General features: G+C 45.6%; 1 protein-coding gene across 2 annotated transcripts; it reads left to right on the forward strand.

Moving 5' to 3' along the window:
• The first annotated feature begins 22,506 nt into the window (after nt 1-22,506).
• On the forward strand, nt 22,507-213,563 carry asap1a (ArfGAP with SH3 domain, ankyrin repeat and PH domain 1a). Of its 2 annotated transcripts, XM_082960688.1 has the most exons (29): nt 22,507-22,898; nt 23,031-23,157; nt 93,889-93,961; nt 98,624-98,769; nt 111,673-111,747; nt 120,382-120,431; nt 120,572-120,701; nt 130,038-130,123; nt 130,701-130,776; nt 132,471-132,557; nt 147,781-147,881; nt 149,774-149,843; nt 150,085-150,172; nt 157,565-157,613; nt 158,384-158,550; nt 175,379-175,512; nt 177,069-177,160; nt 182,635-182,815; nt 188,128-188,213; nt 188,394-188,509; nt 189,038-189,105; nt 192,889-192,996; nt 200,159-200,390; nt 205,369-205,545; nt 206,406-206,472; nt 208,513-208,577; nt 208,871-209,373; nt 209,658-209,780; nt 210,778-213,563. In XM_082960688.1, the coding sequence occupies exons 2-29, from the start codon at nt 23,032-23,034 to the stop codon at nt 210,850-210,852; spliced, it is 3,351 nt and encodes a 1,116-aa protein (XP_082816814.1). In that variant the 5' UTR covers nt 22,507-22,898; nt 23,031; the 3' UTR covers nt 210,853-213,563. The 2 variants fall into 2 exon arrangements, with proteins under 2 accessions (XP_082816814.1, XP_082816813.1); XM_082960687.1 differs by having other exon boundaries at nt 22,507-23,157.
• Nucleotides 213,564-288,358: the final 74,795 nt, after the last annotated feature.

Consider the following 288,358-nt stretch of genomic DNA (forward strand, 5'->3'; position numbering starts at 1 on the left):
GAGCTTGTTCCACCATTGGGGTGCCAGAGCAGCGAACAGTTTTGACTGGGCTGAGCGGGAACTGTGCTTCCTCAGAGGTAGGGGGGCCAGCAGGCCAGTGGTGGATGAACGCAGTGGCCTTGTTTGGGTGTAGGGCCTGATCAGAGCCTGAAGGTATGGAGGTGCCGTTCCCTTCACAGCTCCGTAGGCAATCACCATGGTCTTGTAGCGGATGCGAGCTTCAACTGGAAGCCAGTGGAGAGAGCGGAGGAGCGGGGTGACGTGAGAGAACTTGGGAAGGTTGAACACCAGACGGGCTGCGGCGTTCTGGATGAGTTGTAGGGGTTTCATGGCACAGGCAGGGAGCCCAGCCAACAGCGAGTTGCAGTAATCCAGATGGGAGATGACAAGTGCCTGGATTAGGACCTGCGCCGCTTCCTGTGTGAGGCAGGGTCGTACTCTGCGAATGTTGTAGAGCATGAACCTACAGGATCGGGTCACCGCCTTGATGTTAGTGGAGAACGACAGGGTGTTGTCCAGGATCACGCCAAGGTTCTTAGCACTCTGGGAGGAGGACACAAGGGAGTTGTCAACCGTGATGGCGAGATCATGGAACGGGCAGTCCTTCCCCGGGAGGAAGAGCAGCTCCGTCTTGCCGAGGTTCAGCTTGAGCTGGTGATCCGTCATCCACACTGATATGTCTGACAGACATGCAGAGATGCGATTTGCCGCCTGGTTATCAGAAGGGGGAAAGGAGAAGATTAATTGTGTGTCGTCTGCATAGCAATGATAGGAGAGACCATGTGAGGATATGACAGAGCCAAGTGACTTGGTGTATAGCGAGAATAGGAGAGGGCCTAGCCCTGGGGGACACCAGTGGTGAGAGCGCATGGTGCGGAGACAGATTCTCGCCACGCCACCTTGTAGAAGCGACCTGTCAGGTAGGACGCAATCCAAGCGTGGGCCGCGCCGGAGATGCCCAACTCGGAGAGGGTGGAGAGGAGGATCTGATGGTTCACAGTATCAAAGGCAGCAGATAGGTCTAGAAGGATGAGAGCAGAGGAGAGAGAGTTAGCTTTAGCAGTGCGGAGAGCCTCCGTGACACAGAGAAGAGTAGTCTCAGTTGAATGCCCAGTCTTGAAACCTGACTGATTAGGATCAAGAAGGTCATTCTGAGAGAGATAGCAGGAGAGCTGGCCAAGGACGGCACGTTCAAGAGTTTTGGAGAGAAAAGAAAGAAGGGATACTGGTCTGTAGTTGTTGACATCGGAGGGATCGAGTGTAGGTTTTTTCAGAAGGGGTGCAACTCTCGCTCTCTTGAAGACGGAAGGGACGTAGCCAGCGGTCAAGGATGAGTTGATGAGCGAGGTGAGGAAGGGGAGAAGGTCTCCGGAAATGGTCTGGAGAAGAGAGGAGGGGATAGGGTCAAGTGGGCAGGTTGTTGGGCGGCCGGCCGTCACAAGACGCGAGATTTCATCTGGAGAGAGAGGGGAGAAAGAGGTCAAAGCACAGGGTAGGGCAGTGTGAGCAGGACCAGCGGTGTCGTTTGACTTAGCAAACGAGGATCGGATATCGTCAACCTTCTTTTCAAAATGGTTGACGAAGTCATCCGCAGAGAGGGAGGAGGGGGGGGGGGGAGGGGGAGGAGGATTCAGGAGGGAGGAGAAGGTAGCAAAGAGCTTCCTAGGGTTAGAGGCAGATGCTTGGAATTTAGAGTGGTAGAAAGTGGCTTTAGCAGCAGAGACAGAAGAGGAGAATGTAGAGAGGAGTGAGTGAAAGGATGCAAGTTTTCCTCCATTTCCGCTCGGCTGCCCGGAGCCTTGTTCTGTGAGCTCGTAGTGAGTCGTCGAGCCACGGAGCAGGAGGGGAGGACCGAGCCGGCCTGGAGGATAGGGGACAGAGAAAATCAAAGGATGCAGAAAGGGAGGAGAGGAGGGTTGAGGAGGCAGAATCAGGAGATAGGTTGGATGTAGCCATGAAGTGCTTTGAAAGGCTGGTCATGGTTCACAACACCATTATCCCAGAAACCCTAGACCCACTCCAGTTTGCAAACTGCACCAACAGATCCACAGATGATGCAATCTCTATTGCACTCCACACTGCCCTTTCCCACCTGGACAAAAGGAACACCTATGTGAGAATGTTCATTGACTACAGCTCAGCGTTCAACACCATAGTGCCCACAAAGCTCATCACTAAGCTAAGAACCCTGGGATTAAACACCTCCCTCTAACTGGATCATGGACTTCCTGATGGGCTGCCCCCAGGTGGTAAGGGTAGGTAACAACATATTTGCCTCCATGATCCTCAACACGGGGGGCCCTCGAGTGCGTGCTCAGTCCCCTCCTGTACTTCCTGTTCACCCACGACTGCATGGCCAAGCACGACTCCAACACCATTAAGTTTGCTGACGACACAACAGTGGTAGGCCTGATCACCGACAACGATGAGACAGCCTTTAGGGAGGAGGTCAGAGAACTGGAAGTGTGGTGCCAGGACAACAACCTCTCCCTCAACGTGAGCAAGACAAAGGAGCTGATCATGGACTACAGGAAAAGGAGGCCTGAACACGCACCATTTCAGATCGGATGGGGCTGTCATGGAGCGGGTTGAGAGTTTCAAGTTCCTTGGTGTCCACATCACCAACGTACTATCATGGTCGAAACACACAAAGACAGTCGTGAAGAGGGCACGACAACACATTTTCCCCCTCAGGAGACTGAAAAGATTTGGCATGGGTCCCCAGATCCTCAAAAAGTTCTACAGCTGCACCATCGAGAGCATCCTGACCGGTTGCATTACCACCTGGTATGGCAACTGCTCGGCCTCTCGTCCCTAAGGCGCTACAGAGGGTAGTGCGTACGGCCCAGTACATCACTGGGGCAAGTTTCCTGCCATCCAGGACCTATATACTAGGCGGTGTCGGAGGAAAGTACATAAAATTGTCAAAGACTCCAGTCACCCAAGTCATAGACTGTTCTCTCTGCTACCGCACGACAAGTGGTACCGGAGCGCCAAGTCTAGGTCCAAAAGACTCCTTAACAGCTTCTACCCCCAAGCCAAAGGACTGCTGAACAATTAATCAAATGGCCACCCAGACTATTTACATATTACCCCCCCCCCCCCCCTTTGTTTTTACACTGCTGCTACTGGCTGTTTATTATCTATCCATAGTCACTTTACCCCTACCTACATGTACAAATGACCTCGATTAACCTTTACCCCTGCACATTGACTCGGTACCGGTACCCCCTGTATATAGCCTCGTTATTTTGTGTTCGTTTTTATTTGAATTACCCTTTGTGAAAGAAGCAGTACACACCGCTATCTTACCAAAATAATGCAAACTAAATGCTTGAAAGTAGTAGCCTAGTTATTCATGCATGCAAACAAAAATACTGAATAGCAGTTTGACTTAGAATATCAACATAACTGGGAATGTGAACGAATGAATGCAAACAGAACAAAACGGCAGTACCAAGTAGGCCTAGTAAACTAAGTAAAGTTATGACACAATGTATATTTAGGCTAGTTACAGTACATTAACAGTAAACACGCTACATAAAAGGCGAATGGAGATCCAAATAACCAAAGCACAGTCTACTACAGCGAGATTGTCACGTCCTGACCATAGTAAGATGTTATTTTCTATGGTAGAGTAGGTCAGGGCGTGACAGGGGGTGTTGTGTTTTTCTATGTTTTCTATTTCTATGTTCTTAGATTCTAGTTTTTGTATTTCTATGTTGGCTTGTTTGAGATGATCTCCAAATTGGAGGCATCTGGTCCTCGCCTCTAATTGGAGATCATATTTAAGTAGGGGTTTTTCTTCCTGCGTTTTGTGGGTGATTATATTTTGTGTAGTGTTTGTTTTGTCAAGTCAGTTATTTATGTATAGCAAAGTTTCACAGATTTAATAAAATGTGGAACTACAACCACGCTGCACTTTGGTCCGCTCCTTTCGACAGCCGTGGCAGAGATGCAGACATGCACAGCTGTCTTGCCAAATAAATAGGCCTATAGGCCCACTTCAGACATGGAAAATCGTGCTGCTCATTAGTACAGCAACACTTTATAGTATGGAACAATACACTTCTGTGGATTAAATTCCACCCACCCACGTAATCAATTAAGCACTGCTGGCCTACCATAAACATGTTTCCAGAGTATTAAGATTGTTCAAATATGTACTGTATATTCTACTGATTATTTTCGGAAAATGTGCAAACTATATGCACATTTTGTGTCACCTTTTTGGGCCTTCACCAGTTTGTATCCCTGCTTCCTCACTGCCTCCCTCTGCTTAAGGCCGCAGCATGCTTCAGTTCCCGACAGCTGAAGTTGGCTAGACGAACCAAACGAGTTTGTTCGAGTACTCCCTTAAGACATTCGCTTGAAAATACTAGAAAAAAAGTATATTACTGTTTGTCCATTTTGAGATGCCGTAGCCAGTATACACTTCCTCAAAATAGTCAGAATTAATCTAAGATAACTCAAGAAATCTGTCATTTATCTTTACTTTTTTTTTTCTAACTAAGATGTTTGGTTCAGTATTTCTAAATGAAAAAATGTGCATGAAAACGAGTCGTCTCTCATTGAATGACAACAAAGACTTTACTGAAGAATCCCTACTGTTTACCAATTACCGACGAAGGGGCGTAGACTTTGGCTACGGACTTAGGCTTGTGTCAAGAACAATTGCCGAACAACCAAAAAAACCTTAATCGAAGTCCAAAACTAAGAAAAACATCACAAAAAATGTCGTCATAATATATGCACATACTCTTCCGAACTGTTTTGACTGGGAAGCATGCGGACGCCTCAGAGGCCTCCAGCTCCCCTTGAAAGAAGGCAGTGGCAGTGAGGCCTTCTGCTTTGTAAGTCTGACTATTTTAGAGCAGGTAAAGTACTTCACCTCTCTGGTCTGATAAAATAAATGAATGGAGGAGCCATCACTGAGGTTGCGGGACTTTGGCTGGCCACATGCTAGACAGGTAATCATTACATTTTTTCACCATCCTCTCGACTGCAGCCTGGGTCATGGGCATCCTGGGGAGGACCCCCTGCGGGTTGATTTACTGGAGCAGGTGGCGTGGCAGGGGATGTGACTGGGACACTGACCGTTTCACACTGCAGTAACATAATGCCACAGCTGTCAAGAAACCAGAAGCTTCTCTGGGCTGGTGTTAAGAGCAGATCCACGCGCTCCTGGATGTCTTTCCCTGTGGTGCTTGGCCAGTACCCCATCATTGGCAGCTCTCATGGGCTCTGTCCATCGACTGTGGTGCAATACGACCGTTGCTTGATGGGTCCAGAGCAGGCAGCACAGGGAGAAGCTGTCAGGAAAAATGTTGTGGCTGGCAGCGGCAAAGGTGTGCTTGGCAGATCTAAAAGAAAGGCACAATATTCTTTGAACGACAAAGCCATGACTATACACTAACCTAAATAGTGTGTGTGTGAGACAGAATGAGTTACAATGACTTCAGAGAGTATTCGCACACCTTGACTTTTTCCAAGTATCGTTGTTTTACAACCTTACTCAGTTGCCGGAGAGAAAGGAAACAGCTCAGGGAATTCAGTTTAATGGCAGTGATAGGAGAAAACTGAAGATGGATCAACAACATTGTAGTTACTCCACAATACTAACAGAGTGAAATGAAGGAAGCTTGTACAGAATACAAATATTCCAAAACATGTTTGCAATAAGGCACTAAAGTAATACTGCCTGCATCATGTTATGAGTATGCTTGTCATCGTCAAGGACTAGGGAGGTTCTTTTATGATAAAAAGAAACGGAATAGCGCTAAATACAGGCAAAATCCTAGAGGAAAACCTGGTTCAGTCTGCTTTCCAACAGACACTGGGAGAATATTGCACCTTTCACCAGGACAATAACCAAAAACACAAAGCCAAATATACATTGGAGTTGCTTACCTAGATGACATTGAATGTTCCTGAGTAGCCTAAATACAGTTTTGACTTAAATCGGCTTAAATCTATGGCAAGACATGAAAAGAGCGTGAAGAATTGTTTTAATAATAATAATGTGCAAATATTGTGCAATCTAGGTGTGTAAAGCTCTTAGAGAACCAGAAAGACTCAGCTGTAATCGCTGCAAAAGGTGATTCTAACATGGGGGATTGATTACTTTTTAACTAATCAAGATATATTCTTGTTTTATTTGTAGTATTATGTCAGGATTATTCTTCAACTTTGACAGTGTATTTTGTGTAGATCGTTGACAAAAAACGACAATTAAATACATTTTATTCCCACTTTGTAACAACAAATGTGGACAAAGTAAAGGGGTGTGAATACCTTCTGAAGGCACTGTAGATATGTGTGTGATATCATTTGAATTACCTGTATCCAGCAGGAACTCTTCAGCGCACTCTTCTTTTGTTGCGGCAAGCGCTGGTGCCAAAGGTAAGCAGAACAGGACGGCCTGTAGGGAGGACTCCCAGCTAACAATTCTAAGGAGAGAGATTGTTTTTGTGATGTTACCCGTAATGTTTCCCTAATGTTTGTATCCAGTTTTCCGTTAGTTAGGGGAACATTCTATGTTAACTTTCTGATAACATTTTAGTATGTTGTGGTGTTAAAGTTAGGAGAACGTTCCCTTAATGTCAAGATTAATTTATCCAAAATGTGGTTACATTTTCAAAATATATAACAATGTTGTAGATGCTTTTTATGGGACGTAGCAAGAACAATGATGTGTCCAGTTTCCTGAGGTTTACGAGAATATTCCATCAAACTACTTCTCTGCAGCTGCCACCACAACATCTATTTTCTCAGATTTTACATTCCATTTCTGCAGTACAGTTGATAACCATTGCTATGAATGCTAACCTTACTGAAGCATACAGTGCATTGGAAAAGTATTCAGACACCTTGACTTTTTCCAAATTTTGTTACGTTACAGCCTTATTCTAAAATTGATTAAATACATTTTTTCGTTATCAATCTGCATACCCCATAATGACAAAGCAAAAACAGGTATATAAAATGCAAATGTATATAAAAAAAAACATACCTTATTTACATAAGTATTCAGACCCTTTACTATGAGACTCGAAATTGAGCTCAGGTGCATGCTGTTTCCATTGATGATCCTTGATGTTTCTACAACTGGAGTCCACCAGTGGTAAATTCAATTGATTGGACATTATTTGGAAAGGCACACACCTGTCTATATAATGTGCCACAGTTGACAGTGCATGTCAGAGCAAAAACCAAGCCATGACGTCAAATTAATTGTCCGTAGAGCTCCGAGACAGGATTGTGTCGAGGGTACAAAAAAATATGTATCCAGCATTGAAGGTCCCCAAGAACACAGTGGCCTCCATCGTTCTTATATGGAAGAAGTTTGGAACCACCAAGACTCTTCCTAGAGCTGGCTGCCCGGCCAAACGGAGCAATCGGGGGAGAAGGGCCTTGGTCAGGGAGGTGACCAAGAACCTGATGGTCTCTCTGACAGAGCTCCAGAGTTCGTCTGTGCAGATGGGAGAACCTTCCAGAAGGACAACCATCTCTGCAGCACTCCACCAATCAGGCCTTTATGGTACAGTGGCCAGACGGAAGCCACTCCTCATTAAAAGGCACATGACAGCCCACTGAAAGGCACTGAAAGAAGTCTTAGACCATGAGAAACAAGATTATCTGGTCTGATGAAACCAAGATTGAACTCTTTGGCCTGAATGCCAAGCCTAATTTCTGGAGGAAAACCGGCACCATCCCTACTGTGAAGATTGGTGGCGGCAGAATCATGCTGTGGGGATGTTTTTCAGCAGCAGGGACTGGGGGACTGGGAGACAGGATTGAGAAAAAGATGAACAGAGCAAAGTACAGAGAGATCCTTGATGAAAACCTGATCAGGACTTCAGACGGATGAAGGTTCACCTTCCAACAGGACAATGACCCGAAGTACACAGCCAAGACAACGCAGAAGTGGCTTCGGGACAAGTCTCTGAATGTCCTTGAGTGGCCCAGCCAGGGCCCAGACTTGAACCCGATCGAACATCTCTGGAGAGACCTGAAAATAGCTGCAGCGACGCTCCCCATCCAACCTGACAGAGCTGGAGAGGATCTGCAGAGAAGAATGGGAGAAACTCCCCAAATACAGGTGTGCCAAGCTTGTAATTTCTAAAAACCTGTCTTTGCTTTGTCATTATGGGGTATTGTGTGTAGATTGATTTTAGAATAAGGCCGTAATGTAACAAAATGTGGAAAAAGTCAAGGGGTCAGAATACTATCCGAATGCACTGTATATCAGTCGTTGGACTATCACTCTGTGCTGGCACATATCTACTACTAACAGGGATCCTCTCAGGATCCCTCACCCTTGACCCATCCTCCTCTGCTTTCTTCACTGCCTCAGCATACAAAACCTTCTGCACTACTCTGACTCTAGCCACCTCAACCTGCCTAAGGTACCTGACACTTCCGGCCCCCAGCAACATGGCCACCCCTACAGTTGACACAACAACTTTATCCATCGAAGCAACACAAACTGTGTTAACTAACCTCCAGACGAGCTTCAATGCCATACAACTCTCCTTCCGTTGCCTCCAACTATTCTTAAATGCAAGTAAAACTAAATGCATGCTCTTCAACTGATCGCGTCCCGCATCACTACTCTGGACAGTTCTGACTTAGACTATGTGGACAACTACAAATACCTAGGTGTCTGGCTAGACTGTAAACTCTCCTTCCAGACTCACATTAAGCATCTCCAATCCAAAATTAAATCTAGAATCGGCTTCCTATTTCACAACAAAGCATCCTTCGCTCATGCTGCCAAACATACCCTCGTAAAACTGACCATCCTACCAATCCTCGTCTTTGGCGATGTCATTTACAAAATGGCCTCCAACACTCTACTCAACAAATTGGATGCAGTCTATCACAGTGCCATCCGTTTTGTCACCAAAGCCCCATATACTACCCGCCATTGAGACCTGTACGCTCTCGTTGGCTGGCCCTCGCTTCATACTCGTCGCCAAACCAACTGGCTCCAGGTCATCTACAAGTCTCTGCTAGGTAAAGCCCCACCTTATCTCAGCTCACTGGTCACCATAGCAGCACCTACCCGTAGCACGCGCTCCAGCAGGTATATCTCACTAGTCACCCCCAAAGCCAATTCCTCCTTTGGCCGCCTTTCCTTCCAGTTCTCTGCTGCCAATGACTGGAACGAACTGCAAAAAAAAATAAAAAAAAAATCACTGAAGCTGGAGACTCATATCTCCTTCACTAGCTTTAAGCACCAGCTGTCAGAGCAGATCACAGATCACTGCACCTGTGCATAGCCCATCTGTAATATAGCCCATCCAACTACCTCATCCCCATACTGTATTTATTTATCTTGCTCCTTTGCACCCCAGTATCTCTACTTGCACATTCATTTTCTGCACATCAATCCCTCCAGTGTTTAATTGGTATTTTGTAATTACTTCGCCAACATGGCCTATTTATTGCCTTACCTCCCTTACCTTATCTGCACACACTGTATATAGATTTTTTCTACTGTATTATTGACTGTTTGTTTATTACATGTGTAACTCTGTTGTATGTGTCGAACTGCTTTGCTTTATTCTTGGCCAGGTCGCAGTTGTAAATGAGAACGTGTTCTCAACTAGCCTACCTGGTTAAATAAAGGTGAAATCATTTAAGAAAAATAAAAATCCTCTATCCCATGCCCTCCTGCACATTTCCCACATTTTGGAATCTCACTTCTACACTGCTGCTACATGACCATAAACATGGCACCTGAAACACTGCATTGGATTGGGCACAAAAGCTCTAACAGTATACCTGATATATCCTAACATGACTTTGTCAGGTAAAGACTCTGACTCAAAAGGACTCTGTGACTGTTTCACCACACTCCCAACTGGGTGACAAACACCAGGAATCTTCAACTTCAATTGCTCCACCTCCACACTTAATGCTACCCCAGAAATCATTCCTTTCAATGTTGCCCTGTTCCTAAGAAGAAAGCAAGAAACAGATCTGGACCCAAGTTGTGATCCCTCTGGTCAGAAGAAACACGAACAAATGTCAGTCCACTCCAGCTTACCTTCACTGATTCAACTGCACTCTACTCCTTTCCTATCCACCCTGAAACCACAAATGGATCATCCAAAAGGCAAGGATCCACTTTCTCCAAAAGTGTCACTCCTACTGGACCAGATTCTTCTTTATCATGTCCATTGATGCTAGGCTTGGGTTCCGAGCTCTTTATCACATCTTCCACCTCACTTAACTTGCCCTCATTCACTTCCATTTCATTTCCAGAACTCAGTCTGGTGCACAGCTCTGTTTGCACTTGACACCCTTCTTCTTCAACACCCCATCTCCATTTCTATCGCCAACTTCCTCAAATACAAATCCAACCTCTGCTTTCCTCATGCTCTCCTCAGAATTCCAACTTTCTGTATCCCTGTCCCAATATTCCACTTCTTTGCTTGCGGCCCGGTGGCATCCTGACGTAACGCCCTCTCATAATCGTCCTTCTCACCTCGGAAACGTGTCTTCTCTGGGCGCCAACATTTTGAGAGCATGAGCAGGGGCCACACACAGAAAAATTACCTCAGCCAGTTCTCTCATTCATCTCTCTCTGACATGCACTGTCAACTGTGGGACAGGTATCCAAACAAATTAATTGGCCACAGGTGGACCCCAATCAAGTTGTAGAAATATCTTGAGGATGATCAAAGGTAATTGGATGCACCTGAGCTCAATTTGGAGTGTCTGGCAAAGGGGTTTAAATACTTATGTTAATTAGATATTTCTGTGTTTCATTTTCAATAAAAACATTTAAAAACATGGTTTTGCTTTGTCATTATGGGGTATTGTGTGTATATGGGTGAGATTTTTTTTTAAATCCATTTTAAATTCAGGCTGTAACAACAAAATGTGGAATAAATCAAGGGGTATGATAAAAGCTCCAGACGTGTTTCGTTGGACGTTGCAAGAACATTCATGTGTCCAGGTTAGGAGAATTTTCCATCAATTTCCCACCAAACATTCACAGAACATGGTTGCCATGTTCTCAGAAATAGGATATTAATGTCCCCAAAAATGGCATTACACATCATATCTTGTTACTGTGCCAATCAAGGCCCTGATTGGTGAACCACTGATCCATTCATAGCTCTTTGTCTGTTGGCAAGGTTAGGGATACTATCACACAGTGCTTTAATGTATAGTGTTTTCAACGTAGATATTTACACTTCAGCATAGATGATTACATTGTGCATGTTCATTTATACAGTAATTATTATTCTACACGTCTTTACCTGGGATTTGAAATCACAACCTCTTGTTCACAGTACTGTGATCTTCCTGCTATGCCACCATGTCCGTGTAAGGTATCAGTTAATCTGACTATTATTCTTATCATAGATTTTATTTGTGCATTTCAGCAATTTAAGGCTTTCTTTAGAGTTGTCTAATGTTGGTGGAGACTGTTTCAATGATACTCCTGAATCTCGAATGATTGTGTGTTTCTCACATGACTGGCCTATCTGGGTGATGTTTTTTCTCACCTGAATGATTTGAATCTAGGATTACAGGAACTCTCCACAACTAAATTCAATGTGCAGGACAAAATTTAAGCTATGATTACGAAGTTGTAGCTCTTCTCTGTCTGCATTAACAAGGACAACACACAGGTCTTTCCATCATTGTATGATTTTTTGTGTGCAAATGAACTCAAGCTTACGGACAATGTCAAATGTGATATAGTGAAGAACCTGAGTGCGCAATTACGCAGGTACTTTCCCAAAACGGATGACACAAACAACTGGATTCATTACTATTTTCATGCCCTGCCTCCAGTCCACTTACTGATATCTGAACAAGAGAGCCTCATTGAAATTGCAAGAAGCGGTGCTGTGAAAATTTAATTTCAGATTTCTGGATTGGGCTGCGCTCAGAGTATCCTGCCTTGGCAAATCGCGCTGTTAAGACACTGATGCCCTTTGCAACCACGTACCTATGTGAGAGTGGATTCTCTGCCCTCACTAGCGTGACAACTAAATACATGCACAGACTGTGTGTGAAAAATTATTTAAGACTGAGACTCTCTCCAATACAACCCAACATTGCAGAGTTATGTGCATCCTTTCAAGCACACCCTTCTCATTAACCTGTGGTGAGTCACACTTTTCGATGAACATATACGGTTTTATATGTAAGATGGCTAAATAAAGAGCAAAATTATTATTATTCTATTATTATTTGTGCCCTGGTAAAGGAGAAGAGCTCATTATCACTTCCCACGAGCTGGGTTGTGACAAAAACTCACACATTTTTATGTTTAATAGATGTATCGTATAGTGTGTGTGGCAGGCTTACAATGATGGCAAAAAACAACATTTGAGAGTGCGTTGACCCTGGTAATACAGGGGGTACGCAGCTGGAGGTTTAATGTTTGAAGGGGTACGGGACTATAAAAAGTTTGGGAACCACTGTTGTAGACAAACAGGTAGACTGCCATGAAGAGACCGGTCAGGAAGCAGTGAATGTCGTAGACAAACAGGTCGACTTATGAAGAGACTGGTCAGGAAGGAATGAATGTCGTGGAGAAGAAGGAATGTTCATGGATCTGCTGAGTGATCCATGAATGATGTTTTTTTTTTTAAATGTCAAAGCTCTGTATATTTTCCATGGGTAACATTCAAATTGGATTTAACAGGCAAGGGCAGTTCAAGTTTTAATACTTAATGTGACTTTACAATTGGGTAAGGTACAGTATTGCAGGAAACAGAAATAATGATTTTGCAATGCGGTGCTCATTGAATTCAACTGGGAATACAATCAACCAACAAATGTACTTGTCGATAGGCTTGCCAAGAATTGTAGGCAAGGGAACTAAGCAAATGTACTCTCTATCAGGGCCACAACATCATGATCATGTAGTCATGCAGACCAGCGAGGAGGAGAAAAGCCTGCTTTGGGTGAGCTAGCTAGAACATCAGCTAGCTAACTATAATTTCAGGTAGACATTTTCAGGAGAAGCATGGATAGATCTAGCTATGTGTAGTAATATGAATTTAAAACTTGCACATTATCTGTATCTGTGTTACATTCCATATTATAATCCATTTGTACTCCATTGCCATCTGTCTCATGTCCGTAGAGCTCTGAGACAGGATTGTGTCTCATGACAGACTGACCGCTTCTTCTCTAAACCGTCTTAACTGAAATATTTTCAATTTCCAAAATATTGTATTTTAAGCTGCTTGAAAAACCTAAAGTAAAAGACGCAAAAACAAAACTTAATGGGAAGCATAGAAATCGAGCATATAGAACAGATCGACCGCTTCTTAGACTTGCTTTCAATGAGAATGACAGATCTATAACTAACTTTTCTATCAATTGGTCGGGTCGCCCAAAATGTTACATATTGCAGCTTTAACGAACATTGCGCTAGAACAACAACTACCTAGCTATAACAGGAAGACATTTGAAGGAAAAGCAGCTAACCCAGTAATCCAATAAAAAGTATATTATTGCATTGGTTTGACATTGCCATCTAGCTAGCTAGCTAGCTAATCAAGTCTGAGCAACTGCACATATAATAATCTTCCCCATCCCCTCTTGCCCTGATTCTACAGGGAGCTAGCCTCTCTCCTCAAAACATTATTAGCAAGCTAGATAATGTTAGCCAACTTGAGCAGAGATCTCAGCTAACTTAAAAAGCCAACCAACTACACACCAAAATACACAAATGTTAGTCTCAACCAAATGACAAGTATGCTGAACAAGTATGCCTTCCCTGTAGCTCAGTTGGTAGAGCATGGTGTTTGCAACACCAGGGTTGTGGGTTCGATTCCCACGGGGGGCCAGCACAGAAAAAAAATGTATGAAATTGTATGAAATGTATGCATTCACTACTGTAAGTCGCTCTGGATAAGAGCGTCTGCTAAATGACTAAAATGTAAAAATGTAAATGTAAAAAATATAAACGCATGTCAAGTCCCATGTTTCATGAGCTGAAATAAAATATCCCAGAAACGCTCCATACACACAAAAAGCTCCAAGACCTCCACATCAGGCTTATTCACCTGTGTGTGTGTGGTGGGGGGGGGGGGAAATGGTGTCACCCCTTTGTATGTCCTCAGAGTGTGCAAAGCTGTCATCAAGGTGAAGGGTGGCTACTTTGAAGAATCTGATACATCTTTTGATTTGTTTAACACTTTTTTGGTTACTACATGATTCCATATGTGTTATTTCATAGTTTTGATGTGTTCACTATTATTGTGCAATGTAGACAATAGTAAAAATAAAGAAAAACACTTGAATGAGTAGGTGTGTCCAAACTTTTGACTGGTACTGCATATATATCAATTGATTCTTGAAGAATATAACTCATGAGCTTAGTTCAACTGTCACATTCCATGAGAACCCAAATTATAAGCTTGATTTTCTCCAATGTTTGTAAATGTAAACAAACACTGTATAGCCTCATAACATGGTTAAAACAATAATTTTGATATCATGGATTGTCAGTCCTTGCATCCATAGCTGTCTATTAATCTGAGAGTGGTTACATTTCTCCAGGCCCATCCCTCATCTTTTTACCAAAACAGAGGTGGGGCGTTTTGTTTGTTTCATCTGTGGATTTGCCCTTTGAACAGCAAGATAAAGTGTCACCAACAAAAATGTAAACAATAGGCCTATAGCAAATTTTGCATAAGGCATTCATTTTTCACATGTAAATTGCACCTTTCAGTAGTGCTTAAAGCATGCCATTCCATGAACACAGCATTTATTTTTCAACTAGAATCATTAGGCCCAAACAGTCATCAATGACAACAAAATCATAAACAGTAGGGCTGGCTAATAAGTATTTCATTTTGGGGTTATGCTCAGGTAAAACAATTTGGCTAATCTATACTTCCATATTTCCAAGGCCTATTCTTGAAGATCAAGGGGTATAATTGTATCATTATATGTAGTAGAAAGCGATGGGTTAGAAGAAGCCTACATAACCAACCCATAAAGTTAAAATCCATATATGGCCAGCTATGTAAACTTTAACATTGATTTATCCTGCAATAGATGTCGTTCAATTGGTAACGCCTTGTAATGCCTCTTAATGGGAAAGTATCTTAAAAGTAACTGAATGTAATCAGATTACATTACTGAGTTTGGGTAATCCAAAAGTTACATTACTGATTACAATTTTGGACATGTAGTTACTGTAACAGATTACATTTAGAAAGTAACCTATCCAAACCTGCATTTACAGTATAGGCCCAGGTCAGCTTGTCAACAAACACCCCTGTCCCTGGAAGGAGTTTAACATGTAAACAGAGTAAAAAAAAAAAAAAAAAAAGGTATAATTTCCATCAAATACAATATGCAAATATAATACACATTAATGTTTGAAAATAGATGAATGTCCCTTTAAAGCCCATTCCCTGATCTGAATCAGTCACAGGAACAAGAGAGAAGGGGGGGGGGGGGGGGGCAGACGCAGGACCGGAGAGGGCAGAGCTGGGTTGTGCAGGGGAAGACGCAGGACCGGAGAGGGCAGAGCTGGGTTGTGCAGGGGAAGACGCAGGACCGGAGAGGGCAGAGCTGGGTTGTGCAGGGGAAGACGCAGGACCGGAGAGGGCAGAGCTGGGTTGTGCAGGGGAAGACGCAGGACCGGAGAGGGCAGAGCTGGGTTGTGCAGGGGAAGACGCAGGACCGGAGAGGGCAGAGCTGGGTTGTGCAGGGGAAGACGCAGGACCGGAGAGGGCAGAGCTGGGTTGTGCAGGGGAAGACGCAGGACCGGAGAGGGCAGAGCTGGGTTGTGCAGGGGAAGACGCAGGACCGGAGAGGGCAGAGCTGGGTTGTGCAGGGGAAGACGCAGGACCGGAGAGGGCAGAGCTGGGTTGTGCAGGGGAAGACGCAGGACCGGAGAGGGCAGAGCTGGGTTGTGCAGGGGAAGACGCAGGACCGGAGAGGGCAGAGCTGGGTTGTGCAGGGGAAGACTAGGACCGGAGAGGGCAGAGCTAGGTTGTGCAGAGCCACACGCAGGGCTGTGGCTCTGCACAAAAATATACACACAACATGCAATTTCAAAGAGTTTAGAGTTACTGTTTGTTGTTGTTGAATGCCGAAACCTGAACTAAGACCTTGGTTTTAAAGCTGACTGTTTTTACATACTTTTATTTTGGATCCTGCGGCTGTTGGGCTAAATTGCTGTGAGCGCTGCTGTGTGTCCTGGGATCCTGCTAGATTCCGCATAGGGGGAGGGACACGAAAGCCCAGATGGTCATTTGAATGCACAAATATACCATGATGAGATCCTGTTGCCCATTGTGGGGCCTATTTTTTTTAAGATATGCATCTGTTGCTCACAGATATCTGTATTCACAGTCATGTGAAATCCATAGAATAATGCCTAATGAATTTATTTCAATTGACTGATTCTCATATGAACTGTAACTCAGTAAAATATTTGACTGTTGCATTTATTTATTTTGGTTCAGTATAGATACATTTCAATGTTGTTTCAATCCAATTTGCATATTCACACTGAGTTTGCAGCAAACAGAATGTTCGCCACAAGTTTCCCAGAATTGTTTGCCAGAAGTTCAAAAGTTACCACAAATTTACTGCAACAGTTTGCCACAAAACTAATTTGCATGTGAAAATATCAGTTTGTGGCAAATTGGCCAAAGGTTTGCCACAACTGTATGCCAGAAGCCTGTTTTTTCGGTAAAGGAAGTACCAAAACCCCTTGATATAGTGGAGGCACATCCAAGCAGATGAGGAAATTGGCTAGGATGGAAGAAATGATGTAGTAAAACCTGCCAAAGAGCAAATGTAAACCTGGGAAAAAAACTCGCTGCCCTCCCCTGTGCCCAATAAATAAACATATAACCCTCCCCAAATAAAATTAAAGTTTGACAAACCTCCCCTATTTTGGACCACCCCTCCCCAGTAAACTGCATTCTGTTCCTAACTAGTTGATCAATAAATCATGCGATTTATGTCAGTTGCTAGGTCTTTTCTAATGATAATGCTGGCTAGCTAGCTATGGCTCCATACAGAGTCAAGCTAATGTTAGCTAAATAGCTAGCTTAAAAATAGATTGGAAAATAACTTTACATAATCGATTTTGGTAGCTAGTATCAGACTACAAAGTCAGTTACAAACTCTTAAAGCTGCAATTGGTAACTTTTTGGGCAATCCAAATTCAAAAAGAAATGTGCATTATAGATCTGTCATTCTAATTGAAAGCAAGTCTAACATGCGGTAGATATGTTCTATGTGTGCTATTTCTATGCTTCCCATTCTTAAGTTGTTGTTGGGTCTTTTACTTTCGGTTTTGTACACCAGCTTCAAACAGCTGAAATATTGTCACGTCCTGACCAGTATAGAGTATATTTGGTTATTGTAGTTTGGTCAGGATGTGGCAGAGGGTAGTTGATGTATGTATTATGGGGTTTGTCACTGGTCTATGTCTGTGTTTCTATGTCTAGTTAATTGGGGTTGGACTCTCAATTGAAGGCAGGTGTGTTAAGTTGCCTTTGATTGGGAGTCCTATATAGTAGGGTGTGTTTGTTTTTCGTGGGTAGTTGTTTGAGAGCACTGCTTTTTGTTGAGCCTGCCTTCACTGTTTCATGTCGCTAGTTTGTTTGTTTTCTTCCGTGGTGTTCGCATTATTTTATAAATAAATATGTTGAGCACGAAACCTGCTGCGCATTGGTCCCTTTCTACGACGACAAACACAATATTTTTGGTTATTGAAAAGATATTTCATAGCGGTATTTCATAGGTACAAGGATCGTCACATTGTACCATCTAAACTATTTGAATTTTATCAACCAGGAAATGGAAGGATTTCTGCATATTGCAACTTTAATAACAATGACTTGGATAATAGCTTCTAAAAACATATTACAAAGAAAAACAGCTTGCTACCTAGCCATAAAATAAAGATTTAAACTTACCCGCCATGACTGCTTATAGCTGGGATTCATTGGTAGACATTGCATGATCAGTCTCAGTGGTAAACTCATAATGCATGTCATGATTGACCAAACTGGTCTCAGAGCATTTTGTATTATTCTGTACATAAATCTGAGAGCCTTCATTTACTATGTCATGTTACATTTTGCATTAGTATTACATTTAATTTCTTTAAAAAAAAATGTATTTTAACCTATATTTAACTAGGCAAGTCAGTTAAGAACAAATTCTTATTTGCAATTTCATATGATATAATAGGAATTGTAATTCATAACATATGTTAGACATCTTACGAATGTAATGTAAGACATCTTACGAATTCTAGCTAGGTGGCTAAAGTTATCTAGCGGGCTAACGTTATCTAGGCTAGGGGCTAGGGTTAAGTTTAGGAGTTAGGTTAAAGGGTTAAGATTAGGGTTAGGTTGAGCTAAGATGGTTAAGGGTAGGGTTAGGTGAAGGGTTAGGTAACGTGCTAAGTAGTTGTAAAGAAACTAAAAAGTAGAAAGTGGTTTAAAAGTTGCTAATTAGCTAAAATGCTAAAGTTGTCCGTGATGAGATTCGAACTTGCAACCTTTGGGTTGCTAGACGTTATCGTTATACGGCCACCCATCCACCCCTTTAATAAGTAACCCTCTGTCTTATGTAACCATAACAAACGTAACATATCATACTAATTAAAGTATCCTGGATTTACATTTCTATGCTTTGTCTACTCTGAGACCAGGCTGGATTGACCGGTGGTTGAACCAGACAACACCACCCATGTGAGTTGTCACCAACCAACCAGTGTAGAGTATGCTGATCTATGAAAAATTATCGAATTGGTTAGAAGAAACAGGTGGTGGAAGGCTGGAGCAGGGAATGGCATCCCTTGAGAAAGCAAGAATGAGATGAATGTCAGGAGAAGTGCAGTAAGGAGGAGACCTGTACTTGAAGTCGGAAGTTTACATAAACTAGTTTTAATGACTCCAACCTAAGTGTTTCAACCACTCCACAAATTTCTTGTTAACAAACTATAGTTTTGGCAAGTCGATTAGGACATCTACTTTGTGCATGACACAAGTAATTTTTCCAACAATTGTTTACAGACAGATTATTTCACTTATAATTCACAGTATCACAATTCCAGTGGGTCAGAAGTTTACATACACTAAGTTGACTGTGCCTTTAAACAGCTTGGAAAATTCCAGAAAATTATGTCACGGCTTTAGAAGCTTCTGTTAGGCTAATTGACATAATTTGAGTCAATTGGAGGTGTACCTGTACCAAGGCCTACCTTCAAACTCAGTGCCTCTTTGCTTGACATCATGGGAAAATCAAAAGAAATCAGCCAAGACCTCAGAAAATAAATTGTAGACCTCCACAAGTCTGGTTCATTCTTGGGAACAATTTCCAAACGCCTGAAGGTACCACGTTCATCTGTACAAACAATAGTATGCAAGTATAAACACCATGGGTGTAACGGACGTCGTCGCAAGAAAACCAAGATGCAGCGGAGGTTGTGTGTTCATCTTGACATTTAATAAAAATGAACCACTACAAACAAAACACTTGATAGCAACGACATCAAACAGTCCTGTCTGGTCCCAACTGAAGAAAACAAAGAACGACAGTTTCACAGTCTACAATAATAACAGCAGTGCGAAATACAACTACCCACCATTAACAACCCCAAACACATACCTATATATAGGACTCTCAATCAGAGGAAAATAGAAACACCTGCCTCCAATTGAGAGTCCACACCCAAACCTAAACATAGAAATACTAAACTAGACAGAACGTAGAAAATACAACCTAGAACATACCCAACACCCAGAACTAACAAATCACAGACCCTAAACACAACCAACCACCCCGAACCAACCAAAACAAATACCCTCTGCCACGTCCTGACCAAAATACAATACAAATAGCTAAACTGGTCAGGACGTGACAATGGGACCACGCAGCCGTCATAACAATCAGGAAGGAGACGCGTTCTGTCTCCTAGAGATTAACGTACTTTGGTGTGAAAAGTGCAAATCAATCCCAGAACAACAGCAAAGGACCTTGTGAAGATGCTGGAGGAAACAGGTACAAAAGTATCTATATTCACAGTAAAACGAGTCCTATATGGAAATAACCTGAAAGGCCGCTCAGCAAGGAAGAAGCCACTGCTCCAAAACCGCCATAAAAAAGCCAGACTACGGTTTGCAACTGCACATGGGGACAAAGATCATACTTTTTGGAGAAATGTCCACTGGTCTGATGAAACTGTTTGGCCATAATGACCATCATCATGTTTGAAGGAAAAAGGGGCAGGCTTGCAAGCCGAAGAACACCATCCCAACCGTGAAGCACGGGGGTGGCAGCATCATGTTGTGGGGGTGCTTTGCTGCAGGAGGGACTGGTGCACTTCACAAAATAGATGGCATAATGAGGTAGGAAAATTATGTGGATATAATGAAGCAACATCTCAAGACACCAGTCAGGAAATTAAAACTTGGTCGCGAATGGGTCTTCCAAATGGACAATGACCCCAAGCATACTTCCAAATTTGTGGTAAAATGGCTTAAGGACAACAATGTCAAGGTATTGGAGTGGCCATCACAAAGCCCTGACCTCAATCCTATAGAAAATGTGTGGGCAGAACTGAAAAAGCGTGTTCGAGCAAGGAGGCCTACAAACCTGACTCAGTTACACCAGCTCTGTCAGGAGGAATGGGCCAAAATTCACCCAACTTATTGTGGGAAGCTTGTGGAAGGCTACCCGAAAAGGCAATGCTACCAAATACTAATTGAGTGTATGTAAACTTCTGTCCCACTGGGAATGTGATTAAAGAAATAAAAGCTGAAGTAAATAATTTTCTTTACTATTATTCTGACATTTCACATTCTTAAAATAAAGTGGTGATCCTAACTGACCTAAAAGAGGGACTTTTTACTAGGATTAAATGTCAGGAATTGTGAAAAACTTAGTTTAAATGCATTTGGCTAAAGTGTACAGTGGGGGATCCCCTGTTGATTTTGTACGTTTGCCCACTGATAAAGAAAGGATCAGTCTATAATTTTAATGGTAGGTTTATTTGAACAGTGAGAGACAGAATAACAACAAAAATATCCAGAAATACGCATGTGAACACGGTGAAGCCCCAAAATTGCCCTCGCTGGAAGCCTGTGTTTCAGACATAAAGAAGTGGATGGCTGCAAATGTTCTACTTTTAAACTTGGACAAAACAGAGATGCTTGTCCCAAGAAACAAAGAGATCTTCTGTTGAATCTGACAATTAATATTGATGGTCGTACAGTCGTCTCAAATAAAACTGTGAAGGACCTTGACGTTACTCTGGACCCTGATCTCTCTTTTGACGAACATATCAAGACTGTTTCAAGGACAGCTTTTTTCCATCTATGTAACATTGCAAAAATCAGAAATGTTCTGTCCAAAAATTATGCTGAAAAATGTATCCATGCTTTTGTCACTTCTAGGTTAGACTACTGCAATGCTCTACTTTCCGGCTACCCGGATAAAGCACTAAATAAACTTCAGTTAGTGCCAAATATGGCTGCTAGAATCTTGACTAGAACCAAAAAATTTGGTCATATTACTCCAGTGCTAGCCTCTCTACACTGGCTTCCTGTTAAGGCTAGGGCTGATTTCAAGGTTTAACTTCTAACCTACAAAGCATTACATGGGCTTGCTCCTACCTATCTTTCCGATTTGGTCCTGCCGTACATACCAACACGTACGCTACGGTCACAAGACCCAGGCCTCCTAATTGTCCCTAGAATTTCTAAGCAAACAGCTGGAGGCAGGGCTTTCTCCTATAGAGCTCCATTTTTATGGAATGGTCTGCCTACCCATGTGAGAGACGCAGACTCGGTCTCAACCTTTAAGTCTTTATTGAAGACTCATCTCTTCAGTAGGTCCTATGATTGAGTGTAGTCTGGCCCAGGAGTGTGAAGGTGAACGGAATGGCACTGGAGCAATGAACCACCCTTGCTGTCTCTGCCTGGCCGGTTCCCCTCTCTCCACTGGGATTCTCTGCCTCTAACCCTATTACAGGGGCTGAGTCACTGGCTTAGTAGGTAGGTGGGTTTTAAATGAGTCTATGGGTTATTGTAGAGTATTTGTGGATTCGTTTTAAGCAAAGTATAAGGGAGTTATACTCCAGTCTAGTTGGTGGCGGTAATGCAACATTTATTTGATGCCAGTCACTAAACCTCATAGAAGAAGAAACAGGTCCCACCTCCCAGAGCTCATGCTCTCTCTCGCCTTACTTGCAAATGGCTGTTTGCACATCTACCAATATTTTTGTCATTGTAGGGCGCAAAAGTACAGCTAAAAGTCTGAGCGCGTGAAATTGACATGTGAGGCAATTGTTGCGCAAATTCGTTTTTTTCATGTTCACAACTCATCAGTTACACGTTTGAGTATATGTGTTTACAACTACAGAGTATTATTTCATGTTCACAATTCATCAATGACACACTTACAAATGTATTATACACGCTGAAATCATTATGTGAATGATTTCCCTCACACTTCTGTTTCTCTTCACAGGGCGGAGGCATGCGCAAAGCTCTCCTTGTTTATTTTCGTTGCTAACGCGGGGAGGGACATGGCGTGCGTCCGCTAATGACAGATAGCAGATACGGTCGGTTAGGGCGAGAGAAAAAACCAAGGGGAAAAGATAAGCGGCTGCCAGAGCCTCTACAATAATTGCATTAACTGAATTGTCTCTCGGTGCCCAAAAGCTTGTTCTTGAAAAATCCTATCACCACATTTGGCAATGAGGACATCTGTCGCCCGTGCATACCATTTGTTTTGGAGGATTCGGGGACACAACTGAATCGGGGTTTTACAGCTGAAAGGGTGTAATTAAAGCTTGGATAGAGGGAAAGGTTGGAAATAGTGTGGAGAGGACTATAGGGCAGGACATTTCACCATATCCAACGGAGAAGGTTTTTTAATTTGTTATCTCTCATCGTGTGTTATTAAACAAAGGTTGATTCCGTAGCCTACAATTCCTATTTCAATCTCTAATTCGTGGTGTTGGTTTTTTGATCTTCCACTCATCTTTTTCCGTGGTAAAGGATGCCAGACCAGATATCGGTATCCGAGTTCCTCTCGGAGACCACCGAGGACTACAATTCCCCCACGACTTCCAGTTTCACCACCCGGTTGCAGAGCTGTAAGAACACCGTCAATGTTCTGGAGGAGGTAAGGCCGTCCAGAAAAACCATAATTGGCAATGAGTTACGTTAATGTCATGCAATTGCCCATTTATCCATGGTCGGCTCTTGAAAGTGAATAAATCGTCCCCAACTCTCTCTCGAACTGCTTCAACACAGCATTCATTCTGCTCTACCTGTAGGGCAGGCTATACTAGGCTACAATGCGTTCACGTTGTGCAATAGGGGCCATGCATTTCCCGCAGGGATGAGTGTTGGCATGCGGAAGAATGAATGGTCAGATAAGTCCATTGTTCTGGTAGGTCTATTTTAATATAGGATGGTAGTAGTTATTCCATACGAAACCAGGACAGAAAAAAAACATGATTGGAGGGATTTTCACGAAATTAAATAAAACAACGTGGAGGAAGACTGTTGACATCTGTATCTTAAAGCATAATTAAGAAATAATTGATCGAAGTTGCCATTTTTATTACATTTTGGCCATACCCGGCCTCCTTTTACAGGCGGCAGGTAGTTAAGAGGGTTGGCCAGAAACCGAAAGGTTGCTGGTTTGAATCCCCAACCCGACTAGGTAGAAAATCTGCCGATGTGCCCCTGAGCAAGGCACTTATCTCTAATTGCTCCTATAAGTCACTCTGGATAAGAGTGTCTGCTAAATGACTTAAAATCTAAAATAGTTAACCCAAATTACAAAATGACATTTTGGTTTCCTTACCCTGTAAGCAGTCCATGTTCAAGGTGTGACAGCAATCCATGCTTTGGTTGGTCCCATGACTTGAATAGTATTTCTGCCACATGCTAAAATGTTAGCATCTGGAAACAGTGTCAGGGAAACTAAACCATCGTATGGGTTGCTGTCATGCCTTGTCCATAGACTGCTTACGGGGTAAGGAAACCAAAATGTCATTTTGTAATTTGGGTGAACTATCCCTTTAAGACTCCATAATGTTTAATCTGTAGGTGCTACAAAGCAACACTTGGTGTCATATGAAGCTTTAATATGAGTAGTATATTGATATAAAAAAAAATATATATATATATATATATATATATATATATATATATATATATATATATATATATGAGACATTAATTTATTAATATAAAGATGTTGAAAACACAATTTGTGGCAAATTTTTATTTTATATTGTTGAACATAATATACTGTATGGGCATATCAAAGTTCTAGAGTGGGATCTCTGCTACTTTTAGACATATTATCCAATTTGCATTACCAACAGAATTAATGAGAATTTATAAAAAATGTTTGCCCTCTGCTAGTGATTTGCAGTATGTGCAATGATACAAGTAAAAGGTGGGCTGTGATTGGTAATATTGCCTACTATTCCAATTTCTCTGAATAAAATGGGCCATATCTTTAAAACTAGCAGAGATCCCACTCTGGGTTCCCACGCTGGCGGCCCTATTCATTTTATCCCCCACCCCCATAAGTTTATTTATTTTTTATTTTTAGAACAGTTAGGCTGTTTATGGCCATGGCAGTTCACATGTGCAGCAAAGCATAGGCTTTGCAATGATTGTAAAATTATTTGACTCAAATATGCCACTGTACAGCGCAGCAAAGCTGTGTGATATTGCAATGTCATATACTGATAGGGTACACTTAACCCAGCCTAGTCGCCAGTGCTGTTTCCTAGGCTACATTGTATCAATCGATAATGTAGGCCTACAATTCCACCTTGTCTGTTTTGTAAGAATTTAGGAATGTCATTCCCACACTGCTCGCAACATTACTTGTAACCATATAGCTTTGGATGGACAGAGCAAACTGCCCACACCTCCTCTAAGTAAAAATTAGGAAGTTCGATTAGGCTAAACTGGGGTGCACTGGGTTATGGCCCGTGACGTGACTGGGCAAACCTGTGATGGAGCCCTTCTCTAATCGAACAGTAATCTGCACCGGTCATATTGTCACTAAGGCAGCATGTTGCATCGTTAAGGAACATATATTTTCCATAAAATAAATGTTTGAATTTTCAAACTAGTTTTCATTGTGAAGGCAGATAAAGCACATATGGGGATTTTATTAAGCGCAAACCCTTATTCATGCAACAACTCTGAAACTCTCATTACTCTACTTTTGGGGCGGCAGGTAGCCTAGTTGTTAGAGCGTTGGGCCAGTAACCGAAAGGTTGCTAGATCGAATCCCCGAGCTGTCGTTCCTTGGCCGTCATTGTAAATAAGAATTTGTTTGTAACTGACTTGCCTAGTTAAATAAATAATACTCCAAGTGCTTGACATCAGCTTTGAACGGGGTGTAACTAATGTGAAATGGCTAGCTAGTTAGCAGTGTTAAGTATAAATGACGTCACTCGCTTTGTAGTTGTGGCGGCATTTGCAGAGCGGTATGTAACGGTGCTTCTTGTAGGAAGTTGTTGATGTGGTCAGAGGGTCCTTGGTTCAAGCCCAGGTTGGGGCAAGGAGAGGGACGGAAGCATTACTGTTACAGGGGCACTCATGCCTGGGAGGTAGCCCAGTTACAAAACGGATGCAATCACTTTTCACCCAGTGAAAACTCCTCCTACTCGGTGAACTGGGCCATGTTGCTGAGGCTGTGCATGTGCTAGTTTATTAACCTCTCTGTCTCATTTCTAAATGGCTTAAATAAAAACTCTGAAAATGAACATTTTAATATATATATATTTTTTATTGGAGGCTAATTTAGGATGTAGGGTACAACCTAAGGACATTGCAGTAACACAAACATAATCATGACGCAGTCTACACATTGCATTGGGGCAAAACAACTGTTATTTTGCTTCTTAATGATCATGCAACACCCCGCGATTTGATAGACTGCACATGATTGAAATTTGTCAGAGTAGCCTGTTCTGCGTTTTTAACCACAAATAACATACAAATGTTATTTTGCTTCTCAATAATCATGCAGCACAGCACAATTTGATTGCTACGCCAGAGTAGCCTGTTCTAAGTCTGGTGAACCGAACGATCTGCGCGTGTAGACCAGAGTTTGACAATGGGCTTGTTTGTTAAGTAGAGAATCCCACACATGGACAGAGGTTTCAGTTGATCGGGAAGAGGTGTCCAGACAATTTGGCCACGCAGCCATTCCGAAAATAATTTGTCCTCAGAAAAGGGATAGACAGAATGGGAGAAGCCAATAGGGAAGTTAGGAAGGACATAGAGTAGCCTACATGTTTTTACTGGGGAATTTGTGTATAAGCATTCTGTTTAGTAAAGTGAACCAGTGATGTGAAACAGCACAATGCAAATTCTTTAAATTATGATATATTAGAGGCTACAATGATGCTACAGTAATTTTAACACATGCATGGTAGGCCGAACTGTGACCAATGTTCACCATGGAAAGAAGTAGAGCGTGCTCAACCAACGTGAGTAGAGGTGCAACCTAAAAATATGTAAACATCATTGGACAGGAAAAGGCGCAACGCTCACTCACCATTAAAAATGTGTAGTTTTATTAAGCAAGTTTAAAAGATTGTTTCGGCCTTCATGGTCTTCTTCAGAATCTCTTGCTTAATAAAACGAAGAATATTTAATGGTGAGCCAGTGTCCACCAATGCTCACCATGCTCTGTAACCTATGCCTTTGTCCAATGAAATCCCCCAAAAAAGGGATTGCAATGAGATCTACATGAGCTAATTGGTAACCTGTGGCAAATGCATTGGAATGTGAAGGAAGCTCACAGGTTGCTATGATGCAGTTGTCTGCCTATTATAGGCTATTTCTTTTCACTTTGAATCATTTTAATGCCTCTGTTTAGGCTTCCAGTTGACAACTCTCTGGTTTCCTAGTGTGTTCATATTCTCTTGGGGAAATGCAAGGCAAAACAGATGAATCACCTGGGGCAGAGAAGAGGTGCATGATGGTCTTTTGATGTTGGCACACTGGGTTCATTGCACTGCAGTGACTGCACAGCTCTTCTCTTGTCACACTTCACATCTCTTAAACTTAAATGTATTTTGTCTGTATAATCCAATTGTATTTGTCACATGCGCTGAATACGACAGGCACCTTACAGTGAAATGCTTACTTACAAGCCCTTAACCAACAATAAAGTTTTAAGAAAATACCTAACAAAAAAAAGTAAGAGATAAGAATAACAAATGATTAAAGAACAGCAGTAAATAACAATAGCGGGGTGATTTACTGGTACAGAGTCAATGTGCGGGCCACCGGTGTCGAGGTAATTGAGGTAATATGTACATGTAGGTAGACTCATTAAAGTGACTGTTTAGATAATAACAGAGAGTAGTAGCAGAGGGTGGGGGGGATGGGGGCAATGCAAATAGTCCGGGTTGTCATTAGATTAGCTGTTCAGGAGACTTATGGCTTGGGGGTAGAAGGTGTTTAGAAGCCTCTTGGACCTAGACTTGGCGCCCCGGTACCGCTTGCCGTGCGGTAGCAGAGAGAATAGTCTATGACTAGGGTGGCTGGAGTCTTTGACACATTTTAGGGCCTTCCTCTGACACCGCCTGTTATAGAGGTCCTGGATGGAAGGAAACTTGGCCCCGGTAATGTACTGGGCCGTACGCACTACCCTCTGTAGTGCCTTGCTGTCTGGGCCGAGCAGTTGCCATACCAGGCAGTGAAGCAACCAGTCAGGATGCTCTCGATGGTGCAGCTATAAAACCTTTTGAGGATCTGAGGACCCATGCCAAATCTTTTCTGTCTCCTGAGGGGGAATAGGTTTTGTCGTACACTCTTCATGACTGTCTTGGTGTGCTTGTACCATGTTAGTTTGTTGGTCATGTGGACGCCAAGGAAGTTCTCAACCTCCTCCACTACTGCCCCGTCGATGAGAATGGGGGCGTGTTCTTTTCTCCGTTTCCTGTAGTCCACGATCATCTCCTTTGTCTTGTCTTGATCACATCGAGGGAGAGGTTCTTGTCCTTGCACCACACGGTCAGGTCTCTGACCTCCTCCATACAGGCTGTCTCATCGCTGTCGGTGATCAGGCCTAGCACTGTTGTCATCTGCAAACCTTATGATGGTGTTGGAGTCGTGCCTGGCCGTGCAGTCATGAGTGAACGAGGAGTACTGGAGGGGACTGAGCACGCACCCCTGAGGGGCCCCGTGTTGAGGATCAATGTGGCGATGTGTTGTTACCTACACTTATCACCTGGGGGTGGCCCGTCAGGAAGTCCAGAATCCAAATGCAGATGGAGGTGTTTAGTCCCAGGGTCCTTAGCTTATTGATGAGCTTTGTGGGCACTATGGTGTTGAACGCTGAGCTGTAGTCAATTAATAGCATTCTCACATAGGTGTTCCTTTTGTCCAGGTGTGAAAGGGCAGTGTGGAGTGCAATAGAGATTGCATCGTCTGTGGATCTGTTGGTGCGGTATGCAAATTGGAGTGGGTCTAGGGTTTTTGGGATAATGGTGTTGATGTGAGCCATGACCAGCCTACGGGTCGGTAGTCATTTAGGCAGGTTATCTTAGTGTTCTTGGGCACAGGGACTATGGTGGTCTGCTTCAAACATGTTGGGATTACAGACTCGGACAGGGAGAGGTTGGAAATGTCAGTAAAGACAGTTAACCTGTTTGTGTTAGGGGGCAGTATTTTCACGGCCGGATAAAAAACATACCCGATTTAATCTGGTTATTACTCCTGCCCAGAAACTACAATATGCATATAATTAGTAGATTGGGATAGAAAACACTTCAAACTTTCTAAAACTGTTTGAATGGTGTCTGTGCAGATAACAGAACTCATATGGCAGGCCAAAACCTGAGAAGATTCCATACAGAAAGTGCCCTGTCTGACAATTTGTTGTCCTTCTGTAGCATCTCTATCGAAAATACAGCATCTGTGCTGTAACGTGACGTTTTCTAAGGCTTCCATTGGCTCTCAGAAGGCGCCAGAAAGTGTAATGGGGTGTCTGCAGTCTCTGGGCGAAGAACAGCAGGAGAATTTGTGAGTGGTCAGGCTGGGAACAGTGACACTGGAGATGCGCGTCCACGAGACTACTCCATTTTTTTCTTTCAGCCTTTGAATGAATACAACGTCGCCCGGTTGGAATATTATCGCTATTTTACTAGAAAAATTGCATAAAAATTGATTTTAAACAGCGTTTGACATGCTTCTAAGTACGGTAATGGAATATTTTGAAATTGTTTGTCACGAAATGCGCGTCACCATTTGGATAGTTACCTGAACGCATGAACAAAACGGCGGTATTTGGATATAACTATGGATTATTTGTAACCAAAACAACATTTGTTGTTGAAGTAGAAGTCCTGGGAGGGCATTCTGACGAAGAACAGCAAAGGTAATCCCATTTTTCTAATAGTAATTCTGAGTTTAGGTTGTCTCAAACTTGGTGAGTGTCAAATTAGCTAGCCGTGATGGCCGAGCTATGTACTCAGAATATTGCAAAATGTGCTTTGGCCGAAAAACTATTTTAAAATCGGACATAGCGATTGCATAAAGGAGTTCTGTATCTATAATTCTTAAAATAATTTATGTTTTTTGTGAACGTTTATCGTGAGTAATTTAGTAAATTCACCGGAAGTGTTCGGTGGGAATGCTAGTTCTGAACATCACATGCTAATGTAAAAAGCTGGTTTTTGATATAAATATGAACTTGATTGAACAAAACATGCATGTATTGTATAACATAATGTCCTAGGAGTGTCATCTGATGAAGATCATCAAAGGTTAGTGCTGCAATTAGCTGTGTTTTGGGTATTTGTGATGCATGCTAGTTGCTTGGAAATGGCTGTGTGGTTATTGTGTCAATGTACTCTCCTAACATAATCTAATGTTTTGCTTTCGCTGTAAAGCCTTTTGGAAATCGGACAACGTGGTTCGATTCAGGAGAAGTGTATCTATAAAATGGTGTAAAATAGTCCTATGTTTGAGAACTTTGAATTATGACATTTTGTGGTTTTAAACTTGGCGCTCTGATTTGTCACTGGCTGTTGAATAGTGTGGGACGATTTCATCCCACCTCCCCTAGAGGTTAAGGTGGCAGGTCGCTGGTTCGACTCCCCGAGCCGGCAAGGAGGAAAAATCTGCCCTTGAGCAAGGCGGTTAACCCCCAACAGCAATTGCTTCTTGGGCGCCAATGACATGGACGTTGATTAAGGCATCCCCCCGCACTGCTCTGATTGGAGGGGTTGGGTTAAATGGGGAAGACACATTTCTGCTGATTGCATTCAGTTGTGCAACTGACTAGGTATTTTTTATGTTGTAATTCAAGAGATGGAAGAATCAAGTTAGACCTCATTCCCTCTGTCATCTCATAATGTCTACTGCCTGGGTGATAACTAGGTTTACCAGCTTCCCTTTCAGTCACGTTCTGTTAATACAGCATAATGAGCACAGGATGTGGATGTTACTGATAGTAACACCTACCCACCTGTTCTTAAACTAACATTAAACGTTACCGCACCTAATTTAAGAATATAACTGCAACCTTAGGTGATGTTATCACTTATTATAAATGACATGTTTTTGTCTATAACATGTAAAGCATTTTAAACCCTGATGTAATTGGGTGTGATACCTGTAGAGGAATTAATGGATAGGTATTTGTTTTTAGTAGGCCATACCGATCTTACTGGTGGTTAGCCTAACTACCATTTGTTGAGAGATTGTTGTTCATCACTCATTATATATTTCACCTAAGTGCAGTCCTGTTACTTTTGTCAATACATATATTTTGTTTTCAATAATCAGAATCCAATTCATGCAGGGTTGTGACCTGACTTGATATTGTCACCGTTTACTGGAACCTTGTGCAAATATCACATTGCCATCAATGGTTTGTGCAAAAGGTTGATGTTACATGCCATCTCGATTAGTATTGGGACCAAGGTAATTATACAATTCTCACTAAAAACCCTAGAGTAGGGATGTAATGATTCACGGATAGGCATCGGTCCCAGATTCAGATGTTTAAGATACAAGTGCATGGGTCTGTGGACCCCAAACTGATCCAAATGTAGCATGCATCAGTCAGAAAATCCATAATGGGCTGTCATAGCTAATTTGTTAGGCCTAAATATTAGCTCCAACACTTAATCTGCAAAAACGTGAAGTTCATTTAGTGGGTGATGGTGATTTCAGAACTAAAGTAGGGGGTGACCCCCCCCCCCCCCCCAAAAAAGGGGTGGTAGATGCTTAGTCCCCCTAATGGCTCAGCTTAGGTACCTACACCATAGACATGCATCACACACACACCCTCATCAGCTCCATCAGCAGCATGAATGTGTTTATGCGTTGTTTCACATCGATTCGTTCTCTAATCGAACCGAATCTCACCGAATCATTTCAAACTAAAACGTGTTGTTCCTGTTGTATTGGAGCCCATGTATCTAGATGGGTATCGATTCGTCTTGAAAGGTAAAAATGCTAATCTCTACCCGGAGTCTGTCGAGTTCCATTTCATTTTCATTGCAACAAAGAAATGCTAAGGTTGAAAGGGAAATTTCACCTTGGAACTGCCACTGCATATCGTCATTACTATATTAGCAACATTATGTTGTTGTCATAAACATCAACGTTATCCAAACCACAAGCTAGAATGAGTGCATTTTCATTTCACTTGGTAGAATCGTGAAGTTTCAACTTTCGGTGTATTCGTCTGCTCATGGTGAACCACAAGTCCAGCATTCATAACGACTGCAGATACACCATATATACAAAAGTACGTGGACACCCCTTCAAATTGGTGGATTTGGCTATTTCAGCGACACCCGTTGCTGACGGGTGTATAAAATCAAGCACACAGCCATGCAATCTCCATAGTCCAACATTGGCAGTAGAATGGCCTTACTGAAGGGCTCAGTGACTTTCAACGTGGCACCGTCATTGGATGCCACCTTTCCAACAAGTCAGTTTGTCTAATTTCTGCCCTGCTATAGCTGCCCCGGGGAACTGTAAGTGCTGTTATTGTGAAGTGGAAACGTCTAGAATCAACCACGACGTGGTAGGCCACACAAACTCACAGAACAGGACCGCCGAGTGCTGTAGCGTGTAAAAATCATCTGTCCTCTGTTGCAACGCTCACTACAGCTGGCAGCAACTTCAGTTCATGAACTGTTCGTTGGGAGCTTCATAAAATGGGTTTTCATGGCCGAGCAGCCGCATGCAAGCCTAAGATCACCATGCACAATACTAAGCATCGGTTGTAGTGGTGTAAAGCTCGCCGCCATTGGACTCTGGAGCAGTGGAAATGTGTTCTCTGCAGTGATGAATCATGTAAATAATATCTTGCGCCATGCCTTTAATTTTGTGAGATTGAAATGTATCCCCTACTAAAATCATAACCAATGTCAACCCTTGTCAATTATGTTACATAGCTAGCTAGTAAAATTATTTACAGTTGCTGACGTTACACTTCTGCTAACAAGTTACACATGCAAGGCGCATATGCTTGGTGCATATGGATCACAATTGTGACGACCCTCCCACTCTGTCTGCTGTATTCTCTCTCTTTGTTCTTGTTTCTTTATTAGGATGCCGGTGGGCGGAGTTGGGAGGGTCGTCAGCTAAATGGGAAACACCTGGGCTCGGGTGTGTCCCAGGATAAAGGCACCTCTTCCACAGTCATTGAGGAGACTCTCTCCCTTTTGTTGCGAACTCTGAGCCGGTTCGTAACACAATTAGCTGCTGCCAAGGAAGCAGCTACTCTTCCTGGGGTCTGGCAAAATTAAGGTGGTTATACAATTTAAAAAAACATTACAACACATTACATTACAATACAGGCCCCTACTCCACACTCGCATATCTACAACACAAAATCCATGTGTGCGTGTGTGTATGCATGTCTGTGCCTATCTTTCTGTTGCTTCACAGTCCTTGCTGTTCCATAGGGTGTATTTTTACTTGCTTTTTAAATCTGATTCTACTGCTTGTATCAGTTACCTGATGTGGAATAGAGTTCCATGTAGTCATAGCTCTATGTAGTACTGTGCGCCTCCCATAGTCTGTTTTGGACTTGCGGACTGTGAAGAGACCTCTTGTGGGTTATGCATAGGTGTCTGAGCTGTGTGCTAGTATTTTAAACAGACAGCTCGGTACCTTCAGCTTGTCAACACCTCTTACAGAAACAAGTAATGAGGAAGTCAATCTCTCTTCCACTTTCAGCCGGGAGAGATTGACATGCATGCTATTAATGTTAGCTCTCCGTGTACTTTTAAGGGCCAGCCATGCTGCCCTGTTCTGAGCCAACTGCAATTTTCCCAAGTCCCTCTTTGTGGCACCTGACCACATGACTAAACAGTAGTCCAAGTGCGACAAACCAGGGCCTGTAGGACCTGCCTTGTTGATAGTGTTGTTAAGAAGGCAGAGCAGCGCTATATTATGGACAGATTCGCGACATCGTAGCTACTGTTGTATCAATTAGAGGTTGACCGATTTGATGATTTTTCAACGCCGATAGCGACTATTGGAGGACCAAAAAAGCCGCTACCGATTAATCGGCCGATTTTTAGATATTTGTAATAATGACAATTACAACAAAACTGAATGAACAATGTTCAATTTGGTTTAAATAATGCAAAAACAAAGTGTTGGAGAAGAAAGTAAAAGTGTAATATGTGCCATGTAAAAAAGCTGATGTGTAAGTTCCTTGCTCAGAACATGAGAACGTATGGAAGCTGGTGGCTCCTTTTAACATGAGTCTTCAATATTCCCAGGTAAGATGTTTTAGGTTGTAGTTATTATAGTAATTATAGGACTATTTCTCTCTATACCATTTGTATTTCATAACCGTTGACTTTTGGATGTTCTAATAGGCACTATAGTATTGCCAGCCTAATCTCGGGAGTTGATAGGCTTGAAGTCATAAACAGCACAATGCTTAAAGCATTGCGAAGAGCTGCTGGTAAATGCAGTAAAGTGCCGTTTGAATAAATGCTTACGAGCCTGCTGCTGCCTACCACCGCTCAGTCAGACTGCTCTATCAAATCATAGACTTAATTATAGTGTAATAAACACACAGAAATACGAGCCTTAGGTCATTAATGTGGTCAAATCCGTAAACTATAATTTAAAAAACAAAACGTTTATTCTTTCAGTGAAATACGGAACCGTTCCATATTTTATCGAACGGGTGGCATCCATAAGTCTAAATATTGCTGTTACATTGCACAGCCTTCAATGTTATGTCATAATTATGGAAAATTCTGGAAAATTAGTTGGCAACGAGCCATGCGGCCCAAACTGCTGCATACACCCTGACTCTGCATGCAATGAACGCAAGAGAAGTGATACAATTTCCCTAGTTTAATATTGCTTGCTAACCTGAATTTCTTTTAACTAAATATGCAGGTTTAAAAAAATGATGTTTATGGTTAGGTACATTCGTGCAACGATTGTGCTTTTTTCGCAAATGCGCTTTTGTTAAATCATCCCCGTTTGGCGAAGTCGGCTGTCTTTGTTAGGAAGAAATAGTCTTCACAGTTCGCAACGAGCCAGGCGGCCCAAACTGCTGCATATACCCTGACTCTGTTGCACAGAACGCAAGAGAAGTGACACAATTTCCCTAGTTGAGATTCATGTTAGCAGGCAATATTAACTAAATATGCAGGTTTAAAAATATATACTTGTGTATTGATTTTAAGAAAGGCGTTGATGTTTATGGTTAGGTACACATTGGTGCAACGACAGTGCTTTTTTCGCGATTGCGCTCGTTAAATCACCAGTTTGGCGAAGTAGGCTATGATTCAATGATAGATTAACAGGCACAGCATCGATTATATGCAACGCAGGACAAGCTAGATAAACTAGTAATATCATATCATTATGTGTAGTTAACTAGTGATTATGTTAAGATTGATTGTTTTTTATAAGATACGTTTAATGCTAGCTAGCACCTTACCTTGGCTCCTTGCTGCACTCGCATAACAGGTAATCAGCCTGCCACGCAGTCTCCTCGTGGAGTGCAATGTAATTGGCCATTATCAGTGTCCAAAAATGCCGATTTACCAATTGTTATGAAAACTTGAAATCGGCCCTAATTAATCGGCCATTCTGATTAATTGGTCGACCTCTAGTATCAATATGTTTTGACCATGACAGTTGACAATCCAGGGTAACTCCAAGCAGTTTAGGCATCTCAACTTGCTCAATTTCCATATTATTCAATACGAGATGTAGTTGATGTTTAGGGTTTAGTGAATAAATTGTTCCAAATACAATGCTTTTAATTTTGGAAATATTTAAGACTAACTTATTCTTTGCTACCCATTCCGAAACTAACTGCAACTCTTTAAGTGTTGCAGTCATTTCAGTTGATGTAGTAGCTAACGTGTATAGTATTGCGTCATCCACATGCATAGACACACTGGTCTAACTCAAAGCCAATGGCATGTTAGTAAAGATTGAAAAAAGCAAGGGGCCTAAACAGCTACCCTGGGGAATTCCTGCTTCTACCTGAGAGGATTCCATCAAAGAACGCCTCTGTGTTAGACAAGTAACTCTATCCACATTATAGCAGGAGGTGTAAAGCCATAACACATACGTTTTTTCCAGCAGCAGACTATGATCAATAATGTCAAAAGCTGCACTGAAGTCTAACAAGACAGCCCCCACAATCATTTTATCAATTTCGCTCAGCCAATCATCAGTCATTTGTTCCGTGCTTGTTGAGTGTCCTTCCCTGTGTGCTGAAAGCCTGTTGTCAATTTGTTTACTCTGAAAAAGCGTTGTATCTGGTCAAACACCATTTTTTCCAGAAGTTTCCTAAGGGTTGATAAGACTGATTTGGTCGGCTATTTGAGCCTGTAAAGGGGCTTTACTATTGGGTAGCGGAATGACTTTAGTTTCCCTCCAGGCCTGAGGGCACACGCTCTCTAGTAGGCTTAAATTGAAAATGTGTCAAATAGGAGTGTCAATATCGTCTACTATTATCCTCAGTCATTTTCCATCCAGGTTGTCAGACCCCGGTGGCTTGTCTTTAGACAATGATAATTTTTTTCACCTCTTCCACACTGACTTTATGGAATTCATAAGTACAATGCTTGTCTTTCATAATTTGGTCCGATATACTTGGATGTGTAGTGTCAGCGTTTGTTGCTGGCATGTCATCCCTAAGTTTGTTTATCTTGCCAATGGAAAAAGTCCTAAACTAGTTGGCAATATCAGTGGGTTTTGTGATGAATGAGGCATCTGATTCAATGAAGGATTGAGCCGAGTTGGTTTTTTTCCACAAAATTTCATTTAAGGTGCTTCAAAGCTTCTTTATGTCATTTATCTTTGTTTCATAGTATAGTTTATTTGTATTTCTTAGTCACATGATTTCTTAATTTGCAGTACATATGGCAATCAGTTGGGTTGCCAGACTTATTTGCTGTACCTTTTACCTCATCCCTCTCAACCATACAATTTTTCAATTCCTCATCATTCCAAGGGGATATAACAGTTTTTACAGTCATTTTCTTAATGGGTGCGTCCTTATTAGTAACTGCAATAAGTAATTTCATTAATGAGTCAAGTGCAGCATCTGGTTGCTCCTCATTACACACCGCAGATGAAACACCACAGATGTTTGCTGGTAAACCTAGCTTTAGGCGGCTGGTTGTACCGCTAGTAGCTTGCTGTTTGGTACATTTAGTACATAGTAGCCATATCTACGACTTAAAAGAGAAGAGGTTTTACAATCAAGATGCAATAGATTTCCTTTTGTAAAACCCTCTTCTCTCTTTGTCAGATATGGCTACCGGTAGCTGTTTAGCTAGACTAGCTAGCTACGTAGCTTCCTACCCAAGTTAGCAAACAGAAAATAATTTGATTTCCCCATACTGTACACAATGGATTTTAGCCAGCAATACACTATGGGTTTCAGTAGATATACCAAAGTTAGCTAGCTAGGTGGCTTTCATGAAAAATGACTTACTTCGCCCTCTTCATCTGCCCTCTTGGTGCTGGCATCGGCTAGATCAGATTTTCTAGCTAAATCCAGCTTTTTGTTGAGAATCCTCTTCCCTATATTCCGGTTGAAACATGTATGGTTGAATGTCACCATGTAGCTAATAGAATATCACAAAATGCTCCATGGTCGAATTCGTATTGATGAGAGGAATCACTTGAAGCCATTGTGTCTGGTCAGTTCTTTAGTTTTGCCAACAGGGTTTTGTGTTGTGTCCGCCTCTGTCTTGGGGGAGAGCAGGAAGCACTGCCCAACATGAGTTGTAGTCTTTCAGAGAAAAAATGTGTCACCTTGTATATTTAGCAATAAATCTGCCGATAGGAACATCGCTGAAAGATGACCGATGGCACTATCAAACAAGGACAGCTATATCTACACACAAAAATGGATAGTTCAATCGGTATAACATAGAGGAGGATACAAAGCAGCACTACATTTATTTTCAGATCTCTCACCCCCATCATAGTGTATATTCGGCGCAAAGCCAAGTCCCGCCCTCTTCGTGGACAATTATGTGTGAAACACATCTCGCTGACCTCGAAATCCCTTGAACATCGATCGAAACAACTACGGTCCCCCAGGGTGAAATTCCCCTTTTTAATAGGGACAGCAGGTAGGGGGGCAAGAAATGGGAAGGTTGCCAGTTCGAATCCGAGTGCCGACTGGGACAAATCTGGTAGGGAATGGGCCCTACCAGACGGTTGCTGGCAAAGTTCTCCTAGATACCATCTCCTTCTGTTGTGCCCTTGAGCAAGGAACTTAACCCCTATACTGCTCCAAGGGTGTTAAACTGTCCTCCAACATCTCCATGTGTGAGTCCCAGGTGGGTTGCTATAAAGGAAAATGACCAATTTCAATGTCCCTGTAACAATTGACAAAGTGTATAATTAATGTGTCAGAATAGGCAGCCTTTCTGCTCACCAAGTTACCTTTTGTGAACGTATAATTGTGTATTGACAGTTATCTAATTTATTTTCTAAGAAATATACATACCCAATCCCTGTTTGCCTTCCTTGTAAATTTTTTGGGAATCACATTAAACTGTCCCAAAGTGAAGTCTAGAAAGCTCATCTTACATCCTCTGAAAAGTGGAGATTTGTTGTGTGCTGAATATAGACAGAAGCCGTAGTGCACTTGTGTTACAGGAGAGTGTTTTTCAGAGCTACAGTGCTGGAGGGATACAGAGAGGGTATTAATCTACTTCTACGGGCTGGCGCACAACACTCACCTGGCCTGCTACTGCTAGCCAGCCAGGGAGTCAGGAAGCATTGCATTACTAGAGCAATGGGAGAGGTTGACACTACCACATGGGCATTTCTTTTAGATGTAACATGATTGCAACTTTAATGTAGGTTAAGCGTTGGATGAGGGATGGTGTGAAATACGCATTGTTGAAACGTCGAACAGTCTAAATTCTAATGTTGTGGCATAGTTCTCATGACTGATTACAACCAGACAACCAAAAAACAACACTAATTGGTCTTGTCTATGGGGTAGAATATAATAGTCTTGTCCATTGGGTAGCATATATAATAGTCTTGTCCACGGGGTAGAGAATATATAATAGTCTTGTCCACGGGGTAGAGAATATATAATAGTCTTGTCCACGGGGTAGAATATAATAGACTATTGGGCATATTATATGATTTAGAATTGGGCATATTATACTGTACAATGTTACATCTTTTCCTCAAGAAAGAGCACTGAACAGATGTATGAAACACCTCCACATACACTAACTCCTAATGGATTGGATTGCATTGACATTTTCAATTTTTTTCAAATCCCTTAACATTGTTTGGGGGTAGGACATAGGCTTTTACCGGTATAACAATGCATTATAACTACATCGTAATGCCTTTTAGGTGTTGTCCACAGAACTTAACTCTTAATGTTGAATAAGCACCATGTCAGACTCAGGGATTGTTGCTAGTAGGGGAGTAGACCATGGGTGGGGAGTGAACACAACCCTCATTTTGAAAGCAGGCTGGGATTTTACTTAATGATGTCCCTGTTCCCCATGGCTGGCTGGGGCTCTGCCCTGATGACTCATCCACAGTGTCTGTCAATTTTTTCCAGTGTCTATCAATTTCTCCTCCACTTATCCCCTTTTCTTTTTCCGGACATTGTGTTGTTAGATCTGATGAGCTTGCTCGAGTCGTTTCCTCTTCGGATTGTAAAAAGGTCCATTAAGTCGTCCTCAATCACATTGCAAGCATTTTGTTGTAAATAGATTTTTGAGCAATTCAAACCAACATCCACTTCAGGATCGTTGGATATGATGTTACAAAATCTATTGATTGGCTACCCATCTACATCGATCCGGCCAAATTCCATGGCCACTAACTTTTCTTCTCCACCATGAGTCTGGATTTGACTTCTCAAATATGAGCACATTCAAACCATTATGATTAGTCCCAGAAACCGGCCTACACAAATCATAAATCGCGTAATTTTGACGACTTCTAGGATGTCAGGTTTAGATGGATGTATGGAGTGATCGATGGAGCAATTCAATTAAATTCAGGATCAATCAATCAAATGTATTCATAAATCCCTTTTTAAGTCAGCCGATGTCACAAAGTGCTATACAGAAACCCAGCCTAAAACCCCAAACGGCAAGTAATGCATATGTAGAAGCACGGTGGCTAGGAAAAACTCTAGAAAGGCAGGAATCTAGGAAGAAACCTAGAGGAACTAGGCCCTGAAGGGTGGCCAGTCCTCTTATGGCTGTGCCAGGTGGAGATTATAACAGTACATGGCCAAGATGTTCAAACATTGATAGATGACCAGCAGGGTCTAATAATAATAATAATAATCATCATCATCATCATCATCAACACCACCACAGTGGTTGTAGAGGGTGCAACAGGTCAGCACCTCAGGAGTAAATGTCAGTTGGCTTTTCTTAGCCGATCACAGGGTATCTCTACAACTCCTGCTGTCTCTAGAGAGTTGAAAACAGCAGGTCTGGGACAAGGTAGCACGTCCGGTGAACAGGTCAGGGTTCTATAGCCGCGGGCAGAACAGTTGAAACTGGAGCAGCAGCACGACCATGTGGACTGGGGACAGCAAGGAGTCATCATGCCAGGTAGTCCTGAGGCATGGTCCAAGGGCTCAGGTCCTCTGAGAGAAGAGAAAGAGAGAGGGAGAAAGAGAGAATTAGAGAGAGCATACTTAAATTCACACAGGACACCGGATAAGACAAGAGAAATACTCCAGATATAACAGACTGACCCTAGCTCCCCGACACGTAAACTATTGCAGCATAATTACTGGAGGCTGAGATAGCAGGGGTGGGGGACAGCAGGGGTGGCCCCATCCGATGATACCTCCGGACAGGGCCAAACAGGCAGGATATAACCCCACCCACTTTGCCAAAGCACAGTCCCCACACCACTACCCTGTGACAAGGCCGAGTATAGCCCACGAAGATCTCCCCCACAGCATAAACCCGAGGGGGGCGCCAACCCAGACAGGACCCAGACAGGGTCAACCCACTCAAGTGACGCACCCCTCCTAGGGACAGCATGGAAGAGCGCCAGTAAGCCAGTGACTCAGCCCCCGTAATAGGGTTAGAGGCAGAGAATCCCAGTAGAGAGATCGGAACCGGCCAGGCAGAGACAGCAAGGGTGGTTCGTTGCTCCAGTGCCTTTCCGTTCACCTTCATACCCCTGGGCCAGCTTACACTCAATCATAGGACCTACTGAAGAGATGAGTCTTCAATAAAGACTTAAAGGTTGAGACCGAGTCTGCGTCTTTAACATGGATAGGCAGACCATTCCATAAAAATAGAGCTCTATAGGAGAAAGCTCTGCCTCTAGCTGTTTGCTGAGAAATTCTAGGGACAATTAGGAGGCCTGGATCTTGTGACCGCAGCGTACGTGTAGGTATGTACGGCAGGACCAAATCGGAAAGATGGATAGGAGCAACCCCATGTAATGCTTTGTAGGTTAGCAGTAAAAGCTTGAAATCAGCCCTTGCCTTAACAGGAAGCCAGTGGAGAGGCTAGCACAGGAGTAATATGATTGCATTTTTAGGTTGTAGACAAGATTCTAGCTGATGTGTTTAGCAGTAACTGAAGTTTGTTTAGTGCTTTATCCGGGTAGCTGGAAAGTAGAGCATTGCAGTAGTCTTATCTAGAAGTTACAAAAGCATTTTTATGCATAATTTTTGGACAGAAATTTACCGATTTTTGCAATGTTACGTAGATGGAAAAGGCTGTCCTTGAAACAGTCTTGATATGTTCGTCAAAAGAGAGATCACGGTCCAGAGTAACGTCGAGGTCCTTTACAGTTTTATTTGAAATGACTGTACAACCATCAAGATTAATTGTCAGATCCAACAGAAGATCGCTTTGTTTCTTGGGACCTAGAACTAGCATCTCTGTTTTGTCCGAGTTTAACTTCTCTAGGGCCGGCGGGACGAAATCGTCCCACCTACGTAACAGCCAGTGGAATCCTGTGGCGCGTTATTCAAATACCTTAGAAATGCTATTACTTCAATTTCTCAAACATATGACTATTTTACACCATTTTAAAGACAAGACTCTCGTTAATCTAACCACACTGTCCGATTTCAAAAAGGCTTTACAAAGAAAGCAAAACATTAGATTATGTCAGCAGAGTACCCAGCCAGAAATAATCAGACACCCATTTTTCAAGCTAGCATATAATGTCACAAAAACCCAGAAGACAGCTAAATGCAGCACTAACCTTTGATGATCTTCATCAGATGACACACCTAGGACATTATGTTATACAATACCTGCATGTTTTGTTCAATCAAGTTCATATTTATATCAAAAAACAGCTTTTTACATTAGCATGTGACGTTCAGAACTAGCATACTTCCGGTGAATTTACTAAATTACTCACGATAAACGTTCACAAAAAGCATAACAATTATTTTAAGAATTATAGATACAGAACTCCTCTATGCACTCGATATGTCCGATTTTAAAATTGCTTTTCGGTGAAAGCACATTTTGCAATATTCTCAGTAGATAGCCCGGCATCACAGGGCTAGCTATTTAGACACCCAGCAAGTTTAGCACTCACCAAAGTCAGATTTACTATAAGAAAAATGTTATTACCTTTGGTGTTCTTCGTCAGAATGCACTCCCAGGACTTCTACTTCAATGACAAATGTTGGTTTGGTCCCAAATAATCCATAGTTATATCCAAATAGCGGCGTTTTGTTCGTGCGTTCAAGACACTATCCGAAACGGTAAATAAGGGTTACGAGCATGGCGCATTTCGTGACAAAAAAATTCTAAATATTCCATTACCGTACTTCGAAGCATGTCAACCGCTGTTTAAAATCCATTTTTATGCCATTTTTCTCGTAAAAAAGCGATAATATTCCGACCGGGAATCTGCATTTAGGTAAACAGACGAAAGAAAATAAAGCATGGGGTCGACTCGGGCACGCACATAAGCCCATAGTACTCTGATCGGCCACTTGCCAAAAGCGATAATGTGTTTCAGCCAGAGGCTGCCTCGATATCGTTCAGCTTTTTCCCGGGCTCTGAGAGCCTATGGGAGCCGTAGGAAGTGTCACGTTAGAGCAAAGATCCTCAGTCTTCAATAAAAAGAGCCCAGATGAACAACAACTTGTCAGACAGGCCACTTCCCATATAGAATCCTCTCAGGTTTTTGCCTGCCATATGAGTTCTGTTATACTCACAGACACCATTCAAACAGTTTTAGAAACTTTAGGGTGTTTTCTATCCAAAGCCAATAATTATATGCATATTCTAGTTACTGGGCAGGAGTAGTAACCAGATTTAATCGGGTACGTTTTTTTATCCAGCCGTGTCAATACTGCCCCCTACCCCCAACAGGTTAAAAGTAAATAATTTGCCGCATCCACTTTCTTATGTAAGTAACACAGGTTTCCGGAGAGGGCAATTTTGGGTCTTCGCCATGTTTCATCGAAATGTACAGCTGTGTATCGTCCACATAGCAGTGAAAGTTATGTTTCTGAATGACATCACCAAGAGGTAAAATATATAGTGAAAACAATAGTGGTCCTAAAACGGAACCTTGAGGAACACCGAAATTTACAGTTGATTTGTCAGAGGACAAACCATTCACAGAGACAAACTGATATCTTTCCGACAGATAAGATCTAAACCAGGGCAGAACTTGTCCGTGTAGACCAATTTGGGTTTCCAATCTCTCCAAAAGAATGTGGTGATCGATGGTATCAAACGTAGTACTAAGGTCTATGAGCACCAGGACAGATGCAGAGCCTCGGTCTGACGCCATTAAACGGTCATTTACCACCTTCACGAGTGCAGTCTCAGTGCTATGATGGGGTCTAAAACCAGACTGAAGCTTTTCATATACGTTGTTCGTCTTCAGGAAGGCCTACACACACTGCCACACGCTGCCACAGGATGAGTTCCCAGGCAACTAAATCTATGGGTCACTAAATCAATAGTTCACAAGTCATTGAACACAAATCTGAATTCATACTGTATGGATGAACATATACAAAAAGAGGATGTCCATGTCATCTACATTGTTGTAATTGACTTGCCTTCATTGTTAAAACAAAGCCTTCAATCACCCCACTACCCTGCCAACACACACTGCCATAGTACTGAGGTGTGTTTGTGTGTTCATTTGTTGACGATGATTCAAGCCAAGATTCATACACACACAGGCATAGTTCAATCTTTTGCAAGGAATGGGCCTATATTTGGCTTATACTGTAAACTGTAATGTAGATCTGTATATTGTGTTTTGTGTCAATTTGAGTTGCATGAGCAAAAAAGCGGCAAATAGTGAGATCTGTCTGAGTGTGTATTCTTGCCGACGTCTACTTGTGTTTCACTCATCATTCATCCTGTAGAGAGCCATGGTTACAAGTCTGATTTAGTTTCTTTTGGAATATAAGCACAGATGGCAATTCCAATGTACAGACAATCAGTCTGCAGGGATGCCAGTGTACGCCATGCCAGAAAATAAAATATCCTTTAGTTATCAAAAAACAAGTGAAGGCATTGTGTAATAAACATTTGACACAACTGTCCGTTTGCAATGGCGGTTAAATGACATTGTGCATGAAAAAAAAAATAGCTTCACATGATCAGGGCTGAGATTCTAACAAGTGCAGATAAACAACATCAGCAGGTGATTTGCCTCAATAGAAACTAGAACCGTCGGCCTCCCGAGTGGCACAGTGCTAGAGGCATCACTACAAACCCGGGTTCAATCCCGGACTGTATCACAACCGGCTATGATTGGAGGTCCCATAGCGCGGTGCACAATTGGCCCAGCGTCGTCCAGGTTAGGGGAGGGTTTGGCCGGGGGGGCTTTACTCATCACGCTATAGCAACTCGTTGTGGCAGGCCGGGCGCCTGCAGGCTGACCTCGGTCGTCAGGTGGACTGTGTTTCCTCCAACACATTGCTGCGGCTGGCTTCCGGGTTAAGCGGCTGGGTGTTAAGTGCGGTTTGGTGGGTCATGTTTCGGAGGACGCATGATTCGACCTTCGCCTCCCGATGCCGTTGGGGTGTTGCAGCGATGAGACAAGATCGAAATTGGGGAGAAAAAGGGGGTAGAAAAAAAGAAACTAGAACCATTAGTTTGGTATTGTCAAAAGGGGATCCAGAGTTGGACTATGGCATGATCTGTCAGAGAGCGAGAGAGAGAACATAGAGGGAGAGAATGAACAGAGAGTAATGCATTTTCCAGTACTGATAATTTAATCCAGAGAGGGAGAGAGAGAGCACGATAGAGCCTCTGGGCTTTCCAAACATAGAGAAAAACCCCAGACACAGACACTGCAGTCAGAGGATTTCAGGGCTACGGATGCAGACATAAAACCCACCAGTAGAAACTTACTGCAGTAATAATGCGGTAACGACAGGCTTCATCTCCGTGTGGACTGCTTCAAATTGTGCATGTCAATTATGAGGTGGCTCTATTTATTTAACTGTTTCAATCCGGGCCTTGTTTCAGCTTATGTAGTTTGAAGATAATCGCACTGTGGGTCTGCGAGGCGACTATCTGTATTTATGTTTCTAACATTTGTGTGTGTTAGCACTAGTGTTGGGCGGTATACCTTATACTGTATATCAGGGTATTTTGAACTACCCATGTTATGATTTTCAAGTCACTACTGTTAAATATTTATTTGTGTATTTTTTAATACATTTCAATATTTGTGCTTCTTTTAATAAATACCTCCAGTCAACTTGTGCACAAGGTAATAGATAAAGCACATCACGTTCTTCATTTCACGTGTCAGATTATTTTTCCTTATAAAAAATTCCCCAAATGGCTGATTAGGCCATGTCATTTGTGTTTACAAAGAAACACAATGTGCAAACGGGAGCTTTGTGATGTCAGTCACTCCAGGTCAGCGCGTTATTTACATCCGTATGAAATTCACAACTATTGTTTAAAGTAGTTTTTAATCAAGTTAATTGCAGGATTTGCTGTGATTAATACCAACATATTATACAAAAAGCATTACAAGAATATTGACCTCTTGATTTTGTAACGGTTTGGAAAATCTGGTAAATTGATAAAGCCCACTATCTTTAATCCTTAATGTAAACTTGTTTTGACATAGCATTGTTGTTTTTAGCTGTATATATTTTGGATGTTTTGGTGTGTTTAGAATAATTTCAGTGCGATGAATCACGATTAATGAAAATTAGTGCATTAAAATAAAAAAAAGTTAATTTGACTAAACCGATTTAATTCTGGCAGGCCTAGTTTAAAGTGAATTATCTAAGATGTGCAACATTTAATATATCCAGCAGTGTATTTGGTTTGCTAACTTCTTAGCTAGTGGCTTGCAAGATCAAGCATCTTGGTAACAGCAGCTGCTAGAGACAATCCCCTTCTGGATCCCCTCCTGCTGTGTAATATTTGTTTTGTGCGTGCAGTAAACTATGAGTAGCCTTTTGAGATACTTGTATAACTTTATGAGTTGAGCTGTCTGTCCGTGAGGTTAGTTAGTTTGCTCACGCTAGTTAGCATTTACCATGTATCCAATACAGGAATTCCCATGTATAGGATTTGTTAGCATTCTAGTAACACATGCTTGTTGGGCTTTTACCTATCATGGTCCAAACACACCAACACAGTCGTGAAGAGGGAACAACAATGCCTCTTCTCGCTCAGGATTCAGCCGTTATTTAACTAGGCAAGTCAGTTAAGAACAAATTCTTATTTACAATGACGGCCTACCGGGAAACAGTGGGTTAACTACCTTGTTCAGTGGCAGAACGGCAGATTTTTACCTTGTCAGCTCAGGGATTTGATCCAGCAGCCTTTTCGTTACTGGCCTAGTGCTCTAACCACTAGGCTACCTGCCGCCCCAGGAGGCTGAAAGGATTTGGCCTGGCCCCTCCGATCCTTAAGTTCTACACCTGCACCATTGAGAGCTTCTTGACTGGCTGCATCATCACTTGGTATGGCAACTGCTTGGCATCCAACTGCAAGCCGCTACAGAGGGTAGTGAGTACGGCCCAGTACATCACTGCCATTCAGGACATGTTGAAATCATGAACATGTATTGATCATATCTTTAGTAATGCTGCAGAAATATGCTTGAAAGCCATGTCCAGATCCATCGGATGTAGTGATCACAATATAGTAGCCATATCTAGGAAAACCAAAGTTCCAAAGTCTGGGCCTAATATAGTGTATAAGAGGTCATACAATAAGTTTTGTAATGATTCCTATGTTGTTGATGTAAATAATAGTTGTTGGTACGTGGTGTGTAATGAGGAGAAAACAGACATTGCACTTGACACATTTATGAAATTGCTTATCCCAGTTACTAATAAGCACGCACCCAATAAGAAAAGGAAAACTGTTAAATCCCCTTGGATTGAAGAGGAATTAAAAAACGGTATGGTTTAGAGGGATGAGGCAAAAGGAATGGCAAATAATTCTGTCTGCACAACCGATTGGCAAACGTACTGCAAATTAAGAAATCATGTGACTAAACTGAATATAAAGAAGAAGAAACTACACTATGAAACAAAGATAAATGACATAAAGAATGACAGTAAAAAAGCTTTGGAGCACCTTCAATGAACATTTTGGAAAAAAGGCAAACTCAGCTCCATCATCCACTGAATCAGATGGCTCATTCATCACAAAACCAACTGATATTGCAAACTACTTTAACCTGATATGGATAGGGAGCAGTATTTTCACGGCCAGATGAAAAAACGTACCCGATTTTAAACTGGTTACTACTCTGGCCCAGAAACAAGAATATGCATATTATTAGTAGATTTGGATAGAAAACTCTGTTTTTAAAAACCTGAGAAAAAGTCAACCAGGAAGTGTAGGATCTGAGAAATGTAGTTCTTCTTTCTAGTCCCTTTCGAAACTACAGTATGTGTGCTGTTACGTTGCACTTTCTAAGGCTTCCATTGGCTGTCTAAAGCCTTCAGAAAGCGGATTGAGCCTTCTCCTGTCTCTGGGCAGAGTATAGGAGCTCAGTTACTGAGTGGTCTGCCTGAGGACAAAGAGATTGGATATGCGTGTTCCCCCGAGCACGCTGTTTTTTCTTTTTCTCCTTGAATGAATACGCTATTGTCTGGTTGGAATATTATCGCAATTTTATGTAAAAAATACCATAAAAATTTATTTTAAACAGCATTTGACATGCTTCTAAGTACGGTAATGGAACATTTTGACATTTTGTGTCTCGAATTGCGCTCGCGCGTTACCCTTTGGATAGTGACCTGAACGCACAAACAAAACGGAGGTATTTGGACATAAATATGGATTATTTCGAACAAAAACAACATTTCTTGTGGAAGTAGCAGTCCTGGGAGTGCATTCTGATGAAGATCAGCAAAGGTAATACAATATTTCTAATAGTAATTCTGAGTTTAGGTTGCCCCGAACTTGGCGGGTGTCTGAATAGCTCACCGTGATGGCTGAGCTATGTACTCAGAATATTAAAAAATCTGCTTTCGCCGAAAAGCTATTTTAAAATCTGACACAGCGATTGCATAAAGGAGTTCTGTATCTATAATTCTTAAAATAATTTATGTATTTTGACAACGTTTATGATGAGTATTTTTGTAAATTCACCGGAAGTTTTCGGTGGGAATACATTTTCTGAACATCACGCGCCAATGTAAAAAGCTGTTTTTGGATATAAATATGAACTTGAATGAACAAAACATACATGTATTGTATAACATAATGTCCTAGGAGTGTCATCTGATGAAGATCATCAAAGGTTAGTGCTTCATTTTGCTGTGTTTTGGGTTTTATTGACATTATGGAACCAACACGACCCTGAACAGCTTATACCCCCAAGCCATAAAACTGATAAATTAGTTAAATAGTTTATCAAAAAGCTACCAGGACTCTCTGCATTGACCCTTTCTGACTCATCACATACGCTGCTGTTACTGTTTATTATCTGTCATTTTATTCCTAGTTAAATGTACATATCTACCTCAATTACCTCGTACCCCTGCACATCAACTCGGTACTGGTATCCTGTGTATATAGCCAACCTATCGTTTCTCATTGTGTATTTATTATTACGTGTAATTACTTTTCTGTTATTCCTCTATAAGCATTTCACTTGCAGTCCATACCTGTTTTTGAGAAAGCATTTGACCAATAACATTTGATTTGATTTTGACGACATGAGACACATTTGATGGAAGAACCGAGAGTTAGAAAAATGCAGGTACCGAACCGTTTTTCATGTTGTAGTATCAAAAAACTACCAAAGTTACAGTATACCGTACAATACTAATAGGAACATCTCTGATAGTTTTTCTCAAAGTTGCCGAGATACCACGTGCGTTCACGTATATCACTACATTCGTAACAATCGAAACATTGCGAAACTTGTAATTGATCAAATAAGCCTCACTTCGCAAATTAGCTATTCAATTTTATGTTTAAAAAATTAAACTCTCTCATTGACCTCCATACAAAATATTTGCAATTGTTCTGCTTACCGCTGTATTCTCGCATGGACAGATTTTAGGGCGGAGTCATCCCTCTGGCATCGCCTCTTTCACTCTGACAGTATTCATAGCTCATAGTGTCCAGACAAACTGGTGCTAAGACCGGCTGGTTTTAATGGATAACAATCATTCTTCCAACATGAGCAGTCAAACATTAATTATAAGCTTTTGAGCCTCACATTGTAAATGCTGGGTTGAAATCTCAAACATGAACCTTCAAATAATCACACTGGTGTCACTGGGGACAACTCTGTCCTCTCTATAGCATAAACCAGTCTCTGTAAAGATGATTAACATGTATAAAGATGGGCAGTCTAAGGATAATTTTCTATGGATGGTCAATGTAATCTGCCTGAGATAAATGATCTGCCGTTGATAAAAATAAATGGTGCGCCCCATGACTAACAGCAGTTAAGAAGAATTCAACTGTTGGTCCAAATATCAAAGTCAATGAAATTTTACGACTGACTTTTACATTATATTACATGCTGTACATCTCTGATCTTCATCAGTACAATAGTACCAGAACCACTCGCTCTGATTTAGGAATTTATTTTGGTCAGTGGGAACGGTAATGAATACATGGTCGTCTCGACTGGTTTATAGGGTAGCTTTTGGGACTGAGCTGTGTCTTTGTGGAAGGAAAATTGCCTGGCTCAGCTGGCCCATCTATGTCATTGTGGTGGAGTTGACTGACGCTGTTGTGACTTTGTCTGGGGACAGTGGAGTGGCAGTGCCAGGCGATGCACTATGGCAGCGTTACACAAGCCCTGTCTCCTGTCCTCGGGAGTGAGGTCACCAAACCATTCATGGTTACTGCTGTTGTGTCTCGACTGAGATTTGAGTCTCGTGGATTCTCTTTGTCACTGTAATAGGAAAACAGTGTGCCCTAAATGTAACAAAAGAAGGGGTTGAGCTGCTCAATTTAATTTGTGTTTCAGGTGTAATGGTAGAAACACTAGGATGGTGCAGTGTCATGATAGATGGGGCCGTAAGACTGTCATAATGCTTAATTAAAAGTATGGCAGTTAGAGAACAGCGCATCTGATGGATACACACACGACTCACCTATACAATAGTCAGTGTAACTCCCTCCAGTAACCACGAGCACAACCGTTCCTTGATTTTAACTGGCGGCTTTATTCTGTAGTTTAGTCAGAATTATCACCTTCCGTGAGAACTATAAAGTAAATGAAAATACAGTTTAAGCACACTCTTACACCTTCTTATCTTATGAGTGACTTATTAGCTTGGTATAACTCTGAAGTGCTTACATACATACACAGTTTAGCCGGAGCTATAACAGTATCAGATTGAACACACGAATAAAGGAAAAATACCTCATTGGCTGCTTATTACAGAAGGGAGGAAATCAAACGTCACACTTATTATTCCTGGCATGAATTCACGCTTCATCCTAACATACACATATCAACCTTTACGAACTACACCCGGTAACATGAAAACTTAGCTAACACCGCGCGGGAATGCCTTCACCCCCAAAGATGTGTTGCTACGATAATGATCCCCGTTACAACAGTTATTAGCCACGTAGTTCCACCTGTCTTATCATTTCCCCCGCATAGCGAACACGTAAACAATTCAAACAAAAAAACGACATAGACTTACAGATTAATTGTCAGTTACAGTCAGTTAATGTTGATTTCCACATCTCTGTTGTTTTGGTCAGTGGAAACCACCCAAACACGATTTTGCATATTTGATGTGCTCTTCAGTGTCATTAAAGAAGTTCCCTCTTTGTAAAACTTTGCCCCTACTACTTCTTTCCTCTGTCAAGGCAACAATAAGAACTCCCCTAACCTGTATCTAGGAGTGAGGGGTCTTCTTTCTGAGGTTTGTGGTTAAGAATTTGATGTATCATGTCAGAAATGTTGTTACTAACTCTACTGTAACACGGAACCCAAACCGGCTGCGCGCGTGCACTATCGTGCATAAATGTATTTTGTCCCCCCACACCAAACGCAATCACGACACGCAGGTTAAAATATCAAAACAAACTCTGAACCAATGACATTAATTTGGGGACAGGTCGAAAAGCATTAACATGTATGGCAATTTAGCTAGTTAGCTTGCACTTGCTAGCTAATTTCTCCTATTTATTTAGCTAGCTTGCTGTTGCTAGCTAATTTGTCCTGGGATATAAACATTGATTTGTTATTTTACCTGAAATGCACAAGGTCCTCTACTACGACAATTAATCCACACATAAAACGGCCAACTGAATCGTTTCTAGTCATCTCTCCTCCTTCCAGGCTTTTTCATCTTTGAACTTATATGGTGATTGGCATCTACACTTTTATAGTATTACCACGACAACTGGCAAAACATTTAGTCTTTCAATCACCCACGTGGGTATAACCAATGGGGAGATGGCACGTGGGTACCTGCTTCTATAAACCGATGAGGAGATGGGAGAGGCAGGACTTGCAGCGCGATCTGCGTCAAAAATAGGAATGACTTCTGTTTTAGCCCTTGGCAACACAGACGCTCGTTGGCGCACGTGAGCAGTGTGGGTGCAATAATTGAATAACATGGATTTCTTAATTTATTTTGTGACGCTCGCACACGCGATGTGTCCGGTCTGATCAGCATGTAAGAGAGCTGTGATGATCATGGGTAGGTGAAACATTTCACCCTTTATCCTGTTCATAGTGCCCAATTAAGATTGTACACAAGGTCCAGCGGACATTTGACTTCCTCTTTATTCTAACCCCTCCAAAAGACACACATGCAGGTTGGAGCAAAAGACACAGGGGGATAACAAACCGCAGCCACCCGCTGCTTTTAGCCATTTGTCGTTCTGGTGTGAAAATTGTATTTTTTTTTCAGCATGTATCTCGTGAGTCTCTTTTTGCTTTTTTTATTTAAAAGAATCTTTGAAATTTTACAACCATAATAGATTAATTCATGTAAATACAAATATGTTTTCACATCAATATGTGGGTTCATTATTAGCCTACTTAACAGGATTTATATATTTAATAGTGTCCATGAAAGTTTTTGTAGGTGAACCTGTTTTTTGGAGTCCAGCTTTCTTCTTTTTAATTCCGTTTTGATTTGCTTAAAAATAGTGTTCAAGGGACAATGCAGAAGCATCTTGTCTTCCAAATCTTATTGTCCACCATAAGTATTTAGTACTGTCATTCCATCCATCAAGACACCTACTCATTCCAGGGTTTTTCTTTATTTCTACTATTTAATACATTGTAGAATAATAGCGAATACATCAAACTATGAAATAACACATATGGAATCATGTAGTAACCAAAAAAGTGTTAAACGACTAAGATAGCCTAATTTGGTAAAATACCAAGTCCAGATTATAGCAAGAACAGGTCAAATAAGCAAAGACAAACAGCAGTCCATCATTGCTTTAAGACATGAAGGTCAGTCAATCTGGAAAATGTGTGTGCCGTTGCAAAAACCATCAAGCGCTATGATGAAACAGGTTCTCATGAGGACCGCCACAAGAAAGGAAGACCCATAATTACCTCTGCTGCAGAGGATAAATTCATTAGAATAACTGCACCTCAGATTGCAGCCCAAATAAATGCTTCACAGAGTTCAAGTAACAGACACATCTCAACCTCAACTGATCAGAGGAGACTGCGTGAATCAGGCCTTCATGGTTCAATTGCTGCAAAGAAACCACTACTAAAGGACACCAATAAGAAGAAGAGACTTGCTTGGGCAAAGAGACACGAGCAATGGACATTAGACCGGTGGAAATCTGTCCTTTGGTCTGATGAGTCTATATTTAAAATTTTTGGTTCCAACCGCCGTGTCTTTGTGAGACGCAGAGTAGGTGAACGGATGATCTCCGCATGTGGTTCCCACCGTGAAGCATGGAGGAGGAGGTGTGATGTTGTGGGGTTGCTTTGCTGGTGACACAAGGTGATTTATTTAGAATTCAAGGCACACTTAACCAGCATGGCTACCTCAGCATTCTGCAGCGATATGCCATCCCATCTGGTTTGCGCTTAGTGGGACAGTCATTTGTTTTTCAACAAGACAGTGACTCAACACACCTCCAGGCTGTGTAAGGGCTATTTTACCAAGAAGGAGAGTGATGGAGTGCTGTATCAGACGACCTGGCCTCCACAATCCCCCAACCTCAACCCAATTGAGATGGTTTGGGATGAGTCAGACTGCAGAATGAAGGAAAAGCAGCCAACAAGTGCTCAGCATATGTGGGAAATCCTTCAAGACTGTTGGAAAAGCTGGTTGAGAGAATGCAAAGAGTGTGCAAAGCTGTCATCAAGGCAAAGGGTGGCTGCTTTGAAGAATCTAAAATTTACACTCCCATTCAAGAGTTTGGGGTCACTTAGAAATGTCCTTGTTTTCCATGAAAACATACATGAAATGTGTTGCAAAATGAATAGGAAATATAGTCAAGATGTTGACAGGGTTATAAATATAGATTTTAAATTGAAATAATTAATTGCAAAGAATGTGCATGTGGTTATACTAGGGAAATTGGGTTTCCATAGCTAGCTTTGATTGTGAGAAACAACCTCTGGATAATCAAAACAGCGCTTTGTGAGGTGTTAACATTCCCAGTTAGCCATTGTTATGTAAATGAAAGCTGAAAAGTACCAGTGGCCTGGCTTTGGTCTGCCGGAGCCATGGCCCAGTGTGACACGGGTGCCGGCCCACATGGATGGAAACGGAAAAGTCTGAGCCTTTTGGGTAAAACCCTGGGTTAAATCTTTTATGTAAATGCAGCAATAGTCCTTTGTAATCTAAATTAGTTTGACAGAGTTATGTCAGACTCGAGGGGGTTAGCGAGAAATGCTATGAAATGGAACAGTGTGATTGGTTGGTGAGTCAGTTCCAGTTGAATAACCCAAATTATTTAGCAAATTCTCAATAGTCATAAAGATGTCAGAATATAGATATGACGTCATTGTTTTAGAACTATCCACTGAGTGGTTCAATATGCCCATAAATCAGTACAATCTATTTTTTCGTTTTTTTGTAATTGCCGGTGTCATGGATATAGAATTGGGGTCATGTATACTGTGATAATACAGATACAAAAAAAGAGTAACGGAGAGCAATTTATAACACGGCAAACTTAGCATACGAGGCATATATGGTAACTTCATGGATGCAGCCATCTTTATGCACGTCTGCTATTTCGCCTTCAACGTAATGTTGGATAAAGTCCTGTCACTGCTGCAGCCTTCTGTCATAAAAGTTCATGAAACGTCCACCTCAGCACTTGTCTATCTGTTATACACTTCCATCTATCCCTGACCACTTGCAAAGTGGGCCATTTTTAGCTATGCTGAGAGGGAAGGTTGTAATCTTGCAAAGGTTTAGTGTTTCTCCTTGACGATAACTGGTGCAGCTTGACATGAGTGTTGTCTAATTTGCCTTTGGCAGTCGCTCTCAGGGATGTTTTGGTTTGGAAAGGGAGTTGAATAGTGGTAGTCTGAGAGGGATAGCAGGACAGGTAGTGATAGAGGGTTAGGAAAAGGACAGAGGAGAAGGCAGAATGGACAAGAAAAAGAGGGAGCGGAAGAGCAACAGAAAGGGAGGGAGGAGAAAGAATGATAGAGTTGAGGGCTAAATGTTGGGTTGGGTTTAGTGAAGTGGCTCCATTGAGATCAAGAGACGTGTGTGTGTGTGCGCATGCATGCACCTTCTGACCAAATAGCTTGGCAGTGTGATGTGTGTTCAGCTGCATTGTCTGGCTGTATGCACATCAGTGTGGGTGAGCGATTGTGTTTGAGAGTGTGTATTTGTTATGCTACCCTTCAGGCAGGGTCTTGAAAATCCAGTCCCTCTCATGACATCATTTGATATTGTCCCATAGATGTGTTACTTTTCCTACAAACTTGAAATGGACACAATGGCTGAATGTGTGTGTTTGTTTAATGTATAGTATTTGTGTTTGGTAGGTTTTTGCTGAGTAACAGCACTTTGCACGCCTGTCCTTGGCAAATGGAAATACTGGTGATTGACACCTTCCTTTTATGGTGTTTGCTGACCCAGTTCATTGTTTTGGACTTGGACAAGATATTGCTCAATGAGGTTGTCAGTTGTGTTTGGCTCACACTGCAGAAATTGTCTTCCATCTGGAAGTTGTGTGTGTGTGTGTGTGTGCCTTTTTATCAGGTGTCTCCTGGACTAAAAGCCATGCTTAATTCACTTTATTCATACCACAGCCATTTGAACATTCAAATTTTCCAACGAGGCACATTTTCTAACGAGGTAGGAAGTGAAGTGCTCTGTTGAAAACAATGCAAAAACCTTCCCATAGTGTGATCTGTAGCCTGTATATTAAAAATGACTGCACACCAACGCACAAAAATGTTATATTTCGATTTGGAATAATAATCATAATAATTCATTTAATTTGTAAAGAGCGTTTCTGCCACCCAAGGCGCATACACACGGCATAGTAAAAAATACAAAAATCGATTTCCCCTCACTCGAGGGGAGGACCTTGTGGAATGCTGCACTGAGGTCCAACAGTATGAGGATGCTGGCAGTCCCAGAGTCAGCACTCATGAAGAGGTCATTGGTGGCCCTTACCAGGGCAGTCTCGGTACGGTGTCTAGCTCCGAGACTTGACTGGAAGGTCTCCAGTAGCTTGTGAAGGGCCAGATGGTGATGGACAAGGGCCAGATGGTGTTGGAGTTGTCTAGACACAGCATGTTCAAGGAGCTTACCCGAAAAGGGCAGGTTGGACTTCTCATGGTCATCTGGGTCAGATCCAGGCTTTTTAAGTACTGATTGAGCTGAGGAGAACATTGGTGTAGAACCATTGCTAGGGGTGTCCCGATCTGGCCGTATTCATAACCGTATCCATAAATTGACAGTTAATAGTCAGATTGGCTGATACTCATGAGCTGAAAAATTTAATTGTTTTAAAATGTCTAAATGGAGGTTGGCACCTGCACAATTCTATAAATCAAACAAGCCGTAGATGTGGATCTGTGTCTCTGTGTGCGTGTTCTCAAAACTTGCATCAGCGTTTCATCCTTTTTTCCTACCCCTTGCTCTGCTTATTAGATATTATGCACATTGGTAGCTTGGTAGCAAACATCCTTGTTATAGTAGCAATCAAAAGGATGTGGGCGAAATGTGAGGAGAAGTGACCTGTGAAATGATCAAGCGATGAAGAGCAAGTGAACTGAGAGACAGCTTCCCTCTATCCAATCAGAGCAGCAGGATCAACCTACAGCCTGACCATTTCTTCACAGACAGCAGAACTAGACAGTTGAATTATTTAGAGCGCACTGCACTACGCACTGTTTGAGTGACATGAGAGAGATGCGTACTGGCAGCTAAAAACATATTTTGTTTTAGATCACGCATAATTACCCCCAAAATTCTTATCATAATCATATGGTGACAATTCTCCATATCCGTTACGGTACTAGTTTTGGAGTACTCAGAACAGCCCTCGTCTTTGTCCTCTACCACCCTGAGTTTAATACAGCGCTTTATTAGCTAACTGCACTAGTCGTCTATGGAGAATAGCTATGAAAAAGGTCTATGGAGAGTCTTTATTCAAAGTGTTTCTAGTCTAGGAATAGGTTCAATCTGGGTCCAGGAAATCATCACAATGAGTTTAATCAGGTGTGTTAATTAGTGCTGGAGCAAAAGTGTGACACTGTTGCGGTCCTCGAGGACAAAAACCGCCCCGCCATTGGTAAAAGGGAACTCAGGATAAAAGGAGAAGTCTGCCTGTACCACTTGCCAAGTTCTTTGCTGTGAGAGCATATTGACTCAGATCCAACCCACTGGGCACACCACGTAATTTCAAGGTGGATAATTGGGTAATATTTGGTTGATACGTTGATCAGTGAGATTACAACCTATTTACTTGTATTTATTCAGGGGAGCCCAATTGAGACCCTGCCTCATTTGCAATGGTGCCCTGAGGACAAACATTCCATCAATACCCCCCACCCCCCCAAAAGACGGCTATAAATACATTAAATCAGGTTATTACAACAAGTTATAATAGTCAATTGAAACAATTGCACACTTCAGTGAAATCATTTAATAACAGAGTTTTAAACTGCCCTGTCAGCACCAGGGAATCCAGGTGGAATTTGTTTTGTAAGGTATTCCATAACTGTGGTGCGTTAAAACTAAAGGCGGATTTAGCCAACTTTGTGGAGACAAGCGGGTCCTTGAGTTTACCAACCCTGCAAACGGGTTCCACAGGGAAGTAGGGTACAGTGCCTTCTGTAAGTATTCACACCTTGATCTTTACCACATTTTGTTGTGTTACAGCCAGTGTCACTGTTTTTTGGCAGAAATGCCTTCTGGAACATGTGAACTTTCATGTGTCTTAACCTGCTGGGGGAAGGGGGCAGTATTTACACGGCCGGATAAAAAACGTACCCGATTTAATCTGGTTATTACTCCTGCCCAGAAACTAGAATATGCATATAATTATTGGCTTTGGATAGAAAACACCCTAAAGTTTCTAAAACTGTTTGAATGGTGTCTGTGAGTATAACAGAACTCATATGGCAGGCAGAAACCTGAGAAGATTCTGTACAGGAAGTGCCCTCTCTGACCATTCCTTGAGCTTCTTGACTCTGTTTATTGAAGACTGAGGATCTTTGCTGTAACGTGACACTTCCTACGGCTCCCATAGGCTCTCAGAAGGCGGGAAAAAGCTGAATGATGTAATTCCAGCCCCAGGCTGAAACACATTAGCGCTTTTGGCAAGTGCTCTGTCAGAGGACAATGGGCTGAGGCGCGTGCACGAGTCGACCCCATGTTTTTATTTTCTTTCGTCTTTGAACCTAAACACAGATTCCCGGTTGGAATATTATCGCTTTTTTACGAGAAAAATGGCATAAAAATTGATTTTAAACAGCGGTTGACATGCTTCGAAGTACGGTAATGGAATATTTAGAAATGTTTTGTCACGAAATGCATCGTGCGCGTCACCCTTCTTTACCATTCGGATAGTGTCTTGAACGCACAAACAAAACAGAGGATATTTGAACATAACTATGGATTATTTTGAACCAAACCAACATTTGTTATTGAAGTAGAAGTCCTGGGAGTGCATTCTGACGAAGACAGCAAAGGTAATAACATTTTTCTTATAGTAAATCTGATTTTGGTGAGTGCTAAACTTGGTGGGTGTCTAAATAGCTAGCCCTGTGATGCCGGGCAATCTACTGAGAATATTGCAAAATGTGCTTTCACCGAAAAGCTATTTTAAAATCGGACATAGCGAGTGCATAGAGGAGTTCTGTATCTATAATTCTTTAAATAATTTATGTTTTTTGTGAACGTTTATCGTGAGTAGTAAATTCACCGCAAGTTTGCGGGGGGTATGCTAGTTCTGAACGTCACATGCTAATGTAAAAAGCTGTTTTTTGATATAAATATGAACTTGATTGAACAAAACATGCATGTATTGTATAACATAATGTCCTAGGGTTGTCATCTGATGAAGATCATCAAAGGTTAGTGCTGCATTTAGCTGTCTTCTGGGTTTTTGTGACATTATATGCTAGCTTGAAAAATGGGTGTCTGATTATTTCTGGCTTGGTACTCTGCTGACAATCTAATGTTTTGCTTTCGCTGTAAAGCCTTTTTGAAATCGGACAGTGTGGTTAGATAAAGGAGAGTCTTGTCTTTAAAATGCTTTTAAAACTTACGGGGAATTCGCTAACATTTTACTAAATTACTCACGATAAACGTTCACAAAAAGCATAACAATTATTTTAAGAATTATAGATACAGACCTCCTCTATGCACTCGATATGTCCGATTTTAAAATAGCTTTTTGGTGAAAGCACATTTTGCAATATTCTAAGTACATAGCCCAGGCATCACGGGCTCGCTATTTAGACACCCGGCAAGTTTAGCACTCACCATAATCATATTTACTATTATAAAAATGTCATTACCTTTTGTTGTCTTCGTCAGAATGCACACCCAGGACGTCTACTTCAATAACAAATGTTGGTTTGGTCCAAAATAATCCATCGTTATATCCGAATAGCGGCGTTTTGTTCGTGCGTTCCAGACACTATCCGAAATAGTAAAGAAGTGTCGCGCGCTTGGCACAATTCCTGACAATAAAATTCAAAGTATTCCATTGCCGTACGTCGAAGCATGTCAACCGCTGTTTAAAATCAATTTTTACGTCATTTTTCTCGTAGAAAAGCGATAAAATTCCGACAGGGAATCTCCTTTTCGGCAAACAGAGGAAAAAATCCCAAAGGCGGGGGCGGTCGGGGTCACGCGCATAAGCTAGTGTCTCTTGATGGGCCACTTGAGAAAGGCGATAATGTGTTTCAGCCTGGGGCTGGAATGACGACATTCTCTTTTTTCCCGGGCTCTGAGAGCCTATGGACGACGTGGGAAGTGTCACGTTAGAGCAGAGATCCTTAGTAAATGATAGAGATGGCAAAGAAGTTCCAGAAATGGTCAGACAGGCCACTTCCTGTAAAGGAATCTCTCAGGTTTTGACCTGCCATTTGAGTTCTGTTATACTCACAGACACCATTCAAACAGTTTTAGAAAATTTAGGGTGTTTTCTATCCATATGTAATAAGTATATGCATATTCTAGTTACTGAGTAGGAGTGGTAACCAGATTAAATCGGGTATGTTTTTTATCCAGCCGTGTCAATGCTGCCCCCTAGCCCTAACAGGTTAAGAAAGTGTGAACAATGCTGAATGGGTGTGCAGACAAAGAAGAGCTCTTCACTAGATACCAAAACATTCGAAGGCCATTTTCTCAAAATTGAGTTTACAAGTTTATCAACTTTAAAAGCAGAATTACTTTCCCATTGTTCCTCCTAAATGCAGTGTATGTTATACCATTTTGTAGCTCTGAGTCTCTACTTTCATCGAATGTAAAAAACACAATTTCAAATTTTGCTACATATGACCAAATCCAGGTGGTGTGTCACATGTATTTAGTTTTTCCTGCATTAAGTACAAGTTTTAAATCAAATTGGGCTTTCTGTAATTCAACAAAATCAGATTGCAGCTCTAACTTAGCTTGGTCAACAGGTGCAATGGCATACATAACTGTACGTCTGCATACAGATTAATATTACAGGATTCAATACATGGACCATACATGCATGCATACATACATACATACATACATACATACATACATACATACATACATACATACATACATACATACATACATACACTGAACAAAAATATAAACGCAACATGTAAAGGGTTGGTCCCATGTTTCATGAGCTGAAATAAAAGATCCCTGAAATGTTCCATATGCACAAAAAGTGTATTTCTCTCAAATTTTGTGCACAAATTTCTTCACATCCCAAGAAGCTGATTAAACAGTATGATCTTGTGCTGGGACAATAAAAGGCCACTCTAAAATGTGCAGTTATGTCACACAACACAATGCCACAGATGTCTCAAGTTTTGAGGCTGTGGGCGATTGGCATGCTGACTGCAGGAAAATTAAATGTTAATTTCTCTACCATAAGCCACCTTCAACATAACATTTTTTATTTAATACATTTTTGTTGAATTTTTTCATGTTTCTTTTTTTTCTTATTTTACCCCTTTTTGTCCCCAATTTCGTGGTATCCATTTGGTAGTTTGTGTTGTCTCATCGCTGCCACTCCTGTATGGACTCGGGAGAGGCGACGGTTGAGAACTGTGAACTCCGACACACAACCCAACCAAGCCACACTGAGGAAACACCGTACACCTGGCGACCGTGTCAGAGTGCACTGCGCCTGGCCCACCACAGGAATCGCTAGTGCGCGATGGGACAAGGATATCCCTACTGGCCAAACCCTCCCCTTACCAGGATGATGCTGGGCCAATTGTGCGCCAGCCCATGGGTCTCCCGGTTGCAGCCGGCTGCGACAGAGCCTGGACTCGAACCCACAATCTCTAGTGGCACAGCTAGCACTGCGATGCCACTCGGGAGGCCCTTCAACATATTTTTTGAGAATTTGGAAGTACGTCCAACTGGCCTCATAATCGCAGATCAAGTGTATGTTGTCTTGAGGGTGAGTGGTTTGCTGGTTTGCTGTCAACGTTGTGAACAGAGTGCCCCATGGTGGCGGTGGGGTTATGGTATGGGCATGAATAAGCTACGGACAACGAACACAATTGCATTTTATCGATGGCAATTTGAAGGCAGAGAAATACTGTGAAGAGATCATGAAGCCCATTGTCATGCCATTCATCCACCTCCATCACCTCATGTGTCAGCATGATAATGCACGGCCCCATGTCACAACTATCTGTACACAATTCCTGGAAGCTGAAAATGTCCCAGTTCTTCCATGGCCTGCATACTCTCCAGACATCACACATTGAGCATGATGGGATGCTCTGGATTGACGTGTACGACAATGTGTTCCAGTTCCCGCCAATATCCAGCAACATTCCACAGGCCACAATCAACAACCTGATCAACTCTATGCAAAGGAGATGTGTCGTGCTGCATGAGGCAAATGGTGGTCATACCAGCTACTGACTGGTTTTCTGCCCCTACTTGTTTTTTAAGGTATCTGTGACCAACAGATGCATATCTGTTTTCCCAGTCATGTGAAATCCATAGATTAGGGCCCAATGAATGTATTTAAATTGACTGTTTTCCTTATGAACCGTAACTCATTAAATACTTAAACATTTTGCATTTATTCAGGATAGTAAAGAGAACAGGTGCCAATACCGACCCCTGTGGTACATCTTTCGTAATATCGAGGAAACTAGACTTGACACCATCAGAAAGCACACATTGTATCCTGTTTGTCAGATAGCTCTTAAACCATTTGCAAGAGTTACTTCCAGGCCCATTTAAGAATGAGTAGGGAATGAGTAGGGAATGGTCAACGATGTCGAATGCCTTGAAAAGCTCTATAGATAGGGCAGCACAATGTTTTTTACGATCTAGGCAATTTAAAGCATCATATTTAACGCAGTGGCAGAAACAGTGCTATGTCCAGATCTAAAACCCGATTGGTGCATAGAATAGAATGAGTAGAATAGAAGTTTAAAAAGTTGTTAGCTGGGAGTTGGTCAGGGATTCACCTTAAAAAGACAGCTAAAAGTGAGTTGAATTATCACTATGCTTTCAACCATCTAAAAGCACCACCGAATTCCAATGGAGAAACAATGTCCGATTTTATGTTTTAGTTGTCACCCGAATGTCTATCACTGCTCTTTCAACTATCTAAAAGCACAGCGAAGTTCAAATCAGATATTTTGTTTATTTATTCATCAGTTTGTGTTATCACTGTGATTCATCTCAAAGCACAACCAAATGACCTGGATTACAGTTGAGATGACATTAAAAGTACATAGTGCAAGTGATCAGTGCTGTAGAAATTCTGCACAGATTATTACAGCAATCGTGAAGATCTCCACAGACCTGCAATGACCTATGCATGGTATCTTGAACATGTACGCTTTACAGGTATATGATTACAGAAGAAGAAATGTATAGGTACATTAACCTCAGTGAGGCCATGGACATGTTACTCATTTTAAGGTTGAATATTACATTAGTTTGTAAGAGGGCCTTAACTTTTGGCTATTTACTGTATTAGAAAAGTAATATTGAATTGTGCTGGGTTGACAACGCAACCAAAAATGTACATTTACATCTGAGCCGCTGGCAAAATCTAAATGTTTTACTTTTATTTTTGGTTGAGTTGGATATATGAATCCAACACATAATTTAACTTGTTAGAAAGTTAATAGGCTATTTATTGTATTTCAAAAGGGAACTTGAGTTGTTTAGTTGTCAATGCAATCAAATATCAACATTTGAAGGAGATTTATCTTTCTCTTGGATACTTACATCTGTTCCACTGACTTAGTCTGGCTTTAATTTCAGTTTGTCTACAAATTAATAATTGATATGTTCGATTCACGTCTCCATCTCAACAAAACAATCCAAAAAAATAGGACTAAATCAAACTTTAAATGCAGTTTCATTTGCTTTAGTCCTAGTCCTGAACTTTTGGTTGAGATTGAGACGTGAATCCGACATATCAATTATTAATTTGTAGACAAACTGGAATTAAAGCTAAAATAAGTCAGTGGCACAGATGGGACTATCCAGATACATGTCCTTCAATGTTTAATATTTGGTTGCGTTGACAACCAAACACAATTCAATATCACTTAATATCCTTACATTTTAAATCAGGGGTTGAAACCCTAGCCTAGGCCTATAATTACACTACCGGTCAAAAGTTTTAGAACACCTACTCATTCAAGGGTTTTTCTTTATTTGTGCTAAATTTCTACATTGTAGGATAATAGTGAAGACATCAAAACTATGAAATAACACATGGAATCATCTAGTAACCAAAAAAGTGTTAAATGAATCAAAATATATTTGAAATTTTCCTTGATGACAGCTTTGCTCACTCTTGGCATTGGCAGTTAATACTTGGTGGAAGCACCTTTGGCAGCACTCTTAGGGCAACATATATCCATTGTTTTGTCAGAATTGCTCAAGCTCTGTACATTTGGTTGGGAATCATTGATGGACAGTAAAATTGTAAATAAAAAAGTGTAATTGTGCCTCTGAGAAATAAAACTCGAGCCGGGGTTAGGTTTTCAGATGACTGAGGTGGGTTTTTCCCGGACTTTTTACTTGGGCTTTGCTCCTTTTATGATCCTGACAAACTCTCCAGTCCCTGCTGGTGACAAGCATACCCATAAAATGATGCTGCCAACACATGACTTGAAAATACAGAAATTACAGGCAGACAAACGTCACAACTGTGCAAAGAGTGTGTAGACTTTCACTAAGCACTGTTTAGGTGAATTTGCAGACTTTGTCATCAGCTCCAGTTCAGGCAGTACATCTGACACTGAGGTGACCCACATCCCGGGGTCGGGGTTGCTGTGGCAACAAGGACCGCTGGTGACATGAAGCATCATTCCGCGATTCTCTTCCCTCCCCCTCACCTCTGGCTGTAGACCCTTCTCTCTCTGTCTCTCTTTTTCTCTCTGTCATTCTCTTTCTCCCTCTACCCCACCTTTCATGTATTCTTGTGATTTATATTTTACATCAGATTTAGATAGTGAATGCTCGCTTTTTGTATAGTCGAAGCCCAGTCTTTGAGCCGAGGAGGTCAAAATGATTATTGGTTATTGGCAAAGAACTTCAAGCATTATGTAGACCTAGGAGGGCATTATTGGGAAAGCTTGTAAGAAATGATCTCAAGAGATTGTGTAAGAAAGACAGTACAGATAGAGAGATCATTAGTAGTTTAATGGTGGTGGTAGTAGTAATGATAATGGTAGTTGTAGTAGTACTGATGTGACGATGATCAAATCAATCAAATGTATTTATTTAGCCCTTCTTACATCAGCTGATATCTCAAAGTGCTGTAGAGAAACCCAGCCTAAAACCCCAAACAGCAAGTAATGCAGGTGTAGAAGCACGGTGGCTAGAAAAAAACTCCCTAGAAAGGCCAAAACCTAGGAAGATGCCTAGAGAGGAACCAGGCTATGAGGGGTGGCCAGTCCTCTTCTGGCTGTGCCGGGTGGAGATTATAACAGAACATGGCCAAGATGTTCAAATGTTCATAAATGACCAGCATGGTCAAATAATAATATTCACAGTAGTTGTCGAGGGTGCAACAAGTCAGCACCTCAGGAGTAAATGTCAGTTGGCTTTTCATAGCCGATCACAGGGTATCTCGACTGCACCTGCTGTCTCTAGAGAGTTGAAAACAGCAGGTCTGGGACAGGTAGCACGTCCGGTGAACAGGTCAGGGTTCCATAGCTGCAGGCTGAACAGTTGAAACTGGAGCAGCAGCAGTTGTAGAAATGGAATGGGGACAGCAAGGAGTCATCATGCCAGGTAGTCCTGAGGCATGGTCCTAGGGCTCAGGTCCTCCAAGAGAGAGAAGAGAGAGAAAGGGAGAATTAGAGAGGGCATACTTAAATTCACACAGGACACCGTATAAGACAGGAGAAATACTCCAGATATAACAGACTGACCCTAGCCCCCCGACACATAAACTACTGCAGCATAAATAGTGTAGGCTGAGACAAGAGGTGTCAGGAGACACTGTGGCCCCATCCGATGATACCTCCGGACAGGGCCAAAAAGGCAGGATATAACCCCACCCACTTTGCCAAAGCACAACCCCAACACCACTAGAGGGACATCTTCAACCACCAACTTACCATCCTGAGACAAGGCCGAGTACAGCCCACAAAGATCTCCGCCACGGCACAACCCAAGAGGGGGCGCCAACCCAGACAGGAAGACCACGTCAGTGACTCAACCCACTCAAGTGACGCACCCCTCCTAGGGACAGCATGGAAGAACACCAGTAAGCCAGTGAGTCAGCCCTTGTAATAGGTTTAGAGGCAGAGAATCCCAGTGGAGAGAGGGGAACTGGCCAGGCAGAGAAAGCAAGGGCGGTTCATTGCTCCAGAGCCTTTCCGTTCACCTTCACACTCCTGGGCCAGACTACACTCAATCATAGGACCTACTGAAGAGATGAGTCTTCAATAAAGACTTAAAGGTTGAGACCGAGTCTGCGTCTCTCACATGGGTTGGCAGACCATTCCATAAAAATGGAGCTCTATAGGAGAAAGCTCTGCCTCCAGCTGTTTGCTTAGAAATTCTAGGGACAATTAGGAGGCCTGCGTCTTGTGACCGTAGTGTAGGTATGTACGGCAGGACCGAATCGGAAAGATAGGTAGGAGCAACCCCATGTAATGCTTTGTAGGTTAGCAGTAAAACCTTGAAGTCAGCCCTTGCCTTAACAGGAAGCCAGTGTAGGGAGGTTAGCACTGGCGTAATATGATCAAATTTTGGGGTTCTAGTCAGGTTTATAACAGCCGTATTTAGCTCCATCTAAGGTTTATTTAGTGCTTTATGCGGGTAGCCGGAAAGTAGAGCATTGCAGTAGTCCAACCTAGAAATGACAAAAGCATGGATAAATCTTTCTGCATCATTTTTGGACAAAGTTTCTGCAATGTTATGTAGATGGAAAAAAGCTGTCCTTGAAACAGTCTTGATATGTTCTTCAAAAGAGAGATCAGGGTCCATAGTAACGCCGAGGTCCTTCAGTTTTATTTGAGACGACTGTACAACCATCAAATTTAATTGTCAGATTCAACAGAAGATCTCTTTGTTTCTTGGGACCTAGAACAAGCATCTCTGTTTTGTCCGAGTTTAAAAGTAGAAAGTTTGCACCAATCCACTTCCTTATGTCTGAAACACAGGCTTCTAGCGAGGGCAATTTTGGGGCTTCACAATGTTTCATTGAAATGTACAGCTGTGTGTCATCCACATAGCAGTGAAATTTAACATTGTTTTCGAATGACATCCCCAAGAGGTAAAATACATAGTGAAAACAATAGTGGTCCTAAAACGGAACCTTGAGGAACACTGAAATTTACAGTTGATTTGTCAGAGGACAAACCATTCACAGAGACAAACTGATATCTTTCCGACAGATAAGATCTAAACCAGGCCAGAACTTGTCCGTGTAGACCAATTTGGGTTTCCAATCCCTCCAAAAGAATGTGGTGATCGACGGTATCAAAAGCAGCACTAAGATCTAGGAGCAGGAGGACAGATGCAGAGCCTCGGCTGATGCCATTAAAAGGTAATTTACTACCTTCACAAGTACAGTCTCAGTGTTATGATGGGGTCTAAAACCAGACTGAAGCGTTTCATATACATTGTTTGTCTTTAGGAAGGCAGTGAGTTGCAGCGCAACAGCTTTTTCAATTTCTTTTGAGAGGAATGGAAGATTCGATATAGGCCGATAGTTTAAAAATATATATTTTCTGGGTCAATATTTGGCTTTTTCAAGAGAGGCTTTATAACTGCCACTTTTAGTGAGTTTGGTACACATCCGGTGGATAGAGAGCCGTTTATTATGTTCAACATAGGAGGGCCAAGCTCAGGAAGCAGCTCTTTCAGTAGTTTAGTTTGAATAGGGTCCAGTATGCAGCTTGAAGGTTTAGAGGCCATGATTATTTTCATCATTGTGTCAAGAGATATAGTACTAAAACATTGGAGTGTCTCCCTTGATCCTAGGTCCTGGCAGAGTTGTGTAGACTCAGGACAACGGAGCTTTGGAGGACTACGCATATTTAAAGAGGAGTCTGTAATTTTCTTTCTATTGATCATGATCTTTTCCTCAAAGAAGTTAATGAATTTATTACTGCTGAAGTGAAAGCCATCCTCTCTTGGGGAATGCTGCTTTTTAGTCAGCTTTGCGACAGTATAACATTTCTTTCCCGGATTGTTCTTATTTTCCTCAATTAAGTTGGAAAAATAGGATGATCGAGCAGCAGTGAGGGCTCTTCGATACTGCACGGTACTGTCTTTCCAAGCTAGTCGGAAGACTTCCAGTTTGGTGTGGCGCCATTTCCGTTCCAATTTTCTGGAAGCTTGCTTCAGAGCTCGTGTATTTTTTGTATATCATGGAGCTGGTTTCTTATGACAAATGTTTTTAGGGGTGCAACTGCATCAAGGTTATTGCTCAAGGTTAAATTGAGTTCCTCAGTTAGGTGGTTAACTGATTTTTGTCCTCTGACGTCCTTGGGTAGGCAGAGGGAGTCTGGAAGGGCATAAAGGAATGTTTGGGTTGTCTGAGAATTTATAGCATGACATTTGATGCTCCTTGGTTGGGGTCTGGGCAGATTATTTGTTGCGATTGCAAACGTAATAAAATGGTGGTCCGATAGTCCAGGATTATGAGGAACAATATTAAGATCGACAACATTTATTCCACGGGACAAAACTAGGTCCAGAGTATGACTGTGGCAGTGAGTAGGTCCAGAGACATGTTGGACAAAACCCACTGAGTCGATGATGGCTCCGAAAGCTTTTTGGAGTGGGTCTGTGGACTTTTCCATGTGAATATTAAAGTCACCAAAAATGTGAATATTATCTGCTATGACTACAATGTCCGATAGGAATTCAGGGAACTTGGTGAGGAACGCTGTATATGGCCCAGGAGGCCTGTAAACAGTAGCTATAAAAAGTGATTGAGTAGGCTGCATAGATTTCATGACTAGAAGCTCAAAAGACGAAAACGTTGTTTTTTTTTTTTTGTCAATTGAAATTTGCTCCAATATCCAATGATAGGTGTGGCGCGAATTACAAATTCCTCAAAAATCCCAAAACTTCCATTTTTCAAACATATGACTATTTTACACCATTTTAACCTGTTAGGGCTAGGGAGCAGTATTGACACGGCTGGATAAAAAACGTACCCGATTTAATCTGGTTACTACTCCTGCCCAGTAACTACAATATGCATATAATTATTGGCTTTGGATAGAAAACTCTCCAAAGTGTCTAAAACTGTTTGAATGGTGTCTGTGAGTATAACAGAACTCAAATGGCAGGTCAAAACCTGAGAAGATTCTGTACAGGAAGTGGCCTGTCTGACCATTTCTTGGCCTTCTTTGCCATCTCTATCCAAAACAAAGGATCTCTGCTGTTACGTGACACTTCCTACGGCTGCCATGGGCTCTCAGAAGGCGGCAAAAAGCTGAATTGTGGCTTTACAGGCTCTGGCTGAAAAAAAGTAGCGCGTTTGGGTAGTGGCTGGTTACAGTACTGTGAGACTCAGGCGCGTGCCCGCGTCGACCGAATGCTTTGTTTTCTTTCCTCTGTTTACCTAAACGCAGATTCCCGGTAGGAATATTATCGCTTTTTTTATGAGAAAAATGGCATAAAAATTGATTTTAAACAGCGGTTGACATGCTTCAAAGTACGGTAATGGAATATTTAGAATTTTTTTGTCACGAATTGCGCCATGCTCGTGACCCTTATTTACACTTCGGATAGTGTCTGGAACGCACGAACAAAACTCCGCTATTTGGATATAACGATGGATTATTTTGGACCAAACCAACATTTGTTATTGAAGTAGCAGTCCTGGGAGTGCATTCTGACGAAGACAACAAAGGTAATCAAACTTTTCTAATAGTAAATCGGAGTTTGGTCAGGGCTAAACTTGGTGGGTGTCTAAATGGCTAGCCGTGATGGCTGGGCTATCTATTGAGAATATTGCAAAATGTGCTTTCACCGAAAAGCTATTTTAAAATCGGACACCTCGATTGCACAAAGGAGTTCTGTATCTATAATTCTTAAAATAATTTTTGTTTTTTGTTAACGTTTATCGTGAGTAATTTAGTAAATTCACCGGAGGTTTGCGGGGGGTATGCTCGTTCTGAACGTCACATGCTAATGTAAAAAGCTGGTTTTTGATATAAATATGAACTTGATTGAACAAAACATGCATGTATTGTATAACATAATGTCCTAGGTGTGTCATCTGATGAAAGTAGCACTCCAATTCACATACTGCCCCAACAGATCCACAGATGACGCAATCTCTATTGAACTTTGCACTGCCCTTTCCCACCTGGACAAGAGAGGAAATAACCATGTGAGAATGCTGTTCATAGACTACAGCTCAGCGTTCAACAACATAGTCCCCTCCAAGCTCGTCACTAAGCTCTGGGTAGGCAACAACACCGTCACCATGCTGACCCTCAACACGGGGGCCATTCAATGGTTTGTGCTTTGTCCCCTCCTGTAGTCCCTGTTCACCCATGACTGCGTGGCCACGCACGACTCCAACACCATCATCAAGTTTGCTGATGAGACAACGGTAGTAGACCTGATCACCAGTGGCAATGAAACAGCCTACAGGGAGGAGGTCAGAGACTTGGCAGTGTGGTGCCATGACAACAACCTCTCCCTCAATGTCAGTAAGACCAAGGAACTGATTGAGGACTATAGGAGAAAGAGGGGAGAGCACGCCCCCATCCACATCGACAGGGCTGTTGTGGAGCGGGTCGAGAGCTTGAAGTTCCTTTGCGTCCACATCACTAAGGACAACATGCTCCACATACACCCACACAGTCGTAAAGAGGGCACGACAGCGCCTCTTCCCCCTCAGGATGCTGAAAAGATTTGGCATGGATCCTCAAAGTTATACAACTGCATCCTCGAGCATCTTGACTGGCTGCATTACTGCTTGGTATTGCAAATGCACCACCCTCAAACGCAAAGCGCTATAGAGGGTGGTACGGACAACCCAGTACATCACTAGGGCCATCCAGGACCTTTATATCAGGCGGTATCAAATTCCCCAAAACTCCAGCCACCCAAGCCAAAGACTGTTCACTCTGCTACTATCCGGCAAACTGTACCAGAGCATCGGCTGTCGGACCACCAGGCTCCGAGACAGCTTCTACCCACAAATGTCAGATTGGAGAGGATTGTCACATTTTTGTATTGACACAACTTAATGCATAGGCTATCAGATTCGAAAGAAACGTTTCACTATTGCATCACACTTTGGCACTGGTTTCTCCTTTTTTCCCCCTTTTCCTTCATGTTTTGTCCATTTCGTTTAAATGCATGTTACTGTTGTCTTAGGCCTATAAGGCCCTGTGTAAAAAGGGAGAGGTCACAATTCTGTTTGTACACTTGTTTACATGGATATGCTTGTTAATAGAACCTATTTGAAACAAGCCATTACACTTCGTTATCATGGCATTTCAGTATTATTATTCAAGTTATTACTTATGTATATTACTCTACAAATTCAGAAATGCTATATTGGAGAGGATCTATCGCTTTTTCGAATTGACACATTAGCGCATGACGGAGTCAAAATAAAGATATCTGACCGATTGCCTCGATTCGGCTTTATGTAGCAAAATCTGAAATTGTGTTTTTTACATTGGATAAAAGTAGAGACTCAGTGCTACAACATGTTATATCATATACTACAGTTGAGGAACAATGGGGAAAGTAATTCTGCTTTGAAAGTTGATAAACTTGTAACCCCACATGTTTTGGTACCTACTGGAGAGCTCTTCTTTGTTTACACCCATTCAGCATTGTTCACACCCTCTTAAGCCATAGCCCCACCCATCTTTTTAAGGATTCACATGTGAGGCCATGTGCTAAACAGAGTGAGTAATTTAGTAAACAACCAAAGATTTCAAGACTAAAAGTGGTGAAAGTAGTTGCCTACAATAAGGGAAAAATTCCAGGTAAAAATACTCTTTATCTAGTCCTTGGCTTGTATCCTAATCTGACTTTGGTGCAGGTCATGTTGTTCTTCACATTACTGTCTGATAAACACAAACTATATAAAAATGTGTCATTGTCACATGCACAGGATACAGAAGTTGTAAACAGTACAGTGAAATGGTTACTTGCGTATTTGCATAGTAGCAATATAAAAAATGTAGTGTCCAGATAAAAATATTTTATAAATATTTTATTATTAGATGATGCTTACCCATCTAGATCGATGGGTCATGTGAACGAAACCACCCCACAGCTACAACTAGCTAAGTGGATGGGTCACTATTGTCTAGACATGTACACATGTTCATGAAATACAAAAGATGGCCGTAATCAACCCCAGACACACCTGGCTAACTTGATGGGTCATGTGAAAGACATGCTATAACCACCCCACAGCAACCTCTAGCTAAGTGGATGGGTCTCTACAGAAGGTGTAAACGGTACAGTGAAATGGTTACTTGCTTATTTGCGTAGTAGCAATATCAGAAATAGAAAGTGTCAATATAAAAAAATAATAACAAAAAGTGTCAATGCCAGTAGAGAAAGAACAAAATAATGTACAGTGTGTTCAATATCAATAGTGGTGATAGATGAGGTAGTTATACAGTATGTACAAGAACAATATCAATAACCGTATCAGTGATACTGTATCTATCACCTCATCTATCACCAGTATCACTGATATGGTTATTGATAGTGTTCTTGTACATACTGTATAACTGCATACAACTACCTTACCTATCACCAGTATGTACAAGAACAATATCAATAACCATATCAGTGATACTGGTGATAGATGAGGTAGTTATATGCATACAATCAGGGAAAAAGTGGCTGAGCAGCAGGATAAAAAAATAAATAGTAGCAGCAACGTATGGAATGTGTGTGTTAGGAAAGAGTCACGTGAATGTGTGTAGAGGCAGTGCTGATGACTGGGACCTTGCCCCCAGTGATGAACTGGTCCGTCCTCACCAAAAATGAACAAGGGAATCAATATTTGGAGAGCCTGTTCCTGTCCTGCCCTTGACTTTGCTGCAGGGTATGTGATGTCTATGGCCTCTTCGTCTCAAAACCCCCTCTTCTCAAAAAGATCAGGTTGTGTCGAGTCCAGGTGGTGCTTATACAGGCAGACCATCTATGGGAGGAAGGATGTCAGCGGTGCGCAGCAGCTGAAACCTGGTTCCGACTGAGTCCCAACGCTCCTTGGCAACGACAACACCAGGCTCCAAACCATCGAAGCTGTAAAACAGGAAAATTGACAAAAAAATGTAGAAGAAATTACAACCTTGCATAACATCAATTGACCTCCCAAGTTTAAATAATAAGAATAACCTCATACAATGCAATGAAAATGATATTCACCTGAAGTGCTGGTACTGCTTGATCTGTGGCAGCAGCCTGAAGTACAGAGTCAGGTGTTGTTGCCAGCCATAGCTTTCCACCAGCACTGTACCATCCTCTAGTCCAACCAGCTGTGGGATGTCAGTGTCCTTCACCACACCAGCAATCTCTGACAAAGTGTTCACTCTGGTCTTTCTGAAGTGCTGCTTGATGAGGCCGAAGCACCAGTCAGGGGCAAACTTGGTGTGATCAGGAAGTGAAGGCCAGACTGGTGGAGCTTGTGCATGGTCACCAGGGCACAAACTTGTTCTTGTTAAAAAGTAGAGATGGGACCTTGTTGCATAGGGTCAGAAGGATAGTTCACATGCAGACAACAACAAAATAACATTAGAGAAATTAAAGTTAATTGTCACTTCCCTGTCAGTCTGTCTTTGCACAGGTCAGTGGAAGACACGTACCTGTTTACCATTTATATAAAAAAATATTACTTTTATTTTATCAGGGAGTCATACTGAGACCAAGGTCTTTTGTACAGATGAGTCCTGAATTGCATAAATTACAAAAAATACACACATCTAAATACAAAATGCAAGCAGACAGAAAACCTTGGTCATAAAAAACAACACGCATTCATTAGTAATAAGATCCTCAATCAGTAAAGGAGGAAATGTTGCTTACCTGTTGTCACTACATTCCTAAAGAAAATTATATACTTTCTACTCCATATATTTTCCCTGACACCTTTCGTGACGTGACTATCCTTTATCTGATGACTGTTATTTATCGAATCAATCTGTGTTTGTTACTCGATTAAATTAATCATGTAACAATTAACTCATTAGGAATTTGGCGCACTATATCCAGGGGGCACTATAAGTTACTATATCCAGACTTAAACTCCTATAGATATCTCTTACATCAATAACAGTCAATTATTAATTATTACCTCATCAATCTCATTCTGAACGTCGCATAATCCTTGGATCCGCAAGAACCCTAGCCCTGAATATTCAGTACAACACAAATTGATTGAATCATTTATTTACTAACTAAATAATAACACAGAATACACATACACACTTACATGAGATAAAAAATCCCTAGTGGACTGACAAGATATGATGGCTGTAACAACACATATGGAGGGGTAGGTAAAGCGAGGGAGAGACCAGAAGAGACAACATTTAGATACATTTGGAAGCTACGCTCACAGAAATATTAATACTTAGCACCCTAACCACCGCTCATTCGGATTAGAAATGCAATATACACACTTACATGAGATAAAAAAACCCTAGTGGACTGACAAGATATGATGACTAACGGTCAAAGGTTTAGAACACCTACTCATTTAAGGGTTTTTCTTTTGACTATTTTCTACATTCTAGAATAATAGTGAAGACATCAAAACAATGAAGTAACATATATGCAATCATGTAGTAACCAAAAAAGTGTTAAACAAATCAAAATATATGTTATATTTGAGATTCTTCAAAGTAGCCACCATTTGCCTTGATGACAGCTTTACACACTCTTGGCATTCTCTCAACCAGCTTCACCTGGAATGCTTTTCCAACAGTCTTGGAGTTCCCAAATATGCTGAGCACTTGGACAATCGCCCAACATCAGTGCCCAACTTCACTAATGCTCTTGTGGCTGAATGGAAGCAATGTTCCAACATCTAGTGGAAAGCCTTCCCAGACAAGTGTAGGCTGTTATAGCAGCAAAGGGGGGACCAACTCCATATTTATGCTCATGATTTAGGAATGAGATGTTTGACGAGCATGTGTCCACCTACTTTTGGACATGTAGTGTAGCTAACATTAGACTATAACTAGCAATGCAAATGGATTTCTGAGATACGAACAATATTACCACACAGATCATACACTTAACGTTAGCTAGCCAGCCAGCCAGCTAACGTTAGCTAGCTAACTAACAATACGCTTCAACTTGCGATGAAAATGACTTTCTGACAAAATTAGAAAATCTGAAAATGTAGCTAGTTAGACTCTTACCTGTATACATGGATGAACGCTTCTCCCTCTCTGTCACGGATGACATGGTTGCCCTAAGTTTGAAGATGTAAGACAGCTGTTTTAGACAACAGCCTTCTGTGTTCTCTTTTCAACTCCCTCCACATTTGCAATCAAACACCAGAATTTTCTCCATATCCTTAGCTATCATAGTCTTTTTCCGCCATGCTTTCCACTGATTTCAAAACTCAATCAACTTCTTCCATGACAAAAATACTGTTGATTGCAGTTTCTTCTCCATCACTGTCATCAGAAGACTCTACAATGTCTGGTTCAATACATTGTTTTTTAAACCTAAATCAGGGATTTCCTCATTGTCTGATACATTTTTGGAGCCAGAGTCAGCCAGCATGGCACGACCATCCTCCAGAAAGTAGTCCATCGACTTTATCCCACTGATCTTTGTCAATTGCGCCTGCTAAATTCAGGGCAGAAATGTTGTTGAGAGAGGTAGCAACACTTTTGCAGTTCTCCATATATTTACATTTTATTTGTCACATACACGTGTTTAGCAGATGTTATTGTGGGTGTAGCAAAATGCTTGTGTTTCTAGCTCCAACAGTGCAATAATATCTAACAAGTCATATTTAACAATTTCACAACAATACACACACACACATCTAAAGTAAAGGAATGGAATTAAGAAAATATAATTAAATGGATGAGCAATGTCAGAGTGGCATAGACTAAGATACAATAGAATACAGTATATACATGAGTCATGCAAAAAATGTCAACATTAATTAAAGTGGCCAGTGATTTCAAATCTATGTATATAGAGAAGCAGCCTCTAATGTGCTAGTGATGGCTATTTAACAGATTGATGGCCTTGAGAAAGAAGCTGTTTTTCAGTCTCTCGGTCCCAGCTTTGATGCACCTTGTACTGACCTCACCTTATGGATGATAGCGGAGTGAACAGGCAGTGGCTTGGGTGGTTGTTGTCCTTGATTATCTTTTTGGCCTTTCTGTGACATCGGGTGCTGTAGGTGTCCTGGAGGGCAGGTAGTTTTCCCCGGTGATGTGTTGGGCGGACTGCACCACCCTCTTGAGAGCCCTGCAGTTGCGGGTGGTGCAGTTGCCATACCGGGCAGTAATACAGCCCGACAGGATGCTCTCAATTGTGAATCTGTAAAAGTTTGAGGGTTTTAGGTGCCAAGCCAAATTTCGAGCTCTTGCACTTTCTTCACCACACTGTCTGTGTGGGGGGGACCATTTCAGTTTGTCAGTGAACGCCGAGGAACTTGAAGCTTTCCACCTTCTCCACTACTGTTCCGTCCATGTGGATAGGGGGGTGCTCCTCCTGCTGTTTCCTGAAGTCTATGATCAGCTCCTTTGTTTTGTTGATGTTGGGTGAGTGGTTACACTCCCAGGGCCCTCACCTCCTCCCTGTAGGCTGTCTCATCATTGTTGGTAATCAGGCCTACTACTGTTGTGTTGTCTGCAAACTTGATGATTGAGTTGGAGGCGTGCATGGCCACACAGTCATGGGTGAACAGGGCGTACAGGAGGCGGCTGAGCACGCATCCTTGTGGAGCCCCAGTGTTGAGGATCAGCGAAGTGGAGGTGTTGTTTCCTACCTTCACTACCTGTGGCCCGTCATGAAGTCCACGACCCAGTTGCACAGGATGGGGTTCAGACCCAGGTTCTGGAGCTTAATGATGAGCTTGGAGGGTGCTATGGTGTTGAATGCTGAGCTGTAGTCAATGAACAGCATCCTTACATAGGTATTCCTCTTGTTCAGATGGGATAGGGTAGTGTGCAGTGCGTTGGTGATTGCATCGTCTGTGGATCTATTGAGGTGGTAAGCAAATTGAAGTGGGTCTTGGGTGTCAGGTAAGATCGAGGTGATATGACCCTTGACTAGTCTCTCAATGCACTTCATGACAGAAGTGAGTGCAACGGGCGATAGTCATTTAGTTCAGTTACCTTTGCTTTCTTGGGTACAGGAACAATGGTGGATATCTTGAAGCATGTGGAGACAGCAGACTGGGATAGGGAGAGATTGAATATGTCCATAAACACACCAGCCAGCTGGTCTGCACATGCTCTGAGGACACAGCTAGGGATGCCGTCTGGGCCGGCAGCATTGCGTGGGTTAACACGCTTAAATGTCTAACTCACATTGGCCATGGAGAAGGAGACCCCATAGTCTTTAGTAGCGGGCCGCGTCGATGGAACTGTGTTATCCTCAAAGTGGGTGAAGAAGCTTGTCCGGAAGCAAGACGTCGATGTCCGCAACGTGGCTGGTTTTCCCTTTGTAGTCTTTATTTTTTTTGATTGTCAGTAGACCCTCCCACATTGTAAATAGACCCCGTAGACCGTTATTGTAGCCAACATCCAATGGAACAGCAGGGCGCGAAATACAAAACATCAAAAATCTAATGATTTCAATATCTCAAACATACGACTATCTTACACCAGTTCATATTTATATCCAAAAACAGCATTTTACATTGGCGCGTGATGTTCAGAAAATGTATTCCCACCAAAACCTCCGGTGAATGTGCACATCAATTTACAAAAATACTCATCATAAACGTTGACAAAATATATAACAATTATTTAAAGAATTATACATAGACTACTCCTGGATGCAACCGCTGTGTCAGATTTTAAAATAGCTTTACGGAGAAAGCACATTTTTCAATATTCTGAGTACATAGCTCGCCATCACAGCAAGCTATACATACACCCGCCAAGTTCGGTGTCACCTAAACTCAGAATTAGTATTATAAATATTCTCTTACCTTTGCTGATCTTCGTCAGAATGCACTCCCAGGACTGCTACTTCCACAAGAAATGTTGTTTTTGTTCGAAATAATCTATATTTATGTCCAAATACGGTTTTGTTTGTGCGTTCAGGTCACTATCCAAAGGCATAATGCGCAAGAGTAATTCGAGACACGAAAAGTCAAAATGTTCCATTACTGTTCATGGAAGCATGTCAAACGTTGTTTACAATCAATCTTTATGGTATTTTTAACGGAAAAATGCGATAATATTCCAACCGGACAATAGCGTATTCATTCCAGAAGAAAAAGGAGGTGCACGCTGTCGGGCTCGCGCATCACCAAGTCCTTGGTCCTCAGGCAGTCCACTCATTGACTGAGCTCCTATTTTCTGGCCGGTTACAGGAGAATGATGAAACAACTTTCTGAAGGCTTTTGACAGCCAATGGAAGCCTTAGGAAGTGCAACGTGACCCCACAGACACTGTAGTTTTGATAGGGATTCAAAAGAACTACAATTCTCAAATCTCCCACTTCCTGGTTGGATTTTTCTCAGATTTTTGCCTGCCACATGAGTTCTGTTATATTCACAGACATCATTCAAACAGTTTTAGAAACTTCAGAGTGTTTTCTATCCAAATCTACTAATAATATGCATATTCTAGTTTCTGGGCCAGAGTAGTAACCAGTTTAATTTGGGTACGTTTTTCATCCGGCCGTGAAAATACTGCCCCCTACACCTTAACAGGTTAACTGACTTGCCTAATTAAATAAAGGTTAAATTATAAAAAATAAAAAACATATATCTTGTCTGAGCCGTTGAATTGCGACTCCACTTTGTCTCTATACTGACATGTTGTCTGTTTTGATTGCTTTACAGAGGGAATAACTACACTGTTTGTATTCGGCCATATTCCCAGTCACCTTGCCATGGTGAAATGCGATGGTTCGCGCTTTCAGTTTTGCGCGAATGCCGCCATCCCTCCATGGTTTCTGGTTAGGGTAGGTTTTAAGTCACAGTGGGTACAACATCTCCTTTACGCTTCCTGATAAACTCAGTCACCATATCAGTGTATTCCTCTATTTTGTTCTCGGAGGCTACCCGGAACATATCCCAGTCTGCATAATTAAAAACAATCTTGAAGCGTGTATACCGATTTGGTCAGACCAGCGTTGAATAGTTCTTAGCACAGGTTCTTCCTGTTTGGGTTTCTGCCTATAGGGAGGGAGTAGAAAAATTGTGTCTTGACCAGATTTGGAGGGCCGGGGAGGGCCTTGTAAGCATACCAGAATTTGGAGTAGCTGTGGTCGAGTGTTTTAGCAGCACAAGTACTTCAGTCAATTTGTTGATAGAACTTTGGTTGCGTTTTTCTCAAATTTGCTATGTTAAAACACACAGTTACAATAAATGCCACCTCAGGATATGTGGTTTGCATAAAGTCCAGTGAAGAATATACACAGCTGTGACTATAACCGAAGAGCATTTGATTGAGGTATTCTAGTTCGGGTGAACAAAAGGACTTGAGTTCCTGTATGTTATCACAATCATACCATGAGTAGTTATTCATGAAACATACACCCCCACCCTTCTTCTTCCTGGAGAGATATTTATTCCTGTCTGTGCGATGAACTGAGAACCCAACTGGCTGTACAGACTCAGACAGTATATCCCGAAAGAGCCATGTTTCCGTGAAACAGAGAATGTTATAATCCCTGATGTCTCTCGACGGAAATCCTCTCCCTGAGCTAGTCAACATTGTTATCCAGAGACTGAAAATTAGCGAGTAATATAATCAGAAGCGGTGGGTGTGTGCTCGCCTCCTGAGTTGGACTAGAAGTCCACTCCGAGTACTTCTTTTCCGCCAGCAGCGTTTTGGATCAACCTCTGGGGGGTACGAACAAAGGATCCGATTCGGGAAAGTTATGTACCTGGTCGTAATGCTGGTAATGTTTACCGCCGCTTTGATATCCAAAAGATCTTCCCGGCTGTATGTAATAACACAAAATATTTCCTGGGCTAATAATGCAAGAGTAACACATTAAAAAAAAGTTTCCTATGAGCTAGAAACACAGCAGCCCTATCCGTCGGCACAAATTTCTTATAGGCCTATAGAGAGAATCAACCAATTCACACACACAGCCCCGTGAAAGGACCCATCAATCAAGCCACCAATGTATGTCAGACACAAGCACATTTTTATCCTTTCCTTAAAACGTATAAAAGAAACTAAGCCTAACATCGTAAAGTAGGCTATAAGATAATGAATTGACAAAGAAAGTATGAAAGAGAAAGACAGCTATGCAATATTATGAAGATGAAATTGATAATCATTCAAAGAGAAAGAAATACACACATGTCCATAGCATATTTATCAGTGTCAATAACTCTATGAATTAAGAAAAGATTCTGTATCAAATTATACCATGCCAGGTTGGAGAGGAATGGTGCATTGTTCATTTGACACAACATCGGCGCATTATAGGCCTCAGAGCCAGAACATCAAGTGCCATAGCCTATAGGCTAGCGTTTCTACCCCCCTTGCGTCTAGCCGGATGTTTCTACCCCCCCTGCGTGTCTAGCCAGATTAGTTTCTGTAGCATCAAATGACAGTTGGAATGAGGAGATGGACTAAGTTAGCAAAACAATTGCTTATAATCATTTACCAGAATGCAGCAGTCACCACTAGCTGTCTGAATCGCCGTGTCTCCAGCTCGCCTAGCGTAGTAGCGACTACTGAATTGGCTCCCTGGCTCACCTATTGCCACTCATTGGACCCATTGATCACTCGGCTACACATGCCTCTCCCTCTCTCTTTCTATTCTGGTTAGAGCCAGTTTGCGCTGTTCTGTGAAGGGAGTAGTACACACCGTTGTACGAGATATTGAGTTTCTTGGCAATTTCTCGCATGGAATAGCCTTCATTTCTCAGAACAAGAATAGACTGACGAGTTTCTGAAGAAATTTCTCCAGACACTCAACTAGTCTAAAGAAGGCCAGTTTTATTGTTTCTTTAATCAGTACAACAGTTTTCAGTTGTGCAAACATAATTGTAAAAGGGTTTTCTAAAGATCAGTTAGCCTTTTAAAATGATAAACTAGCTAACACAATGTGCCATTGGAACATAGGAGTGATGGTTGCTGATAATGGGCCTCTGTACGCCTATGCAGATATTCCATTAAAAATCTGCCGTTTCCAGCTACAATAGTCATTTACAACATTAACAATGTCTACACTGTATTACTGATCAATTTGATGTTATTTTAATGGACCGAAATTTTTTGCTTTTCTTTCAAAAACAAGGACATTTCTAAGTGATTCCAAACTTTTGAACGGTAGTGTACATCACATGATCTAGGTCTAGTTGAGGAATGTTGATCCATCTTTCTCTGAAAATGCTGTTTTCTAATTGCTATATTGTCATGACAAACGTTAAATTGGTAATTTCTCTATCTATCTCTCTCTCTCTCGATCTATCTATATACATCTCTCTCTCTCTCTCTCTCTCTCTCTGTCCCCCTCTCCCACCATATCTGTCAACCACGAGAAAAAACAGGACAGGATGATCACAGAACTCTGTGGACTTCCAGGCATTTCCTCATCTGGCGCATACTGTAACATACCAAAAATATTCCAAAGGAAATGAGCGTAGCTTTTCCCCATGGGGACCAGCCTTACTTTGGCCCAGTTCTGCCTGCATTACCCATGCCCCTATTTCACTATTGCAATTTAATCAGACTCAGAGAGATGCTTTCCATGCCAAAACATCAGTCGTATCCTATCAAAAGGGGTAACCTTTTTCTTACAGAAAACAGCACTGTACTGTGACACATTCGTGCTGTTAACTTCATTGCTGCCTTCTCATATAAGAAAGGGTACAACCTAAATCGCACTGCCGACAATAAGATTAATCTTAATCTAATCGTTCAGTTTAGTTTTGCGTTGTCAACAGGAGTTATTAGGAGCTTGTTTAGTGCCTAATTTCCAATGTCTTCACAATTCTGTGTGATTGTAATTTTGTTAAGTTGAGCTTCTTCAAATGGTAAACCTGATCATCTTTCAAAGAAACTTGAAACTGCATGGTTTCAGTTTGTGGGCTTCAAATGTATTTTGTTAGTCATTCCAATTCTGCAGTTTTCACTACCACTTTAACAAAACATTTAAAATGTTGCTAAATATCCCCTCACCCTGTTGTTGCTAGGCTACGTGCTTTCATTGAGCTCTCCTGTGGAATGCTAAGTGCTTTTGCCTTTAGCCTGAATTACAGTAGCTTGGTCTATTTATTTTTTTATTTTTTATTTCACCTTTATTTAACCAGGTAGGCCAGTTGAGAACAAGTTCTCATTTACAACTGCGACCTGGCCAAGATAAAGCAAAGCAGTGTGACAAAAACAATAGTTACACATGGGATAAACAAACATCAAACGTCAATAACACAATAGAAAAATCTGTATACAGTGTGTGCAAATGAAGTAAGGAGGTAAGGCAATAAATAGGCCATAGTGGCGAAGTAATTACAATTAACACTGGAGGGATAATGTGCAGATGAGGATGTGCAAGTAGTAATACTGGTGGGCAAAAGAGCAGAAAAACAAAAACAAATATGGGGATGAGGTAGGTAGTTGGTTAGATGGGCTATTTACAGATGGGCTGTGTACAGCTGCAGCGATCTGTGAGCTGCTCTGACAGCTGATGCTTAAAGTTAGTGAGGGAGATAAGTCTACAACTTCAGTGATTTTTGTAGTTCGTTCCAGTCATTGGCAGCAGAGAACTGGAAGGAAAGGCGGTCAAAGAAGGTGTTGGCTTTGGGGATAACCAGTGAAATATACCTGCTGGAGCGCGTTCTACAGGTGGGTGTTGCTATGGTGACCAGTGAGCTGAGATAAGGTGGAGCTTTACCTAGCAAAGACTTACAGATGACCTGGAGCCAGTGGGTTTGGCGACAAGTATGAAGCGAGGACCAGCCAGCGAGAGCATACAGGTAGCAGTGGTGGGTAGTATATGGGGCTTTGGTGACAAAACAGATGGCACTGTGATAGACTGCATCCAATTTCCTGAGTAGAGTGTTGGAGGATATTTTGTAAATGACATCGCCGAAGTCACGGATTGGTAGGATAGTCAGTTTTACGAGGGTATGTTTGGCAGCATGAGTGATGTTACACAGTAATTGACTTTGTTCTTGTTTTGAGACAAATCACACATTTCATTCCTTGAAAGTTGGCAGTGAAGGTTCAGGTGTTTAGCACTAGAGAAATCGTCAACATGCGATTTCCCCCCCCCCCCCCCAAAAAAAAAAAAAATCCACTAATCTGTCCTCGGGTCCATGCTAATTGTTTTGAGAAGGTAATTTATTTGATTTAATTAGGTTTTATTTATGTTGCATATTAATATCACTGAGCAGCTAACAAAATGGCCTGTTTTGAGAAATCTTTTTTAAAAAAACTACAGAATTCATTAGAACATGAAGAAGGCTCTGTTGAATAAGCCTTTATGCGATTTTTCAACCCTTGCCCTTTTATCAAAATTCAATCAAATGTTGGTCACATACAGTTGAAGTTGGAAGTTTACATAGACTTTAACCAAGTACATTTAAACTCAGTTTTTCACAATTCCTGACATTTAATCCTAGTAAAAATTCCCTGTTTTAGGTCAGTTAGGATCACCACTTTATTTTAAGAATGTGAAATGTCGGAATAATAGTAGAGAGAATGATTTATTTCAGTTTTTATTTCTTTCATCACATTCCCAGTGGGTCAGAAGTTTACATACACTCAATTAGTATTTGGTAGCATTGCATTTAAATTGTTTAACTTGGGTCAAACGTTTTGGGTAGCCTTCCATAAGCTTCCCACAATAAGTTGGGTGAATTTTGGCCCATTCCACCTGACAGAGCTGGTGTAACTGAGTCAGGTTCCTAGGCCTCCTTGCTCGCGCACGCTTTTTCAGTACTGCCCACACATTGTCTATAGGTTTGAGGTCATGGCTTTGTGATGGCCACTCCAATACCTTGACTTTGATGTCATTAAGCCATTTTGCCAAAACGTTGGAAGTATGCTTGGGGTCATTGTCCATTTGGAAAACCCATTTGCGACCAAGCTTTAACTTCCTGACTGATGTCTTGAGATGTTGCTTCAAAATACCCACATAATTTTCCTACCTCATGATGCCATCTATTTTGTGAAGTGCACCAGTCCCTCCTGCAGCAAAGCACCCCCACAACATGATGCTGCCACCCCCGTGCTTCACAGTTAGGATGGTGTTCTCCAGCTTGCAAGCCTCCCCCTTTTTCCTCCAAACAATGGTCATTATGGCCAAACAGTTCTATTTTTGTTTCATCAGACCTGAGGACATTTCTACAAAAAGTACAATCTTTGTCCCCATGTGCAGTTGCAAACCGTAGTCTGGCTTTTTTATGGTGGTTTTGGAGCAGCTGATTCTTTCTTGCTGAGCGGCCTTTCAGGTTGTGTCAATATAGGACTCGTTTAAGTGTGGATATAGATACTTTTGTAACTGTTTCCTCCAGCATCTTCACAGAGTCCTTTGCTGTTGTTCTGGGATTGATTTGCACTTTTCGCACCAAAGTACATTCATCTCTAGGGGACAGAACGCGTCTCCTTCCAGAGCGTTATGACGGCTGTGTGGTCCTATGGTGTTTATACTTGCGTACTATTGTTTGTACAGATGAACGTGGTACCTTCAGGTGTTTGGAAATTGCTCCCAAAGATGAGCCAGTCTTGTGGAAGTCTACAATTTTTTTTTTCTGAAGTCTTGGCTGATTTATTTTTATTTTCCCATGCTGTCAAGCAAAGAGGCACTGAGTTTGAAGGTAGGCCTTGAAATACATCCACAGGTACACCTCCAATTGACTCAAATTATGTCAATTTGCGTATCAGAAGCGTCTAAAGCCATGACTTTATTGTATGGAATTTTCCAAGCTGTTGAAAGGCACAGTCAACTTAGTGTATGTAAACTTATGACCCACTGGAATTGTGATACAGTCAATTGTAAGTGAAATAATCTGTCTGTAAACAATTGTTGGAAAAATGACTTGTGTCATGCACAAAGTAGATGTCCTAACTGACTTGCCAAAACTATAGTTTGTTAAAGTATACCCACATCTCCAAGCACCTCTTCACCGGAGTAGAGTTTAGTACGGTAGAGCACACTAGAGTACAGTATAATTTACTGTATTCTACCATACTTTAATTTACTATACTTTATTCTGCTGTATTGTACTGTTCTTTACTGTACTGAACTATACTCTGCTGCACTGTACTAAACTATATTCTACTGTACTGTGCTGTGATGTCCACATTTGTGAAACATAGAGATCTCTGATTGGTACAGATTTGGTCCGTGGAATTGCCCTACAACATCTTCCTTTGGTTCACAGCCTTACATCCCATCTGGGTTTGAAGACTGTTGTCCAAGAAAAGCAAAAAAGACTGGGAAGATGGTTTCTATGGTTACTATGTGTGAATACCCCTCATCAAGCCTCTGTCTGTGAAACTGGCCTCATGGGAGCAACAGTACACACACACAGTCTCTGATATGAATACTGCATCTGCGTTAACACGCTTGGGCACATGCCAAATCAATATTCCTTTATTTAATTTATTTTGCTTTATGTAAGGGTGTTCTCCAGTGCTGTACTTTACTTGTGCTAATGGATGTTGCTTTGTCTTATCCTTTTTGCTTTGAATATGAGGGGTTGGTACGTTGGATCCTCTTGCTATTATATTATTGATGGCCATAAATGCATTGTGGTGAAATTGATTCCTCACTAATGTAGGGAAGGAATGGATCTTTCCCCTTTCGGTATAAATGGCACCACCTCCCTTTCCATAGCACACATTGAACTGCTTGAGTCAGCAATTATAAAGCCTGAATTGCTCTGTCAAATGGCAGTGTTAGTGTGGTTTCGGTTCCCATCAATTTATGATTGTCTTTACCATACCGTGTACCTTATCACACAAGGCTTATGTTGGTCAATGCTTTCTTTACATCTCGTCATGTCAGTTACCTTGTATTAAGTGTGTTGTTCTTAAGTTTTCAAAAACGGTAACAGCAAGCTGTTTTATTTTTTTGACCGCCTTACAACAAGGATTCACAAGCACCTCTTCTCTTTGAGGTATCTTTGTTGGGAGTGTTGCATACAGTATTTTGCTTCTCTCAAGCCCTTCGCCTTTGCTGCAGTCAACAAAAAAACCTGCTATTGATTTGGTGTTGCCTCTCTCTTGTGAAACTCTGGGCTACTTGTGAGAGCCTATGACCTTGTGGCCCACTGAATAGCTGGAGGTCATTCAACGGTGATTTGAGGAGAAAATGGTGCCATGTAGATAGAACTTCTATGCTGCAAGATTTGAATTCTCAAGTTATTTTCTCTCAATATGCTACTACCAAGGGCGTATTTAATCAAACATGACCTCAGATTAAATGAATAAAAATTCCACCTTGTGCCATGATGATGAATTTGGGGAGTCATATAAAGGTGTGAAAATAAAACATATTCAGTACCAGTCCAAAGTTTGGACACAGCTACTCATTAAAAGGTTTTTCTTTATTTTTACTATTTTCTACATTGAAGAATAACAGTGAAGACATCAACACTATGAAATAACACATGGAATCATGTAGTAACAAAAAAAGTGTTAAACAAATCAAAATATGTTATACATTTGAGATTCTTCAAAGTAGCCACCCTTTGCCTTGATGCCAGCTTTGCACAATCTTGGCATTCTCTCAACCAGCTTCATGAAGTAATTACCAGGTGTGCCTTGTTAAAAGTTAATTTTTGGAAGTTCTTTCCTTCTTAATACATTTGAGCCAATAATTTGTGTTGTGACAACATAGGGGTGGTATACAGGTAAAAGACCAAGTCCATATTATGGCAAGAACAGCTCAAATTAGCAAAGAGAAATGACAATCCATCATTACTTTAGACATGAAGGTCAGTCAATGTGGAACATTTCAAGAACTTTGAAAGTTTATTCAACTGCAGCCACAAAAACCAACAAGACCTATGGTGAAACTGACTGTCATGAGGACCGCCACAGGAAAGGAAGACCCAGAGTTACCTCTGCTGCAGAGGATAAGTTCATTAGGGTTAACTGCACCTCAGATTGCAGCCCAAATAAATGCTTTACAGAGTTCAAGTAAAAGACACATCTCAACAACTGTTTAGAGGAGACTGTGTGAATCAGGCCTTCATGGCTGAATTTCTGCAAAGAAACCACTACTAAAGGACACCAATAAGAAGACACTTGCTTGGGCCAAGAAACACGAGCAATGGACATTAGACCGGTGGAAATCTGTCCTTTGGTCTGGTGAGTCCAAATTTGAGATTTTTGGTTCCAACCGCCATGTCTTTGTGAGACACAGAGTAGATGAACGGATGATCTCTGCATGTGTGTTTCCCACCGTGATGCATGGAGGAGGTGGTGTGATGGTGTGGGAGTGCTTTGCTGGTGACACTGCTTGTGATTTATTTAGAATTCAAGGCACACTTAACCAGCATGGCTACCACATCATTCTGCAGTGATACGCCATCCCATCTGGTTTGCGCTTAGTGGGACTATCATTTGTTTTTCAACAGGACAATGACCCAACACACCTCCAGGCTGTGTAAGGGATATTTGACCAAGGAGAGGGATGGAGTGCTACATCAGATGACCTGGCCTCCACAATCACCCGACCTCAACCCAATTGAGATGGTTTGGGATGAAGTGGACCGCAGAGTGAAGGAAAAGCAGTCAAGAAGTGCTCAGCATATGTGGGAACTCCTTCAAGACTGTTGGAAATGAATTCCTCATGAAGCTGGTTGAAAGAATGCCAAGATTACAAAGCTGTCATCAAGGCAAAGGGTGGCTAATATAAATATATTTTCATTTGTTTAACACTTTTTGGTTACTAGAATATTCCATATGTGTTATTTCATAGTTTTGAAGTCTTCACAAGAGCATGGTGTTTGCAACGCCAGCATGGTGTTTGCAACGCCAGCATGGTGTTTGCAACGCCAGCATGGTGTTTGCAACGCCAGCATGGTGTGTGCAACGCCAGCATGGTGTGTGCAACGCCAGCATGGTGTGTGCAACGCCAGCATGGTGTGTGCAACGCCAGGGTTGTGGGTTCGATTCCCACGTGGGGGCCAGTTCAAAAATAAAATGCATGAAATGAAATGTATGTTGCTCTGGATAAGAGCGTCTGCTAAATGACTAAAATGTAAATGTAATAAAATATAAAGAAAAACCCTTGAATGAGTAGGTGTCCATACTTTTGACTGGTACTGTGTGTGTCAGTATAAGAGCTATTTGTTATTGTAGTTTGGTCAGGACGTGGTAGAGGGTATTTGTTTTATGTGGGCCGGGGTGGTGGTTTATTTAGTAGGGCGTTTGATTTATTATTTCCGGGTTTTTGGGTAATGTTCTATGTTTGTATTTCTATGTGGTCTCTGGTCTTTTGTATTTCTATGTCTGGTTTATTGGGGTTGGACTCTCAATTGGAGGCAGGTGTTTTCTCGTTGCCTCTGATTGGGAGTCCTATTTATGGGTATGTATTTGGTTTAGTGTTTGTGGGAGATTGTTTGTTTTTTGTTTTGCATGTGTGAGCCTGACAAGACTGTTTTGTTGTTCGTGAGTTCTTCGTTGTTTTGTTATTTTGGTGTTCACTTTATTTTCAAATAAATATCAAGATGAGCATCCACATTCCTGCTGCGTTTTGGTCCTCCATTCCAGACGACAACCGTTACAGTGTGTATATTCCTCACTTCAGAGATACCATGCTGTACTGTAAACACATACCACCAAACTTAGTTGTTTGGCAATAAAGTATCTTGTATTAGTAAAAAGTAATATTAAACTGTTCCTGTGTCTGTGTTATAAAAGTGTAATTGCTTTTGGAGCAACGTTTTATTAGCATGTTACAAAATACTTTAATTGCATTTTAATTGCATAGCAATGAGCTGAGTTTAACTACTGTACACGAGGAATAGTGACTGTTCCTTATTCCACTTATGTAATAACTTCATTATTATAACATTATATAGCAATTTCTAAAGTCCTATGTAACAACAATGTTGCTCTTTTAAGAATCACTAAGTTACCCCACATGTTTAAAAACTGGATGTCAATTGTTACTGTATTACCTTATGTCACTCATTATGAAAATAGATTTGTTAGTCATTTTTAAGATGCAAAAGTGGTTTTCTCTAATGTTGAGGTGATTTCATGTCCCTCCATGTATTTAACTCTAGGCTATAGGCTATATTAAGATTCATATCTGAGAGCTCTCCAAACCATGTGCTTATGGTCATATATCTAAACTAATTCAACTAACTGTTATAGTTTTTGGTTCTTCATCATCATCATCACCATCGCAGCTTGCTAGCTGCTATTCGAGTGACTACTGGCTAAAGCCAGTCCCGGAGCAAGAACCAATTAGCTTGGAGCTAGCCCATGCTAGGCCCTTTCTCCCGGCTAGCTAAAAAGGCCCATCAGCCACTCCTGGGCTACAATACCCGGACCCCTTCTACTGCCGGTACGGGGCACGGAACCCCGCCGATTCCTCACGACTGGACTACGACCTAATCTGCTCGAGGGGGTACTCAACTGGCCTCTACATTGCGTCGTCCCCTGAATGCCCATCTTCTAGCCGCGACCCGCTAGCTGCGGCCTGCTAGCTGTCTAGAGCATATTGGACTGTTAGCTGTATAGCTCCATCGGCCAATTTCTCGGGCCACTATACCTATTTTGCCAATTGGACTTGGACCCCTCTGCTACTCGGAACCCTACTCATCCATCACGACTGGTCTATCGACGTCACCACACGCGGAGGCTAAAACAGATTTTCCTCCGTCGAGACGTCCCTCTAAGGCCCTTCTGCTAGCTTGCTAGCCCCGGTCTGCTAGCTGTCTGAATCGCCGTGTCTCCAGCCAGCCCAACCACTCACTGGACCTCTATTGATCACCTGGCTACGCATGCCTTTCCCTAATACCAATATGCCTTGTCCATTACTGTCCTGGTTTGTGATTGTCTTATTTCACTGTAGAGCCTCTATCCCTGCTCAATATGCCTTAACCTACCATTTAGTTCCACCACCCACATATGCGGTGACATCACCTGGTTTAAACGTCTCGAGACAATATCTCTTTTATCATTACTCAATGCCTAGGTTTACCTCCAATGTACTTACATCCTACCATACCTCTGTCTGTACATTATGCCTTGAATCTATTCTATTGCGCCCAGAAACCTGCTCCTTTTACTTTCTGCTCTGAACGCACTAGACGACCAGTCCTGATAGCCTTTAGCCGTACCCTTATCCTAATCCTCCTCTGTTCCTCTGGTGATGTAGAGGTTAATCCAGGCCCCGCAGTGCCTAGCTCCACTCCTACTTCCCAGGTGCTCTCATTTGTTGACTTCTGTAACCGTAAAAGCCTTGGTTTCATGCATGGTAACATTAGAAGCCTCCTCCCTAAGTTTGTTTTATTCACTGCTTTAGCACACTCTGCCAACCCGGATGTCCTAGCCGTGTCTGAATCCTGGCTTAGGAAGACCACCAAAAACCCTGAAATTTCCATCCCTAACTATAACATTTTCCGACAAGATAGAACTGCCGAAGGGGATGGTGTTGCAATCTACTGCAGAGAGAGCCTGCAGAGTTCTATCATACTATCGAGGTCTGTACCCAAACAATTCGAGCTTCTACTTTTAAAAATCCACCTTTCCAGAAACAAGTCTCTCACCGTTGCCGCTTGCTATAGACCACTCTCTGCCCCCAGCTGTACCCTGGACACCAGATGTGAAGTGATTGCCCCCCCATCTATCTTCAGAGCTCGTGCTGCTAGGTGACCTAAACTGGGACATGGTTAACACCCTGGCCATCCTACAATCTAAGCTTGATGCCCTCAATCTCACACAAATTATCAAGGAACCCACCAGGTACAACCCCAAATCTGTAAACACGGGCACCCTCATAGATATCATACTAACCAACTTGCCCTCCAAATACACCTCTGCTGCTTTCAACCAAGATCTCAGCGATCATTGCCTGCATCCCTAATGGGTCTGCGGTCAAACGACCACCCCTCATCACTGTCAAACGCTCCCTAAAACACTTAAGCGAGCAGGCCTTTCTAATCCTCACCGTCTTAAATAAGCATGCCCCATTCAAAAAATGTAGAACCAGGAACAGATATAGCACTTGGTTCACTCCAGACCTGACTGCCCTTGACCAGCACAAAAACATCCTATAGTGTTCTGCATTAGCATCGAACAGCCCCCGTGATATGCAACTTTTCAGGGAAGTTAGGAACAAATATACACAGGCAGTTAGGAAAGCTAAGGCTAGCTTTTTCAAGCAGAAATTTGCATCCTGTAGCACAAACTCAAAGTTCTGGGACACTGTAAAGTCAATGGAGAATAAGAGCACCTCCTCCCAGCTGCCCACTGCACCGAGGCTAGGAAACACTGTCACCACTGATAAATTCACTATAATTGAGATTTTCAATAAGCATTTTTCTACGGCTGGCCATGCTTTCCAACTGGCTACCCCTACCCCAATCAACAGCCCTCCACCCCCCACAGCAACTTGCCCAAGCCTCCCCCACTTCTCCTTCACCCAAATTCAGATAGCTGATGTTCTGAAAGAGCTGCAAAATCTGGACCCCTACAAATCAGCCGGGCTAGACAATCTGGACTGTCTCTTTCTAAAATGATCTGCCAAAATTGTTGCAACCCCTATTACTAGCATGTTCAACCTCTCTTTCGTATCGTCTGAGATTCCCATAGATTGGAATGCTGCCGCTGTCTTCCCCCTCTTCAAAGGGGGAGACACTCTAGACCCAAACTGTTACAGACCTACAGTGGGGGAAAAAAGTATTTGATCCCCTGCTGATTTTGTACATTTGCCCACTTACAAAGAAATGATCAGTCTATAATTTTAATGGTAGGTTTATATGAACAGTGAGAGACAGAATAACAAAAGAATCCTGAAAAACGCATGTCAAAAATGTTATATATTGATTTGCATTTTAATGAGGGTTAGGGCATTTTAAATAAGTATTTGACCCCTCTGCAAAACATGACTTAGTACTTGGTGGCAAAACCCTTGTTGGCAATCACATAAGTCAGACGTTTCTTGTAGTTGGCTACCAGGTTTGCACACATCTCAGGAGGGATTTTGTCCCACTCCTCTTTGCAGATCTTCTCCAAGTCATTAAGGTTTCGAGGCTGACGTTTGGCAACTCGAACCTTCAGTTCCCTCCACAGATTTTCTATGGGATTAAGGTCTGAAGACTGGCTAGGCCACTCCAGGACCTTAATGTGCTTCTTCTTGAGCCACTCCTTTGTTGCCTTGGCCGTGTGGTTTGGGTCATTGTCATGCTGGAATACCCATCCACAACCCATTTTCAATGCCCTGGCTGAGGGAAGGAGGTTCTCACCCAAGATTTGACAGTACATGGCCCCGTCAAATGATGCAGTGAAGTTGTCCTATCCCCTTAGCAGAAAAACACCCCCAAAGCATAATGTTTCCACCACCATGTTTGACGGTGGGGATGGTGTTCTTGGGGTCATAGGCAGCATTCCTCCTCCTCCAAACACGGCGAGTTGAGTTGATGCCAAAGAGCTTCATTTTGGTCTCATCTGACCACAACACTTTCACCAGTTGTCCTCTAAATCATTCAGATGTTCATTGGCAAACTTCAGACAGGCATGTATATGTATTATTGAGCAGGGGACCTTGCGGGCGCTGCAGGATTTCAGTCCTTCACGGTGTAGTGTGTTACCAATTGTTTTGTTGGTGACTATGGTCCCAGCTGCCTTGAGATCATTGACAAGATCCTCCCGTGTAGTTCTGGGCTGATTCCTCACCGTTCTCATGATCATTGCAACTCCACGAGGTGAGATCTTGCATGGAGCTCCAGGCCGAGGGATATTGACAGTTCTTTTGTGTTTCTTCCATTTGCGAATAATCGCACCAAATGTTGTCACCTTCTCACCAAGCTGCTTGGCGATGGTCGTGTAGCCCATTCCAGCCTTGTGTAGGTCTACAATCTTGTCCCTGACTTCCTTGGAGAGCTCTTTGGTCTTGGCCATGGTGGAGAGTTTGGAATCTGATTGATTGCTTCTGTGGACAGGTCTTTTATACAGGTAACAAGCTGCAGTTATGCGCACTCCCTTGTCACCTCGCTCCTCCGCACACTCCACTGGCTTCCAGTTGAAGCTCGCATCTGCTACAAGACCATGGTGCTTGCCTACGGAGCTGTGAGGGGAACTTGACCTCCGTACCTTCAGGCTCTGATCAGTCCCTACACCCAAACAAGGGCACTGCACCTCTGCGGAAGCACAGTTCCCGCTCAGCCCAGTCAAAACTGTTCGCTGCTCTGGCACCCCAATGGTGGAACAAGCTCCTCACGATGCCAGGACAGCGAAGTCAATCACCACCTTCCGGAGACACCTGAAACCCCACCTCTCTAAGGAATACCTGGGAAAGGATAAAGTAATCCTTGTAACCCCCCTGGCCCCTCAAAAAAGATATTGATGTACTATTGTAAAGTGGTTCCAATGGATATCATAAGGTGAATGCACCAATTTGTAAGCAAACGTACAAAATCAGCAGGGGATCAAATACTTTTTTCCCCCACTGTATATCTATTATTCCCTGCCTTTCTAAGGTCTTCGAAGCGAAGTTAACAAACAGATTACCGATCATTTCGAATCCCACCGTACCTTCTCCGCTATGCAATCTGGTTTCAGAGCTGGTCATGGGTACACCTCAGCCATGCTCAAGGTCCTAAATGATATCATAATCGCTATTGATAAGAGGCATTACTGTGCAGCCGTATTCATCGACCAGGCTAAGGCTTTCGACTCTGTCAATCACCACATTCTTTTTGGCAGACTCAACAGCCTTGGTTTCTCAAATGATTGCCTCGCCTGACTCACCAACTACTTCTCAGATAGTTCAGTGTTTCAAATCGGAGGGCCTGTTGTCCGGACCTCTGGCAGTCCCTATGGGGGTGCCACAGGGTTCAGTTCTCGGGCCGACTCTTTTCTCTGTATACATCAATGATTTTGCTCGTGCTGCTGGAGATTCTTTGATCCACCTCTACGCAGACGACACCATTCTGTATACCTCTTGCCCTTCTTTGGACACTGTTAACTAACCTCCAGACGAGCTTCAATGCCATACAACACTCCTTCCGTGGCCTCCAACTGCTCTTAAATGCTAGTAAAACTAAATGCATGCTCTTCAACGGATCGCTGCCCGCACCTGCCCACACTAGCCTACCTGGTTAAATTAAGGTGAAATGAAAAAATTCAATCAAGTATTTGGCAGCCGTCAAAGAAATGTTTTTTGTTTTCAGATAACCAAATAATATTTGAAGGTATTTAAATAAAGTTTTCTGAGACCTGTATTTGAATATCAAAGAAAACACATGAGTTGCCTTTTAGTTGAAACTCTATATAAACTATATTCAAACTCCTTGAGCATTTCAAAAGTCAAATAAACTACAAAATATAACTATTTTCTGCTTAGGTCTGTAAGGGTCCTCTCTGAAAAATGTTGATCCCCTCAACTTCTACAGTCATCGATGATTATGTTTAAAATATAATTTAACACATGTTCCTCTAATACAAGGATGCACTGTATCTTGAAGACTTTCAAATGTGTCTGATCTCATGTCCCTTTTCTCTTTTATCTCCCCGTCTACAGGCTTTGGATCAAGACCGGACTGCCTTACAGAAGGTTAAGAAGTCTGTGAAAGCCATCTACAACTCTGGTCAAGGTAGTCTCGTCCTCTTACTCAGTCCATCCTCCTACACGTCTCCGAAAGGCCTCATCCTCTCAACTGTTCTGGTTTTGCGCCTCCCAATTTTTTTTTAAAGCCCAAATATCTAGCTCAGTGCATGAAATATGTGATTCATCACATATATATGTGTTATTGGTTTTCTTCCTGTATGGACCACATACAGTGGGTGTATAGTTCTGACCATTCAAAAGGTAGTTTTCCTGTTTTACCTCAGTGAAGGAGACCCATGGCACACCATGTGGCAGCAAACACAATTTCAAGTTTGTGTGTTACAAGCTAGTGTACCGTCACAGTGGAGGGAGTTCAAATATCAAAAGCTGAATTTTAAAACATACACGTCTGAATGACAGTCCCAGCTACCAACACCTCATAGTTTTTCCCCACAATTTATATTGGTGTCTTTAATGGTCACACGAGGCATGAGCAATATTCTCTGGGGAAATGGGACTGAAAGGCATTCGATGCGAGGTCAGACTGCTCTGAACTTTAATTCACATATAAGTGACGATACTTTGTCATCCTGTGTCCCTCCAATATAAATCGATGCAAGGCTTTCACAACGACTTCACCATAGAATGTCTGTCAACTATGGAATGTGTGTCAGGGACATTATTTTTTTAATATTTGATTGGGTGGGACAACAATATGTTATTCCGGCAACCGCTTTGTTTTTACTGCTTACACCTAATGACTATATTACTAGGTTATTACAGCTTCAACCTGTAGCTGTATGCTCAATCTTCCTAAAGCCGGTTCCATTCTATCCAACCCCCCAGCTGTCTACTGCTGCCCCCTTATTAGCCCATGTGTCAACCCTGGAGGGATATTCAACCACAAAGGTCAGGACATGCACAATGCCCTTATGTCCAATGCCCTTGCCCTTTCTCAACTTAACTCAATATCTGTGATGGCTTAAACAAGTCAGAGCTACATGCTGGAATGGCCTTTTTGCCAATTTCATACAATTATTTGTTGTGAAACAATACAAAATATTCCTTATCACTAGATTTACAATAGAAGGACACTTGGTTGGGTCTTGAAGAAGTCAGCAGGGGCTGTGGTTCATTAGAGCTAACTGCTGCAGTTCAGATTTAAACTTAGCTTGAGCCTTAAGTCCCTTATTGACCTGTAGTAGGTTGGTGACCTCCCAAGGGATCAATAATCCTCCAAGACAAAAATCTATATGGGGGAAACACTGCATTTTCAATGCTGCCTAGCAATGGTTAGCTACTGCTACTTGAATGTGAATCAGGTGAAATCCAATGGTCTCTGCGGAGAAGGCTTCTGTGGTAGGTTCCATATTAGGACATTACTTTTCTATTCAAGAAAAAAATGTATTGAACGTTCGGTGTAGGCCACCTAGGATTCATGTGGCTGCGCCATTGATAGGATATAGGGGTGTTTGTGTTCGTAATACACGTTAGGCCTGTAACCCCATTGACTGCTAAATGGTAGGGCTGAACGATATGGGCAAACATTCTAACTGTTATTTTAATTTATCCAAATATTGCGTTTTGACTTGCCATTTAGATGCAGCCACTGTTGGAATTTGAAATAAAATGATTATTCTAATTCTGTAGTTGGAATAGAATGGGCACTTTCAATGCAGTGTGGTTTGACATGTTAATGAATGAATAAGCCAGGGAGGCATTATTGTGACAGGGTAGGTACCAAAGTGTTGGTCAGTGTGTCCCAGGCGACCCTAATAAGATGTTATGTTTCTCTTTATTTACATATCATCATGCTTTGCCTATTCCTCTTTGAATTAGAACATATCGTTGCACAAAAAACATGCTGATCTCGGCCTACACTACCACTGGTATCTGGCTGTATTAGCTAGCGACGTTTACTCTGACTCAGTACATTTATACTAAACAAAAATATAAACGCAACATGTGAAGTGTTGGTCCCATGTTTCATGAACTGAAATAAAAGATCCCAGAAATGTTCCATTCGCACAAAAAAACGTATTTCTCTCAAATTCGACCTGTATGCTGAATCTTCCTTTAGCCTGTTCAATTCTATCCACCCCCCCAGCTGTCTACTGCTGCCCACATGCCTTATTAGCCCATGTTTGTTTATATCCCCTAAAACTTGATTGGCGTCAACCTGTGGTAAATTCAATTGATTGGACATTATTTGGAAAGGTACACACCTGTCTATATAAGGTCAAAATAATTGTCCTTAGAGCTCCGTGACAGGATTGTGTCGAGGCATAGATCTGGGGAAGGATACCAAAAAATGTCTGCAGCATTGAAGGTCTCCAAGAACATGGTGGCCTCCATCAATCTTAAATGGAATAAGTTTGGATCCACCAAGACACTTCCTAGAGTCTTTCCTACAAATTGGGAAAAAATGGGGGAGAAGGGCCTTGATCAGGAAAGTGACCAAGAACCCGATGCCCACTCTGACAGAGCTTCAGAGTTCCCCTGTGGAGATGGTTATCCTTCTGGAAGGTTCTCCCATCTCTGCAGCACTCCACCAATCAGGCCTTTATGGTAGAGTGGCCAGACGGATGCCACGCCTCAGTAAAAGGCACATGACAGCTCGCTTGGAGTTTGCCAAAAGGCACCTAAAGTACTCTTAGACCACGGAAAACAAGATTCTCTGGTCTGATGAAACCAAGATGGAACTCTTTGGCCCGAATGCCAAGCGTCACGTCTGGAGGAAATCTGGCACCATCCCTACGGTGAAGCACAGTGGCAGCATTATGTTGTGTGAATGTTTTTCAGCTGCAGGGACTGGGAGACTAGTCAGGATCGAGGGAAAGATAAACGGATCAAAGTACAGAGAGATCCTTGGTGAAAACCTGCTCCAGAGCACTCAGAACCTCAGACTGTGGCAAAGGTTCATCTTCCAACAGGACAACGACCCTAAGAACATAACCAAGACAATGCAGGAGTGGCTTTAGGACTCTCTGAATGGGACTCTCTGAATGTATTTGAGTGGCCCAGCCAGAGTCCGGACTTGAACCCGATCAAACATCTCTGGAGAGACCTGAAAATAGCTGTGTAGCAATGCTACCCATCCAACCTGACAGAGCTTGAGAGGATCTGCAGAGAAGAATGGGAGAAACTCCCCAAATGAAGGTGTGCCAAGCTTGTAGCGTCATACCCAAGAAGACTCCAGGCTATAATCGCTTCCAAAACTGCTTCGACAAGGTACTGAGTAAAGGTTCAGAACTTATTATGTGACTTGTTAAGCAGCCTTTTACTCCTTAACTTATTTAGGCTTGCGATAAAGGGGTTGAATACTTATTGACTCAAGACTTTTCAGCTTTTTATTTTTTATTAATTTGTAAACATTTCTAAAAACATAATTCCACTTTGACATTATCTCAGTTTAATCCATTCTAAATTCAGGCTGAAACAAAACAAAATGTGGAAAAAGTAAAGAGGTGCGAATACTTTCTGAAGGCACTGTACTTTTGGGTTTTGAGATATATTTTCTTTTGAATGTTATATTGATCACTAAAAACAAAGTCGGCTGTTAAAATGGCAACCTTTTAAAACAAATATAATGGGTCCCTATATTTAATGTCATTGATGTTTCCGACTTCAAAATCACTCATTACAAAGATATACAAGGACCTTGAGCATTCCCCCCAGTGGCAAACTGTTATCGGGGGAGGGTCTATATTAAAGCAAAGTATTGGCTAATCCCACCCCTTTAGTATGTCATACATTTGAGGATTTCATTAATAATTTGGTGCGTCTTGATACAAAGTTTGATTGGTGTTACTCAACTAATATGAAGGGAAATTACATTGTGAGTGAAATGATTAATCATCACTTTAGTAAAATATTATTCAAGGGTTAATGACCTTAGATTTGAGCATCTGTGGCCTCCATTTAAGAAAATCCTCAATTAACTAAATTGATGTTACTACTCCTACTTTTGGCGCAATGTTATCATAATGTAAAAACTCGAAAGTCATCAATCAAAGGTATTTATAAAGCCCTTCTTACATCGGCTGGTATATCAAAGTGCTGTACAGAAACCCAGCCTAAAATCCCAAACAGCAAGCAATGCAGGTGTAGAAGCACGGTGGCTAGGAAAAACTCCCTAGAAAGGCCAAAACCTAGGAAGATACCTAGAGAGGGACCAGGCTATGAGGGGTGGACAGTCCTCTTCTGGCTGTGCTGGGTGGAGATTATAACAGAACATGGCCAAGATGTTCAAATGTTCATAAATGACCAGCATGGTCAAATAATAGTAATCACAGTGAACAGGTCAGGGTTCCATAGCCGCAGGCAAAACAGTTGAAATTGGAGCAACAGCACGGCCAGGTGGACTGGGGAGTCCTGAGGCATGGTCCAAGGGCTCAGGTCCTCCGAGAGAGCGAAATAAAGAAATGGCATTTTGGAAAATCACCTAATATGGCAGCTTAATATTAGGTGATTTTCCAAAATGCCATTCCCAAATGCCACCGCAAATAAAGAACGATATAATATCCCTAATATCTATATACATTTCATAGACTTAGGGTACCAGTTATATGTGAAGAAAATATTTTGATCTGTTGAATATGAAAGGGACAGCATACTTAGCTCCAGCACCCAAACGTTATTAATGAATCCCTGGTTTTGAGTGAACATGTTGTTTTATCATGTGTCGTGTCACCTCCTCTGCTTGCAGATCACGTCCAGAATGAAGGGAATTATGGCCAGGCACTGGACAAGTTTGGTAGCAACTTCATCAGCAGGGACAACCCCGATCTGGGAACTGCCTTTGTCAAGTTCTCCAGTCTCGTCAAGGAGCTGTCCGCACTTCTGAAGAACCTGGTGAGATTTTTTTAAAGGGATTTTAATTAACAGATGGTGATCATGGCTCTGTATTTAACTCTGCGTTGCCGTGAGTTCGTTTTGGACTTGGGGACTGTGAAAAGACACCTGGTGGCATGTAATGTGGGGGTGTGTATGGGAGTCTGAGCTGAATATTAATTGATTATGCAGACAATACGGAATCTTCTGAATTTTGTAATAAAAACTAGAAGAGAAGTAGTTAATCTTCAACCTTCAACCATGAAAGTCTGGTGTGCATGTTTGTTATTTCTGTATGTGCATTAAAGGGCAAGGCATGCTTCTCTGTTTTGAGCCAGCTGTAGTTTTGCTTGGTCTTTCTGTGCTGTACTAGACCATATTACCGGTCAGTAATCAAGATGGGACCAGAGCCTCAACTAGTACAGTTTGTTTTGTGTGTCAAAAAATGCAGAACATATTTTTACTACAGACACCCCTTCCCATCTTCACAACAACTTTGTCAATATGACTTGACCATGATAATTGACAATCCAATGTTATACTGTACCTAGGAGTTTAGCTTCCTCCACTTGCTAAATGCTCACACCCTTTATGTACAACTCCAGTTGAGGTTTAGGTCTTAGAATATTTTGAAACAAGGACAATGCTTCTCGTTTTAGATGTATTTAAGGCCAGTTTGTTATTAATCACCCATTCTGAAACTCTAAATCCTTATTTTAAATTCAGTGAGCTCTCTGGCTTTGGGCACTGACATGTGTGGAATCATCTGCATACATAGTCATTCTAGCTTTGTGTAAGACCAGTGGCAAATCATTTGTAAAAATAGAGATGAGTAAAGGCCCAAGAGAACTGCCCTGAGGGACATCGCATTTTATCTGTTCTTCGTCATTGCCTGACGTGAACCATGCCTCGAACAAAAGAGATCTCAGAAGACCTAAGATGAAGAATTGTTTACTTGCGTAAAGCTGGAAAAGGTTACAAAAGTATCTCTAAAAACCTTGATCAGTCCACGGTAAGACAAATAGACAAACACGGTCTGCTTAACCTTTCTAGGGTATGTGGGACGAAATCGTCCCACCTACTGAACAGCCAGTGGAATCCCGTGGCGCGATATTCAAATACCTTAGAAATGCTATTACTTCAATTTCTCAAACATATGACTATTTTACACCATTTTAAAGACAAGACTCTCGTCAATCTAACCACACTGTCCGATTTCAAAAAGGCTTTACAACGAAAGCAAAACATTAGATTATGTCAGCAGAGTACCCAGCCAGAAATAATCACACCCATTTTTCAAGCTAGCATATAATGTCACAAAAACCAAAACCACAGCTAAATGCAGCACTAACCTTTGATGATCTTCATCAGATGACACTCCTAGGACATTATGTTATACAATACATGCATGTTTTGTTCAATCAAGTTCATATTTATATCAAAAAACAGCTTTTTACATTAGCATGTGACGTTCAGAACTAGCATACAAACCTCCGGTGAATTTACTAAATTACTCACGATAAACGTTCACAAAAAACATAACAATTATTTTAAGAATTATAGATACAGACCTCCTTTATGCAATCGCGGTGTCCGATTTTAAAATAGCTTTTCGGCAAAAGCACATTTTGCAATATTCTGAGTAGATAGCTCGCCATCACGGGCTAGCTATTTTGACACCCACCAAGTTTGGCACTCACCAAACTCAGATTTACTATAAGAAAAATTGGATTACCTTTGCTGTTCTTCGTCAGAATGCACTCCCAGGACTTCTACTTCATCCACAAATGTTGTTTTGGTTCAAAATAATCCATAGTTATGTTCAAATATCCTCTGTTTTGTTCTTGCGTTCAAGACACTATCCGAACGTTGACGCGCGGAAGCGTATCGTGACCAAAAAATTGTAAATATTCAATTACCGTGCTTCGAAGCATGTCAAATGCTGTTTAAAATCAATTTTTATGCGATTTTTCTCGTAAAAAAGCGATAATATTCCGACCGGGAAACGTCCTTTCCATTCAAAGACTCAAAATCTAAAATGGACTCTTCACGTGCATGTGCGCCCCGTCTCATTGTTCTCAGATCGACCACTTACCAAATGCGCTACTGTTTTTCAGCCATGGCCTGCAAAGTCATCATTCAACGTTCTGGCGCCTTCTGGGAGCCTATGGGAGCCTCAGAAAGTGTCACGTTACAGCAGAGATCCTTTGTTTTCAATAAAGAGAGTGTTGAAGGCCAAGAAATGGTCAGAGAGGGCACTTCCTGTACAGAATCTTCTCAGGTTTTTGCCTGCCATATGAGTTCTGTTATACTCACAGACACCATTCAAACAGTTTTAGAAACGTTAGGGTGTTTTCTATCCAAATCAAACAATTATATGCATATTCTAGTTTCTGGGCAGTAGTAATAACCAGATTAAATCGGGTATGTTTTTTTATCCGGCCGTGCAAATACTGCCCCCTACCCTAGAGAGGTTAATCTAACCACATTGTCCGATTTCCAAAAGGCTTTACAGCGAATGCAAAACATTAGATTATAATCACACAGCCAAAAATAATCACACAGCCATTTTCAAAGCAAGCATATATGTCACAAAAACCAAAACCACAGCTAAATGCAGCACTAACCTTTGATGATCTTTATCAGATGACACTCCTAGGACATTATGTTATACAATACATGCATGTTTTGTTCAATCAAGTTCATATTTATATCAAAAAACAGCTTTTTACATTAGCATGTGATGTTCAGAACTAGCATACCCACCGAAAACTTCCGGTGAATTTACTAAATTACTCATGATAAACGTTCACAAAAAAAACATAACAATTATTTTAAGAATTATAGATACAGAACTCCTTTATGCAATCGCGGTGTCAGATTTTAAAATAGCTTTTCGGCGAAAGCACATTTTGCAATATTCTGAGTAGATAGCCCGGCCATCACGGCTAGCTAATTTGACACCCACCAAGTTTGGGGCTCACAAAACTCAGAATTACTGTTAGAAAAATTGGATTACCTTTGCTGTTCTTCATCAGAATGCACTCCCAGGACTTCTACTTCAACAACAAATGTTGTTTTGGTTCCAAATAATCCATAGTTATATTCAAATAGCTCCGTTATGTTCGTGCGTTCAGGTCACTATCCGAAGGGTGACGCGCGAGCGCATTTTGTGAAAAACAATTTAAAAATATTACATTACCGTACTTAGAAGCATGTCAAACGCTGTTTAAAATACATTATTATGCTATTTTTCTCGTAAAATAGAGATAACATTCCAACCCGGGCAACGTTGTATTCATTCAAAGGCTGAAAAAAATGAATGCGCATCTCACTGTCCCCAGGCTGACCACTCAAACTCTCCTGCTGTTCTTCGCCCAGATACAGCAGACACGCCATTCCACTTTCTGGCGGCTTTAGAGAGCCAATGGAAGCCTTAGAAAATGTCACGTTACAGCACAGATGCTGTATTTTCGATAGAGATGCAACAGAAGGACAACAAATTGTCAGACAGGGCACTTCCTGTATGGAATCTTCTCAGGTTTTGGCCTGCCAAATGAGTTCTGTTATACTCACAGACACCATTCAAACAGTTTTAGAAACTTTAGGATGTTTTCTATCCAAAGCCAATAATTATATGCATATTCTCTTTTCTGGGCAAGAGTAGTTACCAGTTTAAATCGGGTACGTTTTTTATCCGGCCGTGCAAATACTGGCCCCTAGCCCCAACAGGTTAAGAAACTGACTGTTAGAACTGTTAAGGCTCCATAGATTGAGGCATTTATAAACTGTATGGTTGAATGAGATGAGGCAAAATTTGTGGCTAATAACATCTGAATGGCTTACTTACTGCAAATTGAGAAATTATGTGACTAAACTCGACAAAAAGAAGAAACTATATTATGATGCCAAGCTCAATGATATAAAGAATGATGGAAAAAAATGTTGGAGTACTTTTAAATGAAATTATGGCCAGAAAGACGAATTGAATTTCATCGACTCAAGATGGCTTATTCATCACAAAACCATTTGATGTTGCAAATTATTTGAATGATCACTTCATTGGAAAAGTGGGCAAACTTAGGCAGGAAATGCCAACAACAAACATTGAGCCATCCTACTCATGTACAAAAAAACTAACAAGAGAAGAAAAGCATTGCAAGTTTGAATTTTATAAAGTTAGTCTGAGAGAGGTGTAAAAATTGTCATCGATCATTAATGACAAACCTCCTGGCACTAACAGCTTTGATGGAAAGCTATTGAGGATGGTAGCTGACACTATAGCCACTGTCATATCTTTAATCTGAGCCTAGAGGAAAGTCTTTGTCCTCAGGACTGGAGGGATGCCAAAGTCATTCAGCTACCGAAGAGTGGTAAAGCGGCCTTCTAACAGCAGACTTATCAGCGTGCTGCCAGCCCTTAGTGAACTGTTGGAAAAAAATGTATTTGACCAAATACAATGCTACTTCTCAGTAAATAAATTAACAATAGACTTTCAGCATGCTTATAGAGAAGGGCACTCAATATGTACTGCACTGACACAAATGAATGATGGTTGGTTGAAAGAAATTAATAAATCCAATCAAATTGTATTTGTCACATGCGCCGAATACAACCTTACATGCCCTTAACTAACAAGGCATTTTTAAGAAAAATAAGAGTTAACAAAATATTTACTTTTTTAACTTCAGTTTATTTGATAACACAATATACAGGGTGTACCTTTGACTATGCATAAATAATAAACAGCCAGTAGCAGGGGTCAATGCAAATAGTCCAGGCAGCCATTTGATAAACTGTTTAGCAGTCTAATGGCTTAGGGGTAGAAGCTGATAAAGAGCCGTTTGGACTTAGACTTGGCATTCCGGTTCTGCTTGCTGTGCGGTAGCAGAGAGAACAGTCTATGACTAGGGTGGCTGGAGTCTTTGACAATTTTTAGGGCCTTCCTCTGACACCGCCTGGTATATAGGACCTGGATGGCAGGAAGCTTGGCCCCAGTGATGTACTGGGCTGCATGCACTACCCTCTGTCGCGCCTTGTGGTCGGATAAGAAGATTGTTGGAGCTGTACAGTTAGATTTCAGTGCAGCCTTTGATATTATTGACCATAACCTGTTGTTGAGAGAATGTATGTATAATTGCTTTTCAACCTCTGCCATATCGTGGATTCAAGGCTATTTATCTAATAGAACTCAGAGGGTTTTCTTGGAAGCTTCTCTGTCAAACATGTAAAGTGTGGTGTACAGCAGGTCAGCTCTCTAGGCCCTCTATTATTATTATAATTTTTTTTTACAAATGACTTGCCACTGGCATTAAATAAAACCTGTGTGTCCATGTATGCTGATGATTCAACCCTATACGCATCAGCAACCACAGCTAAGGATGTCACTGAAACCCTTTAACACAGAGTGGCAGTCTGTTTTGGAATGGGTGGCCAGTAATGAACTGGCCCTGAACATCTCTAAAACTAAGAGCGTTGTATTTGGTACAAATCATTCCCTAAGTTCTAGACCTCAGCTGAATCTGATAATGAATGGTGTGGCTGTTGAACAAGTTGAGGAGACTCAATTACTTAGTGTTACCTTAGAATGTAAACTGTCATGGTCAAAGCATATAGATTCAATGGTTGTAAAGATTGGGAGAGGTCTGTCCGTAATAAAGAGGTACTCTGCTTTTTTGACACGCCACTCCAGAAAGTCCTGCAGGCTCTAGTTTTGTCTTATTGTCGTGGTCAAATGCTGCAAGGAAAGATGTAGTTAAGCTGCAGCTGACACAGAACAGATTTGAGGAAAGACTGGCTGCGTCACTTCTTCTTTTCATATGAAACAATGTGTTGGAAATTCCTAATTGTTTGCATAGTCAACTTACACACATCACTGACACACACACTTACCCCACCAGACATGCCACCAGGGGATTTTCACAGTCCTCAGGTCTAGAACAAATTCAAGGAAACGTTATTATACAGATCCATAAGTGCATGGAACTCCCTTCCATCTTATATAGTGCAAGTGAACAGCAAACCTAATTTCAAAAAACAAATAAAGCAACACCTCACAGCATAATGCCTCTCCCCCATGCAACCTACTTGTTGTGTGTATGTACTGACATGTATGTGTAACTGATAGATGCACACATACACATGTTAATGTTTTTAAATGTACAGTACCAGTCAAAAGTTTGGACACACCTACTCATTCAAGGGTTTTTCTTTATTTTTACTATTTTCTACATTGTAGAATAATAGTGAAGACATCAAAACTATGAAATAACACATATGGAATCATGTAGTAACCAAGAAAGTGTTAAACAATTGAGATTCTTCAGAGTAGCCACCCGTTGCCTTGATGACTGTCTTGAAGGAGTTCCCACATATGCTGAGCACTTGTTGGCTGCTTTTCCTTCACTCTGCAGTCCAACACATCCCAAACCAAAGAAATTCCACAAATTAACTTTTAACAAGGCACCTGTTAATTGAAATGCATTCCAGGTGACTACATCATGAAGCTGGTTGAGAGAATGCCAAGAGTGTGCAAAGCTGTCATTAAGGCAAAGGGTGGCTACTTTGAAGAATCTCTAATATAAAATATAATTTGATTTGTTGAACACAACATGATTCCATATATGTTATTTCATAGTTTTGATGTCTTCACGTCCAAACTTTTGACTGGTACTATATATATATTATAAACACCAGTCTCAACGTCAGCAGCGAAGAGGCGACTCCGGGATGCTGGGCTTCTAAGCAGAGTTCCTCTGTCCAGTGTTCTTTTCCTCACATTAATCTTTTATTTTTATTGGCCAGTCTGAGATATGGCTTTTTCTTTGCAACCCTTCCAAGAAGGCCAGCATCCCGGAGTCGCCTCTTCACTGTTGACGTTGAGACTGGTGTTTTGCGGTTACTATTTAATGAAGCTGCCAGTTGAGGACTTGTGAGGCATCTGTTTCTCAAACTAGACACTCTAATGTACTTGTCCTCTTGCTCAGTTGTGCATCGGGGCCTCTCACTCCTCTTCCTATTCTGGTTAGCGCCAGTTTGCGCTGTTCTGTGAAGGGAGTAGAACACAGCATTGTACGAGATCTTCAGTTTCTTGGCAATTTCTCACATGGAAAAGCCTTCATTTCTCAGAACAAGAATGGACTGACGAGTTTCAAAAGAAAGTAATTTGTTTCTGGCCATTTTGAACCTGTAATTGAACCCACAAATGCTGAGGCTCCAAATATTCAACTAGTCTAAAGAAGGCCAGTTTCATTGCTTCTTTAATCAGGACGACAGTTTTTAGCTGTGCTAACATCATTGTAAAATGGTTTTCTAATGATCAATTAGCCTTTTAAAATGATAAACTTGGATTAGCTAACACAATGTGCCATTGGAACACAGGAGTGATGGTTGCTGATAATGGGCCTGTACGCCTATGTAGATATTCCATCAAAAAATCTGCAGTTTCCAGCTACAATAGTCATTTACAACATTAACAATGTCTACACTATATTTCTGATCAATTTGATGTTATTTTAATGGACAAGAAATGTGCTTTTATTTAAAAAACAAGGATATTTCTAAGTGACCCCAAACCTTTGAACGGTAGTGTGTGTATACAGTGGGGAGAACAAGTATTTGATACACTGCTGATTTTGCAGGTTTTCCTACTTACAAAGCATGTAGAGGTCTGTAATTTTTATCATAGGTACACTTCAACTGTGAGAGGTGGAATCTAAAACAAAAATCCAGAAAATCCCATTGTATGATTTTTAAGTAATTAATTTGCATTTTATTGCATGACATAAGTATTTGATACGTCAGAAAAGCAGAACTTAATATTTGGTACAGAAACCTTTGTTTGCAATTACAGAGATCATACGTTTCCTGTAGTTCTTGACCAGGTTTGCACACACTGCAGCAGGGATTTTGGCCCATTCCTCCATACAGACCTACTCCAGATCCTTCAGGTTTCGGGGCTGTCGCTGGGCAATACAGACTTTCAGCTCCCTCCAAAGATTTTCTATTGGGTTCAGGTCTGGAGACTGGCTAGGCCACTCCAGGACCTTGAGATGCTTCTTACGGAGTCACTCCTTAGTTGCCCTGGCTGTGTGTTTCGGGTTGTTGTCATGCTGGAAGACCCAGCCACGACCCATCTTCAATGCTCTTACTGAGGGAAGGAGGTTGTTGGCCAAGATCTCGCGATACATGGCCCCATCCATCCTCCCCTCAATACGGTGCAGTCGTCCTGTCCCCTTTGCAGAAAAGCATCCCCAAAGAATGATGTTTCCACCTCCATGCTTCACGGTTGGGATGGTGTTCTTGGGGTTGTACTCATCCTTCTTCCTCCAAACACGGCGAGTGGAGTTTAGACCAAAAAGCTCTATTTTTGTCTCATCAGACCACATGACCTTCTCCCATTCCTCCTCTGGATCATCCAGATGGTCATTGGCAAACTTCAGACGGGCCTGGACATGCGCTGGCTTGAGCAGGGGGACCTTGCGTGAGCTGCAGGATTTTAATCCATGATGGCGTAGTGTGTTACTAATGGTTTTCTTTGAGACTGTGGTCCCAGCTCTCTTCAGGTCATTGACCAGGTCCTGCCGTATAGTTCTGGGCTGATGCCTCACCTTCCTCATGATCATTGATGCCCCATGAGGTGAGATCTTGCATGGAGCCCCAGACCGAGGGTGATTGACCGTCATCTTGAACTTCTTCCATTTTCTAATAATTGCGCCAACAGTTGTTGCCTTCTCACCAAGCTGCTTGCCTATTGTCCTGTAGCCCATCACAGCCTTGTGCAGGTCTACAATTTTATCCTTGATGTCCTTACACAGCTCTCTGGTCTTGGCCATTGTGCAAGGGGGGGGAGTCGGTTTGATTGAGTGTGTGGACAGGTGTCTTTTATACAGGTAACGAGTTCAAACAGGTGCAGTTAATACAGGTAATGAGTGGAGAACAGGAGGGCTTCTTAAAGAAAAACGAACAGGTCTGTAAGAGCCAGAATTCTTACTGGTTGGTAGGTGATCAAATACTTATGTCATGCAATAAAATGCAAATTAATTACTTAAAAATCATACAATGTGATTTCCTGGATTTTTGTTTTAGATTCCGTCTCTCACAGTTGAAGTGTACCTATACATGCTTTGTAAGTAGGAAAACCTGCAAAGTGGGCAGTGTATCAAATACTTGTTCTCCCCACTGTGTGTGTGTGTATGTATGTATATGTGTGTGTGTGTGTGTGTGTGTGTGTGTGTGTGTGTGTGTGTGTATATATATATATATATATATATATATATGTGTGTGTGTATGTATGTGTATATATATATATATATATATGTGTGTGTATGTATGTGTATGTATGTATGTATGTGTGTATATATATATATGTGTGTAGATGTGTGTGTGTGTGTGTGTGTGTGTGTGTGTGTGTGTATACTGCTCAAAAAAATTAAGGGAACATTTAAACAACACAATGTAACTCCAAGTCAATCACACTTCTGTGAAATCAAACTGTCCACTTAGGAAGCAACACTGATTGAAAATACATTTCACATGCTGTTGTGCAAATGCAATAGACAACAGGTGGAAATTATAGGCAATTAGCAAGACACCCCCAATAAAGGAGTGGTTCAGCAGGTGGTAACCACAGACCACTTCTCAGTTCCTATGCTTCCTGGCTGATGTTTTGGTCACTTTTGAATGCTGGCGGTGCTTTCACTCTAGTGGTAGCATGAGACGGAGTCTACAACCCACACAAGTGGCTCAGGTAGTGCAGCTCATCCAGGATGGCACATCAATACAAGCTGTGGCAAGAAGGTTTGCTGTGTCTGTCAGCGTAGTGTCCAGAGCATGGAGGCGCTACCAGGAGACAGGCCAGTACATCAGGAGACGTGGAGGAGGCCGTAGGAGGGCAACAACCCAGCAGCAGGACCGCTACCTCCACCTTTGTGCAAGGAGGAGCAGGAGGAGCACTGCCAGAGCCCTGCAAAATTACCTCCAGCAGGCCACAAATGTGCATGTGTCTGCTCAAACGGTCAGAAACAGACTCCATAAGGGTGGTATGAGGGCCCGACGTCCACAGGTGGGGGTTGTGCTTGCAGCCCAACACCGTGCAGGACGTTTGGCATTTGCCAGAGAACACCAAGATTGGCAAATTCGCCACTGGTGCCCTGTGCTCTTCACAGATGAAAGCAGGTTCACACTGAGCACGTGACAGACGTGACAGAGTCTGGAGATGCCGTGGAGAACGTTCTGCTGCCTGCAACATCCTCCAGCATGACCGGTTTGGCGGTGGGTCAGTCATGGTGTGGGGTGGCATTTCTTTGGGGGGCCGCACAGCCCTCCATGTGCTCGCCAGAGGTAGCCTGACTGCCATTAGGTACCGAGATGAGATCCTCAGACCCCTTGTGAGACCATATGCTGGTGCGGTTGGCCCTGGGTTCCTCCTAATGCAAGACAATGCTAGACCTCATGTGGCTGGAGTGTGTCAGCAGTTCCTGCAAGAGGAAGGCATTGATGCTATGGACTGGCCCGCCCATTCCCCAGACCTGAATCCAATTGAGCACATCTGGGACATCATGTCTCGCTCCATCCACCAACGCCACGTTGCACCACAGACTGTCCAGGAGTTGGCGGATGCTTTAGTCCAGGTCTGGGAGGAGATCCCTCAGGAGACCATCCGCCACCTCATCAGGAGCATGCCCAGGCGTTGTAGGGAGGTCATTCAGGCACGTGGAGGCCACACACACTACTGAGCCTCATTTGACTTGTTTTAAGGACATTACATCAAAGTTTTATCAGCCAGTAGTGTGGTTTTCCACTTTAATTTTGAGTGTGACTCCAAATCCAGACCTCCATGGGTTGATAAATTGGATTTCCATTGATTATTTTTGTGTGATTTTGTTGTCTTTAGAAGCTTCTGATAGGCTAATGGACATAATTTGGGTCAATTGGAGTTGTACCTGTGGATGTTTTTCAACGCCTACCTTCAAACTCCGTGCCTCTTTGCTTGCCAACATGGGAGAATCAAAAGAAATCAGCCAAGACCTTATAAAAAAATTGTAGACCTCCACAAGTCTGGCTCATCCTTGGGAGCAATTTCCAAACACCTGGAGGTACCACGTTCATCTGTACAAACAGTAGTACACAAGTATAAACACCATGGGACCATGCAGCCGTCATACCGCTCAGGAAGGAGACGCGTTCTGTCTCCTAGAGATGAATGTACTTTGGTGCGAAAAGTGCAAATCATTCCCAGAACAACAGCAAAGGACCTTGTGAAGATGCTGGAGGAAACAGGTGTAAAAGTATCTATATCCACAGTAAAACGAGTCCTATATTGACATAACCTGAAAGGCCGAACAGCAAGGAAGAAGCTACTGCTCCAAAACCACCATTAAAAAAAGCCAGACTATGGTTTGCAACTGCACATGGGGACAAAGATCGTACTTTTTGGAGAAATGTCCTCTGGTCTGATGAAACAAAAATGGAACTGTTTGGCCATAATGACCATTGTTATGTTTGGAGGAAAAAGGGGGAAGCTTGCAAGCCGAAGAACCCCATCCCAACCGTGAAGCACGGGGGTGGCAGCATCATGTTGTGGGGGTGCTTTGCTGCAGGAGGGACTGGTGCACTTCACAAAATAGATGGCATCATGAGGGAGGAAAATTATGTGGATCTATTGAAACAACATCTCAAGACACCAGTCAGGAAGTTAAAGCTTGGTCGCAAATGGGTCTTCCAAATTGACAATGACCCCAAGCATACTTCCAAAGTTGTGGCAAAATGGCTTAAGGACAACAAAGTCAAGGTATTGGAGTGGCCGTCACAAAACCCTGACCTCAATCCTATAGAAAATTTGTGGGCAGAACTGAAAAAGCATGTGCGAGCAAGGAGGCCTAAAAATCTGACTCAGTTACACCAGCTCTGTCAGGAAAAATGGGCCAAAATTCACCCAATTTATTTTGGGAGCCTGTGGAAGGCTACCTGAAACGTTTGACCCAAGTTAAACAATTTAAAGGCAAATACTAATTGTGTATGTAAACTTCTAACCCACTGGGAATGTGATGAAAGAAATAAAAGCTAAAATAAATAATTCTCTCTTCTAATATTCTGACATTTTACATTCTTAAAATAAAATGGTGATCCTAACTGACCTAAGACAGGGAATTTTTACTTGGATTAAATGCCAGGAATTGTCAAGAACTGAGATTAAATGTATTTGGCTAAGGTGTATGTAAACTTCAGAGTGGCAGATCAAATGCAATCCTGGCAATATAATTAAAATGGTCAATTTAGCAGGTGCTTTTGTCCGAAACGGCAAATACATTTCTAGGATGTCTGTGATGATTCTTTTGGGAATTGAATCCATGACCTTAGTGTTGCTGGTGCCATTCTCTTACCAATTGACCCTTCGCTAAGCCCTACCCCCTTGGTTACTGTTGCAACCTCTGACAACATTTTCCCTGGAAGCCCCATTCTAATCACTTGCGAAATCCCCTCACGATGATTTCAAACTGTGTTTTTAATACAACAGGCTCCGCATTTCAGGAATCAGAGTAGCAAGTACCCCTGGTGCCCTATTAAATTATTTAGCCATTTAAACAATTTGTTTTTGGATGATAACTATTTTGTAATGTCCTCAATGGCTTTCATGTGTTTCAAACGTGATCTTGTCCGAGACTTTGGACTCGACCACAGTTGCTATCCATTGGAGCGCTGCGATTGGTTGGCCAAAATTCTGGGGCAGATCTTATTGAAGGGTCAATTGAGCCAGGCAATATCCAAGAACCACAAAGATAAAAGTGTGGATTGGTTATAAATCATTCACTGGCTCTGTGCATGACACCTCAAATTCAAGTACTGTGATTAAAGCTACCAAATTCCCATCAAAATATCGTCTTTGTTGTTTTGAGAATGAACCAACCTCTATCTCATCCACAGCTCCAGAGCTTGAGCCATAATGTGATCTTCACCCTGGACTCTCTTCTCAAAGGGGACCTCAAAGGAGTTAAGGGGGTAAGTTGTTGCTTTTAAAAGTGTTAAGGTTGCTAATCTGTATTGGATAGAATCCACAGCCTCATCACGTCCTGCCAAGTTAATAAGAGGCTGTCTCTTTGCAAAGAATTACTGACCCATAACATTATTAAACCTAGATCTGAAAATCTACATAGTAAATCTCAGAAGTACTAGTCATTGAGTTTTTCACTCTGGCTTTCCTTTAAAATACAGTCCAAAATAAATGTGTCCTATTTTTGACTGCCATTTCCTGATGTCAGCCCCAAAATTCTGCTGGGCCCTTTTTCTTGTGGATGCATGAGTGTACATCAAATCATCTAATCAAATTGTATTAGTCACATGCGCCGAATACAACAGGTGTAGGTAGACCTTACAGTGAAATGCTTACTTACGAGCCCCTAACCGACAATGCAGTTTAACAAAAATACGGATAAGAATAAGAAATAAAAGTAACAAGTAATTAAAGAGCAGCAGTAAAATAATAATAGCGAGACTGTATACAGGGGGGTACCGGTACAGAGTCAATGTGTGAGGGCACTGGTTAGTTGAGGTAATATGTACATGTAGGTAGAGTTATTAAAGTGAGATGATAACAACAGAGTGTTGCAGCAGTGTAAAATGGGGGGGGGGGGGGCAATGCAAATAGTCTGCATAGCCATTTGATTAGGTGTTCAGGAGTCTAATGGCTTGGGGGTAGAATCTGTTTAGAAGCCTCTTGGACCTAGCCTTGGCGCTCCGGTACCGCTTGCCGTGCGGTAGCAGAGAGAACCATCTATGACTAGAGTGGCTGGAGTCTTTGACAATGTTTAGGCTTTCCTCTGACACCGCCTGGTATAGAGGTCCTGGATGGCAGGAAGCTTGGCCCCAGTGATGTACTGGGCCGTTCACACTACCCACTGTAGTGCCTTGCGGTTGGAGGCCGAGCAGTTGCCATACTAGGCAGTGATGCAACCAGTCAGGATGCTCTCGATGGTGCAGCTGTAGAACCTTTTGAGGATCTGAGGACACATGCCAAATCTTTTCAGTCTCCTGAGGGGGAATAGGTTTTGTCGTGCCCTCTTCATGACTGTCTTGGTGTGCTTGGACCATGTTAGTTTGATTGTGATGTGGACACCAAGGAACTTGAAGCTCTCAACCTGCTCTACTGCAGCCCCGTTGATGAGAATGGGGGCGTGCTTGGTCCTCTTCTTCCTGCAGTGCACAATCATCTCTTTTGTCTTGATCACGTTGTGGGAGAGGTTCTTGTCCTGGTACCACACGGTCAGGTATCTGACCTCCCTATAGGCTGTCTCGTTGTTGTCGGTGACCAGGCCTACACACTGTTGTGTCATCAGCAAACTTATTGATGGTGTTGGAGTCGTGCCTGGCCATGCAGTCATGAGTGAACAGGGAGTACAGGAGGGGACTGAGCACACACCCCTGAGGTGCCCCTGTGTTGAGGATCAGCGTGGCGGATGTGTTGTTACCTACCCTTACCACCTGGGGGCGGCCCGTCAGGAACTCCAGGATCCAGTTGCAGAGGGAAGTGTTTAGTCCCAGGGTCCACTATGGTGTTGAGCGCTGAGCTGTAGTCAATGAATAGCATTCTCACATCGGTGTTCCTTTTGTCCATGTGGGAAAGGGCAGTGTGGAGTGCAATAGAGATTGCTTCATCTGTGAATTTGTTGGGGTGGTATGCAAATTGGAGTGGGTCTAGGGTTTCTTGGATAATGGTGTTGATGTGAGCCATGACCAGCCTTTCAAAACACTTCATGGCTACAGACGTGAGCGCTACGGGTCGGTAGTCGTTTAGGTAGGTTACTTTAGTGTTCTTGAGTACAGGCACTATGGTGGTCTGCTTAAAACATGTAGGTATTACAGACTCGGACAGAGAGAGGTTGAAAATGTCAGTGAAGACACTTGCCAGTTGGTCAGCGCATGCTCGCAGTACACGTCCTGATAATCCGTCTGGCCCTGCGGCCTTGTGAATGTTGACCTGTTTAAAGGTCTTACTCACATTGGCTGCGGAGAGCATGATCACAGTCTTCCAGAACAGCTGGTGCTCTCATGCATGTTTCAGTGTAATTTGCCTCGAAGCGAGCATAGAAGTAGTTTAACTCGTCTGGTAGGCTCGTGTCACTGGGCAGCTCTCGGCTGTTGCTTCCCTTTGTAGTCTGTAATGGTTTGCAAGCCTTGCCACATCCGACGAGCGTCAGAGCCAGTGTAGTACGATTCGATCTTAGTCCTTTATTGAAGCTCTGCCTGTTTGATGGTTCGTCGGAGGGCATAGCGGAATTTCTTATAAGCTTCCGGTTTAGAGTACCACTCCTTGAAAGTGGCAGCTCTAGCCTTTAGCTCAGTGCGGATGTTGCCTGTATTCCATGGCTTCTTGTTGGAGTATGTACGTACGGTCACTGTGGGGACGATGTCATCGATGCACTTATTGATGAAGCCAATGACTGATGTGGTATACTTCTCAATTCCATCTGAGGAATCCCGGGAAACATATTCCAGCCTGTGCTAGCAAAACAGTCCTGTGGCTTAGCATCTGCTTCATCTGACCACATTTTTATTGATCTAGTCACTGGTGCTTCCTGCTTTAATTTTAGCTTGTAAGCAGGAATCAGGAGGATAGAATTATGGTCAGATTTGCCAAATGGAGGGCGAGGGAGAGCTTTGTATGCATCTCTTTGTGTGGAGTAAAGGTGGTCCAGTGTTTTTTTTTCCCTTTGGTTGCATATTTAACATGCTGATAGTAATTTGCTAAAACAGATCTAAGTTTCCCTGCATTTACGACTAAATGACTACCGACCCGTAAGTCCCCGGCTACTAGGAGCGCCGCCTCTGGGTGAGCGTTTTCTTGTTTGCTTATGGCGGAATACAGCTCATTCAATGCTGTCTTAGTGCCAGCCTGACTGTGGTGGTATGTAAACAGCTATGAAAAATACAGATGAAAACTCTCTAGGTAGGTAGTGTGGTCTACAGTTTATCATGAGATACTCTACCTCAGGCGAGCAATAGCTCGAGACTTCCTTAGATGTCATGCACCAGCTGTTATTTACAAAAATACATAATCCGCTGCCCCTTGTCTTACCAGACGCCACTGGTCTATCCTGACAGTGTAGTTTATAACCAGCCAGCTGTATGCTGATAGTGTTGTCATTCAGCCACGTCTCCGTGAAGCGTAAGATATTACTGTTGTGAATGTCCCGTCGGTAGTTTAATCTTCCGCGTAGGTCATCTGTGTTATTGTCCAAAGATTGCACGTTTGCTAGCAGAATGGAAGGAAGTAGGGTTTTATTCGGTCACCTACAAATTCTCAGAAGGCAGCCCACCCTCCGGCCCCTTTTTCTCCGCCTCCTTTTTCTCCGCCTCCTCATCACGCAAATCACAGGGATCTGGGCCTGTTCCTGAGAAAGAAGTATATCGTTCACGTAGGCCTCGTCAGACTTGTTAAAGGAAAAAAAGGATTATGCCAGTCCGTGGTGAGTAATTGCAGTCCTGATGTCCAGAAGTTACTTTGGGTCATAAGAGATGGTAGTAGCAACATTATGTACAAAATGAGTAAAAAAAATAAGTTACAAACAAAAAAACACTATCGGTTGGGGACATGTAAAAAGTCTGCCCTCTTCTCCGGTGCCATCTTAACCTCTCTTGGGTAGGGGGCAGTATTTTCACGGCCGTACGAAAAATGTACCCAAATTAAACGGCCTACTACTCGGGCAGTAGATTTGGATAGAAAACACTCTGAAGTTTCTAAACTGTTTGAATGATGTCTGTGAGTATAACAGAACTCATATGGCAGGCAAAAACCTGAGAAAAAATCCAACCAGGAAGTGGAGGATCTGAGGCTGTAGTTTTTAAGTGATTGCCTATCCAACACAGTGACTTAGGGTTCATTTTGCACTTCCTAAGGCTTGATGTCAACAGTCTTTAGAAAGTTGTTTGCGGCGTCTATGGTGAACAGAGAGCCAACAAAGGAAGTTGGAAGTTGTTGACTCAGGAAAGGACATGACTTCATTGGCGCGCATTCACGTGAGGGGTAGCTGTGTTCCAAAATGTTTTTCAACACGTTGGAATATTATTGAAGTTCTAAGTTAAAAAGGCCCTAAAGATTGATGCTATACAACGTTTGACATGTTTGAACGAACGTAAATATAACTTTTTTTGACTTTTCGTCGTGCCATTTTGGCCGCGCTTCCTACACTTGGAGTAGCTTACTGAACGCGCAAACAACGAGGTATTTGGACATAAATTATGGACTTTATCAAACAAAACAACATTTATTGTGGACCTGGGATTCCTGGAAGTGCCTTCTGATGAAGATCATCAAAGGTAAGTGAATATTTCTAATGCTATTTATGATTTTAGATGACTCCCAAATGGCGGGTATCTGTATTGCTTGATGTCTTTTTCTGGGCGCAGTACTCAGATTATTGCAAAGTGTGCTTTCCCCGTGAAGCTTTTTTGAAATCTGTCACAGTGGTTGCATAAAGGAGATGTTCATCTATAATTCTTTGAATAACAGTTTAATATTTTATCAACGTTTATGTTGAGTATTTTTGTAAATTGTAGTGCTGATTCACCGGCAGTATTGGAGGCAAAATATTTTCTGAACATCACGCGCCAATGTAAAATGCTCTATTTGGATATAAATATCAACTTGATCGAACAAAAAATGCATGTATTGTGTAACATGATGTCCTAGGAGTGTCATCTGATGAAGATCGTCAAAGGTTAGCGCTTAATTTTAGCTGGTTTTCTGGTTTTTGTGACGCCTGTCCTTGCTAGGAAAATGGCTGTGGTTGAAATCGGACAATGTGGTTACATTAAGGAGACGTGTATCTTTAAAATGGTGTAAAATAGTGGTTTTGAATTTGGCGCTCTGATTTTTCACTGGCTGTTGAATAGTGTTAACCTCCCCAAGAGAGGTTAAATCCGTGTACACAAGACACAGAAATGTCTTCTCAAAACAGAAAATACATTCATCAAAACTATAAGATACCGTAAAACTGGCAAATTCCAGCTTTGCACACCTGATTATGGGGAGTTTCTCCCATTCTCTGCAGATCCTCTCAAACTCTGTCCGGTTGGATGGGGAGCGTCGCTGAACAGCTATTTTCAGGTCTCTCCAGAGATTTTCAATCCGGTTCAAGTCCAGGCTCTGGCTGAGCCACTCAAGAACATTCAGAGACTTGTCCCGAAGCCACTCCTGCGTTGTTTTCGCTTTATGCTTAGGGTTGTTGTCCATTGGAAGGTGAACCTTCGCCCCAGTCTGAGGTCCTGAGTGCTCCGGAGCAGGTTTTCATCAAGGATCTCTCTGACTTTGCTCCGTTCATCTTTCCCTCAATCTTGAGTAGTCTCCCAGTCCCTGCCACTGAAAAACATTCCCACAGCATGATGCTGCCACCACCATGCTTCACCTTAGGGATGGTTCCAAGTTTCCTCCAGACGTGACTGTTGGCATTCAGGCCAAAGATTTCAATCATGGGTTCAGTCATGGGTTCATCAGACCAGAGAATCTAGTTTCTCATGGTCTGAGGGTCTTTAGGTGCCTTTTGGCAAACTCCAAGGCGGCTGTCATGTGCCTTTTACTGAGGAGTGGCTTCCGTCTGGCCACTCTACCATAAAGGCCTGATTGGTGGAGTGCTGCAGAGATGGTTGTCCTTCAGGAAGATTATCTCATCTGCACAGAAGAACTCTAGAGCACTGTCAGAGTGACCATCGGGTTCTTGGTCACCTCCCACCAAGGACCTTCTCCCTCGATTGCTCAGTTTAGCCGGGCGGCCAGCTCTAGGAAGAGTCTTGGTTTTTCCAAACTTCCATAAAAGAATGATGGAGGCTACTGGTGTTATTGGGGACCTTCAATGCTGCCGACATGTTTTGGTACCCTTCTTCAGATCTGTGCCTCTACACAATCCTGTCTCGGAGCTCTATGGACAATTCTTTCAACCTCATGGCTTGGTTTTTGCTCTTACATAAACAGTTTTTGCTTTGCCATTATGGGGTTAAATGCAGATTAATGAAAAAGTCAAGGGGTCTAAATAATTTCAGAATGCACTGTCAGTCAGTCTGGATAAGAGTCTTCTTCTAAATGACTCAAATGTAATGTATTTGATCATTGTTGTTCTACATTTACATTTGTCAAATGTCTGATTTTCTTGCCTTTTGTACTGGGATTTAGGGTTGAAGGTTACTTTCGAAATGTAATCAGTTCCTAGTTACCTGTCCAAAATTGTAGTCAGTAACTTAACTTTTGGATTACCCATACTAAGTAAAGTCAGCTGATTACATTCCATTATTTTTAGATTACTTTCCCCTTTAGAGGCATTAGAAGAAGACAAAAATGTATTTTACCAATTGAACGTCATCTATTGCAGGATAAATCGATGTTAAAGTTTGCATATCTGGCCATATGTGGATGTAAAATGTTCCTTTATTGGTTGGTTATGTAGGCTTCTTCTAACCCATCACTTTCTACTACATATAATATGATGAAATTAAATCTTTACATTAAAAACCAAAGTCTATCAGAATTCGAGTCAGTCCAATAAATGTTATACCTCCTGATCTTCAAGAATATGGTTTGGAAATATGGACGTATTGATTAGCCAAATTGTTTTACCTGAACATGACCCCAAAACTAAGGACTTATTAGCCAGCCCTACTCTGTTGTTTATGATTTTGTTGTCATTGAGGACTGTTTGTGCCCATTGATTCGAGTTGAAAAATAAATGGTGCACTCATGGAATGGTATGCTTTGAGCACTACTGAAAACTGCTATTTACATGTGAAAAATGAATGCCATATGCTGCATTAGCTTTAGGCCTATTGTTTACCTTTTTGTTGTTGACACTTTGATATCTAGATAATATGCAGCTGTTTAAAGGGAAAAGCCACAGATGAAACAAAAACAAAATGGCCTCCCCGCCTCTGTTTTGGTAGAAGCTGAGGGATGTGCCTGGAGAAATGTATCCCTCTCAGATTAATAGACAGAGCTATGGATTCAAGGACTGCCCATCCATATCAAAATGCTTGTTTTAACTATGTTATAAAGCTATTTCAAATGTTTACAAACATTGGAGTAAAACAAGCTTATATTTGTTGGTGGTTGGTGGCACCTTAATTAGGAAAGACACATGGTTTGATTCCATTCGCTCCGTTCCAGCTATTATTATGAGCCGTTCTCCCCTCAGCAGCCTCCACTTGCCTACATGCATTTTTTTCAGGTGTTCCAGACAAACTGTCATGAACATAAAGCTCCTGGCTACTATCCAATTAGAGGCACATTGACATTATCCGACCCCTGCTTAGCCACTATTGGCTTAAAAAGCCCAACGTAACACAATATCTGCCAATTAATTTCCAGCAATATTGCCCCTCTCTGTCTGTCACTCCGTATGTAGCCAGTTAGCAATGCTAATTATAACCTTCTTGTGGGTAGACAGACTTTCCCTAAAAACCTAAATGAAATGTTAACTGGTAGGCTTACTTGACAGAACTGTATCAATTTGGGTGGTCATTGTTTTACCAACTGTGCCATGACGTGCTGCAGCAGTAGGCCTAACAACAGAAACATTGCTAGACCAACACATGTCCTCCCCCTGCCCCCTGGACATTGTTTCTCTATGAATAATTGTAATATTGAGAATAAAAAAGAGAAAAAGATGCAAAACCAGGAAATGTAAAACAGAGAATTCAAAATAACGTTTTATGTGGTCTCTTAAAGTTATTTGACCAGGTATATTGACAGTTGTTATTTGACCAGGTATATTGACAGAAAATACATATCTTGTACACCAATTACCCAGGGAAGAGTTGCAGGGTAGAGGAGAAGAATGTGCCGATTTCAAAGCTATAAAAAAAAAGGGGTAACACTTGACACCCAGCGTCATAACACGTTATGACACGATCACAACCATGTCATAATATGTCATAACACTGGTCATAGCACTGTCATGACCCATATATTTACATCTTTTGTGACATATATTGCATTATTTTATGGCTGGTTATGACGTATACATAATGTCAAAACCCACATTTATTCAAATTAGTTTTTTCCCTGCCAAGAAGTTTCATTTCGTTTGAAAGTTTGTTTCTTAACTCCTTTATTGTTGTTGTAATGAATTCTTGTCATGTTTTTTTTTTCATCATATTTTAAATAACTTCTCGAAAATAGACTTTGACACGGTCATGAAGCATTATGACCGTCCTGTGTCACTTTACTTAGACTAAGAAAATACACTTTGACACTGTCAAAAGGCATTATGACCATCATGTAATATATGCCAGATAGGCCTATCACGTACATTCCCTTATATCAGTTAAAAAGAGGGTGTCTCGTCCTGCTCCTGAAATCTGCTCCTACATTCATCCCAGTCATCAGAAACAGAGCATTGGGGTAGGTCCATGTCTGACATCAATGTGTGCGCAATTACAACTATAATTTAATATATATAATTTAATATGGTACATATCTGAAATGTTTTTTAAATTTTTTTAAAGCTCTCATGCTAGAAAAGGTGGAAGACCCTTGTTCTATAGGTACAATTGACCACAGTTCCAAAAGAGTGGTTGTGCATGATTGAGAAAAATGGGAATATTGATTTATTTGCAATAATTGGATTGGATTCTTTCCTCGTTAATCTTCAGGACATAAAGAAGCCATTTGACAAGGCATGGAAGGACTATGAGGCTAAGTTGTAAGTTTGCTTTACTGTACATTTGTGTGTGTGTGTATGTGCTTGTGTAAGTCAACTTTTAAATGATTTGAATTGTATTCTAGGGACTGTATTTTGAATGTGATCCTTACCTTGAGTGGAATTCTGGATGTTTCCCCCAGCACCAAGATTGAGAAGGAGAAGAGGGAGCATGCTAAACAACATGGGATGATCCGGACTGAGATTACTGGAGCTGAGATTGCAGAGGAGATGGAGAAGGAGCGACGTCTCTTCCAGTTACAGATGTGCGAGGTCAGTGAGTTTGTGTGCTTGCGTGTGGATGGGATAATATATGCACATAATTTCTCTCTCATGCTCTGCTTTAGCTTCTCGCTCTTCCTCCACTCTCTGTGACTGAACAAAAATATAAACGCTACATGTAAAGTGTTTTTCATACGCACAGAAAGCTTATTTCTCTCAAATTTTGGGCACAAATGTGTTTACATCCCTGTTAGTGAGCATTTCTCCTTTGTCAATATAATCCATCCATCTGAGAGGTGTGGCATATCAAGAAGCTGATTAAACAGCATGATTATTACACAGGTGCACCTTGTGCTGTGGACAATAAAAGGCCACTCTAAAATGTGCAGTTTTGTCACACAACACAATGCCACAGATGTCCCAAGTTTTGAGGGAGCGTGCAATTGGCATGCTGACTGCAGGAATGTCCACCAGAGCTGTTGCCAGAGAATTAAATGTTCATTTCTCTACCATAAGCTGCCTCCAATGTCGTTTTAGAGAATTTGGGAGTACATTCAGCCGGCCTCACAACCGCATTTCACGTGTATTGCATTGTGTGAGTGAGCGGTTTGCTTATGTCAAAGTTGTGAATGATGGTTATGGCATGGGCAGGCATTAGATATGGACAACGAGCACAATTGCATTTTATTGATGGCAATTTCAATGCACAAAAATACAGTGACAAGATCCTCCACATCCGGTTTCTTCACCTGCGAGATCATCTGAGACCAGCCACCCGCACAGCTGATGAAACTGTCAGAATTTTTCATTTTTAATTGTTTTTTATTTAACCTTTATTTAATTAGGCAAGACACTGGGGGTCTTGACCAGGTTCATAACCTACTTCAGTTGGCAAATGCTCACCTTTGATGCCCACTGGCACGCTGGAGAAGTGTGCTCTTCACAGATGAATCCCGGTTTCAACTGTACCGGGCAGATGGCAGACAGCGTGTATGGTGTCATGTGGGTGAGCGGTTTGCTGATGTCAACGTTGTGAACAGAGTGCCCCATAGTGGCGGTGGGGTTAGGGTATGGGCAGGCATAAGTTACGGACAACAAACACACTTGTGCTTTATCTATGGCAATTTGAATGCACAGAGATACCGTGACGAGATCCTGATTCTGCCACCATCAGCTCATGTTTCAGCATGATAATGCACGGCCCCATTTCGCTAGTATCTGTACACAGTTCCTGGAAGCTGAAAATGTCCCAGTTCTTCCATGGCCCGCATATTCACCAGACATGTCACTGATTGGGATAATCTGGGTCGACGTATACAGCGGTTCGTCCTTTAAAAGTTGCAGCATGCATGGTGCCGCAGAATTCTATGGCACGTTATTGAAGTGTGAACCACTGGTACCATTAATGCTAGTTAGTGCTAGTTTGACCACCAGAGGGCATCTTGGAGAAGCATGTGATAGCCTTCAATAGTGCCTGTACTAGAGAATGCAGGCACACGGGAGACCCGGTGTTCAAATCCCCTACGGGGAGGAAGGAGTAGGCTGTCCTTGTAAATAAGAATTTGTCGTTAACTGATTCCATGTGTGTTATTTCATAGTTGTGATGTCTTCACTATTATTCTGTAATGTAGAAAATAGTAAAAATTAAGAAAAACCCTGGAATGAGTAGGTGTGTCCAAACTTTTGACTGGTACTTATTTAATTAATATTATGGGGTTTCTATTCCAAGAACCCTCTGGGTTTCCATTAGGATGGAACGGAAAATATGGCGCTGTACAACGTGACGGTCGGGAGTACAGTACTGTGTTATGTAGCTAAAGAATCCCTATGTCGTGTGGGCACCTGGGGGACCGGGGTTCAATTCCCCGATGGGGAGGAAGGAGTAGGCTGGCCTTGTAAATAAGAATTTGTTCTTAACTTCTTACGGCTGAAATCCCGTTAATGCCTTTGAGCCAATCAGTTGTGTTGTGACAAGGTAGGGGTGGTATACAGAAGATAACCCTATTTGGTAAAAGACCAAGTCCATATTATGGCAAGAACAGCTCAAATAAGCAAAAAGAAACGACAGTCCATCATTACTTTAAGTCACTTTGAAAGTTTCTTCAAGAACAGTTGCACAATCAATCAAGCACTATGATTGATGAAACTGGCTCTCATGAGGACCGCCACAGGAATGGAAGACCCAAAGTTACCTCTGCTGCAGAGGATAAGTTCATTAGAGTTACCAGCCTCAGAAAATGCAGCCCAAATAAATGCTTCACAGAGTTAATGTAACAGAAAAATCTCAACAACTGTTCAGAGGTGTCTTTGTGAGACGCAGAGTAGGTGAACGGATGATCTCTGCATGTGTGGTTCCCACCCCGTGAAGCATGGAGGAGGAGGTATGTTGGTGTGAGGGTGCTTTGCTGGTGACACTGTCGGTTATTTATTTAGAATTCAAAGCACACAACTTTTTAGGGTATAGGGGGCAGTATTTTCGATTTTGGATGAAAAGCAGGCAAAAACCTGAGAAAAAAATCCAATCAGGAAGTGTGGAAATCTGAGGTTTGTAGTTTTTCAAGTGATTGCCTATCCAGTATACAGTGTCTGTGGGGTCATTTTGCACTTCCTAAGGCTTCCAATAGATGTCAACAGTCTTTAGAACGTTGTTTCATGCTTCTACTGTGAATGGGGAGAGAATAAGAGCCATTGGAATCAGATGACTGAGAAAATGACATGAGCTCAATCGCGCACACTCCCGTGAGAGTTAGGTGTGTTCCTTTACATTTCTGAAGACAAAGGAATCGTCCGGTTGGAATATTATGGAAGATTTATGATAAAAACATCCTAAAGATTGATTCTATACATCGTTTGACATGTTTCTACGAACTGTAATATAAAGTTTTTGACTTTTCGTCTGAACTTACTGCGCGAGCACAGTGCATTTGGATTACTCGACGGAACGCGCAAACAAAAGGAGGTATTTGGACATAAAGGATGGACTTTATCGAACAAAACAAACATTTATTGTGGAACTGGGATTCCTGGGAGTGCATTCCGATGAAGATCATCAAAGGTAAGTGAATATTTAAAATGGTATTTGTGACTTCTGTTGACTCCAAAATGGCGGGTATCTGTATGGATTGTTTTGATGTCTGAGCGCTGTACTCAGATTATTGCAAAGTTTGCATTCGCCGTAAAGCTTTTTTGAAATCTGACACAGCGGTTGCATTAACCTCTTACATCTAGACGTTCCGCTAGCGGAACACCTGCTCCAATATCCAATGATAGGCGTGGCGCGAATTACAAATTCCTCAAAAAAACAAAAACTTCAATTTTTCAAACATATGACTATTTCACAGCATTTTAAAGACAAGACTCTCCTTTATCTAACCACACTGTCCGATTTCAAAAAGGCTTTACAGCGAAAGCAAAACATTAGATTATGTCAGCAGAGTACCAAGCCAGAAATAATCAGACACCCATTTTTCAAGCTAGCATATAATGTCACAAAAACCCAGAAGACAGCTAAATGCAGCACTAACCTTTGATGATCTTCATCAGATGACACACCTAGGACATTATGTTATACAATACATGCATGTTTTGTTCAATCAAGTTCATATTTATATCAAAAAACAGCTTTTTACATTAGCATGTGACGTTCAGAACTAGCATACCCCCCGCAAACTTCCGGGGAATATGCTAACAATTTACTAAATTACTCACGATAAACGTTCACAAAAAGCATAACAATTATTTTAAGAATTATAGATACAGAACTCCTCTATGCACTCGATATGTGACTTTTAACAAGGCTCACCTGTTAATTGAACTGCATTCCAGGTGACTACCTCGTAAAGCTGGTTGAGAGAATGCCAAGATTGTGCAAAGCTGTCATCAAGGCAAAGGGTGGATACTTTGAAGAATCTCATATGTTAGCAATTTGTTATTTTTCAATAACACAAACTCCAAAGGAAAATATGTTTATTCAGAGAGGACAAATCAAGATGTTAAGCTGGGAGTCAGATGTTCAGTCTCCCCCTGTCCTCAGCGTTTCCCCCCAGAACAAAGGACAGGATGCCACTTATAACCCCCCACCCTTGCCTGGGGTTGACCAATCAGAAGTCCTTGTAGGACAACTTGGCCAATGGCCAAATAAAATTATCCCACTCCAGACTCAATGTACAGACCAATGAAAACGTGGCCCACGTCGCTCTGAGTTCAGGAGTGACATTCCACAGATTCTGAACAGATGCTGAACTGAAACCCAACTCCTATTTACAATTCGCTATTGACCATTAGTACTCTAGTTTTTTAGTCCTCTCAAACTCTGCGTTGTGTTTGTCTTCCAAATTTTATTACACTCCCCCCTAGACCAAAAAATAGACAGTTTAAAAACATCAGCAGTAAGCATAAAATCATTTACATTAAACACCTTGCATTTCTATAAAACACAAAGGCCATGTTCTACTTGCCATTGCCATAAGAAATAGATTTCCCACAAAGTTATAGAAAATAAGTATTAACAGTTGTGATACCACACCTGAGGGAGCATGGTTCATTACAGCACCGAGAACAGTTACCACGGGCACATTGACCACAATCATGAGGTTTGGTGTGATGGTGAAGACCCTTATGATCCCCATCACATTCTGGTGAACACCACTGACACCCATCTCCAAAAAGACACGGTTGATGAATCTTATGATATCCCCTATCACGTAACCGTCGGATTTTAGCAAACAAACATCGGGCAATAGCACACTTGATAACCTGGATGAGGATAAGAAAAATAACCACAACTCCCACTATTGGAAGTATCATGCTCACCAAAAAACTAAACCTAAATCAACTGGATTGTAATTATGATATTTATCTCACTCAGTCCTGATCTTTCGGATTAGGTCAGTTATTTCCTCAGAATGATCAGGAATGTAAGTACAGCATCCAGCACTAATAACAGCACATGTACACCCTTGTACGGCCAGAAGTTAATCCAGGGCCAAACAATTTTGCATTGCCACAGTCCGAATGGCAACCATCTCAGCTGTAATTAACTCTCAACTGTACAATTCGCTATGACTTCCAGGGTTAGCCATATTAATAACTTCCTGTGCTATTTTAGAAATACCATAAGAGGAGAACACAATTGAAATGATCACAATTGCAATCTCTCGGTTTCTTTAATCACACATTTATGAGGCTTTAAAAAAGTAGAATTCACAGATTGTCTTACATGAGGTACAACATATCCCAAATAACAAGACCCTTGCCACAACTCCTCCAGCACCTATCTGCAGAACTAGGTACTCTCGCATGTTGATACTCAACTTTCTTACTCAAATTAGTACCAATAATCGCCTTATACCAATAAACATCTCTCCATATACCCCACATTTCACAATGGTTAAAGGGAATAGCCCTTAATGGAATACCTGCCCTTGATGTGAATGGAGCAGACGTACAAACCCAACATCTACTTTGATTGACTACTGTGGCATAGTGTAGAGAGAGAGGTAAAAACGTATTTACGCCTCAGTGTCCCTCATCCTGCTGATGCATCTCTGTGCTGGAAATGGAACCACCACCCACATCCTGTATTAGGAGAAAACTCAAAGAAAATCATTTCAACCATCTTCCACTTGTCTGCAAGACAATAATATTCAATCATCCTATTGTCAAGGTAATCATTCACCAAGTCCTTTAAAAGTGACCAGCTGTTCCACACTGGTATCAGTCCCACATAGATAACTATTAGAAATGAACAGCTCTGGTATCAGTCCCATAGATAACTATTCGACATGACCAGCTCTACTACACTGTTATCAGTCCCATAGATAACTATTAGACATGACCAGCTCTTCCACACTGGTATCAGTCCCATAGATAACTATTAGACATGACCAGCTCTTCCACTGGTATCAGTCCCACATAGATTACCATTAGACATGACCAGCTCTTCCACTGGTATCAGTCCCATAGATAACTATTAGACATGACCAGCTCTTCCACTGGTATCAGTCCCATAGATAACTATTAGACATGACCAGCTCTTCCACACTGGTATCAGTCCCATAGATAAATATTAGACATGACCAGCTCTTGAGACCCATAGATAACTATTAGACATGACCAGCTCTTCCACACTGGTATCAGTCCCATAGATAACTATTAGACATGACCAGCTCTTCCACACTGGTATCAGTCCCATAGATAACTATTAGACATGACCAGCTCTTCCACTGGTATCAGTCCCATAGATAACTATTAGACATAACCAGCTCTGGTATCAGTCCCATAGATAACTATTAGACATGACCAGCTCTTCTACACTGGTATCAGTCCCATAGATAACTATTAGACATGACCAGCTCTTCCACTGGTATCAGTCCCATAGATAACTATTAGACATGACCAGCTCTTCCACACTGGTATCAGTCCCATAGATAACTATTAGACATGACCAGCTCTTCCACTGGTATCAGTCCCAAATAGTTAACTATTAGACATGACCAGCTCTTCCACTGGTATCAGTCCCATAGATAACTATTAGACATGACCAGCGCTTCCCATAGATAACTATTAGACATGACCAGCTCTTCCACACTGGTATCAGTCCCATAGATAACTATTAGACATGACCAGCTCTTCCACTGGTATCAGTCCCACATAGATAACTATTAGACATGACCAGCTCTGGTATCAGTCCCATAGATAACTATTAGACATGACCAGCTTTGGTATCAGTCCCATAGATAACTATTAGACATAACCAGCTCTGGTATCAGTCCCATAGATAACTATTAGACATGACCAGCTCTTCCACTGGTATCAGTCCCATAGATAACTATTAGACATGACCAGCTCTTCCACACTGGTATCAGTCCCATAGATAACTATTAGACATGACCAGCTCTTCCACTGGTATCAGTCCCAAATAGTTAACTATTAGACATGACCAGCTCTTCCACACTGTTATCAGTCCCCTAGATAACTATTAGACATGACCAGCGCTTCCCATAGATAACTATTAGACATGACCAGCTCTTCCACTGGTATCAGTCCCACATAGATAACTATTAGACATGACCAGCTCTGGTATCAGTCCCATAGATAACTATTAGACATGACCAGCTCTGGTATCAGTCCCATAGATAACTATTAGACATGACCAGCTCTTCCACTGGTATCAGTCCCACATAGATAACTATTAGACATGACCAGCTCTGGTATCAGTCCCATAGATAACTATTAGACATGACCAGCTCTGGTATCAGTCCCATAGATAACTATTAGACATGACCAGCTCTTCCACTGGTATCAGTCCCACATAGATAACTATTAGACATGACCAGCTCTGGTATCAGTCCCATAGATAACTATTAGACATGACCAGCTCTGGTATCAGTCCCATAGATAACTATTAGACATGACCAGCTCTGGTATCAGTCCCATAGATAACTATTAGACATGACCAGCTCTGGTATCAGTCCCATAGATAACTATTAGACATGACCAGCTCTGGTATCAGTCCCATAGATAACTATTAGACATGACCAGCTCTGGTATCAGTCCCATAGATAACTATTAGACATGACCAGCTCTTCCACTGGTATCAGTCCCATAGATAACTATTAGACATGACCAGCTCTTCCACACTGGTATCAGTCCCATAGATAACTATTAGACATGACCAGCTCTTCCACACTGGTATCAGTCCCATAGATAACTATTAGACATGACCAGCTCTTCCACACTGGTATCAGTCCCGTAGATAACTATTAGACATTATGTTCTGACAGTCTGCCGGTAATGAGTGATTCCTCTTCCGTTCCACTGGCTGCACTTCACCGGTGATCTTGTATCACTTCAGGTAAAGTCAAGGGATATTGCTGCAGCCTCAGACGATAGATTCTCATAACCTGCAACGAAGGAAACAAAAAAGTAAAAGTAACATGTCCTGGTTTCAAGAGAGATTGATATTTCACATAGATTTCCCTATATAAGCATGTCCCAATTTTCAGGGAAAAGTTGGACATTTCACCTAGATATCCCTAATATAATGACTGCGGTGTACAACATAGAAGCTTATCAGGTTCTGATCATCTTACTGTGCTTCTTCGCCTGAGATTGGCCCCCGATTTGCTAATCAATCAGTTCTTTTTTCTCCAGGCTCCGCTTTGTCATCAACATGGACATTTTTCTTCGTAGTCCAAATAGCATGGCTCTGAACTATAGATTTGGTTCTGAACTATAGATTCCTGCATCAATCTTCATTGGACAAACAGAAATTGATAATGGTTTGATCTGTTTCAAACAGGGATGAAGCGCTGACCCCAGAATAAGATATAGAACCCCATAGGGATGAAGCGCTGACCCCAGTCTATGGGGTTCTATATCTTAGACTGGGGTCAGCGCTTCGTCCCTATGGGGTTCTATATCTTAGACTGGGGTCAGCGCTTCGTCCTTATGGGGTTCTATATCTTAGACTGGGGTCAGCGCTTCGTGCCTATGGGGTTCTATATCTTAGACTGGGGTCAGCGCTTCGTGCCTATGGGGTTCTATATCTTAGACTGGGGTCAGCGCTTCGTGCCTATGGGGTTCTATATCTTAGACTGGGGTCAGCGCTTCGTCCCTATGGGGTTCTATATCTTAGACTGGGGTCAGCGCTTCGTCCCTATGGGGTTCTATATCTTAGACTGGGGTCAGCACTTCATCCCTATGGGGTTCTATATCTTATTCTGGGGTCAGCGCTTCATCCCTATGGGGTTCTATATCTTAGACTGGGGTCAGCGCTTTGTCCCTATGGGGTTCTATATCTTAGACTGGGGTCAGCGCTTCATCCCTATGGGGTTCTATATCTTAGACTGGGGTCAGCGCTTCATCCCTATAGGGTTTTATATCTTAGACTGGGGTCAGCGCTTCGTCCCTATGGGGTTCTATATCTTAGACTGGGGTCAGCGCTTCATCCCTATGGGGTTCTATATCTTATTCTGGGGTCAGCGCTTCATCCCTATGGGGTTCTATATCTTAGACTGGGGTCAGCGCTTTGTCCCTATGGGGTTCTATATCTTAGACTGGGGTCAGCGCTTCATCCCTATGGGGTTCTATATCTTAGACTGGGGTCAGCGCTTCATCCCTATAGGGTTCTATATCTTAGACTGGGGTCAGCGCTTCGTCCCTATGGGGTTCTATATCTTAGACTGGGGTCAGCGCTTCATCCCTATGGGGTTCTATATCTTAGACTGGGGTCAAACATTGGAAAAAAAACTTTGGGATTTGTGTGCCATACAATTGAAAAGTTTAGATGACTGGTTTCTGATTGTACATTTTTTTACAATTGTTTTGTTTTGCGTAAGAGTCTTTCATTCCAAATATCTTACATTTTTCTTCATGTCCCAACAGTACCTGATCAAAGTGAATGAGATCAAAACTAAGAAGGGAGTTGACCTTCTCCAGAACCTCATAAAGTACTACCATGCACAGTGCAAGTAAGTATTCTGACACAACTTCCAGCTCATACTTAAATGCCTTGTTCACACCAGAAAAGGCTGTGTTAATCTATTAATCAATCGATATCATTATTGTCCCAATTGGGACATTTGAAGCGCGGTCAGGGATGCAACATAAAAAAAATAACATACAACAGATGTACACATAAGATAAATAGTGTGAGATCAGTTACACTCTTAAAATCATCAAATAGGAGCAGTTTATTTGTGCCCCATGCTGATTATGGGATGTACTGTGAGTGGAAGAGATTAGTGGTTTTTGGGTTACTTAGTACTCCCTATTTTAACCGCAACTGCTAACCCGACAACAACACTGATACACATATTGTTGTCGGTTTAGCAGTTGCAGTTAAAATATCAACTTCCGCAAGATTTCTACATGGCAAAGGCAATAATCAAATGTATGTGAATGACAAACAACTTTTCAGACTCCTCCATGTTAGATAACTGGACTTCAGAATGCAAACCATTGTATTGTGAAAGCAAAACGTATTTAAAAAGTATGTTTATGTGTATATGCTTATGCTAGAAAACCAGACTACTCTTTCTTCTTCAGCTTTTTTCAGGATGGATTGAAAACCGCAGACAAGTTGAAGCAGTATATTGAGAAGCTTGCAGCTGACCTGTATAACGTAGGTGACATTTACATTTAAAAATTATTAGACAAAAGGCTACGTTGGTCTCTCTGCTGTATGGCTTTATGTTTTCATCTACTGTACCAGTCAAAAGTTTGGACACCTACTCATTCAAGGGCTTTTCTTTATTTTGACAATTTTCTACATTGTAGAAGACATCAAAACTATGAAATAACACGTGGAATCATGTAGCAACCCAAAAAGTGTTAAACAAATCAAAATATATTTTATATTCTTCAAAGTAGCCACCCTTTGCCTTGATGACAGCTTTGCACATTCTTGGCATTCTCTCAACCAGCTTCATGATGAATGCTTTTCCAACAGTCTCGAAGGAGTTTCCACATATGCTGAGCACTTGCTGGCTGCTTGTCTTTCACTCTGCGGTCCAACTCATCCCAAACCATTGGGCTGATTGGGCTGACGTCAGGTGATTTATGGAGGCCAGGTCATCTGATGCAGCACTCCATGACTCTCCTTATTGGTCAAATATCCCTTACACAGCCTGGATGTGTGTTTTGGGTCATTGTCCTGTTGAAAAACAAATGATAGTCCCACTAAGCGCAAACTAGATGGGATGGCGTATCGTTGCAGAATGCTGTGGTAGCCATGTTGGTTAAGTGTGCCTTGAATTCTAAATAAATCACAGACAGTGTCACCAGCAAAGCACCATCACACCACCACCTCCATGCTTCACGATGGGAACCACACATGCGGAGATCATCCGTTCACCTACTCTGTGTCTCAAAAAGACAAGGAGGTTGGAACCAAAAATCTCACATTTGGACTCACCAGACCAAAGGACAGATTTCCACCAGTATAATGTACATTACTTGTGTTCCTTGGCCCAAGCATGTCTCTTCTTCTTATTTGTGTCATTTAGTTGTGGTTTCTTTGCAGCAATTCAACCATGAAGGCCTGATTCACGCAGTCTCCTTTGAACAGTTGATTTTGAGATGTGTCTGTTACTTGACCTCTGTAGCATTTATTTGGGCTGCAATCTGAGGTGCAGTTAACTGTAATGAATTTATCCTCTGCTGCAGAAGTAACACTGGGTCTTCATTTCCTGTGGCGGTCCTCATGAGAGCCAGTTTCATCATAGCGCTTGATGATTTTTGCGACTACACACAGTTCCTGACATTTTCCAGATCTACTGACCTTCAATTGCTGCATGTCTTAAAGTAATGATGGACTGTCATTTCTCTTTGCTTATTTGAGCTGTTCTTGTCATAATATGGACATGGTCTTTTACCAAGTAGGGCTATCTTCTGTATACCACCCCTACCTTGTCACAACACAACTGATTGGCTCAAACACATTAACAAATTAACTTTTAACAAGGTCCACTAGTTAATTGAAATGCATTCCAGGTGACTACCTCATGAAGCTGGTTGAGAGAATGCCAAGAGTGTGCAGAACTGTTATCAAGGCAAAGGGTGGCTAATTTGAAGTATCTAAAATATGTTTCAATTTGTTTAACACTTTTTTGGTTACTACATGATTCCATATGTCTTATTTCATAGTTTGATGTCTTCAATATTATTCTACAATGTAAAAATAAAGAAAAACCCTTGAAATGAGTAGGTATGTCCAATCTTTTGACTGGTACTGTATATCTATCCAATCATTGTGTGTGGTGATTTGATTGTCACTGATGGGGATTTGTAGTGATGTGAATGGTTCTCACTCCACAGATAAAGCAGACCCAGGATGAGGAGAAGAAGCAGTTGACGGCCCTAAGAGACCTCATTAAATCATCTCTGCAGCTGGACCAAAAGGAGGTAGCTCTTTTTGTCTAACAAACCATGGGAGTGCAGCAGGGAACCATACTTAGACCAATGTTTATTTGGATTTTGGTATTGGCCCTGCCTATGCTATATTGTTGACTTTTATAGTGTGATTTTTGTATCTTTGTGTAAACATTTCTCTAAAATACAGCTGTTGTCTTAAACATAAATCATCTTCTATGACCATATCTACCTGCTAACATTGAGTTCTCAAGTTCTCAATGAAATGGAAATATATCAGTCAATCCTTTCATTATTTCTCATATTACCTAAGACCATCCATTCCTACCTCCATACTTCCCTTCCTCATCTGACAAGAATCATAACCCAAACCCATTTCAACAGTCCATTGTTCTATACTTTTCTGCATAAAGAAGTGCAATAACAGTAACGGAGAAAGTCTCATGTCTCATACCCACTGAGCTATGTTTTGCAAAGCGGCCAGGGAAACACTGTCATGTCCACCAGGAGGTATTGTACATGCTGTATCCAGCAGTTACATAAAACATGTATGAGATTAAGTCTCTCCCCTAATGTATCTCCCACTTGGGGCACACTGCAGTTCCACCAAAGTGTACCTGATAATAGACCTCAGGTACGCCACATTTATTCACCCCACATCGGGTACCAACTCAGTGGCCTTGTGGTTAGTGTGTCTGCCCTGAGATTGGAATGTTGGGGGTTTGATCTAAAAATGGGATCCGATTCCTCTTTACTGCTTAGCATTTACACTTGAACCACTAAAGCAGTCATTTGGGCTGCTCATGAACTCTATCCTTGGCTTTTCAAAATGAGTCTATATAACACACTGTCGTTGTTAGACTCTTAATATACTGCTCAAAAAAATAAAGGGAACACTTAAACAACACATCCTAGATCTGAATGAAAGAAATAATCTTATTAAATACTTTTTTCTTTACATAGTTGAATGTGCTGACAACAAAATCACACAAAAATAATCAATGGAAATCCAATTTATCAACCTATGGAGGTCTGGATTTGGAGTCACACTCAAAATTAAAGTGGAAAACCACACTACAGGCTGATCCAACTTTGATGTAATGTCCTTAAAACAAGTCAAAATGAGGCTCAGTAGTGTGTGTGGCCTCCGCGTGCCTGTATGACCTCCCTACAATGCCTGGGCATGCTCCTGATGAGGTGGCGGATGGTCTCCTGAGGGATCTCCTCCCAGACCTGGACTAAAGCATCCGCCAACTCCTGGACAGTCTGTGGTGCAACGTGGCGTTGGTGGATGGAGCGAGACATGATGTCCCAGATGTGCTCAAGTGTTGCTTCCTAAGTGGACAGTTTGATTTCACAGAAGTGTGATTGACTTGGAGTTACATTGTGTTGTTTAAGTGTTCCCTTTATTTTTTTGAGCAGTGTATAACAAACAGACCGCACTCAACGAGCTGTATAAGGCCATAAGCAAACAAGAAAATCCTCATCCAGAAGCGACACTCCTTGTGGCCGGGGACTTTAATGTAGGAAAACTTAAATCCATTTTAGCTAATTTCTACCAGCATGTCACGTGTAACCAGAGAGAGAAAAAAAACTCTAGACCTTTACTCCACACACAGAGACGTGTATAAAGCTCTCCCTCACCCTCCATTTGGCAAATCTGACCATAATTATATCCTCCTGATTCCTGCTTACAAGCAAAAATTTAAGCGGGAAGAACCAGTGATTTGTTCAATACGGAAGTGGTTCGATGACACTGTTGTGCTAGCACAGACTGGAATATGTTCCGGGATTCATCTGATAGCATTGAGGAGTATACCACCTCAGTCACCGGCTTCATCAATAAGTGCATCGACAACGTCGTCCCCACAGTGACCGTACGTACATATCCAAACAAGAAGCCACGGGTTTTCGGCAATATTCGTACCGAGCTAAAGGCTAGAGTTGCTGCTTTCAAGGAGCGGGACACTAATCCGGATGCTTATAAGAAATACCGCTATGCCCTCAGACGAAGCATCAAACAGGCAAAACGTCAATACAGGACTAAGATTGAATCCTACTACACCGGCTCTGACGCTCGTCGGATGTGGCTGGGCTTGCAAACTGTTACAGACTACAAAGTGACGAGCTAAATGCCTGTTATGCTCGCTTCGAGGCAAGCGACACTGAAGCATGCATGAGAGCACCAGCTGTTCTGGACCACTGTGTGATCACGCTCTCCATTGTCAATGTGAGTAAGACCTTTAACCTCTTGGGGCTAGGTGGGACGCTAGCGTGCCACCCGTGGTGCACTCCATCAACAGCAGGTGCATTTCAAGAGCGGCAAATTTGAATCCAAATAAATGTCAAAATTCAAATTTTTCAAAAATACAACTATGTTACACCATTTGAAAGATAAACATCTCCTTAATCTAACCACGTTTTACGATTTCAAAAAGGTTTTACGGCGAAAGCATAAATTTAGAGTATGTTAGGACAGTACATTTACAAGAGTTGTGTGTAATGTTTTGTCAAGTCAAAGACAGGGTCACCAAAACCATAAAACCAGCTAAAATGATGCACTAACCTTTTACAATCTCCATCAGATGACACTCCTAGGACATTATGTTAGACAATGCATGCATTTTTAGTTCTATCAAGTTCATATTTATATCCAAAAACAGCGTTTTACTATGGCATTGATGTTGAGGAAATCGTTTCCCTCCAATAACCGGCAGTCAAGTCAGCGTCAGAAATTAAATAATTAAAATTAGAAAACATTGGTAAAATATTATATTGTCATTTAAAGAATTATAGATTTACATCTCTTGAACGCAATCAACTTGCCAGATTTAAAAATAACCTTACTGGGAAATCACACTTTGCAATAATCTGAGCACTGCGCCCAGAAAAATACGCGTTGCGATACAGACTAGACGTCATGTTGGGGAGATCTAAAATCGAAAATACTATGTAAATAATCCATTACCTTTGATTCTCTTCATCAGATGTCACTTCCAGGTATCACAGGTCCATAACGAATGTAGTTTTGTTCAAAAAAGCTCATCATTTATGTCCAAAAATCTCCGTCTCGTTAGCACATGATGTAAGCCAGCCGGACTTCTCGTCATGAACGAGGGGAAAAAATATATTTCCGTTCGTTCAAACATGTCAAACGTTGTATAGCATAAATCATTAGGGCCTTTTTTAACCAGAACATGAATAATATTCAAGGTGGACGAATGCATACTCTTTTATAACGTATTGGAACGAGGGTACCCAACATGAACTAGCGCGCCAGGTGTCTAATGGGACATCACCGTTCCATGGCTCTTGTTCGGTCAGATCTCCCTCCAGAAGACTCAAAACACTTTGTAAAGGCTGGTGACATCTAGTGGAAGCAATAGGAAGTGCCAAAATATTCCTAAACCCCTGTGTTTTTCAATGGGATAGGTTTAAAGTCAATACAACACATCAGGTATCCACTTCCTGTCAGAAAATGTCTCAGGGTTTTGCCTGCCAAATGAGTTCTGTTATACTCACAGACACCATTCAAACAGTTTTGGAAACTTTAGAGTGTTTTCTATCCATATATAATAAGTATATGCATATTCTAGTTACTGGGTAGGATTAGTAACCAGATTAAATCGGGTACATTTTTTTTATCCAGACGTGCAAATGCTGCCCCCTAGACCCAACAGGTTAAACAGGTCAACATTAAGAAGGCAGCGGGACCAGGACGTGTACTCAGAGCATGCGCGGACCAACTGGCAATGTCTTCACTGACATTTTCAACCTCTCCCTGACCGAGTCTGTAATACCTACATGTTTCAAGCAGACCACCATAGTCCCTGTGCCCAAGAACGCCAAGGTAACCTGCCTCAATGACTACTGCCCTGTAGCACTCATGTACTGTATGTGGCCATGAAGTGCTTTGAAAAGCTGGTCATGGCTAAAATCAACAACATCATCCCGGAAACCCTAGACCCACTCCAATTCGCATATTGCCCTGACAGATCCACAGATAACTCAATCTCAATCGCACTCCACACTGCCCTTTCTCACTTGTACAGAAGTAACACCTATGTGAGAATGCTATTTATTGACTACAGCTTAGCATTCAACACCATAGTGCCCACAAAGCTCATCACTAAGCTAAGGACCCTGGGACTAAACACCTCCCTCTGCAACTGGTTCCTGGACTTCCTGACGGGCTTCCTTAACAGCTTCTTCCCCCAAGCCATAAGATTGCTGAACAATTAATCAAATGGCTACCTGGACTATTTCCATTGCCCCCGCACCCTTTTTTTACACTGCTGCTAACTCGCTGTTTACCCCTACCTACATGTACATATTACCTCGATTTACCGGTACCCCCCTGTCATTATTGTTAGTGTTACTTTTTTTACTTTAGTTCATTTAGTAAATATTTGCTTAACTCTTATTTTCTTATAACTGCATTGTTGGTTAAGGGCTTGTAAGTAAGCATTTCACGATAAGGTAATTCATTCGGTTGTATTTGACGCATGTGACAAAATGTGATATGTTTATAACCAATTTTACGAGGGCATGTCATTTCATCTTCTGCTGACAGTAGGGCCTGCTTTGCTCCATCTCCTGACAGTGGAATGAATCAGTCCAACGAATCTACACAGTCTTATCAGTCTTTTCTTTTACTATTTTTAACTGCTGTCATATCGACACTAATATTCATTATAACGTCACTATTGCTTTTGTGCAGAGTTTCACTATTTATCAAGCACACTTAGCGCTTATAAGGATATTTAGGCTTCTGATGTTTTTCATCATTTGACTGTGCATTTGCTGACCTTTTATAAAAGTACGCTGTTACCGCATTCCAACACATATGCTTTCTGTTTCATAGTTGTACGAAAGGCACAAATAAAATGTATTGAACACATGAAATTGTGTTTTTTGTTTTAGTTTTTACATATAGCCTACAGCAGGGGTCTCCAACGGGTAGATCGCAACCTACCAGTAGCTCTCAGCCCACCTACCAGTAGCTCTCAGCCCACCTACCAGTAGCTCTCAGCCTACCTACCAGTAGCTCTCAGCCCACCTACCAGTAGCTCGCCAAGCAATTCTGAAAGTACATGGATTTTTTTCAATTGATCCATCACAAACTCAATTAAACAGAACTCCTGGCTGTTATCCAATCAAAGCCACATTATCCCACCCCTGGTTAGCCACTATTGGCTTAAAAAGCCAAACGTAACACAATATCTGACAATTAATTTCCATCAATATTGCCCCTGTCTGTCTGTTTGGTGCACGGGTTTGTTTATCACTTCGTATGTAGCCAGTTAGCGATGCTAATGAGAACAGTCTTGTGGGTAGGCAGAAAGACTTTCCCCAAAAACCTTCTCAATTAAATGTTAATGGGGAAATTCACTCAAAAGCACTTCTGAGCCCTTGATAACACTTGTCTGGCTGTTTGTCAGTACCCCAGACAGTTTTTAGGTCCATTGTTTGAGTATTTAGAGTATTCTGTATTTTATATGAAAATGTAAACATTTCTGAAATGACCTAAAATAAATTGAAAACAGTGCATTTATTGTTACATAAACAACGATTGGTGTCTCGGCATTGAATTGCCAGATAGATGTGTTTGATGTAAAAAGTTTAAAAAACAAAGACCTAGTTTGTGCTAAGGTCTTCCATATAGTCTGTAATCCGGTAGATACTCTTCCTCCTGGATCTAAGATGGATAATTACAGGATGCGGGACAAAGGCGCATCTTACTGTTGGTCTTCAAGAAAGGAAATCAGAACGAAAGGAAGTAAACAATGAGATGGTATCTAGTAAGGCTAGCGGTTAGTAATCTCTGAAGTAAAGTTAGGCAGATAACGATAGTAGTCGAGTAACTGAGTGACGTTGGCCAAAATGAAGTGCAATAATGTTCCGGTCAGATAAAAATACACAAATACACAAAAAGAAAACCAGTCACCTCACGGTCACCAACTGCACGCTTCCAGAAACACTCAACACCTTCTTTGCCCGCTTTGAGGATAATACAGTGCCACAGTTGCGGCCCGCTAACAAGGACTGCTCCCCCCCTCCTTCTCCGTGGCCGACGTGAGCAAAACATTTAAACGTGTTAACCCTCGCAAGGCTGCTGGCCCAGACGGCATCCCTATCCACGTCCTCAGAGCATGCGCAGACAAGCTGGCTGGTGTGTTTACGGACATATTCAATTGCTCCCTATCCCAGTCTGCTGTCCCCTCATGCTTCAAGATGGCCACAATTGTTCCTGTACTCAAGAAGGCAAAGATAACTGAACTAAATGACTACCGCCCCGTAGCACTCACTTCTGTCATCATGAAGTGCTTTGAGAGACTAGTCAAGGATATTATCACCTCCACCTTAACGGCCACCCTAGACCACTTCAGTTTGCATACCACCCCCACAGGTCCACAGATGATGCAATTGCCATCACACTGGACACTGCCCTATCCCATCTGGACAAGAGGAATACCTATGTAAGAATGCTGTTCATTGACTACAGCTCAGCATTCAACACCATAGTACCCTCCAAGCTCATCATCAAGCTAAAGGCCCTGGGTCTCAACCCCGCCCTGTGCAATTGGGTTCTGGACTTTCTGACGGGCCACCCCCAGGTGGTGATGGTAGGAAACAACATCTCCACTTCATTGACCCTCAGCACTGGGGTACCTCAAGTGTGCGTGCTCAGCCCCCTCCTGTACTCCCTGTTTACCCACGACTGAGTGGCCATGCACGCCTCCAACTCAATCATCAAGTTTGCAGTAGTGGGCTTGATTACCAACAGCGACGAGACAGCCTACCAGGAGGAGGTGAGGGCCCTCGGAGTGTGGTGTCATGATAACAACATCTCACTCAACGTCAACATAACTAAGGAGATGACCGTGGACTTCAGGAAACAGCAGAGGGAGCTCCCACTATCCACATCGAAGGGACAGCAGTGGAGAAAGTTCCTCGGCGTACACATCACAGACAAACTGAAATGGTCCACTCACACAGACAGTGTGGTGAAAAAGGCGCAACAGCGCCTCTTAAACCTCAGGAGGCTGAAGACTTTTGGCTTGTCACCCAAAACCCTGACAAACTTTTACAGATGCACAATCGAGAGCATCCTGTTGGGCTGTATCACCGCCTGGTACGGCAACTGCACCGCCCTCAACCTCAAGGCTCTCCAGAGGGTGGTGTGGTCTGCATAACGCATCACCGGGGGCAAACTACCTGCCCTCCATGACACCTACAGCACCCAATGTCACAGGAAGGCCAAAAACATAATCAAGGGTAACAACCACCCGAGCCACTGCCTGTTCACACCACTATCATCCAGAAGGCAAGGTCAGTACAGGTGCATCAAAGCTGGGACCTAGAGACTGAAAAACAGCTTCTATCTCAAGGCCATCAGACTGCTAAACAGCAATCACTAACTCAGAGGCTGCTGCCTACATTGAGACCCAATCACTGGCCACTTTAATAATTGGATCACTAGTCACTTTAAACAATGCCACTTTAAATAATGACACTTTAACCTCTCTGGGCTAGGCGGGACGAAATCGTCCCACCTACGCAACAGCCAGTGTAATCCCGTGGCGCGATTTTCAAATACCTTAGAAATGCTATTACTTCAATTTCTCAAACATATGACTATTTTACACCATTTTAAAGACAAGACTCTCGTTAATCTAACCACACTGTCCGATTTCAAAAAGGCTTTACAACGAAAGCAAAACATTAGATTATGTCAGCAGAGTACCCAGCCAGAAATAATCAGACACCCATTTTTCAAGCTAGCATATAATGTCACAAAAACCCAGAAGACAGTTAAATGCAGCACTAACCTTTGATGATCTTCATCAGATGACAACCCTAGGACATTATGTTATACAATGCATGCATGTTTTGTTCAATCAAGTTCATATTTATATCAAAAACCAGCTTTTTACATTAGCATGTGACGTTCAGAACTAGCATACATCCGGTGAATTTACTAAATTACTCACGATAAACGTTCACAAAAAACATAACAATTATTTTAAGAATTATAGATACAGAACTCCTCTATGCACTCGATATGTCCGATTTTAAAATAGCTTTTCGGTGAAAGCACATTTTGCAATATACTCAGTAGATAGCCCAGCCATTACGGCTAGCCATTTAGACACCGACCAAGTTTAGCCCTGATCAAACTCCGATTTACTATTACAAAAGTTTCATTACCTTTGTTGTCTTCGTCAGAATGCACTCCCAGGACTGCTACTTCAATAACAAATGTTGGTTTGGTCAAAAATAATCCATCGTTATATCCGAATAGCGGCGTTTTGTTCGTGCGTTCCAGACACTATCCGAAATGGTAAAGAAGGGTCGCGCGCATGGCGCAATTCGTGACAAAAAAATTCTAAATATTCCATTACCGTACTTCGAAGCATGTCAACCGCTGTTTAAAATCAATTTTTATGCCATTTTTCTCGTAGAAAAGCGATAATATTCCAACCGGGAATCTCCTTTTCGGCAAACAGAGGAAAAAATCACAAAGACGGGGGCGGCCAGGTCACGCGCCTAAGCCCACAGTCCCTTGATCGGCCACTTGAGAAAGGCGATAATGTTTTTCAGCCTGGGGCTGGGATGACGACATTCAGGTTTTTCCCGGGCTCTGAGCGCCTATGGACGACGTAGGAAGTGTCACGTTAGAGCAGAGATCCTTAGTAAAAGATAGAGATGGCAAAGAAGTTCCAGAAATGGTCAGACAGGCCACTTCCTGTAAAGGAATCTCTCAGGTTTTGACCTGCCATTTGAGTTCTGTTATACTCACAGACACCATTCAAACAGTTTTAGAAACTTTATGGTGTTTTCTATCAATATATAATAAGTATATGCATATTCTAGTTACTGGGTAGGATTAGTAACCAGATTAAATCGGGTACGTTTTTTATCCAGCCGTGAAAATACTGCCCCCTAGCCATAAGAGGTTAACGCCCTGACTGATGTCTTGAGATGTTGCTTCAATATATCCATCTATTTTGTGAAGTGCACCAGTCCTTCCTGCAGCAAAGCACCCCCACATGATGCTGCCACCCCCTTTTTCCTCCAAACATAACGATGGTCATTATGGCCAAACAGTTCTATTTTTGTTTCATCAGACCAGAGGACATTTCTCCAAAAAGTATGATCTTTGTCCCCATGTGCAGTTGCAAACAGTAGTCTGGCTTTTTTACGGCGGTTTTGGAGCAGTGGCTTCTTCCTTGTTGAGCGGCCTTTCAGGTTATGTCAATATAGGACTTGTTTTGGATATAGATCCTTTTGTACCTGTTTCCTCCAGCATCTTCACAAGGTCCTTTGCTGTTGTTCTGGGATTGATTTGCACTTTTCGCACCTAAGTACGTTAATCTCTAGGAGACAGAACGCGTCTCATTCCTGAGCGGTATGACGGCTGCGTGGTCCAATGGTGTTTATACTTGTGTACTATTGTTTGTACAGATGAACGTGCTCCCAAGGATGAGCCAGACTTGTGGAGGTCTACAATGTTTTTTTCTGAGGTCTTGGGTCATTTCTTTTGAGTTTCCCGTGATGTCAAGTAAAGAGGCAGTGAGTTTGAAGGTAGGCCTTGAAATACATCCACGGGTACACCTCCAATTGACTCAAATGATGTCAATTAGTCTATCAGAAGCTTCTAAAGCCATGACATACTTTTCTGGAGTTTTCCAAGCTGTTTAAAGGCACAGTCAAGTTAATATATGTACACTTCTGACCCACTGGAATTGTGATAGTGAATAGTGAACGGTAGTGTTTGTAAATTGTAATGCTTTTTGTCTAATGTCTTTGTTGTTATGTGACAGACCTCAGTAAGACCTGCTGTCTCCAAAACCTGTTGGAGTGAAAACCTACAAGAAATTTGTTCTCCCAGAACATGTTTGTAAATCCCAGGTCTAACTAATGCTGAGTGACTGTGTGAATGGCATATTAAAAACATTTACTACAATGTTATTTCTTGAAAATGTTATTTGTATAATATCCTATAAACCTCCTCAACTTCCTCGAATCCAATGTAGCTGCTATTGGGATCATGGTAGTTAAATGTAATTGTTGCCACCACAGAGGCGTGGAGTACCCGTCGTTGGCCTCGGCCTAGTTGTTTTCCCCTCAGCATCCACTCCAGGGTGATCTGATAAGAGACCAGTCTGTATTGTCTAGAGAGACAGAAAATAAATACAATAATATACTTCTGATTAAATTTAAGCATTGACAGACTCAGAACATCCATTTAATATTGAGAGTAAAAAAACAGAAGAAAAAAAAAAAAGGAAAATAAAATGGAGGAAACAGAATTTGGGAAATTAGAAAATATAATTTTAAGGGGCATGTCATGACATACTGTTTATTAACCAATATTTTACCAGGTATATTGACAAAAGAGAAGAATGTGCCTATTTAAAAGCTGTAAAAACATTTTTTAGATTGCAACATTTTTTTGTTTTTCAAGTAGCTCTCATGCCAGACCCCTGGCCTACAGTAACATATACTAATGGAAATGCTGTTTTTATAATAAATAATGATATAATAAAGAAATATAGTATTCTAATGTTACCTACTGTAAGACCTTCATAAACACAACCAAGTTATTATTTTTGCGACAGCATATATTAAATGTATTAATACTGTTGGAATGTTGCAGTCCGAATGACTGCTCATTAGCTTGTATGGGGGGTCCCTCAACAGGCCCAGCAATTTCTAGTGTTAAGGAGACAGATTGGGGGTAAGGCCCTGCAACAAACTAGTGTCCTGTCCAGGGGATGTACTTGTACATCAAGCTGCCTCACGTTTTAGAAACAGGTGATATGCTCCTGCACTAGTGTCCATTCTGGCTTGGACAAGGCTACTTACAGTGCATTCAGAAAGTATTCAGGCCCCTTTCCTTTTTCCACATTTTGTTACGTTACAGCCTTATTCTCAAATTGATTAAATACATTTTTTCCTCATCAATCTACGAACACTACCCCATAATGTCAAAGCGAAACAGGTTTTTAGTCATTTTTGCAAATGTATTAAAAATAAAAAAGTATTCAGACCATTTGCTATTAAACTCAAATTTGAGCTCAGGTGCATCCTGTTTCCATTGATCATCTTTGAGATATTTTTACAACTTGATTGGTGTCCAGCTGTGGTAAATTCAATTGATTGGACATGATTTGGAAAGACACACACCTGTCTATATAAACTCCCACAGGTGACAGTGCATGTCAGAGCAAAAACCTAGCCATGAGGTCAAAGGAATTGTCCGTAGAGCTCCGAGACAGGATTGTGTCGAGGCACAGATCTGGGGAGGGTACCAAAAAATGTCTGCAGCATTGAAGGTCCCGAAGAACATGGTTGCTTCCATCATTGTTAAATGGAAGAAGTTTGGAACCACCAAGACTCTTCCTAGAGCTGGCCGCCCGGCTTAACTGAGCACTCAGGGAGAAGGGCCTTGGTCAGGGAGGTGACCAAAAAGCCGATGGTCACTCTGACAGAGCTCCAGAGTTCCTCTGTGGAGATGGGAAAACCTTCCAGAAGGACAAATATCTCTGCAGCTCTCCACCAATCGGGCCGTTATGGAGTGGCCAGACGGAAGCCACTCCTCAGTTAAAGGCACGTGACAGCCCACTTGGAGTTTGCCAAAAGGCACCTAAAGACCCTCAGACCATGAGAAACAAGATTCTCTGGTCTGAGGAAACCAAGATTGAACTCTTTGGCCTGAATGCCAAGCGTCACATCTGAAGGAAACCTGGCACCATCCCTACTGTGAAGGATGGTGGTGGCAACATCATGCTGTGGGGATGTTTTCAGCGGCAGGGACTGGAAGACTAGTCAGGATCGGGGGAAAGCTGAACGGAGTAAAGTACAGAGAGATCCTTGATGAAAACTTGCTCCAGAGTGCTCAGGACCGCAGACTGTGGCGAAGCTTCACCTTCCAACAGGACAACGACCCTAAGCACACAGCCAAGACAACACAGGAGTGGCTTCGGGACAAGTCTCTGAATGTCCTTGAGTGGCCCAGCCAGAGCCTGAACTTGCTACCCATCTAGCCTGACAGCTTGAGAGGATCTACAGAGAAGAATGGGTGAAACTCCCCAAATATAAGTGTGCCAAGCTTGTAGCGTCGTACCCAAGACTCAAGGCTGTAATCGCTGCCAAAGGGGCTTCAACAAAGGGTCTGAATACTTATGTAAATATAATATTTAATTTTTTTGTGCAAACATTTATAAAAAAACGTTTTTTGCCTTGTCATTATGGAGTATAGTGTGTAGATTGAGGGGGGAAAAAAAGTTTAATACATTTTAGATTAAGGCTGTAACATAACAAAATGTCAAGCGCACTGAATACTTTCCGAAAGCACTGTACTCTCTTTACTTTACCCCACATTTAGTTGACTTTTCATTGTCTTAAGCCAGCTTTAGATAAGTCAGAGTGGCCAGTGCTGTACCATGCTGGTAGCCAGTGTCAAGTAACCCCTTGCTGGGAACCAGTGTTGTGCTACACTGACTGCTCAGTCTAATGTAAACCTGGTTTATTTTGAGCATTGGATAATGGATGTGTCTTTAGATGATGTTATTTATTTTTTTATTCACTGCTACATTAATGGGGGGGGGGGGGTGATGCACTGAGTACAACCCAGGGGATAACACTTTAAAGCCATTCCACTTGTTTCCAACGTGGTCCCTGATGGAACACTCTTCTTTTCCGGAGCCCGTAACCATACAGTATATCCTTGATGCAGGGTGTAATGGTCCCACAAGGAAAACCATACCTTACCCTACTGGTATTCAGCAACCTTCTGAAAATAGTACAGTATAGATCTGATTTAGCCATAGTGGTTCTCGGTTTTAAAATGTTACCCTATTTAGTAATCAGGATGTACCCACCATCACATCCCAGTCAATCCGTTCAACATCGTTTTACCTCCCCTCAAGCCTTAAAAGTAGGAAAAATATTGTTAAATATAACTGTTAAAGCTGCAGTATGTAATGTTCTGGGGGACCTGACCAAATAAACATAGACATGTGAGTTATAGATCTGTTATTGAAAGCAAGTCTAGGAAGCGGTAAATCTGTTCTATGTGCTCTATTTCTATGCTTACCATTCTTAAGTTTTGTTTTTGTCTTTTCGGTTTTGTACACCAGCTTCAAAACAGCAGAAAATAAAATATTTTGGGTTATGGAAAATATATTTCACAGCGGTATAGATGGTACAGTGATTCTTTACCCTATACTTGTTTTTTGCTCACATAATCGAAAATTAGACAAGCCATAAACATTTTAGCAACCAGGAAACGGTGGAGTGATTTCTGCATAGTGCACTTTTAAGGGGTGGATATAGGCATCCCTTATTCCCTTTTATAGCAGCCAATTGCCTGAGAAGTGGTATTTTTCCTGAAATGAATAATACTAACCACTCTCTGTATTTACTGTTTTCTTGATCAGGGGTCTCCAACCTTTTCTAGCATGAGGGCTACTTAAAAAGAATATCGCAAGCTACACATTTTTTAAAGAGCTCTTCTCTTCTGTCAATACACCTGGTAAAATAGTGGTTCATAAAACAATATTTGGCATGACAGGCCCCATAAAATTATCTTACGTATTTTCCCGATTTCTGTTCTGTTTTATTTTTCCCGGTTTTAGATTTTTCATATTACAATTATTCATAGACAACAATGAAAATGTATGTTCTGAGTCCATGTCAATGCTTAAATCACAACAAAGACAATTTTTGGGGGTTTGGAAAAAACATAATTCCCCGCTTCTAGCAAGAGCGGAATGTGTTGGTCTAACGATGATTCTGCTGTCAGGCCTACTGCTGCAGCGTCTCATAGCAAAGTTAGCAAAATAATGGCCACCCAATTGATATAAATAATCATAATATAGTCACTCTATTTTGCAGTTAATGTTTAATTGAGAAGGTTTATGGAGAAAGTCTACCCACAACACAGTTATCATTAACATTGCTAACTGGCTACATACAGAGTGATAAGCGCACCAAACAGGCAGACGGGCAATATTGCTGCAAATGAAATTGTCAGATATTCTGTTACGTTTGGTTTTTAAGTTAATAGTGGCTAAGCAGGGGTGGGATAATGTGGCTTTGATTGGATAGTAGGCGGGAGATTTATGTTTAAGAGTTTGATGGAACAAAATGAAAAAATCCATTCACTTTCAGAATTGCTTGGCGAGCTACTCATAGGTGGGATGAGAGCTACTCATAGGTGGGATGAGAGCTACTCATAGGTGGGCTGAGAGCTACTCATAGGTGGGCTGAGAGCTACTCATAGGTGGGCTGAGAGCTACTCGTAGGTGGGCTGAGAGCTACTGGTAGGTGGGCTGAGAGCTACTGGTAGGTGGGCTGAGAGCTACTGGTAGGTGGGCTGAGAGCTACTGGTAGGTGGGCTGAGAGCTATTGGTAGGTGGGCTGAGAGCTACTCATAGGTGGGCTGAGAGCTACTCATAGGTGGGATGAGAGCTACTGGTAGCTTGCGATCTACCTGTTGGAGACCCCTGTCCTTGATACTTCAACATTGGTGCATTTTGACTTACTGCCTGTCTTCCCTTCACTGCATTCTCTGACTGAAGTCTAGGAGAGTAAGTGCTGTCCCCTCAATAATAATCATTGGCTTCCTATATTTTGTCCTGTAACCATTTCCCATGAATGTTTAATATTTCTGTACCATGTTTGTGATTATTTGGGATTTATTTGTAAAGTAGTGTCTATCTCTGGTAGTGTGTCTAAAGGAGTGTGTCTGTGTAAAGGAGTGTGAGCATGTAAAGTATTGTCTATCTCTGGTAGTGTGTCTAAAGGAGTGTGAGCATGTAAGGGAGTGTGAGCATGTAAAGGAGTGTGAGCATGTAAAGGAGTGTCTATCTCTGGTAGTGTGTCTAAAGGAATGTGTGTGTGTGTAAAGTAGTGTGTCTGTGTAAAAAAGGAGTGTGAGCATGTAAAGGAGTGTCTGTCTCTGGTAGTGTGTCTAAAGGAATGTGTGTGTGTGTAAAGTAGTGTGTCTGTGTAAAGTAGTGTGAGCATGTAAAGGAGTGTCTGTCTCTGGTAGTGTGTCTAAAGGAATGTGTGTGTGTAAAGTAGTGTGTCTGTGTAAAGTAGTGTGAGCATGTAAAGTAGTGTTTATCTCTGGTAGTGTGTCTAAAGGAGTGTGTCTGTGTAAAGTAGTGTGTCTATGTAAAGTAGTGTGTCTATGTAAAGTAGTGTGTCTATGTACATTGAACCCTGTGACTGGGTATTTCAGGACTCTCAGAGCAAGCAGAGTGGATACAGCATGCACCAGCTACAGGGAAACAAGGACTTTGGCAGTGAGAAGAAGGGCTATTTGATGAAGAAAAGCGATGGGTGGGTGAAAGAGTGGAAGGATGGGTAAATTTGGAGATGTGGTGATGTGAACGCTGACTTAAAATACAGTGCCATCAGAAAGTATTCACACAGCCTGAATTAACAATTTGTTAAATAGTGCTTTTGTGTCATGGCCCTACACACAATACCCCATAATGTCAAAGTGGAATCAGGTTATTTTACAAATGAATTTGAAAAGAAAAGCTGAAGAGTCAATAAGTATTCAACCCCTTAGTTATGGCAAGCCTAAATAAGTTCAGGAGTAAATATTTGCTTAACAAGTCACGTAAATAAGTTGCATGGACTCACTCTGTGTGCAATAATAGTGTTTACATGATTTTTAATGACTACTGTAACAGTTTTGACTTGTTGTTTGTTAGGGGTGCCAGGTAGGCTGTGTCTACTAGAGAAAATATAGATTTGTCCTTTTTGTTTGAGAGGGATTGAGTCCCGTCTAGTCCGTCAAGTCTACACAAACTTGCAGGTTCCTTGGTGAAAGAGTGGGGTAACATCTCACAGCAAGACCTGGCAAATATGGTGCATTCCAGGAGGAGGAGATGCACTGCAGTACTTAATGCAGCTGGTGGCCACACCAGATACTGACTGTTACTATTGATTTTGACCCCCCCTTTGTTCAGGGACACATTATTCCATTTATGTTAGTCACATCTCTGTGGAACTTGTTCAGTTTATGTCTTAGTTGTTGAATCTTGTTATGTTCATACAAATATTTACACATGTTAAGTTTACTGAAAATAAACAGAGTTGACAGTGAGAGGACGTTTCTTTTTTTGCTGAGTTTGAATACAGGAAATATTTAAGTCAATTCCAATACCATATTTACATGTGCAGGGATACTGAAGTGATAGAGGTGGATATATGTATAGGGGTAAGGTGACTAGGCATCAGGATATAAGATAAACAGAGTAGCAGCACCTTGTATATGAGTGGGTCTGCGGGTGTGTAGAGTCAGTATAAATGTTTGTGCATATTATGTGTGAGTGAGAAGATGATGGAGCAAGTATTGTTCAATGTGTTGGTGTCAGACTTGATGCACCGTTACCTCATGCCATGTGGCAGCAGAGAAAGTAGTCTATGGCTTGAGTGGTTGGGGTCTTTGACGATTTTCCGCGCCTTCTTTTCACACTGCCTGATATAGAGGTCCTGTATGGCAGGGAGCTCGGCCCCAGTGATGTACTGGGCTGTCTGCACAACCCTCTGTAGCGCCATGCGATCGAGGGCGGTGCTATTGCCATACCAAGTAGTGATGCAGCCATTGCAAGCAGTGATGCTTGTCATTGGCAAGGACTCAGGAGTTTTTTAGGATAAAAAGAAATGGAATAGAGCTAAGCACAAGCAAAATCCTAGAGGAAAACCTGGTTCAGTCTGCTTTCCAACAGACACTGGGAGACAAATTCACCTTTCAGCAGAACAATAACCTAAACTACAAGGCCAAATATACACGCTTACCAAGACGACAGTGAATGTTCCTGTGTGGCCTAGTTACAGTTTTGACTTAAATAGGCTTGAAAATCTATGGCAAGCAGGTGTGCAAAGCTCTTAAAGACTTACCCAGAAAAATGTACGTCTGTGTTCACTGCCAAAGTGGTTCTAGCATGTATTGACTCAGGGGTATATACTTATGTCAATTAAATATTTCTGTTTTTAATGTTCAATAAATTTGCAAACATTTCTAAAAGCATGTTTACACTTTGTCATTATGGGCTATTGTGTGTAGATGGGTGAGATTTATTTTTAATACATTTTGATTTCATGCTGTAACACTACAACATTTGGAAAAGGTCAAGGGGTATGAATACATTCTGAAGGCACCGTGTCAGTGTAAGAAGTGTAAAAAATGTTATTCCTAAATGTATTTCCTTTTTTCCTAGGTTACGGAAGGTGTGGCAAAGGAGGAAATGTTCCGTGAAGAGCGGAATTCTCACTATCGCACATGCCACAGTGAGTAGTACTATATTTCACTACATTACCCATAATCCATTGCAACGCAATGCAATGCAGCAACACAGTGAGAACACTCTTGTCCAGAAGCCAAATCCTACCGGACAAAAATAATTTGAACCAACGTTCTATCAACATGTCATATCTTTTCAAAATACTGATTTTCAACAACTGGCTGATTAATCCATCCTTTAATTTCTTCACCTATTTCGTATGTTATTTATCTCGGTCTGTCATCTAGTCTAACCGACAGCCAGTGAGACTGAACCTACTGACCTGCCAGGTCAAACCCAGTGGGGAGGACAAGAAGTGCTTCGACCTCATCTCCCGTGAGTTCCTATAATATCATATGAGAATAATATAATGTATAATATATGATCATGTATTTCCTATAATATCATATAATGATGACATGATAAATTAGCAGACCAGTTTTATTAATAATTGACTCTATAGGAATGGAATCGGCCGTCTGCACCAGACCTGGGTTGAATACTGTATGTCAAATACTTTCACATACTTGAGCTGTGCCTGATACAATGCAGTAATAGTTGTCAAAATCTTAGCTAAATATTCGTAGCTCAATAGCTAATCATAGTGCACCCCCGAATCATAAAGCACATCAACTTTTTTGAAGGAGAACATAATCCCTTAGAATATACTATTTTTTGGTAGCAGTGGAGTGAGGGAGACATACAAGTGAGGGGGTAGATGAGATTAGAAGAGTTGTAAAATCTTGTGTAATTTGATCAACTGCGTGATTAACTTCTGTGTTCATACATGTTAGAAATTGAGTTTCCACCCCACTGAACTAATGCTGCTCGGATGTCACGCATTCCATTCAGTCCTGGCAGATTATCTTGGTCTACACGCAGAATCTGTCCACGGGAGATTAGTATAGTTGAAAGTGAAGATCTGGTGCCTGAGTTTGGCTGAATGGTACCACCAACATTTACATTTTAGTCATTTAGCAGACGCTCTTATCCAGAGCGACTTACAGTAGTGAATGCATACATTTCATACATTTTTTCTTTTTTTCCCCCTACTGGTCCCCCGTGGGAATCGAACCCACAACCCTGGCGTTGCAAACACCATGCTCTACCAACTGAGCCACATGGGACCTACTCTACCACATGTAGGGCTGGCTCAGTAATTGTATAATCTTGTAATCAACGATTATGGATGAAGACCGTGAAGAAAAGGAAATAACTGTCAAAACCGCTTTAATAATACATTCATTTTAGAAAATATATTTTTTATCAATTTTATTATTTTCAACTAGATATACTTGACTCAATAGCAGAACTGTAAATGAATGATTATGAACAATTGTTTTGCTACCTTAATTAGTCTATATCAAACTATATCTCCAATCTCAATTTGAGCTGGATCCTGCAGGAACAGGATCCGGCACCTCTACATTTTGGACTGTTTCATGCCGAAACCCATTTGCCAGGATCCGTTACCTTTATGTTGGGCTGGTGCAACATTGGAGCCTCTATAGACCAACTTGTAGCCATTGCTGTGGTGAGATAGAAGGGCGCCTGTTTCTCTCACAGAACTAGAATGAGATTCACTTTCTATTATCTCTCTCCCGCTCGCTGCTCTGATAGACATGAGCCTTCAACTCTCATCTCTCCAGCGTTCCATTTGATAATTTATTCCCATAGCCGCTGGAAGGGTGCTGGGGGTGCCGCAGTAACCCTGATAAATTGAAATACATTTGCCAAAGTTATAGAATTACTGCTATCTATTATGAAATAATTCAAATTAATACACCAGGACTTGACCTATAAGTTAGTCACAGAGGATCAATAGCTTAAAAACATTACCTAGCTATGGATAGTGTGTAGCCCAATAACAAGGCATGCCTACAGTCTGTCTACTTCAAATACAATTGCGGGAAAACACAGGTTTGAAAGCAAATGGCTCCTGCTGAAAAGAGAAGACTCTAATCTGTCTGTAGGCTACCAAATATGTTCCAAATAGGCCTATTGAGCCTATTTTGGCACGAGCGCATCGGCCATCACAGGTGAGTGAGCTGTGCATCATTGGGGGGAGTCAGTGAAACTTTATAGCATTTTTAGGACTATAATTTCCTCCTCATATTTTAGCTTACAATATGTCTCCACACACCTAGGCCTAGACTATTGATGGATTCAAGGCAAGGTCATTTTTATTGTTCTTTTTCCCTCCTCAATCTACACACAATATCCCTTAATGACAAAGCAAAAACTGGTTTTTAGACGTTTTTGCAAATGTATTACAATAAAAAAACATATCACATTTACATAGGTATTCAGACCCTTTACTCAGTACTTTGTTGAAGCACCTTTGGCAGTAATTACAGCATCGAGTCTTTTTATGTATGACGCTACAAGCTTGGCACACCTGTATTTGGGGAGTTTCTCCCATTCTTCTCTGCAGATCCTCTCTAGCTCTGTCAGGTTGGATGGGGAGTGTCGCTACACAGCTATTTTCAGGTCTCTCCAGAGATGTTTGACCGTGTTCAAGGCTCTGGCTGGGCCAATCAAGGACATTCAGAGATTTGTCCCGAAGCCACTCCTCCACTCCTGTTGTCTTGGCTGTGTACTTATGGTCGTTGTCCTGTTAGTGAACCTTCCCCCCAGTCTGAGGTCCTGAGCACTTTGGAGCAGGTTTTCATCAAGGATCTCTCTGTACTTTAATCCGTTCATCTTTGCCTCGATCCTAACTAGTCTCCCAGTCCCTGCCGCTGAAAAACATCCCCACAGCATGATGCTGCCATCACCATGCTTCACCATAGGGATGGTGCCAGGTTTCCTCCAGATGTGACGCTTGACTTTCAGGCCAAAGAGTTCAATCTTGATTTAATCAGACCAGAGAATTTTGTTTCTCATTTCTCATCATGGACTACAGGAGACTAAACCATGCACATCACTGAGGACCTGAAATGGTCTCACCACACCGACGCCGTGGAGAAGTCGCAACAGCTCCTATACAGCCTCAGGCGGCTGAAGAAATTTGGCTTGGCCCCTAAGACCCTCACAAACTTCTACAGATGCACCATTGATTCTGTCGGGCTGCATCACCGCCTGGTTTCGGCAACAGCACCGCCCTCAACCGCATGGCTCTCTAGAGGGTGGTGCGGTCACTGTGGTCACTGTTACAGTGCTATTTGGGTTGTTAATTGATTTCAACGTTGTCTTTTTTTGTAACATTTTAATTATTTGTGTACTTGTTCGACATTTTACTGCGTTGTTAGGATCTAGTAACAGCAGCATTTCGCTTCACCCTCTATAACATCTGCTAAACTGTGTATGCGACCAATAAACTTTGAGTCTGCATCTTTCAACAACAACAAAAAATTTGCAAACACGTTGGTCACCAGTAGCTTGATCACCTGATTAAATAGTTGTAGCTAAGCCCTAGTTGTTAGTTAGCTAGATTCACACAGTGACTGGCTCAGAGCTAACAAGCTAATGGACAAATTTAAGTTAGTTTTTGTGCACATTCTCAAACTCCGTAAATACTGCTCCTTCAAACACAAACTCCTTGGCTGTAAAATTGAGCGATTTAGACTTCCTCAGCAAAAAAAACGTCTAAATCAATTATGGATATATTGTTGTAGCTTTTATTAATTCTGACTATTTTGAGGGTGAAATGTGACCCGTTTCAGGAAACTAGACGTATGTTGCAAGCCATGACTTTACAGGAGAGCTGTTTGAACGTAAAAAAAATATAAATGCATTTTTTGGCAGAAATGCCTTCTCGAACATGTGAACTTTAACAAACTTTTATGTCATCTGTAAATACGAATTAAGTTGTTAAATTTTTAACCTAGTTGGTTTAGCCAAAGAAAAAGTCAGAAACCTTCCCACTAGCCATGATTGGCTGAGATAATGAGTGGGCTGGACATGCCAAGAGATGAGTTTGAGATTGGTCTGCAGTGTAGCATCTTGTGTCTATAAAGTGAGCTGCTCGTTATGTGTAGATAATCCTTTCTACTGCAGTTTTTTTCTAAAGATATAACGTTAGCCACGGAGAACTGCAAATATGTTGTTACTGTTCTCAATTACATTGCTGCCCTAAATTTATCAGGCGCTATCGACAAAGGGCAGTGGGAAAAAGTTCTGATGGATTACTTTCTGGAGAACGATCGTGCCTTGCTGTCTCTCTCTGAGCTGTGCAAACTAAACAGAAACAACACAAGACGTCTTATTTAATGAAAGGGGTTGCAGTCTGCCATGAAGCTTTCATCCATGAATACGGGTAAGAGTCTAGCTACAGTTTCAGATATTATATGTTTCTAATTTTGTCCGAAATTTGTTTTCATTCCAAGTTAAAGCTTACTGTTAGCTAGCCAGCTGGAGTTCGATGGCTGCCTTGCTAGCTAACTTTTAATTTATTTGCTTAACTTTAGCTAACTATGACAATCAATTTGTTTTGCTAGTACTCTATGGATTGGGATTATAGTTCATTGTTTAGCTAGCTAGATAAAGTTTGCTATTAGCTAGCTAATGTTAGCTGAGGTTAGATTGCTGGCTTGCTAGCTAACACTAATTTACGTGTATGAACTGTGTAACGTTAGTGATATTTTCTCATTGCTAGTTATAGCCTAATGTTAACTAGCTAACTAGCTAACATTGAACCTATTTGGTTAACTTTCGCTAGCTATGACAATCCATTTGTATTGCTAGTACTCTATGGATAGGGATTATAGTTCATTGTTTAGCTAGCTAGTTAACGTTACATGTCTAAACAAAATACCCCAAGTTAAAGCTTTCTGTTAGCTAGCTAACGTTAGCTGAGGTGGTTTGATAGCTAACATGAATGTACGTCTATGAACTGTGTAAAGTTAGTGATGTTTTCTCAATGCCATTTCACATTGCTAGCTATAGCCTAATGTTAGCTAGATAACTAGTTAACATTGAACCTATTTGGTTAACTTTAGCTAGCTATGACAATCAGTTTGCAATGCTAGTACTCTATGTATTGGGATTATAGTTCATTGTTTATCTGGCTATCTAGCTACATGTCTAAACAAAAGACCCAAGTTAAAGTTTGCTGTTAGCTAGCTAACATTAGCTGACGTTACATGGCTGGCTAACAAAGCATAAACACATTTTGATTATTTAATTGAGCTCCAACAGGATTGGCACTATTTTCATTGATTTCACATTATTTCTGTATTTTCCAGAGGTACGTGTAGTCGGGCTGTCTTCCTGGTACGGTGCTGGTGGAAAGCTATGGCTGGCAACTACACCTGACTCTGTACTTCAGGCCGCTGCCACAGATCAAGCAGGACCAGCACTTCAGGTGAATATCATTTTCATTGCATTGTATGTGGTTATTCTTATCTTAACTTGGGAGGTGAATTGATGTTGTGCAAGGTTGTAATGTCTTGAGATTTTTTTGTTGTTATTCCCTGTTTTACAGCTTTGATGCTCTGGAGCCTAGTGTTGATGTCGCCAAGGAGCGTTCGGATGCAGTCAGGACCAGGTTTCAGCTGCTGTGCAATGCTGACATCCTTCCTCCCATAGATGGTCTGCCTGTACAAGAACCACCTGGACTGGACACAGCTAGACAAACGTATCATTTGAGAAGATCAGGGAGTTTTGCGATGAAGAGGCTGTGGACATCACAACCCCTGCACCAAAGTCAAGGGCAGGACAGAAACAGGCTCTCCGAATATAGATTCACTTGTTCATGCATGGTTCGGACAGACCAGTCATTAGCACTATCTGCAATGCCTCTATTCAAATGACTCTCTCCTAACACACATTACATACGTTGCGGCTACTATTTATTTATTTTATCCTGCTGCTCAGCCATTTTACCCCTGATTGGATGCATATAACTACCTCGTCTATCACTGATATCGTTATTGATATTGTTCTTGATATTGTTCTGTATATTATTTTATTTATATTGACACTATCTATTTCTGATATTGCTACAATGCAAGCAATGATTTGGCTGTACCATTTACACCTTCTGTAGAGACCCATCCACTTAGCAAGAAGTGGCCAGTGGTGTAAAGTACTTAAGTAAAAATACTTTAAAGTACTAAAGTATTTTTTGGTGGTATCTGTACTTTACTTTACTATTTCTTTTTTTGTCAACTTTTACTTTAGTACATTCCGAAATAAAATAATGTACTTTTTACTCCATACCTTTTCCCTGACGCCCAAAAGTACTTGTTACATTTTGACAGAAAAACTGTTCAATTCCCACACTTATCAAGAGAACATCCCTGGTCATCCCTACTGCATCTGATCTGGCAGACTTACTCAACACATGGTTTGTTTGTAAATTATGTCTTAGTATTGGAGTGTGCCCCTGGCTATCTTTCAATTTAAAAAAACAGTTAAAAAATGGTGCTGTCAGGTTTAATATAAGGAATTTGAAATGATTTATAATTTTACTTTTGTTACTTAAGTACATTTTAGCAATTCCATTTACTTTTGATGCTTAAGTATTTTTAAATCCAAATACTTTTAGACTTTTACTCAAGTAGTATTTTACTGGGTGACTTTTACTTGAGTCATTTTCTATTAAGGCATCTTTACTTTTACTCAAGTATGACAATTGAGTACTCATCCACCGCTGGATGTGGTCACATGACCCATCAATTTAGACAAGTGTGTCTGGGTAAACGTCATCTAATATTGATAAAATATTTTTATCTGGACACATTCTGTTTACCTGGAATTGTTCCTTATTGTAGACTTCTACCACTTTTAGTCTTAATCTTTACTACACTGCTCTCTGTTTAGCACATGACAGCACATGTGAATCCTTAAAGAGATGGGTGGGGCTGGCTTAAGAGGGTGTGAACAATGCTGAATGTGTGTAGACAAAGGAGAGCTCTCCAGTAGGTACCAAAACAATCAAAGGCCATTTTCTCAAAAGTGAGTTTCCAAGAATATCAACTTTCAAAGCAGAATTACTTTCCCATTGTTCCTCAATTATGCAGTGTATGATATACCATTTTGTAGCTCTGAGTCTGTACTTTTATCCAATGTAAAAAAAACACAATTTCCAATTTTTCTACATGAGACCGATTTGAGCCGGTCGGTCACAAATGTGGTTCATTAGGTGATGTCACCTACTGTATGTGATGAAAGGGGTAATTTGTCAGAACATGGGGTATGTGTCAGAACATGACGGCAGTTGGGATCATGGCTGCTTAGCATGTCGTTTGTACCTTGAAATGTATGTTATTAAATGTGGCAACACATTGAGAAGAATCTACGGATTCAGCCTTGTATATTTAGCTATGACCAAGCGTCATTACAACCGAGGATATATTTTTGAAAGTTATGATCATTGTAGCCGGACTTCTTTTGATCTATCCCATTAGTCTTTGAGAGATACGAGACAAATCAGTACAGATGTCCTGGTATCTGACGGAAGACAATGATATATCCTACTGTCTGAATAAAGACAAATACTTAAAAAAGAAAGTGACACTGTGAAGGACTAACGCAGGGATGGAGCCCCTGTCTGCGGCAATGTCAGTAGCGCTACCTCTATACCAAAACACAGCACCTCAACTCAATGTTCAAGTATTTGGAAGTATTTTATGTGTTTCACCGAGCCAGTGAGGGAGAAGCCCTTTGTCTTTGTGTGTGTACAAATAGGGCTCCCACAGTTAGTGTTTTTACTTCTAGTCATTCAAATCTAGTAATACTAGCTATGCACTAAGGTACTGTATGTCTGTCATTTCTCTTTTACAGATAATCGCACATATCATTTCCAGGCTGAAGATGAACAGGAGTTTGTGACGTAAGATAACCTACCTTATGGTGTGTTTGTTTGTCTGTGCGCATGTGTACACCTGAATGTCAGTGCTCAGTATGAAGGACACTCTGAACATGGTGTTTAGTGCATTTGGGGACTGTAAAATATGGTGGGGGATCTGTTTTGCTTCCCACTGGTCCTGGGGCCCTTGTTAAGGTCAACGGCATCATGAACTTTACCCAGTACCAGGACATTTTTGCTAAAACCTGGTTTCCTCTGCCAAGAGGCTGAAACTTGGCCGCAAGTGGATCTTCAGGAAGACAATAACCCCAAGCACACATCAAAATTATTAATTGACCACAAAAGGAAATAAGGAATGGTCTAAGAAACCTCCCAATGTATTATCCAATCTCATAAAACATTTTAGAAAAAATCTCAGTGCCATTATCCTCGCAAGGTGAAGTATTGAAAACTGTGGTGTCTGTGGTGTTTTGACCCCTATCTTTAGAGAAAAAAATGTATTACTTGTTAAACAAAATGTCTTTCTCTGAGCAATTGTATTAGCATAAAATAATGTCCTCATTTTTTTAGCATACAATATTGCTCAGTATTTGAATGATTTATTTTATGAAGTCCTTTTTGCTCAAGGGAGTCACTGTGTACAATATATATATATATATATATATATATATATATATATATATATATATATATATATATATATATATATATGTGTGTGTGTGTGTGTGTGTGTGTGTGTGTGTGTGTGTGTGTGTGTGTTTTGTGTGTGTGTGTGTGTGTGTGTGTGTGTGCAGCTGGATATCGGTGCTGACCAACAGTAAAGAGGAGGCACTGAACAAGGCGTTCCGCGGGGAGCAGAGTACAGGGGGAGAGGACACTTTGGAGGACCTAACCAAAGCCATCATAGAAGACGTGCTACGGATACCTGGCAATGAAATCTGCTGTGACTGTGGTGCAGCTGGTGAGTGAGAGAGTGTGTGTGTGTCTGTGCCCTCATGTGGTTTGTGATCTTTCATCATCCCAAACATACAGTAATAACAGTAATAATATTTATTTTATATATCACTTTTCATTACAAAGACAATCTCAAATACACTTTTAAAATTAACAAAACAAATGTAGATCTGGCCGGTCGATGATCTTCCACTCCACAGCTTCAGATGATAAGGTGTTGTTCTGCCAGGCTGAGCACTAGTTTAAGTGGAAGGAGCTTCAATGGCACAGAGTCAGTCAGTTACTTAGACTGGTCCGGAGCTCTTCATCAGGCACCTCGTACATTGTCACTGCCTCCTCTGTAGGTAGGCTGGATGGTCCACTACTGAAGTGTAGCACCCATCTGGGTGACACTTCGGCAGTTACAAGCGCCAGAAAGACCACCAAACCTCGGCAGTAGTTAGGAATGTGGTGGAAATTATAACCAAAAGGAAGAGAGAGACTGTGGATTCTTCAAACAACAACTTTATTATAAGATTTGCAAAAATGGAGTGGTTAACAATCCACCAAACAGTGCAGAGTTAAAAGCCCAATGAACAGAGTTGGCTCTCAGCTTTTATAGAAAGTACAACTTGTCTTTGTGGCAGTTTAGCAGATGGGTGGAAACAACGGCGGTTTGTCTATGCAGATTAAGATAGCCTGAGGGCTCAACCGTTATAACTGTGTTTTGTCACAGTTCACACTATAATGTGCTCCTTCCTGCAAGTTTTCATATAGGTGACTTCTTGCAGATAGTAAAACCACAGGATGTCTCACATGCTGCGGTCGCACCCAAATGGACGTTAGCTATACGCCCAATCTTATGACTAACTCTCACAATGACAGGTTTGTATCAGGTTAGAAAAAAACAGTAGCATATAACGAGAGACACATTTCTAAGTAGTAAAAGACGGGATAGCATGAATAATTCCCCCCCACATTACCTCCCTTAGTCTCAACCTAATGGAAAATTACTTACAAGCATTTTCATCAAACAAGCATTAACATGATTAAACATGAACTAAACATTGGTGCCTGCTTCATCACCACAAGTCAATCACTTTGGCTGGTGTTCATTTGCGAGATCACCGCTGAGCTCTTTCAGATGTTCCACTACAATAGTCAAGTTACCCTCACCCTGGGGTATGAATGTACAGCAATGGTCACCTATCATTTGGTACCCTCTGCAGGAGATGTGATGCTACTACTACAGCGAACTTCCCTTCCGGTGATGTGGCCTCCGGTGTACAGAGATCTGTGGCTATTCTTTCAAGTGTTGTACCTTCTTTATTTGTCACTGAAAATTGACAATAGTGTCTGAAATGACAACACTATATCTGCTAGAATCTGCAACTAACACCCTTATGCAAACATTCTGTCTCAAACACATGCCTCGTATGTACTTAGCCTCCGGCTACAAATACATTTGCACATAATCATTCCATCTAACCCATAACACGTTAGTGACTGCTGCTAGTCCACTTATATAGTTATAAACGTACTAAAACATGCTCAGGTCAATTGTGCTTTATCATCCAGAAAGCCATATGTATTGATACGCTTTAACATGAGAATTCTGATAACATGGTAAAACAAAACCCCTACATTCAATGTCCCCATCATGGTTATTCAACCCAAATGTAGAATGACAGTCCTTAGTGCTTCACGTTGAGTCTATCACTCAAATTCAAGACCTTCAACTTAGCACACACGGTTAGAATGTACATCTACAAACAGGGGACCATATATAGAGAGTTTGTACTACTCAAATAACCAGTATTAACTTTTCTCATTACAGCCCTTGTTCATCCCTGTTTTACAATGTAACGAGTGGCATGTTAATAACAGATCGGTATCTCAATGCATTTTAATCTAAATTACAATAAGCTTCCCATGGTGTAAACCTCCAAAATCAACCCTAAATAAATGTACAGGCACAGTTGACCACCCCCCTCCTTCCCTGCATTCTTCTTCTGGCGTTTCTTCCTATTCTGTTTTAGATAGTGTTTCAGTTCTTCCTCCCAATGGCACATGTTCAAAGTGGATACCCTAGATAATGTCTCTCACCTGAGCCGCCACTGTCCTATACAGTCCATTATGTCTTGTCTATTTTCCCACCAGTACACCAGCAGCATGAGAGAAGATGGGACAGAATCTCTCCATGCTCACTCCACGTGGACTCATGACTCATGAGTGAAAAGGCAGTTGATAGCTTCGACTGGATGCTGTGTACAGGTTGCTGGCTCGGTCTCACGGTAGAAGTGGTGAAGGACAAGGTCATAGTGAACGCATTTATCGCCCTTTCTTCAGCCGGTTACGGGGGGTGAAGCTCACACTGTTCTCATCGATTTATTCCTTATATGCATCAAGATACCATGTGTAGTCACTGTCGCCATAACTTCGAGAGAGGACATACCAAAATAACAGTTTAAGACATTTCTGGTTCTGTAAATCCAGACCAACTATTCACTGTATGACAAATTATTACATTCCCAATTTTCTTAATGTCAAAATGTCAAATGTCAGAGCATAACAACACACTTGTTGAAACCATTAAAAAAATGCTTATATTCCCTTATCATACTGCGACCAGGTCAGGGAGTTAAAGAGCTAACACTTAGGGAGAAATCCTGACCACACAGCAGAGTTACCGGGTCAGAGAGTTAGAGAGCTAACACTTAGGGAGAAATCCTTACCATACAGCAGACCCAATTGGGTGAGATTTGTATCACGACAAGAACAAGAACAACAACCAAAACAACAACAGCAATACACTTCTTCATATTATACTTAAATCTCACCAAATGTCTCTAGTGAGGTTGATCAGGCCTCACCAGAAAGTGAAGACAAAGTTCATTCAAAACCATTATGTATTTTCTTTCCCTGTACTTCCGAAACATTTAAAACATTTCCATCTTTCTGCTTACCCAGTTTACATGCAAATTAAAAAGACCCCACACAATAAATCAAACACAGTATTAACACCACTTATCAAATATTCATAACCGGTGGGTTGTGTGTGCCAGTGTGTGTAGTAAAACGTAGGACAAAAACAAAGAAATGTCCAGGCCTTACTTATTTGGGAGTTCCCTCTACGACCAGATCCGGATACCTTTATACTAAATAAAAGTGCAGAATTTCAGTAACTGCTCTTCCAAGGCAATAGCCTTGGGAAACATTTCAAAGAGAGATAAAAGGACACCCCATCCTCTCCTGGAAGAGAAAGTGTACATTTCATTAGTATTCGCTATGCTATGTCTTAATCAGCAACACAAACGTTTGAATTACAAACCAAACATGATAATGATAAATCCACTGTCTTCCCTCCAATCATTAATTGTTTTTGTTTTAATCCATCCCAACGTTTATGTATCCTTTATGACATTTCTCTCCCCACCGAGTCTAACGATTTACTCACGTATATAACTAGTCTCTCTCTTCCTCCATTTTACATAATCACCGCACTACAATGCCCTTCATGTTCATGAACAAACATTTTCAAAGGTAATTTTAGGTTTGGCAACCCCAATGCTGGCGCCTGACACAATTGCTTTTTCAAAACTCTACAAACAATTACTCACAATATTAACGCCACTCTAATTTCTCGTGACCCCTCCTCGCTTTCGTCAATTCTATAAATCTAGTTCAGAATAAGACGGAATAAAGTGTCTCACGAGGTTAAAGCCCCTCAAGGTTTTCTGAGACTCACAAGGAGTGTTTGGCCTGGTAATTTTAATTTGTTTACCTTTTAGAATCCATTCCCCTGGCATTTCCTTTAGATTCTTCCAACCCCAAAATTGGTTCCACATCCGTCGCCATGTTACATTATCCGGGTATTGTTACTGGTTCTATGGTCAGAGACATGGGTAGTAGTTGTATTGCTTTCGATTCTGCCCGTTTCCTCACTAAATATAATAATTTTCCTGTCGCAGATATTGCCAATTTCAAGCTCCTTTGCCCCGCTACACTCTTCCAATGACCAACGGCCCCACAACGGCCCCATACCTACACTTTGGTATTTTTCCGCTACCCCGGCAATATCCATTTTGTTAATAGGTTTCAAACCTGCCATCAAAGTATACGTACACATTCTATCAACATACTCACATACCCGAGCAATGTTCGATTACCCATACTAACATACTGTATACTACATTCTTAATGAGTATATACTACATACTATATACAATTAGTTAATTTTACTATAGTGTAAACGAACGGTAACCTTTCAGTTGAGCTTCGCCTGTCTACCGGAAGTTGATGCTGTTGCTATGCCACCTCTTGCTAGCTTGTTAGCATAACAAATTACTAGCTAGACATCTTACGACTTCGGGTGTGTTCGTAAAATCAGACTGCTCAGAGCACACACACTGCCCCCTCTGGCCGAGGAGTAGGGTTGATCCAAGTGTTTTGACCTCACAATGGCAGTCAAGCACCCAAGCTAACTAGCTAAATCTTGCTAGCTACTTCCAGACACAAATGAGAGAACAGCTCACTCTGACCATTTTACTCGCCCTAGCAGAGCTGATAAGGCTTTTTTCATGCTATCCAGAGCGTTGGTGACTGTAACTGTGCTGATGGCAACAATTTAATTGCGCTTTTTTTGCCAACATTTACTGATACCGGCCATATTCAACGGGTGTTGAGCGTTCGTAAATTCAACAGTTATTCTGCGCTGTGGCACATTTAGACGAGAGTGCTCTGAAATCGGAGTATATGGCCAGACCTAATTTTACCAATGCTCCCGAAATGGTTACTTGCATAGTCTTTTGTTAAGATATGTAGCTAGCTAGCTAGGTAAACAATGAACCATAATCTCAACTCATGATGTTACTACTCTGCATGAATCTGCAGGTCACTAACCAACCAGGTTCAATGTTAGCTAGCTAACATTAAGCTATAACTAGCCAAGTAAATGGCTCTGAGATACGAATACTAAGATCATACACGTAACCAGTGGCGGATTTAGGTATAGGCGACATGAGCGACATCTTGCCGGGGGCGGCGAGGTTGCGCCTGCACCCAAAAAATCGGAATGGTTACATTTGCGCGATCGGTTTTCTATCACTCATTTGCACGTCACATCAATGATATCATGTCACCGTGTGGGACTGTGGCTCAATTAACCTGTTAGGGCTAGGGGGCAGTATTTGCACGGCTGGATAAAAAAAATGTACCCGATTTAATCTGGTTACTAATCCTACCCAGTAACTAGAATATGCATATACTTATTATATATGGATAGAAAACACTCTAAAGTTTCTAAAACTGTTTGAATGGTGTCTGTGAGTATAACAGAACTCATTTGGCAGGCAAAACCCTGAGACATTTTCTGACAGGAAGTGGATACCTGATGTGTTGTATTACCTTTAAACCTATGCCATTGAAAAACACAGGGGCTGAGGAATATTTTGGCACTTCCTATTGCTTCCACTAGATGTCACCAGCCTTTACAAAGTGTTTTGAGTCTTCTGGAGGGAGATCTGACCGAACAAGAGCCATGGAACGATGATGGCCCATTAGACACCTGGCGCGCGAGTTCATGTTGGGTACCCTTGTTCCAATACGTTATAAAAGAGTATGCATTCGTCCACCTTGAATATTATTCATGTTCTGGTTAAAAAAAGGCCCTAATGATTTATGCTATACAACGTTTGACATGTTTGAGCGAACGTAAAAATATTTTTTCCCCTCGTTCATGAAGTGAAGTCCGGCGGGCTTAGATCATGTGCTAACAAGACGGAGATTTTTGGACATAAATGATGAGCTTTTTTGAACAAAACTACATTCGTTATGGACCTGTGATACCTGGAAGTGACATCTGATGAAGAGAATCAAAGGTAATGGATTATTTACATAGTATTTTCGATTTTAGATCTCCCCAACATGACGACTATTCTGTATCGCAACGCGTATTTTTCTGGGCGCAGTGCTCAGATTATTGCAAAGTGTGATTTCCCAGTAAGGTTATTTTTAAATCTGGCAAGTTGATTGCGTTCAAGAGATGTAAATCTATAATTCTTTAAATGACAATATAATATTTTACCAATGTTTTCTAATTTTAATTATTTAATTTGTGATGCTGACTTGACTGCCGGTTATTGGAGGGAAACGATTTCCTCAACATCAATGCCATAGTAAAACGCTGTTTTTGGATATAAATATGAACTTGATAGAACTAAAAATGCATGCATTGTCTAACATAATGTCCTAGGAGTGTCATCTGATGGAGATTGTAAAAGGTTAGTGCATCATTTTAGCTGGTTTTATGGTTTTGGTGACCCTGTCTTTGAATTGACAAAACATTACACACAACTCTTGTAAATGTACTGTCCTAACATACTCTACATTTATGCTTTCGCCGTAAAACCTTTTTGAAATCGTAAAACGTGGTTAGATTAAGGAGATGTTTATCTTTCAAAGGGTGTAAAATAGTTGTATGTTTGAAAAATTTGAATTTTGACATTTATTTGGATTCAAATTTGCCGCTCTTGAAATGCACCTGCTGTTGATGGAGTGCACCACGGTGGGGACGCCTGCATCCCACCTAGCCCATAGAGGTTAACCTTGTCGGAGTGGGCGTCCTGATTCTAGTTTGTGAGCTAGGAAGGCTACTGCCTGGAAGGTCTCCCATTCAGAAGTACGAGATGGGGTGGGGGTAGGTTGACCTCAGGCCTCCCCACTGGAAGCCCGAGGTAGGGGGAGCGAGGGAATCTATCAAATAGCGCACCTCTAACTTTGTACAGTACTAATGTAATTAGTAATCTGGAACTGCCGGTCTGCAGCCAACAAGGCTGAGTTCATCTCAGCCTATGCTACCCTCCAGTCCCTAGACTTCCTGGCGCTGACGGAAACATGGATTACCACAGATAACACTGCTACTCCTACTGCTCTCTCTTCGTCTGCCCACGTGTTCTCGCATACCCCTAGAGCATCGAGCCAGCGGGGTGGTGGCACTGGAATCCTCATCTCTCCCAAGTGGACATTCTCTCTTTCTCCCCTGACCCATCTGTCTATCTCCTCATTTGAATTCCATGCTGTCACAGTTACCAGCCCTTTCAAGCTTAACATCCTTATCATTTATCGCCCTCCAGGTTCCCTTGGAGAGTTCATCAATGAGCTTGACGCCTTGATAAGTTCCTTTCCTGAGGATGGCTCACCCCTCACAGTTCTGGGTGACTTTAACCACCTTTGACTCATTCCTCTCTGCCTCCTTCTTTCCACTCCTCTCATCTTTTGACCTCACCCTCTCACCTTCCCCCCCTACTCACAAGGCAGGCAATACGCTTGACCTCATGTTTACTAGATGCTGTTCTTCCACTAATCTCATTGCAACTCCCCTCCAAATCTCCGACCACTACCTTGTATGCTTTTCCCTCTTGCTCTCATCCAACACTTCTCACTCTGCCCCTACTCGGATGGTATTGCGCCGTCCCAACCTTCGCTCTCTCTCTCCCGCTACTCTCTCCTCTTCCATCCTATCATCTCTTCCCTCTGCTCAAACCTTCTCCAACCTATCTCCTGATTCTGCCTCCTCCACCCTCCTCTCCTCCCTTTCTGCATCCTTTGATTTTCTCTGTCCCCTATCCTCCAGGCCGGCTCGGTCCTCCCCTCCTGCTCCGTGGCTCGACGACTCACTACGAGCTCACAGAACAGGGCTCCGGGCAGCCGAGCGGAAATGGAGGAAAACTCGCCTCCCTGCGGACCTGGCATCCTTTCACTCCCTCCTCTCTACATTCTCCTCTTCTGTCTCTGCTGCTAAAGCCACTTTCTACCACTCTAAATTCCAAGCATCTGCCTCTAACCCTAGGAAGCTCTTTGCTACCTTCTCCTCCCTCCTGAATCCTCCTCCCCCTCCCCCCTCTCTGCGGATTACTTCGTCAACCATTTTGAAAAGAAGGTTGACGATATCCGATCCTCGTTTGCTAAGTCAAACGACACCGCTGGTCCTGCTCACACTGCCCTACCCTGTGCTTTGACCTCTTTCTCCCCTCTCTCTCCAGATGAAATCTCGCGTCTTGTGACGGCCGGCCGCCCAACAACCTGCCCACTTGACCCTATCCCCTCCTCTCTTCTCCAGACCATTTCCGGAGACCTTCTCCCCTTCCTCACCTCGCTCATCAACTCATCCTTGACCGCTGGCTACGTCCCTTCCGTCTTCAAGAGAGAGAGAGTTGCACCCCTTCTGAAAAAACCTACACTCGATCCCTCCGATGTCAACAACTACAGACCAGTATCCCTTCTTTCTTTTCTCTCCAAAACTCTTGAACGTGCCGTCCTTGGCCAGCTCTCCTGCTATCTCTCTCAGAATGACCTTCTTGATCCTAATCAGTCAGGTTTCAAGACTGGGCATTCAACTGAGACTGCTCTTCTCTGTGTCACAGAGGCTCTCCGCACTGCTAAAGCTAACTCTCTCTCCTCTGCTCTCATCCTTCTAGACCTATCTGCTGCCTTTGATACTGTGAACCATCAGATCCTCCTCTCCACCCTCTCGGAGTTGGGCATCTCCAGCGCTGCCCACGCTTGGATTGCGTCCTACCTGACAGGTCGCTCCTACCAGGTGGCGTGGCGAGAATCTGTCTCCGCACCATGCGCTCTCACCACTGGTGTCCCCCAGGGCTCAGTTCTAGGCCCTCTCCTATTCTCGCTATACACCAAGTCACTTGGCTCTGTCATATCCTCACATGGTCTCTCCTATCATTGCTATGCAGACGATACACAATTAATCTTCTCCTTTCCCCCTTCTGATAACCAGGCGGCGAATCGCATCTCTGCATGTCTGTCAGACATCTCAGTGTGGATGACGGATCACCAGCTCAAGCTGAACCTCGGCAAGACGGAGCTGCTCTTCCTCCCGGGGAAGGACTGCCCGTTCCTTGATCTCGCCATCACTGTTGACAACTCCCTTGTGTCCTCCTCCCAGAGTGCTAAGAACGTTGGCGTGATCCTGGACAACACCCTGTCGTTCTCCACTAACATCAAGGCGGTGACCCGATCCTGTAGGTTCATGCTCTACAACATTCGCAGAGTACGACCCTGCCTCACACAGGAAGCGGCGCAGGTCCTAATCCAGGCACTTGTCATCTCCCGTCTGGATTACTGCAACTCGCTGTTGGCTGGGCTCCCTGCCTGTGCCATTAAACCCCTACAACTCATCCAGAACGCCGCAGCCCGTCTGGTGTTCAACCTTCCCAAGTTCTCTCACGTCACCCCGCTCCTCCGCTCTCTCCACTGGCTTCCAGTTGAAGCTCGCATCCGCTACAAGACCATGGTGATTGCCTACGGAGCTGTGAAGGGAACGGCACCTCCATACCTTCAGGCTCTGATCAGGCCCTACACCCAAACAAGGGCACTGCGTTCATCCACCTCTGGCCTGCTGGCCCCCCTACCTCTGAGGAAGCACAGTTCCCGCTCAGCCCAGTCAAAACTGTTCGCTGCTCTGGCACCCCAATGGTGGAACAAGCTCCCTCACGACGCCAGGACAGCGGAGTCAATCACCACCTTCCGGAGACACCTGAAACCCCACCTCTTTAAGGAATACCTAGGATAGGATAAAGTAATCCTTCTAACCCCCCCCCCTTAAAAGATTTAGATGCACTATTGTAAAGTGGTTGTTCCACTGGATATCATAAGGTGAATGCACCAATTTGTAAGTCGCTCTGGATAAGAGCGTCTGCTAAATGACTTAAATGTAAATGTAAATGTAGTAAAATCAGTCACACTACGAAATGCTAACAAATAAACCACAATTCATTGATAATACTGTGACTATATAGTTTCCCAGACATATTGTGCATTTTTTTCTGGTTTGTGCGAAATCGTTAAGTTTATGGTTTAGTCTTGACTCTTGGTTGACAGTGTTGGGGGATGGGTAATGTATTGATGCTCGAGTGCCAAATCAACACACATGTTTCTATTTGTCTTTGTTTCTTCTTTTTGATATTTATGAGTCTTATTTTTGTATATAGTTTTAAATGTTGTGAATATTTATTTGTGTTGTTGCAAATGTCTGAATGAAATGTACAGTTAGTGCAGAATGTTTTTTACAATACAAGCTAAATCAAATCAAATAAAAATCAAATCATATCAAATTTATTTATATAGCCCTTCGTACATCAGCTGATATCTCAAAGTGCTGTACAGAAACCCAGCCTAAAACCCCAAACAGCAAGCAATGCATGTGAAAGAAGCACGGTGGCTAGGAAAAACTCCCTAGGAAAAACTCCCTAGAAAGGCCAAAAACCTAGGAAGAAACCTAGAGAGGAACCAGGCTATGAGGGGTGGCCAGTCCTCTTCTGGCTGTGCAGGGTGGATATTATAACAGAACATGGTCAAGATGTTAAAATGTTCATAAATGACCAGCATGGTCAAATAATAATAATCATAGTAGTTGTCGAGGGTGCAACAAGCACGTCCGGTGAACAGGTCAGGGTTCCATAGCCGCAGGCAGAACAGTTGAAACTGGAGCAGCAGCACGGCCAGGTGGACTGGGGACAGCAAGGAGTCATCATACCAGGTAGTCCTGAGGCATGGTCCTAGGGCTCAGGTCCTCCGAGAGAAAGACAGAAAGAGAGAAAGAGAGAATTAGAGAGAGCATATTTAAATTCACACAGGACACCGGATAAGACAAGAGAAATACTCCAGATGTAACAGACTGACCCTAGCCCCCCGACACATAAACTACTGCAGCATAAATACTGGAGGCTGAGACAGGAGGGATCAGAAGACACTGTTGCCCCATCCGATGATACCCCCGGACAGGGCCAAACAGGCAGGATATAACCCCACCCACTTTGCCAAAGCACAGCCCCCACACCACTAGAGGGATGTCTCCAACCACCAACTTACCGTCCTAAGACAAGGCCGAGTATAGCCCACAACGATCTCCGCCATGGCACAACCCAAGCGGGGGTGCCAACCCAGACAGGAAGACCACGTCAGTGACTCAACCCACTCAAGTGACGCACCCCTCCCATGGACGGCATGGAAGAACACCAGTAAGCCAGTGACTCAGCCCCTGTAAAAGGGTTAGAGGCAGAGAATCCCAGTGGAAAGAGGGGAACCGGCAAGGCAGAGACAGCAAGGGCGGTTCCTTGCTCCAGCCTTTCCGTTCACCTTCACACTCCTGGGCCAGACTATACTTAATCATAGGACCTACTGAAGAGATAAGTCTTCAGTAAAGACTTAAAGGTTGAGACTGAGTCTGCGTCTCTCACATTGGTAGGCAGACCATTCCGTAAAAATGGAGCTCTATAGGAGAAAGCCCTACCTCCAGCCGTTTGCTTAGAAATTCTGGGGACAATTGGAGGCCTGCGTCTTGTGACCGTAGCGTACGTGTAGGTATGTACGGCAGGACCAAATCGGAAAGATAGGTAGGTGCAAGCCCATGTAATGCTTTGTAGGTTAGCAGTAAAACCTTAAAATCAGCCCTTGCCTTAACAGGAAGCTAGAACCGCCACTGAACGTAACGTTAGCTAGCGAGCCAGCCAACTAATATTCGCTAGCTAGCTAACAGTAAACTTTAAATTTAAATTAAAATTACTTGTAATATCTGAAAATGTAGCTAGCTAGACTATCTTACACGTAAACATCATGATTGGACTCTTCTCTCTGTCACGGATGCCATGATTGCCCTTAGTTTGAAGATGTAATCCAGAGACAGGTGTTTTCTCCATCTCCTTAGCTATCATACTCTAATTCCACTGATTTCAAAACTCGGTCCTCCAGAAAGTGGAGAGCAACAATTATGCAGTTCTAATATGCAATATATATTTTTTAAGCTGCTTCGACAGGATTACCTACACATACTGACCAGCTCAAATAGACAGAAGCGTACTACATGGCAGACCAATCCAAACTCATCTCTCGGCATGTCCAGCCCACTCATTATCTTAGCCAATAATGGGTAGCGGGAAGGTTGTTGACTTTTTCTGTGGCTAAACCAACTAAGCTCGTAATTGAACAATTGTATTTATAGATGGTATACAAGTTTGTTATTAAGGCACATGAAAGTTCACATGTTCCAGAAGACATTTCTGCCCAAAATACAAATACAAAAAGTTTATTCAAATGGTTCTCGTGTGTAGTGACCTGCGACATATGCCCAGTTTCCTGAAACAGGTCACATTTAAACAACTGTATTAGCATGAGAAGCAAAAAACATATTTTACTTACTGATCTAAAAGTGGATATTTTCCTTCCAAAATGTTTATTCCGCTCTAGAATCAAAACTGTGCTCACTCGGAGTCCTCATCCATTCGTTCTGTGTCACTCTCCTGGTCAATTTCTGCAATAATCTCATCCAAATTCGTATACTTGGACTTCTATTTAGCATTTCCACTCTTAGTAGCCATGTTTAACTTTTTCAGTTTAAAAAAAAGTTTGTAGAAGAGAACGAACCGCTGTGTAACGTAAAGTACTGTGCGTTCTGTTTGCTTTCATTCCTAGAATGAACACTGTTGCGCACAGCTCTAGCATGATGGCTGTTTGTCGTACAAATGGCATTCACATAATGCTGGAAAGTCCAGCTCATTTGCTATCTAGCTAGCTATGATTCAAAATGATAGGTGGTCATTGGACCAACACACTGTTAACCTCTATGGGACCGGCGGGACGAATTCGTCCCACCTACGTAACAGCCACTGCCAGCCTGTGGCGCGATTTTCAAAATCTTCAAAATCCTATTACTTCAATTTCTCAAACATATGACTATTTTACAGCCATTTAAAGATAAGACTCTCGTTAACCTCTATGGGACCGGCGGGACGAATTCGTCCCACCTACGTAACAGCCACTGCCATCCTGTGGCGCGATTTTCAAAATCTTCAAAATCATATTACTTCAATTTCTCAAACATATGACTATTTTACAGCCATTTAAAGATAAGACTCTCGTTAATCTAACCACACTGTCCGATTTCAAAAAGGCTTTACAACGAAAGCAAAACATTAGATTATGTCAGCAGAGTACCAAGCCAGAAATAATCAGACACCCATTTTTCAAGCCAGCATATAATGTCACCAAAACCCAGAAGACAGCTAAATGCAGCACTCACCTTTGATGATCTTCATCAGATGACAACCCTAGGACATTATGTTATACAATACATGCATGTTTTGTTCAATCAAGTTCATATTTATATCAAAAACCAGCTTTTTACATTAGCATGTGACGTTCAGAACTAGCATACCCCCCGCAAACTTACGGGGAATTCGCTAACATTTTACTAAATTACTCACGATAAACTTTCACAAAAAGCATAACAATTATTTTAAGAATTATAGATACAGACCTCCTCTATGCACTCGATATGTCCGATTTTAAAATAGCTTTTTGGTGAAAGCACATTTTGCAATATTCTAAGTACATAGCCCAGGCATCACGGGCTCGCTATTTAGACACCCGGCAAGTTTAGCACTCACCATAATCATATTTACTATTATAAAAATGTCATTACCTTTTGTTGTCTTCGTCAGAATGCACACCCAGGACGTCTACTTCAATAACAAATGTTGGTTTGGTCCAAAATAATCCATCGTTATATCCGAATAGCGGCGTTTTGTTCGTGCGTTCCAGACACTATCCGAAATAGTAAAGAAGTGTCGCGCGCTTGGCGCAATTCCTGACAATAAAATTCAAAGTATTCCATTGCCGTACGTCGAAGCATGTCAACCGCTGTTTAAAATCAATTTTTACGTCATTTTTCTCGTAGAAAAGCGATAATATTCCGACAGGGAATCTCCTTTTCGGCAAACAGAGGAAAAAATCCCAAAGGCGGGGGCGGTCGGGGTCACGCGCATAAGCTAGTGTCTCTTGATGGGCCACTTGAGAAAGGCGATAATGTGTTTCAGCCTGGGGCTGGAATGACGACATTCTCTTTTTTCCCGGGCTCTGAGAGCCTATGGAAGACGTGGGAAGTGTCACGTTAGAGCAGAGATCCTTAGTAAATGATAGAGATGGCAAAGAAGTTCCAGAAATGGTCAGACAGGCCACTTCCTGTAAAGGAATCTCTCAGGTTTTGACCTGCCATTTGAGTTCTGTTATACTCACAGACACCATTCAAACAGTTTTAGAAAATTTAGGGTGTTTTCTATCCATATGTAATAAGTATATGCATATTCTAGTTACTGAGTAGGAGTGGTAACCAGATTAAATCGGGTATGTTTTTTATCCAGCCGTGTCAATGCTGCCCCCTAGCCCTAACAGGTTAATCAAGTGAACACCACTCGTCTCATTGGTGCATAATGATGGCTGACCTTCATGGGCTAATTGACGTGTTGTGTAGCCAATACGTAATGTAAAATGACGAAACACGTTTGGTTGAGTGTCTGAGGATTGCACAGAAACTGAACTTGACTGGGTTAAGCAACGTTTTGCCAAAAGAGTTGGAATCCATGCACAACTTTGTATACAACATGGATCGTGTTACGATATAAACATGTATTTTATCAAACAAAACTATGCTGCATTTTATCTCTGGGACCCTCAGGATGACAAAATAGAGCAAGATTACTGAATGTAAGTAAAGTATTTACAGACAAAAGTGAATGTATCAAACTAGTTGCCTTGATAAGTGTTTTGTTGTTGTGCACTATCCTCAAACTTCTAGCATGGTATTTCTTCACTGTAAATTGGACATTGCAGATTAACAGTCATTTTAGCTTTCTGACAATATAAAACATGTCTATGTCCCGGAAAGTTGTCTGTTATTTACAACGCCATTCTAGTCACATATTGAGCAGCAATTGTCCCAATTTCAAGATATTGATCATGTAGAGGTTATTAATATGAAGGGAAGGGGATACCTAGTCAGTTGCACAACTGAATGCATTTAACCGAAATGTGTCTTCTGCATTTAAGCCCTCTGAATCAGAGAGGTGCAGGGGGGCTGCCTTAATCAACGTCATCGGCACCCAGGGAGCAGTTGTTGTTGGGGGTTAACTGCCTTGCTCAAGGGCACCTTGCTGGCAAGGGGATTCGAACCAGCGACCTTTCGGGTACTGGCCCAATGCTCTTAACTGCTAAACTACCTTCCTATCCCTTAATAATCCAAATCTGTTGGTAATCTGAAGTCTGAATCACTTTGGACCTCCTGTTATCCACTTCCTGTGTTAGAGGATTCTCCCACCTCACTAGTATCAGGGCAGATCCTATGCTCTGGCTACTTGTGTATTCTGTAAATGCAGAAGAAATGATGCAGTTCTACACTATTCCCCTCTCCCTTTCTCCCCCTCTTTCACTCCTTGTGTATCTGCCCCATTCCTTCTCTCTGCTCCCCCTCTCCTTCCTTGTCTCTTCTCCCCCTCTCCTTCCTTGTCTCTGCTCCCCCTCTTTCCTTCTCTCTCCCTCTCTCACCCTGTTTTTTCTCTTTTTCTTCTCTCTCTTTGTTCTCATTAAACAACCACCCAATATTTGCATGGCTTTTCAAATGCATTTATTTAAAGGGTGCTATCTGCTTCCAGCGTCTTTCGTATTGCAATGTTTTTAGAGTACTGATAAAACAATAGACCCAATGAATTCATTCTTCAAATGCTGAACAATTTGGTTTGTTATTTATATCTAGTGTAATTGTGTCTTAAATCCCTACGTAAACCTTTGATTGTTTTTGTGTTGTCAATTTACTAAAGTGGTACGTTTACATGCACACAATACAATTATTGTGAATACTGAGATTAATATAATAGTTTGATACATTTTTTTACATGCTTTGCAAGAAGAACAATTTCCCATAGCCTGAAATCAGGCTACCTGATGGGACTTTGATAAATGCAGAAAAGTCCCCAACCAAAATAAATGTTCCAAAGCAGGGACTTGTTCTTTTTGGGAAGCCAGTTTGATTCTGAGTTTGGACATGTAAAGTTTGTTTGTGAAAACTATACTTCACTCGTGCATAAGAGGGAGGCTTGCGTTGCTAGCACATGGCACAGATCAAATACACTGCTGGAACTTAAGCTGTTTACATGTCCTAATAATTAGAAAGATTGCAAAATAATACAGGCATTTTAATCAACGTATAGTTACTTCGATTATGACCTTACATCGATTAAGATAAGCAGAGTAAGGTGTTTGTATGACTAATGCCATACGCGGCCTACTGCAATAATCAGTTTAATATTGAATTATTAGTGTGCATGTAAACATAATCAATGTTTATTCAGTTTTTAAGGGCATTGACTCAGCTTGGTGTTAAGCCTAGAGCATCTTTGTATATAATGCAACTGCATGCATTGGCTTTGATGAATGACTTTCATTTTTATTTTATTTGAACCTTTATTTAACTAGCCAAGTCAGTTAAGAACAAATTCTTATTTACAATGACGGCCTACCCCGGCCAAACCGGGTGCGCCGCCCTATGGGACTCCCAATCACGGACGGTTGTGATACAGCCTGGAATCGAACCAGAGTCTGTAGTGACCCTCTAGCATTGAGATGCAGTGCCTTAGACCACACGCCACTCGGGAGCCCAACATTTGATAACCCTGGTCTCTGTACTGTTTGGCTCTAATGTACCTTATAAGCAGCTCCTCAATCAATCAGACTGACAGACAGACAGTTGTCTGAATGTTTAAAGCTCCATCAACTTCTGTTGTCTTATTGTTTAGGAAATTCCAATCCTCTTTTGTATTTTTTTGTATTATTGATAAAGAGAGCGATAGAATTGAATGAGAGGGGTCAGAGCGAAGGGAGTATACAGCGGTGGTACCAGGATTCGATCCCATGCACACAGGGTAAAATATATAGTGTGTGCTGAAGGTGGAAACATACCCGCTAGACTTGCCCCAGACACTGTTGTCATCTGTTCTCTGTTCTCTTTGCAGAGCCAAAATGGCTGTCTACTAATCTTGGCATCCTGACATGTATCGAGTGCTCTGGGATCCACAGGGAGATGGGTGTCCACATCTCCCGCATCCAGTCCATGGAGCTAGACAAACTGGGGAGCTCCGAACTCTTGGTATGTTGACACATTCACTGAGTGTACAAAACATTATGAATACCTGCTCTTTCCATGACATAGACTGACCAGGTGAATCCAGTTGAAAGCTATGAGCCCTTATTGATGTCTCTTGTAAAATCCACTTCAATCAGTGTAGATGAATTAATTGTCCATGCCCCACTGAATTGAGGCTGTTCTGAGGGCAGAAGGGGTTGCAAATCAATATTAGGAAGGTGTTCTTAATGTTTTGTACACTCAGTGTACATGTAGAATTATAATGGACCTATATAATTTTTGAAAGAACTGCCCCTCTTTCCGGCCCGTAAATTCATTTTGACAAACAAATTGTGTGGCCCTGGACCCACCTGTAGCACGCGCTCCAGCAGGTATATTTCACTGGTCATCCTCAAAGCCAATTCCTCCTTTGGCCGCCTTCCAGTTCTCTGCTGCCAATGACTGGAACGAATTGCAAAAATAAGTAAAGCTGTAGACTCATATCTCCTTCACTAACTTTAAGCACCAGTTGTCAGAGCAGCTCACAGATCACTGCCTTACCTCATTTGCACACACTGTATATGGACTTTTCTATTGTGTTATTGACTGTATGTTTGTTTATTCCATGTGTAATTCTGTGTTGTTTGTGTCACACTGCTTTGCTTTATCTTGGCCAGGTTGCAGTTGTAAATGAGAACTTGTTCTCAACTGGCCTACCTGGTTAAATAAAGGTGAAATAAAATGTAAAAAAAAAAAAGTATGTATGTGTGTGTGTGTGTGTGTGTTTGGGGCAAATCCACCACAACACATCACTGAATAACTTCCTCTTTATTTTCAAGCATGGTGGTGGCTGCATCATGGTATGGGTATGCCTGACATCAGCAAATACTGGGGAGTTTTTCAGCATAAAAATAAATGGAATATAGCTAAGCACAGGCAAAATCTTTGAAGATAACCTGCTTTAGTCTGCTTTACACCAGGGACTGGGAGAAGAATTCACCTTTCAGCAGGACAATAACCTAAAACACAAGGCCAAATCTACACTGGAGTTGCTTACCAAGAAGACTGTGAATGTTCCTGAGTGGCCAAGCTACAGTTTTGACTTAAATATGTTTGAAAATCTGTGGCAAACTTAAAAAATGCTGTCTAGTCATGATCCCCAACATCTTGACAGAGCTTGATGAATTTTGAAAAGAATAATGGTCAAATATTGTACAATCCAACCCAGAAAGACTCACATCTGTAATCGATGCCAAAGGTGTTTCTAACATGTATTGACTCAGGGAGCTGAATACTTATGCAAAGACTATTTTAGCTATTGCATTTTTATTAATCTTAAAAAATAATAATCTTCCACTTTGACAGTACAGAGTAATTTGACTAGCTGGTGATAAAAAATGAAAAATCAATCAAAATCAATTTTAATCCCACCTTGTAACACAATAAAAGGCGAAGAAATACAAAGGGTCTGAAATACCTTTGAAAGGCACAGTATATGGTATGTTTAACTACTAAACTTTGTCTGTTTCCTAGGCAGTTTACATGTCATTCAACCCACCTGTTCTGCTCTCTCTCCTCAGCTGGCTAAGAACATAGGGAACAGTAGTTTCAATCGCATCATGGAACGCAATATGCCATGTCCCTCGCCAAAGCCCACCCCATCAAGTGACATGTGAGTGTTATTGAATTAACATCAGTCAATTTAAATCAATGTGAATCTAGCCCTTTAATCTTTTCAACCCCTCTGAAATCTAAAATGGTTGTCATCATAGCAGGTTGTGAATATATGTGTCCGTGTGTCCGGGGGTGAAAGTAAATGTAATTACTTGTCGGTACAGGACCTCCTATCTGGAGGGGCATAATTAATAAAGATATGTCTTTTAAAATGTATTACCTTTTATGTGGCATCCCGGTAAGTAGAACCAGTGATAATGTTTAATCTGATTTTCAAATAAATCACCATAGTAGCTAACGTCATAGTCAACATATCTCAAATCAAATTGTATTTGTCACATGCGCCAAATACAACAAGTGTAGACTTTAAAGTGAAATGCTTACTTACGAGCCAATTACCAACAATGCAGTTAAAAAGTAAGAAAATTAACAATTAGATCAAAATAAAATAGTAACACAATAAAATAACAATAACGAGGCTATATACAAGGAGTACTGGCACTGAGTCAGTGTACTGGGGTATGAGGCAGTTGGGTTTATTGATTGAGGTAATATGTACATGTAGGTTTGGTTAGGTGATTGATTGAGGTAATATGTACATGTAGGTTTGGTTAGGTGATTGATTGAAGTGCTATGTACATGTAGGTAGGGAGTGAAAAACAAAACATCCGGGTAGCTGTATAATTCACTGTTCAGCAGTCGTATGGCTTTGGGGTAGAAGCTGTTCAGGAGCATTTTGGTCCCAGACTTGGCAGTCCGGTACTGCTTGCCTTGTGGTAGCAAAGGGAACAGACTGTGAGTCTTTGACTTTGAGTCTTTGGCTGGAGTCTTTTCAGGGCCTTCCTCTGACACCATCTGGCATAGAGGTCATGGATGACAGGGAGCTCGGCCCCTGTGATGTACTGGGCCGAACGCACTACCCTCTGTAGTGCCTTGCGGTCACAGGCCGAGCAGTTGCTCGGCTGCATGTTGCAGCCAGTCATGATGCTCTCTATGGTGCCGCTGTAGAACATTTTGAGGATCTGAAGACCTATGCCAAATTTTTTCAGCCTCGTGAGGGGGAAGAAGCGTTGTCGTGCCCTTTTCACGACTGTGTTGGTGTGCTTGGACCATGATGGGTCCTTAGTGATGTGGAAACCGAGGTACTTGAGGCTCTCGACCATATCCACCACAGCCCGTCGATGTGCATGGGGGCGTGCTCGGCCCTCCGTTTCCTGTAGTCCACTATCGGCTCTTTTGTCTTGCTGACGTTGAGAGAGTGGTTGTTGTCCTGGCACCACACTGCCAGGTCTCTGACCTCCTCCCTGTAGGCTGTCTCATCGTTGTCAGTAATCAGGCCTACAACGTCATGTCGTCAGCTAACTGAATGATGGTGTTGGACTCATGTGCGGCCACACAGTTGAGGGTGACCAGGGAGTACAGGAGGGGGCTAAGCATGCACCCCTGAGGGGCCCCCGTGTTGAGGGTCAACGTGGCGGATGTGTTGTTCCCTACCCTCACCATTTAGGGGTGTCCCATCAGAATGTCCAGGATCCAGTTGCAGAGGGAGGTGTTTTGTCCCAGAGTCCTTAGCTTAGTGATGAGCTTCGTGGGCACTATGGTGTTGAACGCTGAGCTGTAGTCAATGTACAGCATTCTCACATAGGTGTTCCTTTTGTCCAGGTGGGAAAGGGCAGTGTGGAGTGCAATAGAGATTGCGTCATCTGTGGAGGCATTTCCAAATTGGAATGGGTCCAGGGTTTCTGGGATGATGGTGTTGATGTGAGCCATGACCAACCTTTCAAAGCATTTCATGGCTACAGATCTGAGTGCTACAGGGCGTAGGCGTAGTCATTTAGACAGGTTACCTTGGCGTTCTTGGGCACGGGGACTATGGTGGTCTGCTTGAAACATGTAGGTATTACATTTTATTTGTATTTATTTAACCCTCAATTTACCAGGTTAGTTGACTGAGACATTTTAATTTACAACAACTACCTGGGGAATAGCTACAGAGAAGAGCAAGCGGATGAATGAGCCAATTGGATGCTCGAGGTGATTAGGTGGCCATGATCGTATGAGGGCCAGATTGGGAATTTAGCCAGGACACCGGGGTTAACACTCCTACTCTTACGATAAGTGCCATGGTATCTTTAGTGACCACCCGTTTAATGTCCCATCTGAAAGACGGCACCCTACACAAGACCATGTCCCCAATCACTGCCCTGGGGCATTGGGACATTTTTTTAGGCCAGAGGAAAAGGTGCAGCCTCTGGTCTCCTATCCAGGGACTGACCAGAACCAACCCTGCTTAGCTTCAGAGGCAAGCCAGCAGTGGGATGCAGGGTGGTATGCTGCTGGTCAAACTGGATGAAGGTTGAAAATGTCAGTGAAGACACTTACCAGCTGGTCAGCTCATGCTCTAAGTACGCGTCCTGGTAATTCGTCTGGCCCTGCGACCTTGTGAATGTTAACCTGTTTGAAAGTCTTACTCATATCGGCTACGGAACAATTGGTGCTTTCATGCATGGTTCAGTGACGCTTGCCTTGAACCAAGCATTGAAGGCATTTAGCTTGTCTGGTAGGCTCGCGTCACTGGGCAGCTTGCGGCTGGTATTCCGTTAGTAAATCATCATAGTTTGCAAGCCCTGCCACATCGAATGAGTGTCAGAGCTGGTGTAGTAGGATTCGATCTTAGTGCTGTATTGACACTTGGCCTGTTTGATTGTTCGTATGCAGGCGTAGTGGGACTTCTTATAAGCATCCAAATTTGTGTCCCGCTCCTTGCCTTTAGATCAGTTCGGATGTTGCCTGTAATCCATAGCTTCTGGTCAGGCTATTTATGTACGGTCACTCTGGGGACTACGTCGTCGATACACTTATTAATGAAGCCGGTGACTGATGTGGTAAACTCCTCAATGCCATAGGATGAATCCCGCAACATATTAAAATCTGTGCTAGCAAAACAGTCCTGCTAGCAAAACAGTCCTGCATCCGCTTCATCGAACCACTTCCATATTGAGCGCATCACTGGTACTTCCTGTTTGAGTTTTTGCTTGTAAGCAGGAATTAAGAGGATGAGGTTATGGTCAGATTTGCCAAATGGAGGATGAGGGACAGCTTTGTATGCATCTCTGTGTAGAGTAGATGTGATTTAGAGTTTTTTCACCTCTAGTTGCACATCAGACATGCTGGTAGAAATGAAGTCAAATGGATTCAGTTTCCCTGCATTAAAATCCCCAGCCACTAGGAGCGCCACATCTGGGTGAGCATTTTCTTGTTTGCTTATGGCCTTATAGAATTGGTTGAGTGCGATCTTAGTGCCAGCATCGGTATGTGGTGGTAAATAGACAGCAATGAATAATACAGATGAGAACTCTCTTGGTCTACACCTTGCCATAAGGTACTCTACCTCAGGCGAGCAAATACCACTAGACTTCTTTAATATTAGACATCATGCACCAGCTGTTATTGACAAATAGACACACACCCCTACCCTTCCTCTTACCAGACGTAGCTTCTGCATTTTCTTGTTTGCTTATGGCCTGGTGGTAAATAGACAGCTCCAAAAAAAATATAGATAAACTCTTAAACTCTTTTGGTAAATAGTGTGGTCTACAACTTATCATGAGGTATTCTAACTCAGACGAGCAGAACCTTGAGACTTCCTTTATATTAGAGACTGCGCACCAACTGTTTTTGACAAAGAGACACACCCCCCCTTCCGTCAGCTTACTGGACACAGCTGTTTAGATTAGATTTAGATTTATATTTTCCATGTAAGTTTATGGAAGGGGGTGGGAACCATGAGCCTCCTAGGTTTTGTATTGAAGTCAATGTAGCTAGAGGAGAACGGAAGCTAGGTGTCCTCCGGCTACACCAGAGAGAGCTGTTGAGGCTACTATAGACCTTAATTTCAAAACAGTGTGCTTTAATAAGTTATATGAATATATTTAGTATAGTCTTGTCTAAAAATTATAACATTTTTTAATGTTTCACTATAAAGAAAAATGAAATTCACTCAGTAGGATGGTCCTCCTCTGAGGATCCTCCACTGCTGCACACGTTCATCCACTCTAAATTAATTCCAGCATCCAACAGCACATCAGCCATTTGATGGATCGAAAAATACTTGTGCAAGAAAAACACCGGAAAGTGTAATAATATTTGGCAATTGAGACATTTGTAACCTGGACAGGAGCGGCAGAAATATCTTTTGACAGGGGGTACAAAAAAAGTTATTTTTAAGTTTCATTTAGATATTTTTCTGCTTATAATTTCTGAAATTTGGTAGGCTATTTGTTAGTCAACTTGTCTATTATTAGATAGGCGACATACAGCTTCTCTTCTGTCATTACTTGACGCTCAAGAAAACTAAAATAAGGCTTTCCTCACCAGAATGGCATACATTTATAGAATGAATGCATCATCAACAATCTAGTTGACATCTGTAAAGTTTTCTCTTTCATTTCTGCTTCTCTCGCAGAGCAACGATGTCCAAGTCTAGAACCAACAGGACCTTGAACAGCTTCTACCCTGAAACCATAAGACTGCTAAATAGTTAGTTAAGTAGCTAACCAAATAGCTACCCGGACTATCTGCATTGACCTTTTTTTGCACTAACTTTTTTGAGTCATCACATACGGTGCTGCTACTGTTTATTTGTCAATTTATTTCATGTTATACTGTATGTACATATCTACATAAATGACCTCATATTCCTGGTCATCGACTCGGTACTGGTACCTCTTGTGTATAGCCAAGTTATTGTTACTCATTGTGTATCTATTACTTTTATTATTATGTTTTATCTTTCTATTATTTCTCTATTTTCTCTCTCTGCATTGTTAGAAGGTCCCGTAATTAAGCATTTCACTGTTAGTCTACAACTGTTGTTTACGAAGCATGTGACGAATAACATTAGATTTGATTTAGGGACCAGGGAGATTTTCTGTGCAAAATTTAAAATTACAACAGTTAAACTGGTTTTAAGGAAATTAAAATCTGTCAAAACGATCCAACATGTTTCTGATAGTATTTCAGTTAATTTGGATGCATATTTTATTTGGTTGAATGTAAAATACTGTCAGTTTTATGTCGCTGAAAAAACAAAACATGTTTATGCTACATAAGACGGTCCTTAAGCTCGCATTCACATTATCTCAAGATACTGAAAGAAAGAAATCATATTTCTCCAAGGAGGCCTACAGTCAGTGTCCAGTTACTTTTCCAACTTTTACTGTTCCATCTGAACTTCAAAGGTTCAAACCAGGGAGTGCTGTTATTGTGATAGGCAAATATTTTACCGATACGGTGTACCACCACTAATTACTTTACTCCGTACCTGATAACTTTCACCCCTGACTGTGTCAATAAATATAAATTCTCTCCGTGTGCTGCAAATGAAATGCATTTCTGATACCGGTCTAAGTATTACTTTACTGGCAAACAGATAATTATGATAAGAAACAAACCTTATATTCTCTATGGCAGGACGGTGAGGAAGGAGTACATCAACGCTAAATACGTGGACCACAAATTTGCCCACCAGACTGGCAAAGCCACAGTTCCAGGCAAGCTGTCGGAGGCGGTGCACTCCCGAGATCTGCTGTTACTTATCCAGATTTATGCCGAGGGGGCAGAGCTTATGGAGCCCCTGCCCGAAGCAGGAAAAGTAAGGGTAGCTGTGTTCATTTTATTCTTAAATGGCATATGAACTGAAGTGCACGAGTCAGAAAACAATTCTGAAAGCTTCAAGTGGGACACAATTCCAAAACAATTTGGCACCACTGGACGAAGACGTGGTTATGAAACTGGTGTTATTTGATATATTTTTATTTATGTATATTTTATTTAAAGTACCAGTCAAAAGTTTGGACACACCTACTCATTTTCTTTATTTTTACTATTTTCTACATTGTAGAATGATAGTGAAGACATCAAAACTATGAAATAACATACATGGAATCATGTAGAACCAAAAAAGTGTTGAACATATCAAAATATATTTTATATTTGACATTCTTCAAAGTAGCCACCCTTTGCCTTCATGAGAGCTTTGCACACTCTTGGCATTCTCTCAACCAGCTTCATGAGGTAATCACCTGGAATGCATTTCAATTAACAGGTGTGCCTTGATAAAACTTAATTTGTGGAATTTCTTTCCTGCTTAATGCGTTTGAGACAATCTGTTGTGTTGTGACAAGGTAGAGGTGGTATACAAGTTTTGGTAATAGACCAATTACATATTAAGGCAAGAACAGCGGAAATAAGCAAAGAGAAACGACAGTCCATCATTCATTTTTAATTTTCCAATATTTCCTCTTTGCTCTCCGACTCGTCCCTCGGCCTCGCCGACCAACCCATGTGCCCCCCCCAAAAAATATTTTGAGGTTGCTTCTTGGGCTTGTGTCGTGGCCACGAACCCTGTCGCTGTCCTTCCTTCACCGCTTGTGTCTCCCGCCATGGAAGGCGATCCTGTCCTGCCTGGATTTCCTCCCAAGTCCAGGATCCCTTTCCATCTAATATCTCCTCCCAAGTCCAGTATGTCCCCCACTCCAGGTCACGCTGCTTGGTCCTTTGGTGGTGGGAGATTCTGTCACGTTTATTGTACAATGGAGGTAAGGCGCAGCGTGTTTATCGTTCCACATTTTATTTTAACTATGAAACTATGCAAAACATACTAATAAAAACAAAACAACAAACTGTGACGAAGAGGTGCAACATACACTAACTTAAAATAATCTCCCACAAACCCAGGTGGGAAAAACATCTACTTAAATATGATCCCCAATTAGAGACAACGATGACCTGTAATTGGAGATCATCCCAAAAATCCCAACATAGAAAAACAGAAACTAGAACATAACAACATAGAACATTTAAACTAGACAAGGCCCCGTCACGCCCTGACATACTCTACCATAGAAAATAAAAGCTTCTATGGTCAGGACGTGACACAGACACATCTCAACATCAACTGTTCAGAGGAGACTGCGTGAATCAGTTCTTCATGGTCGAATTGCTGCAAAGAAACCACTACTAAAGAATACCAATAAGAAAAAGAGACTTGCTTGGGCCAAGAAACACGAGCAATGGACATAAGACCGGTGGAAATCTGTCCTTTGGTCTTATCAGTCAAAATTTGAGATTTTTGGTTCCAACCGCCGTGTCTTTGTGAGCTGCAGAGTAGGTGAACGGATGATCTCCGCATGGAGGATGAGGTGTGGGGGTGCATTGCTGGTGATGCTGTCAGTGATTTCTTTCGAAATCAAGGCACACTTAACCAGCATGGCTACCACAGCATTCTGCAGCGATACGCCATCCCATCTGGTTTGTGTTTTGTTTTATTTTTCAAGAGGGCAATGACCCAAAAGCAACCTCCAGGCTGTGTAAAGGCTATTTGACCAAGGAGGAGAGTGATGGAGTGCTGCATCAGATGATCTGGCCTCCACTATCACCGGACCTCAACCCAATTGAGATGGTTTGGGATAAGTTGGACCGCAGAGTGAAGGAAATGCAGCCAACAAGTGCTCAGCATATGTGGGAACTCAAGACTTTTGGAAAAGCATTCCAGATGAAGCTGATTGAGAGAGACAAGATGGCACCGACAGAGATGGTTGCCTCGCTACAAGGAAACAATCCAGTATTTAGTTTTTTTATGTAATATTTCTTACATTGTTAGCCCAGAAAATCTTAAAAGTTATTACATTCAGCCGGGAAGAACTGTTGGATATAAGTGCGACGTCAACTTACCAACATTACGACCAGGAATACGACTTTCCCGAAGCGGATCCTCTGTTTGGACCACCACCCATTACAATGGACCTAATCCCAGAAGTCGACCCAACGACACTGCAGAAGGGGCAGACGGAGCGGCCTTCTGGTCAGGCTCCATAGACGTGCACATTGCCCACCGCTCCCGAGTATACTACTCGTCAATGTCCAGTCTATTGAAAACAAGGTAGACAGAATTCAAGCAAGGGTTGCCTTCCAGAGAGACATCAGAGATTGTAACATTCTCTGTTTCACGGAAACATGGCTCTCTCGGGATACGTTGTCAGAGTCTGTGCAGCCACCGGGCTTCTTCATGCGTTGCGCCGACAGAGATAAACACCTATCTGGGAAGAAGGTTCTCGTCAGTTATCGTCACAGCTGTGTATATTCCCCCTCAAGCAGGCACCACAACGACCCTTAAGGAACTTCACTGGACTCTAATGTAAACTGGAAACCATATATCCTGAGGCTGCATATATTGTAGCTGGAGATTTTAACAAAGAAAATTTGAGAACAAGGCTACCTAAATTTGATTGCAGCACTCGCATGGGCAATACACTCAATCACTGCTACTCTAACTTCTGCGACGCATACAAGGCCCTCCCTTAACCTCCCTTCCGCAAATCCGACCACGACTCCATCTTGCGCCTACCGTCCCATAGGCAGAAGCTCAAACAGGATGTACCAGTGATGAGAACCATTCAACGCTGGTCCGACCAATCGGAAGCCACGCTCCAAGATTGTTTTGATCACACGGACTGGAATATGTTCCGGTCAGCCTCAGAGAATAACATCGATCTATATGCTGACTCGGTGAGTGAGTTTATAAGGAAGTGCATTGGAGATGTTGTACCCACTGTGACTATTAAAACCTAACCTAACCTGAACCGTGGAGGGATAGCGGCATTCGCTCAAAACTGAAAGCGCGAACCATCGCATTTAACCATGGCAAGGTGACTGGGAATATGGCCGAATATAAACAGTGTAGTTATTCCCTCCGCAAGGCAATCAAACAAGTGAAATGTCGGTATAGGGACAAAGTGGAGTCGCAATTCAACGTCTCAGACACAAGACGTATGTGGCAGGGTCTATAGGAAATCACGAACTACAGAAAGAAAACCAGCCATGTTATGGACACCGACATCTTGCTTCCAGACAAACTAAACACCTTCTTTGCCCGCTTTGAGGATAACAGTGCCACCGTCGCGGCCCGCTAACAAGGACTGCGGCCTCCCCTCTCCTTCTCCGTGGCTGATGTGAGTAAGACATTTAAACGTGTTAACCCTCGCAAGGCTGCTGGCCCAGACGGCATCACTAGCCGCATCCTAGGAGCATGCGCAGACCAGTTGGCTGGAGTGTTTATGGACATATTCAATCACTCCCTATCCCGTCTGCTGTCCCCACATGCTTCAAGATCGCTACCATTGTTGCTGTACCCAAGAAGGCAAAGACATACTAATGAACTAAATGACTACCGTCCGGTAGCACCCACTTCTGTCGTCATGAAGTGCTTTGAGAGACTAGTCAAGGATCATATCACCTCCACCTTACCTGCCACCCTAGACCCACTTCAGTTTGCTTACCGCCCCAACAGGTCCACAGTCGAGGCAATCGCCTGCACACTGCCCTATCCCATCAGGACAAGAGGAATACCTATGTAAGAATGCTGTTCATTGACTACAGCTCAGCATTCAACACCATAGTACCCTCCAAGCTCATCATTAAACTGGAGGCCCTGAGTCTCAACCCTGCCCTGTGCAATTGGGTCCTGGACTTTCTGATGGGCCGCCTCCAGGTGGTGAAGGTGGGAAACAACGTCTCCACTTTGCTGACCCTCAACACTGGGGCTTCACAAGGGTGCATGCGCAGCCCCCTCCTGTACTCCCTGTTCACCCATGACTGCGTGGCCATGCACACCTCCAACTCAAGCATCAAGTTTGGAGACAACACAACAGTAGTGGGCTTGATTACCAACAATGACGAGACAGCCTACAGGGAGGAGGTTAGGGCCCTCAGAGTGTGGTGTCAGGATAACAACCTCTCACTCAACATCAACAAAACAAAGGAGATGATCGTGGACATCGGGAAACAGCAGAGGGAACACCCCCCCATCCACATCGAAGGGACAGTAGTGGAGAAGGTGGAAAGTTTTAAGTTCCTCGGCGTGCACGTCACAGACAAACTGAAATGGTCCACCCACACAGACAGTGTGGTGAAGAAGGCGCAACAGCGCCTCTTAAACCTCAGGAGGCTGAAAAAACCTGACAAACTTTTACAGATGCACAATCGACCGCAAGGCTCTCCAGACGGTGGTGTGGTCTACACAACGCATCACCGAGTTCAAACTAACTGCCCTCCTAGACTCCTACAGCACCCGATGTCACAGGAAGGCCATAAAGATCACCAAGGACAACAACCACCCTGTTCACACTGCTACCATCCAGAAGGCGAGGTCAGTACAGGTGCATCAAAGCTGGGACTGAGAGACCGAAAAACAGCTTCTATCTCAAGGCCATCAGACTGCTAAACAGCAGTCACTTACTCAGAGAGGCTGCTGCCTACATAGAGACTCATATCACTGGCCACATTAATAAATGGACCACTAGTCACTTTAAACAATGCCACTTTAACATATCTTACATTACCGATCTCATATGTATATACTGTACCTTATACCATCTATTGCACGATGCCTATACGGCTCATCCATGTGTTTATATGTACATATTCTTATACCTCCCTTTAGATTTGTGTGTATTAGGTAGTTGGTGGGTAATTGTTAGATTACTTGTAAGATATTACTGCACTGACGGAACTAGAAGCACAAGCATTTCACTACACTCGCATTAACATCTGCTAATCATGTATATGTGGCCAATAAAATTTGATTTGAGAATGCCAAGAGTGTGCAAAGCTGTCAAGGCAAAAGGTGGCTACTTTGAAGAATCTCAAATATATAATATATTTTGATATGTTTAACACTTTATTGGTTACTACATGATTCCATATGTGTTATTGCATAGTTTTGATGTCTTCACTATTATTCTATAATGTTGAAAATAGTAAAAATAAAGAAAAACCCATGAATGAGTAGGTGTGTCCAAACTTTTGACTGGTATTGTAGTTGAAACCCATTGAGATCAAAATGCTGTATGCCAGTGATACCAGTATACAAATGTCGAAATTAATACACAGACTCGTTCTCAACAGGAGCCCGGTGAGACTGCCCTCCACTACTCTGTGAGGACTGCTGACCAGACCTCCCTGCATCTAGTGGACTTTCTGGTGCAAAACAGGTATATGACAGTAGTGTTCCGGCAGAGGGAACTCAATCACACATTTAAAGTTGGAACTTATAACCAACACATTTACTAAATACTTGTTAATGACTTTCTAATGATTATCTTAACCCTTTTATTCTTTGTATATCTGTCACTAGAATTTGACTATCAGTCTCTCTCACTCTCCACCCCCAGTGGTAATCTAGACAGGCAGACGGAGAATGGAAACACTGCACTACACTACTGCTGTCTGTACGAAAAACAAGAATGTTTGAAACTGCTACTGCGGGGCAAACCAGCCATCGACATCGGTGTGTGCAAACTCTCGGATTGTCCCCATCGGACTTGTCGTCTCATTGCATGTTTTTAATATTAGATTTCAAATGACTGAAATATGTGAGGCAAACCAAGGTGTTTTGTTAGAGGTTGGAGAGAGAGAGAGACATGATTTGTTTGTTCTGGATAGCTATGAAATACATTTGTATGTCAACTACTTTACAAGTATTTTTTTTCTTCAGAAATATAGCAAATAGTTTAGGAAAAGTAACTACTGTAATTGTAAAAAGCAGTCAAGTCATTATCTGCCCCTTTATCACAGTATTTAACAATTCTTCAAATTCCAGATATTTTCCACTAACCATTTTTACAAGTATTTATCCTAGGTCTGGTGTTGTTTTTCTAAAACCATAATTGGATTTATGTTGATGCATGTAATTTCAATTCAATTCATTACAACTTAATTTATCCCCTTGGGGCCATATAAGAAAGCCATAGTCAAATTACAAATCACGTCATGAGGCTCCGCACTTATGGTGACCACTGGCTACTTGTTCTTTCAGCCAATCAAAGTGGAGAGACTGCTCTGGACATTGCAAGAAGGTTGCGAGATACCCAGTGCGAGGAACCAGTGAGTATCAACCTTCTAGGCATCAATATCTAGAAGGCTGGATTATTTCCGGCAAAACTTTAAACTGTTTTAGAGACTGTCAGACATGATCTGTTAGTGCTCCAGTTCTCCCTGTCATAACTAGCAACAGAGGACAAGGAAAGCATGCTATGTCCCGTAGAAGTGCGGACAATGTGAGTACCCTCATGTATGCTTCTTTAACTCCCCTGAATACCTCTGTCAACCTGGCAGCTAGTAGTTGAAATGAACCTCCCACAGTATCACCACATCTAATCACAAAATACAAACATCAAGTGGCATACAGTATGTAGAGTGCTTTCAGAAAGTATTCACACTCCTTGACTTTTTCTACATTTTGTTGTTTACAAATGAAATTAATAAAAAAGTGCTGAAATGTCTTAAGTCAATGTGAGTTGAACAAGTAATTTGGTGTCACTCTAAAGCGGAAAGGTGGAATAAACGAGTCAGGAGTAGGTTTTCTTGATTGAACCCAGTTCTCTATTGAGAGATTTCTGACACTCCAACACAATCAATGAGAATCTCCCAAGGAACAACATGCATCTTCTTCTTTAGATCACACAGGAACACAAGATGATTATCTTTAAACTATATCAACAGTCACAGATTTGTCACCGTCTTCATGGATCTTCTTGGATAGCTCCCCTCTCTTGGTAGCCATTCTACAGAGATAGTTTATCTTCCCCCTTCCTGCTGGTTCCATCCTCTCTCTTATAGGGGAAAGAGAATATGTCATTAGTATGTGCTTAATTGACTCTGGTTACCTTGTCTCACATGCCTTGTTGGGCTACTATCCGTGAGCCCAGCCTGCCCTCTGGTGGTCCTTCCACAATAAGTATTCAACCCCTTTGTTTTGGTAAGCCTAAATAAGTCCAGGAGTAAAAATGTGCTTAACAAGTTACATAATAAGTGTGTGTGCAATAATAGTGTTAACCATGATTTTTGAATGACAACATCATCTCTGTACCCCATACACACAGTACAAGTATCTGTAAGGTTCCTCAGTGAATTTTAAACACAGATTCAACCACAAAGACCAGGGAGGTTTTCCAATGCCTCACAAATAATGACACCTATTGGTAGATGGGTGAGATAACAAAAAAGCAGACATCGAATATCCCTTTGAGCATGGTGAAGTTATTAATTACACTTTGGATGGTGTATCAATTTCACCATGAGGCCAATGGTGACTTCTAAACAGTTACAGAGTTTAATAGCTGTGATATGGGAAAACTGTGCATGGATCAATAACATTGTAGTTACTCCACAACACTAACCTAATTGACAGATTTGAAAAGAAGGAATCCTGTACAGAAGAAAAATATTCCAAAACATACACAACAAGTAACTAATGTAATACTGAAAAATATGTGGCATAGCAATTCACTTTTTGTCCTTTATACAAAGTGTTATGTTTGGGGCAAATCCAATACAACACATTACTGAGTACCACTCTTCATATTTTCAAGCATAGCGGTGGCTGTATCATGTTATGGGTATGCTTGTAATCGTTAAGGACTGGGAAGTTTTTAAGGATTAAAAAGAATCTAAACGGAACTAAGCACAAACAAAATCCTGGAGGAAAACCTGTTTCAGTCGTGCTTCCACCAGAGACTTTGAGATGAATTCACTTTTCAACAGGACAATAACCTAAAACACAATGCCAAATCTACACTGGAGTAGAATGAATGTTTCTGAGTGGCCAAGTTACAGTTTTGATTTTAATCTACTTGAAAATCTATGGTAAGACCTGAAAATGGTTGTCTAGCAATGATCAACAACAGATTTGACAGAGCTTGAATAATTTTGAAAAGAAAAATGGTCAAATGGTGCACAATCCAGGTGTGGAAAGCTGTCAGAGACTTACCCAGAAAGACTCACAGCTGTAATCACTGCCAAAGGGGATTCTATATAGTATTGACTCAGGTGTGTGAATATTTATGTAAATTAGATATTTCTGTATTTAATTTTCAATAAATTTGCAAACATTTCTAAAAACATGTTCTTACTTTCTCATTAAGGGGTATTGTGTGTAGCTGGGTGAGAAAAACATTTATTTCATCCATTTTGAATTCAGTCTGTAAAACAACAAAATGTGGAATTAGTCAAGGGGTATGAATACTTTCTGAAGGTACTGTACTATATGACATGACTAAAGTATTGCATGTCTACCAGTACAACTTTTTCAGTATTGTGGCTAGCTCTCACAATGTAACTAGTCTCATTAATCCAGTCATCCTTTTTGACAATGGTCAGTTCAGACAGGAAACACAATGTATTCATTTAACCATTTATTCGATGTAAATTACAATACATTAGGTCTTGACGTTCAGGGTAGCTCAGTGCCATAGCGATGCTCAACCATTACCATAATAATAAACTACAGGTATAGCTATACCAATCCCCCTGACTGGAATAAAAAGCAGAGCAAAGCAGCTGGAGGCTGGGGTGGTGGTGGTTTAGCAGTAAACAGACAATGCGTAGCAAGAAACAGCATAGTTACAGCAGCAGCATGGGCAGCAAGAAACTCCAGCGCAAAGCTTGCAGTGCAGGAGCAGAGGATGCGTGTGCAGAACTCAACTTAAATAGGCCGCCGTGTTAAGCCAGGAAGTCTTAGCTGTTGATGCAAACACTCTGGTTACCTGTCTGAACTGGCTTTGCTTAATGTAGAAAAGCATGCTAGTGCTCTCAACTATGGGAATTTTTCACACGTTGCACACAACTCTGTTACTGCCTCTTGCCATAATCTTTCCTGTCTGTGATATGATAATGTAATAATATATTATTAATATTGTCACTCTCTGTAACTTAGCCTTTTTCTCCTTGGTTTATCTCATTCTGTCTGTCTGTCTGTCTGTCTGTCTGTCTGTCTGTCTGTCTGTCTGTCTGTCTGTCTGTCTGTCTGTCTGTCTGTCTGTCTGTCTGTCTGTCTGTCTGTCTGTCTGTCTGTCTGTGTCTCCTCTCTCTCTCTCTCTCTCTCTCTCTCTCTCTGTCTCTCTCTCTGTCTCTCTCTCTGTCTCTCTCTCTGTCTCTCTCTCTGTCTCTCTCTCTCTCTCTGTCTCTCTCTCTGTCTCTCTCTCTGTCTCTCTCTGTCTCTCTCTGTCTCTCTCTCTGTCTCTCTCTGTCTCTCTCTCTGTCTCTCTCTCTCTGTCTCTCTCTCTCTGTCTCTCTGTCTCTGTCTCTGTCTCTCTGTCTCTGTCTCTCTCTCTGTCTCTGTCTCTCTCTCTGTCTCTGTCTCTCTCTCTGTCTCTGTCTCTCTCTCTGTCTCTGTCTCTCTGTCTCTGTCTCTCTCTATCTCTGTCTCTCTCTGTCTCTCTCTCTCTGTCTCTGTCTCTCTCTCTCTCTCTGTCTCTCTCTCTCTGTCTCTCTCTCTCTGTCTCTCTCTCTGTCTCTCTCTCTCTGTCTCTCTCTCTCTGTCTCTCTCTCTCTCTCTCTCTCTCTCTCTCTGTCTCTGTCTCTCTCTCTCTGTCTCTCTGTCTCTCTGTCTCTCTCTCTCTCTGTCTCTCTCTCTGTCTCTCTCTCTGTCTCTCTCTCTCTGTCTCTCTCTCTGTCTCTCTCACTCTGTCTCTCTGTCTGTCTCTCTCTGTCTCTCTCTGTCTCTCTCTCTCTGTCTCTCTCTCTGTCTCTCTCTGTCTCTCTCTCTGTCTCTCTCTCTCTCTCTCTCTCTCTCTCTCAATCTGTCTGTCTTTCACTCTCTCTCTCTCAATCTGTCTATGTCTGTCTTTCACTCTCTCTCTATTTATCTATTTCTTTTTCCATCTCTAGCTGATGGAGGCTGCAGAGGGGAAGTTTAACCCTCACGTCCATGTGGAGTATGAGTGGAACCTGCGACTGGAGGAAATAGACGAGAGTGATGATGACCTTGATGATAAGGTACTCCATCATGACTGAATTAATAAAATCATGAATGATTGAATTTAGTGAATATACAGACCCCTTGACTTTTACAAAACATTTTACGTCACAGCCTTATTCTAAAATGGATTAAAATGGTTTTTTCCCTCATCAATCTACAAACAATACCCCATAATGACAAAGCAAAAACAGTTTTTATCATTTTTGGCACACCTGTATTTGGGTAGTTTCTCCCATTCTTCTCTGCAGATCCTCTCAAGCTCTGTCAGGTTGGATGGGGAGCGTCGCTGCACAGCTATTTTCAGGTCTCTCCAGAGATGTTTGATCGGGTTGAAGTCCGTGCTCTGGCTGGGCCACTCCAGGACATTCGGAGACTTGTCCCGAAGCCACTCCTGCATTGTCTTGGCTGTGCTTAGGCTCATTGTCCTGTTGGAAGGTGAACCTTCGCTCCAGTCTGAGGTCCTGAGTGCTCTGGAGCAGGTTTTCATCAAGGATCTCTCTGTACTTTGCTCCGTTCATCTTTCCCTCGCTCCTGACTAGTCTCCCAGTCCCAGGCTCTGCCACTGAAAACACCACCATGCTTCACCCTAGGGATGGTGCCAGGTTTCCTCCAGATGTGACACTTGATGAAGAATTGTTTTTATTTAATCCATTTTAGAATGAGGTTGTAATGTCACAAAAATGTGGAAAAGTAAAGGGGTCTGAATACTTTCAGAATGCGCTGCAATTTGGATCTATGTCATATGTTAAATTGCACACATGGAAAGACAACGGCAACAGCATCGATCTGGTCTTGTTTCTTATACTTATAGTGATCTTGTGTGGTTATAGTTTCAAGTTTTAATGTCACATGCACAGGTAGAATGAAATGCCTTTCTTGCAAGTGCAACAATGCAATAATCAATAACAATGTAATATTAAAACTAATAAGGTAGAACAAAAACACACACAGTATAAAAATAAGAATAAGAAGAACACTATCAAGTAAGTAAGTATACTACATAGAGGGTCAGTTCCAGTAGCATATTTACAATGTGCAGGGATACTGGAGTGGTAGAGGTAGATATGTATAGGGGTAAGGTGACTAGGCATCAGGATATATGATTAACAGCAGCGTATATGATGATGGTGTGTGTTTGTAGATTCAGTGTAAATGTATGTGCGTATTATGCGTGTGAGCAAATGATGGAGTGTGTGTGTGCTGGAGTGTCAGTGTGTGTAAGTGTGTGGTAGTGCCAAGATGGCGTAGCAGTCGGACGTGTGTTTTGACCTGTCCCGTGTATATATTGTTTTCGTCGTATATATTTCGTATATATTTTAATCTCACTTTCTATCTACGGACTGGATATGCTCTCCTGCAACCCACCTCACCCAATGTGATACGGATCTGTTATTTTTATACTTTAGAACCAGAACCCCCATCAGCAGCTAGCCAGCTAACTAGCTACTAGCTAGTAGTCAGTTAGCCACTGCTAGCGGTCCTCAACATTAACTCGGACATCAGCCAGCCTCATCCCGGTCAACTCCTGCCAGTCTGCACAGTGCGATATCAACCCAGAGCATATCGGACTGCTTTTTCTCTACCACATTTCCGGATTCCTACCGCAAGCTCTGAACCTTTACACCGGATCATCGCAGCTAGCTAGCTGCTATCTGAATGGCTACTCCTGGCAAACATCTCTGTCCCGAAGCAAGCACCAGTTAGCTTGGAGCTAGCCTCGAGCTAGGCCCATCTCCCGGCTAGCCAAAGAGGTCCACCAGCCAATTCTTGGGTTACAATATCTCTTTTGCCAATTGGCCTGGACTCTTTACTGCCGACACGGAGCCCCGCCGATCCATCACGACTGGTCTGCCGACGTGACCGTCCGAGGTGGTTTCAACAGACTCTTCCATTGCGATGTCGCCGTAGGCCCACCTGCTAGCCCGGCCCACTAGCTATCTGATTATTGTCAGCCCTGCCCAATATGCCTTAGATAGCCCTTTTGTTCCACCCCACACACACCTCACCTGGCTTTACTGGTGCCTCTAGAGACAAAACATCTCTCATCATCACTCAATGCCTAGGTTTACCTCCACTGTACTCACATCCTAACATACCCTTGTCTGTACATTATGCCTTGAATCTATTCTTCCGCGCCAAGAAATCTGCTCCTTTTACTCTCTGTTCCGAACGCACGAGACGACCAGTTCTTATAGCTTTTAGCCGTACCCTTATCCTACTCCCCCTCTGTTCCTCTGGCGATTTAGAGGTTAACCCAGGCCCTGCAGCCCCCAGCACCACTCCCATTCCCCAGGCGCTCTCATTTGTTGACTTCTGTAACTGTAAAAGCCTTGGTTTCATGCATGTTAACATTAGAAGCCTCCTCCATAATTTTGTTTTATTCACTGCTTTAGCACACACCGCCAACCCGGATGTCCTAGCCGTGTCTGAATCATTGCTTAGGAAGACCACCAAAAATCCAGAAATTTCCATCCCTAACTATAACATCTTCCGACAAGATAGAACTGCCAAAGGGGGCAGAGTTGCAATCTACTGCAGAGAGAGCCTGCAGAGTTCTATCCTACTATCCAGGTCTGTGCCCAAACAATTTGAGCTTCTACTTCTAAAAATCCCCTTTCCAGAAACAAGTCTCTCACTGTTGCCGCTTGTTGTAGACCACCTTCAGCCCCCAGCTGTGCCCTGGACACCATATGTGAATTGAATGCCCCCCATCTATCTTCAGAGCTCGTACTGTTAGGTGCCCTAAACTGTGACGTGCTTAACACCCCGGCCGTCAATCAATCTAAGATAGATGCCCTCAATCTCACACAAATTATCAAGGAACCTACCATGTACAACCCTAAATACGTAACCATGGGCAACCTCTTAGATATCATCCAGACCAACTTGCCCTCTAAATACACCTCTGCTGTCTTCAACCAGGATCTCAGTGATCACTACCTCATTGCCTGCATGCGTAATGGGTCCGCGGTCAAACGACCACCCCTCATCACTGTCAAACGCTCCCTAAAACACTTCAGCAAGCAGGCCTTTCTAATTGACCTGGCCTGGGTATCCTGGAAGGATATTGACATAATCCTGTTGGTAGAGGATGCCTGGTGGCTCTTTAAAAGTGCTTTCCTCGCCATCGTAAATAAGCATGCCCCATACAAAAAATGTAGAACTAAGAACAGATATAGCCCTTGGTTCACCCCAGACTTGACTACCCTTGACCAGCACAAACATCCTGTGGCATTCTGCATTAGCATCGAATAGCCCATGCAATATGCAACTTTTCAAGGAAGTCAGGAACCAATATACTCAGTCAGTTAGGAAAGCTAAGGCTAGCTTTTTCAAACAGAAATTTGCATCCTGTAGCACTAATTCCCAAAAGTTTTGGGACACTGTAAAGTCCATGGAGAATAAGAGCACCTCCTCCCAGCTGCCCACTGCACTGAGGTTAGGAAACACTGTCACCACAGATAAATCTACGATAATCGATCATTTCAATAAGCATTTTTCTACAGCTGGCCATGCTTTCCACCTGGCTATACCCCTACCCCGGCCAACAGCTTAGCAACCCCTGCAGCAACTTGCCCAACCCCCCCCCCCCCCCCGCTTCTACTTCAACTAAATCCAGACAGCTGATGATCTGAAAGAGCTGCAAAATCAGGATGCCCACAAATCAGCTGGGCTAGACAATCCGGACTCTCTCTTTCTAAAATTATCAGCCTAAATTGTTGCAACCCCTATTACTAGCCTGTTCAACCTCTCTTTCGTATCGTCTGAGATCCCCAAAGATTGGAAAACTGCCACGGTCATTCCCCTATTCAAAGGGGGAGACACTCTAGACTCAAACTGTTATAGACCTATATCCATCCTGCCCTGCCTTTCTAAAGTCTTCGAAAGCCAAGTTAACAAACAGATCACAGACCATTTCGAATCCCACCGTACCTTCTCCACTATGCAATCTGGTTTCCGAGCTGGTCATGGGTGCACCTCACCACGCTCAATGTCATAAACGATATCATAACCGCCATCGATAAAAGACAGTACTGTGCAGCCGTCTTCATCGACCTGGCCAAGGCTTTTGACTCTGTCAATCAACAAATTCTTATCGGTAGACTCAATAGCCTTGGTTTCTCAAATGACTGCCTCGCCTGGTTCACCAACTACTTCTCAGATAGTTCAGTGTGTCAAATCAGAGGGCCTGTTGTACGGACCTCTGGTAGTCTCTATGGAGGTGCCACAGGGTTCAGTTCTCGGGCCGACTCTTTTCTCTGTATATATCAATGATGTCGCTCTTGCTGCTGGTGATTCTCTGATCCACCTCTACGCAGACGACACCATTCTGTATACCTCTGGCCCTTCTTTGGACACTGTGTTAAACTTCCAAATGAGCTTCAGTGCCATACAACACTCCTTCCGTGTCCTCCAACTGCTTTTAAATGCTAGTACAACTGAATGCATGCTTTTCAACCGATTGCTGCCCGCACCCACCCGCCCGACTAGCATCACTACTCTGGACGGTTCTGACTTAGAATATGTGGACAACTACAAATACCTAGGTGTCTGGTTAGACTATAAACTCTCCTTCCAGACTCATTAAGCATCTCCAATCCAAAATGTAATCTAGAATCGGCTTCCTATTTCACAACAAAGCCTCCTTCACTCATGCTGCCAAACATACCCTTGTAAAACTGACTATCCTACCAATCCTTGACTTCAGCGATGTCATTTACAAAATGGCCTCCAACACTCTACTCAGCAAACTGGGTGTAGTCTATCACAGTGCCATCTGTTTTGTCACCAAATCCCCATATATTACCCACCACTGCGACCTGTATGCTCTCGTTAGCTGGCCCTCACTACATATCCGTCACCAAACCCACTGGCTCCAGGTCATCTATTAGTCTTTGCTAGGTATTGCCCTGCCTTATCTCAGCTCACTGGTCACTATAGCAACATGCACTCCAGCAGGTATATTTCACTGGTCATCCCCAAAGCCAACACTTACTCTGGCCGCCTTTCCTTCCAGTTCTCTGCTGCCAATGACTGGAAAGAATTGCGAAAATCACTGAAGCTGGAGTCTTTTATCTCCCTCTCTAACGTTAAGCATCAGCTGTCAGAGCAGCTTACCGATAACTGTACCTTTACACAGCCAGTCTGTAAATAGCACATCCACATCCCCATATTGTTATTTATCCTTTTGCTCTTTTGCACCCCAGTATCTCTACTTGAACATTCATCCTCTGCACATCGATCACTCCAGTGTATAATTGCTAAATTGTAATAATTTCACCTCTATGGCCTATTTATTGCCTTATCTCCCTACTCTTCTACATTTGCACACACTGTACATAGATTTTTATTTTGTGTTATTGACTGTACGTTTGTTTATGTGTAACTCTGTGTTGTTGTTTTTGTCGCACTGCTTTGCTTTATCTTGGCCAGGTCGCAGTTGTAAATGAGAACTTGTTCTCAACTGGCCTACCTGGTTAAATAAAGGTGAAATAAAATGTTTTTTTAAAAAGTGTATAGGGCCCTGTGAGTGTGCATAAAAAATAAGAAGAAAATACAAGGGACAACTCAGATAGTCCATGTAGCTTATTTGTCTGTTAGCCCTTTTGAAAGGACCTACAAAACCAGTCAAAAGTTTGGATACACCTAGTCATGCCAGGGTTTTTATTTATTTTGACTATTTTCAAAACTATGAAGTAACACATATGGAATCATGTAGTTACCAAAAAAACAAATCAAAATATATTTTATATTTGAGATTCTTCAAAGTAGTCACCCTTTGCCTTGATGACAGCTTTGCACACTCTTTGCATTCTCTCAACCAGCTGCATGAGGTAGTCACCTGGAATGCATTTCAATTAACAGGTGTGCCTTGTTTAAAGTTAATTTGTGTCATTTATTTCCTTCTTAATGCAGTTGAGCCAATCAGTTGTGTTGTGACAAGGTAAGGGTGGAATATAGAAGATTGCCCTATTTGGTAAAAGTCCAATTCCAAATAAGCAAAGAGAAATGACAGTCCCTTATTTTAACACATGAAGGTCAGTCAAACTTTGAAAGTTTCTTCAAGTGCAGTTGCAAAAACCATCAAGCGCTATGATGAAACTGGCTCTCATGACAACTGCCACAAGAAAAGAAGACCCAGAGTTATCTCTGCTGCAGAGGATAAGTTCATCAGAGTTAACTGGACCTCAGATTGCAGCCCAAATAAATACTTCACAGAGTTCAAGTAACAGACACATCTCAACATCAACTGTTCAGAGGAAACTGTGTGAATCAGGCCTTCATGGTCGAATTGCTGCAAAGAAACCACTACTAAAGGACACCAATAAGAAGAAGAGACTTGCTTGGGTCAAGAAACATGAGCAATGGACATAAGACCAGTGGAAGTCTTGTCTTTGGTCTGATGAGTCCAAATGTTAGATTTCTGGTTCCAAACGCAATGTCTATGTTAGACCAGAGTAGGTGAACGTATGATCTTCACATGTGTGGTTCCCATCGTGAAGAATGGATGAGGAGGTGTGATGGTGTGGGGGTGCATTGCTGGTGACACTGTCAGTGATTTATTTAGAATTCAAGGCACACTTAACCAGCATGGCTACCACAGCATTCTGCAGCAATATCCCATCTGGTTTGCGCTTAGTGGGACTATCATTTTATCATTTGTTTTTCAACAGGACAACACACCTCCAGGCTGTGTAAGGGCTATTTGACCGAGAATGAGAATGATGGAGTACAGCATCAGATGACCTGGCCTCCACAATCACCCAACCTCAAGCCAGTTGAGATGGTTTGGGATGAGTTGAACCGCCAAGTGGAGCAAAGCAGTCACCAAGTGCTCAGCATATGTGGGAACTCCTTCAAGATTGTTGGAAAAGCATTCCATCAAGGCAATGGGTGGCTACTTTGAAGAATCTAAAATCTAAAATATATTTTTATTTTTTTAACACTTTTTTGGTTACTACATGATTCAATATGTGCTATTTCATAGTTGTGATGTCTTCACTATTATTCTACAATGTAGAAAATTGTAAAAATAAAGAAAAATCCTTGAATTTGTAGGTGTGTCCTAGCTTTTGACTGGTACTGTATTTATTCACAATAGGGAATATGATGCCATTCGGCTTGCAGTCCTGGATAGGTATGAGCAGTCTCTGACCTCTTACTATTGACCCCGCACAGCCCAGTCCTGAGAAAAAAGAGCGCTCTCCGCGGCCCCAGAGCTTCGGCCACTCCTCCAGTATGTCCTCCCCTCAGGACAAGCTGACACTCCTGGGGGGTTACACCCCTCACAGGGACAAACAGCGCCTATCCTACGGGGCCTTCGCCAACCCAGTCTACAACACCTCCACAGACATGTCTCCCTCACCAGGACCTGACAGGACTACACTACCCAGCAGGACAGCAGGGAAAGGTAATATGAATAATATTATTCATCTCATTTGTATCTATTATATAAAGAAAATATAAATGCACTTTGCACAGGAATCTTACCCATGGTGCTGGTTATGGCAGTAGCAACTGAGTATCATGTATTTTATAAAATACATCAGGTCTCTTTGTCACCCGAAAATATTGCTGCTTTTTGGAGGGCGGCATTTGAAGGCCATACTGGTTTGTACAGCATGAAAAGTAACTAGAAAAGTGTCCGTGCGTGTGTGACTTGTATTCTCGGTAACAGAATAAGAGAAAGGTGTTATGGAGGATCACAGCACAGTTTCCATAAGTCTTAACAAGGACTGTTACAGTTGCAGGTTACGCCACCAATACACCAACACTTGGTGCTCAACTCAATCACACCCACATTGCGGTGTTAAAATAGTAGCTCTTTTTCACATACACAATAAAACCAAAGACAGGTTTAGGTTAAATCCAAATATATGAATACATTGTATATATATTCCATTGTAACGGAATATTTCATTGTACCTGTCTCGTCCTGACCAGTATAGGGGTTATTTGTTATTGTAGTTTGGTCAGGACGTGGACGTACATCAGGTCTCTTTGTCACCCGAAAATATTGCTGCTTTTTGGAGGGCGGCATTTGAAGGCCATACTGGTTTGTACAGCATGAAAAGTAACTAGAAAAGTGTCCGTGCGTGTGTGACTTGTATTCTCGGTAACAGAATAAGAGAAAGGTGTTATGGAGGATCACAGCACAGTTTCCATAAGTCTTAACAAGGACTGTTACAGTTGCAGGTTACGCCACCAATACACCAACACTTGGTGCTCAACTCAATCACACCCACATTGCGGTGTTAAAATAGTAGCTCTTTTTCACATACACAATAAAACCAAAGACAGGTTTAGGTTAAATCCAAATATATGAATACATTGTATATATATTCTTTTCTCGTCCTGACCAGTATAGGGGTTATTTGTTATTGTAGTTTGGTCAGGACGTGGCAGGGGGTATTTGTTTTATGTGGTTCAGGGTGTGTTTGGGCTATGTATTTAGGTAGAGGTGTGTTTGGTTTATGTGGTCCGGGGTTTGTTAGTCTATGTTCTATGTTAGTGTATTTCTATATTCTGTCTAGTCTATTGTAGTTCTATGTTTAGTTTATTGGGGTTGGACCTTCAATTGGAGGCAGCTGGTTATCGTTGCCTCTGATTGAAGGTCCTATAATTAGGAGTTTGTTTGTCATGGGATTTTGTGGGAGATTGTTTCTTGTTTAGCTGTTTGCCTGACAAGACTGTCAAGTTCGTTTTGTTTTGTATACGTTTTATGTGTTTTCCTTCTTCACCATAATAAAAGAAGATGAGTGTACATTTTCCCGCTGCGTCTTGGTCTCTACCATACGACACCCGTGACAGAATCTCCCACCAAACACGGACCAAGCAGCAGAGAAGGGAGCAGCAACAGAGCCCAGTAGAATCATGGACATGGGAGGAAATTCTGGACGGGGCTGGACCATGGCACCAGGCTGGGGAATATCGTCGCCCACCGGAGGAGATGGAGGCAGCCAAGGCGGAGCGGCGCTGGTATGAGGCTTTATACGCGCCGATGGGGAAGCACGAGAGGCACCCCCAATAATTATTTTGGGGGGGCACACGGGTAGTTTGGCGGGGCCAGGATTGAGCCGCAAGCCAACTCCCCGTGCTTATTATGGGAAGCAACTTGATGGGAGAGCGCCGGAGTATGCGGAAGTGCGCACGATCTCGCCCATTCCCACGCACAGTCCGGTGCAAGCGATCCCAGCCCCTCGCAAGTGCCGTGCTAGAGTAGGCATCCAGCCTGGAAGGAAGATGCCTGCACAGCGCATCTGGCCACCAGTGCGCCTCCTAGGCCCAGGCTACCCTACGCCTGCTCTACGCACGGCAACCATCAGGCCTCTGCACAGCCCAATTCGCCCTGTACCAGCAGTCCACTTGTGCAGGGCTGCTATTTCTATCCAGCCAGGACGGCTTGTGCAAGAGGTGCGCTCCAGACCTCCAGTACTTACCCATGGCCCGGTATATCCAGTTCCTGCTTCTCGTGCTGACCCTGAGATGCGTATCCATAGTCTGGAGTCTCCTAAACCAGCACCATGCACCAGGCTTCCAGTGGTTCAGCCCAGTCCAACTCGTCCTGTTCCTGCTCCTCGCACTAGCCCTGAGGTGCGTGTCTTCATTCTGGCACATCCGGTACCAGCACCATGCACCAGACTTCCAGTGCGTCAGCCCAGTCCAACTCGGCCTGTTCCTGCTCCTCGCACTAGCCTTGAGGTGCGTGTCCCCAGTCTGGTACCTCCACTACCAGCCCCACGCATTAGGCTTCCAGTGCGTCAGCCCAGTCCCGAGCTTCCGACGACAGTGCCCCGTCCAGAGTGTCCGGCAACAGTACCCTGTCCAGAGTGTCCGGCGACAGTGTGCAGTCCGGAACCGAGTGAGACGGCCTAGAGTCGGTCTACAGTCCAGAGCTCCTAGAGTCGCCCTACAGTCCAGAGCTCCCAGAGCACAGTCCACGGTCCTCAGTGACTGGCCTCTGGCAAAGGTATGCAGTGGGGGTGGTTTGGTCAGGTAGGGGATTAAGGCCTGAGCCTAAGCCACCTCCACTGTAGGAGGTTTGGGGTGGGGGTGTAGCACAGGAGCCGTCGGTGACGGCAGCCACCCTCCCTTCCCTCCCTTTAGTTTTGGGATTTATTTTGTTTTGGGGGTTTATTTTGGTTATTTGTGTGAGGTGCATCTGGGGTCTGCACCTTTGGGGGGGGTACTGTCACGTCCTGACCAGTATAGGGGTTATTTGTTATTGTAGTTTGGTCAGGACGTGGCAGTGGGTGTTTGTTTTATGTGGTTCAGGGTGTGTTTTGTGTATGTGTTTAGGTAGAGGGGTATTTGATTTATTAGTCCGGGGTTTGTTAGTCATTGTTCTATGTTAGTATATTTCTATGTTCTATCTAGTCTTTTGTATTTCTATGTTTAGTTTATTGGGGTTGGACCTTCAATTGGAGGCAGCTGGTTATTGTTGCCTCTGATTGAGGGTCCTATAATTTGGAGTTTGTTTTTCATGGGTTTTGTGGGAGATTGTTTCTTGTTTTGCTGTGTGCCTGACGAGACTGTCTAGTTCGTTTGTTTTTGTATACGTTGTTTGTTTTCCTTCTTCACTAATAAAAAGATGAGTATACATTTTCCCGCTGCGTTTTGGTCTCTACCCTACGACACCCGTGACAGTACCAGACAAACGTCTGTAAATCAAGCATAGTTTTTAAACAAAGACAATGCATAAACAACTCTGGTAAGATTTATTGAATTCTAGTTGGCGTCAATTGAATATAATCTGACCCTGCTGGTCTTCTATGAACGTTTGAACATCTTGAAAAACGGCCTGGCCTAAATGGCCATATACTCTTATAATCTCCACCCGGCACAGCCAGAGGACTGTCCACCCCTCAGAACCTGGTTCCTCTCTAGCCTTCTTCCTAGGTTCCTGCCTTTCTAGGGAGTTTTTCCTAGCCACGTGCTTCTATATCTGAATTGATTGTTTTTTTGTTTTTTTTTTGCTGGGTTTCTGTATAAGCACTTTGTGACATCTGCTGATGTAAAAGGGCTTTATAAATACATTTGATTGATTGCTGTATATTATTATACAGTTCCATAATGCTCCATGACTGGTTTGAAAGCAGTATAACAAGGTCCTTCAACTAAAGTGTTACATTATCTTAATGGAAGGTTCACTCAAAAATCAACGTTTGGCAGATGTTTTCAGACCTCAAAAAAAAAAATAATGGGTCAAAAATTATACATTGAAAAGGTGCAACGCTCACTCACCATTAAAAACATGTTATTTTATTTAAGCAACTATTAAAAGCTTGACGTTTGGGCCTTCATCAATGGCCTTCATCTACGTTTCTGATAGTGTGCAATCATTGCATCTTTTCTTTTTCAAAGATGATCATTTGGGTTGCACCTTGGTTAAGCGCCCTCCACATCTTTCCATAACAAATAATACAACAAGCAGTTCCTTGGATCCCCAGAAGATAAGCACTTAAAAGCCTTAATTAATATACTTGTTTCCAAAGTGGTCCTTGATGGTAAAACTCAATGAAATCAGGAAATGATATGGTGTCAGGAAATTATATGGTGTTTCTTTTCCATTCTGATACATGGCCATGGACTTATCTCATCTTTTGAGGTCTGAAAATATCTGTTAAACTTTGATTTTGGAGTGAACTGTCCCTTTAAAGGGGCAGTCTGGATTGAAACAACAACAAAGCGGTCCCACCCCCCACTTTAAAAAGATGAGGGATGGGGCTGGAGAAATGTTAGCGCTCAAATGTATAGACAGAGCTATAGATGCAAGGACTGAACATCAATGACATTGAAACTAAGCTCATGAGGCATTTCTAAGTTATATTGTTGAAGTATTAATGGCTGTACACTTTATACAGTTAACCCGCTGTTCCCCGGGCGCTGAAGACGTGAATGTCGATTAAGGCAGCCCCCCGCAACTCTCTGATTCAGAGGGGTTGGGTTAAATGTGGAATACACATTTCAGTTGAATGCATTCAGTTGTACAACTGACTAGGTATCCCCCTTTCCCTTATTTCCCACATTTCTATATAATTAATTTAAAGATCCAAAAATGTATGTTCCAAAATCCCAACTTGACATCTGCTGATATAAAAAGGGCTTTATAAATACATTTGATTGATTGATGTACAGAATTTTCACAATTATGCAGTTCATGCATGGAATAATCCAGTGTTTTTGAATAGTTTTGTTAATGTCAAAATAGATTGATAGTGCCTTCCACTTTGTGTCAGAGGAATCAACTTGAACAGTACCCTCTTTTGGAATTAAATATGATTTTGATCATAGATAACAGCTCTGTAGCATGCCTCCATAAAACAAGAGAATTTTGCCCTATTGTTTTAACCAATCACAGCATGCCTCTCGTTCCCTGACTTTTCTAGTACCCTCTACTGGCCCGCCTACCTCCCTTCCCCTGGGCTCCCAGACTGGAGGCAGCGGGGGCATCTCCACCCTTAAGAAGAGACCCCCACCCCCTCCCCCCGGGCACAAGCGTACCCTCTCAGACCCCCCCAGCCCAGTCCTGCAAGGCCCCCAGAGCACAGGTGGGACCACTTGGGGTGAGTGGGACGGGGGTTGAAAAGTTTAAAACAACACTGTGCATGTATACAGTGACATGTTGTGAACCATATAGAAGTGAATAGTGCTGACAGGATTCCCTATTCTACACTACATACAATCAAATCTGGTTTACATGATCAATTTCTATCTGGATGTTCTGTAACTTTGCATCCTTCTGAACACACAAAAGAGAAAAGAGTATATTGTTTTCTTCCTTATATTTAGTATTACTCAAATCTCCAATGAATGGTCACTAAAAGGGAAAGCTATCGTTTCCTGGATCAGATTGGGCTACACTTGCACCAGTTGGGAATGGAATACAACATCATTATGTTACTGATAACAACCTATTTATTCAATTTCCACGCATTTTGCACTTAAAAGCCTTAATTAATATACTTGTTTCCAAAGTGGTCCTTGATGGTAAAACTCAATGAAATCAGGAAATTAAATGGTGTTTATCTTTTACATTCTGATACATGACCATGGACTTATCTCATCTTTTGAGGTCTGAAAATATCTGTTAACCTTTGATTTTGGAGTGAACTGTCCCTTTAAAGGGGCAGTCTGGATTAAAAAAACAACGAACCGAACCCCCCCACACACACTTTAAAAAGATGAGGGATGGGGCTGGAGAAATGTTAGCGCTCAAATGTACAGACAGAGCTATAGATGCAAGGACTTAACATCAGTGACATTGAAACTAAGCTCATGAGGCATTTCTAAGTTATATTCTTCAAGTATTAATGGCTGTACACTGTATATAATTAATTTAATAATCCAAAAATGTATGTTCTAAATCCCAGCATGCCCCGGTAAGGCATGTGGCCATAAATCTTCACTCTTTTTTCCCACACAGGAAGCGTGTCCACTCCCCCGCCTACAAACAGGACCTCACCTGGAAACAAGTTTGAGCAGCAGCAGAGGTACAGTACCATCCCCGCTGCTTCAACTCATTCATTCAGCCTGTCCAGGCTCAGCGCAATAGTGCCAATCGCATATTTAGCAGATGCATTTATCAACAGTGCTCACAATTAAAAGGGTATTTAATTTTGTGGATGACTTACAGTTTACGTGTTTTGGAATATGGTCGATACAAATGGTGTCGCAATTCAACGGCTCAGACACGAGACGTATGTGGCAGGGTCTACAGACAATCGCGGATTACAAAGGGAAAACCAGCCACGTCGCCGACACCGATGTCTTGCACTCAGACAAGCTAAACACCTTCTTTGCCCGCTTTGAGGATAACATAGTGCCACCGACTCGGCCCAGTAAGACATTTAAAGGTGTTAACCCTCGCAAGGCTGCCGGCCAAGACGGCATCCCTAGCCGCGTCCTCGGAGCATGCGCAGACCAGCTGGCTGGTGTGTTTTTACGGACATATTTAATCTCTCCCTATCCCAGTCTGCTGTCCCAACTTGCTTCACCATTGTTCCTGTACCCCGTAGCACTCACTTCTGTCATCATGAAGTGCTTTGAGAGGCTAGTTAAGGATCATATCAGCTCTACCTTACCTGACACCCAAGACCCACTTCAATTTGCATACCGCCCCAATAGATCCACAGACGATGCAATCGCCATCGCACTGCACACTTCCCTATCCCATCTGGACAAGAGGAATTCCTATGTAAGAATGCTGTTCATTGACTATAGCTCAGCCTTCAACATCATAGTACCCTCCAAGCTTGTCATTGAGCTCGGGGCCCTGGGTCTGAACCCCACCCTGTCCTGGACTTCCTGATGGGCCGCCCCCAGTTGGTGAAGGTAGGAAACAACACCTCCACTTTGCTGATCCTCAACACAGGGGCCCCACAAGGGTGCGTGCTCAGCCTCCACCTGTACTCGCTGTTCACCCATGGCTGCTTGGCCACGCATGCCTCCAACTCAATTATCAAGTTTGCAGACGACACAACAGTTGTAGGCCTGATTAGGAACAATGACAAGACAGCCTACAGGGAGGAGGTGAGGGCCCTGGTGGACTGGTGCCAGGAAAAATAACCTCTCCCTCAACATCAACAAAACGAAGGAGCTGATCGTGGACTTCAGGAAACAGCAGAGAGAGCACGCCCCATCCACATCGACCAGACCGCAGTGGAGAAGATGAAAAGCTTCCTCGGCACACACATCACCGACGATCTGAAATGGTCCAATTGAGAGCATCCTGTCAGGCTGTATCACCGCCTGGTATGGCAACTGCACTTCCCGCAACCACAGGGCTCTCCACAGGGTGGTGCGGTCTGTCCAACGTATAACCGGGGGTGCATTGCCTGCCCTCCAGGACACCGATGTTACAGGAAGGCCAAAAAGATCATCAAGGACATCAACCACCCGAGCCACGGCCTGTTCGCCCTGCTACCATCCAGAAGGTTAGGTCAGTACAGGTGCATCAAAGCTGGGACAGAGAGACTGAAAAACAGCTTCTATCTCAAGGCCATCAGACTGTTAAATAGCCATCACTAGCCAGGTACCACCTGATTACTCAAACCTGCACCTTAAGGCTGCTGCCCTATAAACATAGACTTGGAATCACTGGCCACTTTAATAATGGAACACTAGTCACTTTAATACTGTTGATATAGTGCTTTACTCATTTCATATGTATATACTGTATTCTAATCTACTGAATTTGTCAATGCCACTCCTACATTGCTCGTCCTAATATTTATGTATTTCTTAACTCCATTCTTTACTTTAGATTTCTGTGTATTGTTGTGAATTTTTAGATATTACTGCACTGTTGGAGCTAGGAACACAAGCATTTTGCTACACCCGCAATAACCTCTGCTAAATATGTGTATGTGACCAATATAATTTGATTTGATTTAATTATGAGAGTCAACAACCAAAAAGATGGCTTAGAACTTAAGCACTTACACAGTGCATGCAAACATTCAGAAATGGACCCCTCAACCTTCAGAGGCTAAGATCACATTGTATAATGGGTCATCTTATCTCTCTTTCAGCACTACCATTAGTAATACAAAGTCAACACTTGGTCCAAGGGTTCTACCCAAACTGCCTCAAAAAGGTATTCTTTTTTTCTCTCTTATTTGACAGAAAATTTGTAACAATGAAAGAAATCACACAGTATAGATTACTGACCAGTTTCCCAGACACAGATTAAGCCTAGTCCTGGACTAAAACGTTGTTTCAATGGAGAATCCCCATTGAGAATGCTTTTTAGTCCTGGACAAGCGTAATTTGTCTGGGAAACCAGCACTACATGTATACAATTTATTAACGATACTGTTAACCCAAAATATACCAAAATAAGTTAATGCAAGTTGACACTTTTTAATGCCTCACCCTGTCTTGTTGGAGTGGCACTACGGAAGATCGACACTATCCACCTCCCTTCAGTGGACAAGCTCTGCCAACCTCCGGAGGTTCTACAGAGGTCAACCTGCGCCCAACTAGAGTCTTACCAAAAAGCACCCCAGCCCCTGCAGAGCCCCGGAGACACCCCTCAGAGGGCCCCGTTGGCAGAAGAAACGCAGCTAAGCGAACTGCCTCCCAAACCCCAGATGTCAGATCTGCCCCCCAAGCCCCAGCTCTCTGACCTCCCTCCGAAACCACAGCTGTTGAATCTCCCGCCCAAACCGCAGCTCAAGGACCTCCCACCCAAGCCTCAACTGAGCGACATCCCTCCAAAGCCCCCTGTCAGTGAGCGGCTCCCTCCGGGCGAGGCCGTGCAGACTGCGATGGACAAGCAGTCTTGCAGTCAACAGGGGGAGCTATCCCCCAGACAGGCCAGTGAGGACACCAATGGATCCCCGCCGTGTGCAGTGGAAATGCCTGTGCCGCTGCCTCGGAAGATCAACATTGTGAGTGCTGACTAAAGAGAGTGCTTTTTGTTGTAGTACCTAGGGCTGGATTCAAACCGTATTGCGGTCATTTACGATTAAGCTGACATATGCAGCGTTTACCATGAATGTGGAAACATTGCCTTCAACCCTGCTCAAAACCTTTCAATGCTAAACTGGTTTTAAGAAGAAAAAAAATTATAACTCAAATAGTACAATTTTATCAAGTCATACACCATGTGAAAATGTATCAATGTACTCTGACGGTAATGTAAACATACTAAGCTTATTGCATTTTCAACCAGGGGAAGAGTAAAACTAGACGGGCGAAGACCATCTACGACTGCCAGGCGGATAACGATGATGAGCTGACCTTTGCGGAGGGAGAGGTTATCATCGTCACAGGAGAGGAGGACCCGGAGTGGTGGGTGAGTAGTTGACCTGCATCAGGCTGCAGCCACACTCATAAATGAACACGGATAAAATCCTATATGGCGTACATCATTGTCTGTTTTTGTCCGTCAAAAGTGCAATTAATCTCTATTTTTTTAGGATGAGTTCAGATGAGTTGCATACGTTAAAAGACTGACAATTTGTGTGGTTTTGTTGGACAACCATCTGTGTTGACATTCATCTGGCAACGGATTTATCCCATTGAAAAAGCATTGGCTCAGTCTGAAATTTTCGGACGGCCACAACCTCACATGTCAGCATTCATGGCTTCAATTGATTACAATGAAGCTTCTTATGAGAACTAAGAAGTATCTCTGGGAGTTTGATAAGGAGTTTGAAAAGTAACTCCACAGTGTTGCTTACATTTTCCATTTTTATAATTTCAAGAGAGCCATAAACTGTTTATGAGAGGTTTGAAATCTGGTCCCCGTTCAGTGGGGCACAATATTGTGTATTGCTAAGAAATTAATATATTAACAGAGGCCTCTGTGACATTTAGAGTAAGGAATCCCTATTCAAAGTTTTATTCAAAGCGTTTCTATCTCCAACATTCAGTAGGTTGCACACTCCTGAACGTAACCCTGGTTTTGTCATACAGAATGTATGACAAATCCATTGCCTTTCTTTGATGATCTAAGAGGACTAGGCTGACTGACAACTGTCTGTAAGTCACTCTGGATGAAAGCGTCTGCTAAATGACCAAAATGTAAACAATTGTACCAGAAAGGTGACGGCAATACTGTATGGCAGAGGTTGTCAGGTAGGCTAGGTGAAGCTTCTGCCATGCATTTTTCTCCTTTCCAATCCTTTCAGATCAGGGATCATTAGTAAAGAGAAAAAACCAAGTACACCAAATGATTGAAGTATGAGAGTATACTCATTTACATGTCACTCATGTCAGCCTCATTGTGAAGCTGTAAAATATGCATAATGTATTCATCATTATCCATCTCTTTTTTTTATCTCTTTCAGATCGGGCACATAGAAGGACATCCCGAGAGGAAAGGGGTCTTCCCCATGTCCTTTGTGCACATTCTGTCTGACTGACAGCCGGAGAGACAGGTGTGAGGCCATTCCTCTAATCTAGCACAAGCCCTGCCCTTCCCTGGCCTCACATCAGACTTTAGGCAGAAGTGAAACAAATGCGAACAAAGAATCCAACCCAGCCTCATTGCAATGAAGACTTATTGTATATAAACTGTGATATCCTGCCTACCAGTATTACCGTAGCAGCAACCCAGCATGAAACTGGGTTTCCAGTAGCTTTCCTCAGAATTTCTCAATGTATGCTGTAGCTGTATGTATGTGTATAGATAAACAAATCTATGTATGTCCATGTAAGTGTATCTTTGTACATACATATGCACACCTAAGAGTGTATATTTCTGTACTTATATACAAGTGTGCATATGTACATTGACCCTGCTTGCTCAGAGAGGTAGGGCTATCTTCTTCTTGTTCCAACGGTCTACCATTTTAGCTTGACTGTTTTATGTCATTATCATCTCTTGAACTCTTGGAAGTAGTTAATGATCATGACTCATGAGAGGTCAATTTGATAAGGAGTTTGTTACTCAGATAATATACAGTATATTAGCCCTTATGGCACATATCCTCTCTGTCTACTGGCCTGTTTATTTGGCAATGCAACAACGTGAGTTTCGAGAGCTGAAAGACTGAAAGGTTGGAGGAAGTATTTATTCATGACATAAATATACAATTTGTTTGTTTTATTTTTGCTTATAATGGGATCCATTTGAAGTGACTTTTCTGTCAAGGTATGTTAAACAATGCTAATTTGAGCGATAATGTGATTAACAGCCTAGGAAGTCAAACCATTTGTTGTAGTGCTGGTGGCTGCCACAATCCCCCAGTTGTTAGTAGTTCTCCTTCACCTTAATTGTGATATTATATGATCAAATGTATAGTGCGAGAAATATGCATTCTCATGCATTTAGCGAATCTTGAGATTGTTGTGAAACGTGCATTTTCATGGAAATCTCCCCTGCTTGACCAGAGTATCAATCCATGAAGTGAAAATGGTATTACACACACACACACACACTCACACTTATGCACACACATTGTTTCACAAGATCAAATATGAAAACCAAGCATTGTGTGTGATACAAATTATATCTTGAGGATAGATGCTTTGTTTCATACCGGGCTTCCATCAGTATTGGTCTGCAAGTTTCAACGGAGAAGGATGAAGTTGCCCAATTAATGGTTAAAGGGGGGCTGAACTTCCTCATTTAGCCACATTTTTCATTGCTCATCAAGAAATGCAGCAGCCATGACTCAAGCCAAATGAGAGTTGTCTTGTACATTCACTCCGCCAAAACAGTACACAATTACAGTCACTCACCCTTATAGATAACTTGAAACAGTCTAACCAGGTCATTTTCATGTTGCACACATTTTAGTTTTCTCATTATATGCTTTACATTTTTGTATATGAATTTCTATAATTTATAGTTGGAGGTTTTTATGTCATAATAATTTGGAGATATTGTAATTTTAAAATTTGAGGCTGACAAACTCCCCAGTCCCTGCTGATGACAAGCATACCCATAACATGAAAATACAGACAGTTTCATTCTGTACTGGATTTGACCCAATACTTTCGTTTTTAATTTAGGCCAGAAAGTTAAAATCTTTGCCGAGTTGTCTTGCCGTATTATTTAATGGTCTTGTTGTAAACAGAATGGATGATTTGGAGTGGATTTTTTATCACAGGCCGAAGCATGAGGTCATGTCGTTGAGCTTCAGGATTATTATTGCATTTTTTTACTCTTATTCAGTTTTACGGTGGAATATGATTCATTTTTATGTTTGTTTAGATTTGTCATGGAGGAATTTGCTGTGACTGACGGAGGTGTGAAAATGACTCTGAATGACTGCCACGCTGACATGCCATTTCTAGGGACAAAGTTTCGCCTTAGTTTAAAATAAAGCTGTTGTGGTATTAACAGGAAAGAAATTATTAACTATTAATGCTTCTTGTAATATATTTGATGTTGATGGTCAGTGACATTTATTATGACTATAGTTAGTGATTGTTAAAGGGAGACACCTTTTATTGTGTATTGAGTGTAAATGTATATTTGTTTCTGTTTGGGGTAGGAAAAAAACTGGGGCATTGACAGCTACAACACTATCATCAGGCTTTTTCCTTGTGTTTGGCATTTACGGTTTACAGTAGCTCATTCAGCTAGGTTATTCCTTGTGGGAGAACATTTGTTAGCACGTCTTGTTATTATTGTTCCTAATATGTGTGATGAGAATTAAAGCTTTCATCACAGCCCCTTTAGACCATTTCTCAACAAAGTTTGTGTGATTTCAGCACAGGCAAAACCAGTGGGCCCCCCACTGATAGAGGAGTGATTAAGCCATGGCAATCAATTGGCTGAATCCTCTAGATTTTTACATTTACTTGAATATTTATTTAATCTAGAACTACACCAGAAGCTGGACATGGGTAATAATAATTAATGAAACATATTCTAATGCATCAAATTCATGTCAGATTCCACGCCTTCTGTGTTATTCCTCACTCAAGTTGGATGTATATTGGACTGGCACTGCCAAACAGTGCTTTTTAGAAGGCTAGTTTGACGTTTGTTTTATTGTGATATCACTGGATGCAGATGTCTACCCCTGTTCCGCATGTGTGTTGGCTTCATTGTTTGATATTGTGTGTTGAGGACAGAACCATGACTCCGTTATTCATCAAATAATAAAGATTTTATGTTGAATTATTGTGAATGCTTGTTTTACTTAAAAGCTTTAGGAGGGACTGAAAGATAGTGATGGACTCTGAGTCACGGATGGCTGGAGGGAGGGAGTTCCAGAGCCTAGGAGAAGGCCCTGTGGCCGAAGCTCTGGAGCTTCAACCTGGGGATGGTAAGGTGGCCCGCTGTGGGGGAACGGAGTCTGCGTGTTGGTTGGTAGGGGAGAAAAGGTCTGTAGGTCAGAAGAAGGAGCTTGTAATCAATCAATCAAATGTATTTATAAAGCCCTTTTTACATCAGCTCATGTCACAAAGTGCTGAACAGAAACCCAGTCTAAAACCCCAAACAGCAAGCAATGTAGATGTAGAAACACAGTGGCTAGAAAAAACTCCCTAGAAAGGCCAGAACTTAGGAAGAAACCGAGAGATGAACCAGGCTCTGAGGGGTGGCCAGTCCTCTTCTGGCTGTGCCGGGTGGAGATTATAACAGAACATGGCCAAGATGTTCAAACGTTCATAGATGACCAACGGGGTCAGATAATAATCACAGTGGTTGTAGAGGGTGCAACAGGTCACCACCACAGGTGTAAATGTCAGTTGGCTTTTCATAGCCGATCATTGAGAGTTAGAGACGGCAGGTGCGGTAGAGAGAGAGTCCAAAACAACAGGTCCGGGACAAGGTAGCATGTCCAGTGAACAGGTCAGGGTTCCATAGCCGCAGGCAGAACAGTTGAAACTGGAGCAGCAGCATGATCAGGTGGACTGGGGACAGCAAGAAGTCATCAGGCCAGGTAGTCCTGAGGCATGGTCCTAGCATGTTCTCTGAGAGAAGAGAGGGAGAGAGAAAAAAAGAGAGAGAATTAGAGGGAGCATACTTAAATTCACACAGGACACCGAATACGACATGAGAAATACTCCAGATATAACAGACTGACCCTAGCCCCCCGACACATAAACTATTGCAGCATAAATACTGGAGGCTGAGACAGGAGGGGTCGGGAGACACTGTGGCCTTGTTCGACAATACCCCCGGACAGGGCCAAACAGGCAGGATATAACCCCACCCAATTTGCCAAGGCACAGCCCCCACACCACTAGAGGGATATCTTCAACCACCAATTTACCATCCTGAGACAAGGCCGAGTACAGCCCACGAAGACCTCCCCCACGGCACGAACCCGAGGAGGGTGCCAACCCGGACAGGAAGATCACGTCAGTGACTCAACCCACTCAAGTGACGCATCCCTCCTAAGGACGACATAGAAAAGCACAAGTAAGCCAGTGACTCAGCTCCCGTAATAGGGTTACACTCAATCATAGGACCAACTGAAGAGATGAGTCTTCAATAAAGACTTAAAGTTCGAGACCGAGTCTGTGTCTCTCAATGCGTTGGGAGACAGGGAGCCAGTAGAGTTCACGGAGGACAGGGGTGATGTGCTGCCAGGACTTCACCAGTGTGGGTGAGGAGTCCCTTTGGAGCTTATGGAGGGCACTTGAGTTGATGCCGGAGAGTAGTGAGTTGCAGTAGTCAAGACGGGAGGAGATTAATGCATGTATGAGGATTTCAGCAGCAGGATGGGAGAGGGAGAACTTTGGGAAGGTGGAAGAATGAGGATTTGACAGTCTGTCTTATGTGGTGGTCAAATGAGAGGGTGTAGTTGTGTGCATGGAGGGAGAGATAGTGGTATCGTCTTTGGTGAGGGTGGTAATATGAGTTAGGTCGAGGTCAGACAATGGGACGAGGGAGAGGTAATACGAGTTAGGTTGAGGTAAGACAGGTAACCATAACCAGTAGAGGCCTCCACCATTACCAGTTGAGTGGGACAGGTAGCCATAACCAGCAGAGGCCTCCACCACTACCAGTGGAGTAGGACAGGTAACCATAACCAGCAGAGGCCTCCAACTCTACCAGTTGAGTAGGACAGGCAACCATAACCAGCAGAGGCCTCCACCACTACCAGTGGAGTGGGACAGGTACCATAACCAGCAGAGGACTCCACCACTACCAGTGGATTGGGACAGTTAATCATAACCAGCAGATGCCTCCACGACTACCAGTAGAGTGGGACAGGTAACCATAACCAGCAGAGGCCTCCACCACTACCAGTGGAGTGGGACAGGTAACCATAACCAGCAGAGGCCTCCACCACTACCAGTGGAGTGGGACAGGTAACCATAACCAGTAGAGGCCTCCACCACTACCAGTAGAGTAGGACAGGTAACCATAACCAGTAGAGGCCTCCACCACTACCAGTGGAGTGGAACAGGTAACCATAACCAGCAGAGGCCTCCACCACTACCAGTGGAGTGGAACAGGTAACCATAACCAGCAGAGGCCTCCACCACTACCAGTGGAGGGGGACAGGTAACCATAACAAGTAGAGGACTCCACCACTACCAGTGGAGTGGGACAGGTAACCATAATCAGCAGAGGCCTCCACCACTACCAGTGGAGTGGGGTGACACAGGTAACCATAACCAGTAGAGGCCTCCACCACTACCAGTGGAGTGGGACAGGTAGCCATTACCAGCAGAGGCCTCCACCACTACCAGTGGAGTGGGGTGACACAGGTAACCATAACCAGTAGAGGCCTCCACCACTACCAGTGGAGTGGGACAGGTAGCCATTACCAGCAGAGGCCTCCACCACTACCAGTGGAGTGGGACAGGTACCATTACCAGCGGAGGCCTCCACCACTACCAGTGGAGTGGAACAGGTAACCATAACCAGCAGAGGCCTCCACCACTACCAGTGGAGGGGGACAGGTAACCATAACCAGTAGGGGCCTCCCCAAATACCAGTGGAGTAGGACAGGTAACCATAACCAGCAGAGGCCTCCACCACTACCAGTGGAGTGGGGTGACACAGGTAACCATAACCAGCAGAGGCCTCCACCACTACCAGTGGAGTGGGACAGGTAACCATAACCAGCAGAGGCCTCCACCACTACCAGTGGAGTGGAACAGGTAACCATAACCAGTAGAGGCCTCCACCACGGCAGGTGGAGCAGGTTGACATGGTAACCATAACAAATAGAGGTCTCCACTACTACCAGTGGAGTGGGACAGGTAACCATAACCAGCAGAGGCCTCCACCACTACCAGTGGAGTAGGACAGGTAACCATAACCAGCAGAGGCCTCCACCACTACCAGTGGAGTGGGGTGACACAGGTAACCATAACCAGTAGAGGCCTCCACCACTACCAGTGGAGTGGGACAGGTAGCCATTACCAGCAGAGGCCTCCACCACTACCAGTGGAGTGGGGTGACACAGGTAACCATAACCAGTAGAGGCCTCCACCACTACCAGTGGAGTGGGACAGGTAGCCATTACCAGCAGAGGCCTCCACCACTACCAGTGGAGTGGGACAGGTAGCTATTACCAGCAGAGGCCTCCACCACTACCAGTGGAGTGGAACAGGTAACCATAACCAGCAGAGGCCTCCACCACTACAAGTGGAGTGGAACAGGTAACCATAACCAGTAGAGGTATCCCCCACTACCAGTGGAGTGGGGTGACACAGGTAACCATAACCAGTAGAGGCCTCCACCACTACCAGTGGAGGGGGACAGGTAACCATAACCAGCAGAGGCCTCCACCACTACCAGTGGAGTGGGACAGGTACCATAACCAGCAGAGGACTCCACCACTACCAGTGGATTGGGACAGTTAATCATAACCAGCAGATGCCTCCACGACTACCAGTAGAGTGGGACAGGTAACCATAACCAGCAGAGGCCTCCACCACTACCAGTGGAGTGGGACAGGTAACCATAACCAGCAGAGGCCTCCACCACTACCAGTGGAGTGGGACAGGTAACCATAACCAGTAGAGGCCTCCACCACTACCAGTAGAGTAGGACAGGTAACCATAACCAGTAGAGGCCTCCACCACTACCAGTGGAGTGGAACAGGTAACCATAACCAGCAGAGGCCTCCACCACTACCAGTGGAGTGGAACAGGTAACCATAACCAGCAGAGGCCTCCACCACTACCAGAGGAGGGGGACAGGTAACCATAACAAGTAGAGGACTCCACCACTACCAGTGGAGTGGGACAGGTAACCATAATCAGCAGAGGCCTCCACCACTACCAGTGGAGTGGGGTGACACAGGTAACCATAACCAGTAGAGGCCTCCACCACTACCAGTGGAGTGGGACAGGTAGCCATTACCAGCAGAGGCCTCCACCACTACCAGTGGAGTGGGGTGACACAGGTAACCATAACCAGTAGAGGCCTCCACCACTACCAGTGGAGTGGGACAGGTAGCCATTACCAGCAGAGGCCTCCACCACTACCAGTGGAGTGGGACAGGTACCATTACCAGCAGAGGCCTCCACCACTACCAGTGGAGTGGAACAGGTAACCATAACCAGCAGAGGCCTCCACCACTACCAGTGGAGGGGGACAGGTAACCATAACCAGTAGGGGCCTCCCCAAATACCAGTGGAGTAGGACAGGTAACCATAACCAGCAGAGGCCTCCACCACTACCAGTGGAGTGGGGTGACACAGGTAACCATAACCAGCAGAGGCCTCCACCACTACCAGTGGAGTGGGACAGGTAACCATAACCAGCAGAGGCCTCCACCACTACCAGTGGAGTGGAACAGGTAACCATAACCAGTAGAGGCCTCCACCACGGCAGGTGGAGCAGGTTGACATGGTAACCATAACAAATAGAGGTCTCCACTACTACCAGTGGAGTGGGACAGGTAACCATAACCAGCAGAGGCCTCCACCACTACCAGTGGAGTAGGACAGGTAACCATAACCAGCAGAGGCCTCCACCACTACCAGTGGAGTGGGGTGACACAGGTAACCATAACCAGTAGAGGCCTCCACCACTACCAGTGGAGTGGGACAGGTAGCCATTACCAGCAGAGGCCTCCACCACTACCAGTGGAGTGGGGTGACACAGGTAACCATAACCAGTAGAGGCCTCCACCACTACCAGTGGAGTGGGACAGGTAGCCATTACCAGCAGAGGCCTCCACCACTACCAGTGGAGTGGGACAGGTAGCTATTACCAGCAGAGGCCTCCACCACTACCAGTGGAGTGGAACAGGTAACCATAACCAGCAGAGGCCTCCACCACTACAAGTGGAGTGGAACAGGTAACCATAACCAGTAGAGGTATCCCCCACTACCAGTGGAGTGGGGTGACACAGGTAACCATAACCAGTAGAGGCCTCCACCACTACCAGTGGAGGGGGACAGGTAACCATAACCAGCAGAGGCCTCCACCACTACCAGTGGAGTGGGACAGGTAACCATAACCAGCAGAGGCCTCCACCACTACCAGTGGAGTGGAACAGGTAACCATAACCAGTAGAGGCCTCCACCACGGCAGGTGGAGCAGGTTGACATGGTAACCATAACCAGCAGAGGCCTCCCCCACTACCAGTGGAGTAGGACAGGTAACCATAACAAGCAGAGGCCTCCACCACTACCAGTGGAGTGGGACAGGTAGCCATTACCAGCAGAGACCTCCACCACTACCAGTGGAGTGGGACAGGTAACCATAACCAGCAGAGGCCTCCACCACTACCAGTGGAGGGGGACAGGTAACCATAACCAGGAGAGGCCTCCACCACTACCAGTGGAGTGGGACAGGTAACCATAACCAGTAGGGGCCTCCCCCACTACCAGTGGAGTAGGACAGGTAACCATAACCAGCAGAGGCCTACACCACTACCAGTGGAGTGGGGTGACACAGGTAACCATAACCAGCAGAGGCCTCCACCACTACCAGTGGAGTGGGACAGGTAACCATAGCCAGCAGAGGCCTCCACAACTACCAGTGGAGTGGAACAGGTAAAAATAACCAGTAGAGGCCTCCACCACGGCAGGTGGAGCAGGTTGACATGGTAACCATAACCAGCAGAGGCCTCCACCACTACCAGTGGATTGGGACAGGTAACCATAACCAGTAGGGGCCTCCCCCACTACCAGTGGAGTAGGACAGGTAACCATAACCAGCAGAGGCCTCCACCACTACCAGTGGAGTTGTGTGACACAGGTAACCATAACCAGCAGAGGCCTCCACCACTACCAGTGGAGTGGGACAGGTAACCATAACAAGCAGAGGCCTCCACCACTACCAGTGGAGTGGAACAGGTAACCATAACCAGTAGAGGCCTCCACCACGGCAGGTGGAGCAGGTTGACATGGTAACCATAACAAATAGAGGTCTCCACTACTACCAGTGGAGTGGGACAGGTAACCATAACCAGCAGAGGCCTCCACCACTACCAGTGGAGTGGGACAGGTAACCATAACCAGCAGAGGCCTCCACCACTACCAGTGGAGTGGGACAGGTAGCCATTACCAGCAGAGACCTCCACCACTACCAGTGGAGTGGAACAGGTAACCATAAGCAGTAGGGGCCTCCCCCACTACCAGTGGAGTAGGACAGGTAACCATAGCCAGCAGAGGCCTCCACCACTACCAGTGGAGTGGAACAGGTAACCATAACCAGTAGAGGCCTCCACCACTACCAGGTGGAGTAGGGACAGGTAACCATAACCAGCAGAGGTCTCCACCACTACCAGTGGAGTGGGACAGGTAACCATAACCAGCAGAGGCCTCCACCACTACCAGTGGAGTAGGACAGGTAACCATAACCAGCAGAGGCCTCCCCCACTACCAGTGGAGTAGGACAGGTAACCATAACCAGCAGAGGCCTCCACCACTACCAGTGGAGTGGGACAGGTAACCATAACCAGTAGAGGCCTCCACCACGGCAGGTGGAGTAGGTTGACATGGTAACCATAACAAATAGAGGTCTCCACTACTACCAGTGGAGTGGGACAGGTAACCATAACCAGCAGAGGCCTCCACCACTACCAGTGGAGTAGGACAGGTAACCATAACCAGCAGAGGCCTCCCCCACTACCAGTGGAGTAGGACAGGTAACCATAACCAGCAGAGGCCTCCACCACTACCAGTGGAGTGGGACAGGTAACCATAACCAGCAGAGGCCTCCACCACTACCAGTGGAGTGGGACAGGTAACCATAACCAGTCGAGGCCTCCACCACTACCAGTGGAGGGGGTCAGGTAACCATAACCAGCAGAGGCCTCCACCTCTACCAGTGGAGTGGGACAGGTAACCATAACCAGCAGATGCCTCCACCACTACCAGTGGAGTGGGACAGGTATCCATAACCAGCAGAGGCCTCCACCACTACCAGTGGAGTGGGACAGGTAACCATAACCAGCAGAGGCTTCCCCCACTACCAGTGGAGTAGGACAGGTAACCATAACCAGCAGAGGCCTCCACCACTACCAGTGGAGTGGAACAGGTAACCATAACCAGCAGAGGCCTCCACCACTACCAGTGGAGTGGAACAGGTAACCATAACCAGCAGAGGCCTCCACCACTACCAGTGGAGGGGGACAGGTAACCATAGCCAGCAGAGGCCTCCACCACTACCAGTGGAGTGGGGTGACACAGGTAACCATAACCAGTAGAGGCCTCCACCACTACCAGTGGAGTGGGACAGGAAACCATAACCAGTAGGGGCCTCCCCCACTACCAGTGGAGTAGGGCAGGTAACCATAACCAGCAGAGGTCTCCACCACTACCAGTGGAGTGTGGTGACACAGGTAACCATAACCAGAAGAGGCCTCCACCACTACCAGTGGAGTAGGACAGGTAACCATAACCAGCAGAGGCCTCCACCACTACCAGTGGAGTGGGACAGGTAACCATAAGCAGTAGAGGCCTCCACCACTACCATAACCAGCAGAGGCCTACACCACTACCAGTGGAGTGGGACAGGAATCCATAACCAGCAGAGGCCTCCACCACTACCAGTGGAGTGGAACAGGTAACCATAACCAGCAGAGGCTTCCCCCACTACCAGTGGAGTAGGACAGGTATCCATAACCAGCAGAGGCCTCCACCACTACCAGTGGAATGGAACAGGTAACCATAACCAGCAGAGGCCTCCACCACTACCAGTGGAGTGGAACAGGTAACCATAACCAGCAGAGGCCTCCACCACTACCAGTGGAGGGGGACAGGTAACCATAACCAGCAGAGGCCTCCACCACTACCAGTCGAGTGGGGTGACACAGGTAACCATAACCAGTAGAGGCCTCCACCACTACCAGTGGTGTGGGACAGGTAGCCATTACCAGCAGAGGCCTCCACCACTACCAGTGGAGTGGGACAGGTACCCATAACCAGCAGAGGCCTCCACCACTACCAGTGGAGTGGGGTGACACAGGTAACCATAACCAGTAGAGGCCTCCACCACTACCAGTGGAGTGGGACAGGTAACCATAACCAGCAGAGGCCTCCACCAGTACCAGTGGAGTGGGACAGGTAACCATAACCAGTAGGGGCCTCCCCCACTACCAGTGGAGTAGGACAGGTAACCATAACCAGCAGAGGTCTCCACCACTACCAGTGGAGTGGGGTGACACAGGTAACCATAACCAGAAGAGGCCTCCACCACTACCAGTGGAGTGGGACAGGTTCCCATAGCCAGCAGAGGCCTCCACCACTACCAGTGGAGTAGGACAGGTAACCCTAACCAGCAGAGGCCTCCACCACTACCAGTGGAGTGGGACAGGTAACCATAACCAGTAGAGGCCTCCCCCACTACCAGTGGGGTGACACAGGTAACCATAACCAGCAGAGGCCTCCACCACTACCAGTGGAGTGGGACAGGTAACCATAACCAGCAGAGGCCTCCCCCACTACCAGTGGAGTAGGACAGGTAACCATAACCAGCAGAGGCCTCCACCACTACCAGTGGAGTGAGGACAGGTAACCATAACCAGCAGAGGCCTCCACCACTACCAGTGGAGTGGGACAGGTAACCATAACCAGCAGAGGCCTCCACCACTACCAGTGGAGTGGGACAGGTAACCATAACCAGCAGAGGCCTCCACCACTACCAGTGGAGTGGGACAGGTAACCATAACCAGCAGAGGCCTCCACCACTACCAGTGGAGTGGGACAGGTAACCATAACCAGCAGAGGCCTCCACCACTACCAGTGGAGTGGGACAGGTAACCATAACCAGCAGAGGCCTCCACCACTACCAGTGGAGTGGGAACAGGTAACCATAACCAGTAGAGGCCTCCACCACTACCAGTGGAGTAGGGACAGGTAACCATAACCAGCAGAGGCCTCCACCACTACCAGTGGAGTGGGACAGGTAGCCATAACCAGCAGAGGCCTCCCCCACTACCAGTGGAGTAGGACAGGTAACCATAACCAGCAGAGGCCTCCACCACTACCAGTGGAGTGGGACAGGTAACCATAACCAGCAGAGGCCTCCACCACTACCAGTGGAGTGGAACAGGTAACCATAACCAGCAGAGGCCTCCCCCACTACCAGTGGAGTAGGACAGGTAACCATAACCAGCAGAGGCCTCCACCACTACCAGTGGAGTGGGGTGACACAGGTAACCATAACCAGCAGAGGCCTCCACCACTACCAGTGGAGTGGGACAGGTAACCATAACCAGCAGAGGCCTCCACCACTACCAGTGGAGTGGAACAGGTAACCATAACCAGTAGAGGCCTCCACCACGGCAGGTGGAGCAGGTTGACATGGTAACCATAACAAATAGAGGTCTCCACTACTACCAGTGGAGTGGGACAGGTAACCATAACCAGCAGAGGCCTCCACCACTACCAGTGGAGTAGGACAGGTAACCATAACCAGCAGAGGCCTCCACCACTACCAGTGGAGTGCTACCAGTGGAGTAGGACAGGTAACCATAACCAGCAGAGGCCTCCACCACTACCAGTGGAGTGGGGTGACACAGGTAACCATAACCAGTAGAGGCCTCCACCACTACCAGTGGAGTGGGACAGGTAACCATAACCAGCAGAGGCCTCCACCACTACCAGTGGAGTGGGAACAGGTAACCATAACCAGTAGGGGCCTCCCCCACTACCAGTGGAGTGGGACAGGTAACCATAACCAGCAGAGGCCTCCACCACTACCAGTGGAGTGGGGTGACACAGGTAGACCATTACCAGCAGAGGCCTCCACCACTACCAGTGGAGTGGGACAGGTCCATACAGAGAGGCCCCCACTACCAGTGGAGTGGACAGGTAACCATAACCAGCAGAGGCCTCCACCACTACCAGTGGAGTGGGACAGGTAACCATAACCAGCAGAGGCCTCCACCACTACCAGTGGAGTGGGACAGGTACCATACCAGCAGGCCTCCACCACTACCAGTGGAGTGGAACAGGTAACCATAACCAGCAGAGGCCTCCACCACTACCAGTGGAGGGGGACAGGTAACCATAACCAGCAGAGGCCTCCACCACTACCAGTGGAGTGGGACAGGTAACCATAACCAGTAGGGGCCTCCCCCACTACCAGTGGAGTAGGACAGGTAACCATAACCAGCAGAGGCCTCCACCACTACCAGTGGAGTGGGGTGACACAGGTAACCATAACCAGCAGAGGCCTCCACCACTACCAGTGGAGTGGGACAGGTAACCATAACCAGCAGAGGCCTCCACCACTACCAGTGGAGTGGGACAGGTACCATAACCAGCAGAGGCCTCCACCACCAGTGGAGGGGACAGTAACCATAACAGAAGGCCTCCACCACTACCAGTGGAGGGACAGGTAACCATAACCAGAGAGGCCTCCACCACTACCAGTGGAGTGGGACAGGTAACCATAACCAGTAGGGGCCTCCCCCACTACCAGTGGAGTAGGACAGGTAACCATAACCAGCAGAGGCCTCCACCACTACCAGTCGAGTGGGGTGAGACAGGTAACCATAACCAGCAGAGGCCTCCGCCACTACCAGTGGAGTGGGACAGGTTCCAATAGCCAGCAGAGGCCTCCACCACTACCAGTGGAGTGGAACAGGTAACCATAACCAGTAGAGGCCTCCACCACGGCAGGTGGAGCAGATTGACATGGTAACCATAACAAATAGAGGTCTCCACAACTACCAGTGGAGTGGGACAGGTAACCATAACCAGCAGAGGCCTCCACCACTACCAGTGGAGTAGGACAGGTAACCATAACCAGCAGAGACCTCCACCACTACCAGTGGAGTGGAACAGGTAACCATAACCAGCAGAGGCCTCCACCACTACCAGTGGAGGGGGACAGGTAACCATAACCAGCAGAGGCCTCCACCACTACCAGTGGAGTGGGACAGGTAACCACAACCAGCAGAGGCCTCCACCACTACCAGTGGAGTGGGACAGGTAACCATAACCAGTAGGGGCCTCCCCCACTACCAGTGGAGTAGGACAGGTAACCATAACCAGCAGAGGCCTCCACCACTACCAGTGGAGTGGGGTGACACAGGTAACCATAACCAGCAGAGGCCTCCACCACTACCAGTGGAGTGAGACAGGTAACCATAGCCTGCAGAGGCCTCCACCACTGCCAGTGGAGTGGAACAGGTAAAAATAACCAGTAGAGGCCTCCACCACTGCAGGTGGAGCAGGTTGACATGGTAACCATAACAAATAGAGGTCTCGACTACTACCAGTGGAGTGGGACAGGTAACCATAACCAGCAGAGGCCTCCACCACTACCAGTGGAGTGGAACAGGTAACCATAACCAGTAGAGGCCTCCCCCACTACCAGTGGAGTAGGACAGGTAACCATAACCAGCAGAGGCCTCCACCACTACCAGTGGAGGGGGACAGGTAACCATAACCAGTAGAGGCCTCCACCACTACCAGTGGAGTGGGACAGGTAACCATAACCAGCAGAGGCCTCCACCACTACCAGTGGAGTGGGACAGGTAGCCATTACCAGCAGAGGCCTCCACCACTACCAGTGGAGTGGGGTGACACAGGTAACCATAACCAGTAGAGGCCTCCACCACTACCAGTGGAGTGGGACAGGTAACCATAACCAGCAGAGGCCTCCACCACTACCAGTGGAGTGGGGTGACACAGGTAACCATAACCAGTAGAGGCCTCCACCACTACCAGTGGAGTGGGACAGGTAGCCATAACCAGCAGAGGCCTCCACCACTACCAGTGGAGTGGGACAGGTAGCCATTACCAGCAGAGGCCTCCACCACTACCAGTGGAGTGGGACAGGTAACCATAACCAGCAGAGGCCTCCACCACTACCAGTGGAGGGGTAAAGGTAACCATAACCAGCAGAGGCCTCCACCACTACCAGTGGAGTGGGACAGGTAACCATAACCAGCAGGGGCCTCCCCCACTACCAGTGGAGTAGGACAGGTAACCATAACCAGCAGAGGCCTCCACCACTACCAGTGGAGTGGGGTGACACAGGTAACCATAACCAGCAGAGGCCTCCACCACTACCAGTGGAGTAGGACAGGTAACCATAACCAGCAGAGGCCTCCACCACTACCAGTGGAGTGGGACAGGTAACCATAACCAGCAGAGGCCTCCACCACTACCAGTGGAGTGGGACAGGTAACCATAACCAGCAGAGGCCTCCACCACTACCAGTGGAGTGGAACAGGTAACCATAACCAGTAGAGGCCTCCACCACGGCAGGTGGAGCAGGTTGACATGGTAACCATAACAAATAGAGGTCTCCACTACTACCAGTGGAGTGGGACAGGTAACCATAACCAGCAGAGGCCTCCACCACTACCAGTGGAGTAGGACAGGTAACCATAACCAGCAGAGGCCTCCCCCACTACCAGTGGAGTAGGACAGGTAACCATAACCAGCAGAGGCCTCCACCACTACCAGTGGAGTGGGACAGGTAACCATAACCAGCAGAGGCCTCCACCACTACCAGTGGAGTGGAACAGGTAACCATAACCAGTAGAGGTCCCCCACTACCAGTGGAGTAGGACAGGTAACCATAACCAGCAGAGGCCTCCACCACTACCAGTGGAGTGGGACAGGTAACCATAACCAGCAGAGGCCTCCACCACTACCAGTGGAGTGGGACAGGTAACCATAACCAGCAGAGGCCTCCACCACTACCAGTGGAGTAGGACAGGTAACCATAACCAGCAGAGGCCTCCACCACTACCAGTGGAGTGGGACAGGTAACCATAACCAGCAGAGGCCTCCCCCACTACCAGTGGAGTAGGACAGGTAACCATAACCAGCAGAGGCCTCCACCACTACCAGTGGAGTGGGACAGGTAGCCATTACCAGCAGAGACCTCCACCACTACCAGTGGAGTGGAACAGGTAACCATAACCAGCAGAGGCCTCCCCCACTACCAGTGGAGTAGGACAGGTAACCATAACCAGCAGAGGCCTCCACCACTACCAGTCGAGTGGGGTGACACAGGTAACCATAACCAGCAGAGGCCTCCACCACTACCAGTGGAGTGGGACAGGTTCCCATAGCCAGCAGAGGCCTCCACCACTACCAGTGGAGTGGAACAGGTAACCATAACCAGTAGAGGCCTCCACCACGGCAGGTGGAGCAGATTGACATGGTAACCATAACAAACAGAGGTCTCCACTACTACCAGTGGAGTGGGACAGGTAACCATAACCAGCATAGGCCTCCACCACTACCAGTGGAGTAGGACAGGTAACCATAACTAGCAGAGACCTCCACCACTACCAGTGGAGTGGAACAGGTAACCATAACCAGCAGAGGCCTCCACCACTACCAGTGGAGGGGGACAGGTAACCATAACCATTAGAGGCCTCCACCACTACCAGTGGAGGAAAGGTACCCATAACCAGCAGAGGCCTCCACCACTACCAGTTGAGTGGGGTGACACAGGTAACCATAACCAGTAGAGGCCTCCACCACTACCAGTGGAGTGGGACAGGTAACCATAACCAGCAGAGGCCTCCACCAGTACCAGTGGAGTGGGACAGGTAACCATAACCAGTAGGGGCCTCCCCCACTACCAGTGGAGTAGGACAGGTAACCATAACCAGCAGAGGTCTCCACCACTACCAGTGGAGTGGGGTGACACAGGTAACCATAACCAGAAGAGGCCTCCACCACTACCAGTGGAGTGGGACAGGTTCCCATAGCCAGCAGAGGCCTCCACCACTACCAGTGGAGTAGGACAGGTAACCATAACCAGCAGAGGCCTCCACCACTACCAGTGGAGTGGGACAGGTAACCATAAGCAGTAGAGGCCTCCACCACTACCATAACCAGCAGAGGCCTACACCACTACCAGTGGAGTGGGACAGGAATCCATAACCAGCAGAGGCCTCCACCACTACCAGTGGAGTGGACAGGTAACCATAACAGAGAGGCCTCCCCACTACCATGAGAGGACAGGTAACCATAACCAGCAGAGGCCTCCACCACTACCAGTGGAGTGGAACAGGTAACCATAACCAGCAGAGGCCTCCCCCACTACCAGTGGAGTAGGACAGGTAACCATAACCAGCAGAGGCCTCCACCACTACCAGTCGAGTGGGGTGACACAGGTAACCATAACCAGCAGAGGCCTCCACCACTACCAGTGGAGTGGGACAGGTATCCATAGCCAGCAGAGGCCTCCACCACTACCAGTGGAGTGGAACAGGTAACCATAACCAGTAGAGGCCTCCACCACGGCAGGTGGAGCAGATTGACATGGTAACCATAACAAATAGAGGTCTCCACTACAACCAGTGGAGTGGGACAGGTAACCATAACCAGCAGAGGCCTCCCCCACTACCAGTGGAGTAGGACAGGTAACCATAACCAGCAGAGGCCTCCACCACTACCAGTCGAGTGGGGTGACACAGGTAACCATAACCAGCAGAGGCCTCCACCACTACCAGTGGAGTGGGACAGGTTCCCATAGCCAGCAGAGGCCTCCACCACTACCAGTGGAGTGGAACAGGTAACCATAACCAGTAGAGGCCTCCACCACGGCAGGTGGAGCAGATTGACATGGTAACCATAACAAATAGAGGTCTCCACTACTACCAGTGGAGTGGGACAGGTAACCATAACCAGCAGAGGCCTCCACCACTACCAGTGGAGTAGGACAGGTAACCATAACCAGCAGAGACCTCCACCACTACCAGTGGAGTGGAACAGGTAACCATAACCAGCAGAGGCCTCCACCACTACCAGTGGAGGGGGACAGGTAACCATAACCATTAGAGGCCTCCACCACTACCAGTGGAGTGGGACAGGTAACCACAACCAGCAGAGGCCTCCACCAGTACCAGTGGAGTGGGACAGGTAACCATAACCAGTAGGGGCCTCCCCCACTACCAGTGGAGTAGGACAGGTAACCATAACCAGCAGAGGTCTCCACCACTACCAGTGGAGTGGGGTGACACAGGTAACCATAACCAGAAGAGGCCTCCACCACTACCAGTGGAGTGGGACAGGTTCCCATAGCCAGCAGAGGCCTCCACCACTACCAGTGGAGTAGGACAGGTAACCATAACCAGCAGAGGCCTCCACCACTACAAGTGGAGTGGGACAGGTAACCATAAGCAGTAGAGGCCTCCACCACTACCAGTGGAGTGGGACAGGTAGCCATTACCAGCAGAGGCCTCCACCACTACCAGTGGAGTGGGACAGGTAACCATAACCAGCAGAGGCCTCCACCACTACCAGTGGAGTGGGACAGGTAACCATAACCAGCAGAGGCCTCCACCACTACCAGTGGAGTGGGGTGACACAGGTAACCATAACCAGTAGAGGCCTCCACCACTACCAGTGGAGTGGGACAGGTAGCCATTACCAGCAGAGGCCTCCACCACTACCAGTGGAGTGGGACAGGTAGCCATTACCAGCAGAGGCCTCCACCACTACCAGTGGAGTGGAACAGGTAACCATAACCAGCAGAGGCCTCTACCACTACCAGTGGAGGGGTAAAGGTAACCATAACCAGCAGAGGCCTCCACCACTACCAGTGGAGTGGGACAGGTAACCATAACCAGCAGGGGCCTCCCCCACTACCAGTGGAGTAGGACAGGTAACCATAACCAGCAGAGGCCTCCACCACTACCAGTGGAGTGGGGTGACACAGGTAACCATAACCAGCAGAGGCCTCCACCACTACCAGTGGAGTGGGACAGGTAACCATAACCAGCAGAGGCCTCCACCACTACCAGTGGAGTAGGACAGGTAACCATAACCAGCAGAGGCCTCCACCACTACCAGTGGAGTGGGGTGACACAGGTAACCATAACCAGCAGAGGCCTCCACCACTACCAGTGGAGTGGGACAGGTAACCATAACCAGCAGAGGCCTCCACCACTACCAGTGGAGTGGGACAGGTAACCATAACCAGTAGAGGCCTCCACCACGGCAGGTGGAGCAGGTTGACATGGTAACCATAACAAATAGAGGTCTCCACTACTACCAGTGGAGTGGGACAGGTAACCATAACCAGCAGAGGCCTCCACCACTACCAGTGGAGTAGGACAGGTAACCATAACCAGCAGAGGCCTCCACCACTACCAGTGGAGTGGGACAGGTAACCATAACCAGCAGAGGCCTCCACCACTACCAGTGGAGTGGGACAGGTAACCATAACCAGCAGAGGCCTCCACCACTACCAGTGGAGTGGAACAGGTAACCATAACCAGTAGAGGCCTCCCCCACTACCAGTGGAGTAGGACAGGTAACCATAACCAGCAGAGGCCTCCACCACTACCAGTGGAGTGGGACAGGTAAGCCATAACCAGCAGAGGCCTCCACCACTGCAGAGGTTTCCACCACTACCAGTGGAGTGGGGTGACACAGGTAACCATAACCCGAAGAGGCCTCCACCACTACCAGTGGAGTGGGACAGGTTCCCATAGCCAGCAGAGGCCTCCACCACTACCAGTGGAGTAGGACAGGTAACCATAACCAGCAGAGGCCTCCACCACTACCAGTGGAGGGAGACAGCTAACCATAACCTGTAGGGGCCTCCCCCACTACCAGTGGAGGGGGACAGGTAACCATAACCAGCAGAGGCCTCCACCAGTACCAGTGGAGTGGGACAGGTAACCATAACCAGTAGGGGCCTCCCCCACTACCAGTGGAGTAGGACAGGTAACCATAACCAGCAGAGGTCTCCACCACTACCAGTGGAGTGGGGTGACACAGGTAACCATAACCAGAAGAGGCCTCCACCACTACCAGTGGAGTGGGACAGGTTCCCATAGCCAGCAGAGGCCTCCACCACTACCAGTGGAGTAGGACAGGTAACCATAACCAGCAGAGGCCTCCACTACTACAGTGGAGTGGGACAGGTAACCATAACCAGTAGAGGTATCCCCCACTACCAGTGGAGTGGGACAGGTAACCATAACCAGCAGAGGCCTCCACCACTACCAGTGGAGTAGGACAGGTAACCATAACCAGCAGAGGCCTCCCCCACTACCAGTGGAGTAGGACAGGTAACCATAACCAGCAGAGGCCTCCACCACTACCAGTGGAGTGGGACAGGTAGCCATTACCAGCAGAGACCTCCACCACTACCAGTGGAGTGGAACAGGTAACCATAACCAGCAGAGGCCTCCCCCACTACCAGTGGAGTAGGACAGGTAACCATAACCAGCAGAGGCCTCCACCACTACCAGTCGAGTGGGGTGACACAGGTAACCATAACCAGCAGAGGCCTCCACCACTACCAGTGGAGTGGGACAGGTTCCAATAGCCAGCAGAGGCCTCCACCACTACCAGTGGAGTGGAACAGGTAACCATAACCAGTAGAGGCCTCCACCACGGCAGGTGGAGCAGATTGACATGGTAACCATAACAAATAGAGGTCTCCACTACTACCAGTGGAGTGGGACAGGTAACCATAACCAGCAGAGGCCTCCACCACTACCAGTGGAGTAGGACAGGTAACCATAACCAGCAGAGACCTCCACCACTACCAGTGGAGTGGAACAGGTAACCATAACCAGCAGAGGCCTCCACCACTACCAGTGGAGGGGAACAGGTAACCATAACCATTAGAGACCTCCACCACTACCAGTGGAGTGGGACAGGTAACCACAACCAGCAGAGGCCTCCACCAGTACCAGTGGAGTGGAACATGTAACCATAACCAGCAGAGGCCTCCACCACTACCAGTGGAGTGGGACAGGTAACCATAAGCAGTAGAGGCCTCCACCACTACCAGTGGAGTAGGACAGGTAACCATAACCAGCAGAGGCCTCCACCACTACCAATGGAGTGGGACAGGTAACCATAATCAGCAGAGGCCTCCACCAGTACCAGTGGAGTGGGGTGACACAGGTAACCATAACCAGTAGAGGCCTCCACCACTACCAGTGGAGTGGGACAGGTAACCATAAGCAGTAGAGGCCTCCACCACTACCATAACCAGCAGAGGCCTACACCACTACCAGTGGAGTGGGACAGGTATCCATAACCAGCAGAGGCCTCCACCACTACCAGTGGAGTAGGACAGGTAACCATAACCAGCAGAGGCCTCCACCACTACCAGTGGAGGGAGACAGCTAACCATAACCTGTAGGGGCCTCCCCCACTACCAGTGGAGGGGGACAGGTAACCATAACCAGCAGAGGCCTCCACCAGTACCAGTGGAGTGTGACAGGTAACCATAACCAGTAGGGGCCTCCCCCACTACCAGTGGAGTAGGACAGGTAACCATAACCTGCAGAGGTTTCCACCACTACCAGTGGAGTGGGGTGACACAGGTAACCATAACCAGAAGAGGCCTCCACCACTACCAGTGGAGTGGGACAGGTTCCCATAGCCAGCAGAGGCCTCCACCACTACCAGTGGAGTAGGACAGGTAACCATAACCAGCAGAGGCCTCCACCACTACCAGTGGAGTAGGACAGGTAACCATAACCAGCAGAGGTCTCCACCACTACCAGTGGAGTGGGGTGACACAGGTAACCATAACCAGAAGAGGCCTCCACCACTACCAGTGGAGTGGGACAGGTTCCCATAGCCAGCAGAGGCCTCCACCACTACCAGTGGAGTAGGACAGGTAACCATAACCAGCAGAGGCCTCCACCACTACCAGTGGAGTGGGACAGGTAACCATAACCAGCAGAGGCCTCCACCACTACCAGTGGAGTAGGACAGGTAACCATAACCAGCAGAGGCCTCCACCACTACCAGTGGAGTGGGACAGGTAACCATAACCAGCAGAGGCCTCCACCACTACCAGTGGAGTAGGACAGGTAACCATAACCAGCAGAGGCCTCCACCACTACCAGTGGAGTGGGACAGGTAACCATAACCAGTAGAGGTATCCCCCACTACCAGTGGAGTAGGACAGGTAACCATAACCAGCAGAGGCCTCCACCACTACCAGTGGAGTGGGGTGACACAGGTAACCATAACCAGTAGAGGCCTCCACCACTACCAGTGGAGTGGGACAGGTATCCATAGCCAGCAGAGGCCTCCACCACTACCAGTGGAGTGGAACAGGTAACCATAACCAGCAGAGGCCTCCACCACTACCAGTGGAGTGGGGTGACACAGGTAACCATAACCAGCAGAGGCCTCCACCACTACCAGTGGAGTGGGACAGGTTCCCATAGCCAGCAGAGGCCTCCACCACTACCAGTGGAGTGGAACAGGTAACCATAACCAGTAGAGGCCTCCACCACGGCAGGTGGAGCAGATTGACATGGTAACCATAACAAATAGAGGTCTCCACTACTACCAGTGGAGTGGGACAGGTAACCATAACCAGCAGAGGCCTCCACCACTACCAGTGGAGTAGGACAGGTAACCATAACCAGCAGAGACCTCCACCACTACCAGTGGAGTGGAACAGGTAACCATAACCAGCAGAGGCCTCCACCACTACCAGTGGAGGGGGACAGGTAACCATAACCATTAGAGACCTCCACCACTACCAGTGGAGTGGGACAGGTAACCACAACCAGCAGAGGCCTCCACCAGTACCAGTGGAGTGGGACAGGTAACCATAACCAGTAGGGGCCTCCCCCACTACCAGTGGAGTAGGACAGGTAACCATAACCTGCAGAGGTTTCCACCACTACCAGTGGAGTGGGGTGACACAGGTAACCATAACCAGAAGAGGCCTCAACCACTACCAGTGGAGTGGGACAGGTTCCCATAGCCAGCAGAGGCCTCCACCACTACCAGTGGAGTAGGACAGGTAACCATAACCAGCAGAGGCCTCCACCACTACAAGTGGAGTGGGACAGGTAACCATAAGCAGTAGAGGCCTCCACCACTACCGGGGGGCAGTGGCAACCAGCAGAGACCTCCACCACTACCAGTGGAGTGGAACAGGTAACCATAACCAGCAGAGGCCTCCCCCACTACCAGTGGAGTAGGACAGGTAACCATAACCAGCAGAGGCCTCCACCACTACCAGTCGAGTGGGGTGACACAGGTAACCATAACCAGCAGAGGCCTCCACCACTACCAGTGGAGTGGGACAGGTAACCATAACCAGCAGAGGCCTCCACCACTACCAGTGGAGTGGAACAGGTAACCATAACCAGCAGAGGCCGCCACCACGGCAGGTGGAGCAGGTTGACATGGTAACCATAACAAATAGAGGTCTCCACTACTACCAGTGGAGTGGGACAGGTAACCATAACCAGCAGAGGCCTCCACCACTACCAGTGGAGTAGGACAGGTAACCATAACCAGCAGAGGTCTCCACCACTACCAGTGGAGTGGGGTGACACAGGTAACCATAACCAGAAGAGGCCTCCACCACTACCAGTGGAGTGGGACAGGTTCCCATAGCCAGCAGAGGCCTCCACCACTACCAGTGGAGTAGGACAGGTAACCATAACCAGCAGAGGCCTCCACCACTACCAGTGGAGTGGGACAGGTAGCCATTACCACCAGAGACCTCCACCACTACCAGTGGAGTGGAAAAGGTAACCATAACCAGCAGAGGCCTCCACCACTACCAGTGGAGGGGGACAGGTAACCATAACCAGCAGAGGCCTCTACCAGTGGAGTGGAACAGGTAACCATAACCAGCAGAGGCCTCCACCACTACCAGTGGAGCGGGACAGGTAACCATAACCAGCAGAGGCCTCCACCACTACCAGTGGAGTGGGACAGGTAACCATAACCAGTAGGGGCCTCCCCCACTACCAGTGGAGTAGGACAGGTAACCATAACCTGCAGAGGTTTCCACCACTACCAGTGGAGTGGGGTGACACAGGTAACCATAACCAGCAGAGGCCTCCACCACTACCAGTGGAGTGGGACAGGTAGCCATTACCAGCAGAGACCTCCACCACTACCAGTGGAGTGGAACAGGTAACCATAACCAGCAGAGGCCTCCACCACTACCAGTGGAGGGGGACAGGTAACCATAACCAGCAGAGGCCTCCACCACTACCAGTGGAGTGGGACAGGTAACCATAACCAGTAGGGGCCTCCCCCACTACCAGTGGAGTAGGACAGGTAACCATAACCAGCAGAGGCCTCCACCACTACCAGTGGAGTGGGACAGGTAACCATAACCAGTAGGGGCCTCCCCCACTACCAGTGGAGTAGGACAGGTAACCATAACCAGCAGAGGCCTCCACCACTACCAGTGGAGTGGAACAGGTAACCATAACCAGTAGAGGCCTCCACCACGGCAGGTGGAGCAGGTTGACATGGTAACCATAACAAATAGAGGTCTCCACTACTACCAGTGGAGTGGGACAGGTACCCATAACCAGCAGAGGCCTCCACCACTACCAGTGGAGTAGGACAGGTAACCATAACCAGCAGAGGCCTCCCCCACTACCAGTGGAGTAGGACAGGTAACCATAACCAGCAGAGGCCTCCACCACTACCAGTGGAGTGGGACAGGTAACCATAACCAGCAGAGGCCTCCACCACTACCAGTGGAGTGGAACAGGTAACCATAACCAGTCGAGGCCTCCACCACTACCAGTGGAGGGGGTCAGGTAACCATAACCAGCAGAGGCCTCCACCTCTACCAGTGGAGTGGGACAGGTAACCATAAGCAGCAGATGCCTCCACCACTACCAGTGGAGTGGGACAGGTATCCATAACCAGCAGAGGCCTCCACCACTACCAGTGGAGTGGGACAGGTAACCATAACCAGCAGAGGCCTCCACCACTACCAGTGGAGTGGAACAGGTAACCATAACCAGCAGAGGCCTCCACCACTACCAGTGGAGGGGGACAGGTAACTATAACCAGCAGAGGCCTCCACCACTACCAGTCGAGTGGGGTGACACAGGTAACCATAACCAGCAGAGGCCTCCACCACTACCAGTGGAGTGGGACAGGTAACCATAACCAGCAGAGGCCTCCACCACTACCAGTGGAGTGGAACAGGTAACCATAACCAGCAGAGGCCTCCACCACGGCAGGTGGAGCAGGTTGACATGGTAACCATAACAAATAGAGGTCTCCACTACTACCAGTGGAGTGGGACAGGTAACCATAACCAGCAGAGGCCTCCACCACTACCAGTGGAGTAGGACAGGTAACCATAACCAGCAGAGGCCTCCACCACTACCAGTGGAGTGGGGTGACACAGGTAACCATAACCAGTAGAGGCCTCCACCACTACCAGTGGAGTGGGACAGGTAGCCATTACCAGTAGAGGCCTCCACCACTACCAGTGGAGTGGAGTGGAACAGGTAACCATAACCAGCAGAGGCCTCCACCACTACCAGTGGAGGGGGACAGGTAACCATAACCAGCAGAGGCCTCCACCACTACCAGTGGAGTGGGACAGGTAACCATAACCAGTAGGGGCCTCCCCCACTACCAGTGGAGTAGGACAGGTAACCATAACCAGCAGAGGCCTCCACCACTACCAGTGGAGTGGGGTGACACCACCACTACCAGTGGAGTGGGACAGGTAACCATAACCAGCAGAGATCTCCACCACTACCAGTGGAGTGGAACAGGTAACCATAACCAGTAGAGGCCTCCACCACGGCAGGTGGAGCAGGTTGACATGGTAACCATAACCAGCAGAGGCCTCCACCACTACCAGTGGAGTAGGACAGGTAACCATAACCAGCAGAGGCCTCCCCCACTACCAGTGGAGTAGGACAGGTAACCATAACCAGCAGAGGCCTCCACCACTACCAGTGGAGTGGGACAGGTAGCCATTACCAGCAGAGGCCTCCACCACTACCAGTGGAGTGGGACAGGTAACCATAACCAGTAGGGGCCTCCCCCACTACCAGTGGAGTAGGACAGGTAACCATAACCAGCAGAGGCCTCCACCACTACCAGTGGAGTGGGACAGGTAACCATAACCAGTAGGGGCCTCCCCCACTACCAGTGGAGTAGGACAGGTAACCATAACCAGCAGAGGCCTCCACCACTACCAGTGGAGTGGAACAGGTAACCATAACCAGTAGAGGCCTCCACCACGGCAGGTGGAGTAGGTTGACATGGTAACCATAACAAATAGAGGTCTCCACTACTACCAGTGGAGTGGGACAGGTACCCATAACCAGCAGAGGCCTCCACCACTACCAGTGGAGTAGGACAGGTAACCATAACCAGCAGAGGCCTCCCCCACTACCAGTGGAGTAGGACAGGTAACCATAACCAGCAGAGGCCTCCACCACTACCAGTGGAGTGGGACAGGTAACCATAACCAGCAGAGGCCTCCACCACTACCAGTGGAGTGGAACAGGTAACCATAACCAGTCGAGGCCTCCACCACTACCAGTGGAGGGGGTCAGGTAACCATAACCAGCAGAGGCCTCCACCACTACCAGTGGAGTGGGACAGGTAACCATAAGCAGCAGATGCCTCCACCACTACCAGTGGAGTGGGACAGGTATCCATAACCAGCAGAGGCCTCCACCACTACCAGTGGAGTGGGACAGGTAACCATAACCAGCAGAGGCCTCCACCACTACCAGTGGAGTGGAACAGGTAACCATAACCAGCAGAGGCCTCCACCACTACCAGTGGAGTGGGACAGGTAACCATAACCAGCAGAGGCCTCCACCACTACCAGTGGAGTGGGGTGACACAGGTAACCATAACCAGCAGAGGCCTCCACCACTACCAGTGGAGTGGGACAGGTAACCATAACCAGCAGAGGCCTCCACCACTACCAGTGGAGTGGAACAGGTAACCATAACCAGCAGAGGCCGCCACCACGGCAGGTGGAGCAGGTTGACATGGTAACCATAACAAATAGAGGTCTCCACTACTACCAGTGGAGTGGGACAGGTAACCATAACCAGCAGAGGCCTCCACCACTACCAGTGGAGTAGGACAGGTAACCATAACCAGCAGAGGCCTCCACCACTACCAGTGGAGTGGGGTGACACAGGTAACCATAACCAGTAGAGGCCTCCACCACTACCAGTGGAGTGGGACAGGTAGCCATTACCAGCAGAGGCCTCCACCACTACCAGTGGAGTGGGGTGACACAGGTAACCATAACCAGTAGAGGCCTCCACCACTACCAGTGGAGTGGGACAGGTAGCCATTACCAGCAGAGGCCTCCACCACTACCAGTGGAGTGGGACAGGTAGCCATTACCAGCAGAGGCCTCCACCACTACCAGTGGAGTGGAACAGGTAACCATAACCAGCAGAGGCCTCCACCACTACAAGTGGAGTGGAACAGGTAACCATAACCAGTAGAGGTATCCCCCACTACCAGTGGAGTGGGGTTACACAGGTAACCATAACCAGTAGAGGCCTCCACCACTACCAGTGGAGTGGAACAGGTAACCATAACCAGCAGAGGCCTCCACCACTACCAGTGGAGGGGGACAGGTAACCATAACCAGCAGAGGCCTCCACCACTACCAGTGGAGTGGGACAGGTAACCATAACCAGTAGGGGCCTCCCCCACTACCAGTGGAGTAGGACAGGTAACCATAACCAGCAGAGGCCTCCACCACTACCAGTGGAGTGGGGTGACACAGGTAACCATAACCAGAAGAGGCCTCCACCACTACCAGTGGAGTGGGACAGGTTCCCATAGCCAGCAGAGGCCTCCACCACTACCAGTGGAGTAGGACAGGTAACCATAACCAGCAGAGGCCTCCCCCACTACCAGTGGAGTAGGACAGGTAACCATAACCAGCAGAGGCCTCCACCACTACCAGTGGAGTGGGACAGGTAGCCATTACCAGCAGAGGCCTCCACCACTACCAGTGGAGTGGGACAGGTAACCATAACCAGTAGGGGCCTCCCCCACTACCAGTGGAGTAGGACAGGTAACCATAACCAGCAGAGGCCTCCACCACTACCAGTGGAGTGGGACAGGTAACCATAACCAGTAGGGGCCTCCCCCACTACCAGTGGAGTAGGACAGGTAACCATAACCAGCAGAGGCCTCCACCACTACCAGTGGAGTGGAACAGGTAACCATAACCAGTAGAGGCCTCCACCACGGCAGGTGGAGAAGGTTGACATGGTAACCATAACAAATAGAGGTCTCCACTACTACCAGTGGAGTGGGACAGGTAACCATAACCAGTAGAGGCCTCCACCACGGCAGGTGGAGTAGGTTGACATGGTAACCATAACAAATAGAGGTCTCCACTACTACCAGTGGAGTGGGACAGGTACCCATAACCAGCAGAGGCCTCCACCACTACCAGTGGAGTAGGACAGGTAACCATAACCAGCAGAGGCCTCCCCCACTACCAGTGGAGTAGGACAGGTAACCATAACCAGCAGAGGCCTCCACCACTACCAGTGGAGTGGGACAGGTAACCATAACCAGCAGAGGCCTCCACCACTACCAGTGGAGTGGAACAGGTAACCATAACCAGTCGAGGCCTCCACCACTACCAGTGGAGGGGGTCAGGTAACCATAACCAGCAGAGGCCTCCACCTCTACCAGTGGAGTGGGACAGGTAACCATAAGCAGCAGATGCCTCCACCACTACCAGTGGAGTGGGACAGGTATCCATAACCAGCAGAGGCCTCCACCACTACCAGTGGAGTGGGACAGGTAACCATAACCAGCAGAGGCTTCCCCCACTACCAGTGGAGTAGGACAGGTAACCATAACCAGCAGAGGCCTCCACCACTACCAGTGGAGTGGAACAGGTAACCATAACCAGCAGAGGCCTCCACCACTACCAGTGGAGTGGAACAGGTAACCATAACCAGCAGAGGCCTCCACCACTACCAGTGGAGGGGGACAGGTAACCATAGCCAGCAGAGGCCTCCACCACTACCAGTGGAGTGGGGTGACACAGGTAACCATAACCAGTAGAGGCCTCCACCACTACCAGTGGAGTGGGACAGGAAACCATAACCAGTAGGGGCCTCCCCCACTACCAGTGGAGTAGGGCAGGTAACCATAACCAGCAGAGGTCTCCACCACTACCAGTGGAGTGTGGTGACACAGGTAACCATAACCAGAAGAGGCCTCCACCACTACCAGTGGAGTAGGACAGGTAACCATAACCAGCAGAGGCCTCCACCACTACCAGTGGAGTGGGACAGGTAACCATAAGCAGTAGAGGCCTCCACCACTACCATAACCAGCAGAGGCCTACACCACTACCAGTGGATTGGGACAGGAATCCATAACCAGCAGAGGCCTCCACCACTACCAGTGGAGTGGAACAGGTAACCATAACCAGCAGAGGCTTCCCCCACTACCAGTGGAGTAGGACAGGTATCCATAACCAGCAGAGGCCTCCACCACTACCAGTGGAATGGAACAGGTAACCATAACCAGCAGAGGCCTCCACCACTACCAGTGGAGTGGAACAGGTAACCATAACCAGCAGAGGCCTCCACCACTACCAGTGGAGGGGGACAGGTAACTATAACCAGCAGAGGCCTCCACCACTACCAGTCGAGTGGGGTGACACAGGTAACCATAACCAGTAGAGGCCTCCACCACTACCAGTGGTGTGGGACAGGTAGGCATTACCAGCAGAGGCCTCCACCACTACCAGTGGAGTAGGACAGGTACCCATAACCAGCAGAGGCCTCCACCACTACCAGTGGAGTGGGGTGACACAGGTAACCATAACCAGTAGAGGCCTCCACCACTACCAGTGGAGTGGGACAGGTAACCATAACCAGCAGAGGCCTCCACCAGTACCAGTGGAGTGGGACAGGTAACCATAACCAGTAGGGGCCTCCCCCACTACCAGTGGAGTAGGACAGGTAACCATAACCAGCAGAGGTCTCCACCACTACCAGTGGAGTGGTGTGACACAGGTAACCATAACCAGAAGAGGCCTCCACCACTACCAGTGGAGTGGGACAGGTTCCCATAGCCAGCAGAGGCCTCCACCACTACCAGTGGAGTAGGACAGGTAACCCTAACCAGCAGAGGCCTCCACCACTACCAGTGGAGTGGGACAGGTAACCATAAGCAGTAGAGGCCTCCACCACTACCATAACCAGCAGAGGCCTACACCACTACCAGTGGAGTGGGACAGGTATCCATAACCAGCAGAGGCCTCCACCACTACCAGTGGAGTGGAACAGGTAACCATAACCAGCAGAGGCCTCCCCCACTACCAGTGGAGTAGGACAGGTAACCATAACCAGCAGAGGCCTCCACCACTACCAGTGGAGTGAGACAGGTAACCATAACCAGTAGGGGCCTCCCCCACTACCAGTGGGGTGACACAGGTAACCATAACCAGCAGAGACCTCCACCACTACCAGTGGAGTGGGACAGGTAGCCATTACCAGCAGAGGCCTCCACCACTACCAGTGGAGTGGGACAGGTAGCCATTACCAGCAGAGGCCTCCACCACTACCAGTGGAGTGGAACAGGTAACCATAACCAGCAGAGGCCTCCACCACTACCAGTGGAGGGGGACAGGTAACCATAACCAGCAGAGGCCTCCACCACTACAGTGGAGTGGGGTGACACAGGTAACCATAACCAGCAGAGGCCTCCACCACTACCAGTGGAGTGGGACAGGTAACCATAACCAGCAGAGGCCTCCACCACTACCAGTGGAGTGGAACAGGTAACCATAACCAGTAGAGGCCTCCACCACGGCAGGTGGAGCAGGTTGACATGGTAACCATAACAAATAGAGGTCTCCACTACTACCAGTGGAGTGGGACAGGTACCCATAACCAGCAGAGGCCTCCCCCACTACCAGTGGAGTAGGACAGGTAACCATAACCAGCAGAGGCCTCCACCACTACCAGTGGAGTGGGACAGGTAGCCATTACCAGCAGAGACCTCCACCACTACCAGTGGAGTGGAACAGGTAACCATAACCAGCAGAGGCCTCCCCCACTACCAGTGGAGTAGGACAGGTAACCATAACCAGCAGAGGCCTCCACCACTACCAGTCGAGTGGGGTGACACAGGTAACCATAACCAGCAGAGGCCTCCACCACTACCAGTGGAGTGGAACAGGTAACCATAACCAGCAGAGGCCTCCACCACTACCAGTGGAGGGGGACAGGTAACTATAACCAGCAGAGGCCTCCACCACTACCAGTCGAGTGGGGTGACACAGGTAACCATAACCAGTAGAGGCCTCCACCACTACCAGTGGTGTGGGACAGGTAGGCATTACCAGCAGAGGCCTCCACCACTACCAGTGGAGTAGGACAGGTACCCATAACCAGCAGAGGCCTCCACCACTACCAGTGGAGTGGGGTGACACAGGTAACCATAACCAGTAGAGGCCTCCACCACTACCAGTGGAGTGGGACAGGTAACCATAACCAGCAGAGGCCTCCACCAGTACCAGTGGAGTGGGACAGGTAACCATAACCAGTAGGGGCCTCCCCCACTACCAGTGGAGTAGGACAGGTAACCATAACCAGCAGAGGTCTCCACCACTACCAGTGGAGTGGTGTGACACAGGTAACCATAACCAGAAGAGGCCTCCACCACTACCAGTGGAGTGGGACAGGTTCCCATAGCCAGCAGAGGCCTCCACCACTACCAGTGGAGTAGGACAGGTAACCCTAACCAGCAGAGGCCTCCACCACTACCAGTGGAGTGGGACAGGTAACCATAAGCAGTAGAGGCCTCCACCACTACCATAACCAGCAGAGGCCTACACCACTACCAGTGGAGTGGGACAGGTATCCATAACCAGCAGAGGCCTCCACCACTACCAGTGGAGTGGAACAGGTAACCATAACCAGCAGAGGCCTCCCCCACTACCAGTGGAGTAGGACAGGTAACCATAACCAGCAGAGGCCTCCACCACTACCAGTGGAGTGAGACAGGTAACCATAACCAGTAGGGGCCTCCCCCACTACCAGTGGGGTGACACAGGTAACCATAACCAGCAGAGACCTCCACCACTACCAGTGGAGTGGGACAGGTAGCCATTACCAGCAGAGGCCTCCACCACTACCAGTGGAGTGGGACAGGTAGCCATTACCAGCAGAGGCCTCCACCACTACCAGTGGAGTGGAACAGGTAACCATAACCAGCAGAGGCCTCCACCACTACCAGTGGAGGGGGACAGGTAACCATAACCAGCAGAGGCCTCCACCACTACAGTGGAGTGGGGTGACACAGGTAACCATAACCAGCAGAGGCCTCCACCACTACCAGTGGAGTGGGACAGGTAACCATAACCAGCAGAGGCCTCCACCACTACCAGTGGAGTGGGGTGACACAGGTAACCATAACCAGTAGAGGCCTCCACCACTACCAGTGGAGTGGGACAGGTAGCCATTACCAGCAGAGGCCTCCACCACTACCAGTGGAGTGGGACAGGTAGCCATTACCAGCAGAGGCCTCCACCACTACCAGTGGAGTGGAACAGTGAACCATAACCAGCAGAGGCCTCTACCACTACCAGTGGAGGGGGAAAGGTAACCATAACCAGCAGAGGCCTCCACCACTACCAGTGGAGTGGGACAGGTAACCATAACCAGAAGGGGCCTCCCCCACTACCAGTGGAGTAGGACAGGTAACCATAACCAGCAGAGGCCTCCACCACTACCAGTGGAGTGGGGTGACACAGGTAACCATAACCAGCAGAGGCCTCCCCCACTACCAGTGGAGTAGGACAGGTAACCATATCCAGCAGAGGCCTCCACCACTACCAGTGGAGTAGGACAGGTAACCATAACCAGCAGAGGCCTCCACCACTACCAGTGGAGTGGGGTGACACAGGTAACCATAACCAGCAGAGGCCTCCACCACTACCAGTGGAGTGGGACAGGTAACCATAACCAGCAGAGGCCTCCACCACTACCAGTGGAGTGGGACAGGTAACCAATAACCAGTATAGGCCTCCACCACGGCAGTTGGAGCAGGTTGACATGGTAACCATAACAAATAGAGGTCTCCACTACTACCAGTGGAGTGGGACAGGTAACCATAACCAGTAGAGGCCTCCACCACTGCAGGTGGAGCAGGTTGACATGGTAACCATAACAAATAGAGGTCTCGACTACTACCAGTGGAGTGGGACAGGTAACCATAACCAGCAGAGGCCTCCACCACTACCAGTGGAGTAGGACAGGTAACCATAACCAGCAGAGGCCTCCCCCACTACCAGTGGAGTAGGACAGGTAACCATAACCAGCAGAGGCCTCCACCACTACCAGTGGAGTGGGACAGGTAACCATAACCAGCAGAGGCCTCCACCACTACCAGTGGAGTGGAACAGGTAACCATAACCAGTAGAGGTATCCCCCACTACCAGTGGAGTAGGACAGGTAACCATAACCAGCAGAGGCCTCCACCACTACCAGTGGAGGGGGACAGGTAAGCATAACCAGTAGAGGCCTCCACCACTACCAGTGGAGTGGGACAGGTAACCATAATCAGCAGAGGCCTCCACCAGTACCAGTGGAGTGGGGTGACACAGGTAACCATAACCAGTAGAGGCCTCCACCACTACCAGTGGAGTGGGACAGGTAGCCATTACCAGCAGAGGCCTCCACCACTACCATTGGAGTGGGACAGGTTCTCATAGCCAGCAGAGGCCTCCACCACTACCAGTGGAGAAGGACAGGTAACCCTAACCAGCAGAGGCCTCCACCACTACCAGTGGAGTGGGACAGGTAACCATAAGCAGTAGAGGCCTCCACCACTACCATAACCAGCAGAGGCCTACACCACTACCAGTGGAGTGGGACAGGTATCCATAACCAGCAGAGGCCTCCACCACTACCAGTGGAGTAGGACAGGTAACCATAACCAGCAGAGGCCTCCACCACTACCAGTGGAGGGAGACAGCTAACCATAACCAGTAGGGGCCTCCCCCACTACCAGTGGAGGGGGACAGGTAACCATAACCAGCAGAGGCCTCCACCAGTACCAGTGGAGTGTGACAGGTAACCATAACCAGTAGGGGCCTCCCCCACTACCAGTGGAGTAGGACAGGTAACCATAACCTGCAGAGGTTTCCACCACTACCAGTGGAGTGGGGTGACACAGGTAACCATAACCAGAAGAGGCCTCCACCACTACCAGTGGAGTGGGACAGGTTCCCATAGCCAGCAGAGGCCTCCACCACTACCAGTGGAGTAGGACAGGTAACCATAACCAGCAGAGGCCTCCACTACTAACAGTGGAGTGGGACAGGTAACCATAACCAGTAGAGGTATCCCCCACTACCAGTGGAGTAGGACAGGTAACCATAACCAGCAGAGGCCTCCACCACTACCAGTGGAGTGGGGTGACACAGGTAACCATAACCAGTAGAGGCCTCCACCACTACCAGTGGAGTGGGACAGGTAGCCATTACCAGCAGAGGCATCCACCACTACCAGTGGAGTGGGACAGGTAGCCATTACCAGCAGAGACCTCCACCACTACCAGTGGAGTGGAACAGGTAACCATAACCAGCAGAGGCCTCCCCCACTACCAGTGGAGTAGGACAGGTAGCCATTACCAGCAGAGGCATCCACCACTACCAGTGGAGTGGGACAGGTAGCCATTACCAGCAGAGACCTCCACCACTACCAGTGGAGTGGAACAGGTAACCATAACCAGCAGAGGCCTCCCCCACTACCAGTGGAGTAGGACAGGTAACCATAACCAGCAGAGGCCTCCACCACTACCAGTCGAGTGGGGTGACACAGGTAACCATAACCAGTAGAGGCCTCCACCACTACCAGTGGAGTGGGACAGGTAGCCATTACCAGCAGAGGCATCCACCACTACCAGTGGAGTGGGACAGGTAGCCATTACCAGCAGAGACCTCCACCACTACCAGTGGAGTGGAACAGGTAACCATAACCAGCAGAGGCCTCCCCCACTACCAGTGGAGTAGGACAGGTAACCATAACCAGCAGAGGCCTCCACCACTACCAGTCGAGTGGGGTGACACAGGTAACCATAACCAGCAGAGGCCTCCACCACTACCAGTGGAGTGGGACAGGTTCCAATAGCCAGCAGAGGCCTCCACCACTACCAGTGGAGTGGAACAGGTAACCATAACCAGTAGAGGCCTCCACCACGGCAGGTGGAGCAGATTGACATGGTAACCATAACAAATAGAGGTCTCCACTACTACCAGTGGAGTGGGACAGGTAACCATAACCAGCAGAGGCCTCCACCACTACCAGTGGAGTAGGACAGGTAACCATAACCAGCAGAGACCTCCACCACTACCAGTGGAGTGGAACATGTAACCATAACCAGCAGAGGCCTCCACCACTACCAGTGGAGGGGAACAGGTAACCATAACCATTAGAGACCTCCACCACTACCAGTGGAGTGGGACAGGTAACCACAACCAGCAGAGGCCTCCACCAGTACCAGTGGAGTGGAACATGTAACCAAAACCAGCAGAGGCCTCCACCACTACCAGTGGAGTAGGACAGGTAACCATAACCTGCAGAGGTTTCCACCACTACCAGTGGAGTGGGGTGACACAGGTAACCATAACCAGAAGAGGCCTCCACCACTACCAGTGGAGTGGGACAGGTTCCCATAGCCAGCAGAGGCCTCCACCACTACCAGTGGAGTAGGACAGGTAACCATAACCAGCAGAGGCCTCCACCACTACCAGTGGAGTGGGACAGGTAACCATAAGCAGTAGAGGCCTCCACCACTACCAGTGGAGTAGGACAGGTAACCATAACCAGCAGAGGCCTCCACCACTACCAATGGAGTGGGACAGGTAACCATAAGCAGTAGAGGCCTCCACCACTACCAGTGGAGTAGGACAGGAAACCATAACCAGCAGAGGCCTCCACTACTACCAGTGGAGTGGGACAGGTAACCATAACCAGTAGAGGTATCCCCCACTACCAGTGGAGTAGGACAGGTAACCATAACCAGCAGAGGCCTCCACCACTACCAGTGGAGTGGGGTGACACAGGTAACCATAACCAGTAGAGGCCTCCACCACTACCAGTGGAGTGGGACAGGTAGCCATTACCAGCAGAGGCATCCACCACTACCAGTGGAGTGGGACAGGTAGCCATTACCAGCAGAGACCTCCACCACTACCAGTGGAGTGGAACAGGTAACCATAACCAGCAGAGGCCTCCCCCACTACCAGTGGAGTAGGACAGGTAACCATAACCAGCAGAGGCCTCCACCACTACCAGTCGAGTGGGGTGACACAGGTAACCATAACCAGCAGAGGCCTCCACCACTACCAGTGGAGTGGGACAGGTTCCAATAGCCAGCAGAGGCCTCCACCACTACCAGTGGAGTGGAACAGGTAACCATAACCAGTAGAGGCCTCCACCACGGCAGGTGGAGCAGATTGACATGGTAACCATAACAAATAGAGGTCTCCACTACTACCAGTGGAGTGGGACAGGTAACCATAACCAGCAGAGGCCTCCACCACTACCAGTGGAGTAGGACAGGTAACCATAACCAGCAGAGACCTCCACCACTACCAGTGGAGTGGAACAGGTAACCATAACCAGCAGAGGCCTCCACCACTACCAGTGGAGGGGAACAGGTAACCATAACCACTAGAGACCTCCACCACTACCAGTGGAGTGGGACAGGTAACCACAACCAGCAGAGGCCTCCACCAGTACCAGTGGAGTGGGACAGGTAACCATAACCAGTAGGGGCCTCCCCCACTACCAGTGGAGTAGGACAGGTAACCATAACCTGCAGAGGTTTCCACCACTACCAGTGGAGTGGGGTGACACAGGTAACCATAACCAGAAGAGGCCTCCACCACTACCAGTGGAGTGGGACAGGTTCCCATAGCCAGCAGAGGCCTCCACCACTACCAGTGGAGTAGGACAGGTAACCATAACCAGCAGAGGCCTCCACCACTACCAGTGGAGTGGGACAGGTAACCATAAGGAGTAGAGGCCTCCACCACTACCAGTGGAGTAGGACAGGTAACCATAACCAGCAGAGGCCTCCACTACTACCAGTGGAGTGGGACAGGTAACCATAACCAGTAGAGGTATCCCCCACTACCAGTGGAGTAGGACAGGTAACCATAACCAGCAGAGGCCTCCACCACTACCAGTGGAGTTGGGTGACACAGGTAACCATAACCAGTAGAGGCCTCCACCACTACCAGTGGAGTGGGACAGGTAGCCATTACCAGCAGAGGCATCCACCACTACCAGTGGAGTGGGGTGACACAGGTAACCATAACCAGTAGAGGCCTCCACCACTACCAGTGGAGTGGGACAGGTAGCCATTACCAGCAGAGTCCTCCACCACTACCAGTGGAGTGGGACAGGTTGCCATTACCAGCAGAGGCCTCCACCACTACCAGTGGGGTGACACAGGTAACCATAACCAGAAGAGGCCTCCACCACTACCAGTGGAGTGGGACAGGTTCCCATAGCCAGCAGAGGCCTCCACCACTACCAGTGGAGTAGGACAGGTAACCCTAACCAGCAGAGGCCTCCACCACTACCAGTGGAGTGGGACAGGTAACCATAAGCAGTAGAGGCCTCCACCACTACCATAACCAGCAGAGGCCTACACCACTACCAGTGGAGTGGGACAGGTATCCATAACCAGCAGAGGCCTCCACCACTACCAGTGGAGTGGAACAGGTAACCATAACCAGCAGAGGCCTCCCCCACTACCAGTGGAGTAGGACAGGTAACCATAACCAGCAGAGGCCTCCACCACTACCAGTGGAGGGAGACAGGTAACCATAACCAGTAGGGGCCTCCACCACGGCAGTTGGAGCAGGTTGACATGGTAACCATAACAAATAGAGGTCTCCACTACTACCAGTGGAGTGGGACAGGTAACCATAACCAGTAGAGGCCTCCACCACTGCAGGTGGAGCAGGTTGACATGGTAACCATAACAAATAGAGGTCTCGACTACTACCAGTGGAGTGGGACAGGTACCCATAACCAGCAGAGGCCTCCACCACTACCAGTGGAGTAGGACAGGTAACCATAACCAGCAGAGGCCTCCACCACTACCAGTGGAGTGGGACAGGTACCCATAACCAGCAGAGGCCTCCACCACTACCAGTGGAGTGGAACAGGTAACCATAACCAGTAGAGGTATCCCCCACTACCAGTGGAGTAGGACAGGTAACCATAACCAGCAGAGGCCTCCACCACTACCAGTGGAGGGGGACAGGTAAGCATAACCAGTAGAGGCCTCCACCACTACCAGTGGAGTGGGACAGGTAACCATAATCAGCAGAGGCCTCCACCACTACTAGTGGAGTGGGGTGACACAGGTAACCATAACCAGTAGAGGCCTCCACCACTACCAGTGGAGTGGGACAGGTAGCCATTACCAGTAAAGTCATCCTCCACTACCAGTGGAGTGGGGTGACACAGGTAACCATAACCAGTAGAGGCCTCCACCACTACCAGTGGAGTGGGACAGGTAGCCATTACCAGCAGAGGCCTCCACCACTACCATTGGAGTGGGACAGGTTCCCATAGCCAGCAGAGGCCTCCACCACTACCAGTGGAGAAGGACAGGTAACCCTAACCAGCAGAGGCCTCCACCACTACCAGTGGAGTGGGACAGGTAACCATAAGCAGTAGAGGCCTCCACCACTACCATAACCAGCAGAGGCCTACACCACTACCAGTGGAGTGGGACAGGTATCCATAACCAGCAGAGGCCTCCACCACTACCAGTGGAGTAGGACAGGTAACCATAACCAGCAGAGGCCTCCACCACTACCAGTGGAGGGAGACAGCTAACCATAACCAGTAGGGGCCTCCCCCACTACCAGTGGAGGGGGACAGGTAACCATAACCAGCAGAGGTCTCCACTACTAACAGTGGAGTGGGACAGGTAACCATAACCAGTAGAGGTATCCCCCACTACCAGTGGAGTAGGACAGGTAACCATAACCAGCAGAGGCCTCCACCACTACCAGTGGAGTGGGGTGACACAGGTAACCATAACCAGTAGAGGCCTCCACCACTACCAGTGGAGTGGGACAGGTAGCCATTACCAGCAGAGGCATCCACCACTACCAGTGGAGTGGGACAGGTAGCCATTACCAGCAGAGACCTCCACCACTACCAGTGGAGTGGAACAGGTAACCATAACCAGCAGAGGCCTCCCCCACTACCAGTGGAGTAGGACAGGTAACCATAACCAGCAGAGGCCTCCACCACTACCAGTCGAGTGGGGTGACACAGGTAACCATAACCAGCAGAGGCCTCCACCACTACCAGTGGAGTGGGACAGGTTCCAATAGCCAGCAGAGGCCTCCACCACTACCAGTGGAGTGGAACAGGTAACCATAACCAGTAGAGGCCTCCACCACGGCAGGTGGAGCAGATTGACATGGTAACCATAACAAATAGAGGTCTCCACTACTACCAGTGGAGTGGGACAGGTAACCATAACCAGCAGAGGCCTCCACCACTACCAGTGGAGTAGGACAGGTAACCATAACCAGCAGAGACCTCCACCACTACCAGTGGAGTGGAACAGGTAACCATAACCAGCAGAGGCGTCCACCACTACCAGTGGAGGGGAACAGGTAACCATAACCATTAGAGACCTCCACCACTACCAGTGGAGTGGGACAGGTAACCACAACCAGCAGAGGCCTCCACCAGTACCAGTGGAGTGGGACAGGTAACCATAACCAGTAGGGGCCTCCCCCACTACCAGTGGAGTAGGACAGGTAACCATAACCTGCAGAGGTTTCCACCACTACCAGTGGAGTGGGGTGACACAGGTAACCATAACCAGAAGAGGCCTCCAAAACTACCAGTGGAGTGGGACAGGTTCTCATAGCCAGCAGAGGCCTCCACCACTACCAGTGGAGTAGGACAGGTAACCATAACCAGCAGAGGCCTCCACCACTACCAGTGGAGTGGGACAGGTAACCATAAGCAGTAGAGGCCTCCACCACTACCAGTGGAGTAGGACAGGTAACCATAACCAGCAGAGGCCTCCACTACTACCAGTGGAGTGGGACAGGTAACCATAACCAGTAGAGGTATCCCCCACTACCAGTGGAGTAGGACAGGTAACCATAACCAGCAGAGGCCTCCACCACTACCAGTGGAGTGGGGTGACACAGGTAACCATAACCAGTAGAGGCCTCCACCACTACCAGTGGAGTGGGACAGGTAGCCATTACCAGCAGAGGCATCCACCACTACCAGTGGAGTGGGGTGACACAGGTAACCATAACCAGTAGAGGCCTCCACCACTACCAGTGGAGTGGGACAGGTAGCCATTACCAGCAGAGGCCTCCACCACTACCAGTGGAGTAGGACAGGTAACCATAACCAGCAGAGGCCTCCACCACTACCAGTGGAGTGGGACAGGTAACCATAACCAGCAGAGGCCTCCACCACTACCAGTGGAGTGGAACAGGTAACCATAACCAGTAGAGGTATCCCCCACTACCAGTGGAGTAGGACAGGTAACCATAACCAGCAGAGGCCTCCACCACTACCAGTGGAGGGGGACAGGTAAGCATAACCAGTAGAGGCCTCCACCACTACCAGTGGAGTGGGACAGGTAACCATAATCAGCAGAGGCCTCCACCACTACCAGTGGAGTGGGGTGACACAGGTAACCATAACCAGTAGAGGCCTCCACCACTACCAGTGGAGTGGGACAGGTAGCCATTACCAGTAAAGTCATCCTCCACTACCAGTGGAGTGGGGTGACACAGGTAACCATAACCAGTAGAGGCCTCCACCACTACCAGTGGAGTGGGACAGGTAGCCATTACCAGCAGAGGCCTCCACCACTACCATTGGAGTGGGACAGGTTCCCATAGCCAGCAGAGGCCTCCACCACTACCAGTGGAGAAGGACAGGTAACCCTAACCAGCAGAGGCCTCCACCACTACCAGTGGAGTGGGACAGGTAACCATAAGCAGTAGAGGCCTCCACCACTACCATAACCAGCAGAGGCCTACACCACTACCAGTGGAGTGGGACAGGTATCCATAACCAGCAGAGGCCTCCACCACTACCAGTGGAGTAGGACAGGTAACCATAACCAGCAGAGGCCTCCACCACTACCAGTGGAGGGAGACAGCTAACCATAACCAGTAGGGGCCTCCCCCACTACCAGTGGAGGGGGACAGGTAACCATAACCAGCAGAGGCCTCCACCAGTACCAGTGGAGTGTGACAGGTAACCATAACCAGCAGAGGCGTCCACCACTACCAGTGGAGGGGAACAGGTAACCATAACCATTAGAGACCTCCACCACTACCAGTGGAGTGGGACAGGTAACCACAACCAGCAGAGGCCTCCACCAGTACCAGTGGAGTGGGACAGGTAACCATAACCAGTAGGGGCCTCCCCCACTACCAGTGGAGTAGGACAGGTAACCATAACCTGCAGAGGTTTCCACCACTACCAGTGGAGTGGGGTGACACAGGTAACCATAACCAGAAGAGGCCTCCAAAACTACCAGTGGAGTGGGACAGGTTCTCATAGCCAGCAGAGGCCTCCACCACTACCAGTGGAGTAGGACAGGTAACCATAACCAGCAGAGGCCTCCACCACTACCAGTGGAGTGGGACAGGTAACCATAAGCAGTAGAGGCCTCCACCACTACCAGTGGAGTAGGACAGGTAACCATAACCAGCAGAGGCCTCCACTACTACCAGTGGAGTGGGACAGGTAACCATAACCAGTAGAGGTATCCCCCACTACCAGTGGAGTAGGACAGGTAACCATAACCAGCAGAGGCCTCCACCACTACCAGTGGAGTGGGGTGACACAGGTAACCATAACCAGTAGAGGCCTCCACCACTACCAGTGGAGTGGGACAGGTAGCCATTACCAGCAGAGGCATCCACCACTACCAGTGGAGTGGGGTGACACAGGTAACCATAACCAGTAGAGGCCTCCACCACTACCAGTGGAGTGGGACAGGTAGCCATTACCAGCAGAGGCCTCCACCACTACCAGTGGAGTAGGACAGGTAACCATAACCAGCAGAGGCCTCCACCACTACCAGTGGAGTGGGACAGGTAACCATAACCAGCAGAGGCCTCCACCACTACCAGTGGAGTGGAACAGGTAACCATAACCAGTAGAGGTATCCCCCACTACCAGTGGAGTAGGACAGGTAACCATAACCAGCAGAGGCCTCCACCACTACCAGTGGAGGGGGACAGGTAAGCATAACCAGTAGAGGCCTCCACCACTACCAGTGGAGTGGGACAGGTAACCATAATCAGCAGAGGCCTCCACCACTACCAGTGGAGTGGGGTGACACAGGTAACCATAACCAGTAGAGGCCTCCACCACTACCAGTGGAGTGGGACAGGTAGCCATTACCAGTAAAGTCATCCTCCACTACCAGTGGAGTGGGGTGACACAGGTAACCATAACCAGTAGAGGCCTCCACCACTACCAGTGGAGTGGGACAGGTAGCCATTACCAGCAGAGGCCTCCACCACTACCATTGGAGTGGGACAGGTTCCCATAGCCAGCAGAGGCCTCCACCACTACCAGTGGAGAAGGACAGGTAACCCTAACCAGCAGAGGCCTCCACCACTACCAGTGGAGTGGGACAGGTAACCATAAGCAGTAGAGGCCTCCACCACTACCATAACCAGCAGAGGCCTACACCACTACCAGTGGAGTGGGACAGGTATCCATAACCAGCAGAGGCCTCCACCACTACCAGTGGAGTAGGACAGGTAACCATAACCAGCAGAGGCCTCCACCACTACCAGTGGAGGGAGACAGCTAACCATAACCAGTAGGGGCCTCCCCCACTACCAGTGGAGGGGGACAGGTAACCATAACCAGCAGAGGCCTCCACCAGTACCAGTGGAGTGTGACAGGTAACCATAACCAGTAGGGGCCTCCCCCACTACCAGTGGAGTAGGACAGGTAACCATAACCTGCAGAGGTTTCCACCACTACCAGTGGAGTGGGGTGACACAGGTAACCATAACCAGAAGAGGCCTCCACCACTACCAGTGGAGTGGGACAGGTTCCCATAGCCAGCAGAGGCCTCCACCACTACCAGTGGAGTAGGACAGGTAACCATAACCAGCAGAGGCCTCCACTACTACCAGTGGAGTGGGACAGGTAACCATAACCAGTAGAGGTATCCCCCACTACCAGTGGAGTAGGACAGGTAACCATAACCAGCAGAGGCCTCCACCACTACCAGTGGAGTGGGGTGACACAGGTAACCATAACCAGTAGAGGCCTCCACCACTACCAGTGGAGTGGGACAGGTAGCCATTACCAGCAGAGGCATCCACCACTACCAGTGGAGTGGGACAGGTAGCCATTACCAGCAGAGACCTCCACCACTACCAGTGGAGTGGAACAGGTAACCATAACCAGCAGAGGCCTCCCCCACTACCAGTGGAGTAGGACAGGTAACCATAACCAGCAGAGGCCTCCACCACTACCAGTCGAGTGGGGTGACACAGGTAACCATAACCAGCAGAGGCCTCCACCACTACCAGTGGAGTGGGACAGGTTCCAATAGCCAGCAGAGGCCTCCACCACTACCAGTGGAGTGGAACAGGTAACCATAACCAGTAGAGGCCTCCACCACGGCAGGTGGAGCAGATTGACATGGTAACCATAACAAATAGAGGTCTCCACTACTACCAGTGGAGTGGGACAGGTAACCATAACCAGCAGAGGCCTCCACCACTACCAGTAGAGTAGGACAGGTAACCATAACCAGCAGAGACCTCCACCACTACCAGTGGAGTGGAACAGGTAACCATAACCAGCAGAGGCGTCCAACACTACCAGTGGAGGGGAACAGGTAACCATAACCATTAGAGACCTCCACCACTACCAGTGGAGTGGGACAGGTAACCACAACCAGCAGAGGCCTCCACCAGTACCAGTGGAGTGGGACAGGTAACCATAACCAGTAGGGGCCTCCCCCACTACCAGTGGAGTAGGACAGGTAACCATAACCTGCAGAGGTTTCCACCACTACCAGTGGAGTGGGGTGACACAGGTAACCATAACCAGAAGAGGCCTCCAAAACTACCAGTGGAGTGGGACAGGTTCTCATAGCCAGCAGAGGCCTCCACCACTACCAGTGGAGTAGGACAGGTAACCATAACCAGCAGAGGCCTCCACCACTACCAGTGGAGTGGGACAGGTAACCATAAGCAGTAGAGGCCTCCACCACTACCAGTGGAGTAGGACAGGTAACCATAACCAGCAGAGGCCTCCACTACTACCAGTGGAGTGGGACAGGTAACCATAACCAGTAGAGGTATCCCCCACTACCAGTGGAGTAGGACAGGTAACCATAACCAGCAGAGGCCTCCACCACTACCAGTGGAGTGGGGTGACACAGGTAACCATAACCAGTAGAGGCCTCCACCACTACCAGTGGAGTGGGACAGGTAGCCATTACCAGCAGAGGCATCCACCACTACCAGTGGAGTGGGGTGACACAGGTAACCATAACCAGTAGAGGCCTCCACCACTACCAGTGGAGTGGGACAGGTAGCCATTACCAGCAGAGGCCTCCACCACTACCAGTGGAGTGGGACAGGTTGCCATTACCAGCAGAGGCCTCCACCACTACCAGTGGGGTGACACAGGTAACCATAACCAGAAGAGGCCTCCACCACTACCAGTGGAGTGGGACAGGTTCCCATAGCCAGCAGAGGCCTCCACCACTACTAGTGGAGTAGGACAGGTAACCCTAACCAGCAGAGGCCTCCACCACTACCAGTGGAGTGGGACAAGTAACCATAAGCAGTAGAGGCCTCCACCACTACCATAACCAGCAGAGGCCTACACCACTACCAGTGGAGTGGGACAGGTATCCATAACCAGCAGAGGCCTCCACCACTACCAGTGGAGTGGAACAGGTAACCATAACCAGCAGAGGCCTCCCCCACTACCAGTGGAGTAGGACAGGTAACCATAACCAGCAGAGGCCTCCACCACTACCAGTGGAGTGGGGTGACACAGGTAACCATAACCAGCAGAGGCCTCCACCACTACCAGTGGAGTGGGACAGGTAACCATAGCCAGCAGAGGCCTCCACCACTACCAGTGGAGTGGAACAGGTAACCATAACCAGTAGAGGCCTCCACCACGGCAGGTGGAGCAGGTTGACATGGTAACCATAACAAATAGAGGTCTCCACTACTACCAGTGGAGTGGGACAGGTAACCATAACCAGCAGAGGCCTCCACCACTACCAATGGAGTAGGACAGGTAACCATAACCAGCAGAGGCCTCCCCCACTACCAGTGGAGTAGGACAGGTAACCATAACCAGTAGAGGCCTCCACCACTACCAGTGGAGTGGGACAGGTACCCATAACCAGCAGAGGCCTCCACCACTACCAGTGGAGTGGAACAGGTAACCATAACCAGTCGAGGCCTCCACCACTACCAGTGGAGGGGGTCAGGTAACCATAACCAGCAGAGGCCTCCACCACTACCAGTGGAGTGGAACAGGTAACCATAACCAGCAGAGGCCTCCACCACTACCAGTGGAGTGGAACAGGTAACCATAACCAGCAGAGGCCTCCACCACTACCAGTGGAGGGGGACAGGTAACCATAACCAGCAGAGGCCTCCACCACTACCAGTGGAGTGGGGTGACACAGGTAACCATAGCCAGTAGAGGCCTCCACCACTACCAGTGGTGTGGGACAGGTAGCCATTACCAGCAGAGGCCTCCACCACTACCAGTGGAGTGGGACAGGTACCCATAACCAGCAGAGGCCTCCACCACTACCAGTGGAGTGGGGTGACACAGGTAACCATAACCAGTAGAGGCCTCCACCACTACCAGTGGAGTGGGATAGGTAACCATAACCAGCAGAGGCCTCCACCAGTACCAGTGGAGTGGGACAGGAAACCATAACCAGTAGGGGCCTCCCCACTACCAGTGGAGTAGGACAGGTAACCATAACCAGCAGAGGTCTCCACCACTACCAGTGGAGTGGGGTGACACAGGTAACCATAACCAGAAGAGGCCTCCACCACTACCAGTGGAGTGGGACAGGTTCCCATAGCCAGCAGAGGCCTCCACCACTACCAGTGGAGTAGGACAGGTAACCATAACCAGCAGAGGCCTCCACCACTACCAGTGGAGTGGGACAGGTAACCATAAGCAGTAGATGCCTCCACCACTACCATAACCAGCAGAGGCCTACACCACTACCAGTGGAGTGGGACAGGTATCCATAACCAGCAGAGGCCTCCCCCACTACCAGTGGAGTAGGACAGGTAACCATAACCAGCAGAGGCCTCCACCACTACCAGTGGAGTGGGACAGGTAGCCATTACCACCAGAGACCTCCACCACTACCAGTGGAGTGGAAAAGGTAACCATAACCAGCAGAGGCCTCCACCACTACCAGTGGAGGGGGACAGGTAACCATAACCAGCAGAGGCCTCCACCACTACCAGTGGAGTGGGACAGGTAACCATAACGAGTAGGGGCCTCCCCCACTACCAGTGGAGTGGGACAGGTAACCATAGCCAGCAGAGGCCTCCACCACTACCAGTGGAATAGGACAGGTAACCATAACCAGCAGAGCCCTCCACCACTACCAGTGGAGTGGGACAGGTAGCCATTACCAGCAGAGACCACTACTACCAGTGCAGTGGGACAGGTTACCATAACCAGCAGAGGCCTCCACCACTACCAGTGGAGTAGGACAGGTAACCATAACCAGCAGAGGCCTCCACCACTACCAGTGGAGTGGGACAGGTAGCCATTACCAGCAGAGACCTCCACCACTACCAGTGGAGTGGAACAGGTAACCATAACTAGCAGAGGCATACCCCCACTACCAGTGGAGTATGACAGGTAACCATAACCAGCAGAGGCCTCCACCACTACCAGTGGAGTGGGACAGGTAGCCATTACCAGCAGAGACCTCCACCACTACCAGTGGAGTGGAACAGGTAACCATAACTAGCAGAGGCCTCCCCCACTACCAGTGGAGTAGGACAGGTAACCATAACCAGCAGAGGCCTCCACCACTACCAGTGGAGTAGGACAGGTAACCATAACCAGCAGAGACCTCCACCACTACCAGTGGAGTGGAACAGGTAACCATAACCAGCAGAGGCCTCCACCACTACCAGTGGAGGGGGACAGGTAACCATAACCAGCAGAGGCCTCCCCCACTACCAGTGGAGTAGGACAGGTAACCATAACCAGCAGAGGCCTCCACCACTACCAGTGGAAAGGAACAGGTAGCCATTACCAGCAGAGACCTCCACCACTACCAGTGGAGTGGAACAGGTAACCATAACCAGCAGAGGCCTCCCCCACTACCAGTGGAGTAGGACAGGTAACCATAACCAGCAGAGGCCTCCACCACTACCAGTCGAGTGGGGTGACACAGGTAACCATAACCAGTAGAGGCCTCCACCACGGCAGGTGGAGCAGATTGACATGGTAACCTTAACAAATAGAGGTCTCCACTACTACCAGTGGAGTGGGACAGGTAACCATAACCAGCAGAGGCCTCCACCACTACCAGTGGAGTGGAACAGGTAGCCATTACCAGCAGAGACCTCCACCACTACCAGTGGAGTGGAACAGGTAACCATAACCAGCAGAGGCCTCCCCCACTACCAGTGGAGTGGAACAGGTAACCATAACCAGCAGAGCCCTCCACCACTACCAGTGGAGTGGGACAGGTAGCCATTACCAGCAGAGACCTCCACTACTAACAGTGGAGTGGGACAGGTAACCATAACCAGCAGAGGCCTCCACCACTACCAGTGGAGTAGGACAGGTAACCATAACCAGCAGAGGCCTCCCCCACTACCAGTGGAGTAGGACAGGTAACCATAACCAGCAGAGGCCTCCACCACTACCAGTGGAGTGGGACAGGTAGGCATTACCAGCAGAGACCTCCACCACTACCAGTGGAGTGGAACAGGTAACCATAACTAGCAGAGGCATACCCCCACTACCAGTAGAGTATGACAGGTAACCATAACCAGCAGAGGCCTCCACCACAACCAGACGAGTGGGGTGACACAGGTAACCATAACCAGCAGAGGCCTCCACCACTACCAGTGGAGTGGGACAGGTAACCATAGCCAGCAGAGGCCTCCACCACTACCAGTGGAGTAGGACAGGTATCCATAACCAGCAGAGACCTCCACCACTACCAGTGGAGTGGAACAGGTAACCATAACCAGCAGAGGCCTCCACCACTACCAGTGGAGTGGGACAGGTAACCACAACTAGCAGAGGCCTCCACCAGTACCAGTGGAGTGGGACAGGTAACCATAACCAGTAGGGGCCTCCCCCGCTACCAGTGGAGTAGGACAGGTAACCATAACCTGCAGATGTTTCCACCACTACCAGTGGAGTGGGGTGACACAGGTAACCATAACCCGAAGAGGCCTCCACCACTACCAGTGGAGTGGGACAGGTTCCCATAGACAGCAGAGGCCTCCACCACTACCAGTGGAGTAGGACAGGTAACCATAACCAGCAGAGGCCTCCACCACTACCAGTGGAGTGGGACAGGTAACTATAAGCAGTAGAGGCCTCCACCACTACCATAACCAGCAGAGGCCTACACCACTACCAGTGGAGTGGAACAGGTAACCATAACCAGCAGAGGCCTCCCCCACTACCAGTGTAGTAGGACAGGTAACCATAACCAGCAGAGGCCTCCACCACTACCAGTCGAGTGGGACAGGTAACCATAACCAGTAGGGGCCTCCCCCACTACCAGTGGAGTAGGACAGGTAACCATAACCAGCAGAGGCCTCCACCACTACCAGTGGAGTGGGGTGACACAGGTAACCATAACCAGCAGAGGCCTCCACCACTACCAGTGGAGTGGAACAGGTAACCATAACCAGCAGAGGCCTCCACCACTACCAGTGGAGTGGGACAGGTACCCATAGCTAGCAGAGGCCTCCACCACTACCAGTGGAGTGGAACAGGTAACCATAACCAGTAGAGGACTCCACCACGGCAGGTGGAGCAGGTTGACATGGTAACCGTAACAAATAGAGGCCTACACCACTACCAGTGGAGTAGGACAGGTAACCATAACCAGTAGGGGCCTCCCCCACTACCAGTGGAGTAGGACAGGTAACCATAACCAGCAGAGGTCTCCACCACTACCAGTGGAGTGGGGTGACACAGGTTCCCATAGCCAGCAGAGGCCTCCACCACTACCAGTGGAGTAGGACAGGTAACCATAACCAGCAGAGGTCTCCACCACTACCAGTGGAGTGGGACAGGTAACCATAAGCAGTAGAGGCCTCCACCACTACCATAACCAGCAGAGGCCTACACCACTACCAGTGGAGTGGGACAGGTAACCAAAACCAGCAGAGGCCTCCACCACTACCAGTGGAGTGGGACAGGTAACCATAAGCAGTAGAGGCCTCCACCACTACCATAACCAGCAGTGGCCTCCCCCACTACCAGTGGAGTAGGACAGGTAACCATAACCAGCAGAGGCCTCCACCACTACCAGTGGAATGGGACAGGTAACCATTACCACAAGAGACCTCCACCACTACCAGTGGAGTGGAACAGGTAACCATAACCAGCAGAGGCCTCCACCACTACCAGTGGAGTGGGACAGGTAACCATAACCAGCAGAGGCTTCCCCCACTACCAGTGGAGTAGGACAGGTAACCATAACCAGCAGAGGCCTCCACCACTACCAGTGGAGTGGAACAGGTAACCATAACCAGCAGAGGCCTCCACCACTACCAGTGGAGTGGAACAGGTAACCATAACCAGCAGAGGCCTCCACCACTACCAGTGGAGGGGGACAGGTAACCATAACCAGCAGAGGCCTCCACCACTACCAGTGGAGTGGGGTGACACAGGTAACCATAACCAGTAGAGGCCTCCACCACTACCAGTGGAGTGGGACAGGTAGCAATTACCAGCAGAGGCCTCCACCACTACCAGTGGAGTGGGACAGGTACCCATAACCAGCAGGGGCCTCCACCACTACCAGTGGAGTGGGGTGACACAGGTAACCATAACCAGTAGAGGCCTCCACCACTACAAGTGGAGTGGGACAGGTAACCATAACCACCAGAGGCCTCCACCAGTACCAGTGGAGTAGGACAGGTAGCCATTACCAGCAGAGACCTCCACCACTACCAGTGGAGTGGAACAGGTAACCATAACCAGCAGAGGCCTCCCCCACTACCAGTGGAGTAGGACAGGTAACCATAACCAGCAGAGGCCTCCACCACTACCAGTCGAGTGGGGTGACACAGGTAACCATAACCAGTAGAGGCCTCCACCACGGCAGGTGGAGCAGATTGACATGGTAACCATAACAAATAGAGGTCTCCACTACTACCAGTGGAGTGGGACAGGTAACCATAACCAGCAGAGGCCTCCACCACTACCAGTGGAGTGGAACAGGTAGCCATTACCAGCAGAGACCTCCACCACTACCAGTGGAGTGGAACAGGTAACCATAACCAGCAGAGGCCTCCCCCACTACCAGTGGAGTGGAACAGGTAACCATAACCAGCAGAGCCCTCCACCACTACCAGTGGAGTGGGACAGGTAGCCATTACCAGCAGAGACCTCCACTACTAACAGTGGAGTGGGACAGGTAACCATAACCAGCAGAGGCCTCCACCACTACCAGTGGAGTAGGACAGGTAACCATAACCAGCAGAGGCCTCCCCCACTACCAGTGGAGTAGGACAGGTAACCATAACCAGCAGAGGCCTCCACCACTACCAGTGGAGTGGGACAGGTAGGCATTACCAGCAGAGACCTCCACCACTACCAGTGGAGTGGAACAGGTAACCATAACTAGCAGAGGCATACCCCCACTACCAGTAGAGTATGACAGGTAACCATAACCAGCAGAGGCCTCCACCACAACCAGACGAGTGGGGTGACACAGGTAACCATAACCAGCAGAGGCCTCCACCACTACCAGTGGAGTGGGACAGGTAACCATAGCCAGCAGAGGCCTCCACCACTACCAGTGGAGTAGGACAGGTATCCATAACCAGCAGAGACCTCCACCACTACCAGTGGAGTGGAACAGGTAACCATAACCAGCAGAGGCCTCCACCACTACCAGTGGAGTAGGACAGGTAACCATAACCAGCAGAGGCCTCCACCACTACCAGTGGAGTGGGACAGGTAACTATAAGCAGTAGAGGCCTCCACCACTACCATAACCAGCAGAGGCCTGCACCACTACCAGTGGAGTGGGACAGGTATCCATAACCAGCAGAGGCCTCCACCACTACCAGTGGAGTGGAACAGGTAACCATAACCAGCAGAGGCCTCCTGCACTACCAGTGTAGTAGGACAGGTAACCATAACCAGCAGAGGCCTCCACCACTACCAGTGGAGTGGGACAGGTAACCATAACCAGTAGGGGCCTCCCCCACTACCAGTGGAGTAGGACAGGTAACCATAACCATCAGAGGCCTCCACCACTACCAGTGGAGTGGGGTGACACAGGTAACCATAACCAGCAGAGGCCTCCACCACTACCAGTGGAGTGGAACAGGTAACCATAACCAGCAGAGGCCTCCACCACTACCAGTGGAGTGGGACAGGTACCCATAGCTAGCAGAGGCCTCCACCACTACCAGTGGAGTGGAACAGGTAACCATAACCAGTAGAGGACTCCACCACGGCAGGTGGAGCAGGTTGACATGGTAACCGTAACAAATAGAGGCCTACACCACTACCAGTGGAGTAGGACAGGTAACCATAACCAGCAGAGGCCTCCCCCACTACCAGTGGAGTGAAACAGGTAACCATAACCAGTAGAGGCCTCCATCCACTACAAGTGGAGTGGGACAGGTAACCATAACCAGCAGAGGCCTCCACCAGTACCAGTGGAGTGGGACATGTAACCATAACCAGTAGGGGCCTCCCCCACTACCAGTGGAGTAGGACAGGTAACCATAACCAGCAGAGGTCTCCACCACTACCAGTGGAGTGGGACAGGTAACCATAAGCAGTAGAGGCCTCCACCACTACCATAACCAGCAGAGGCCTACACCACTACCAGTGGAGTGGGACAGGTAACCAAAACCAGCAGAGGCCTCCACCACTACCAGTGGAGTGGGACAGGTAACCATATGCAGTAGAGGCCTCCACCACTACCATAACCAGCAGTGGCCTCCCCCACTACCAGTGGAGTAGGACAGGTAACCATAACCAGCAGAGGCCTCCACCACTACCAGTGGAGTGGGACAGGTAGCCATTACCACAAGAGACCTCCACCACTACCAGTGGAGTGGAACAGGTAACCATAACCAGCAGAGGCCTCCACCACTACCAGTGGAGTGGGACAGGTAACCATAACCAGCAGAGGCCTCCACCACTACCAGTGGAGTGGGGTGACACAGGTAACCATAACCAGTAGAGGCCTCCACCACTACCAGTGGAGTGGGACAGGTAGCAATTACCAGCAGAGGCCTCCACCACTACCAGTGGAGTGGGACAGGTACCCATAACCAGCAGGGGCCTCCACCACTACCAGTGGAGTGGGGTGACACAGGTAACCATAACCAGTAGAGGCCTCCACCACTACAAGTGGAGTGGGACAGGTAACCATAACCACCAGAGGCCTCCACCAGTACCAGTGGAGTGGGGTGACACAGGTAACCATAACCAGAAGAGGCCTCCACCACTACCAGTGGAGTGGGACAGGTTCCCATAGCCAGCAGAGGCCTCCACCACTACCAGTGGAGTAGGACAGGTAACCATAACCAGCAGAGGTCTCCACCACTACCAGTGGAGTGGGGTGACACAGGTAACCATAACCAGAAGAGGCCTCCACCACTACCAGTGGAGTGGGACAGGTTCCCATAGCCAGCAGAGGCCTCCACCACTACCAGTGGATAGGACAGGTAACCATAACCAGCAGAGGCCTCCACCACTACCAGTGGAGTGGGACAGGTAACCATAAGCAGTAGAGGCCTCCACCACTACCATAACCAGCAGAGGCCTACACCACTACCAGTGGAGTGGGACAGGTAACCATAACCAGCAGAGGCCTCCACCACTACCAGTGGAGTGGGACAGGTAACCATAAGCAGTAGAGGCCTCCACCACTACCATAACCAGCAGAGGCCTACACCACTACCAGTGGAGTGGGACAGGTATCCATAACCAGCAGAGACCTACACCATTACCAGTGGAGTGGAACAGGTAACCATATCCAGCAGTGGCCTCCCCCACTACCAGTGGAGTAGGACAGGTAACCATAACCAGCAGAGGCCTCCACCACTACCAGTGGAGTGGGACAGGTAGCCATTACCACCAGAGACCTCCACACTAACCAGTGGAGTGGGACAGGTAACCATAACCTGCAGAGGTTTCAACCACTACCAGTGGAGTGGGGTGACACAGGTAACCATAACCCGAAGAGGCCTCCACCACTACCAGTGGAGTGGGACAGGTTCCCATAGCCAGCAGAGGCCTCCACCACTACCAGTGGAGCAGGACAGGTAACCATAACCAGCAGAGGCCTCCACCACTACCAGTGGAGTGGGACAGGTAACCATAAGCAGTAGAGGCCTCCACCACTACCATAACCAGCAGAGGCCTACACCACTACCAGTGGAGTGGGACAGGTATCCATAACCAGCAGAGGCCTCCACCACTACCAGTGGAGTGGAACAGGTAACCATAACCAGCAGAGGCCTCCCCCACTACCAGTGTAGTAGGACAGGTAACCATAACCAGCAGAGGCCTCCACCACTACCAGTGGAGTGGGACAGGTAACCATAACCAGTAGGGGACTCCCCCACTACCAGTGGAGTAGGACAGGTAACCATAACCAGCAGAGGCCTCCACCACTACCAGTGGAGTGGGGTGACACAGGTAACCATAACCAGCAGAGGCCTCCACCACTACCAGTGGAGTGGAACAGGTAACCATAACCAGCAGAGGCCTCCACCACTACCAGTGGAGTGGGACAGGTAACCATAGCTAGCAGAGGCCTCCACCACTACCAGTGGAGTGGAACAGGTAACCATAACCAGTAGAGGACTCCACCACGGCAGGTGGAGCAGGTTGACATGGTAACCGTAACAAATAGAGGCCTACACCACTACCAGTGGAGTAGGACAGGTAACCATAACCAGCAGAGGCCTCCCCCACTACCAGTGGAGTGAAACAGGTAACCATAACCAGTAGAGGCCTCCATCCACTACAAGTGTAGTGGGACAGGTAACCATAACCAGCAGAGGCCTCCACCAGTACCAGTGGAGTGGGACATGTAACCATAACCACCAGAGACCTCCACACTAACCAGTGGAGTGGGACAGGTAACCATAACCTGCAGAGGTTTCCACCACTACCAGTGGAGTGGGGTGACACAGGTAACCATAACCCGAAGAGGCCTCCACCACTACCAGTGGAGTGGGACAGGTTCCCATAGCCAGCAGAGGCCTCCACCACTACCAGTGGAGCAGGACAGGTAACCATAACCAGCAGAGGCCTCCACCACTACCAGTGGAGTGGGACAGGTAACCATAAGCAGTAGAGGCCTCCACCACTACCATAACCAGCAGAGGCCTACACCACTACCAGTGGAGTGGGACAGGTATCCATAACCAGCAGAGGCCTCCACCACTACCAGTGGAGTGGAACAGGTAACCATAACCAGCAGAGGCCTCCACCACTACCAGTGGAGTGGGACAGGTAACCATAACCAGCAGAGGCCTCCACCACTACCAGTGGAGTGGGACAGGTAACCATAGCTAGCAGAGGCCTCCACCACTACCAGTGGAGTGGAACAGGTAACCATAACCAGTAGAGGACTCCACCACGGCAGGTGGAGCAGGTTGACATGGTAACCGTAACAAATAGAGGCCTACACCACTACCAGTGGAGTAGGACAGGTAACCATAACCAGCAGAGGCCTCCCCCACTACCAGTGGAGTGAAACAGGTAACCATAACCAGTAGAGGCCTCCATCCACTACAAGTGGAGTGGGACAGGTAACCATAACCAGCAGAGGCCTCCACCAGTACCAGTGGAGTGGGACATGTAACCATAACCACCAGAGACCTCCACACTAACCAGTGGAGTGGGACAGGTAACCATAACCTGCAGAGGTTTCCACCACTACCAGTGGAGTGGGGTGACACAGGTAACCATAACCCGAAGAGGCCTCCACCACTACCAGTGGAGTGGGACAGGTTCCCATAGCCAGCAGAGGCCTCCACCACTACCAGTGGAGCAGGACAGGTAACCATAACCAGCAGAGGCCTCCACCACTACCAGTGGAGTGGGACAGGTAACCATAAGCAGTAGAGGCCTCCACCACTACCATAACCAGCAGAGGCCTACACCACTACCAGTGGAGTGGGACAGGTATCCATAACCAGCAGAGGCCTCCACCACTACCAGTGGAGTGGAACAGGTAACCATAACCAGCAGAGGCCTCCCCCACTACCAGTGTAGTAGGACAGGTAACCATAACCAGCAGAGGCCTCCACCACTACCAGTGGAGTGGGACAGGTAACCATAACCAGTAGGGGCCTCCCCCACTACCAGTGGAGTAGGACAGGTAACCATAACCAGCAGAGGCCTCCACCACTACCAGTGGAGTGGGGTGACACAGGTAACCATAACCAGCAGAGGCCTCCACCACTACCAGTGGAGTGGAACAGGTAACCATAACCAGCAGAGGCCTCCACCACTACCAGTGGAGTGGGACAGGTAACCATAGCTAGCAGAGGCCTCCACCACTACCAGTGGATTGGAACAGGTAACCATAACCAGTAGAGGACTCCACCACGGCAGTTGGAGCAGGTTGACATGGTAACCGTAACAAATAGAGGCCTACACCACTACCAGTGGAGTAGGACAGGTAACCATAACCAGCAGAGGCCTCCCCCACTACCAGTGGAGTGAAACAGGTAACCATAACCAGTAGAGGCCTCCATCCACTACAAGTGGAGTGGGACAGGTAACCATAACCAGCCGAGGCCTCCACCAGTACCAGTGGAGTGGGAAATGTAACCATAACCAGTAGGGGCCTCCCCCACTACCAGTGGAGTAGGACAGGTAACCATAACCAGCAGAGGTCTCCACCACTACCAGTGGAGTGGGGTGACACAGGTAACCATAACCAGAAGAGGCCTCCACCACTACCAGTGGAGTGGAACAGGTTCCCATAGCCAGCAGAGGCCTCCACCACTACCAGTGGAGTAGGACAGGTAACCATAACCAGCAGAGGCCTCCACCACTACCAGTGGAGTGGGACAGGTAACCATAAGCAGTAGAGGCCTCCACCACTACCATAACCAGCAGAGGCCTACACCACTACCAGTGGAGTGGGACAGGTAACCATAACCAGCAGAGGCCTCCACCACTACCAGTGGAGTGGGACAGGTAGCCATTACCACCAGAGACCTCCACCACTACCAGTGGAGTGGAACAGGTAACCATAACCAGCAGAGGCCTCCACCACTACCAGTGGAGTGGGACAGGTAACCATAACCAGCAGAGGCCTCCACCACTACCAGTGGAGTGGAACAGGTAACCATAACCAGCAGAGGCCTCCACCACTACCAGTGGAGTGGAACAGGTAACCATAACCAGCAGAGGCCTCCACCACTACCAGTGGAGGGGGACAGGTAACCATAACAAGCAGAGGCCTCCACCACTACCAGTGGAGTGGGGTGACACAGGTAACCATAACCAGTAGAGGCCTCCACCACTACCAGTGGAGTGGGACAGGTAGCCATTACCAGCAGAGGCCTCCACCGCTACCAGTGGAGTGGGACAGGTACCCATAACCAGCAGGGGCCTCCACCACTACCAGTGGAGTGGGGTGACACAGGTAACCATAACCAGTAGAGGCCTCCACCACTACAAGTGGAGTGGGACAGGTAACCATAACCAGCAGATGCCTCCACCAGTACCAGTGGAGTGGGGTGACACAGGTAACCATAACCAGAAGAGGCCTCCACCACTACCAGTGGAGTGGGACAGGTTCCCATAGCCAGCAGAGGCCTCCACCACTACCAGTGGAGTAGGACAGGTAACCATAACCAGCAGAGGTCTCCACCACTACCAGTGGAGTGGGGTGACACAGGTAACCATAACCAGAAGAGGCCTCCACCACTACCAGTGGAGTGGGACAGGTTCCCTAAGCCAGCAGAGGCCTCCACCACTACCAGTGGAGTAGGACAGGTAACCATAACCAGCAGAGGCCTCCACCACTACCAGTGGAGTGGGACAGGTAACCATAAGCAGTAGAGTCCTCCACCACTACCATAACCAGCAGAGGCCTACACCACTACCAGTGGAGTGGGACAGGTATCCATAACCAGCAGAGGCCTCCACCACTACCAGGGAGTGGAACAGGTAACCATATCCAGCAGAGACCTCCACCACTACCAGTGGAGTGGAACAGGTAACCATAACCAGCAGAGGCCTCCACCACTACCAGTGGAGTGGGACAGGTAACCATAACCAGCAGAGGCCTCCACCACTACCAGTGGAGTGGAACAGGTAACCATAACCAGCAGAGGCCTCCACCACTACCAGTGGAGTGGAACAGGTAACCATAACCAGCAGAGGCCTCCACCACTACCAGTGGAGGGGGACAGGTAACCATAACAAGCAGAGGCCTCCACCACTACCAGTGGAGTGGGGTGACACAGGTAACCATAACCAGTAGAGGCCTCCACCACTACCAGTGGAGTGGGACAGGTAGCCATTACCAGCAGAGGCCTCCACCACTACCAGTGGAGTGGGACAGGTACCCATAACCAGCAGGGGCCTCCACCACTACCAGTGGAGTGGGGTGACACAGGTAACCATAACCAGTAGAGGCCTCCACCACTACAAGTGGAGTGGGACAGGTAACCATAACCAGCAGATGCCTCCACCAGTACCAGTGGAGTGGGGTGACACAGGTAACCATAACCAGAAGAGGCCTCCACCACTACCAGTGGAGTGGGACAGGTTCCCATAGCCAGCAGAGGCCTCCACCACTACCAGTGGAGTAGGACAGGTAACCATAACCAGCAGAGGTCTCCACCACTACCAGTGGAGTGGGGTGACACAGGTAACCATAACCAGAAGAGGCCTCCACCACTACCAGTGGAGTGGGACAGGTTCCCATAGCCAGCAGAGGCCTCCACCACTACCAGTGGAGTAGGACAGGTAACCATAACCAGCAGAGGCCTCCACCACTACCAGTGGAGTGGGACAGGTAACCATAAGCAGTAGAGTCCTCCACCACTACCATAACCAGCAGAGGCCTACACCACTACCAGTGGAGTGGGACAGGTATCCATAACCAGCAGAGGCCTCCACCACTACCAGGGAGTGGAACAGGTAACCATATCCAGCAGTGGCCTCCCCCACTACCAGTGGAGTAGGACAGGTTACCATAACCAGCAGAGGCCTCCACCACTACCAGTGGAGTGGGACAGGTAGCCATTACCACCAGAGACCTCCACCACTACCAGTGGAGTGGAACAGGTAACCATAACCAGCAGAGGCCTCCACCACTACCAGTAGAGGGGGACAGGTAACCATAACCAGCAGATGCCTCCACCACTACCAGTGGAGTGGGACAGGTAACCATAACCAGTAGGGGCCTCCCCCACTACCAGTGGAGTAGGACAGGTAACCATAACCAGCAGAGGCCTCCACCACTACCAGTGGAGTGGGGTGACACAGGTAACCATAACCAGCAGAGGCCTCCACCACTACCAGTGGAGTGGAACAGGTAACCATAACCAGTAGAGGCCTCCACCACTGCAGGTGGAGTAGGTTGACATGGTAACCATAACAAATAGAGGTCTCCACTACTACCAGTGGAGTGGGACAGGTAACCATAACCAGCAGAGGCCTCCACCGCTACCAGGGGAGTTGGACAGGTAACCATAACCAGCAGAGGCCTCCACCACTACCAGTGGAGTGGGACAGGTAGCCATTACCAGCAGAGGCCTCCACCACTACCAGTGGAGTGGGGTGACACAGGTAACCATAAACCGAAGAGGCCTCCACCACTACCAGTGGAGTGGGACAGGTAACCATAACCAGCAGAGGCCTCCACCACTACCAGTGGAGTGGGACAGGTAACCATAAGCAGTAGAGGCCTCCACCACTACCATAACCAGCAGAGGCCTACACCACTACCAGTGGAGTGGGACAGGCATCCATAACCAGCAGAGGCCTCCCCTACTACCAGTGGAGTGGAACAGGTAACCATAACCAGCAGAGGCCACCCCCACTACCAGTGTAGAAGGACAGGTAACCATTACCAGCAGAGGCCTCCACCACTACCAGTGGAGTGGGACAGGTAACCATAACCAGTAGGGGCCTCCCCCACTACCAGTGGAGTAGGACAGGTAACCATAACCAGCAGAGGCCTCCACCAGTACCAGTGGAGTGGGGTGACACAGGTAACCATAACCAGCAGAGGCCTCCACCACTACCAGTGGAGTGGAACAGGTAACCATAACCAGCAGAGGCCTCCCCCACTACCAGTGTAGTAGGACAGGTAACCATAACAAATAGAGGCCTCCACCACTACCAGTGGAGTAGGACAGGTAACCATAACCAGCAGAGGCCTCCCCCACTACCAGTGGAGTGAAACAGGTAACCATAACCAGCAGAGGCCTCCACCACTACCAGTGGAGTGGGACACGTAACCATAACCAGCAGAGGCCTCCACCACTACCAGTGGAGTGGAACAGGTAACCATAACCAGTAGAGGCCTCCACCACTACCAGTGGAGGGGGTCAGGTAACCATAACCAGCAGAGGCCTCCACCACTACCAGTGGAGTGGGACAGGTAACCATAACCAGCAGATGCCTCCACCACTACCAGTGGAGTGGGACAGGTAACCATAACCAGCAGAGGCCTCCACCACTACCAGTGGAGTGGTACAGGTAACCATAACCAGCAGAGGCTTCCCCCACTACCAGTGGAGTAGGACAGGTAACCATAACCAGCAGAGGCCTCCACCACTACCAGTGGAGTGGAACAGGTAACCATAACCAGCAGAGGCCTCTACCACTACCAGTGGAGTGGAACAGGTAACCATAACCAGCAGAGGCCTCCACCACTACCAGTGGAGGGGGACAGGTAACCATAACCAGCAGAGGCCTCCACCACTACCAGTGGAGTGGAACAGGTAACCATAACCAGCAGAGGCCTCCACCACTACCAGTGGAGGGGGACAGGTAACCATAACCAGCAGAGGCCTCCACCACTACCAGTGGAGTGGGACAGGTAGCCATTACCAGCAGAGGGCTCCACCACTACCAGTGGAGTGGGACAGGTACCCATAACCAGCAGGGGCCTCCACCACTACCAGTGGAGTGGGGTGACACAGGTAACCATAACCAGTAGAGTCCTCCACCACTACAAGTGGAGTGGGACAGGTAACCATAACCAGCAGAGGCCTCCACCAGTACCAGTGGAGTGGGACATGTAACCATAACCAATAGGGGCCTCCCCCACTACCAGTGGAGTAGGACAGGTAACCATAACCAGCAGAGGTCTCCACCACTACCAGTGGAGTGGGGTGACACAGGTAACCATAACTAGAAGAGGCCTCCACCACTACCAGTGGAGTGGGACAGGTTCCCATAGCCAGCAGAGGCCTCCACCACTACCAGTGGAGTGGGACAGGTTCCCATAGCCAGCAGAGGCCTCCACCACTACCAGTGGAGTAGGACAGGTAACCATAACCAGCAGAGGTCTCCACCACTACCAGTGGAGTGGGGTGACACAGGTAACCATAACCAGAAGAGGCCTCCACCACTACCAGTGGAGTGGGACAGGTTCCCATAGCCAGCAGAGGCCTCCACCACTACCAGTGGAGTAGGACAGGTAACCATAACCAGCAGAGGCCTCCACCACTACCAGTGGAGTGGGACAGGTAACCATAAGCAGTAGAGGCCTCCACCACTACCATAACCAGCAGAGGCCTACACCACTACCAGTGGAGTGGGACAGGTAACCATAACCAGCAGAGGCCTCCACCACTACCAGTGGAGTGGGACAGGTAACCATAAGCAGTAGAGGCCTCCACCACTACCATAACCAGCAGAGGCCTACACCACTACCAGTGGAGTGGGACAGGTATCCATAACCAGCAGAGGCCTCCACCACTACCAGTGGAGTGGAACAGGTAACCATATCCAGCAGTGGCCTCCCCCACTACCAGTGGAGTGGGATGACACAGGTAACCATAACCAGCAGAGGCCTCCACCACGGCAGGTGGAGCAGGTTGACATGGTAACCATAACAAATAGAGGTCTCCACTACTACCAGTGGAGTGGGACAGGTAACCATAACCAGCAGAGGCCTCCACCGCTACCAGGAGAGTTGGACAGGTAACCATAACCAGCAGAGGCCTCCACCACTACCAGTGGAGTGGGACAGGTAGCCATTACCAGCAGAGGCCTCCACCACTACCAGTGGAGTGGGGTGACACAGGTAACCATAACCAGTAGAGGCCTCCACCACTACCAGTGGAGTGGGACAGGTAGCCATTACCAGCAGAGGCCTCCACCACTACCAGTGGAGTGGGACAGGTAGCCATTACCAGCAGAGGCCTCCACCACTACCAGTGGAGTGGGGTGACACAGGTAACCATAACCAGTAGAGGCCTCCACCACTACCAGTGGAGTGGGACAGGTAGCCATTACCAGCAGAGGCCTCCACCACTACCAGTGGAGTGGAACAGGTAACCATAACCAGTAGAGGCCTCCACCACTACCAGTGGAGGGGGTCAGGTAACCATAACCAGCAGAGGCCTCCCCCACTACCAGTGGAGTAGGACAGGTAACCATAACCTGCAGAGGTTTCCACCACTACCAGTGGAGTGGGGTGACACAGGTAACCGTAACCCGAAGAGGCCTCCACCACTACCAGTGGAGTGGGACAGGTTCCCATAGCCAGCAGAGGCCTCCACCACTACCAGTGGAGTAGGACAGGTAACCATAACCAGCAGAGGCCTCCACCACTACCAGTGGAGTGGGACAGGTAACCATAAGCAGTAGAGGCCTCCACCACTACCATAACCAGCAGAGGCCTCCACCACTACCAGTGGAGTGGGACAGGCATCCATAACCAGCAGAGGCCTCCACTACTACCAGTGGAGTGGAACAGGTAACCATAACCAGCAGAGGCCTCCCCCACTACCAGTGTAGAAGGACAGGTAACCATAACCAGCAGAGGCCTCCACCACTACCAGTGGAGTGGGACAGGTAACCATAACCAGTAGGGGCCTCCCCCACTACCAGTGGAGTAGGACAGGTAACCATAACCAGCAGAGGCCTCCACCAGTACCAGTGGAGTGGGGTGACACAGGTAACCATAACCAGCAGAGGCCTCCACTACTACCAGTGGAGTGGAACAGGTAACCATAAACAGCAGAGGCCTCCCCCACTACCAGTGTAGTAGGACAGGTAACCATAACCTGCAGAGGCCTCCACCACTACAAGTGGAGTGGGACAGGTAGCCATTACCAGCAGAGACCTCCACCACTACCAGTGGAGTGGAACAGGTAACCATAACCAGCAGAGGCCTCCACCACTACCAGTGGAGTGGGACAGGTAACCATAGCCAGCAGAGGCCTCCACCACTACCAGTGGAGTGGAACAGGGAACCATAACCAGTAGAGGACTCCACCACGGCAGGTGGAGCAGGTTGCCATGGTAACCATAACAAATAGAGGCCTCCACCACTACCAGTGGAGTAGGACAGGTAACCATAACCAGCAGAGGCCTCCCCCACTACCAGTGGAGTGAAACAGGTAACCATAACCAGCAGAGGCCTCCACCACTACCAGTGGAGTGGGACAGGTAACCATAACCAGCAGAGGCCTCCACCACTACCAGTGGAGTGGAACAGGTAACCATAACCAGTAGAGGCCTCCACCACTACCAGTGGAGGGGGTCAGGTAACCATAACCAGCAGAGGCCTCCACCACTACCAGTGGAGTGGGACAGGTAACCATAACCAGCAGATGCCTCCACCACTACCAGTGGAGTGGGACAGGTAACCATAGCCAGCAGAGGCCTCCACCACTACCAGTGGAGTGGGACAGGTAACCATAACCAGCAGAGGCTTCCCCCACTACCAGTGGAGTAGGACAGGTAACCATAACCAGCAGAGGCCTCCACCACTACCAGTGGAGTGGAACAGGTAACCATAACCAGCAGAGGCCTCCACCACTACCAGTGGAGTGGAACAGGTAACCATAACCAGCAGAGGCCTCCACCACTACCAGTGGAGGGGGACAGGTAACCATAACCAGCAGAGGCCTCCACCACTACCAGTGGAGTGGAACAGGTAACCATAACCAGCAGAGGCCTCCACCACTACCAGTGGAGGGGGACAGGTAACCATAACCAGCAGAGGCCTCCACCACTACCAGTGGAGTGGGGTGACACAGGTAACCATAACCAGTAGAGGCCTCCACCACTACCAGTGGAGTGGGACAGGTAGCCATTACCAGCAGAGGCCTCCACCACTACCAGTGGAGTGGGACAGGTACCCATAACCAGCAGGGGCCTCCACCACTACCAGTGGAGTGGGGTGACACAGGTAACCATAACCAGTAGAGGCCTCCACCACTACAAGTGGAGTGGGACAGGTAACCATAACCAGCAGAGGCCTCCACCAGTACCAGTGGAGTGGGACAGGTAACCATAACCAGTAGGGGCCTCCCCCACTACCAGTGGAGTAGGACAGGTAACCATAACCAGCAGAGGTCTCCACCACTACCAGTGGAGTGGGGTGACACAGGTAACCATAACCAGAAGAGGCCTCCACCACTACCAGTGGAGTGGGACAGGTTCCCATAGCCAGCAGAGGCCTCCACCACTACCAGTGGAGTAGGACAGGTAACCATAACCAGCAGAGGCCTCCACCACTACCATAACCAGCAGAGGCCTACACCACTACCAGTGGAGTGGGACAGGTAACCATAACCAGCAGAGGCCTCCACCACTACCAGTGGAGTGGGACAGGTAACCATAGCAGTAGAGGCCTCCACCACTACCATAACCAGCAGAGGCCTACACCACTACCAGTGGAGTGGGACAGGTAACCATAACCAGCAGAGGCCTCCACCACTACCAGTGGAGTGGGACAGGTAACCATAAGCAGTAGAGGCCTCCACCACTACCATAACCAGCAGAGGCCTACACCACTACCAGTGGAGTGGGACAGGTATCCATAACCAGCAGAGGCCTCCACCACTACCAGTGGAGTGGAACAGGTAACCATAACCAGCAGTGGCCTCCCCCACTACCAGTGGAGTAGGACAGGTAACCATAACCAGCAGAGGCCTCCACCACTACCAGTGGAGTGGGACAGGTAACCATTACCAGCAGAGGCCTCCACCACTACCAGTGGAGTGGAACAGGTAACCATAACCAGCAGAGGCCTCCACCACTACCAGTGGAGTGGAACAGGTAACCATAACCAGCAGAGGCCTCCACCACTACCAGTGGAGTGGGACAGGTAACCATAACCAGCAGAGGCCTCCACCACTACCAGTGGAGTAGGGTGACACAGGTAACCATAACCAGAAGAGGCCTCCACCACTACCAGTGGAGTGGGACAGGTTCCCATAGCCAGCAGAGGCCTCCACCACTACCAGTGGAGTAGGACAGGTAACCATAACCAGCAGAGGCCTCCACCACTACCATAACCAGCAGAGGCCTCCACCACTACCAGTGGAGTGGGGTGACACAGGTAACCATAACCAGTAGAGGCCTCCACCACTACAAGTGGAGTGGGACAGGTAACCATAACCAGCAGAGGCCTCCACCAGTACCAGTGGAGTGGGACATGTAACCATAACCAGTAGGGGCCTCCCCCACTACCAGTGGAGTAGGACAGGTAACCATAACCAGCAGAGGTCTCCACCACTACCAGTGGAGTGGGGTGACACAGGTAACCATAACCAGAAGAGGCCTCCACCACTACCAGTGGAGTGGGACAGGTTCCCATAGCCAGCAGAGGCCTCCACCACTACCAGTGGAGTAGGACAGGTAACCATAACCAGCAGAGGCCTCCACCACTACCAGTGGAGTGGGACAGGTAACCATAAGCAGTAGAGGCCTCCACCACTACCATAACCAGCAGAGGCCTACACCACTACCAGTGGAGTGGGACAGGTAACCATAGCCAGCAGAGGCCTCCACCACTACCAGTGGAGTGGAACAGGGAACCATAACCAGTAGAGGACTCCACCACGGCAGGTGGAGCAGGTTGCCATGGTAACCATAAAAAATAGAGGCCTCAACCACTACCAGTGGAGTAGGACAGGTAACCATAACCAGCAGAGGCCTCCCCCACTACCAGTGGAGTGAAACAGGTAACCATAACCAGCAGAGGCCTCCACCACTATCAGTGGAGTGGGACAGGTAACCATAACCAGCAGAGGCCTCCACCACTACCAGTGGAGTGGAACAGGTAACCATAACCAGTAGAGGCCTCCACCACTACCAGTGGAGGGGGTCAGGTAACCATAACCAGCAGAGGCCTCCACCACTACCAGTGGAGTGGGACAGGTAACCATAACCAGCAGATGCCTCCACCACTACCAGTGGAGTGGGACAGGTAACCATAGCCAGCAGAGGCCTCCACCACTACCAGTGGAGTGGGACAGGTAACCATAACCAGCAGAGGCTTCCCCCACTACCAGTGGAGTAGGACAGGTAACCATAACCAGCAGAGGCCTCCACCACTACCAGTGGAGTGGAACAGGTAACCATAACCAGCAGAGGCCTCCACCACTACCAGTGGAGTGGAACAGGTAACCATAACCAGCAGAGGCCTCCACCACTACCAGTGGAGGGGGACAGGTAACCATAACCAGCAGAGGCCTCCACCACTACCAGTGGAGTGGAACAGGTAACCATAACCAGCAGAGGCCTCCACCACTACCAGTGGAGGGGGACAGGTAACCATAACCAGCAGAGGCCTCCACCACTACCAGTGGAGTGGGGTGACACAGGTAACCATAACCAGTAGAGGCCTCCACCACTACCAGTGGAGTGGGACAGGTAGCCATTACCAGCAGAGGCCTCCACCACTACCAGTGGAGTGGGACAGGTACCCATAACCAGCAGGGGCCTCCACCACTACCAGTGGAGTGGGGTGACACAGGTAACCATAACCAGTAGAGGCCTCCACCACTACAAGTGGAGTGGGACAGGTAACCATAACCAGCAGAGGCCTCCACCAGTACCAGTGGAGTGGGACATGTAACCATAACCAGTAGAGGCCTCCCCCACTACCAGTGGAGTAGGACAGGTAACCATAACCAGCAGAGGTCTCCACCACTACCAGTGGAGTGGGGTGACACAGGTAACCATAACCAGAAGAGGCCTCCACCACTACCAGTGGAGTGGGACAGGTTCCCATAGCCAGCAGAGGCCTCCACCACTACCAGTGGAGTAGGACAGGTAACCATAACCAGCAGAGGCCCCCCCCTCCGCGGGCCCACCACTACCAGTGGAGTGGGACAGGCCTCCGCAGAGGCCCCCCCCGGGGGGGCAGGTAACCGCAGTAGAGGCCTCCACCACTACCATAACCAGCAGAGGCCTACACCACTACCAGTGGAGTGGGACAGGTAACCATAACCAGCAGAGGCCTCCACCACTACCAGTGGAGTGGGACAGGTAACCATAAGCAGTAGAGGCCTCCACCACTACCATAACCAGCAGAGGCCTACACCACTACCAGTGGAGTGGGACAGGTATCCATAACCAGCAGAGGCCTCCACCACTACCAGTGGAGTGGAACAGGTAACCATATCCAGCAGTGGCCTCCCCCACTACCAGTGGAGTAGGACAGGTAACCATAACCAGCAGAGGCCTCCACCACTACCAGTGGAGTGGGACAGGTAGCCATTACCACCAGAGACCTCCACCACTACCAGTGGAGTGGAACAGGTAACCATAACCAGCAGAGGCCTCCACCACTACCAGTGGAGTGGGACAGGTAACCATAACCAGCAGAGGCCTCCACCACTACCAGTGGAGTGGGACAGGTAACCATAACCAGCAGAGGCTTCCCCCACTACCAGTGGAGTAGGACAGGTAACCATAACCAGCAGAGGCCTCCACCACTACCAGTGGAGTGGAACAGGTAACCATAACCAGCAGAGGCCTCCACCACTACCAGTGGAGTGGAACAGGTAACCATAACCAGCAGAGGCCTCCACCACTACCAGTGGAGGGGGACAGGTAACCATAACCAGCAGAGGCCTCCACCACTACCAGTGGAGGGGGACAGGTAACCATAACCAGCAGAGGCCTCCACCACTACCAGTGGAGTGGGGTGACACAGGTAACCATAACCAGCAGAGGCCTCCACCACTACCAGTGGAGTGGAACAGGTAACCATAACCAGTAGAGGCCTCCACCACGGCAGGTGGAGCTTGTTGACATGGTAACCATAACAAATAGAGGTCTCCACTACTACCAGTGGAGTGGGACAGGTAACCATAACCAGCAGAGGCCTCCACCGCTACCAGGGGAGTTGGACAGGTAACCATAACCAGCAGAGGCCTCCACCACTACCAGTGGAGTGGGACAGGTAGCAATTACAAGCAGAGACCTCCACCACTACCAGTGGAGTGGAACAGGTAACCATAACCAGCAGAGGCATCCACCACTACCAGTCGAGTGGGGTGACACAGGTAACCATAACCAGCAGAGGCCTCCACCACTACCAGTCGAGTGGGGTGACACAGGTAACCATAACCAGCAGAGGCCTCCACCACTACCAGTGGAGTAGGACAGGTAACCATAGCCAGCAGAGGCCTCCACCACTACCAGTGGAGTGGAACAGGTAACCATAACCAGTAGAGGCCTCCACCACGGCAGGTGGAGCAGATTGACATGGTAACCATAACAATTAGAGGTCTCCACTACTACCACTGGAGTGGGACAGGTAACCATAACCAGCAGAGGCCTCCACCACTACCAGTGGAGTAGGACAGGTAACCATAACCAGATAAGGCCTCCCCCACTACCAGTGGAGTAGGACAGGTAACCATAACCAGCAGAGGCCTCCACCACTACCAGTGGAGTGGGACAGGTAGACATTACCAGCAGAGACCTCCACCACTACCAGTCGAAGGGGTTGACACAGGTAACCATAACCAGCAGAGGCCTCCACCACTACCAGTGGAGGGGGACAGGTAACCATAACCAGCAGAGGCCTCCACCACTACCAGTGGAGTGGGACAGGTAACCATAACCAGTAGGGGCCTCCCCAACTACCAGTGGAGTAGGACAGGTAACCATAACCAGCAGAGGCCTCCACCACTACCAGTGGAGTGGGGTGACACAGGTAACCATAACCAGCAGAGGCCTCCACCACTACCAGTGGAGTGGGACAGGTAACCATAGCCAGCAGAGGCCTCCACCACTACCAGTGGAGTGGAACAGGTAACCATAACCAGCAGAGGCCTCCACCACTACCAGTGGAGTGGGGTGACACAGGTAACCATAACCAGTAGAGGCCTCCACCACTACCAGTGGAGTGGGACAGGTAGCCATTACCAGCAGAGGCCTCCACCACTACCAGTGGAGTGGGACAGGTAGACATTATCGGCAGAGGCCTCCACCACTACCAGTGGAGTGGAAAAGGTAACCATAACCAGCAGTGGCCTCCACCACTACCAGTGGAGTAGGACAGGTAACCATAACCAGCAGATACCTCCACCACTACCAGTGGAGTGGAACAGGTAACCATAACCAGTAGAGGCATCCCCCACTACCAGTGGAGTGGGGTGACACAGGTAACCATAACCAGCAGAGGCCTCCACCACTACCAGTCGAGTGGGGTGACACAGGTAACCATAACCAGCAGAGGCCTCCACCACTACCAGTGGAGTAGGACAGGTAACCATAGCCAGCAGAGGCCTCCACCACTACCAGTGGAGTGGAACAGGTAACCATAACCAGTAGAGGCCTCCACCACGGCAGGTGGAGCAGATTGACATGGTAACCATAACAAATAGAGGTCTCCACTACTACCACTGGAGTGGGACAGGTAACCATAACCAGCAGAGGCCTCCACCACTACCAGTGGAGTAGGACAGGTAACCATAACCAGCAGAGGCCTCCCCCACTACCAGTGGAGTAGGACAGGTAACCATAACCAGCAGAGGCCTCCACCACTACCAGTGGAGTGGGACAGGTAGACATTACCAGCAGAGACCTCCACCACTACCAGTCGAAGGGGTTGACACAGGTAACCATAACCAGCAGAGGCCTCCACCACTACCAGTGGAGGGGGACAGGTAACCATAACCAGCAGAGGCCTCCACCACTACCAGTGGAGTGGGACAGGTAACCATAACCAGTAGGGGCCTCCCCAACTACCAGTGGAGTAGGACAGGTAACCATAACCAGCAGAGGCCTCCACCACTACCAGTGGAGTGGGGTGACACAGGTAACCATAACCAGCAGAGGCCTCCACCACTACCAGTGGAGTGGGACAGGTAACCATAACCAGCAGAGGCATCCACCACTACCAGTGGAGTGGAACAGGTAACCATAACCAGTAGAGGCCTCCACCACTACCAGTGGAGTGGGACAGGTAGCCATTACCAGCAGGGGCCTCCACCACTACCAGTGGAGCGGGGTGACACAGGTAACCATAACCAGTAGAGGCCTCCACCACTACCAGTGGAGTGGGACAGGTAACCATAACCAGCAGAGGCCTCCACCAGTACCAGTGGAGTGGGACAGGTAACCATAAGCAGTAGAGGCCTCCACCACTACCAGTGGAGTGGAACAGGTAACCATAACCAGTAGGGGCCTCCCCCACTACCAGTGGAGTAGGACAGGTAACCATAACCAGCAGAGGCCTCCACCACTACCAGTGGAGTGGGGTGACACAGGTAACCATAACCAGTAGAGGCCTCCACCACTACCAGTGGAGGGGGTCAGGTAACCATAACCAGCAGAGGCCTCCACCTCTACCAGTGGAGTGGGACAGGTAACCATAACCAGCAGATGCCTCCACCACTACCAGTGGAGTGGGACAGGTAACCATAACCAGCAGAGGCCTCCACCACTCCCAGTGGAGTGGGACAGGTAACCATAACCAGCAGAGGCTTCCCCCACTACCAGTGGAGTAGGACAGGTTCCCATAACCAGCAGAGGCCTCCACCACTACCAGTGGAGTAGGACAGGTAACCATAACCAGCAGAGACCTCCCCCACTACCAGTGGAGTAGGACAGGTAACCATAACCAGCAGAGTTCTCCACCACTACCAGTGGAGTGGGGTGACACAGGTAACCATAACCAGAAGAGGCCTCCACCACTACCAGTGGAGTGGGACAGGTTCCCATAGCCAGCAGAGGCCTCCACCACTACCAGTGGAGTGGAACAGGTAACCATAACCAGCAGAGGCCTCCACCACTACCAGTGGAGGGGGACAGGTAACCATAACCAGCAGAGGCCTCCACCACTACCAGTGGAGTGGGACAGGTAACCATAACCAGTAGGGGCCTCCCCCACTACCAGTGGAGTAGGACAGGTAACCATAACCAGCAGAGGCCTCCACCACTACCAGTTGAGTGGGGTGACACAGGTAACCATAACCAGCAGAGGCCTCCACCACTACCAGTGGAGTAGGACAGGTAACCATAACCAGCAGAGGCCTCCACCACTACCAGTGGAGTGGGGTGACAAAGGTAACCATAACCAGCAGAGGCCTCCACCACTACCAGTGGAGTGGGACAGGTAACCATAGCCAGCAGAGGCCTCCACCACTACCAGTGGAGTGGAACAGGGAACCATAACCAGTAGAGGCCTCCACCACGGCAGGTGGAGCAGGTTGACATGGTAACCATAACAAATAGAGGTCTCCACTACTACCAGTGGAGTGGGACAGGCATCCATAACCAGCAGAGGCCTCCACTACTACCAGTGGAGTGGAACAGGTAACCATAACCAGCAGAGGCCTCCCCCACTACCAGTGTAGAAGGACAGGTAACCATAACCAGCAGAGGCCTCCACCACTACCAGTGGAGTGGGACAGGTAACCATAACCAGTAGGGGCCTCCCCCACTACCAGTGGAGTAGGACAGGTAACCATAACCAGCAGAGGCCTCCACCAGTACCAGTGGAGTGGGGTGACACAGGTAACCATAACCAGCAGAGGCCTCCACCACTACCAGTGGAGTGGAACAGGTAACCATAACCAGCAGAGGCCTCCCCCACTACCAGTGTAGTAGGACAGGTAACCATAACCTGCAGAGGCCTCCACCACTACCAGTGGAGTGGGACAGGTAACCATAGCCAGCAGAGGCCTCCACCACTACCAGTGGAGTGGAACAGGTAACCATAACCAGTAGAGGCCTCCACCACGGCAGGTGGAGCAGGTTGACATGGTAACCATATCAAATAGAGAGGTAACCATAACCAGCAGAGGCCTCCACCACTACCAGTGGAGTGGGACAGGTAACCATAACCAGCAGAGGCCTCCACCACTACCAGTGGAGTGGGACAGGTAACCATAACCAGCAGAGGCCTCCACCACTACCAGTGGAGTGGAACAGGTAACCATAACCAGCAGAGGCCTCCACCACTACCAGTGGAGTGGGACAGGTAACCATAACCAGCAGAGGCCTCCACCACTACCAGTGGAGTGGAACAGGTAACCATAACCAGCAGAGGCCTCCACCACTACCAGTGGAGTGGGGACAGGTAACCATAACCAGCAGAGGCCTCCACCACTACCAGTCGAGTGGGGTGACACAGGTAACCATAACCAGCAGAGGCCTCCACCACTACCAGTGGAGTAGGACAGGTAACCATAGCCAGCAGAGGCCTCCACCACTACCAGTGGAGTGGAACAGGTAACCATAACCAGTAGAGGCCTCCACCACGGCAGGTGGAGCAGATTGACATGGTAACCATAACAAATAGAGGTCTCCACTACTACCAGTGGAGTGGGACAGGTAACCATAACCAGCAGAGGCCTCCACCACTACCAGTGGAGTAGGACAGGTAACCATAACCAGCAGAGGCCTCCCCCACTACCAGTGGAGTAGGACAGGTAACCATAACCAGCAGAGGCCTCCACCACTACCAGTGGAGTGGGACAGGTAGACATTACCAGCAGAGACCTCCACCACTACCAGTCGAGGGGTTGACACAGGTAACCATAACCAGCAGAGGCCTCCACCACTACCAGTGGAGGGGGACAGGTAACCATAACCAGCAGAGGCCTCCACCACTACCAGTGGAGTGGGACAGGTAACCATAACCAGTAGGGGCCTCCCCAACTACCAGTGGAGTAGGACAGGTAACCATAACCAGCAGAGGCCTCCACCACTACCAGTGGAGTGGGGTGACACAGGTAACCATAACCAGCAGAGGCCTCCACCACTACCAGTGGAGTGGGACAGGTAACCATAGCCAGCAGAGGCCTCCACCACTACCAGTGGAGTGGAACAGGTAACCATAACCAGCAGAGGCCTCCACCACTACCAGTGGAGGGGGACAGGTAACCATAACCAGCAGAGGCCTCCACCACTACCAGTGGAGTGGAACAGGTAACCATAACCAGTAGAGGCCTCCACCACTACCAGTGGAGGGGGACAGGTAACCATAACCAGCAGAGGCCTCCACCACTACCAGTGGAGTGGGCTACCAGTGGAGTAGGACAGGTAACCATAACCAGCAGAGGCCTCCACCACTACCAGTCGAGTGGGGTGACACAGGTAACCATAACCAGCAGAGGCCTCCACCACTACCAGTGGAGTGGGACAGGTAACCATAGCCAGCAGAGGCCTCCACCACTACCAGTGGAGTGGGACAGGTAACCATAACCAGCAGAGGCCTCCACCACTACCAGTGGAGTGGGACAGGTAACCATAACCAGTAGGGGCCTCCCCCACTACCAGTGGAGTAGGACAGGTAACCATAACCAGCAGAGGTCTCCACCACTACCAGTGGAGTGGGGTGACACAGGTAACCATAACCAGCAGAGGCCTCCACCACTACCAGTGGAGTGGGACAGGTAACCATAGCCAGCAGAGGCCTCCACCACTACCAGCGGAGTGGAACAGGTAACCATAACCAGTAGAGGCCTCCACCACGGCAGGTGGAGCAGGTTGAGATGGTAACTATAACAAATAGAGGTCTCCACTGCAGAGGCCTCCACCACTACCAGTGGAGTAGGACAGGTAACCATAACCAGCAGAGGCCTCCACCACTACCAGTGGAGTGGGACAGGTAACCATAAGCAGTAGAGGCCTCCACCACTACCATAACCAGCAGAGGCCTACACCACTACCAGTGGAGTGGGACAGGTAACCATAACCAGCAGAGGCCTCCACCACTACCAGTGGAGTGGAACAGGTAACCATAACCAGCAGAGGCCTCCCCCACTACCAGTGGAGTAGGACAGGTAACCATAACCAGCAGAGGCCTCCACCACTACCAGTGGAGGGGTACAGGTAACCATAACCAGTAGAGGCCTCCACCACTACCAGTGGAGTGGGACAGGTAGCCATAATCAGCAGAGGCCTCCACCACTACCAGTGGAGTGGGGTGACACAGGTAACCATAACCAGTAGAGGCCTCCACCACTACCAGTGGAGTGGGACAGGTAGCCATTACCAGTAGAGGCCTCCACCACTACCAGTGGAGTGGGACAGGTAGACATTACCAGCAGAGGCCTCTACCACTACCAGTGGAGTGGGACAGGTAGCCATTACCAGCAGAGCCCTCCACCACTACCAGTGGAGTGGAACAGGTAACCATAACAAGCAGAGGCCTCCACCACTACCAGTGGAGTGGGACAGGTAACCATAACCAGCAGAGGCCTCCACCACTACCAGTGGAGTGGGACAGGTAACCATAACCAGCAGAGGCCTCCACCACTACCAGTGGAGTGGAACAGGTAACCATAACCAGTAGAGGCCTCCCCCACTACCAGTGGAGTAGGACAGGTAACCATAACCAGCAGAGGCCTCCACCACTACCAGTCGAGTGGGGTGACACAGGTAACCATAACCAGCAGAGGCCTCCACCACTACCAGTGGAGTGGGACAGGTAACCATAGCCAGCAGAGGCCTCCACCACTACCAGTGGAGTGGAACAGGTAACCATAACCAGTAGAGGCCTCCACCACGGCAGGTGGAGCAGGTTGACATGGTAACCATAACAAATAGAGGTCTCCACTACTACCAGTGGAGTGGGACAGGTAACCATAACCAGCAGAGGCCTCCACCACTACCAGTGGAGTAGGACAGGTAACCATAACCAGCAGAGACCTCCACCACTACCAGTGGAGTGGGACAGGTAACCATAACCAGCAGAGCTCTCCACCACTACCAGTGGAGTGGGGTGACACAGGTAACCATAACCAGAAGAGGCCTCCACCACTACCAGTGGAGTGGGACAGGTAGCCATTACCAGCAGAGGCCTCCACCACTACCAGTGGAGTGGGGTGACACAGGTAACCATAACCAGCAGAGGCCTCCACCACTACCAGTGGAGGGGGACAGGTAACCATAACCAGCAGAGGCCTCCACCACTACCAGTGGAGTGGGACAGGTAACCATAACCAGTAGGGGCCTCCCCCACTACCAGTGGAGTAGGACAGGTAACCATAACCAGCAGAGGCCTCCACCACTAACAGTTGAGTGGGGTGACACAGGTAACCATAACCAGCAGAGGCCTCCACCACTACCAGTGGAGTGGGACAGGTAACCAATAACCAGTAGAGGCCTCCACCACGGCAGGTGGAGCAGGTTGACATGGTAACCATAACAAATAGAGGTCTCCACTACTACCAGTGGAGTGGGACAGGTAGGCATAACCAGCAGAGGCCTCCACCACTACCAGTGGAGTAGGACAGGTAACCATAACCAGCAGAGGCCTCCACCACTACCAGTGGAGTGGGGTGACACAGGTAACCATAACCAGTAGAGGCCTCCACCACTACCAGTGGAGTGGGACAGGTAGCCATTACCAGCAGAGGCCTCCACCACTACCAGTGGAGTGGGGTGACACAGGTAACCATAACCAGTAGAGGCCTCCACCACTACCAGTGGAGTGGGACAGGTAGCCATTACCAGCAGAGGCCTCCACCACTACCAGTGGAGTGGGACAGGTAGTCATTACCAGCAGAGCCCTCCACCACTACCAGTGGAGTGGAACAGGTAACCATAACCAGCAGAGGCCTCCACCACTACCAGTGGAGTGGGACAGGTAACCATAACCAGCAGAGGCCTCCACCACTACCAGTGGAGTGGGACAGGTAACCATAACCAGTAGGGGCCTCCCCCACTACCAGTGGAGTAGGACAGGTAACCATAACCTGCAGAGGCCTCCACCACTACCAGTGGAGTGGGGTGACACAGGTAACCATAACCCGAAGAGGCCTCCACCACTACCAGTGGAGTGGGACAGGTTCCCATAGCCAGCAGAGGCCTCCACCACTACCAGTGGAGTAGGACAGGTAACCATAACCAGCATAGGCCTCCACCACTACCAGTGGAGTGGGACAGGTAACCATAAGCAGTAGAGGCCTCCACCACTACCATAACCAGCAGAGGCCTACACCACTACCAGTGGAGTGGGACAGGTATCCATAACCAGCAGAGGCCTCCACCACTACCAGTGGAGTGGAACAGGTAACCATAACCAGCAGAGGCCTCCCCCACTACCAGTGGAGTAGGACAGGTAACCATAACCAGCAGAGGCCTCCACCACTACCAGTTGAGTGGGGTGACACAGGTAACCATAACCAGCAGAGGCCTCCACCACTACCAGTGGAGTGGGACAGGTAACCAATAACCAGTAGAGGCCTCCACCACGGCAGGTGGAGGAGGTTGACATGGTAACCATAACAAATAGAGGTCTCCACCACTACCAGTGGAGTGGGACAGGTAGCCATTACCAGCAGAGGCCTCTACCACTACCAGTGGAGTGGGACAGGTAGCCATTACCAGCAGAGCCCTCCACCACTACCAGTGGAGTGGAACAGGTAACCATAACCAGCAGAGGCCTCCACCACTACCAGTGGAGGGGGACAGGTAACCATAACCAGCAGAGGCCTCCACCACTACCAGTGGAGTGGGACAGGTAACCATAACCAGTAGGGGCCTCCACCACTACCAGTGGAGTGGGACAGCTAACCATAACCAGTAGGGGCCTCCCCCACTACCAGTGGAGTAGGACAGGTAACCATAACCAGCAGAGGCCTCCACCACTACCAGTGGAGTGGGGTGACACAGGTAACCATAACCAGCAGAGGCCTCCACCACTACCAGTGGAGTGGGACAGGTAACCATAGCCAGCAGAGGCCTCCACCACTACCAGTGGAGTGGAACAGGTAACCATAACCAGTAGAGGCCTCCACCACGGCAGGTGGAGCAGGTTGACATGGTAACCATAACAAATAGAGGTCTCCACTACTACCAGTGGAGTGGGACAGGTAACCATAACCAGCAGAGGCCTCCACCACTACCAGTGGAGTAGGACAGGTAACCATAACCAGCAGAGGCCTCCCCCACTACCAGTGGAGTAGGACAGGTAACCATATCCAGCAGAGACCTACACCACTACCACTGGAGTGGGACAGGTAACCATAACCAGCAGAGGCCTCCACCACTACCAGTGGAGTGGGACAGGTAGCCATTACCAGCAGAGGCCTCCACCACTACCAGTGGAGTGGGGTGACACAGGTAACCATAACCAGTAGAGGCCTCCACCACTACCAGTGGAGTGGGACAGGTAGCCATTACCAGCAGAGGCCTCCACCACTACCAGTGGAGTGGGACAGGTAACCATAACCAGCAGAGGCCTCCACCACTACCAGTGGAGTGGGACAGGTAACCATAACCAGTAGGGGCCTCCCCCACTACCAGTGGAGTAGGACAGGTAACCATAACCAGCAGAGGCCTCCACCACTACCAGTGGAGTGGGGTGACACAGGTAACCATAACCAGCAGAGGCCTCCACCACTACCAGTGGAGTGGGACAGGTAGCCATTACCAGCAGAGGCCTCCACTACCAGTGGAGTGGGACAGGTAGCCATTACCAGCAGAGCCCTCCACCACTACCAGTGGAGTGGAACAGGTAACCATAACCAGCAGAGGCCTCCACCACTACCAGTGGAGGGGGACAGGTAACCATAACCAGCAGAGGCCTCCACCACTACCAGTGGAGTGGGACAGGTAACCATAACCAGTAGGGGCCTCCACCACTACCAGTGGAGTGGGACAGCTAACCATAACCAGTAGGGGCCTCCCCCACTACCAGTGGAGTAGGACAGGTAACCATAACCAGCAGAGGCCTCCACCACTACCAGTGGAGTGGGGTGACACAGGTAACCATAACCAGCAGAGGCCTCCACCACTACCAGTGGAGTGGGACAGGTAACCATAGCCAGCAGAGGCCTCCACCACTACCAGTGGAGTGGAACAGGTAACCATAACCAGTAGAGGCCTCCACCACGGCAGGTGGAGCAGGTTGACATGGTAACCATAACAAATAGAGGTCTCCACTACTACCAGTGGAGTGGGACAGGTAACCATAACCAGCAGAGGCCTCCACCACTACCAGTGGAGTGAGGACAGGTAACCATAACCAGCAGAGGCCTCCCCCACTACCAGTGGAGTAGGACAGGTAACCATATCCAGCAGAGACCTACACCACTACCACTGGAGTGGGACAGGTAACCATAACCAGCAGAGGCCTCCACCACTACCAGTGGAGTGG

The sequence above is a fragment of the Salmo salar genome, chromosome 14 (genome assembly GCF_965601325.2).
Source record: "Salmo salar chromosome 14, fSalSal1, whole genome shotgun sequence".
In the NCBI taxonomy this organism is placed as follows: domain Eukaryota; kingdom Metazoa; phylum Chordata; class Actinopteri; order Salmoniformes; family Salmonidae; genus Salmo; species Salmo salar.

Excerpts from the sequence above, each read along its gene's own strand:
- asap1a (XM_082960687.1), top strand. The coding sequence starts at position 23,032 with ATGCCAGACCAGATATCGGTATCCGAGTTCCTCTCGGAGACCACCGAG. Across the intron at positions 149,844-150,084 it reads TCACTATCGCACATGCCACA|TCTAACCGACAGCCAGTGAG; the intron begins GTGAGTAGTACT and ends TCTGTCATCTAG. Across the intron at positions 158,551-175,378 it reads CTGTGACTGTGGTGCAGCTG|AGCCAAAATGGCTGTCTACT; the intron begins GTGAGTGAGAGA and ends TTCTCTTTGCAG.